The sequence below is a fragment of the Lathamus discolor genome, chromosome W (assembly GCF_037157495.1).
Source record: "Lathamus discolor isolate bLatDis1 chromosome W, bLatDis1.hap1, whole genome shotgun sequence".
Lineage (NCBI taxonomy): Eukaryota > Metazoa > Chordata > Aves > Psittaciformes > Psittacidae > Lathamus > Lathamus discolor.
Window position 1 is genome coordinate 1603710 of NC_088908.1, and position 283849 is coordinate 1887558.

The following is a 283849-nucleotide window of genomic DNA, read 5'->3' on the forward strand; positions in this document are numbered from 1 at the left end:
GTTACTCCCATGTACAAAAAGGACAAGAAGGAGGACCTGGGAAACTGGAGGCCAGTCAGCCTCACCTCCATCCCTGGAAAGGTGATGGAACAGGTCATTCTGGAGGTCATCACCAAGCATGTAGAAGAGAAGAAGGTCATCAGGAGGAGTCAGCATGGATTCACAAAGGGGAAATCATGTTTGACCAATGTGATAGCATTTTATGATGACATGGCAAGATGGGTTGACAAGGGGAGAACAGTAGATGTAACCTACCTCGACCTCAGCAAGGCTTTTGACACTGTCTCCCATAACATCCTCGTAGGTAAACTTAGGAAATGTGGGTTAGGTGAGTGGACAGAGAGGTGGATTGAGAACTGACTTAATGGCAGAGCTCAGAGTGTCGTGATGAGCAGAGTAGAATCCAGTTGGAGGCCTGTAGTCAGTGGCATTCCCCAGGGACCAATGCTGGGTCTGGTCTTATTCAACTTGCGTAGCAGTGACCTGGATGAAGGGCTAGAGTGCACCCTCAGCACGTTTGCTGATGATATGAAGCTGGGGGCAGTGGCTGATACACCTGAAGGCTGTGGTCCCATTCAGCAGGACCTTGATAGGCTGGAGAATTGGGCAGAGAGAAACCTGATGAGGTTCAGCAAGGGCAAGTGTAGGGTACTGCACCTGGGGAGGAAGAACCCCAAGTAACAGTACAGAACTCCAGTTCTGTTCATAAAAGTGTTCAGAATAAACTGTCAACAGCTCTCATTGTGGTCAAATTGTTTTATTTTGTTTTCTTTTTTAATACTATGCTAATCCAGTTATTAGGGAAGAATACATACAATGGCATTTAGTGAAATCTGGAACAGCTTCAAATCGACTCAGCAACTCTCTTTGGCATAGCAGTAGCAGTGCCCAAAATGGATAAAGGTTTGATTGCCTTGATTCCTTTGTGGAATAATGATTGTCTTTATATTTGTGATGACTTTTGGCACAGTTCAGATTGTTGTGACTTTGTACAAATTAGAAGTGATTGCCTGACTTGAGGCAAATTAAATACATTTAAAATAACTTGATATAGAATGTAACATACTTGACAATATCAACACTGTGCAGAAAAATAACCTTGCAGAAGTAATACAAATGGTAGTTTGATGTGTAACCCATCTTATTCTGCTGTCTTCTTACAATACCTTGCATTTCCCTGAATTTCCACCATTTCTGCCATATTGTATGCTATGGGGTCTATATTACAGCATTGTGGGGAGGTTGAACTAAAGTTCCATTTATTATTAAAATGATTAAGCTATTTTAATTAATATTAACAATAACAGAGGCTGAATCCTGAATATTATTTTTTTTCTCTGAAAAAGAATCTAATATGAACAAATACTGTCAGTCAGGATGAAGGATGTTTTTTACAGCTCCTACTCTACCAGTTGTGTGCTGGAACTAAACCCACTCAGTCTCAACCAAAGGACCATCTAGGACAGGAAGTCTCAATCTTCAAACCAATTAGGAGGATTTTGTAAACATAAATCCATCTTGTCATCAGGGTATAAAGATTTATAGTCTTGTCTTCTAGGATTCATTGCAGGAGCCAGTACTGTATTGGACCTTAGTTGAAATAAACTTTATGAGATAGTGTCCTGGGTTCAGCAGTAGCAGTCATTTTTCTCCTTCTTAGTAGCTAGTGCAGTGCTGTGTTTTGATTTTTTGGCCTGGGAACAGTGTTGATAACACCAATGTTTTTAGTTGCTGCTCAAATGTTTGGTCTGGCCAAGGACTTTCTGAGCCTCATGCTCTGCCAGGGAGGAGGGGAAGCTGGGAGGAAGCAGAGACAGGACACCTGACCTAACCTGACCAAAGAGGTATTCCATACCACAGCACGTCATGCCCAGGATGTAACGGAGAGTTACCCGGAAGGGCAGGGACTGCAGGGTTGGATGAGGTATCGGTCGGTGCTCGGCTGGGGGGAGTGGGGCAAGTTACTGGTCGGCTGGTGTGGTTGGATTTAAACCACGACAGTTCTTTTTGGCGCCCAACGTGGGGCACGAAGGGTTGAGATAACGACAGAGATGATTGGATTAATAGTCGTCACAATGCTGATTTATTGGCTCTCAGTGTTGTTCCTGTTGATCTCACAGTTTCAGAATATAGTAAGTACATTACTTAGAGACGGTATTTGCTGTGTTAGTGTTTATCAAGCGTGGGGCTTGGGCTAACGTTCTTGTCTCACTGTACTTTATGGCAATGACTTGTAATGCGGGCGTGCTCCGGCAGCAGGGTGGGATGGACGTGGCCATGGACTTGTACCCGGCCGTCCCGCTGCTCTTCACCGTCCTGGCCCTCGTCCTCGCCTCCATCTTCGTGAGGCTGCGGGGAGCCGAGGGGGAGCGGCCCGGGAGACGCCGGCGGCCCAAGTGGCTCAGGAGAGCGGCCCTGGGGACCAGGCGGCAGCGGGAGCGGGAGCGGGACCGGAGGCCGGGAAGGAGGCGGCTGCTGAGCAGCGGGAGGAGGCGGCCGAGGAGCCGAGCCCCGCGGCCGAGCCCAGGCCCGCAGTGGACGAGAGCATCCCCTGGAAGCTGCCCACCCAGCCCCAGGAGGATGCAGGAGTCCAGGCAGCATTTCCCAGCAAGGCAGAGGAGGAAGAGCTGCACTCAGGAAAAGAGAAGCTGGTGGCAAGAGAGCCGGCAAGCACAGCAGCTACACCAGCCCCAGGGACAAGTACAGCAGCATCATTTGAGAGTTCTGAAGGTTTTGAATAGCCTTTGGGTACCCTTGGGACCTGCCTGCTGATTGTGATGGGGATCACCATGTTGGCACACACACAGAGTGTGTTCTACCCACGACCATTTTGTCTGATCTCAAAAGTTAAGCAGAGTCAGGTTTGGGTCTTGTCTAGAGTTAGACGACGATACAGGAGGAGCAGGAGATTTTCCCCAAGGCTGGACAGTCATGAGTGGCAGGGTGTGTGGGACAGTATGAGCGAGTATCTAGTCCACTGGGCCCCTCCAGTGCTTTGGAAGCATCAGAGATGGAAGGCAGCTGTGTGGAGTCCCCAGCAACAAGCTGCAGAAACTGCTGAAGGGGACGGTGAATTATTTTGAGCCTGGTGGGCCCATGGCACTTCAGGCCATCAGGGCAGAGATGCAACATAGAGATGGACTCATGATTGAGGGATGGACTTGGCAATGGACACTACTGCCCAGGTTATTCACGAGTGTGAACACTGCACACAGCCTCTCCTGCTCTGAGAGACTGTTACAAGAGATGGAGCCTGACATCATGGATCAGATGGACTCAGAAGCTTTATAGGGACTGGACCATGCACTAAGAAAAGAGTGCACTAAGAGTGATGGTATATTGAAAATGTGGGATCTGAGCATGACGTGAATGGTATGGAATAAGGGGTGGATACCGTCCTGGGTTCAACAGTAGCAGTCATTTTTCTCCTTCTTAGTAGCTAGTGCAGTGCTGTGTTTTGATTTTTTGGCCTGGGAACAGAGTTGATAACGCCGATGTGTTTGGTTGCTGCTCAAATGTTTGGTCTGGCCAAGGACTTTCTGAGCCTCATGCTCTGCCAGGGAGGAGGGGAAGCTGGGAGGAAGCAGAGACAGGACACCTGACCCAAACTGACCAAAGAGGTATTCCATACCACAGCACGTCATGCCCAGGATGTAACTGGGAGTTACCCGGAAGGGCAGGGACTGCAGGGTTGGACGAGGTATCGGTCGGTGCTCGGCTGGGGGGAGTGGGGCGAGTTATTGGTCGACTGGTGTTGAGGTGTTGTATTCTTTCCTCTTGTGATTTCCTTTATCATTATTATTATTGGTGGCAGCAGTAGTGATTTGTGTTATACCTTAGTTACTAAACTGTTCTTACCTCAACCCTTGGGAGTTGCATTCTTTTCGATTCTCCTCTCCGTCCCTCCGGGTGTAGGGGGAGGCCAAGAAGTGGGGGAGTGAGAGAGCGACTGTGTGATTTCTGGATGACTTTTTTTTAAACCATGACATAGGCAACTGTGGGATTACAATGCTCATAAACTGAACTTCCCAAACAAAATAAATTCAGGCTCTGGAAGGCAGCTTTACTGTCTTTTTTTCCAAGCTTTATATGAAATACCAATTTTGATCCCAATATTCCAAGCTCACTTTCATGTTCTAGCATTCTGTTACTTGGTGGGTCTTCCCCAATTAAAATGGCGTTCTACATTTTTAGATGCAAAACACACTGTCTGGAACACACATTAGAAATCTATAGGAAACATCGCTTGATATGATAGAGACTTTATTCTTTGTTTTCAGATTAGGTACCCTGAAAGAATTTAATGCTGAAAATATTTTCACAATTTTACCAAAGCAAAACTTGCAGTAGTAGGCTTTGGTTGTCATACGTTAACAGCAATGAAGTCCAGATGCCAAAGTCTTCTTGCTCTTAACAACCCTATTTTAAATAACTAAATTTAGAATGGAAAATTATCCTTAATATTTAAATTAACATATATTCTGCAGTAATCAGAAGCAGAAACAACTATTTAATCAAGTTGACACTTCAATTAATAGTCTCTTGCAGTCTGAGAAACACTCAGTGTTAGTCTTTTATTCCTAATGCTGCTACATAAATATCAACTGTCTTATTTAAAAGGTAGATGTTGAAATAATTTTTCTTTCAAAATCAATAGCATTGCAATCTAAAATATTTAATTAGCTAAACCCCAAAACAATTCAAATGTCAGATGTTTGTAACGAGAAAACAAATTTATTTATTTCAGAAGACAATACACAATGTTGTTTTGAAAAACACAAGAAAACTAGCCTGAGTTCACGTCTGAAATATTCAGAAAAATCCTACTGTCTTTAGTATGTTCCAGTCCTTATTTTCAAACAACACACTAAAAGTTAATATAGATTTTTATAATTGTAAAAGTTTCCTAGTTCTTGTACAGTACACAATACAAATTGCCCACCAACTATTATTTAGCCCCTTCTAATTTTGAGAGGACATAAGATACTAAAAGATTTAGCACTTCTCACAAGAAAAAAACAAACACCCCCCCCCCAAAAAAAAAAAAACACATCAGGAAATACATATTTACAAAATCAAATACAACATACAAAAAAGCCTATCAAATTACTCTGTAAAGATGTTTTCCTTAAATAATTAAAAAGTGTGTTCAACTAATTTAAAACCTGCAAAACAGCATTGCATTTTCACATGTACAGTCTACAAAAAAGTTGCTTTCTTAATTTACATAATGTATGCAGTAAAGAGGAAAACAAAAGTTTAATTTCTCTTAGTATTATTACATTTCCTGCCTGTGGGACTGAGTAATGTAATCTGCCACTTACGAAGTGAAATTTAAATGATGGCACTTGAAAAAACATACAGTAGAAAATAAATGGAACCAAGTAAGTTTCCTAGAAGGTAAGAAAGCCCTGAGTGATGACAGAATTATTGATTGGCAAGCTTTAGAGTTAACCTAATTACAGTTTACCACTTGAAGCAAAATTTCCCAAGTGTTTGAAAGGCACTCAAAGTTTATTCAATAGCCTCATTGGTTATTACTGTAAATCCAAATTTCCAGTTGAGAAACTTGCTTTGGTATATAAAATTATATTTTTCTGGCATTTTAAATTACTTTATTGGGTTACTTTAATATATTTAATGTATTTAATTTTTAAATACAAAACAGTCACTTCAACAATGTATTTAGGAACCCTTTAGTATTCTTTGTGTCAAAAAAACCCCAAAACCAACCCCCAAAACCCCAACCCCACCCCCCACCCTCCAAAAAAAAAAACCCAACCAAAACCCCAGCAAACAAACAACAAGCCAAAAGAAAAAAGGCCTCCTGTTGATACCAGTGAGTCCAAAGATACTGGGTTCGGTTCCTGGTAAACATCAATCAAGGTGACGTTGTCCATTTGCAGTCATAATTCTTTTAAAATATTTATCGTTTTAGAGTAAAGTTCACCCAGTGCTGAAAATTCTTGCAAGACGTTTGCACCACAATCAAGGAGGCCCTCGAAGAGCATTTCCCTGATTTAAGTGAGGGCCATTTTGATGCTCATAGTCTTGTTATGGACTTTCTTCTCTACAATGAATTTCAGCCTTTATGATAAATTTACAGCAGCAGTTCTTACCAAAAGTTTAATTACTCAGGGCTTCCAATCCCAACATTTTAATTGCTGGGTTTATTTTTATTTTTATTAAAAAAAAAAAAAAGAAGAAGACAAAATCAGAATAAACCAAAAGAGTTTAAACGATCAAGCAAAAGCCATATTTTCCTCAAACAAAAACTAGGCAGTCACTTTGTAAGTGGCTTTTATTATTTCTTAAGTGAAATGAGTATATTAAACTCAGGTCTGCTGGCATATAAAATCACTAGCAGCAATGTTCAAGGCATGCAAACTGGGAAGCATTTACAATAAATTATGGATAGAAATGTTGTTAAATTAAAACCCTTTGAGTATTCCATTTTCATTATTCATGAACTTGCATTAACTGACTAAAAATCTTTACAACTTACTTGCAATATACTATTGACGGAATTTCACTAAACAGTGTAACGAGACTTTTCTTTTTTTCACTCAGGTAGATTTGAATAACTACATCTGTACCTGGTGTTGCTCATTGCTACTGCCAGGAACCAGTAGAAAAGCTCAGTATGGTGGTATTTATACCTATAATTTTCAACAACTCGCTTCTGAACTTGTTCCCTTGTTCTGGTAAGTGCTACTTGCAAGAACAAAGGACTTCTTCAACACAGCAGAAGGCATGTGCAATTTCTAGGTGTTTGGGTTTTGTTTTTTTCTTTCTAAATTCTGATAATAAGAGTCATCCAAAGTGCATCCTTGTAGAGGATGTACCTCTGTCTTTCCGTTAGTTCATATCACAGTGACTGAATGTTAAAAGTAATATGAATACAATAGTGTCCTTTTTTTTGTTGTTTATTTATCAGATAGACTGCAGAAAATTTGATTGCAAACATACCAAAGGTTCTGTAAAATTCATTCTCTTGTTAACTAAGCAGTTTTGGTTTTAAGTTTTTCATTTACAGTATTAGAGTATTTTAATATTGCCCTGAAGAGATTTTCAAAATAGTACATTTTTTTCCTAAACCTCCATCTTGTAAAGGCATCTAAACAGCTTATGTCTGTCAAATACTTGATTCCTCCAGACATTAATGCAATTATGAAAACAAAATAGCAGAAGTAGTGTTTTGCACCAGACAGCAGTTGATGGCATTGAGTAATTTAGCCTAAATCTATTGAGCCTTCTGGAACAAAATATTTTTTCTAGCATGCAAGTATTTGATTTAGAAATTAAAAAAAAATAAAAATCTACAAGACAATCTGTTATTTAAATGTAGGGAATATTTTCAGTGGTCTAATTAAATTACCCAAGAAGTGTATCCTTACAATGCTCAAAGAGCTGATGTAAGGCATTCCATTAAATTAATTTTCTAATGCTAAAACTAATAATGTTGTGGTTATGCTTCTACTCCTGGTTTGGGTTTTTTCTGTTTGTTTGTGTTTGTTTGTTTGTTTGTGGGTTTTTTTTTTTGTCACTAAAGTAGCACAGATACTAGAATAACATTAATTGACCTGTTTTTAAACCACAGACATGATAGTTTTCCAGTTCTACAGACAAGGATGCAATTTTCAGAAATTTATACTGATCTCTCAATTGAATTGTTTAAACTCTGAAATCACTGTTACGTGAAGTACCAAAAATACTTACATTATTAAAAAAGTTAAATTTTTACCAACTCTTTTTCATTACTATAAAAGGTAATTATTTTGCAAAACCACTCTATGAATTAAGTTAGATTGCAATGTAGCTCTAATATACATGTTTTTCTAAACAATGCTGATATAATTTGGTGAGAGCCACAAATATATCAGGTCAGGTCTTCCCTCATAGAAAATATTTTGAACAGAAGCAGTGTTTCAGACATTTAAAAATGCTTCAGTTTAAATTAAAATGTTTTACAGACCTATACATTCCTCAGTGACATTACACCAGCACATTTTTTTACACATTTATGAACTAAAGGCAGATAATGCTGTACATCATCATTTTGCAAGTAAACAATTTGAAGAATATTCTCCAAATATTTTAATGGAACATTAAAAAAAGGAGGTGCACAAAGCATGCTATAGTACAATAATAAACCACAGAAATAGATAACTGAAAAGAGGTGGTTTGTTTGTTTTTTAACTGGCTTACAATGAGAAATATGAAAATGTACCAACAACTTTTCATAACTATAAAACTTGTGAAAATTGGGGCCCGTGTTTTGAAAAAGTAATTCAACAATACCTATTCTGCCACTAATATGGGAATTGTCTCTAAAATAATTATTTTTAATTTCATATCAAGGTCACGTAAAATCCACAAATCATATGAGCCCTTATTATGTCTAGCCAGTAGATGCTTGCTACAGCTCTTTAGAGCTCTAAAAGAGTTAAGCGAGCTTCGGAGTAGCAATTCAGCCACATACTACACACTACATAATTTAGACTGAGGTATCCATATTTTTTCTCTTAAATCATTAACAATAACTTACTGATAATATAAAAAGTGTGTAAATTTGTCTCATATGTGTACGTTTGATCAAAATTGCAGTAAATTTAAAAGCAAAGCACGAAAATCTCATACCTGTAAGTATACGCATCAGCTTACAGCAACTTAAATCTTTCACATTTTTGCTAAAGTGGGGAAAATATTACTTAAAAATGTGAGAGAATAATCAGTTGATAAGTATAGAAATACAAACTCCATTCAGTTATCTGAATCAGGGATAATTTCAATTTGTTTTGATAACTGCTATTAAAATACATGATATACCTTCTATCTTTGTATGCACATATTTTGTTTTCTTTTTGCACTACATGAACAGTGATCAACAATTCAAAATATCAATTGAAAGATACTCAGGTCCCACCTCTTCTTAGCAATCTAGATTTACATGTTGCAACCATACTTTCCTCTTAGCAACAACAAATCCAACATTCTACCAAAAAATGGCAATGATAAGAAAGCATTTAAGGTTTGTCATCACAAAATTTGAAACCAGGCAATACAGACCATCAGTACAGCATAGAACACCCTATGTTTAAAAGGAAAAATGCTGAATATTTAATTTTAGTTTGCTTGTTAAAATCTTATAATGCAAAATAAAAGGTAGTAAATATTTATCATAGGGGTTTTTTTAGGATTTTTGGTGAGGGATGCTGATTTCTAAGGGAAAAAAAGCAAGATGCAGTGATATTTGGGAGAACAAAATCTATGAGGATTCATTGCACAGGTGACTTTAGAGATAAATGAGTATAAACCTCATTTGCACTTTTTGCCAAGACAAACAACATCTGCTGACATCAGTAGTAACGTTGCCTACATAGAATGGAGCAGGATGGGTTGGCCTCCAAATTTTGCTAAGTAATTTACAAATATTTTTGTACCTTAAAAACTGTTAGGATGTCTTAGTTGACCTGTAACCATTCTTGGAGCATCTGAAAGATGTAGCAACAAATTTCTTTGCTAAAAATGCACTGTTCATTTCACATGGTGTTCACCCATTTGGTATATATGACTTAAAAAAAAAAAATGAAAAAAAAAAAAAATCAGTCCACAGCCACACTACATAAAAAAGAAACTTCCTAAATTTCTTTATACAGTCCTTTCTATAAAAATGATTTTTTTATTCTCTCCTTCATTTTTTTGCTTTTATTTATTCTCATTATTTTAGCTTAGCAAATCCATGTGTCTCCTTTAGAAATAATGAAAATGCTTGAAAAAATCAGAGATGTTTAATGTCAATTAATATGGACTGTATGAACTACCACTATAAGATGCAATCATTAAAACATGGCATCAGGCTGACACCCTACCACATACAGAAATTGAAAATATATGCTGCATTATGTACCTGCTCGTTTATTTAGTGAGACTTCTGAAAATTAAAAGCTGACAAGGGTTTAAAAATATATAGCCATGCTTATGACTAGGGTCCATTTACTTTGTTAACAGCATTTGAAGTTGGTATTAAAGCTAGTTTTGCTTTTCAAGTTCCCAAGCAAATTTTATTTGTAATAAAGTGAAATTCAGCTAGAAACAAGAAAAAATAATTTTATTACTAATTTTAAGAGGGATATTAAAATCACTTAATAATAAACCCCCTTTTATTTCTTTGAAGACTATGTAACCTGCCCTTAATACTTAGGAAATTTGAAAGTGACAGGCACACCTTGTTGAATAAATTTCAAGAGTTATTAAGAATAACAAAAGATACTAAATCTTAGCTTCAGTTCTATTTAAGGCACCATGTAATAGCCGAGGTACAATGATCCCTGATGTACATTCTTAAATGGCAATGGTCCATCTAGCCACCTATCCAGATTCAATACAATTGGGAATAAGTACAAGTGAGGTGCGCCAGTTACACTACCTTATTACTTTTTTTTTTGTAAAAAAATTAAATTGACTTTAATAATCAGGAAATATATTTTGAAAAGAAAATTATGTAGGTTGCTACATTCCTTGCATTCTATAAATTATCATTTATGAAAGCAGCAGATTGAACTAGTAGTAGGAAAAGACCTGGAACAGAAGAAATTAATCCAAAAGGAGTTTTTCCTGCATGTCCAGCATAATCAATTCACTTCTTTTCTGGTTCAGTTTCTATCAACTACAGTACCACTCAACAAACAATAACATCTGTGCAGCGGTCTCAAATATAGGATCAGTACTCTCAAAAAACAGGGGAACTGGCATGCAAATAAAATCTGGAGCTGTCGATTTTAAAGGAAGTTTGGATTGTTTACGTGGTGATCAAATAATTAGGTATGCCTGCAATGTAAAAATTACCACATTGTTACAATTCTATCGCTCATTCTGCATTTGTACATGCAGAGAAAACACTTCTTCCTTAGGGAAAGAAAACAGTAGATCTTCCTAACCCTCCAACAGTATGATAAAAATACCCCCTGAATGCTAACGATTTCATCAAAATAGTGTCTTCTAGTTCTGTTCAATGAAAAGCACCTTTCATAACAAATTTGATGCACCTGCTGTCAAATGAGTATGCCTCCAGTATAAGTCAAAGTATTTATTTTAATATTTCACAGAAGTGCATCTAATTAAAAACCTTTGTATATTAAATCATTATGACAAATAGTTAACATCATTAAAATATTTTTAAATTATGAAAAAGAAGTTATTTTAATTTTAGGAGGACAAAAGCATTAACATTACAAGCTTTGCAAAAATCTTCCTTGACACTCAAAACTAGGAAAACTCAATACCAAGTAACCAATGCGGAATTATTTTGCTTAGAAATCTGTTTTAAACATCCGGCAAAATGCATGCACCCATTTCATTTCAGAACTCCAATAAAAGGTAATGTTCAGCACAGCTAAAATTTGATAAGTCAACTTGCAGACCTATTCCCCTCCCCCCTTTAAGTCCAGCATCAACAGTGCTAATGTAATTGGGTGGGCACTTCAATATCACACTGCAGTATATGCATTTCCAGTAGCACTGCACTGTCTGATAGTCTGAGAATTTGTAACAATGTGCTCGTTATGAAGTGGGTTCAGGAGGCTCTGCTCTACTCCACTCTCAAGCATTGGCTGCTGCACAGAGCCCACCTGAAATGCCTGGTTTAGTTCTGTTTTCTCCCTCTTGGCTTGTGGCTCTCCATTTTCATCCAGCTCTTCTTCTATTTCACTTTCAACTTCACTGCCATCATCTGCACAAAAAAACCCCAAAACAACAACACCAAAAAAAAAAAAAATCAAACAACAAAGCAAAACCAAAACAAACAAGAAAAAATAGCACAAAAGGAAAAATCTAAACATGAATGTCTTCATTTTGCAAATAACATGAAATATGAAAACACAGGGAAGTGTACCAACCTCATAAAAAAGGTCAACATTTTATTGGGAAAAGTCAATAAATACTACAGATAAATAAGATAATGAACCCTCTCTGATGTTATCCCATTTTACTGAAAATGAAATGAAAGTGAAATGAAGAGAGGTTGATTTGCTCCAAATCATACAACCAGCGTAAGAATGGAGAACAAACTAAGCCTTTAATCTACAAAGAGGACAAAACCTCATTTCTTACTATATCCTTCAGTAACAATTAGCAAGCTATTTGGCGAGTGCTTGGACACAATTTCGCCATCTTCACTTCTCAAACTCCTAATTCACTACAAATGTCAATATATGTATATTCTTATCATACCTTTCTTTTTCCAACTGTCCATCCCCTTCAACTCTCTCACCAGGATATACAGCTAAATTCTGGGTGAAATTTTGAAAATTTCTTGTGCAAACAATAAACATTTTAAAAAAGGTTTCCTATTAAGAACCTAGAGTATTTAGTCATTGTTGTATACTATATATCATGTATAGCATATTGTACCCATATAATAGTAATACACACATAAATCATGATACAGATTTAGATTCTGCTTTCCTATGTTTAAAAAAAAAAAGAACTTATTTTGCTCCAAGAGACACATTAGTTCTACATAAAACTGTACATTTGAGAGATTTGACTGCTTACCTTTATCCATATTTCCAGGGGATATAGAATTTAAATCACCAAACTGCAAAATAAACAATAAAAAGTGTGGACACAGTCCTACACAAACACGACCTTAAATTATCTATGATGAAAACAGTACTATGCTCCAATGGTTTGTGGCTAGTATGAAAGTACATGCATGTGACTGCAGTCACAACCATAGTATACCGGTTCATTTTCCATCCCATTATATTCATGTTCATATTAAGGAAATTAACATTAAAATAAAAAATGCTCAGCAATTAAAACCATGGAATATAAACTTGAGTATATGATCTTGCTTTTTTGGGTGACTTATGTCAAGGCCTTTGTTGCTTTGAGTGAGCTATTTCTTATGTAGAATGCTGGAAAATATGACTAGTGTCCATTTTTAAACTGCAATATTTTAATGGAAAGCTCTTTTAAAAGTTCCTCTGAGAAGGTGTCTCACTAAAGGCAGCTATAGTGTAGCAAAACTATATGCAGAGTAAATAAGTGGCACCACTGAAAATAGGGTTTGTGGTTATTACAGTGCATTCTAGTTTACTTACACAAAGTGAAAAATTGCTCACAAGTAAATGCAACCTTCCTTTCTCCCTTTCCTTGTGTGAGTCATCTACCCTTCTCTTCAATGAGAAGCAGCAGAGCATAATTTGATGGGTGAATCTCAAACGAAAGGAGTACAATATTTAGATAAATATATTTCTAACCATACTTGATTCAGTCCTTTTCAGAAATATGGAAAGATAAAACCTCAGTGAACACTAAACCAGCATAAGCAGCAGCAGCCCTATCCTTCCAGGTTCCCTCACACATACTCCCTCCTCGCCTCCCCATACCCATCCTTTCGCCTTAAGTGTTCACATGGCCATGCAAAGAACCACATGATAGAACTGACCCAAGGAAAACCCCACCATTTTAATGGGGTTATTTTGCACAGGATGAATTCTCTGATCCAGTTAACCACAGGACTGCCTGAGTACTTGTGCCAGCATCAATGTCCAAAGCTAAGGGGATGGGAGAGGAGGAGACAGAGTGCTTTTCTCAGCTGCAAAGCCAGTTTATACTGGCTTCAAGTGTTTGTCAAACTAGCCTTAGTTTTTCCTATTATATTTCATCCACAGTCAGTAAATGCAGAGAAACACAAGAAGCCATGGATTTAATGAATATTTGCATTATCTTCCCTGTTATCCTCTCACCTCTCAAAGCTTTAGATTACATGCTTTCTCTCTAAGATCATATCCATCTTAAATTTCCCAAAACATTATAGGAAGTCCCACAGTGCACCAAAAACATTGCATTTAACCTATACCATGTCTGTCAAGAAAAAAAAAAAAATCATAGAGATACTACGCTTTTGCAATACTTTGCTATAAATGTCAGTGTTTAATCAAATATCTAATCAGAAACATTTATTTTTTCTAAAGCATGCCATATCAATCAAACTACAAATTAAGTCAAGACTCCCCATCTCTATGAAAAAGCACATAGAATCATATGTTCACATCTATCCATTTTCTACCACTTTAAAAGCACTGATCCTTGATGATAACTCCTAAGATAATGTGAACTCTTAAGCAACTCACACAAAATTACCGGTTAGGTGGGCTACTGTAAAAAAGAGGTCTGACATAAGCTTCAGTTTGCAAATGCGATGGGCTCATATAAGACACAGTGGCTCTGAATTGAGACTTTTGCTCTGTTTATTGAAATATAAGCATGAAAATATTCAATGTCCAATCCTGCAAGTACTTCTGTGCTACTTTCATTTCATGCATGTTGTTGTCGGTTGGCCCTGGTTAACACCAAGCACTCATCTAGCTGTTCACTTACTTCCCCACCCCCTGTCCAGAGGGATGGTGGAGCAAATAGGAAGAACTGGAGTGAGAAAGCTCATGAATGAAGATAAAGACAGGGAGATCACTTACCAATTGCTGTCACAGGCAAGAAAACACGGGGAATTTAATTTATTGACAATTAAAATAAATATTTAAATGCTGATTTGAGTAGTGGGAAGCAAAAAAGAACAAAACATTTAAACACTTCAGGAAAACATCTTTCTTCCCCCTTTCTCAGGCTCAACTTCACTCCAAGCACCTCTCTTCCCCCTATGTTACTGTTGCAAGTTACACTCAGTCCCTTCAGCGAGGCCTTGTGGTCAGTACATAGCATTTTTTCTCTGCCGCTCCTTCCTTCTCACTTTTCCTCTGGTTCTCTACAGGCTGCAGTTCCTTTGGGAATATCCCTCTGTTCTGGAGGTTCTCCACAGGCTGCAGGGAACATCTGTTCCACCATGGATCATCTCCTACTGGTCTGACTTTGATGTTCCCTCTGCTGTTTCTTACTCTCTTTTTGTCCCCTCCTCCTGTGCCTGTCTGGTGTTTACTGCCCTTTCTCAAAAGTTTTCACAGAGGTACCCGAAAGTTTGCTGATTGGGTCAGCTTTGGCCTGTGGTGGGTCCATTGCCAAGCTGTCAAGAACTGGCTGTGTCTGGCACAGGGCAGTCCCATACTTCTTCTCACAGAGGCCGCCCCTGCAGCCCTCTGCCCTGTCCCCACCTCCCCCCTCCACCCCCCAGCCTTGCCACATACAAGCAATACATGTGAACAGTGCCACTGAAGCAAAACTAACTTCTTCATGTGAACTAGCCTTCTGAAGTCAGTGGGACTACCCATTTGTCTAGATATTTGTATTGGAATCTCAAGTGTGTGTAAATATGAGTAAGCAGATCCCTGAAAGCAAGTTTTGTATGATTCTGTTCCTTTTTCGTTTTCATGTGAAATATTTAGTTTCCTAGAACTCAAAAAAGGTTTCTACCTAGCAGGTTGATCTGCTTTTTTTTCTTTTTTTTTTTTTTTAAGAAGTTACTGTGGTTTTAGTACTCTGAAAAACAATCAGCCAAGGAAACATGGATTAAGGTATATAACTCAAACTTGAAGATGCCAATGTCTTTGCAACTCAATCTGCAACACTTTTATTACAAACTATCCCATAACTCCATGTAAATGTTAAAAATGTAGATGCATATCCAAATTGATCACCAAATTCACCAGTCCATTGTCTTACATATTATCTTACCTCTCCCATAACTGCGATAGGTGTCTCTCCTGTTGCCTGAGCAACACGATGTTCTACTAAGTAAAACATGTACTCATCATAAAGCAAGCGGATCAGATGAAAAGAGCCAAAGCTAGCAGCACTGCGTAAGGTTAAATCTCGAATCACCATTGAGCTATTTAAACATAGGGGGAAAAGAAAAATCACAGTTCTTTATTAATTTATTCATATGGAATATGCACTTCAAGAATAATATTTTTTAAAGTAATGCTATCCACAAACAACAGATTTATGGTGTCTTCAGAAAGAAATGTCCGGGAAAACAATTATTTTCTGAAAGCGTGGTTGGAGACCACATTACGCAACTAGAAGCTAAATTTTCAAAAAAGACAGGAAAGGTTTTGTTTTGATATATTCACAATTACCAATATGTGAGCGCATGTGAAAACTGACCTTAGTGGAAGGAAGTTCTTTGCTAAAATTTTAAGTAATAAAATTGTATTAATATTATTTAATTTTAAACAAAACACTCTTTCAAAATATTGTGTCTGTTGTGCTCACATTCCTAGTCCAAAGTTTTTAATTGATATGCTTTTTAAACTTATAAATTTAAATAAGTTTGTGTACATCTTCTAATAGAAAAATGCAGATTGTGGATGAAAACTCTATCCCAGCTGAAACCAGGACAGTATGAAACCCTCAGAAAGTAGGTGCTACTATGTACTATTTTGGAAAAAAAAACTAGCTTTACTATGATAACTGATACAGTAGCAGATGGCGTGGACTTTTTGTCTTTATGTTCTTTTTGCACATTAAACATATTTTTTCCCTACATAATGCAAATAGAAGCCATGATATTTTAATAAATATTATTAAGAACATTGGCTTTACAACTGTATAGCTATTTAATCCAAAATGTTTCATTGCATGTTTCCAAATTAGGAATCAAATCTACATTCGAATCAAATATACAAGGATCATTTCATCCTCTGCCGAGTTGTACATAGCCTTGTGTTTAACACTGACAACACTAATCTTTGGGGGGTGGGGGGCCTCTTAATTTCTTGGGAACTATTGTCTGATATTAATTTTGTCAACATTATTGCAGCATACAGTTCAGCAACTAATAAAATAGCTCAAATAATTTAGAAGACTATTAAGAACTACCTGTAGAAAGACCATTTTAAAAGAAATTGCCGTGCTGCTTTAGGAAAGCTGGGTCTTCCTTCATACGGTTTCAATGCTTGCATCATTACATTATCAAGCCAGGCAGCCCACTGCTCCAGAGTGCTCTGCTGCTGAAGAGTCACCTTGAAATCTGTTTCTAGTCTTTGAACCATATTGTCATCACACTGACACACCCAGGAAGCCTGTTCCTGTTGCAACACATGGCAAACATGAAAGCAAACCACAAAATGTAAATTATTCTTAAAGAATGAACATTTAAATGAAAAGGATGAAATACACTTCTTAGGCAAATTAATGAATATTTTTATTTTCATGTCTCTTTCAATTTTGGAACCCAAAGTATAAAAATGGGCATCAAATAAAGTACACGCACACAAAAATAAAATGGGAAAAATCACAAATACATTGCAATGTTCCATATTAATTTTCATGAAAGAATTTTCAACTTCTCTCATAATTTTTCTAGTAAAAATTTTCAGGTATTGCCATGCTTGGGACTACAGGAACAAGGAATGGAAAGGGCAGTCAAATGCAAGTTGAGAGAATAAGAAATAGAGTAACCAAGAAACCAAAGTACCATGGTTCCTATTTATTTGAAAGAGTTAAGACCAAGTGCAATTTCTGTGATAGTTTTTAATCACCTCGCTTAAAAAGAGCTTTGTTTTCTATGCAAAAATTTACTGTTTTGCTTATCCATAGACTGCAATATATTGCACATTGCTCAATGAGTAATATAAATAGCACATAATCGGACAAACACAGTCCATGTACAATAATCAGCAATTCACACTATTAACATCAAATGTAATTATATTAAATTTTAAAGTTTAAATAAGACCAATAGGACGCTTCTGTTAAATGGAACTTAGAGAAAACCAATATCGGTTTAATATAGGCCATATTCTTAAACTTCAGCTGTCACACGCCAAGTTAACATCTCAACATTTATAGACCCTGTATCTTACCACAGAGCAATATTTAATGTACCATAGATTTGTCACATACTAATCTTAGGTAATTTGCACACCATTATGCTATATAACTATATCTGTGTTAAATTTTACTTATTTAAAGGTCTTTGCCAATAAGCAAAAAGAGCTTAACTGTTGCTAGTGAACTTCTGAACTTCTGTTAAGATAAAATGTGTTAAAATGTTTGTTCATGAAAGAAGACAAATGCATGACTACCAGTAATCTGGGCCATGTCAGTTAGCTGAGCAACAGGAGAAAAAAAAATGCTGTCTCTTCTAAGGAGAAGAAAGAGGTAAAGGGGAAACCTTTTTCTAAACCTAATGAAAAAATACTAAAATTGATGTTTTACAGATAACTGGAAACTAGTTCTGACCACTTAGGAAAGGCTGGAAATGTAAACACAAACAATGAAGGAAAGTATACCAATGATATTATCTTTGAAATAAAAATAAATGTAATGAAACAATCTATACTAGAAATAGTACTGTATGATTAATATTTTTTTAGGGAAGATCAGAAGCTATGCTATTATCCAAGATTTCTTCTTCAGGCATTATTCATGCTGTTCATTCTAGAGAACACATGTACTCTTCACTTTCGTCTTCATTAAATAAAAATTGGAAGAATGCGTGATGTGAAAGATAAGCCTTCAGAGAAAATGGAAATAGATAACGGTTCAGAGGTTTTACTTTCCTTACAGCCAAAGTGAAAGCTCGAAAGTTTCAACTGAATCATTGCACATATAAAAATCAGCAAAAAATTCCCACTTTCTTGATGGAATAATAAAAACTAACAACAAAAATCAAAGTTTCTGAGGGAAAGATTTTTTTTAAAGTCTGTTCCTTAAAGCCACAGGTACCTGTACGTTGGCAAAATCAACACGGTTGAGATCACTGAGCATCTGGTTGATCTGAGAAGTGTTTTGAAGCACAGCCCGAGCTGCCTGAGCCAGGTGATTAAGAGATGTGTATCTTCTCAAAGTCTGGGCAAAGGCACTTACAGCAGCAACCTATGAAGAAATCCATTTATCCTAACACGTTGCATTATCAGCAGGTCTTCTATTTAATCTATTTTAACTTTAAAATTACTGTATTAGTTTATGAGCCCTCAGATACTGCAATTCACGTATAATGGAACAAATACAGTTTTTCCTGTTTTTTTCTTTTTTTTTTTTTTTTGGCAAACAAAGTTATTTCTAATCCCATGCCTCATGCTTCAAGTTCAACCTAAATATGACATTTAGCATAAAAGTTAAAATGCTGCTACTTTTAGATCTTAAATGATGTCTAGTGTACAATTACATAAAGTGAAGACTGCAGTAAACTGCAGTAAACTTTGTTTACCTTGGTTTGTATCATTCTCTGTGGAATATTGCTCATGGCACTGGAAAGCCAACCTTCAAGGCTTTTTGCAAAATTGCGAATGGCTTGAGTCAAGGCACCTAAATGTTAAAGAATAAAAATAAAATTAAAAAGATGGCAAGGTATCTCTCTTGAAACCTTTTGCATCCTCAGCATTTAAATATTCTACATTGAGATCTACTGCATTTATTGGCTAACAGATGTATCCAGTCCAGGTCTGGATCCCTCTCAATACAAGAAGGATGTTTGTTGATAATCTGGAGCAAGTTCAGTAGAGGGCCACTGACATGGTCGGGGGCTGGAGCAAATACCTTATGAGGAGAGGCTGAGGGAACTAGGGGTGTTCAGCCTGGAAAAGAGAAAGTTTAGGGGAGAACTAATAGAAGCCTCTCAATATCTACAAGGTTTCAAGAAGACAGAGTCAGACTCTTCACAATGATGCATGGCAGGAAGGTAATAGAGGCTGGTTATGAAATTGAAAAAGAGAGGTCCTAACTTGATAAATTATTTTCACCCTGAGGACAGTCTAGCAGTGCCAATCCATGGCCCGTCATCGGACTCTCTACAGTGTATCCGTGCCTCTCTTGTACTAGGGAACCCAGAACTGGACACAAAACTCTAGGTACACAGTACACAACTGGCGCTGAATAAAGGGGAAGGATTACCTACCTGGATCTATTGGCAACACTTTGCCTAATGCAGCCCAGGATAGCATTAGCCCTCTGTGGCACAGGCACACTGCTGGCTCATGTTAAATTGGTGCATACCAGGACCCCCAGGTCCTTTTCTGCAAAGCTGTTTTCCAGCTGGCTGTCGTCATCCTCCTCCCCCCCCCCCCCCCCCCCCAGCATGTACCGGTGCATGGGATTGTTTGTCCCCAGGGGCATGGCTTGGCACTCCTTGTTGACGTACATGAGGATCCTGTCAGCCCGTTTCTCCATCTTGTCAAGGTCCCTCTGGATGGCAGCGCAACCCAGCCACTCTTCACAGTTTTGTGTCATCAGCCAACTTGCTGAGGATACACTCTGCCCCATCATCCAGATCACTAATGAAGACATTGAACAGTATTGGATCCAGTATTGACCCCTGGGGTACACTGCTATTTACTGGCCTCCGTCTAGATGTTGTGCCACTATGACCATGGGATCTTCGTTGAGGATGGAGGACTGCTAGGGAGAGACAGGATCCACATGACCTAGTGGGGCACAAACAGCTTTGCCAACAGACTGGATAACCTGGTAAGGAGAGCTTTACACTAGGAATGATGGGGAAGTGATGAACAACAGTCAAGCGAGAAAGTCATAGACCAAATGGGCAAGCGAAGGATGTGGCGTAAGCAGGAGGGTTCTTGTAATCAACAAAACTTCAAGCACATGCATAGGAAGTGTCAGGAGATCAGCATTATAGTAAAGCTTTCTTGCCCTTTTGGAGAAATTGGCACGATTGGGTGCTTCTTTGAAGTGTCTGCACACCTGTGCACACAACTCGGGGAAACCCAAGAGGAATTAGACACCTGTGAGCATTTGCAGGGCTACGATCTCGGGGATCGGAGAGATATTGTGGGATGTCTCATACAACTGGAGTGCTGCAATGGATGGATATGGAATCTTTAGGGAAAACAAGACAAGAAGATGCTCTATATGAAAGAAGACCTAGAATGCATGGAGCTTTGCCTGGGGATGGATGATAAGCCAGTTGAGAGCTGAAGGGTCCGGGTTAGATGACATACCAACGTGGGGGATGGTGTGAGTATCTGATACAGACTGGCTGATCAGGAAGAAGTAGATGAAGTTTTGCAGTGGGTTGACCTTGGCTGGCTGCCAGGTGCCTGACAAACTACTCTATCACTCCCCCTTCTCAACAGAACAGGGGAGAAAAACGTGATTAAAAGCTTGCGGGTTGAGATAAGGACAGGGAGATCATTCGACAGTTACTGTTGCAGGCAAATCAGACTCGGCTTGGGGAAAATAATTTAATGTATTGCCAATTAAACAGACTAAGATAATGAGGAATAGAAACAAATTTGGAAACACTCTCCCCTCCCCCCACTTCCCTTCTTCCTGGGCTCAAGTTCACTCCCAGCTCTTCTACCTCCTCCCTCTGAGTGGTGCAAGGGGACGAGGAATGGGGGTTGCAGTCAGTTCATCAGGTTGTCTTTGCCTCTCCTTCCTCCTCAGGCTCTTCCCCTGCTCTAGTATGAGGCCCCACCCACGTGAGAGTCCTCCACAGACTCCTCCAACGTAGGTCCTTCCCATAGGCTGTACTTCTTCACGAACTGCTCCAGCGTAGGTCCTTTCCACAGGGTGCAGTCCTTCAGAACAGGCTGCTGCAGTGTGGGTCTCCCCACTGGGTCATAGGTCCTGCCAGAAAACCTGCTCCGGCATGGGCTCCTCTCCACAGGGCCACCGTTCCTGCCAGGAGCCTACTCTATCATGGGCTCTCCATGGGCTGCAGCTTCCTTCAGGGCACACCCACCTGCTCTCACACGAGGTCCTCCATGGGCTGCAGGGTGACAGTGTGCTTCACCGTGTGCTTCACCATGGTCTTCACCATGGTCTACAGGGGAATCTCTGCTCGGGCACCTGGAGCACATCCTCCCCCTCCTTCTTCCCTGACCTTGGTGCCTGCATAGGTATCACTCTCATATATTCTCATGCTTCTCTCAGCACTGCTGCTTTGCAGCAGTTATCCTTTCCTAAGTATGTTATTACAGAGGCGCTACCAATGTCTCCGATTGACTCAGACTTCGGCCAGTGGAAGGTCCATCTTGGAGCCGGCTGAAACTGGCTCTTTCCAACATGAGGGCAGCTTCTGGTATCTTCTCGTAGAAGCCGCCCCTGCACCCCCCACCTCTACCAAAACCTTGCCGTGTAAAGCCAATACAGGTCTTCTTCAGGCAACTGGAATAAACCTCATGTTCACAGGCTCTGATTCTCATGGAAGACTTGAACAGCCCCAATGTCTGCTAGATGGACAACAAAGCAGAGAACAAGCAACCCAGGAGGACAGTCAAGCAGTGCAACTGGTTGCCCAGAGAGGTTCGTGTAGTTTCTGTCCTTAGATGTTTTCAAGACCCGACTGGGAAAAGCCCTGAGCAAACTGTCTGAATTCCGCATCGACCATGCTTTGAGCAGGAGGTTGGACTCGAGACCTCCTGAGGTCTCTTCCAACCCGAATTATTCTTGGAATTCTGTATTATGTAGCAATTATTTAGTTTCTGATTTAACAAACAGATCTGACCACCTATGACCCTTTCAAGAAACTTATGATCAGCAGTGAAAATTCATTTTGGCATTCCTACAGGTACATCGGTAATCTCCTGAAAACTTCCATCATGAATTTTCCGCCTTCAACGTAAATGCTTCTGCTTTTAAAGAGCAAAACCCTGCAGGGAATGGCAGTTATCGCAATACCACAGTTTCCTCAAGTAAGCTCAAAGTACCCTGAACCATTGCCAACATGCTGTTTATTTTAGTTCTGAAGAACAAAATGCAATGTGCAGTGTTCAATAAGCAATATATAAGAATGTGTTTAACTAACAGAAGGTAGGACTGCTCTCTGTGCTGTGAAATCCTGGTGGTGGAGATAGAATGCTGCTACAGTAATGAAGGAAGAAAAAACTAGAAAAGAGAAATCATATTATCTTAAAGTGTGGTGTTTTTTTTTAAACCTATACCATGTCTGTTAAGAAAAAGAGATCATAGAGATACTACAATTTTGCAATACTTTGCTATAAATGTAATGGAAATGCTTAATCAACTATCTAATAAGCGTGTTTTATTTTTCACAGCATCCTTTTCTTCAAATTTGTAGTGATGCCTAGTTTATGTAACTACTCCCTAATGCAGATGATCATCTGAAAATTGATTTGGATTTCTAAAACTTCTGTATTATCTCTGTGGAACAGGCTTTATTTTCTTTTTTTTTTTTTTTCCTTTTTTCTTTTTAATGAGGTTTCCAGTCAAAGAACAAACTCTCTTTTGCACTGTCAACCATCTAACCCACTTACACTTCTACATAAACATTTTTTATATGCACTAAGCATTCACTCACGTTAATTTTTTACCCGCAGAATAAGAAAAAGTCAAAGAATAAGGAATACTGTAAATAATGTGTCAACAATGTTTAGTCTTTTGAAGAAAAGAGTATATTTTTCTAAAGAAATAATATTCCGCCTTTCTAGCTAAACACTGTATTATTAGTGGACAGTGATGTATATAGAGTGATCACAAATTTCTAATGAGCTCTGAAAATGATACATTAAATGAAAAAAATTTGTTGTCCTCTGTCCTGTCCTGTAAATAGTGGTTAACATACCCAGCCGTTACCAAAAGCCTAAGCACCTACATGCTCCAAGCGTTCTTCAAGTTGATCTGACTGTCACCAAGTGTCGTGGTTTAAATTGCCAGAAACCTCTTCCAGAGAATCTTAAGAACAATCTGGTGAGAAACAAAAGGCCTAAGTTCATTCTGATAGTTTATAAAGTGCTACTAAACGCACGTGAAATGATGTAGCCAAAAAAGTTATGGGGAGAACATTTATTTTTGTATAAGCATTCAAAAAGCTTGGGTTCTTATCTGAAATCTCTCTCCTACACAAATCTCGCAAACAACAGGATTTTGCAGTCTTTCCAGTACTTGCAATTTCTGAAATACGATGTGAAAAAATATGTTGAACGTAGCTTCTCTGCCTGGATTAGGAACTCCCAGGCAAGTTTGTTACTGTCTATCCTGTCACTTGTGAAGAGGTAGAAAGGCCATTCTCAGGGGAAAGGATCTATTGTCGCTAATACACAGTGTCTCTGTTTTTTTGCTAGAGTAATTAGATAATAATGAACCTTACTCCCAACTCAAGTATAATGTTTAACAGCTTTTTAAACAAGGACATTTGGCTTTTTCCTGCAGGGTAGCTTGTCATTCATTTTGTGGGCACTAAAAAGCTTTCACAAAAAATTCAACTAACCAAATTTTACTTAGAGTTTGTTTTTTTCTGAAAGTTTTAACTCACTGTTTATTTCTTTGACCTGGGTTCAGCTTTAGCAGTCATTTTTCTCCTTAGTAGCTGGTGCAGTGCTGTGTTTTCGAGTTTAGACTGAGAACAATGCTGATGTTAAACTAAAACACAAGAAGTTTCACCTCAACATGAGGAAGAACTTTATGTTGAGGGTGGAAGTCAGGATCCTGCGTGGGGGAAGCGCAACAGTAAGCAGGACTAGAACCCTAAACTTCCGGAGAGCTGACCAGCCTCTTCAAACACCTACTTAGTGGAACTGCTTTGGATAGGGCTCTAGAAGAGAAGGGAGTCCAAGAGAGCCATTCAGTATTTAAGCACCATTTCCTCCAAGCCCAAGACCAGTGTATCCCCACGATGAAGAAATCAGGCAAAGGGGGCAGGAGACCTGCATGGATGAGCAGGGAGCTCCTAGTGAATCTTAAGAAAAATTTAAGGGATGTGGAAAAAGGGACAGGCCAAGTGGGATGACTATAGGACTATCGTCAGGGTATGCAAGGCCCACCTGGCATTGAGTCTGGCAAAGGACATCGAGGACAAGAAGAAAGGCTTTTACAAGTATATCGGCACCAAAAGGAAGATTAGGGAAAATGTGGAGCCGGTGCTGAATCAGATGAGTGTCCTGGTAAGGGAAGGCACAGAGAAGGAGGAACCATAATGCCTTCTTCGCCTCAGTCTTTACTGATGAGGACAGCTCTCAGGAGTCCAAACCCTGGAGGTAAGAGAAGAAGGCCAGAGAAAGGAAGACTTCCCCCTGGTTGTAGAGGGCCGAGTTAGGATAGGCTAGACAAGACATAACACCCACAAATCCATGGACCGTGATGGGATACACCCACAGGTGCTGAGGGAGCTGGCAGATGTTGTTGCCCTGCCACTCTCCATCACCTTTGAAAAATCATAGAGAACGGGAGAGGTGCCCGATGACTGGAGGAAGGCCAGTGTTACTCCCATGTACAAAAAGGACAAGAAGGAGGACCTGGGGAAAAAGGAGGCCAGTCAGCCTCACCTCCATCCCTGGAAAGGTCATTCTGGAGGTCATCACCAAGCATGTAGAAGAGAAGAAGGTCATCAGGAGGAGTCAGCATGGATTCACGAAGGGGAAATCATGCTTGACCAATGTGATAGCCTTCAATGATGACATGGCAGGATGGGTCGACAAGGGGAGAGCAGTGGCTATAATCTACCTCGACTTCAGCAAGGCTTTTGACACCGTCTCCCATAACATCCTCGTAGGTAAACCGGGGAAATGTAGGTTAGGTGAGTGACAGAGAAGTGAGGTGGATCAACAAGTGGCTGAATGGCAGAGCTCAGAGGGTCGTGATGAGCAGAGTAGAATCCAGTTGGAGGCCTGTAGTCAGTGGCGTTCCCCAGGGATCAATACTGGGTCCGGTCTTATTCAACTTGCGTAGCAGTGACATGGATGAAGGGCTAGAGTGCACCCTCAGCAAGTTTTCTGATGATGTGAAGCTGGGAGCAGTGGCTGATACACCTGAAGGCTGTGGTCCCATTCAGCAGGACCTTGATAGGCTGGAGAATTGGGCAGAGAGAAACCTGATGAGGTTCAACAAGGGCAAGTGTAGGGTACTGCACCTGGGGAGGAAGAACCCCAAGTACCAGTACAGGCTGGGGGCTGACCTGCTAGAGAGCAGTTCAGCTGAGAAGGACCTGGCAATATTGTTAGATGATAGGTTGACTATGAGCCAGCAGTGTGCCCTTGAGACCAGGAGGGCCAAGAGTATCCCATGGGGCATCGGGAGGTGTGTGGCCAGCAGGTTGAGAGGGGTGACCCTCCCCCTCTGCTGGATCCTGGCAAGGCCACATCTAGAGTACTGTGTCCAGTTCTGTGCTCCTCAGTACAAGAAAGACAAGGAGCTACCGGAGAGGGTCCAGTGGAGGGCCACAAGGATGACCAGGGGTCTGGAGTGTCTCTTTATGAGGAGAGATTGCGGGAGCTGGGCCTGTTTAGTCTAGAGAAGAGGAGACTGAGAAGGGATCTCATTAATGCATATAAATATCTCAAAGGCAAGTGCCAGACTCTTTCCAGTGGTGTCCAGCGACAGGACGAGGAACAGTGGCCATAAACTAAAACACAAGAAGTTTCACCTCAACATGAGGAAGAACTTCTTTACGTTGAGGGTGGCAGAGCACTGGAGCGGGCTTCCCAGGTGGGTTATGGAGTCTCCATCTCTGGAGACATTTGGAACCCGCCTTGACACATTCCTGTGTAAACTGCTCTAGGTGGCCCTTTCTTGGGGGGGGGGGTGGGGGGGTGTGGGGGGGGGGTTTGTACTAGATGGTGTCCAAAGGTCCCTTCCAGCCCTAACAATTCTGTGATTCAAGACTGCTAGGGAAATGGATTCCATTTGACCAAATGGGGAAAACCATATTTTCCAACAGGTTGGCCAACCTGGTGAGAACTTTAAACTTCAATTGACAGGGGAGGGAGACAACGACCCTCAATCAAGCGAGGGAGTGGTGAAATGGGTTGGCAAGGAAAAGGTGCAGGGTGTTATGGAAAAGAGAGAGCTTGTAATCAGCAAAACAGGGCAGAAGGGGAGAAGCTCTGCTGGACGCAGTTCTTACAAACAAGGAAGCTTTTCTTGCAGTTCTTACAAAATTGGTTGGTAATGTGAAGGTTAGGGGGCAGCCGAGGTACTGAGTGCCTTCTGCTCCTGAGTCTTTACTGGTAAGGATTGCCTTCAGGAATCCCAGGCCCCTGAGACCAGGTGGAAAGCCTGCAGCAAGGAATAATTCTCCTCAATAGAGGAGGACCCAGTTAGGGAAACATTTGAACAAATCATAGAATCATAGAGTCATAGAATAGTTAGGGTTGGAAAGGACCTTCAGATCATCTAGTTCCAACCCCCCTGCCATGGGCAGGGACACCTCCCACTAAACCATGTCACCCAAGGCTCTGTCCAACCTGGCCTTGAACACCGCCAGGGATGGAGCATTCACAACTTCCTTGGGAAAGCCATTCCAGTGCCTCACCACCCTTACAGTAAAGAACTTCTTCCTTATATCCAATCTAAACTTCCACTGTTTCTTTTCTATTCAAAATCAGATATGCCAATACACTTTTCAGAAAATAGGCATTTATCCAACAGAAAATTTGGAAATTTTCATTGGAAAAATTGGGAAATCATGAAACAACTGTTATGTATGCAAAACCAGCCAACTTTGAAGTTTTTTACTTCATTTTCTTTCATGGGAAACTGGACATTTGTCTTGGTTTAAAAGCAAGAGTAGATGTTTTTATATTTTTATTACACTGGGATAAGTTTACCATAAAAGTAACTTTAAACAAAAGCTTTAATACATATAAAAAACACCAGTATTTCTTCTTCAAGCATGTACACAGTAGTCCAAGAGGGGTCTCATGAGAACAGAGTAGAGGGGCAGGATAACCTCCTTCAACCTGCTGGTTATGCTTCTTTTGATGCAGCCCCAGGACATGGCTTCAGCCTTGAGCACTGCCAGGGATGGAGCATTTACCACTTGGTTGGGCAACCTGTTCCAGTTCCTCACCACCCTCGCCGTAAAGAACTTCTTCCTTATATCTAACCTGAACTTCCCCTGTTTAAGTTTGAACCCATTACCCCTTGTCCTATCGCTCCAGTCCCTGATGAAGAGTGCCCCGCCTGCATGCCTGAAGGCTCCCTTCAGATACTAGAAGGCTGCTATGAGGTCTCCACTCAGCCTTCTCTTCTCCCAGATGAACAGCCCCAGCTTTCTCAGCCTGTCTTCATATGGGAGGTGCTTTAGTCCCCTTATAATCCTCATGGCCCTCCTCTGGACTTTCTCCAAGAGCTCCATGTCCTTCTTATGCTGGGACACCAGAACTGTACACAGTACTCCAACTGGGGTCTCATGAGAGCAGAGTAGAGGGGCAGGATCACCTCCTTCAACCTGCTGGTCATGCTTCTTTTTATGCAGCCCCAGGACATGGTTTTGGCCTTGCTGGCGACTAATTTCCCTCTCCTGCTTAACAGCAGGACGATATTTTCCTTCTGTTTCTTCTTGTGGTTTATGTACCTGAAGAACCCTTTCTTGCAGTTTTTGACATCTCTGGCCCATTTCAATTGGAGCGAGCGCACACTGAAGCCGGCTCATGTTTGGTTATCATCGACCAACACACCCAAGTCCTTCTCCACACGGCTGCTCTGAATCACTTCTCGGCCCAACCTGTAGCTGTGCCTGGTTTCCATTTGGACATTGAGCCATTGACTGTAACTCTTTGGATGTGGCCATCCAGCCAGTTTCTTATCCATCTAACAGCCCATATTTCTCCAATTTATCAGCAAGAATGTTGTGGAGGACCGCATCAAAGGCCTTATAGAAGTCCAGGTAGATGACATCCATAGCTCTTCCCTTGTCCGCTGATGCAGTCACTGCATCGTAGAAGGCCACTAGATTAGTCAGGCACGATTTGCCCTTGCTGAAGCCATGTTGGCTGTCTCTAATCACCTCCCTGTCATCCGTATGCCTCGACATATCTTCCAGGAGGATCTGCTCCATGATCTTAGCAGGCGCAGAGGTGAGGCTGACTAGTGGGTAGTTCCCAGGGTCCTCCTGACTGCTATGCCTTTTAAAATATAATGTAGAATGACTTGGCAACTATATCAGCCAATTCCCTCAGGACCCTGGCATGAATCTCATTGGGTCCCATGGACCTGTGTATGCTTGGGTTCCTCAGGTGGTCTCGAACCTGCTCTTCTCCTATGATGGGAGGAACTCCATTCTCCCAGTCCCCCCTGCCTTGAGGTTCAGGGGCCTGAGAGATGTGGAAGAGAGATTTCCAGTGTCAGGACGATTGACGTGCCCCAGGAGGATCAGAGCCAGCAAGTGTGATGCTTCCTGTAGTCAAAGTAAGGATGCAAATGCTTCATCAACATCCTCCCCTGCATCAGGCGGCCTGTAGTAAACACCAACCACAAGGTTTCCTTTGTTGGCTGTTCCCTTATTTTTATCCATAAGCTCTCAACCTGTTCATTGCTGTTTTTCAATGGCAGCTCTCTGCAGTCAATCCATCTTTTTACACAGACGCCCACCACCCCCCCCCCCAGGCTCCTTCATTGCCTGTCCCTTTTGAATGGTTTATAGTCCTCAATCGCAGCACTCCAGGCGTGCAGTTTGTCCCACCACATTTCAGCAATAGCGATTAGATCATAGCTTTCCAGCTGCACAATGGCTTCCAAGCCCTCCTGTTTGTTACCCATGCTGCGTACATTGTTTTAAGCCCACTTTAGTGGTCTTATTGACCATGTAATCTTTTTAGAGGAACATGCCCTAATTTCTTTGTGGCATTTCTTAGGCATTTCCCTGTTGATTCCCAAATCCATCAGCAGCCCTTGGCTCTTGCTTGGTGCTCAAAACTCCATCCCCTTTCCCCACTAAATCTAGTTTTAAGCCCTCCTTATAAGTCGGGCCATCTTTTTGGCAAAGACACTCTTGCCCCATTTGGTCCAGTGAATCCCGTCGCCTCCCAACAGACCTGGCTTCTCAGACAATCACAGAATCCTAGAATCCCAGGTTGGGAGGGACCTCAAGTATCATCTGGTCCAACCATTCTAGGCAAAGCATGATCTAGACTAGATGTCCCAGCATGCTACCCAGCCGAATCTTAAAAGTGTCCCGTGTTGAGGAATCCGCCATTTCCCTGGGGATGCTATTCCAGTGGCTGATTGTTCTCATTGTGAAAAATTATCCTCTAGTGTCCAACCGGAATCTCCACAGGAGTAACTTGTACCCATTACCTCTTGTCTTTTCCATGTGATACCCTGTAAAAAGTCAATCTCTGCCTTCTGTTTATCCCCCCTTTAAATACTGGTGATAATGTCTCCCCTCAGCCTTCTTTTCTCCAGGCTGAACAAACCCTCTTCTCTCAGCCTTTCCTCATGCTGCAGGCTTCCCAGTCCTTTGCTCATCTTTATAGCCCTTCTCTGGACCCTCCCCAGCCTGTCCACATCTTTTTTCCATAGTGGTGACTCAAACTGAACACATTACTCCAGGTGTGGCGTGACAAGTGCTGAGTAGAGTTGGATAATGACATCTTTATCTCTGCTGGTGATGCCCTTGTTGATGTAACCCAGCATCCTGTTGGCACTCTTTGCCACAGCAACAGCATACTGTTCACTCATATTGAGCTTGTTGTCCACCAGGACCCTCAGGTCTGTTTCCACAGAGCTGCTGCCCAGCCATGTAGCCAGCTGTGCTGCAGTCTTTTATTGTGTTTTCCCAGGTGCAAGACCTTATGCTTGTCCTTGTTGAACTTCATAAAGTTCTTGTTAGCCCACTCTTCCAGCCTATCCAGGTCATCCTGCAGGGTGGCTCTCCCTTCGAAAGCATCTACTTCCCCACTCAGTGTGGTATCATCAGCAAACTTGGTCAGGATCCATTTGAGCCCATCTTCCAGATCATTTATGAAGATATTAAACAGCGTTGGGTCAAATATTGATCCCCGGGGGGACCCCACTAGTGACAGGTCGCCAGTCAGAACAGGAGCTATTTGCCACCACCCTCTGGATGCAGCCTGTCAGCTAGTTCCCCACCACTTGTCTATACCGTAACGCATCAGATTCTCTAGGAGGAGGCTGTGGGAAACTGTATTGAAAGCCTTAGAGAAATCCAGGGAGACAGTGTCCACCACTCCCTCACATCAACCGAGTAGGTTACTTTATCATAGGAGGTGATCAGGTCTGTCAAGCATGATTTGCCCCTGGTGAATTCATGCTGGCTTTTCCCAGTCACGTGCTTCAGTTGACTTGAGAGAGCCCCCAGGAGGATTCGTTCCATAACCTTCCTGGGGAGTGAAGAAAGACTGATGAGACTATAATTTCCTGGATCCTACTTTGAGATCCAATTTCGAGATCCTCATTCTTGAAGATAGGGGTGACGTTAAGCCTTCTGGGACGTCCCCCAATCTCCATGACTTCTCAAAGGTTTGGCACATCTAACACTTGCATGAGGAAGCAGTCTTCTATGCATTCCAGGAACTTGATGGATGACATAGAATAGAGTCATAGAACAGTTAGGTTTGGAAAGGACCTTAAGATCATCTAGTTGCAACCCCCCTGCCATGGGCAGGGACAACACACACTAAACCATGTCACCCAAGACTCCGTCCAACTTGGCCTTGAACACTGCCAGGGATGGAGCATTCACAACTTCCTTGGGCAACTCATTCCAGTGCTTCACCACCCTCACGGTAAAGAACTTCTTCTTTATATCTAACCTAAACTTCCCCTGTTTAAGTTTGAACCCATGTGAGCTGCTTTATTGTTCTTCCAACAAATGTCTGGGTAGTTGATGTCACCCATAAGAACCATGTTCTGTTGACCCGAAGCTTGCTTAAGTGACCCAATTATTGCTTTGTTGGCCTTACTCTCTTGGTTTGGAGGTCCGTAGAAGAGGGCTACTGTATGATCCCCCTCAGAGATGACCCCTCTGATCTTGACCCAGAGGCATTTGATAGGGCTTCCACAATCGCCCTAGTTGACTTCTATTCATTCGAGGTTGTCCTAGAGTGTGACTCCTCCTCCTCTTCTACCCTGCCTGTCTTTACAAAACGGCCCATAGCCATCCATTGCGATCCTCCAGTCATGTGAGTTGTCCCACTATGTTTCAGCTATTCCAATAGCTTTCTGATTGGGTGCAGAGCTCCAGTTCCTCCTGTTTGTTCCCCAGGCTGCATGCATTGGTATACATGCTCTTGAGGTGGTTGGTCTTCTGATTCTCATCTTGGAAGCAGCTAAGGAACGTTTGTCACTGCTCTGGTTGGTCTGGCTTATTCCCCAGATGGTTGCCATGGCGTGAGCATGGACACTTTGGACCCTGCTCCCCAAGTCCTCCAGTTTAAAGACTGCCTCACCAAGTTGGCCAGCCTGCTGCCAAGGATTCCCTTGCTGCTTCTAGAAAGGCGGATACCATGCCTCCCTAACAGGCTACCACCATCAAAGAATGTCCCATTGTCATAAAAGCCAAAATCCTCATGATGGCACCAGCCGCAAAGCCAGTAGTTGATTTGCAATATATGCCCATTTCTGGCTGCACTCCTTCCTCTAACTGTTAAAATGGAGGAGAAGATAACTTGGGCAGCAATATTTTTCACTTGCATCCCCAGGGCTTTATAGTCTTCCTTGATTTTGACCAGGTTCTGGCATGCCATGTCATTCGTGCCCACATGAAAGAGTAGCAGTAGATAGTAGACTCTACTCTTTACAAGTTGTGGCCCCCTCTCAGGTAGATCCATGAGCATAGAAACCAAACCCTTCAGTATGGCACCAGCTACAGAACCAGGCATTTACCTGTTCAATTCACCTACTCCTTCCTTGACTGCTTCCTCTGACTGGGAGGATAGAGGAGATTCCAGCCTGTGCTCCTGATCCTTTTAACATTGGTTCAAGGGACATATAGTCTCTTTTGATGCTTCTAAGTTGCCTCATTATAGTATCACTAGAACCTACTTGGAATAGTAGGAGCAAATGATAATCTGCAGGATCTAGGGAGGGTGCTACAGACTTTGTGCCCAGACTGCTCGGGGCATGACTGAATTTGGTGCCAACTACTGGAGTCAGACCAGAGTTGCAGACATCCCTGGCCTGTGGTGTCAGCTACTGGAGCGAGTGGGAGTCTTTAACCTCTAGTCACTGTGGTGGGAACAGTGTGTCTCCCAAAAAACAGTTACTGGGCAGGCAGACTGGTGTGAGTGAGGTGAGCAAGGGGCTCAGTGTAGGCAGCTGGAGGAGGACCGTGGGTCACAGTCTGTGTGGCTGGTGCTGGCTGCTGGAGGAAGGCAAGTGTCTGTATCTTCCCCAAACCTGGTGTACATTACATTGGGGTGTGCATGTGTGTTCACTATCAAATTTCAAGCTGGACTAGATCGCAAGTAGCAGGGACCTCGGGTCTGGGCCAGGGTATCAGGCAGGCAAGGGTCTCTGCTGGTATGCCCAGGAGGACTTGCAAATGTGGAGTGCCCGGGGGGCAAGAGTGTGTGTTTGCTAGTGAGCATCAGTCTGGACTAGCCAGTGAGTAGGGGACCCATGAAGTGCCTAGGAAGGCCAGTGATCTCAACCCTTGAGCCTCTCTCATCTCTCTCTCACCTGTTTCTGATGTCTCACTCACCTCTTTCATCTATCTCTGATCTCTTTCATCTCCATAGTCTCTGTTGTCTCTCTCACCTCTTTTCTTGCCTCTCATCTGTTTTCTTTCTTGTCTCTCTCTCCTCTCTCCATTCTTTTATATTGGGTTTATGTGGCAAGGTTTTAGTAGTGGTGGGGCTGCAGGGATGGCCTCTGTGAGAAAAATCAGGAGCTGCCCCCATGTCGGACAGAGTCAGTTCCAGCCAGCCCCAAGACGGACCCACTGCTGGCCAAAGCTGAGCCAATCCGTGACACTGCTAGCACATATTTAAGAAAGGGTAAGAACATTTTGCAGCAGATATGAGAGAAGATTGAGAATATGTGAGAGAAACAACTGTGCAGACACCAAGGTCGGTGATGAAGAGGGGGAGGAGATTCCCCTGCAGCCTATGGTAAAGACCATGGTGAAGCAGGCAGTAACCCTGCAGATCATGAAAGACAATGTCGGAGCAGATATCCACGCTGCAGCCTTTGGAGGACCCCACATTGGAACAGGCTTGTGGCAGGAATGGTGGCACGTGGGGAACTCATGCTGACACGCTCTGTTCCTTGTGGACCATATCCAATGGAATTAACCCATGCTGGAACAGTTATTGAACTGCAGCCCATGGGAAGGACCCATGCTTGATCAGGGGATCAGTGTGAGGAGGGAGAAGAAGCAGGGATGAAGTGTTATGAACTAACTGCAACCCCCATTCCCCATCCCCTCTGCACTGCTCAGTAGCAGAGCAGGTAGAAGAGTTGGGGGTGGTCTGACTTCAGGCTCATGGCCATAGTCTATTCACAGCTGTCTGGTAGAATAGAGACAGTATGTGAAAGAACCCTTTTTTATCTTAAAATTAATAAAAACTTAGAATTTGCAGTGACAAAGGCATATTCTATAGAGAAATATATTCTTAAAACTTCTAGAGACTTTCCTAAATGCAGTGAAATATCCACTCTCCTTTTCTTTACACACAATGCTTACATCAGCTCCAGCACACTTTCCTATTCAACAGGATTAAGGAAAGATGACACACACTATGTTTACATCCTTCCAAATCATTCCCAAAATTTCATGTGAGGTACAAAAAAAATTTCCACATAAAACAAAACAATGAAACAAAGCAAAACACAACACAGTCTTGTGAGATGATATCTGGTTTGAACTTACTAGGAATAGGTCTAAGGACATCAGGAATGAGAATCTCCACCAAAGCCTGGTACATCACATGGTCACAATTACCCATCCATTTCAGAATAGCCTCATATTTGCACAGAATAATCAGCTTTCCTTTTGGAAGTCGATTTTCTATTTCACTCAGATTGCTGGTGTGAATAAATGCAACAAATGAAAATGCATGATAAGAAAGGTACAATGGACTTTGAAATTGATTATTTAAAAAAAACTTAAAAAATGTCTCTGCTACGTCCAACTGAAATTCAAACTTCTTCATATGAAACTGGGGAAAAATGGCCTCCAAAGTTCTGCTCCAGTCCATAAATTATGCAGAGGTATAATAAAAAAGTCCCTTGCAATTTAAATGAACCGGACAGTATCTTGTGAAAAGATACTTTGATTTTAGTTCTCCAAGCAAAGTAAAAAATATATGTATACACAACCATTTCAAGGCTGCAGTTTGACATATACTGACAGGCTATATGTCAAATAGTAGACAACATAATTTAACCTGAAAAACTAGTGATATCAAAAAAGGTTCTTAGCCTTAGTAAAACTAAGAATTTCTTTGATTTGACTCCTGCTGTTTTATTATGATGGTGAACAGTAAACAAAAAGAGACATTTACTGACCTCAATTCAATAATAGCTGCATCGCCAGCTGGAGCAGCAGGAGAATAGCGCCAGAAAGTCTGCCACAACTTTTCTATCAGACTAAACTGAAGATTCACAACAACATCCACTATTGCCTAAAAAAATATAAAACAAGTGCAGATAATTTTCTACCTCAACCCCCTCCTCTCAAACCCTTCACAGGGCTATAGCTCCCCCCTGGTCATTTTGCAGAAAAAATAGCAAAAGGTATGCTTATGAATAAACATATAACAACCTTTTCAATAATTTTTTATCAACAAATTTGCCAACTGTCCATACTAGTGTGTACAGAGACTCAGATCAGGCCACATGCAAATACAACGAAGCCTCCAGAAAAGAGCCTAAGCAGATATATCAGGTGAATTCACCTAACCAGAACTTTCAACACTATTAAAAACACAAAGGAAACTTGCTTTTTCATGAATTTTGCCACTTCACTACATGTTTTAAAACACCTTCAGCAATAATTTAAAAACACTTTATTCACTATGAAATGTATCCATAAGTAAGTTCTTAAACAACCTGCTTCTTTAAAACTTGAAGGAAAAAGTGAGCTTATTTTTAATAGCAACATTAGAACTAAGAATTTAATCTGATTTCAACTCCTATAAACAGAAGCGAAACTCTCTCTATATTTTATCTAAAGTTTAATTTATCTAAAATTCTTAAATATATTCCAGTATTGTTATTCTATTACATATTATTTTCTTTCTTCTATAAAGAGAGAAATTCTAGAGGTGCCTTTTTGTAAACGTTTTTTTCTGAGGGAATAAGCAAAATATTTGAGGAGCACATCAGATACAAGTGGAATAGCTGTAATGTGTTTTGTGTTAGTCATCCTGCTGTACTTAATCTCAGTTGAAGACATGAATTTTCAAAGAATGATTTATGTGAAATTCCTCTTTCCTCTTACCTCACAGTGCTCTCGATAAAGACTTTGCAGTGATTTTATGTCCTCAAGGGTAGTACCATCTGGTAGAGAAGATATTTCAACTTCTCCAAACTCTGGAAGTACTCGAGATGCATCTGTTTCCGTGAGAACATAACAGAAGAAAGCAATTGTGAATGGTGCCAACTACAGTTTGATTAGAAAACATTTAAGTATGATGTAAAGAAATGAAGTCTAAAAGGTCATAATGCCCAAAGAGGAATGTCTTTTATACATAATATATTTTAAAGTTGAAACAAAATTGTGAACAAACCAGATAGCTATTTTTTAAGCAATAGATTTTCAGTTATTCTTGACAGATAGCAGCAGCATTTTATTTGAAATTTACAAGACTTTCAACCATAGCTAACATTTGCTTTATTTCTCATAAATGTTTCCAAGAGATACACTGGGGGGGGGAGGGGGAGGGAGTGCACTGTCAACCAGGGGGACAGTAGAAGAGAAAATTCAAAAACATGCAAACTGTAGTCTAAGGTTCCCAATGATTTCTGTAACAGCAAGTTTAGGCCAAAAGATGTGGTGCTTCAAAATCCTAATAGATGAAACTAAGTGTAAAAATATTGCAATAACATATTTAATAAGCTTTTTTACATAAGTAAATTACTAAATTGCCACTTGCTTCTACATCTGAGAAATCAATATGCTTAGCTACATCAATGAATGTACAAAATGCACATTTTAAACACAAACCTTTGGTTTCTGTTTTTAACTATTCATCTCTTTCCATTTATAATGTTGCAGCACAAACTCAATACACCTTGATAATGGTCAACACAACTGCAGAGCAGAAATAAAATCCAAATTTATGTGCATATTCAAAAAAAAAAAAAAAAGGGAAGCCAGTGGAAATTGATGAACTTCTAGGGAAAGATTTTCACTATGCATTTCTGTATAAAATGCTTCACTGCAATTGCATTGCAATATATTTTAAATTTACAATGAAAGTAGATTTTGCACAGTTTTTCTTTTATATCTCTATGATGCATATTAAACAACAATCTAAGACGGCTCTTGAACCTTATTGGACAGACAAACGAGAGTTTAAATACTCATGTTATACAAACGAGAGTTTAAATACTCATGTTATCATTGCCACCAATTTTGATGATCTGATTGAGGATTTTTATAAAACTACCGTAGGTTTAGGGAAAGCTTCCGCTACTGCCAGGGAAGTAAGTCCTGCGGGAACTGAGATCGCCCCTGAGGATATTATTGTAACTAAAAGTGAAGCAGAGGACTTAGAATTAGATGGTCTATTTGATGAACACATTAATCCCTTTGCAAGGTATGTTTACATAAGATGTTTACATCTGGGATCCTGTAGAGATGGGAGTCAAAGCAGAGTGTCATTTTGCGGTACACCTTACACTTGAGAAGTGGAAGACCATTACAGAAGTGTTACAATACGGAACATATAGTTTCTATGAGTATCATTTTCTTTTGCTATCATTGAGAGTTTTGAACGGGGTAACATAACTAAAATAATTATTGTATTTATATGACTTGATGTTCAAGGCAATAATGGAGTTTATTTTATTTTTACAACAGTATAAAACATCATACCTAAAAATTGTTGATGATGTTGACTTTGGGCAATTATAGTTTGTTCAGCAGATGTGCCTGCCTGTTGACCACTTCCTGTGAAACCATCTGCAACTCCATCCACTTTCTGCACAGGCTTGTATCTACAAAATTATCAAATATAAAATTATTCTTTATGTTCACTTTTTTGTAAGTGCGACATCACACTCTGTTCTGCCTGATTTCTAAGTCTCGACATACAATTATGCTAGTTCACAAAAAAGAAAAAAAAATCAGAATAACTGTAGTAAGGAAAGGTAGATCACTGGCAATCCACTGACTGTAGAATGGAAAATATAACTCCATTTTTAAAATAGGAAAAATGTGTCCTGGTTTCAGCTGTAACAGTTTTTTTTTTTTCCTTCCTAGTAGCTGGTGCAGTGCTGTGTTTCAGATTTAACCTGAGAACAATGCTGATAACACATCGATGTTTTAGTTGCTGCTAAGCAGCGCTTACCCTGATCAAGGACTTTTCAGGCTCTCTTACTCTGCCAATGAGGAGGGGCACAAGAAGCCAGGAGGAAGCAGAGACAGGATACCTTAACCAAACTAGCCAAAGTTCCATGCCACAGCACATCATGCCCAGTATATAAAATCGGGGGAGTCACCCAGAAGACCCAGTTCACAGCTCAGATTGGGCTGAGTATCAGTCAGCGAGCGGTGAGCAATTGTATTGTGCATCATAGAATCACAGAATAGTTAGGTTTGGAAAGGACCTTAAGATCATCTAGTTGCAACCCCCTTGCCGTGGGCAGGGACACCACACACTAAACCATGTCACCCAAGACTCCGTCCAACTTAGCCTTGAACACTGCCAGGGATGGAGCATTCACAACTTCCTTGGGAAAGCCATTCCAGTGCTTCACCACCCTCACAGTAAAGAGCTTCTTCCTTATACCTAACCTGAACTTCCCCTGTTTAAGTTGGAACCCATAACCCCTTGTCCTATCGCTCCAGTCCCTGATGAATAGTCCCTCCCCAGCATCCTTGTAGGCTCCCTTCAGATACTGGAAGGCTGCTATGAAGTCTCCACACAGCCTTCTCTTCTCCAGGCTGAACAGCCCCCTCTTCTCCAGGCTGAACAGCCCCAACTTTCTCAGCCTGTCTTCATACAGGAGGTGCTCCAGTCTCCTGATCATACTCGTGGCCCTCCTCTGGACTTATTCCAACAGTTCCATGTCCTTTTTATGTTAAGGACACTAGAACTGTACACAGTACTCCAAGTGAGGTCTCATGAGAGCAGAGTAGAGGAGCAGGATCACCTCCTTTGACTTGCTGGTTATGCTTCTTTTGATGCAGCCCAGGATGTTTGGCTTTCTGGGCTGCAAGCACAAGGTTTATTGTATTTTTTCCCCTTTTCCCTTATAGTTTTATATTCTCTCTCTTTGTTATTTCCCTTATCATTATTATTAGTAGTAGCAGTTTTCTGTTGTACTTTAGTTATTGGACTGTTCTTACGTCAGTCCATGTGGTTTACATTCTTTAGATTCTCCTCCCCATCCCACCCAAGTGTGGGGGGGAAGGGGGGGGTAGGGAGAAAGTGGCTGCGTAGTTCTGAGTTGCTGTCTAGGCTTAAACCACAACAGTCCTTTTTAGTGCCCAACATGGGGCCTGAATGGTTGAGATAATAACAGATCTGACCAGAGTGTGTCAAAACATATTTCTGATAAGCATTCATTGTTATGGATTAGTAGTCACTTGTCACAATGACGATACCCAGAGGATCATGAAGAAGACATGAGAAAGCGGAACGGAAATCCTACCTCAGTTCTGGATGAATGGGTGTGTGAACTGCAAAGGAAAACAACGGTGAATGGGGATCCTCCCAAGAAAGCTGCTGCTCCAGGCTCTGGTGGGCAATGAAAGAACTGATTTTACTTCTACTCCTATGAAAAGGAATTCTACTCCTTTTGTACAAGAAGTAAGTGAAGAATCTTATGATCACTATTAGATGGGCCCTGCCTACAGCCAGGAAAGCAGGGACAATCAGGTTTAATGGACTGTGTGGATAAGATGGCCTGGCACATCAGTCCCACAGGAGTATAAGGCTCTAGTAGATACCGGTGCACAGTGTAGCCTAATGCCATCAAGTTATCAAGGGGTGGAATCCATTTGTATTTCTGGAGTGACAGGGGGATCCCAGCAGCTGACTGTATTGGAGGCTGAAATCATCCTGACTGGGAAGGAGTGGCAAAAGCACCCCACTGTGACTGGCCCAGAGTCTCCGTGCATTCTTGGCATAGACCCTCTAAGGTATTTCAATGACCCAAAAGGGTTCCGATGGACTTTTGGTATATCTGCCTTGGAGATGGAGGAAATGAAGCAGCTGTCCACCTTGCCTGGTCTCTCAGAGGACCCTTCTGTTGTGAGGCTGCTGAAAGTCGAACCTGTGCCTATGAAGGGGTTCGAGCTGCTTCAGAAGTGATTGGCACTGAAGCACAGCTCCTCCTGGCACCCCGGTTGCCAGTGCTGGGCTGTTTAAAGGCAGGGTCTCCTCTTCACATCACAAAAACCAGTGCTACATGGAGTAAGTGTTCCGCAGTGATTGTACAATGAGCTCGAATAGGAAATCCCAGTCGTCCAGGCATTCTAGAATTCATCATGGACTGACCAGAGGGCAAGGATTTTAGAATGTCACCAGAGGAGGAGGTGATGCGTGCTGAATAGGCCCCACCATATAATAAACTGTCAGAAAGTGAAAAGCAGTATGCCTTGTTTACTGATGGGTCCTGCCATGTTGTGGAAAAATGTTGGCGATGGAAGGCAGCTGTATGGAGTCCCCTGTAACAAGTTGCAGAAACTGCTGAAGGAGAAGGTGAATTGAGTCAGTTTGCAGAGGTGAAAGCCATTCAGCTGGCCTTGGACATTGCCGAATGAGAAAAATGGCCAGTACTTTATCTTTCTACTGACTCATGGATGGTGGCAAATGCCCTGTGGGGGTGGTTGCAGCAATGGAAGCAGAGCAACTGGCAATGCAGAGGTACTGTACAGGGGGATAGAGTTCCTGTGGTGCACATAAAGAATCTGCTGGGGAAGACAGTCTGGGTCATTACTACTTCAAGTAAAGGCAAGCCTGCTACTGGAATTGCTTTTTTTCAAGGACCTGGGTGTACTTGGTAACGCAGGAAGATGGAGAAGTCTGGTGTGTACTTCAAGGGGATTTAATTCAGGCTGAAAACAGCCAATGAACTCAGTTATATGCTGTTGACTGCCATATAACACTCCTATGACAGCTAAATATCCATTTTGACCACTCTGGACTGGGCTGTCATGATCATCATTGGAGAATAAAGTCATGGAAAGCCTGCAGCAGCAGTAGGAGTCTCCCAGGACTGTTTTCAGACCACCATGGACTGAACCCGGCTTCTCTTTCATCATCACCCCATCTCGTGATCGCTGCATCCAAGGCTGCCTTGGAGTACCATATTCTCAACAAGCCCTTCCCTGTTGGTGAGCACAAGGTCAAGCATGGCACCTCTCCTTGTCGGCTCCTCTATTACTTGCAGACGGAAGTTGTCTTCCACACAATCGAGGAACCTCCTGGATTGCTTGTGCCGTGCAGTGCCATCGTTCCAACAGATGTCAGGGTGGTTGAAATCCCCCATGAGAACAAGGGCCTGCGAGCGTGAGGCTTTTCCTATCTGTCTGTAGAGTACTTCATCCACAGGTTCTCCTTGATCAGGCGGCCTGTAACAGATTCCCCCAGTAATGTCTCCCATGGCTGTTTTCCCTTTAACCCTGACCCACAAACTCTCTGTAAACTGCTCACCTGTCCCCAGACAGAGTTCCATACTCTCCAGCCTATCCCTAACATAAAGGGCAACTCCCCCTCCCCGCCTGCCAGGCCTGTCCTTTCTAAAGAGCCTGTAACCTTCCATTCCAACACTCCAGTCATAGGAGCCATCCCACCATGTTTCTGTGATGCCTATTATATCATACCCCCGTAGATGTGCACACATCTCTAATTCCTCTTGTTTGTTCCCCATGCTACGGGCGTTTGAATAGAGGCATCTGAGACGAGCTCCAATTGAAGCCGGCTCGTTGGCTGGAGCAGCTGGAATATATCTACATTGTTCCGAGCATTTATTATAGGTGCTGGCAACTGACTGGGTGTGTTGGGATGGAATGATGCCCCCCTCCCCCAACACATCTAGTTTAAAGCCTCCTTGACCAGTCTGGCAAGCCTCCTACCAAAACTGTTCTTCCCCTTCTTTACCAGAGCAGCTCCACCAGCCCCCAGTAGATCTGGCCTACTAACTTCAGTCTTATGTTCAAGACACCCAAACCCCTGACTATGACACCACCCTTTTAACCATCTATTGACCTGGCCAATCCTCCTAGCTTTTTCTTGGTCCTCCCCTGTGTCCTGGAGAATTGACGAAAAGACTATCTGAGCACCGGAGCCCGTAACCACCTCTCCCAGGGCTCTGTAGTCTTTCTTTATGGTCCCCAGTCTACTACTACCTATATCCCTAGCACCCACATGGATCACCAGGAGCGGGTAATAGTCCGCAGAACTTACTAGAAAAGGTAGCCTCTCTGTAACATCCCTGATCCGTGCCCCTGGTAGGCAGCACACCTCCCTCGAGACGGGGTCAGGCCGACAGACGAGTGCTTCCGTCCCTTTCAAAGTAGAGTCCCCTATTACTACGACCCGCCGCTTTTTCTCTGTAGCGCCAGTAGAGATCTTTACCCGTGCATAATCCGGCTGTTTGTGGTGCAAGTACATTTCCTCGTTAGTCTCCTGCAGGACAGCAAAGCGGTTCTGCATGGGGACAACAGATTTAGGAGGAAGCCCCTTGCTTTTAATTGTCCTTTTCCTCCTTCTTTTGTTATTTTTCTTTGTCACCAATTCCCAATTTCCCGGGTTGGTGGCCTCCTTCTTTCCTTCATGAGTTGGAGGGGAAGCTTGAGGCCCCTGCACAGTATGGGGCTGGAGCAAGCAGCCCTGCTTCCTCTCAGCTTCCCTGACATCTTGAAGCCTGCTAATAGCATTCCGCAGCTCAGCCACCTGCTGCAGGAGGACCTCCACCAGGGAGCACCAAGTGCAGCCCTGCCCGTCGTGCTCTTTTCCCTCACAAGCCCAGTGCAGGCACCCTCTACACTCCGAGCCCTGCACTGCAGCCTCCCCTGTCATCTGCTCTGTCTGGGTGCCTACGCTGGCCACCGCCGGGGCAACCAGAGCAGAGCTCCCAGGCCGGGCCCTGCCCATACAACGGGTGCTCACCATGCTGCTCGCCTGCCCGCGCGAACTGCCTCGCCGCGCTCCTGGTCGCTCGCGCTCCCTGGGGCAGGTTTTTAACCACTCAGGGTTGGTGCTGCTGCTCCTGGCTCCGCCCCCTGTGAGTCAGCGGCTCTCGTCCGCGGAGCTGCCGGCTCCTGGGCAGGTCCTGTCGAGGACTTGAAGTTCCCTCGGTAGCTCTGGCTGCTCTGAGTTGAGGCTCCTGGACGCTGATCTCTCCCCCGCTCCGGTGTTAAAGGCGTCCTCTCTCGAGCTACTCAGATACAAAAGTTGAAGACCCTCGCTAACCAGCTAGCAGAAAACACCAGGTGGAACCCCTTTCAGAGATAGATGTGGGGGGTAGGACTAGCTAAGAAAAGCTGTTGTATTATTAGTGGTAATAGGCATTAGGTTTCTATGTGTTTTATGTTCGTTGTCTTTTAGCACTACTCGTTCCTTTATTGACAGTATGATATATAAAACTGTAGCACAGATGGTAAAATATTTGTGTGTTCCAACCACAGGCTACGGGGAGGCATGTGTCAGGGACAATAGATAATGGTCTGTGGTGAAACACACAAAGATAGAAAAGTATTATTTGTCCGCTTTGGCTCCTCCCTGGAGAGTCCTGCTTTGGCTGCTCCCTGGAAAGTCCAGCTTTGGTTCCTTCCCAGAAAGTTCCGCTCTAGAACTCCCTGGAAAAGTCTTGACCCTTGGAGACCTTTCTAGATATTGCTGGCCACTTCTTCCAACATAGGCTGGCCCCCGGCTTCGCAATGAGTGTGCATTTTTGTCAGTATAACAGCCGGAGCCTCATGCGAAGCAGAGGAGGCAGAACTTCATACCACCCAGGTCAACACTGCCTCCGTGGGGACACCCGCTAAGGTTGAGCCTGTCACCTCGCACTGCCATGATGATTCTCGGAGCTGGTTTCCTGATCATCTTCACAGGGTCCTTGGGGTTGGTAAGATATACACTCTTCAGAAATATCCTTTACTGTATCTGTAAGATTCTCTATATTTTCCTATATTTATAAACTAGTTGGGAGTTCTCTATTTGTCTCTCATTTTCTCTCACCTGGAATCATCAAACTCTGGAACAGCCCCCAACATAAGGACATCCCCCAAGAGAAGTACATGGTACTTTTGGAGGAATCCAGAGGAGGACCACTAAGATGATCAGAGGGCTGGAACAGCTCTCCTGTGAGAACAGGCTGAGAGAGCTGGGGTTTTTCTACCTGGAGAAGTTTTTAGGGAGACCTTATTACAACCTTTCAATAATTAAGGGGGCTTATAATAAAGATGGGGACAGACTTTTTACCAGGGCCTGTAGTGATAGGACAAGGTTTAATGGTTTTAAACTGAAAGAGGGTAGATTTGGATGCAATATAAAGAAATACTTTACAGTGAGAGTGCTGACACATTCGAACAGGTTGCCCAGAGAAGCTGTGGATGCCCCCTCCCTGGAAGTGTTCAAGACCAGGTTGTATGGAGCTTTGAGCAACCTGCTCTAGTGACAGTTGTCCCAGCCCATGGCAGGAGGGTTGGAACTAGGTGATCTTTAAGGTCCCTTCCAAACCATTCTATGATTTTATGATTATAAAATTCATAAAGCTGATATCACAGCATGGAGAACTGTATTGTGTACAGCTCTGGTGTCCTCAACATGGAACTGTTGGAACAAGTCCAGAGGAGGGCCACGAGGGTGATCAGAGGACTGGAGCACCTCCCGTATGAAGACAGGCTGAGGAAGTTGGGGCTGTTCAGCCTGGAGAAGAGAAGGCTGTGTGGAGACCTCATAGGAGCCTTCCAGTATCTGAAGGGGGGCTGTAGGGGTGCTGGAGAGGGACTCTTCATTAGGGACTGTAATGATAGGACAAGGGGTAATGGGATCAAAATTAAACAGGGGAGGTTTTGATTAGATATAAGGAAGTTCCTTACTGTTAGGGTGGTGAGGCACTGTAATGGGTTGGCGAAGGAAGTTCTGAATGCTCCATCCCTGGCGGTGTTCAAGGTCAGGTTGGATGGAGTCTTGGGTGACATGGTTTAGTGTGAAGCATCCCTGCCCATGGCAGGGGGGTTGGAACTAGATGATCTTGAGGTCCTTTCCAACCCTAACTATTCTATGATTCTATGTCGTGGTTTAAACCCAACCACAAACCTCATCCACTCACTTTACCCCCTTCTTGCCCTCCCCCTGCTCCTGGAGGGACGTAGAGGAGAATCGAAAAGAATGCAACTCCCACGGGTTGAGATAAGAACAGTTTAGTAACTAAGGTATAACACAAATCACTACTGCTACCACCAATATTAATAATGATAAAGGAAATAACAAGGGAAGAGAACATAGCACCTCAACACCAGCCAACCAATAACTCGCCCCACTCCCCCCAGCCGAGCATCGACCGATACCTCCTCCAACCCTGCAGTGAACTAGCCCTTCTGGGTATCTCTCTGTTACATCCTGGGCATGACGTGCTGTGGTATGGAATACCTCTTTGGCTAGCTTGAGTCAGGTGTCCTGTCTCTGCTTCCTCCCAGCTTTCCCTCCTCCCTGGCAGAGCATGAGGCTCAGAAAGTCCTTGGCTAGACCAAACATTTGAGCAGCAACTAAAACCATCAGCGTTATCAGCTCTGTTCCCAGGCCAAAAAATGAAAACATAGCACTGCACTAGCTACTAGGAAGGAGAAAAATGACTGCTACTGCTGAACCTAGGACACAGCATAACTACCAATTTCTTGTGAAATTTACTTGAAAAACTATGCCACTAAGGCCTAAAGCTCATTTACAAAAAAACTAGAAACACAGTCTTCTCTTTTCCAAAGGACTTGCTTTCCCAGAAATTAAGTAGCTCAAAAATAAGGTTTAATCACCTTAAGGGCCATGCATCTGTTTGAAGACAATGGAATCTAAATAATTTTAAAATGTAACAAACTTCTTATGAGCTCAGAAGGTCTGAGAAGGCTACTTAGATTTAAACTAAGTAGCTGAACCAGGGGATGTTCAGGCTTGGTATTAGAAACATTTCTTTACAGAGAGAGTGGTCCAACACTGGAACGGGCTTCCTAGAGAGGCAGATACAAGTACAGATCTTGGTTTAGACAGTTAGATGTTAAGACCATCACACTGACTGGCTGAATATTCCGACTGCCATTTCCAACAACTGAAAATTAATTCTGCCCCAGCTCTGAAATAGCATTGTAGCCAGAAAAAAAAGAGAAACCTCAGTGTATAATTCAATGCGTGTGAACTGACACTCAGGACTGAAATTGCACTGTGCAGATTGTAAAGCTTTGTATTAACATTAGAAATGTTAACAAATTCCACTATGAAAACACTCCTCTTAAGAAGCAGATGAGTAAGCTGTGAGCGTGTTCTCATTTTTATCTTATTAAATAGATAATAGGAATGTCCTATGTAACTACTTAGATTTTAGTTTATGAGAAAGCTCCTGTAAGAAGCAAGCATTCAAGATTCTGGTCATTACAGACTTATATTTAACTATTTACTATATAACTATTTTAACATAAGGCATGGGATATACAAGAAGTATACTTTTCCAGAGAAGGCCTCTTGGCCCAATTAACATAAAGTATGATAATTTTAGGAATGTTAATACTTCTGTCATCATCTGAATCTCTAGGACTATTATATGAGTTTGACTATTGTAAAGTCCCAGAAGAAAAATCCCAGGCCTGCTGAAATCAATAGAACAACTGTAAAAAACTTTAAGAAGACTAGAGTTTAAGTTCTAGTATCACAGTAGCATTGAACTCTTATGGGTAAACTTCCCATCACTTGATAGATCTATTGGCAATACAAAAGCCTTTATTCTCATTATAAAAAACTTTACTCTTATTATACTTTATCATTAAAAATGTCTGTCAGAAGATCAGTTTCTATATTTCCAAATCAAAATCAGTATCTGCACATAGTTCTACTAGTTTCTAAAAAATATATTATTTCACAAACTTTCCAGCTCTTGAAGTAGAATCCAAAGTGTCCTGGATGTGTAAGAGTCCTTTAAGGGTTTTTTATAAAAAAAAAAAAAAAACCCACAACAAAACCAAACAAAAAACCCCAACTTAATCTGCTGGTGCTATGAGTCAGAATTATCCTACCAATGTGCTTTATGTAAAAAATGTTGGGGAAAAGTCTTAATTCTGGCATTATTACAGGTGCCATCTATAGGAGTCAAACAGTTTTGACAGCATTAGAAAATAACATGCAAAATGCAGCTGAGGAATGGAAAAAAGAAACTTCTTTTTCAGGTGTTTCAATAGAAACTTGAGCAGAGTTAATGATTTCAGATTTCCTGACTTTTATGGACAATAGAGGGTGATGTTTTTGCACCCAAGGTAATGATACACTTCTAGAATTCCTGGCAAAATCCTCTGTTTATACCCAGGTTTCCCTTTGTGGTTTTATTTACAGACAGGGTGTCCTGGGTTCAGCAGTAGCAGTTATTTTTCTCCTTCTTAGTAGCTAGTGCAGTGCTGTGTTTTCATTTTTTGGCCTGGGAACAGTGCTGATAACACCGATGTTTTTAGTTGCTGCTCAAATGTTTGGTCTGACCAAGGACTTTCTGTGGCTCGTGCTCTGACAGGGAGGAGGGGAGGCTGGGAGGAAGCAGAGACAGGACACCTAACCCAAACTAGCCAAAGAGGTATTCTATGCCACAGCACGTCATGCCCAGGATGTAACGGGGAGTTACCCGGAAGGGCTAGGAGGACTGCAGGGTTGGACGAAGGATTGGTCGGTGCTCGGCTGGGGGGAGTGGGGTGAGTTATTGGCTGGCTGGTGTTGAGGTGTTGTATTCTTTCCTCTTGTTATTTCCTTTATCATTATTATTATTGGTGGTAGCAGTAGTGATTTGTGTTATACCTTAGTTACTAAACTGTTCTTATCTCAACCCGTGGGAGTTGCATTCCTTTCGATTCTCCTCTCCATCTCTCCGGGAGTAAGAGGAGGGCAAGAAGTGGGGGAGTGAGAGAGGGACTGTGTGATTTATGGATGACTTTTGTTTAAACCACGACAGTTCTTTTTGGCACCCAACGTGGGGCACGAAGGGTTGAGATAACGACAGAGATGATCAGATTAAAAGTCGTCACAATGCTGATTTATTGGCTCTCAAAGTTGTTTCTCTTGATCTCACAGTTTCAGAATGTAGTACATTACTTAGGGCTGGTATTTGTGGTGTTAGTGTTTATCAGATGGTGGGCTTGGGCTAAGGTTCTTGTTTCACTGTACTTTATGGCAAAGACTTGTAATACGGGTGGGCTCCAGCAGCAGTGCAGGATGGATGTGGCTGTGGACTTGTACCTGGCCGTCCCACTGCTCTTCACCGTCCTGGCCCTCGTCCTTGCCTTCGTCTTCATGAGGCTGTGGGGAGCTGAGGGGGAGCGGCCCCGGGGACCAGGTGGCGGCGGGAGCGGGGCCAGAGGCTGGGAAGGAGGCAGCTGCTGAGCAGCGGGAGGAGGCGGCCAAGGAGCCGAGACCCGCGGCGGAGCTCAGGCCCGCAGTGGCCGAGAGCATCCTCCGGAAGCCGCCCTTCCAGCCCCAGGAGGATGCAGGAGTCCACGCAGCGTTTCCCAGCAAGGCAGAGGAGGAAGAGCTGCACCCAGGAAAAGAGAAGCTGGTGGTGGGAGAGCCGGCAAGCACAGCAGCTACGCCATCCTCAGGGACAAGTACAGCAGCATCATTTGAGAGTTCTGAAGGTTTTGAATGGCCTTTGGGTACCCTTGGGACCTGCTTGCTGATTGTGATGGGGATCAGCATGTAGGCATACACACAGAGTGTGTTCTACCCACAACCATTTTGTCTGATCTCAAAAGTTAAGCAGAGTCAGGTTTGGGTCTTGTATAGAATTAGACCACGATACAGGAGGAGCAGGAGATTTTCCCCAAGGCTAGACAGTCATGAGTGGCAGGGTGTGTGAGACAGTATGAGCGAGTATCTAGTCCACTGGGCCCCTCCAGTGCTTTGGAAGCATCAGAGATGGAAGGCAGCTGTGTGGAGTCCCCAGCAACAAGCTGCAGAAACTGCTGAAGGGGACAGTGAATTATTTTGAGCCTGGTGGGCCATGACGCTTCAGGCCATCAGGGCAGAGATGCAACATAGAGATGGACTCATGATCAAGGGGTGGACTTGGCAATGGACACTATTGACCAGGTTATTCACGAGTGTGAACACTGCGCACAGCCTTTCCTGCTCTGGGAGACTGCTACAAGAGATGGAGCCTGACATCATAGATCAGATGGATTCAGCAGCTTTATAGGGACTGGTCCATGCACTAAGATAAGAGTGATGGTATATTGAAAATGTGGGACCTGAGCATGACATGAATGGTATGGAATAAGGGGAGGATACTGTCCTGGGTTCAGCAGTAGCAGTCATTTTTCTCCTTCTTAGTAGCTAGTGCAGTGCTGTGTTTTCATTTTTTGGCCTGGGAACAGTGCTGATAACACCGATGTTTTTAGTTGCTGCTCAAATGTTTGGTCTGACCAAGGACTTTCTGAGGCTCATTCTCTGCCAGGCCGGGAGGAAGCAGAGACAGGACACCTGACCCAAGCTAGCCAAAGAGGTATTCCATACCACAGCACGTCATGCCCAGGATGTAACGGGGAGTTACCCGGAAGGGCTAGGAGGACTGTAGGATTGGATGAGGCATCGGTCGGTGCTCGGCTGGGGGGAGTGGGGCGAGTTATTGGTTGGCTGGTGTTAAGGTGTTGTATTCTTTCCTCTTGTTATTACTTTTATCATTATTATTATTGGTGGTAGCAGTAGTGATTTGTGTTATACCTTAGTTACTAAACTGTTCTTATCTCAACTCGTGGGGGTTGCATTCTTTAAGATTCTCCTCTCCGTCTCTCCGGGAGTAAGGGGAGGCAAAAAGGGGGGGAGTGAGAGAGCGACTGTGTGATTTATGGATGACTTTTGTTTAAACCATGACACAGGGGAAAATGTTACTACAACTGATTTACACAACTGCTTAATGAAAGAATTTAGCTTTTCTAAAATTATCTGAGCCTTTTCCTATTTCAACTCTGAGTTTTCTAATTCTTTTTTATTAACTGCTAGGAGAAAAGGCACTAAAAAATAAACTTTTATAACTATAACATATTTTGAAAGATGCTTAGCTTTATGCAGGAAGAATAATTTTATAATGTAAGCACAATAAGAGTTTGGAGTCTTTAGCTAACAAGAAATTTTTGAAAAGCTATGGATATCCAACTGAATTTAACCACTGAAATATGAAGATGAAATTAGTTAATTCAAAAAAGAATGCAAAATTATTTGCCGTTGATTCCCATAGTCTAACCCTACACACTAATTAAATGGAAACTTCCCACTCAGTCCTCAATTTATTCCAGAAATAGAAGGAGCAGGAGCACGTGCCAAATTTCCTGTTTGGTATTAAATGGACCCAAAAGTAAGGAAATCTGTAAGAAAAAAGTCAAAACTATTAAAAATGAAAGAAAGAAAAAAACCTGGATGGACTAAGTCACAAGGCAAAGAAAAAACTATTATTTTTCTGAAAATTTTGTTATTTCCTTGTAGTTGCCATGCTGACAATATTAAAAAGTTTATTGAGACTTTCAATATTTAGTATTACCTCAAAAATCCAATTCATGGGCTTACACAATTTACAGGTAGTCTCTGTTTTCATTAAGAGAGGCTTATACAGAATCACACAGAATCACAGAATCCCAAGGGTTGGAAGGGACCTCAAAAGATCATCTAGTCCAACCCCCCTGCAAGAGCTGGGTAACCTACAGTACATCACACAGGAACTTGTCCAGGCGGGCCTTGAATATCTCCAGTGTAGGAGACTCCACAACCCCCCTGGGCGACCTGTTCCAGTGCTCTGTCACTCTTACAGTAAAGAAGTTCTTCCTGATGTTAACGTGGAACTTCCTATGTTCCAGTTTACACCCATTGCCCCTTGTCCTATCACTGGATATCACTGAAAAAAGCCTAGCTCCATCATCCTGACACCTACCCTTCACATATTTGTAAACATTGATGAGGTCACCCCTCAGTCTCCTCTTCTCCAAGCTAAAGAGACCCAGCTCCCTCAGCCTCTCCTCATAAGGGAGATGTTCCACTCCCTTAATCATCTTTGTGGCTCTGCGCTGGACTCCTTCAAGCAATTCCCTGTCCTTCTTGAACAGAGGGGCCCAGAACTGGACGCAATATTCCAGATGCGGCCTCACCAAGGCTGAGTAGAGGGGGAGGAGAACCTCTCTTGACCTACTAACCACTCCCTTTCTAATGCACCCTAAGATGCCATTTGCCTTCTTGGCCGCAAGAGCACATTGCTGGCTCATGGTCATCCTCCTATCCACCAGGACCCCCAGGTCCCTTTCCCCTTCGCTACTTTCCAGCAGGTCAACCCCCAACCTGTACTGGTACATGGGGTTGTTCTTCCCCAGATGCAAGACTCTACACTTGCCCTTGTTAAATTTCATCAAGTTTCTCCCCGCCCAACTCTCCAGCCTGTCCAGGTCTCGCTGAATGGCAGCACAGTCCTCTGGTGTGTCAGCCACTCCTCCCAGTTTTGTGTCATCAGCAAACTTGCTGAGGGTGCACTCAGTTCCCTCATCCAGGTCATTGATGAAAATATTAAACAGCACCGGTCCCAGCACCGACCCCTGAGGAACTCCACTAGTCACAGACCTCCAGCTAGATTCTGCGCCATTGACCACAACTCTCTGCCTTCTTCCTTTCAACCAGTTCTCGATCCACCTCACTACTTGATCGTCAAGCCCACACTTCCTTAGCTTATCTATGAGGATGCTGTGGGAGACAGTATCAAATGCCTTACTGAAATCAAGAAAAACTACATCTACCGCTCTACCATCATCCCTCCACCTAGTCACTTCCTCATAGAAGGCTATAAGGTTGGTCATACATGACTTCCCCCTCATAAAACCATGTTGGCTGTTCTTAATGACCCCCTCATCCTTGATATGCCTAGTGATGGAGTCAAGAATAAGTTGTTCCATCATCTTTCCAGGGATGGAGGTAAGGCTGACCGGTCTATAATTACCCGGGTCCTCCTTCTTGCCCTTCTTATAGATTGGTGTGACCTTTGCCATCCGCCAATCCTCAGGCACCTCGCCCGTTTCCCACGACTTACCAAAGATGATGGAAAGTGGCCCAGCAATGACCTCCGCCAGCTCCCTCAGCACCCGTGGGTGCATTCCATCCGGACCCATCGATTTACAGATGTCCAGTTTGCATAGCTGATCCCTAACCCAATCCTCATCTACCAAAGCAAACTCCTCCTTTGTCCTGACTCCTTCTGGGGCTATAGAAATCCGGGGCCCTCGGGGAGAGTCTGCTGGCAAACTCAAGTGGAAAAGGAGAATCTATGGATTATGGAAGGAGGGGCTGGCCGCTTGGGAGGAATATAGGACAGTTGTTAGAGGATGTAGGGAAGCAATTAGGACAGCTAAGGCCTCCTTGGAACTCAATCTTGCTAGTCGGGTTAAAGACAATAGAAAGGGCTTCTTCAAATACATAGCAAATAAAACTAAAACAAGAGGCAATATAGGCCCACTGCTGAACGAAGTGGGTACCCTGGAGACAGAGGATATAAAGAAGGCAGAGGTGCTGAATGCCTTCTTTGCCTCTGTCTTTACTCCTGCTGTTCTGTATTCTGTAAACAAATTCTAAGGGCTTTAGAAACAGAAACTAAACTAAGCTCTAATAATGCATTAGGGTTTTTACTTTCACTTTTATTCACCACACTATTTGCTTTTGATATTGCCTTGTTATTCTTAATATTTTTCTTTTTTTTTTTTGTGAGATCCATTTACTATCAAACATCATGACTGTGTAGAACTGATAGATAATTTCAGGGAACTACAGGCTGGTCAGCCTCACCTCGTTACTGAGAAGGTGATAAGAGTAGCTAATCCTGCGAACCATTTGCAAACATAGGAAGGGCAAGAAGGTGATTGGGAGTACTCAGCATAGATTCAACAAAGAGAAGTCATGCTTGATCAACTTAATAATCTTCTAAAATGAAATGACTGGCCTGTTAAATGAGCACAGAAGCTGATGAAATGTGGGCTGGATGAGAAGGCAGTGAGATGGATTGAGAACTGGCTGAATGGCTGTATTTGGTTTACATGCCAAGGCTTTGGTAAAGGTGGAGCTTCAGGGGTGGCTTATGAGAGAAGACAGCAGAAGCTGCCCCCATATCTGACAGAACCAATTCCAGCCAGCTCTAAGATGGATCCACTGCTGGCCAAAGCTGAGACAATCAGTGACATTCATATTTCCTCTGTGATAATATTTAAGAAACCGTAAAAAACAGCTGGGAAAGAGGAGTGAGAATATGTGAGAGAAGCAACTATGTGGACACCAAGGTCAAAAAAGGAGAGGGACAAGGTGCTGGAGCAGAGATTCCCCTACAGCCCATGATGCAGACTATGGATATCCATGGTGGAACAGATATCCACACTGCAGCCTGTGAAGAACCCAGATTCTTGGCAGGAACAGTGGCCCCTGGAGAGAAACAGAGACAGGAGTATGCTTTCTGGCAGGACCTGTGACCTTGTGAAGGACTCATGCTGGAGCAGTCTGTTCCCGAAGGATTGTACCCAATGGAAAGGATCCATGCTGAAGCAGTTCATGAAGACCTGCAGTACATGGGAAAGACCCATGTTTGAGAAGTTCATGGAGGACTGTCTCCCATGGGTGAGATACCACACGGGAGCAGGGGAAGAGCTTGAGGAGGAAGGAGAGGCTGAGACAACATGAAATGAACTGACTGCAACCCTCCTTCCTTGTCCCCCTGCACCACTCAAAGGTAGAATAGTTGGGAGTGAAGTTGAGACCAGGAAGAAGCAAGGGTTGGGGGGAAGGTAGTTTTCTTTTTTTAGATTTGTTCTTATTTCTCATTACCCAACTCTGATTGGCATTAAGGTCAAGTTTGGTTTTCCTGTGATGGTAATTGCTGAGTGATCTCCCTGTCCTTATCTCAATCCACAAGTATTTTGTTGTATTTTTCTCCCCCTGTCCTGCTGAGCAGCTTGGTGAGCACTTGGTGGCTAGCCACGGACAACCCATCACAATGTCCAGGCCCAGAGGGTTGTTATCAGTGGCAAAAAGTCTAGTGACTAGCAGTGTACCCCAGGGGTCAGTACTGAGTTCAGTCATGATCAAGATGATCTGGATGATGGAGTAGAGTGTACCCTCAGCAACTTTGCAGACAGCACCAAAACTGGGAAGAGTGGCTGATAATCCAGAGGGTTGTGAACTGGGGGTCCTTATGGACAGCAAGTTGAACATGAACCAGCAGTGTGCCCTTGCTGCAAAGAAGACCAATGGTATCCTTAGTTGCATTAGGCAAAGCATTGACAACAGGAGGAAAGACATGATCCTTCTGCTTCACTCAACACTGGTGAGGCTACACTTGGTGTACTGTGTCCAGTTCTGGGTCTGGGGTCCCCAGTATAAGAGAAACATGGACATAGAGGAGAGAGTCCAGCAAAGGGCCATGATGATGATTAAGGGATTGGAGCATCTCTCCTATAAGGAAAGCCTGAGCGAGCTGGGACTGTTTAGCCTAGAGAAGAGAAAGCTCAGGGGATTGTGTGATCTCACCATTCTGTGATTTTGTGATTCTGTCAATTCGATTATTTAAACATCCTGGAATTCCCTTCCTGTAAACTATTTAGCAGCAGTATGTCAAAGGCAAACCAGCCTTCCATTTGGAAGTCTGAGACATACAGCAGCTCCAGTTGAAAGGCAGGGCTATTACCTATGGTGGTGGGGTTGCACTGTATGTCAGGGAGCGCATCGACTGCCTGGAACTCAGTGTTGTGAGTGAGAAGGTTGAATGTTTGTGGGTGAAGATCAGGGGGAAGGCAAACCAAGCAGATATCCTGGTCGGAGTCCATTATAGACCAAACAACCAGGATGAAGCTACGGATGAATCATTCTTCAAGCAACTGGGAGAAGTTTCATGATTGCAAGCCTTTGTTCTCATGGGGGACTTCAACCTACCAGATGTCTGCTGGAAGTACAATACATCAGAGAGGAAAGAGTCCAGGAGGTTCCTAGAGGGTGTGGAAGATAATTTCCTGACCCAGCTGGTGAGTGAGCCAACTAGGGGAAATGCCTGGCTAGATTTGCTGCTTGCAAACAGAGGAGGACTGGTGGGTGATGTGATGGCTGGAGGCTGTCTTGGGCAAAGTGATCATGAAATGACAGAGGTCAGCAAAACCTCCACTTTAGACTTCCGGAGTGCTGACTTTGGCCTGTTTAGGACACTGGCTGAGAGAATCCCTTGAGAAACAGTACTGAAGGACAAAGGGGTCCAGAAAGGCTGGACACTCTTCAAGAATGAAATCCTCAAGGCACAGGAACAGGTAGTCCCTATGTGCTGAAAATTGAACCAGTGGAGAAGAAGACCAGCCTGGATGAACAGGGAGATATTGCTTAAACTCAGGATAAAAAAAGAGAATCTATCACCTGTGGAAGAAGGGACTGTCACCCCATGAGGAATACAAGGATGTTGTTAGGTTATGCAGGGAGAAAATTAGAAACGTGAAGACACAGCTGGAACTAATTCTCATCACTACCATAAGAGATAATAAAAAATGTTTTTACAGATATATTAGCAATAAAAGGAGGGTCAAGGAGAACCTCCATCCTTTACTGGGTACTGGGTGAAACCTAGTTGTCGTGGTTTAAACCAATCCACACAGGTCGTCCACTCACCCCCCCCCGACCCTCCCCACTCCCGGAGGGATGGGGAGGAAAATCAGGAGAATGTAACTCCCACGGGTTGAGATAAGAACAGCCCAGTAACTAAGGTATAACACAAATCACTGCTGCTACCACCAATGATAATATTGATAAGAGAAAATAACAAGAGAATACGATACCACCGCCGAACGAGTTCGACCCCCCCGAAGAGCCAGAGCTTGCCCCTTCCGGGTAACTTCCAGTTCCCCCTCCGGGCATGACGTGCTATGGTATGGAATACCTCTTTGGCTAGTTTGGGTCAGGTGTCCTGTCTCTGCTTCCTCCCGGCCTCCCTCGTCCCCAGCAGAGCATGAGACTCACAGAGTCCTTGGCCAGAATAAACATTACTTAGCAACAATTAAAAACAATCGGTATTATCAGCTCTCTGCCCAGGCTGGAAGTCAAAACACAGAGCTTGCACCAGTTACTAAGAAGGAGCAAAACGGTTCCTGGTAAACCCAGGACAGTATCCACCCCTTATTCCATACCATTCACATCATGCTCAGATCCCACATTTTTCAGTATACCATCAGTCTTATCCCAGTACACTCTTAGTGCATAGACCAGTCCTTATAAAGCTGCTGAGTCCATTCGGTCCATGATGTCAGGTTCCATCCATTGTAACAGTCTTTTCAGGGCAGGAAAAGCTGTGTGCAGTGTTGGATTGTTGCCTGCTGGTGATGATTCTTCACTGCAGAACTTGTCTGGTTCTATCAGAATTCATTCTTTGTTGGGATGACGGTTGGAGGGAAGTCAGGGCCAGTCACTGGTAACCTGAAAACATCTAATTGATGGTCTCTAAAAGTATTACACAGCAGGCAACAGCACACAATTAAGTTCATTGGCTGCTTTCCCCTAAAATCAAATCCCCTTGAGGTATACATCGGACTTCCCCGTTTTCCTGCATTACCCACCAAGTATATCCGGGTCCCTGAGCAAAAGCAATCCCACGAGTGGGTTTGCCTTTACCTGAAGCAGGAATAACCCAGACTGTCTTCCCCAGCAAATTCTTCATATGCACCACAGGAACTTTGTCCCCCTCTACAATATGTAAAAGTTCTGACTGGGCTGGGCCAGCTCTATTGACCGATCCTCTAGTGTTAACCAACCAGGTGGCCTTTGGTAAGTGTGTATCCCAATGCTTGAAAGTTCCCCCACCCATTGCTCTCAGTGTGGTTTTTAACAGTCCATTGTACTGTTCAATTTTCCCAGAGGCTGGTGCATGGTATGGGATGTGATATACCCACTCAATGCCATGCTCTTTGGCCCAAGTGTCTATAAGGTTATTCCGGAAATGAGTCCCATTGTCTGACTCAATTCTCTCTGGGGTGCCATGTCGCCACAAAATCTGTTTCTCAAGGCCCAGGATAGTATTCCGGGCGGTGGTGTGGGGCACAGCATATGTTTCAAGCCATCCGGTGGTTGCTTCCACCATGGTAAGGACATGACGCTTGCCTTGGCGGGTTGGTGGGAGTGTGATATAGTCAATCTGCCAGGCCTCCCCATATTTGTACTTCAGCCATCGTCCTCCATACCAGAGAGGCTTTAACCGTTTGGCTTGTTTAATTGCAGCACATGTTTCACAGTCATGAATAACCTGGGCAATAGTGTCCATTGTTAAGTCCACCCCTCGGTCACGGGCCCATCTGGATGTTGCATCTCTGCCCTGATGGCCTGAAGCGTCATGGGCCCACCGGGCCAAAAATAATTCACCTTTACGTTGCCAGTCTAAGTCCATCTGAGCCACTTCAATTTTAGCAGCTTTATCCACTTGTTGGTTGTTCTGGTGTTCCTCAGTGGCCCGACTCTTGGGTACATGTGCATCTACATGGCGTACCTTCACCACCAGGTTCTGCACCCGGGCAGCGATATCTTGCCACAGTGCAGCAGCCCAGATGGGTTTACCTCTGCGTTGCCAGTTGCTTCGCTTCCATTGATGAAACCACCCCCACAGGGCATTTGCCACCATCCATGAGTCACTGTAGAGATAAAGTACTGGCCACTTCTCTCGTTCAGCAATGTCCAGGGCCAACTGGATGGCTTTCACCTCGGCAAACTGACTTGATTCGCCCTCTCCCTCCGCAGTTTCTGCAACTTGTCGCCGAGGACTCCATACGGCTGCCTTCCATCTCCGATGCTTTCCCACAATACGGCAGGACCCATCAGTAAACAAGGCATACTGTTTTTCACTTTCTGACAGTTCGTTATATGGTGGAGCCTCTTCAGCACGCATCACCTCCTCCTCTGGTGACATTCCAAAATCTTTGCCCTCTGGCCAGTCCATGATGACTTCTAGAATGCCTGGACGACTAGGATTTCCTATTCGAGCACGCTGTGTAATTAGTGCAGCCCATTTACTCCATGTAGCATCAGTTGCGTGGTGTGTAGAGGAGACCCTGCCTTTGAACATCCAGCCCAGTACAGGCAACCGGGGTGCCAGGAGGAGCTGTGCTTCAGTGCCAATCACTTCCGAAGCAGCTCGAACCCCTTCATAGGCTGCCAGTATCTCTTTCTCAGTTGGGGTATAGCTGCCCTCAGATCCTTTGTACCCCCGGCTCCAAAAACCAAGGGGTCGACCTCGAGTCTCCCCTGGGGCTTTCTGCCAAAGGCTCCAGGTAGGACCATTTTCCCCAGCTGCGGTGTACAGTACATTTTTGACATCTGGCCCAGTCCGGACTGGTCCGAGGGCTACTGCATGAGATATCTCACGTTTAATTTGTTCAAAGGCTTGTTGTTGCTCAGGACCCCATTTAAAATCATTCTTCTTCCGGGTCACATGATAGAGAGGGCTTACAATCGAACTGTAATTTGGGATGTGCATTCTCCAGAACCCCACAGCACCCAAGAAAGCTTGTGTTTCTTTCTTATTAGTTGGTGGAGACATTGCTGTGATCTTGTTGATCACATCTGTGGGGATCTGGCGACGTCCGTCTTGCCACTTTATTCCTAAAAATTGAATCTCTTGTGCAGGTCCCTTGACCTTATTCCGTTTTATGGCAAAACCGGCTTTCAGAAGGATTTGGATTATTTTCCTCCCTTTCTCAAAGACTTCTTCCGCTGTATCGCCCCACACGATAATGTCATCAATGTATTGCAGGTGTTCTGGAGCTTGCCCCTGTTCCAGTGCAGTCTGGATCAGTCCATGGCAGATGGTAGGGCTGTGTTTCCACCCCTGGGGCAGTCGATTCCAAGTGAACTGGACCCCCCTCCAAGTAAAAGCAAACTGTGGCCTGCACTCTGCTGCCAAAGGAATTGAGAAAAATGCATTGGCAATATCAATTGTGGCATACCACTTGGCTGCCTTTGACTCTAATTCATACTGAAGTTCTAGCATGTCCGGTACGGCAGCACTCAATGGCGGTGTGACTTCATTCAGGCCACGATAGTCTACTGTTAGTCTCCACTCTCCGTTGGACTTTCGCACTGGCCATATGGGGCTATTAAAGGGTGAGCGGGTCCTGCTGATCACTCCCTGACTCTCCAGTCTACGAATCAGCTGATGGATAGGAATCAGGGAGTCTCGGTTGGTGCGATATTGCCGTCGGTGCACTGTTGTGGTCGCGATTGGCACTTGTTGTTCTTCAACTTTCAACAGCCCCACAACAGAAGGGTCCTCTGAGAGACCAGGCAAGGTGGACAGCTGCTCAATTTCCTCAGTCTCCAAAGCAGCAATACCAAAAGCCCATCGGTACCCTTTGGGGTCTTTGAAGTACCCTCTCCTGAGGTAGTCTATGCCCAGGATGCATGGAGCCTCTGGACCAGTCACAATGGGGTGCTTTTACCATTTCCTCCCAGTTAGGCTAATTTCAGCCTCCAATACAGTCAACTCTTGGGATCCTCCTGTCACTCCAGAAATATAGATGGGTTCCACCCCTTGACAGCTTGACGGCATCAGGGTACACTGTGCACCAGTATCTACTAAAGCCTTATACTTCTGTGGGACTGATGTGCCAGGCCATTTGACCCACACAGTCCAGTAAATCCGATTATCCCCTACCTCCACCTGGCTGGAGGCAGGGCCCCTCTAATAGTCATCACAACTTTGAACACTTAAGTCATATTGAAAGGGATTATTCTTCGCTATCACAGGAGCTGGAGTAAAGTCAGCTCTTCCACTCCATCTGGGGGCCTGCTCACCAGAGACGGAAGCCGCAGCTCTCATGGGATGATGAGTCTTGGGCCTTGCTCCCCTCTTCAATTCGCCCACTCGTTCCTCCAAAACTGAAGTAGGTTTTCCGTCCCATTTTGTCATGTCTTCTCCGTGATCCTGCAGATAAAACCATAGGGTGGCCCGTGGCGTATACCTCCTGTATCTTCACTCTCGAAGAATAGGACGCCTTTTGTTAATAGCTGAGACGTGTGTTGGTACACGTGAGGAGCTGGATAAATCAGATAGATCGTCCCTCAATTGTTTGAGATCCTGGGACAGTTTTTCCACAGCTGAGATGATGGAAGGGGTGAGGTTGTCTTCGAACTCTCGGAGTTTATGAATCATTTCATCCACTGTCAGTGGTACTATATCATTCCAGGTTACTGTTGCCAATGAATGGGCATATGATGACGGTGCATTCCGTGTTAGTTTTCGCCACATGGGTCGTGTGCATTTGACTTCATCTGGGTCTATGGGTACATCCCCATTATTCGGCTTGATGTGATAGATCATCTCTACGATGGCTGATTCCCTCAGAGACTGGATGCCTTTGTCTAAAGTAGTCCACTTAGCCGAACGACTCATAACATCATCCTTGTATGGAAACCTTTCTTTCACAGCTGCCAAGAGCCGCCTCCAAAGACTGAGGGACTTTTTCTCTCTTGCAATTGCTTTGTCAATTCCCCCTTCTCTAGGAAGTGATCCCAGCTGCTTGGCTTCACTACCTGCTAGTTCGTGACCATCGGCCCCATTGTCCCAGCATCGGAGCAACCAGGTGATGATGTGCTCCCCTGGTTGACGGGTAAAATCTTTTCGCATATTCCGTAGCTCAGTTGAGGTCCGAGGTCGAGAAGTCACCTCTTCTTCTTCTTCATCATCATGCGATGATGACTCCTCCTCAGATTCTGGACCAGGTGGTGAATACATTGTTTCTTCATCTTGCTTCACCCTTCTTGCCTCCTTTTTGCTTTTTCTCTTGCGTACAGGGGCAACTGATATTGGTACAAATTGATCCTCTGGTTTAGCTACAGTGATTTTCACTGTGGTTTGAGTAGCAACTGTACTTGTCGCTGGGAATGGTGTAGCTGCTGTACTTGGAGCTGGGGTAGCCGTGCTGTCTGTTGCAGCCAAAGTCTGGGTAGCAACTGTACTTGTCGCTGAGGATGGTGTAGCTGCTGTATTTGGAGCTGGAGTAGCCGTGCTGTCTGTTGCAGCCAAAGTTTGGGTAGCTACTGTACTTGTCGCTGAGGGTGGTGTAGCTGCTGTGCTTGAAGCTGGGGTAGCCGTGCTGCTTGTTGCAGCCAAAGTTTGGGTAGCAACTGTACTTGTCGCTGAGGATGGTGTAGCCGCTGTACTTGGAGCTGGGGTAGCCGTGCTGTCTATTGCAGCCAGAGTTTGGGTAGCGACTGTACTCGTCGCTGGGGGTGGTGTAGCTGCTGTACTTGGAGCTGGAGTAGCTGCACTGACTGTTGCTTTGCCCTCAGATGCAGGGGCATTTTTTTCCTTTTGAAGGTGCTGGATAGTGTTGAACAAAGCCCTGTAAGCATAGGCCAAGCCCCAGCACGTTGCCGTGATTTGTCCGTCTCTGGTATGGCCAGACTGACCACACACCTCATTTAAGTGTTTTACTAATTCTTCCGGATTTTGCACTTGTTCGGTGGTGAAGTTCCAAAGTACTGGAGGAGCCCACTGACCTAGATACTTGCCCATGCTATCCCACACACCCTGCCACTCATGGCTGTCCAGCCCCGGGGAAAATCTCTTGGTCCTCCTATATCGTCGTTTAACCCCAGACAAGGCCCAAACCTGACTCTGCTTAATTCTTGAAATCAGACGAGATGGTTGTGGGCAAAACACACTCCGTATGCGGGCCAACATGGAAATCCCCATCACAATCAGGAAACAGGTCTCAACAATATTAAAAGGCCATTCAAGAACTTCAAAACTCTCAAATGATGCTGTAGCTGGTCTGAGAGGGGGGCTAAGAGGGTAAAAGAATGTTTCCTTCGCAGGTTGACCACCCGAGAAGGAGAAAAAAGATGTGAAATTGCTAAGCACCTGTATTATATACCTCCCAAAGTATAAAGGTGGTGACCACACTGGGAGCATAAGACCGATCATTTTCATGATCAATGATTCTATTGTATTGCAAGTCATTATAAAAAAGTACAATGAGATAAAAACCTTAGCCCACGCCCCACACTTGAAAAACATTACCACAGCAAATACCGGCTGTATGTAATGTACAGAGTTCTGAACCTGTGAGACCCAGAGGAACAGCTTTGAGAGCCAATAAATCAGCATTGTGACGAGTGACTATTAATCCGGTCAGATCTGTCGTTATCTCAACCCTTCATGCCCCACGTTGGGCGCCAAAAAGAACTGTCGTGGTTTAAACCAATCCACACAGGTCGTCCACTCACCCCCCCCCGACCCTCCCCACTCCCGGAGGGATGGGGAGGAAAATCAGGAGAATGTAACTCCCACGGGTTGAGATAAGAACAGCCCAGTAACTAAGGTATAACACAAATCACTGCTGCTACCACCAATGATAATATTGATAAGAGAAAATAACAAGAGAATACGATACCACCGCCGAACGAGTTCGACCCCCCCGAAGAGCCAGAGCTTGCCCCTTCCGGGTAACTTCCAGTTCCCCCTCCGGGCATGACGTGCTATGGTATGGAATACCTCTTTGGCTAGTTTGGGTCAGGTGTCCTGTCTCTGCTTCCTCCCGGCCTCCCTCGTCCCCAGCAGAGCATGAGACTCACAGAGTCCTTGGCCAGAATAAACATTACTTAGCAACAATTAAAAACAATCGGTATTATCAGCTCTCTGCCCAGGCTGGAAGTCAAAACACAGAGCTTGCACCAGTTACTAAGAAGGAGCAAAACGGCTCCTGGTAAACCCAGGACACTAGTGATCAAGGATGAGGAAAAGGGTGAGGTGCTTAATGCAGCCTTTGCCTCACTCTTTAATAGTCACTCCAGCCATCCTCAGGGCATTCAGTCTCCTGAGTTGGATGACATAGATGGGGAGCTGATTGAAACCTCCATAATCCAGGAGGAAATGGTTAGTGACCTTCTGCTCCACTTAAACATATACAAGTCTATGGGGCTAGATGGATTCCACCCAAGAGTGCTGAAGGAGCTGGCAGAGGAGCTTGCCAAGCCATTCTCCATCATTTATCAGCAGTCCTGGTCTAGTGGGCAGGTCCCAGAGGACTGGAGGTTGGCCAACATGACACCTCTCTACAAAAAGGGCAGGAAGGAGGACCCTGGAAATTACAGGCCTGTCAGCCTGACCTCAGTGCTGGGGAAGGTCATAGAACAGATCATCCTGAGTGCTCTCACACAGCACGTGTGGGTTCATGAAGGGCCCGTCCTGCTTGACCAACCTGATCTATGACAAGGTGAGCTGCTTAGTGGATGAGGGAAAGGCTGTGAATGTTGTCTACCTGGACTTCAGTAAAGCATTTGACACAGGAGAAACTGGCTTCTCATGGCCATTGTTGTATTCTTCGCTGGGTTAAAAACTGGCTGGACGGCAGAGATCAGAGTGGTGGTAAATGGTGTCACATCTAGTTGGCGACTGGTCACTAGGGCTTGGTGTTAGGGATAGTGTTGTTTAATACCTTTATTGATGATCTGGATGAGGGGATTGAGTGCAGCCTCAGTAAATTTGCAGACGATACCAAGTTAGGTTTGAGTGTTGATCTCTTGGAGGATAGGAAGGCTCTACAGAGGTATCTGAACAGGCTGGATTGATGGGCTGTGGCCAGTGTTATGAGGTTCAATAAGTCCAAGTGCCAGGTCCTGTACTTGGGCCACAACAACCCCATGCAATGCTACAGGCTTAGGGGAAAGTGGCTGGAAAGCTGCTCAGCAGAAAAGGACCTGGGGTTGCTGATTGACAGGCAGCTGAACATGATCCAGCAGTGTGCCCAGGCAGCCAAGAAGGCCAATGGCATCCTGGCCTGTATCAGCAATAGTGTGGCCAGCAGAACAAGGGAAGTGACTGTGCCCCTGTACTGGGCACTGGTGAGGCCGCATCTCAAATACTGTGCTCAGTTCTGGGCCCCTCACTACAATAGAGATATTCAGTTGCTTGAGCAGTTCCAGAGAAGGGCAACAAAGGTGGTGAAGGGTCTGGAGAACGAGTTTTATGAGGAATGGCTGAGGGGTTGTTTACTCTGGAAAAGAGAAGGCTCAAGGGGGACCTTATTGCTCTGTACAACTACCTGAAAGGTGAGGTGGGGGTTGGTCTCTTCTCCCAAGTCACAAGTGATAGGACAAGAGGTAACAGCCTCAAGCTGTGCCAGGGGAGGTTTAGATTGGGTATTAGTAAAAATTTCTTCACCGAGAAGGTGATCAGGTATTGGAACAGGCTTCCCAGGGAAGTGGTGGAATCACTGTCCCTGGAAGTATTCAGAAAATGTGTAGATGACGCCCTTAGTGATATGATTTAGTGGTGGACGTGGCAGTCCTGGAGTGAATGTCGGACTTGATTATCTTAAAGGTCTTTTCCAACCTAGTTGATTCTATGATTCTATATATGTGAGCCAAGTCCCTACCTGTGTATTTCTTCTATTCCATTACAAAGGTGCTTTAAATATCTTGATCTGTGTCTGTTGTGTCGAAACTACTATCTCAGCTGGGAGAGGGGACTCCTTCATTCTCACACTTTTCTGCTCTGCTGCAGTTCCTTCATGAAATATCCAACTGCTCCAGGATGGTCTGTTACACAAACTGCTAAGTGAATACTAGTTCTGGTGCCATGGAGTACCTCCTCCCCCTCCTTCTTGTCTGACCTTGGTGTTTGTATGTCTCTCACTCTTTTTTTTTCCCCTCCTCTGCATGTCTAGTGTTTTCTGCCCTGTCTGAAGTATGTTTTCACAAAGGCACCAACAACTTTGTTGCCTGACACAGCTTTGGCCTACATTGGGTCCATTGACCAGCCAGCTGGAATCACCTGTGTCCAGCATAGGGTGGCCCCTTACACCCTACCAAAACCTTGATACATATAACAAATATAATGTGACGCAAGTAGAAAACTTGCATGACCTTTCAAATTATGAAAGTGATCTGTAGCATAAATTCAGCCTACACTATTTGTCAAGAAGTCAAGAACTAGAAGTGTCTATCCAATTAGATATGATTGATGAGAAGGGGTAAAATTGATACCGCTGTACAGAAAAAGCTAACATAGTTGACAGCTGATTCTAAAGGATGAAAGATAAATAACGTTTCCCTATTTGAATAATCAGAAGAAAGAAGGAAACATTTGTGATTCTTTGTCTTTGCTGTGAATGTCTTCTTATTAGAGAATTATTGCACAGATGTTAAAACATTTTGTTTAGATTTTAAAATTAATTAGAAAAACTGGAAAAAAAAAAAAAACCAAAACAAAACCCCAAGAAAACCAAACCTTGAAAAATCAAAGAATCATTATGGTTGGAAGGGACCTTTGGAGATCATCTAGTCCAAAACCCCTGCCAAGAAAGGGCCACTGTTCAGCTGAACCCCTCTTGATCATCTACAGAAGGAGTCTGGGGAGGTCCCTGCTAACTGGAAGCTAGCCAATGTTATTCTAACTTACAAGAAGTGTGTGAAGGAAGACCCAGAAAACTACAGAGGTGTTAGCTAGCCTAACCTCAGTTCCTGGAAAACTTACAGAGAAGATGAAGCATTTCCAACCTTACTTCGACTACAGGAAGCATCACACTTGCTGTCCTGGTGGACAGCAAGCTCAATAGGAGTGAACAGTGTGCTGTTGCTGTGGCAAAGGGAGCCAACAGGATACTGGGTTACATCAACAAGGGCATCAACAGTAGAGATAAAGATCTCATTATCCAACTCTACGCAGAACTTGTCATGCCATACCTGGAGTAATGAGGCAACTTAGAAGCATCAAAAGAGACTATATGTCCCTTGAACCAATGTTAAAAGGATCAGGAGCACAGGCTGGAATCTCCTCTATCCTCCCAGTCAGAGGAAGCAGTCAAGGAAGGAGTAGGTGAATTGAACAGGTAAATGCCTGGTTCTGTAGCTGGTGCCATACTGAAGGGTTTGGTTTCTATGCTCATGGATCTACCTGAGAGGGGGCCACAACTTGTAAAGAGTAGAGTCTACTATCTACTGCTACTCTTTCATGTGGGCACGAATGACATGGCATGCCAGAACCTGGTCAAAATCAAGGAAGACTATAAAGCCCTGGGGATGCAAGTAAAAAATATTGCTGCCCAAGTTATCTTCTCCTCCATTTTAACAGTTAGAGGAAGGAGTGCAGCCAGAAATGGGCATATATTGCAAATCAACTACTGGCTTTGCGGTTGGTGCCATCATGAGGATTTTGGCTTTTATGACAATGGGACATTCTTTGATGGTGGTAGCCTGTTAGGGAGGCATGGTATCCGCCTTTCTAGAAGCAGCAAGGGAATCCTTGGCAGCAGGCTGGCCAACTTGGTGAGGCAGTCTTTAAACTGGAGGACTTGGGGAGCAGGGTCCAAAGTGTCAATGCTCACGCCATGGCAACCATCTGGGGAATAAGCCAGACCAACCAGAGCAGTGACAAACGTTCCTTAGCTGCTTCCAAGATGAGAATCAGAAGACCAACCACCTCAAGAGCATGTATACCAATGCATGCAGCCTGGGGAACAAACAGGAGGAACTGGAGCTCTGCACCCAATCAGAAAGCTATTGGAATAGCTGAAACATAGTGGGACAACTCACATGACTGGAGGATCGCAATGGATGGCTATGGGCCGTTTTGTAAAGACAGGCAGGGTAGAAGAGGAGGAGGAGTCACACTCTAGGACAACCTCGAATGAATAGAAGTCAACTAGGGCGATTGTGGAAGCCCTATCAAATGCCTCTGGGTCAAGATCAGAGGGGTCATCTCTGAGGGGGATCATACAGTAGCCCTCTTCTACGGACCTCCAAACCAAGAGAGTAAGGCCAACAAAGCAATAATTGGGTCACTTAAGCAAGCTTCGGGTCAACAGAACATGGTTCTTATGGGTGACATCAACTACCCAGACATTTGTTGGAAGAACAATAAAGCAGCTCACATGGGTTCAAACTTAAACAGGGGAAGTTTAGGTTAGATATAAAGAAGAAGTTCTTTACCGTGAGGGTGGTGAAGCACTGGAATGAGTTGCCCAAGGAAGTTGTGAATGCTCCATCCCTGGCAGTGTTCAAGGCCAAGTTGGACGGAGTCTTGGGTGACATGGTTTAGTGTGTGTTGTCCCTGCCCATGGCAGGGGGGTTGCAACTAGATGATCTTAAGGTCCTTTCCAAACCTAACTGTTCTATGACTCTATTCTATGTCATCCATCAAGTTCCTGGAATGCATAGAAGACTGCTTCCTCATGCAAGTGTTAGATGTGCCAAACCTTTGAGAAGTCATGGAGATTGGGGGACGTCCTAGAAGGCTTAATGTGATGGTGATAGTCTCTGAGGGTTGTTTCCTTCTTCCAACAGTCTTCATCACTTCTGGCAGCCACGCAGTAGATGTTTATACCAGCTTAATTGGTTCGGTAACACTGCAGACATGGCAATCATCCTGTCCTTCTACTTACCAGTTAGTTTAGCTGCAGCCCATCTTGGACAACTCCTAGTCCCAGATACTCCCCATCCCTACGTCCTGTTTTTCTATCCTATTTTCTTACACTTATTTTTGTACTAAGGCCATGAGGACCTAAGCCAACGCCAACTACAAGAGTTTACCTTATACAAGAATTTTCAGTATGTTCTCTCACTGCACTCTACTATTATTTTTTTCTGTGAAAAACAAATCATAGAATAGCTAAGGTTGGAAAGTACCTTAAGATCATTGAGTTCCAATCCCCCTGCCATGGGCAGGGACAGCCCACAGAAAACCATGTCACCCAAGGCTCTGTCCAACCTGGCCTTGAACATCAACAGGGATGGAGCATTCACAACTTCCTTCGGCAACCCATTTCAGTGCCTTACCATCCTTACAGTAAAGAACTTCCTCCTTATACCCAATCTAACCATCACCTGTTTAAGTTTTAACCCATTACCCCTTGTCCTATCACTACAGTCTCTAAAGAACAGTCTCTCCCCATCATCCTTATAGTCCCCCTTCAAATACTGGAAGGTTGCTATAAGGTCTCCATGAAAGCCTTCTCTTTTCCAGGATGAACAGCCCCAACTTTCTCAGCCTGTCTTCATACGGGAGGTGCTCCAGTCCCCTGATCACCCTCGTGGCCCTCCTCTGGACTTGTTCCAACAGTTCCATGTCCTTTTTATGTTGAGAACACCTGAAATGTACACAATACTCCAAGTGAGGTCTCATGCCAGCAGAGAGGCAGGATCACCTACTTCGACCTGTTGGTCACGATCCTTTTGATGCAACCCAGGATACGGTCAGCTTTCTGGGCTGCGAGTGCACACTGAAGCCTGCTCATGTTAATTTTCTCATCAACCAAAACCCCCAAGTCCTTCTTCACAGGGCTGCTCTGAATCTCTTCTTTGCCCAACCTGTAGCTGTGCCTGGGATTGCTCCGACACAGTTGTAGGACCTTGCACTTGGCATGGTTAAACTGCATAAGGTTGGCATCAGCCCACCTCACAAGTGTGTCAAGGTCCCTCTGGATGGCATTCCTCCCCTCCAGCATATCGACTGAACCATACAGCTTGGCGTTATCAGCAAACTTGCTGAGGTCGCCCAGAATCCCACTGTCCGTGTCAGCGACGAAGATGTTGAACAAGACCGGTTCCAACACCGATCCCTGAGGGGCACCACTTGTTACTGTTCTCCAGCTGGACATTGAGCCATTGACCACAACTCTTTGCATGCGGCCATCCAGCCAGTTCTTTATCCACTGAATGGTCCACCTATCAAACTGATGTCTCTCCAATTCAGAGATAAGGATGTCATGTGGGACAGTGTCGAACGCTTTGCACAAGTCCAGGTAGATGACGTCAACCGCTCTAGCCCTGTCCATCAGTTCCATAGTGAGGTAGAACCACCAACAGTGGATTAAATGAATTGTCATCTCTGAGAGTTCAAAGACAATCTCACACCTTCCATCATTTCAGCTGTGGAAAAAATGTCCCAGGTGTTCAAACAACTGAGAGACAATCTTTCCAACCTATATCCCCACGTGTACTAACATGTCTCAGCTATTAACAAAAGGTATCCTACAGCTCGAGAGAGGATATAGGAGTTAGACAGCACGGGCCACCCTATGGCTTTACCTGCAGGATCATGGAGAAGACATGACAAAGTGGGATAGAAAACCTACCTCAGCTCTGGAAGAATGGGTGTGTGAATTAAAGATGAGAACAAAGGTCAAGGCTGATCATCTCATGAAAGCTGCGGCTTCAGTCTCTGGTGGGCAGGTTCCCAGATGGAGTGGAAGAGCTGACTTTACTCCAGCTCCTGTGGTAAAGACTAATACCAGTCTACAAGACGTAAGTGACCAATGTTGTGATGACTATTAGAGGGGCCCAGCCTCCAGCCAGGTGGAGGTAGGGGACAATTGGATTTACTGGACTGTGTGGATCAGATGGCCTGGCACATCAGTCCCACAGAAGTATGAGGCTCTAGTAGATGATACCCATACACAGTGTACCCTGATGCCATCAAGCTGTCAAGGGGTGGAACCCATCTATATTTCTGGAGTGACAGGAGGATCCCAAGAGTTGACTGTAATGGAGGCTGAAATCTGCCCAAGTCGAAGAACAACAAGTGCCAATCGCGACCACAACAGTGCACCGGCAGCAATATCGCACCAACCGAGACTCCCTGATTCCTATCCATCAGCTGATTCGTAGACTGGAGAGTCAGGGAGTGATCAGCAGGACCCGCTCACCCTTTAATAGCCCCATATGGCCAGTGCAAAAGTCTAACGGAGAGTGGAGACTAACAGTAGACTATCGTGGCCTGAATGAAGTCACACCGCCATTGAGTGCTGCCGTACCGGACATGCTAGAACTTCAGTATGAATTAGAGTCAAAGGCATCCAAGTGGTATGCCACGATTGATATTGCCAATGCATTTTTCTCAATTCCTTTGGCAGCAGAGTGCAGGCCTCAGTTTGATTTTACTTGGAGGGGTGTCCAGTTCACTTGGAACCGACTGCCCCAGGGGTGGAAACACAGCCCTACCATTTGCCATGGACTGATCCAGACTGCACTGGAACAGGGGCAAGCTCCAGAACACCTGCAATACATTGATGACATTATCGTGTGGGGCGATACAGCGGAAGAATTTTTTGAGAAAGGGAGGAAAATAATCCAAATCCTGCTGAAAGCCGGTTTTGCCATAAAACGGAGTAAGGTCAAGGGACCTGCACAGGAGATTCAATTCTTGGGAATAAAGTGGCAAGACGGACATCGCCAGATCCCCACAGATGTGATCAACAAGATCACAGCAATGTCTCCACCAACTAATAAGAAAGAAACACAAGCTTTCTTGGGAGCTGTGGGGTTCTGGAGAATGCACATCCCAAATTACTGTTCGATTATAAGCCCTCTCTATCATGTGACCAGGAAGAAGAATGATTTTAAATGGGGTCCTGAGCAACAACAAGCCTTTGAGCAAATTAAACGAGACATAGTTCATGCAGTATCCCTCAGACCAGTCTGGACCAGACCAGATGTAAAAAATATACTGTACACCGCAGCTGGGGAGAATGGTCCTACCTGGAGCCTATGGCAGAAAGCTCCAGGGGAGACTCGAGGTCGACCCCTCGGCTTTAGGAATCAGGGGTACAAAGGATCTGAGGCCAGCTATACCCCAACTGAAAAAGAGATACTGGCAGCCTATGAAGGGGTTCGAACTGCTTCGGAAGTGATTGGCACTGAAGCACAGCTCCTCCTGGCACCCCGGTTGCCCATACTATGCTGGATGTTCAAAGGCAGCGTCTCCTCCACACATCATGCAACTGATGCTACATGGAGTAAATGGGCTGCACTAATTACACAACAAGATCAAATAGGAAATCCCAGTCGTCCAGGCGTTCTAGAAGTCTTCAGGGACTGGCCAGAGGGCAAAGATTTTGGAATGTCACCAGAGGAGGAGGTGATGCGTGCTGAAGAGGCCCCACCATCTAACAAACTGTCAGAAAGTGAAAAGCAGTATGCCTTGTTTACTGATGGGTCCTGCCGTATTGTGGGAAAGCATCGGAGATGGAAGGCAGCCGTATGGAGTTCTTTGATGACAAGTTGCAGAAACTGCTGCAGGAGAGGGCGAATCGAGTCAGTTTGCCAAGGTGAAAGCCATTCAGCTGGCCCCGGACACTACTGAACGAGAAAAGTGGCCAGTACTTTATCTCTACACTGACTCATGGATGGTGGCAAATTCCCTGTGGGGGTGGTTGCATCAATGGAAGCGAAGCAACTGGCAATGCAGAGGTAAACCCATCTGGGCTGCTGCACTGTGGCAAGATATTGCTGCGTGGGTGTAGAAGCTGGTGGTGAAGATATGCCATGTAGATGCACATGTACCCAAGAGTCAGTCCACTGAGGAACACCAGAACAACCAACAAGTGGATAAAGCTGCTAAGATTGAAGTGGCTCAGATGGACTTAGATTGGCAACATAAAGGTGAGTTATTTTTGGCCCGGTGGGCCCATGACGCTTCAGGCCATCAGGGTAGAGATGCAACATATAGATGGGCCTGTGACCGAAGGGTGGACTTAACAATGGACACTATTGCCCAGGTTATTCATGAGTGTGAAACATGTGCTGCAATTAAGCCAGCCAAACGGTTAAAGCCTCTCTGGTATGGAGGACGATGGCTGAAGTACAAATATGGGGAGGCCTGGCAGATTGACTATATCACACTCCCACCAACCCGCCAAGGCAAGCGCCATGTGCTTACCATGGTGGAAGCAACCACCGGATGGCTGGAAACATATGCTGTGCCCCACGCCACTGCCCAGAACACTATCCTAGGCCTTGAGAAACAGATTTTGTGTCGACACGGCACCCCAGAGAGAATTGAGTCAGAGAGTGGGACTCATTTCCAGAATAACCTTATAGACACTTGGGCCAAAGAGCATGGCAGTGAGTGGGTATATCACATCCCATACCATGCACCAGCCTCTGGGAAAATTGAACAGTACAATGGGCTGTTAAAAACCACACTGAGAGCAATGGGTGGGGGAACTTTCAAGCATTGGGATACACACTTAGCAAAGGCCACCTGGGTGGTCAACACCAGGGGATCTGCCAACAGAGCTGGCCCAGCCCAGTCAGAACTTTTACATATTGTAGAGGGGGACAAAGTTCCTGTGGTTCACATGAAGAATTTGCTGGGGAAGATAGTCTGGGTTATTCCTGCTTCAGGTAAAGGCAAACCCACTCGTGGGATTGCTTTTGCTCAGGGACCCGGATATACTTGGTAGGTAATGCCGGAAGATGGGGAAGTCCGATGTGTACCTCAAGGGGATTTGATTTTAGGGGAAAACAGCCAATGAACTTAATTGTGTGCCGTTGCCTGCTGTGTAATACTTTTATAGCCCATCAATTAGATGTCTTCAGGACACCAGCGACTGGCCCTGACTTAGCTCCAACCATCATCCCAACAGAGAATGAATTTTGATAGAACCAGACAAGTTCTGCAGTGAAGGAACAATCAGCAACGATCCAACACTGCACACAGCCTTTCCTGCCCTGAAAGACTGTTACAAGGGATGGAACCTGACATCATGGACCGAATGGACTCGACGGCATTATAGGGATTTGTCCATGCGCTAAGAAATGATTTCTTTTTCTTTGTCTGTGTGTGTATGCGGATGTGTATATATATATATGTAAGAGAAATGGTATATTGAAAATGTGGGATCTGAGCAAGACATGAATGGTATGGAATAAAGGGTGGATACTGTCCTGGGTTTACCAGTAGCCGTTTTGCCCCTTCTTAGTAACTGGTGCAAGCTCTGTGTTTTGACTTCCAGCCTGGGAAGAGAGCTGATAACACCGATTGGTTTTAATTGTTGTTAAGTAATGTTTATTCTGGCCAAGGACTTTGTGAGTCTCATGCTCTGCCGGGGACGAGGGGAGGCCAGGAGGAAGCAGAGACAGGACACCTGACCCAAGCTAGCCAAAGAGATATTCCATTCCACAGCATGTCATGCCCAGGGAGGTAACGGGCAGTTACCTGGAAGGGCACGGTCTCTCTTCGGGGGGGTCAAACTCGTTCGCCGGTGGTATCATATTCTCTTCTCTTGTTATTTTCTCTTATCAATATTATAATTGGTGGTAGCAGTAGTGGTTTGTGTTATACCTTAATTACTGGGCTGTTCTTATCTCAACCCGTGGGAGTTACATTCTCTCAACTCTCCTCCACATCCCTCTGGGAGTGGGGAGGGTCGGGGGGGGGGGGGGGGGAGGGAAGGAAAGAAAGAGGGAAAAAGAGAAAATGGGGGGGGGAGTGAGTGAATGAGCTTTTGTGGTCGTGTTTAAACCATGACAGACACTAGAGGATAATTTTTCACAATGAGAACAATCAGCCACTGGAATAGCATCCCCAGGGAAATGGCGGATTCCTCAACATGGGACGCTTTTAAGATTCGGCTGGGTAGCATGCTGGGATATCTAGTCTAGATCATGCTTTGCCTAGAATGGTTGGACCAGATGATACTTGAGGTCCTTCCCAACCTGGGATTCTACGATTCTGTGATTGTCTGAGAAGCCAGGTCTGTTGGGAGGCGACGGGATTCACTGGACCAAATGGGGCAAGAGTGTCTTTGCCAAAAAGATGGCCAGACTTATAAGGAGGGTTTAAAACTAGATTTAGTGGGGAAAGGGGATGGAGTTTTGAGCACCAAGCAAGAGCCAAGGGCTGCTGATGGATTGGGAATCAACAGGGAAAAGCCTGAGAAATGCCACAAAGAAATTAGGGCATGTTCCTCTAAAAAGATTACATGGTCAATAAGACCACTGAAGTGCCTCTATAACAATGCACACAGTATGGGTAACAAACAGGAGGGCTTGGAAGCCATTGTGCAGCTGGAAAGCTATGATCTAATCGCTATTGCTGAAATGTGGTGGGACAAACTGCACGCCTGGAGTGCTGCAATTGAGGACTATAAACCATTCAAAAGGGACAGGCAATGAAGGAGCCTGGGGGGGGGGGGAGTGGTGGGCGTCTGTGTAAAAAGATGGATTGACTGCAGAGAGCTGCCATTGAAAAACAGCAATGAACAGGTTGAGAGCTTATGGATAAAAATAAGGGAACAGCCAACAAAGGAAACCTTGTGGTTGGTGTTTACTACAGGCCGCCTGATGCAGGGGAGGATGTTGATGAAGCATTTGCATCCTTACTTTGACTACAGGAAGCATCACACTTGCTGGCTCTGATCCTCCTGGGGCACGTCAATCGCCCTGACACTGGAAATCTCTCTTCCACATCTCTCAGGCCCCTGAACCTCAAGGCAGGGGGGACTGGGAGAATGGAGTTCCTCCCATCATAGGAGAAGAGCAGGTTCGAGACCACCTGAGGAACCCAAGCATACACAGGTCCATGGGACCCAATGAGATTCATGCCAGGGTCCTGAGGGAATTGGCTGATATAGTTGCCAAGTCATTCTACATTATATTTTAAAAGGCATAGCAGTCAGGAGGACCCTGGGAACTACCCACTAGTCAGCCTCACCTCTGCGCCTGCTAAGATCATGGAGCAGATCCTCCTGGAAGATATGTCGAGGCATACGGATGACAGGGAGGTGATTAGAGACAGCCAACATGGCTTCAGCAAGGGCAAATCGTGCCTGACTAATCTAGTGGCCTTCTACGATGCAGTGACTGCATCAGCGGACAAGGGAAGAGCTATGGATGTCATCTACCTGGACTTCTATAAGGCCTTTGATGCGGTCCTCCACAACATTCTTGCTGATAAATTGGAGAAATATGGGCTGTTAGATGGATAAGAAACTGGCTGGATGGCCACATCCAAAGAGTTACAGTCAATGGCTCAATGTCCAAATGGAAACCAGTGATGAGTGGTGCCCCTCAGAGGTCTGTATTGGGACCAGTACTGTTTAATATCTCGATGAACGACACAACAGGATTGAGTGCACCCTCAGCAAATTTGCCGATGACACCAAGCTATGTGGTGAGGTCGACATGCTGGACGGAAGGGATGCCATCCAGAAGGACCTTGACACACTTGAGAGGTGGGCAATCCCAGGCACAGCTACAGGTTGGGCCGAGAAGTGATTCAGAGCAGCCGTGTGGAGAAGGACTTGGGTGTGTTGGTCGATGATAACCAAACATGAGCCGGCTTCAGTGTGCGCTCGCTCCAATTGAAATGGGCCAGAGATGTCAAAAACTGCAAGAAAGGGTTCTTCAGGTACATAAACCACAAGAAGAAACAGAAGGAAAATATCGTCCTGCTGTTAAGCAGGAGAGGGAAATTAGTCGCCAGCAAGGCCGAAACCATGTCCTGGGGCTGCATAAAAAGAAGCATGACCAGCAGGTTGAAGGAGGTGATCCTGCCCCTCTACTCTGCTCTCATGAGACCCCAGTTGGAGTACTGTGTACAGTTCTGGTGTCCCAGCATAAGAAGGACATGGAGCTCTTGGAGAAAGTCCAGAGGAGGGCCATGAGGATTATAAGGGGACTAAAGCACCTCCCATATGAAGACAGGCTGAGAAAGCTGGGGCTGTTCATCTGGGAGAAGAGAAGGCTGAGTGGAGACCTCATAGCAGCCTTCCAGTATCTGAAGGGAGCCTTCAGGCATGCAGGCGGGGCACTCTTCATCAGGGACTGGAGCGATAGGACAAGGGGTAATGGGTTCAAACTTAAACAGGGGAAGTTCAGGTTAGATATAAGGAAGAAGTTCTTTACGGCAAGGGTGGTGAGGAACTGGAACAGGTTGCCCAACCAAGTGGTAAATGCTCCATCCCTGGCAGTGTTCAAGGCCAGGTTGAATGGAGTCTTGGGCGTCATGGTTTAGTGTGTGGTATCCCTGCCCATGGCAGGGGGGTTGGAACTGGATGATCTTAAGGTCCTTTCCAACCCTAACTATTCTATGAATCTATTTCTGAATTCTAGAGAACAGAAAAAATGCGTTAAACATGCTTGAAGAAGAAATATTGGTGTTTTTTATATGTATTAAAGCTTTTGTTTAAAGTTACTTTTATGGTAAACTTATCCCAGTGTAATAAAAATATAAAAACATCAACTCTTGCTTTTAAACCAAGACAAATGTCCAGTTTCCCATGAAAAAAAATGAAGTAAAAAACTTCAAAGTTAGCTGGTTTTGCATACATAACTGTTGTTTCATGTTTTCCCGATTTTTCCAATGAAAATTTCCAAGTTTTCTGTTGGATAAAGACCAATTTTCTGAAAAGTGTATTGGCATATCTGATTTTGAATAGAAAAGAGTCATTACTGTGTTTTTCACCTTGTAAATATCTGTCCTGGTTTTACCAGTTGCCATTTTGCTCCTTCTTAGTAACTGGTGCAAGCTCTGTGTTTTGACTTCCAGCCTGGGAAGAGAGCTGATAACACCGATTGGTTTTAATTGCTGTTAAGTAATGTTTATTCTGGCTAAGGACTTTTTGAGTCTCATGCTTTGCTGGGGACGAGGGGAGGCCGGGAGGAAGCAGAGACAGGACACCTGACCCAAGCCAGCCAAAGAGGTATTCCATACCACAGCACGTCATGCCCAGGGAGGTAACGGGGAGTTACCTGGAAGGGCACGGTCTCTCTTCGGGGGGATCGAACTCGTTCGGTGGTGGTATCGTATTCTCTCCTCTTGTTATTTTCTCTTATCATTATTATCATTGGTGGTAGCAGTAGTGATTTGTGTTATACCTTAGTTACTGGGCTGTTCTTATCTCAACCCGTGGGAGTTACATTCTCCTGATTCTCCTCCCCATCCCTCTGGGACTGGGGAGGGTTGGGGGGGGCCTGAGTGAACGAGCTTTTGTGGTTGGGTTTAAACCACGACAATATCACACGGTCAAGCTATCTCCCTGCTATCTACATTTAGTCTATTTAGATTCTCTGGGATTTGGAAGTGTATTTTACTTAAATCTTTGCACACCTGAACTGATTTGGAGGATGAACAAAGAACTTCAAAACTATTTTATATACATACTGTTGAGATTGAATAAATAAATCAGATCCACACTGTTTCCATTAGTATACAGTGCAAGGATAAAAGGCTGTGGTCACAAATTGAAATACAGGAAATTGCACTTAAACATAAGTAAATGTGTGTGTGTGTGGGGGTTGTTTGTTTGTTTATTTGTTTAATATAGGGGTGGTTGAACATTGAATCAGTTTGCCCTGGAAGGTTGTGAAGTCTCCATGTTTAGAGATATTCAAAACACAACTGTACATGGTCTTGGGCAACCTGTTCTAGCTGATAATGCTTTGAGCTACAGGGTTGGACTAGACAGTCTCCAGAGGTGCCTTTCAACTAAATGACATTATTGGTTTCCAATTTGTGCCCATTGCCCATCATCCTGTCACTGCGCACTGCTGAGAAGAGTCTGGCTCAATCTTTTACTCCTTCCCATCAAGTATTTATACACATTGATAAGTTCCCTATGTTGTAGGAGTACTGATCTCTAGCTCAGCAACAGCCATGCCTGTGGCTGGTATGGATCCCATTGACCTGGGCCCCAAGCCATGGATTAGCTTTCTGTCTTGACCTGTCTTGACACTAGGGAACTGCCCAGTGATCAGTGGACTGTGACCCTCATTAGACCTCAGTCTGATTTGTGGACTGACTTCCTGGTTTGACCTTGGACCCACCTCATCACCAAAAATTTGTCTGATGACCTGGACTCTTGTTTGAATCTCACTACCCTTTCCAGGTCTGCCCTGCTCACCTCGCTTGGATGGTATGGGACCAGGCACAGGCTGGTGAGGTCCCTGCTGTGCGTATCATGGTGCTTGACTCCCATCTCCTCCCTTAAGGGAGAAGCCAGCCCTCGCTGCTCCCTGACAGGAAGACAGTGTCTACCTGTTAAAGTCAATACAGTCAGTATCCATTGCTCTCCCCTCACCAACTGAACCAGTCACCACATTGTAGAAGGCTACTGGGTTGGTCAAGCATGATTTCCCCTTTGTAAATCCATGCCGACAACTCTCAAGCATCTTCTTGTCTTTCATAGGTGGGACTTAGGTTTCCTAACACCATCCCTGCATACTCAGACAGTCTTTCTATATGCCTCCTGGGTTTCCTGACCCTGCTTCCACCTCTTACATACTTTCTTATGTTTGAGCTTTGTAAGGAGCTCCTTGTTCATCCATGCAGGCTTCCTGCCACCTTTGCTTGACTTCCTGTATGTTGGGATGGACTGTTTTTTAGCTTCAAGGAGGTGATCCTTGAAAAATCTACCAGCTCTCCTGGACCTCTTTGCCCAGTAGGACTACCTCATATGGGATTATTCCAAGCAGAGCCCAGAAGAGTCCCAAGTCTTCTCTCCTCAAGTCCAGTGTTTTGATACATCAGTTCTTGCCAGGAGGAGGAAATCAACACAAAGCTGAACCTAATCACAAGCTCTTCTGTCATTTTATATATGTGCTGCTTAAAGTAATGAAAATGAACAACAGAATTTGAAATTCAAAGCTCCTATTACTTTTTTTTTTTTCCAGATTGTGGGAAAATAACTCAACATTGCCAAGAAGTATCTGTTCAGAACTGCATGATATTTTACTTTTGTTATCACTTCTTAAAAAATTATGCGTTTTTAGGTATGTGCTCTCTCACGTCTACTGATATCAGACTCCAGTGATATCAAGTGCAGATCTGACAAACCTTTATTTTTCACAAGAGAAGTTAAAGAATTTCCACTAGAGGTTCAACTTTCCCACATAAATGAGTACAGGTAAGTCTACATGAACTAGAAATATGAAAAAATAGTTTAATTTAACACTCTACCTCTGTTTCTGCTGCATGGGTTGCTGTCTCATAGCCATATATTGCATGTCCTCTTGTAGCCGATTAAGGGGAGAATCTGGTTTGACACGAATCCCATAATAATGGTATTTGGAGTTCCCCCTTTATGAAAGAACAGAAATAACATTAATTTTATGCATATGCATCATACTTCACAATTTGCCTTGACTGGAAAACTGTACATAAAACTTAGTCTTTACTTCCCTCTTGCCCTAGTATAAAACTAGGTTATACCAGTTTCTGTAAATCAGTTCACTTAAACTATATTTTCCAGTACTTTACAGCTGGACTTCATTTAAATAGAATAAGGAAAGTAAAAACCAAATACATTACTTATGCAGTCACTGTGAATAAAACAGTTCTGTGCTTGTGTTTGTGTATGTTTCACTAGTCAACTTCAGTCCTGATAAGCTGTGTTCATGTTTACGTGAGTGCAATTGGTGTCTATGTGGGTGCTGATAAAGGCATTGCTCTATGTTAACTTGTTTGGTTAGCTGTGTTAGTGCCATGTGTGTGTTTATCTGCATCTTTGGAACACATGTTCAGTCTCACTTCCAGCTGGACCTGCAAATGGGAACAGCAGTAGATGCATTCATTGGTCTGAGATGAAAGATATCTGGGTCTTAAGGGTACACAGACTCTAGCTATAGCAGACCAGGAGTTTCCTGGGTCCTGAAGACCACTGGATTCGGCAACTCCCTTAACAGTAGGGTTTTAAATATTTTTTCTTTGTTTGCTTGCTTGCTTTTAGCATACAAGATTCACATTCACAATTACTATTGATATTTTCATTAATGCAAACCTGGTCCCCAGTCTTCTGGTCCGTAATCCCATGAAGATTGATCGTATGAGTTTTCCAAAGGAAGCAGCATTGACTGGATCTAACTTGTGCTCCTGACAATGACGTAAATAATGGTTGTAAAGGGTACTTCTGGGGAGACTCACTCCTTCTGCAGTTTCATAGTTGTCTAAAAGCCATTGGAGCTATATCAAATATGAAAGAGTGAACATATGTAAATTCAGTATTACTCTACTAAAAAAAAAAATCTTAATTGTACAACACAGATCTCGTATTTTTTAGACCACTCTTAAGGCCTTTTTAATACAGTGACTTTGTTCTTCAATCAAATGTAATCTCTGTAAGTCTCTTTCAATGCTAGATATGCCATGATGCCTTAGTATATTTTAGAATTACAAGGAAATAGCAAAACTAATTGCATTTGTGACCTCATATAGCTCCACTTTTAAAAATCTTTCAGATTCAGTACCATAACATTAACATTTTATGAAGTTATTTGTGCTTTGGAGACAAATTGTTGGAACTCCAAGGAAGTAAAAAAATCCATGTAATATATATTGATTGCAGGAAAAAACCTAAAAGGAGAAAGTTAATACATTTTTAATTCTGGAATATTATACTATTTAACTTCACCTGAAATTAAAAAAAAAAAAAAGCAAATGAAAAAACAAAACAGTACTTCATTTAAGGGAATAGGGTTTATTTTCTTCCAAATACAATGATGAAACTAACAAATATAAGGCAACAAGTGATCTAGATGACATGAAAAATAACTAGTACATCTTTAAAATATTATGGGCCATATCCCTTTGTGTTTTAGACTGTTTGCATTTGACTTCAAAGAGAAACAGAATTAGGTTTTTTTTGGGGGGTTAACCGTGTAATTTAATGTAGGATTTTCGTGAGCAATTTTGGAAGCCTGTAGGCAAGCAGTCTCTAATACATCATTGTACCTTTGTGTGGAATAATTAGAAATTAAACTTATATTTAAAATGTAGCATTATTCACGTGTAAAGGAAAAATGGACTTTCAGGGGAAGATGCAGCTACACCTGGTGTGCCAGGAACGTGCACTCCACAGCGGTTCCCATGGCAACATTGATGGAGGATGGAGCAGAATGGAGATTCTTCAGCCATGCTCTGTGCTAACAGCTAACGGCAAACTTGCTGAGGGCGCACTCAATCCCACTGTCTGTGTCACTAAAAAAGATGTTGTATGGGTCCCAACACCGATCTCTGAGGGACACCACCAGTTACTGGTCTCCAGCTGGACATTGAGCCATTGACCACAACTCTTTGTGTGCGGCCATCCAGCCAGTTCTTTATCCACTGAGTGGTACAACTATCAAAATGATGTCACTCCAATTTAGAGACAACGATGTCGTGTGGGACAGCGTCGAACGCTTTGCACAAGTCCACGTAGATGATGTCAACTGCTCTACCCCTGTCCATCAGTTCTGTAGCCCCATCGTAGAAGGCCACCAAATTGGTCAGGCAGGATTTCCCCTTAGTGAAGCCATGCTGGCTGTCATCAAGCACCTTGTTGTTTTTCATGTGCCTTAGCATGCTTTCTAGGAGAATGTGCACCAAGATTTTGCCATGCACAGAGGTGAGACTGACTGGTCTGTAATTCCCCGGGTCATCCATTTTCCCCTTCTTGAAACTGGGGGTTATATTTCCCTTTTTCCAGTCATTGGGAACTTCACCTGACTGCCATGATTTTTCAAATATGATGGCCAGGGGCTTAGCAACTTCAGATCACACCTCTTTGAGCATGCTCTTAGAATTCTTTGTGGTATATACCTTTAAAAGTGAAGTGAGAGAATTTTACACCAATAATAATAAGGGTATGTACGACTAGAGTCACTCAAGCTCCACCTTCAAGGTGAAAAATTGTATAAAATGACCCAACAAAGGGGGAATATTGGGGAAGACATCATCGTGGACGAGTCAAGGAAAATTCCATCAGCAGATTACCCTTGACTCCTGGGACCGGTCGACGGGCTGGATATTTCTTCCCCCACCATAGGGATGTCTTTGGGTAAGACTTGCATTGTATTAAGTACTTCTCTGGGAAAATCAAGGGTTTCTATATAGAGTTACTTTTCACTTCTTACTTTTATATTTTAAAGCCAGGCTGTGTTATTCATAACTTTATTGCACATTTGTATAACTTATTATTTGCACGTGCTTTTGCAGACAGTGTATTTATCACCAGCAATCCATAAGAACCTGAACATATTGATTTAATAAACTGCACTGTTTAAGTGGCTAATCGTAAGTTTTCTCATTGAATGTGACCAAATCCTTCAGTGTGGCCATGTTAGTTCATGAGCACGATTAGAATGAAGGTGCAGTGCGCTGTTAGTGCATCCAGAATCATGATTGTTCAATATATCAAATGTGATCAGACTGATAATGGTAAATTGGGCATTACTCAGAATCTAAGCCTAGCCACACCCAGCCCCTCTAATATCTAAGGACCAGCTGAACGCAAAGGAGTTTATTTTCTGCCAAATTGTCTTGCCTTTTAATGTGACACTTTGTATAGAACAAATAGTAACTAACATACACACAAACCCCAAGAAAAACGGTCACTTAAATGACATTTAACAGCATAGGAAAACAACGAAATAAAATGGAAATATTTTTATAGTGGTCATATGTAAATTCTGTGGTTTCAGATTTTTTGGGATGCTAACATTTTACTTGTCTTTCACTCCCCTGCCCCCCACGGTTTCATATCCCTGGAATTTTCCTTTAATTTCAGCTTGAATAACTCCCAAATCTTGTTTTCTGCTTAATATTCATTTAAGTAGTTGGTGAATGAAGTTGCTAAGCCCCTGGCCATCATATTTGAAAAATCATGGCAGTCAGGTGAAGTTCCCGACAACTGGAAAAAGGGAAAAATAAACCCCGTTTTCAGGAAGAGGAAAATGGATGACCCAGGGAATTACAGACCAGTCAGTCTCACCTCTGTGCCTGGCAAAATCTTGGAACAGATTCTCCTGGAAGGCATGCTAAGGCACATGAAAAACAACAAGGTGCTTGGTGACAGCCAGCATGGCTTCACTAAGGGGAAATCCTGCCTGACCAATTTGGTGGCCTTCTACGATGGGGCTTGAGACAAGGGGGGCACAAAATTACAAAATGGAATATATAAACCTTAAGAATTAGTTTTAAGTAATGTTAGGTTTGATGGCTTTGTAACAGTAGCAATGGAAAATTACTGAAGTGCATGACACATAGTGTAGCTAGAGAACATACTGAGAATTCTCACACAATATAAATCGTTATAGTTGACACAGTTTTAAGAAAAACAGTCTAGAAGAACAGGACACAGGGATAAGGAGTATCTGGGAATGGCAGGTGTCCGGGATGGGTTACAGTTAAACTAACTGATAAGTAGGAGGATAGGAGGATTATTATGTCTCTGGTGCTAACGAACCAATTAAACTGGCATGAGCATCTACTGCGTGTGCTCCAAAGGCTGCCAGAAGTGATGAAGATTGTTGGAAGAAGTAAACGACCCTCAGAGACCACCACCACAGTTCTGTACGCATGTGGGAAACTTTCTGGAAAATGATGTAATGTATGTATGCCCAGGGACTATATAAGGATGGCTTATGTAGCAATAGGAGAGAAACACGTTAGGAGGAGCTATCCCCCGTGTCTCCTGGCGCTGCAATAAAGAATACCTGCTTGTCAGCTTGAAAACTTTGTTGGCAACTTTGTTCCTGGATTTTTCTCTGAATCAGGCTACAGAACTGATGGACAGGGGTAGAGCAGTTGATGTCATCTGCCTGGACTTGTGCAAAAGTGTTCAACACTGTCCCACATGACATCCTTGTCTCTAAATTGGAGAAACATCAATTTGATAGATGGACCAATCTGTGGATAAAGAACTGGGTGGATGGCCACATTGAAAGAGTTGTGGTCAATGACTCAATGTCCAGCTGGAGACCAGTGGTGTCCCTCAGGGATCGGTGTTGGGACCGGTACAACATCTTTTTTAGTGACATGGACAGTGGGATTGAGTGCACCCTCAGCAAGTTTGCCAATGACACCAAGCTGAGTGGTTCGGCTGATACGCTGGAGGGAAGGGATGCCATCCAGAGGGACCTCGACACACTTGTGAGGCGGGCTGATGCCAAACTCATGAAGTTTAACCATGACAAGTGCAAGGTCCTACACCGGGGTTAGAGCAATCCCAGGCACAGCTACTGGTTGGGCAGAGAAGAGATTCCGAGCAGCCCTGTGGAGAAAGACTTCAGGGGTTTTGTCGATGAGAAAATGAACATGAGCTGGCTTCAGTGTGCGCTCGCAGCCCACGGTATCCTGGGCTGCATCAAAAGGAGCGTGACAAGCAGGTCGCAGGAGGTGATCCTGTCCCTCTACTCTGCTCTTGTGAGACCTCACTTGGAGTACTGTGTGCAGTTCTGGTGTCCTCAGCATAAAAAGGACATGGAACTGCTGGAACAAGTCCAGAGGAGGGCCACGAGGATGATCGGGGGCTGGAGCGTGTCCCGTATGAAGATAGGCTGAGAAAGTTGGGGCTGTTCGTCTGGGAGAAGAGAAATCTGCATGGAGACCTCATGGCAGCCTTCCAATATCTGAAGGGGGCTATAGGGTTGATGGGAAGGGACTATTTGTTAAGGACTGTAGTGGTAGGAGAAGAGGTAACTTAAAACTAAAACAGGGGAAGTTTGGATATAAAGAGGAAGTTTTTTACTGTGCGAGTGGTGAGGTACTGGAATGGGTTGCCCAAGGAAGTTTTAAATGCACCATCCCTGCCGGTGTTCAAGGCCAGGTTGGACAAAGCCTTGGGTGAGATGTTTTAGTGTGAGGTGTCCCTGGCCATGGCAGGGTGGTTGGAACTAGATGATCTTAAGGTCCTTTCCAACCCTAACCATTCTATGATTCTAAGTACATTTTACTAATGACCTGTGTTTTACAGATATTCTTTCAACCGCAGCTTGGTATTAGCCAATAGTAGAAAAGCAAAAATCAATCGAAGTACAAAAATAAGGATTTTTTCCCTAGAATGAAGATATTTAATAACAAAAACTCGAAGTGTTTGAAGTGAGGTTACAGACTGAAGAGTTCCAATAGCTTAATACCATATAAAAAGGTAAATAATATGCAGACATGATAAAGTTATTGCAAGCAGCCTCAAACATATTTTTGTATTTGCAGAAATCTAATTCTAAAATTGAAATGTCCATAGTTTGTTTTCTGTCTTGTTGATTTATAATATTGACAATATTGGAATGGTATCTAAAGATTTACACAGAACAGGTAAATTGACTCCAACTTCAATATTTACAAAACATGAGATTATAAATTAGGTAATTCAGTTGCATGAAGAAAGAAATCAGGAAAGGAAATAAAATAGAAAAAGATGAAAAAATAATTAAAATGAACAAGCATTAACTTAAGCAACAAAATGACAGCTTAAGGAAGAAGATAGGACTAAAACCATATTTACTGTCCTTATTTGAGTCCTAATTCAAAAAACATTTTAAAAATATGGAAAACACCCACTAAGTTTGATTTGGGTTACATTAATTTCTTCCAAAATGACTCAGGCTAGGAAAGAACAATTATTATAGCAAGATGCATGAAGATTTTTTTTTCTTCACAAAATCAACGATACCTCTCAGTTTCTTTGAAAATACCTCAAAATAGTTAAGAAAAATCAGGATTCGTCTACCATAACAGACAGATGCATATCTCATTATGAGGAAGATCATGGAATCATAGAATGTTTTGGATTGGAAGTGACCTTTAAAGGTCATTTAAAGGTCTAATGCCTGTGCCATGGGTAGGGATGCCTTTCACTATCGGGTCACTCAAAGCCCTATCCAAACTGTCCTTGAACACTTCCAAGGATGGGGCATCCACGACTTCTCTGGCAACCTGTTCCAGTGTCTCACCACCCTCATCCTAAAGAAATTTCTTTATAAGGTCCAATCTAAATCTACCCTCTTCCAGTTTTAAATCATTGCCTCTTGTCCTGTGTCCTGGGTTCAGCAGTAGCAGTCATTTTTCTCCTTAGTTGCTGGTGCAGTGCTGTGTTTTTTACTTTCATCTGGGAACAGTGCCAATAACACACCAATGTTTTTAGTTGTTGCTAAGTCATGCTTACTCTGATCAAGGACTTATTCAGTCTCATGCTCTGCTAGTGAGGAGGGGCACAGGAAGCCAGGAGGAAGCAGAGACAGGACACCTGACCCAAACTAGCCAAAGGGGTATTCCATACCACAGCACATCATGCCCAGTATATAAACTGGGGGGAGTTACCTGGAAGGTCCAGGTTGCTGCTCGGGTCAGGCTGGGTATTGGTCAGCAGGTGGTGAGCAATTTTATTCTCTCCCTTATTGTTATTTCCCTTATCATTATTATTATTGGTGGTGGTAGTAGTAGTTTTGTATTATACCTTAGTTACTGGACTGTTCTTATCTCAACCCATGGGATTTACATTCTTTTGATTCTCCTCCCCATCACTCTGGGAGTGTGGGGGGGAAGAAGTAGGGGAGTGAGCGAGTGGCTGTTTGGTTCTGAATTACCATCTGGCCTTAAACCATGACATCTTGTCACTACAGGCCCTAGTAAAAATTCTCTCTCCATCTTTCTTAGTTTAAGTATTGAAGGGCCACAACAAGGTTTCCCTGGAGCCTTCTCCAGGCTGAACCACCTCACCTCTCCCAGCCTTTCCTCTTTCTAGCCCTCTGATCATTTTTTGTGACCCTCCTCTGACCAACTCCATACCACTATCTTCCCTTGTCCACCAATGCAGTCCCTCCATCATAGAAGGCCACTATGATTAGTCAGGCATGATTTGCCCTTGCTGAAGCCATATAGGCTGTCTCTAATCACCTCCCTGTCTCTCTTATTTTTTGACTTAATTTCCAGGAGGACCTGTTCCATTGTCTTTTAACTAGATTATTACACAGGAAATAGGGGAATACAGTTTTCTGATGCAGGAAAGCTTGTCCTTTAATTCTTATTGGTTTCAGTGTGAAGGTTTTGGACTTCCTTGTCAGATTCAAGGCAGACATCAATTCTTTGTATATCTAAATTTTAAAACTTTTTTTTTGGCATTTTGCAAAAAAAAATTATCAACCATTTAATTATGATGATATAAATATTTTAGCATATTTCTAGGTTGTTTTAACATCCAAACAATTATTTTAAAAACATCCAGAATGAATTTCTTCATATTTTAAAGAATTCATCTAATTTTCTCATTTTCTAAGAAAAATAAATTTTCTTCCAAGAAATTGTACTGGTTTCTGCTGTCTTTTTCTACCATGATGATAAACTGAGAAAAATTTTGTCTTTTGCTTCCATATTACCACATTCTTGGAGGGGTGGGAAGTGTGTGTCAACAAATCAAAATATACTTATACATTCATATCACAATCAATATTTACATTTCTGTGGTAAAAGAATACAAGAATCTGAAAAAAGGAAGCTTATGTTGTTTAGTAAGGCTGAGAATCAAAAAGGATGCAATAGGTATAGAAATTTAGCAGCATTAAAAAATACAAAACTATTTATAGAAACCAAAGAAAAAACCATGTTGTTTATATAACATTTCAAGAAAAACTAGCACTGCTTAAAAATAAACTGAAGATTAAACTTTGAGCCTTTCTCCTTTACCTAAATGTTATATTTAATGGGTTTACATTGAAATCTGCAGAGCAGGCACATATGTTAAGCTGTGGTAACATACTACAGAACCTGGAAATGTATTCTACAATATTCATGATAACATGACATAAAATAGTGACAAAAGATGTAGATTGCAAGCAACAAAAATGGAAAGATTAAAAGCAAAAAGTAGCACTAAATTAAAACAAACATTTACAGGCAGGCTAAGTATGCACAACAAGCTTTCATGAAAGAGACAACTTACATGACTGTTGAGAAGAGAGCTTCTGTGAGTAGAAAGACCATCAGACTTTTGTAGTGTCTCAATCGCCATTTCAATCTGATAATAGATGTCATTAAAAATGACTTAAGACAGTAAAAAAGGATGATCAGAAAAATTATAGATTGCCTTAAAATCTACAGAAATATCTAGTTCAGTCATAGCTAAAGTATATTTTCTGCTTAAAGGCCTCATCCTGAAGTCCCCATAAGGGCAAACCTCACCAGTGAAGTCAGGGAGGCATTTTGATTGCATATATACTACAGGATTCCACTTCCAAAGTCCAATTTAACTTCCGCCCTGCTCATGAAATAAGAGAAGTGGATTTACCAGTAAGCTACATTGTAAACAGTAACAATTACTGAATAATCATTCTTAATAGAAGAAAAAAAAAAGAATAATATCCTAAGAAAGGTCTCAATGCTTCTTCTTCAAAGTATTTGAGAAAAACCTGTGCACACTCTTCAGAGAATATAAATTAGAATAAAAATTTCTGGTCTCTGTAACCAGGGAGTAAAATCTCAATCATTCAGTAGAATCATAGAATCATAGAATCATAGAATCACAGAATAGTTAGGTTTGGAAAGGACCTCAAGATCATCTAGTTCCAACCCCCCTGCCATGGGCAGGGACACCTCACACTAAACCATCCCACACAAGGCTTCATCCAACCTGGCCTTGAACACCGCCAGGGATGGAGCACTCACAACCTCCCTGGGCAACTGATTCCAGTGCCTCACCACCCTAACAGGAAAGAATTTCCTCCTTATATCCAATCTAAACTTCCCCTGTTTAAGTTTTAACCCATTACCCCTTGTCCTGTCACAACAGTCCCTGACGAAGAGACCCTCCCCAGCATCCCTATAGGCCCTCTTCAGGTACTGGAAGGCTGCTATGAGGTCTCCACGCAGCCTTCTCTTCTCCAGGCTGAAAAGCCCCAACTTTCTCAGCCTATCTTCATATGGGAGGTGCTCCAGTCCCCTGATCATCCTCGTGGCCCTCCTCTGGACTTGTTCCAGCAGTTCCATGTCCTTTTTATGTTGAGGACACCAGAACTGCACACAATACTCCAGGTGAGGTCTCACAAGAGCAGAGTAGAGGGGCAGGATCACCTCTTTCGACCAGCTGGTCACGCTCCTTTTGATGCAGCCCAGGATACGGTTGGCTTTCTGGGCTGCGAGCTCACACTGCCGGCTCATGTTCATTTTCTCATCAACCAGCACCCCCAAGTCCTTCTTCGCAGGGCTACTCTGAATCTCTTCTTTGCCCAATCTGTAGCCGTGCCTGGGATTGCTCCGACCCAGGTTTAGGACCTTGCACTTGTCATGGTTAAACTTCATGAGGTTGGCATCAGCCCACCTCACAAGCATGTCAAGGTCCCTCTTGATGGCATCCCTTCCCTCCAGCATATCAGCCGAACCACACAGCTTGGTGTCATCGGCAAACTTGCGGAAGGCGCACTCAATCCCACTGTCCATGTCAGCAACAAAGATGTTAAACAAGACCGGTCCCAACACTGGTCCCTGAGGGACACCACTTGTTACTGGTCTCCAGCCGGATATTGAGCCATTGGCCACAACTTTTTGTGTGCAGCCATCCAGCCAATTCTTTATCCACCGAGTGGTCCATCCATCAAATTGATATCTCTCCAATTTAGAGAGAAGGATGTCGTGTGGGACAGTGTCAAACGCTTTGCACAAGTCCAGGTAGATGACTTCAACTGCTTTACCCTTGTCCATCAGTTCCGTAGCACCATCATAGAAGGCCACCAAATTGGTTAGGCAGGATTTCCCCTTAGTGAAGCCATGCTGGCTGTCACCAAGCACCTTCTTGTTTTTCACGTGCCTTAGCATGCCTTCCAGGAGAATGTGCACCAAGATTTTGCCAGGCACAGAGGTGAGACTGACTGGTCTGTAATTCCCTGGGTTTTCCATTTTCCCCTTCTTGAAAATGGGGGTTATATTTCCCTTTTTCCAGTTGTCGGGAACTTCACCTGACTGCCATGATTTTTCAAATATGATGGCCAGTGGCTTAGCAGCTTCATTTGCCAGTTCCTTCAGGACCCGCGGATGGATTTCATCAGGTCCCACGGACTTGTGCACGTTCAGATTTTGAAGATGGTCTCGAACCAGATCCTCTCCTACAGTGGGCCCAAGGTCTTCATTCTCACAGTCCCTGCATCTACCTTGTAAGACCTGGGTGGTGCAGTCAGAGCCTTTGCCAGTGAAGACCGAGGCGAAGAAGTCATTCAGAACCTCAGCCTTCTCCAAACCCTGCGTAGACAGTTCTCCCGAAAGCTTCCTCAGGGCGCCTATTTTGTCCCTAGTCTGTTTTTTGTTTGCTACGTACCTGTAGAATCCCTTCCTATTATCCTTAACATCCCTGGCTTGGTTTAATTCTAACTGGGCCTTAGCCTTCCTAACCTGGTCCCTAGCTTCCCGGACAACATCCCTGTACTCTACCCAGGCCGCCTGTCCTTGCTTCCATTTTTTATAAGCCTCTTTTTTCCTTTGAATTTTCCTCAGCAGCTCCTTATTTATCCAGGGAGGTCTCCTGGCCCTTCTGCCGCACTTCCTTCTAGTTGGGATGCAGCACTCCTGAGCTTGTAGCAGGTGATCCTTGAATATCAACCAAGAGTCTTGGGCCCCCCTGCCCTCCAGGGCTATATCCCATGGATATAACTAAGCGGCTCCTGAAGAGGCCAAAGTCTGCTCTTTTGAAGTCCAGGGCAGTGAGCTTGCTACACGCTCTTCTCACTGTCCTGGGGGATCTCAAATTCTACCATCTCATGATCGCTGCATCCAAGGCTGCCCTGGAGTACCACATTCTCAACAAGCCCTTCCCTGTTGGTGAGCACAAGGTCAAGCATGGCACCTCTCCTTGTCGGCTCCTCTATTACTTGCAGAAGGAAGTTGTCTTCCACACAATCGAGGAACCTCCTGGATTGCTTGTGCCGTGCAGTGCCATCGTTCCAACAGATGTCAGGGTGGTTGAAATCCCCCATGAGAACAAGGGCCTGAGAGCGTGAGGCTTTTCCTATCTGTCTGTAGAGTACTTCATCCACAGGTTCTCCTTGATCAGGTGGCTTGTAACAGATCCCCACAGTAATGTCCCCCACGGCTGTTTTCTCTTTAACCCTGACCCACAAACTCTCTGTAAACTGCTCACCTGCCCCCAGACAGAGTTCCATACTCTCCAGCCTATCCCTAACATAAAGGGCAACTCCCCCTCCCCGCCTGCCAGGCCTGTCTTTTCTAAAGAGGATTCAGTAGTTTTCATTGGACAGGATATCACCCCTACAGCCTGTCAGAGCATTCTTTGAATATCCAGAGCTCTCAAAGCAAATGAAAATTGAAGGTCTACACAGACAGCAAGATCCATCCTTAAAAAAAACCAACCCAAAATAAAACACACAAACAAAAAAAACACACAGATGGGTTTAGAATAATACTTTTAAAAGAAAAAATATTATATACCACTATTTATACAATAGTATTACTCCTATTACAAATGTGTTGATAACCATACCCATTCCCATTGTTTCCCTCCATATTAATACATCTTTTGATTAATTCTATGACAGCATTAAAAATAAAATTGCAGTCTAACTGTAGTTTAGCTGCAGAGCTAGAATAGCAAAAACACTGAAAGTGAGAGACAATAGGATGTACAGTAAAAGGCACATAATTAGCCACATAAAATGGAATAAAAAAAATCCAAGCAAACCACAAAAGCAGTGAAAAAACATCTGTACATTTTAAACCACATATTCCCACTGTAGACTGTTTAAAAATAAGTCTTCCATATCCTTCTTTAATTATTATAGTATTATCCAAAGTTTATGCTGCTAAACTACACTAATAAAATGAGTTCACTCAGTATACAGCACAAAACTGGAAAATAATCCAGACTATATTTCAATTAGTCCGGAAACACAATTTGTTTTCCCTTTTTTATAAGCTAATAAAATAGTGCTTTACTCAGTAGTTCCCAATGAAAAAGGAAGTCTTTCTTACAACTGTCTAATGTTAGAAATATAAGCATTTTTTTTTTAAAGCATACAAGTATCTGATTGGTATTTAAGAAAATATACTTTGATATTGCAAAAATAATGTTTAAATCCAGATCTGGATTAAATCCAAATGTCAGCCAGTCTTCAAAAAGGACAAGGAGGAGGACCCTGGGAACTACAGGTCAGTCATCCTTACTGTAATGTCTTATACTGGAGGCCATCTTTAAGCATGTGGAAGACGAGAAGGTGATCAGGAGTAGTCATCATGGATTCACCAAAGGGAAATCATGCTTAACCAACCTGATTGCCTTCTATGATGGGATAACTGGCTGGATAGATGAAGGATGATCAGTTGATGTTGTCTACCTGGTCTTAACCAAGGCTTTTGACACTGCCTCTATGACATTATCATAGGCAAGCTCAGGAAATGCAGGCTGAATGAGTAGATGGTGAGGTGGATTAAGAACTGGCTGAATTGCAGGTCTCAGAGGGTCGTGATCAGTGGTACAGAGTCTAGTTGGAGACTGGTAACTAGCAGTGTCTTCCAAGGGTCAATACTGAGTCCAGTATTGCTTAATTTGTTCATCAGCAACTTAGATGAAGGGCTAAAGTGCCTCTTCAGCAAGTTTGCTGAAGATATAAAACTGGGAGGAGTGGCTGATACCCCAGAGTGCTGTGCTGTCAGTCAGAAGGATCTAGACAGGCTGAAGAGATGGGTAGAGACAAACCTTTTGAAATTCAGCAAAGGCAAGTGCAGGATCCTGCATCTGTGGAGGAATAACACGATGCACCAGTACAGGCTGGGGGCTCACCTGCTGAACAGTAGCTCTGTGGAGAAGGACCTGGGGGTCCTGGTGGACAAGTTGTCCATTGATTTAAAGAATCAATGTCTCACCATGAGCCAGCCATGTGCCCTTGTTGCCAAGAAGGTCACTGGTATCCTGAGCTATATTAGGAAGAACATTTCCATCAGTTTTGGGAGGTATTCCTCCCTCTCTACTCAGCCCAAATGATGCCTCACCTGGAATACCACGTCCAGTTCTGGGCTCCTCAGTATGAGAGAGACAAGAAGCTCCTGGAGCTACTAGAATGATTAAGGGTCTGGAGCATCTCTCATATAAGGAAAGGCTGAATGAGCTAGGCCTGTTCATCCTAGAGAGAGGAAGGCTCAGGGGGGATCTGATCAATGTGTATGTATATCTGAGGGAGGGTGTAAAGAGGATGGTGCCAGACTTTTCTTGGTGGTGCCATGCGATAAGACAAGAGGCAACAGGCATAAACTACAACACGAGAAGTTCCACCTGAACATGAGGAAGAAGTCATTTATATTATTATACTGTTTTTCTCTCAACCCATGAGTTTTCTCACTTTTACAACTGTTACAACAGTTCTGTCCCCCATCCCACTTGGGGGGGGAGGGGGGTGAGCAAGCAGCTTCAGGGTGCTTAGCTTCCTGCTGGGGTTAAACCACGATGGCACTCACTTAATACTTTTCACATACAGAAAGTTAAGCTAAATGTATATATTTGCAAGACAAAGCTATATAATACTGATTCTGCCAACATAATATGCTTTTCGCTACAGAAATACGCCAGCACACAGGAACATCATAGTGACTAAGAAACCATCTCCAAAAATTTAACATAGTTCTGAAGTACTTACTGTAGCTGGGGAAGCCCGCGTTGTATGAGTCACTGAATGACCAGAATTTTCCACTGAATTGCCAATAAGATAGGTCCCTCCTGAACTGCTAATGAACTGTCCTCCTGCAACACCCATCTGAATCCCTCCGGTGCCCACCATACTATGAGAGGAGACCACTGTAGTTGCCTGTGCAGAGCTTCCTTGAGTATCGAAGTAATTTCCCCCAGTGTTTTGGCTATACATCTGGGTTTCCGTGTAAGGGTAAGTTGTTCGACTTCAGGAAGAGAAAACAAAAGAAGTAGTAGTTATTTATGTGGATTGTTTAAGTGAGGGAAACATCATTGTAGAAAAAGCATATGGTTGCAATAACCAATCTTAATAGGACTGGCAAATAAACCCTGCCTCCACACAAAATAACTTTTCATATGTTAAAGTACTGAGTAATTAACTTGGACTGACTGTTAAAATAAGCATTCATTAAAAGTCACAGAAAGTGTTTTGATTCCCATCTGAAGAGGGGTAGAGAAAAGTATGACAAGAATTGAAGACATGAGAGGAAGATGACATTCATGTATTAAGAAATTATACAGGAATTTCTAAAACAGTTACAACTTTTAAAATCCTACAGTCAAAGCTGTATCTTTATTTAGATGCCATTTATTTTGCATACTGTGGTCCCAGTTTCAGTTGGGAGAGAGTTAATTTTCTTCATAGTAGCTGGTGCAGTGCTGTGTTTTATTTTTATGCTGAGAATAATGTTGATAACACACTGATGTTTTAGTTGTTGCGAAATAGCACTTACTTACCCTAATCAAGGACTTTTCAGTTTCTCATGCTCTGACAGTGAGAAGGATGGAGGGGCACAAGAAGCTGGGAGGGGGCACAGCCAGGACAGCTGACCTAAACTGGCCAAAAGTATATTCCATACCACAAAGTTTCATGATCAATAAATAAACCAAGTTAGCCCGAAGGGACCGATTGCTGCTTGGAGCAGGCTGAGTATCAGTCGGAGGGTGGTGAGCAGGTGGATTGTGCATCACTTGTGCTTGTTTTCTGAATTCTCATTTCTCTCTTTTTTGTTGTTGTTCCCTATTATTATTACCACTATTTTTATTGTTGGTATTTTTTCTATTGTCATATTTTACTTGATTTCAATTATTAAACTTATAATCTCACTGGTGGGTTTTACATTCTTCCAATTCTCTTCCTCATCCCACCTCTGGCATGTGGGGGGGTCTGGGGAACTGAGCAAGCAGCTGTGCAGTACTTAGTTGTTGGCTGGGTTTAAATCATGACAGCATGTTAAAAAAAAATTCTTATAAGCATTCACTGTACTGATTTAATAGTTGCTGTTCGCAATGTTATTTTACTTGTTCTCAGAATTGTGTTATGTAACACATTGCTGCATATACTCCCTGTGGCGCTGTTTATTACCTCTGTGAGTTGGATTAAAGTTAGGGATTCTACAGGTACGTAGCAAATAAAAAACAGATTAGGGACAACACAGGCCCCCTGAGGAAGCTCTCAGGAGAACTGGCTACACAGGATTTGGAGAAGGCTGAGTTTCTGAATGACTTCTTTGCCTCGGTCTTCACTGGCAAAGGCTCTGACTGCACCATCCAAGTCTTAGAAGTTAGACGCAGAGACTGTGAGAATGAAGACCTTGGGCCCACTGTAGGAGAGGATCTGGTTCGAGACCATCTTCAAAATCTGAACGTGCACAAGTCCATGGGACCTGATGGAATCCATCCGCGGGTCCTGAAGGAGCTGGCAAATGAAGTTGCTAAGCCACTAGCCATCATATTTGAAAAATCATGGCAGTCAGGTGAAGTTCCCGACAACTGGAAAAAGGGAAATATAACCCCCATTTTCAAGACGGGGAAAACGGAAGACCCAGGGAATTACAGACCAGTCAGTCTCACTTCTGTGCATGGCAAAATCTTGGTGCACATTCTCCTGGAAGGCATGCTAAGGCACGTGAAAAACAAGAAGGTGCTTGGTGACAGCCAGCATGGCTTCACTAAGGGGAAATCCTGCCTAACCAATTTGGTGGCCTTCTATGATGGGGCTACAGAATTGATGGACTGGGGTAGAGCAGTTGACGTCATCTACCTTGACTTGTGCAAAGCATTCAACACTGTCCCACACGACATCCTTGTCTCTAATTTGGAGAGACATCATTTTGATAGGTGCACCACTCAGTGGATAAAGAACTGGCTGGATGGCCGCACACAAAGAGTTGTGGTCAATGGCTCAATGTCCGGCTGGAGACCAGTAAAAAGTGGTGCCCCTCAGGGATCGGTGTTGGGACCTGAACATCTTTTTTAGTGACATGGACAGTGGGATTGAGTGCGCCCTCAGCAAGTTTGCCCATGACACCAAGCTGTGTGGTTCGGCTGATATGCTGGAGGGAAGGGATGCCATCAAGAGGGACCTTGACATGCTTGTGAGGTGGGCTGATGCCAACCTCATGAAGTTTAACCATGACAAGTGCAAGGTCCTAAACCTGGGTTGGAGCAATCCCAGGCAGAGAGCTACAGGTTGGGCAAAGAAGAGATTCAGAGTGGCCCTGCAGAGAAGGACTTGGGGGTGCTGGTTGATGAGAAAATGAACATGAGCCAGCAGTGTGCGCTCGCAGCCCAGAAAGCCAACCGTATCCTGGGCTGCATCAAAAGGAGCATGACCAGCAGGTTGAAGGAGGTGATCCTGCCCCTCTACTCTGCTCTTGTGAGACCTCACCTGGAGTATTGTGTGCAGTTCTGGTGTCCTCAACATAAAAAGGACATGGAACTGTTGGAACAAGTCCAGAGGAGGGCCACGAGGATAATCAGGGGACTGGAGCACCTCCCATATGAAGATAGGCTGAGAAAGTTGGGGCTGTTCAGCCTGGAGAAGAGAAGGCTGCGTGGAGACCTCATAGCAGCCTTCCAGTACCTGAAGAGGGCCTATAGGGATGCTGGGGATGGACTGGGGACTGTAGTGATAGGACAAGGGGTAATGGGTTAAAACTTAAACAGGGGAAGTTTAGATTGGATATAAGGAGGAAGTTCTTTCCTGTTAGGGTGGTGAGGCACTGGAATAGGTTGCCCAGGGAGGTTGTGAATGCTCCATCACTGGCAGTGGTCAAGGCCAGGTTGGACGAAGCCTTGGGTGAGATGGCTTAGTGTGAGGTGTCCCTGCCCATGGCAGGGGGGTTGGAACTAGATGATCTTGAGGTCCTTTCCAACCCTAACTATTCTATGATTCTATGATTCTATTGCTTTACCATATTGTGTAACACTGGCTTTTAGTATGATAAAATTATTGGTTGTGAGACCAATCTGTGATTTGTTCTCAGCATTGCCATCATCTCTGTTCTTCAGGAGCCATCTATTGGAAAATCTTAATCATTACATCTTTAACCTTTTCTCCTCTGAGAACCATTCCATGGGGGAGATAGCTTCTTTCATCTTCCTTTTCTCTAAGCTAATTAGAATAGCTCTTGAGAACTCTGAATATCCTCAGGAAGGTCCTATTGCAATGTCTTCTGAATGTTTCAGGTCTTGTTTATGGTTAATCAACTATTTAAAATACCACCAAGAGATCTTCCTGACAATGGATAGTTATGAGCGGCAGGATGTCTGGGATAGTACAGGCAAGTACCTAGTCCAGTAGGCATCTCCAATGTTTTGGAACTTCACCCCTGAACAAGTGCAGAATCCAGACTAGTAAAATAATTGGAAGAAGCATATTGTCCCAGCAATACCAGAGAAGCACAAATCACTGCAACGTGCTGGGGCCTGGCCTATGCATAGAGCCCTGTTCAACACTATCCAGTACCCTCAAGGGGAAGAAAAGGTTTCTGGATCTGATGACAAAATGACAGGCACTGTGGCTACTCCAACCCCAGCGACAGGCACTGCGGCTACTCAAACCCCAGCAACAAGCACTGCAGCTGAACCAGAGAACCAACCTCTGCTTGTATCAGTCAGACCTATACACAAGAAGAAGTACTGGAAGCAGAAGTCAGCTCATTTAGTAAGGGATGAAGAAGATTCTGCTAAGAGGGAGCAGGAGGAAGATGTGAAGAAGGCAGACTACACTGAAGCAGGGCCACCACAAGAACAGGAGGAAAAGAGGAAGAACTCATAAACGAGATGCTAGCCACTCAATCCCTGTTCCTGAATGATCTGCAGGATATGCTAAAAGATTTCAGCTGTCGTCCAGGAAAATGTATTGTCACATGGCTGCTCCAATGTTGGGATAATGGTGCCAGTACCCTGCGATTACAGGGTAAGGAAGCAAAAAAAGATGGGATCCCTTTCTAGGGAAGGGGGCATAGAGAAACTGATCGGAGAAGGGGCACAAGTCCTCAGCCTTTCAAGGTGACTCCTGTCAGGCATGAAGGAAAGGTATCCCTTCAACGAAGATGTTATATGTAACCCAGGCAAATGGACCACAATGGAGAGATGTATCTGGTACCTGAGGGAATTAGCCATGCTAGAGGTAATTTATGATGACCTGGACAACAAGCAGTTATCCAAAGATCCAGATGAAATCATGTGCATGCAACCCATGTGGCAGAAATTTGTATGGAGTACACCATCATTGTATGCCAACTCAATAGTAATAATGGCCTGGAAAGAGGGAGAGGGACAAAAGGTGGATGATTTGACTGGCCAACTCTAGCAATACAAAAAAAGTCTGTTCTGCCCTCATCTCACCTGTGGAGAAACTGGCAACAAAAAGAAGATAGGTCATTCTCCCCACTTGTACAGACTAGTATCTCAACTATTAGGAGTAACCGTTCCTTTGCTCAAGAGAGATAATATAGTGGGTATACACCATGGGCCACCCTGTGATTTTTCCTGCAAAACTACAGAGAGGACATCAGGAAGTGGGATAGAAAATCTACCTTGACCCTAGAGGGATGGGTATGTGAATTGCAAGGAAAACCAACCACAACTGGGGGTTCTTCCAGGAAAGTTGTTGCTCCACTCTCTAGTGGGCAGTTTCCCAGACAGAGTGGAAGGGGTGACCTTACACCTGATCCTATGGAAAAAAACTTCTACAAGAATTAAATGAAGAATCCTATGATCAGGACTAGAGGGGCCCTACGTCCAGCCAGGTGGAAGAGAGACAATCGGGTTTAATGGACTATGTGGGCCAGATGGCCTGGCACATCAGACCCACAGGAGTATAAGGCTCTAGTAGACACAGGTGCACAGTGTACCCTAATGCCATCAAGGTATGAAGGGGCAGAACCTATTTGTATTTCTGGAGTGACAAGGGTATCCCAACAGCTGACTTTGCTGGAGGCTGAAATCAGCCTGACTGGGAATGTGTGGGAAAAGCACCCTATTGTGACTGGTCCAGAGGCTCTGTGCATCCTTGGCATAGACTATCTCAGGAGAAGGTATTTCAAAGACCCAAAAGAGTACCGATGCGTTTTTGATATATCTGCCTTGGAGATGTGTGACATTCCATAAAGAAAAAGGCTAAACACACACACTGCTTTCACAACTAGTTCTCCTGCAATACATTTGTGACATTGTGTGAGGCAATACAGCAGTAGCAGAAGTTTTTGAGAAAGGGAAGTGTCCTGGTGTCGACTGGGATAGAGTCAATTTTCTTCCTAGTATCTGGTGCAGTGCTGTATTTTGGCTTTAGTCTGAGAACAATGCTGATAACACACTGATGTTTTAGTTGTTGCTCAGTATCACTTATCCTGATCAAGGACTTTTCAGTCTCTCATGATCTGCCAGTGAGGAGGTTCAGAAGAAGCTGGGAGGGAGCAGAGACAGGACACCTGACCCAAACTAGCCAAAGGGGTATTCCATACCTCAGCACATCATGCTCAGTATATAAACTAGGGGGAGTTAGCTAGAAGGGGCCAATCACTGCTCAAATATGAGCTGGGCAACTGTCAGCAGGTGGTGAGCAATTGCATTGTGCATCACTGGGGGGATTTTTTTGTTTTGCTGTGGGTTTTTTTTGGGGGGGGGTGTTATTATTTCTCTCTCCCTTTTATTATTATTGGTTTTTATTATTATATTTTACTTTATTTAAATTATTAAACTCTTAAAGGTGTTTATCTTTTTCTGATTCTCTGCCCCATCCCACTGTGTGGGGGGGAAGCAAGTGGCTGTGCTGTACATAGTTGCCAGCTGGGCTTAAATCATGACAGAAGAAAATAGTCCAAATCCTTCTGAAGGCCATAAAACAAAGTGAGGTCAAGGGATCTGCACAGGAGATCCAGTTTTGGGGGATAAAATGGCAAGATGGATGTTGTCAGATCCCCACAGATGTAATCAACAACATAACAGCAATGTCTCCACCAACTAATAAGAAAGAAACACAAGCTTTCTTAGGTGGTGTGGGGTTCTGGAGAATGCACATCCCAAATTACAGTTTGATTGTAAGCCCTCTCTATCATGTGACCTAGAAGAAGAATGATTTTAAATGGGGTCCTGAGCAACAACAAGCCTTTGAACAAATTAAACAAGAGGCAGTTCATGCAGTAGCCCTTGGACCAGTTTAAACCGGGCCAGATATGAAAAATGTCCTCTCCACTGCAGCCGGGGAGAATGGTCCTACCTGGAGCCTCTGGCAGAAAGCTCCAGGGGACACTCGAGGTCGACCCCTCGGTTTTTGGAGTCAGGAATATAGAGGGTCTGAGGCCTGCCCTACTCCAGTTAATCTAGAGGGACTGCAGTGCAGTCTAATGAAAGTATTTTTTTTAAAAAGGGGTGGGTGGGGGAGAGGAGAATGTGTCCAGAACCAGTATGGTCATCTAGTAGCACTTTCTTTTCAGAGCTAGAATCCATCTTTTACATTGCAATGTATACAGGCAAGATGGATTGGAGAAATCTCCTTAGGTGTACCTGATGGTTTTTATTAAACTGAGACAACAGTGAATGCCTCCAATGGATGCTAAGTCAAGCATCTGCTACCAGACCAGATGTTATATCTTTCTTAGAATCAGGCAACTTAATAAACAGTCCTATTTAATAGAGGGTACTTAAGGAGAGCCTAATGATGGAAACTGAGGGGAAACAGTTCAACAAGTGTCTACCAGGGGGGTAGAACATGGGAATTTCCCCCAAAAGGGGAAAGACAAAAATAGATATTAGTAAGATGAGGAAGAGAACAAAGGCATGAGATCATTGTTGACAATAAAAATATTCCTGGCCAGAGGAAATGGTACAAATTAAGTCTGCAAGACAAATCTCACTTGAAGAGGTGGAGTCCAAGAGTTAGGCCTTAGAAGCCCAAAGGATTGATGAAAATCCTAGAGAATGCCCTCATTTCTTCAGTTCATTTCTCCCTCTCTTCAGTAGGCTACAACTAACAAAACTGAAAAGATTATTACTTTGTCCATCTCACAGGGAGTGCAGACTCTACTTAGATTCCTAACTTTTCCAAGAAGTTTTAAGTTTTATTCATGCTTCCAAATCTCATGATTTATTCTTCAAAGCACATTTTAATTTCATAAAATAGATTAGATGCTAAATTATCTTTTGTCTGATGATGCCATGCAGGAAAGATGAAATCTTAGAACTTAACATTTTTTAAAAAAAATCTCTACACATAAAAACTTAGCTAAGTAGGACTTCACTAATTTGTTCCATGGAAAATTTAAATGGTATAACTTTTAAAAAATAAAGAAATATAATTACAACCCTGGGCTTGAGAAGAGCAGATTCTGGCCTATTCAGGTCACTGCTTGGCAGGATCCCATGGGAAACTGGAGCCCAGAGAAGGGAAAAGGGGCCTAGAAGAACTAACTGATGTTTGAGGAAACCCTCCTCAGAAAATAGGGATGGTCCAATCCAATGAGTAGGAAGGCAAGCATAGAATGAGTAGAAAGGCAAGCATAGAATTATAGAATCATAGAACAGCCCAGTTTGGAAGGGACCTCAAAAAATAATCTGGTCTAACTTTTTGTGAGAAAGAGAGTCTAGATGAGATTATCTAGTAACCTGTCCAATCACATATTGAAAACCTCCAGCAATGAGGATTCTACCATATCGCTGAGAAGGTTGTTATGGTGATTGATTTCTCTCACTGTAAAAAATGTCTTTCTTATGTCAAGATAAAACTTCTCCACCTGGCACTTTTACCCATTGCCCATTCTTGTAGGCCTTGGCGACTATTTGACCACCTTTCCATAGCCAGTATACTTCTTTCTGCTTTTAAGCACACCCAAAAGCTTTTTAATAAGACAGGGTGGACTCTTTTTCTGCATTCTTCCTTTCCCTTCATAGGAGATGGACTGTTTTCATGCATCCAGGAGGCGGTTCTTGAATAATTCCCATCACTCACAACCTCCTATGCCCTCCATGGATGCTTCCCATGGGATCCCTCACAGCTGGGCTCTGAGCATGATCAGGTTGGATCTTCTAAAATCCAGGGTCTTTGTCCTACTACTGGTCTTCAGTGTGCTCTACAAGATCTTAAATTCCAAAATGTTGTGACTGTTGAATCCAAGACCAACACTGGTAGTTAGGTTGTCAAGAAAGTCTTGTCAGTTTTTGAGCAGTAAATCCAGCAATGACTGTTCCTAGACAGCATGCCCAGCATCTGTAGCAGAAAGAAGTCCACAATGCATTCCAGGAACATGATGGCCAACATGAGTTCCCCACGTGCCACCATTCCTGCCACAAGCCTGTTCCAATGTGGGGTCCTCCAAAGGCTGCAGCGTGGATATCTGCTCCGACATTGTCTTTCATGATCTGCAGGGTTACTGCCTGCTTCACCATGGTCTTTACCATAGGCTGCAGGGGAATCTCCTCCCCCTCTTCATCACCGACCTTGGTGTCTGCACAGTTGTTTCTCTCACATATTCTCAATCTTCTCTCATATCTGCTGCAAAATGTTCTTACCCTTTCTTAAATATGTGCTAGCAGTGTCACGGATTGGCTCAGCTTTGGCCAGCAGTGGGTCCGTCTTGGGGCTGGCTGGAACTGACTCTGTCCGACATGGGGGCAGCTCCTGATTTTTCTCACAGAGGCCATCCCTGCAGCCCCACCACTACTAAAACCTTGCCACATAAACCCAATATAAAAGAATGGAGAGAGGAGAGAGAGACAAGAAAGAAAACAGATGAGAGGCAAGAAAAGAGGTGAGAGAGACAACAGAGACTATGGAGATGAAAGAGATCAGAGATAGATGAAAGAGGTGAGTGAGACATCAGAAACAGGTGAGAGAGAGATGAGAGAGGCTCAAGGGTTGAGATCACTGGCCTTCCTAGGCACTTCATGGGTCCCCTACTCACTGGCTAGTCCAGACTGATGCTCACTAGCAAACACACACTCTTGCCCCCCGGGCACTCCACATTTGCAAGTCCTCCTGGGCATACCAGCAGAGACCCTTGCCTGCCTGATACCCTGGCCCAGACCCGAGGTCCCTGCTACTTGCGATCTAGTCCAGCTTGAAATTTGATAGTGAACACACATGCACACCCCAATGTAATGTACACCAGGTTTGGGGAAGATACAGACACTTGCCTTCCTCCAGCAGCCAGCACCAGCCACACAGACTGTGACCCACGGTCCTCCTCCAGCTGCCTACACTGAGCCCCTTGCTCACCTCACTCACACCAGTCTGCCTGCCCAGTAACTGTTTTTTGGGAGACACACTGTTCCCACCACAGTGACTAGAGGTTAAAGACTCCCACTCGCTCCAGTAGCTGACACCACAGGCCAGGGATGTCTGCAACTCTGGTCTGACTCCAGTAGTTGGCACCAAATTCAGTCATGCCCCGAGCAGTCTGGGCACAAAGTCTGTAGCACCCTCCCTAGATCCTGCAGATTATCATTTGCTCCTACTATTCCAAGTAGGTTCTAGTGATACTATAATGAGGCAACTTAGAAGCATCAAAAGAGACTATATGTCCCTTGAACCAATGTTAAAAGGATCAGGAGCACAGGCTGGAATCTCCTCTATCCTCCCAGTCAGAGGAAGCAGTCAAGGAAGGAGTAGGTGAATTGAACAGGTAAATGCCTGGTTCTGTAGCTGGTGCCATACTGAAGGGTTTGGTTTCTATGCTCATGGATCTACCTGAGAGGGGGCCACAACTTGTAAAGAGTAGAGTCTACTATCTACTGCTACTCTTTCATGTGGGCACGAATGACATGGCATGCCAGAACCTGGTCAAAATCAAGGAAGACTATAAAGCCCTGGGGATGCAAGTGAAAAATATTGCTGCCCAAGTTATCTTCTCCTCCATTTTAACAGTTAGAGGAAGGAGTGCAGCCAGAAATAGGCATATATTGCAAATCAACTACTGGCTTTGCGGCTGGTGCCATCATGAGGATTTTGGCTTTTATGACAATGGGACATTCTTTGATGGTGGTAGCCTGTTAGGGAGGCATGGTATCCGCCTTTCTAGAAGCAGCAAGGGAATCCTTGGCAGCAGGCTGGCCAACTTGGTGAGGCAGTCTTTAAACTGGAGGACTTGGGGAGCAGGGTCCAAAGTGTCCATGCTCACGCCATGGCAACCATCTGGGGAATAAGCCAGACCAACCAGAGCAGTGACAAACGTTCCTTAGCTGCTTCCAAGATGAGAATCAGAAGACCAACCACCTCAAGAGCATGTATACCAATGCATGCAGCCTGGGGAACAAACAGGAGGAACTGGAGCTCTGCACCCAATCAGAAAGCTATTGGAATAGCTGAAACATAGTGGGACAACTCACATGACTGGAGGATCGCAATGGATGGCTATGGGCCGTTTTGTAAAGACAGGCAGGGTAGAAGAGGAGGAGGAGTCACACTCTAGGACAACCTCGAATGAATAGAAGTCAACTAGGGCGATTGTGGAAGCCCTATCAAATGCCTCTGGGTCAAGATCAGAGGGGTCATCTCTGAGGGGGATCATACAGTAGCCCTCTTCTACGGACCTCCAAACCAAGAGAGTAAGGCCAACAAAGCAATAATTGGGTCACTTAAGCAAGCTTCGGGTCAACAGAACATGGTTCTTATGGGTGACATCAACTACCCAGACATTTGTTGGAAGAACAATAAAGCAGCTCACATGGGTTCAAACTTAAACAGGGGAAGTTTAGGTTAGATATAAAGAAGAAGTTCTTTACCGTGAGGGTGGTGAAGCACTGGAATGAGTTGCCCAAGGAAGTTGTGAATGCTCCATCCCTGGCAGTGTTCAAGGCCAAGTTGGACGGAGTCTTGGGTGACATGGTTTAGTGTGTGTTGTCCCTGCCCATGGCAGGGGGGTTGCAACTAGATGATCTTAAGGTCCTTTCCAAACCTAACTGTTCTATGACTCTATTCTATGTCATCCATCAAGTTCCTGGAATGCATAGAAGACTGCTTCCTCATGCAAGTGTTAGATGTGCCAAACCTTTGAGAAGTCATGGAGATTGGGGGACGTCCCAGAAGGCTTAACGTCACCCCTATCTTCAAGAATGAGGATCTCGAAATTGGATCTCAAAGTAGGATCCAGGAAATTATAGTCTCATCAGTCTTTCTTCACTCCCCAGGAAGGTTATGGAACGAATCCTCCTGGGGGCTCTCTCAAGTCAACTGAAGCACGTGACTGGGAAAAGCCAGCATGAATTCACCAGGGGCAAATCATGCTTGACAGACCTGATCACCTCCTATGATAAAGTAACCTACTCGGTTGATGTGAGGGAGTGGCGGACACTGTCTCCCTGGATTTCTCTAAGGCTTTCAATACAGTTTCCCACAGCCTCCTCCTAGAGAATCTGATGCGTTACGGTATAGACAAGTGGTGGGGAACTAGCTGACAGGCTGCATCCAGAGGGTGGTGGCAAATAGCTCCTGTTCTGACTGGCGACCTGTCACTAGTGGGGTCCCCCCGGGGATCAATATTTGACCCAACGCTGTTTAATATCTTCATAAATGATCTGGAAGATGGGCTCAAATGGATCCTGACCAAGTTTGCTGATGATACCACACTGAGTGGGGAAGTAGATGCTTTCGAAGGGAGAGCCACCCTGCAGGATGACCTGGATAGGCTGGAAGAGTGGGCTAACAAGAACTTTATGAAGTTCAACAAGGACAAGCATAAGGTCTTGCACCTGGGAAAACACAATAAAAGACTGCAGCACAGCTGGCTACATGGCTGGGCAGCAGCTCTGTGGAAACAGACCTGAGGGTCCTGGTGGACAACAAGCTCAATATGAGTGAACAGTATGCTGTTGCTGTGGCAAAGAGTGCCAACAGGATGCTGGGTTACATCAACAAGGGCATCACCAGCAGAGATAAAGATGTCATTATCCAACTCTACTCAGCACTTGTCACGCCACACCTGGAGTAATGTGTTCAGTTTGAGTCACCACTATGGAAAAAAGATGTGGACAGGCTGGGGAGGGTCCAGAGAAGGGCTATAAAGATGAGCAAAGGACTGGGAAGCCTGCAGCATGAGGAAAGGCTGAGAGAAGAGGGTTTGTTCAGCCTGGAGAAAAGAAGGCTGAGGGGAGACATTATCACCAGTATTTAAAGGGGGGATAAACAGAAGGCAGAGATTGACTTTTTACAGGGTATCACATGGAAAAGACAAGAGGTAATGGGTACAAGTTACTCCTGTGGAGATTCCGGTTGGACACTAGAGGATAATTTTTCACAATGAGAACAATCAGCCACTGGAATAGCATCCCCAGGGAAATGGCGGATTCCTCAACACGGGACGCTTTTAAGATTCGGCTGGGTAGCATGCTGGGACATCTAGTCTAGATCATGCTTTGCCTAGAATGGTTGGACCAGATGATACTTGAGGTCCTTCCCAACCTGGGATTCTACGATTCTGTGATTGTCTGAGAAGCCAGGTCTGTTGGGAGGCGACGGGATTCACTGGACCAAATGGGGCAAGAGTGTCTTTGCCAAAAAGATGGCCCGACTTATAAGGAGGGCTTAAAACTAGATTTAGTGGGGAAAGGGGATGGAGTTTTGAGCACCAAGCAAGAGCCAAGGGCGGCTGATGGATTTGGGAATCAACAGGGAAATGCCTAAGAAATGCCACAAAGAAATTAGGGCATGTCCCTCTAAAAAGATTACATGGTCAATAAGACCACTAAAGTGGGCTTAAAACAATGTACGCAGCATGGGTAACAAACAGGAGGGCTTGGAAGCCATTGTGCAGCTGGAAAGCTATGATCTAATCGCTATTGCTGAAATGTGGTGGGACAAACTGCACGCCTGGAGTGCTGCGATTGAGGACTATAAACCATTCAAAAGGGACAGGCAATGAAGGAGCCTGGGGGGGGGGGGAGTGGTGGGCGTCTGTGTAAAAAGATGGATTGACTGCAGAGAGCTGCCATTGAAAAACAGCAATGAACAGGTTGAGAGCTTATGGATAAAAATAAGGGAACAGCCAACAAAGGAAACCTTGTGGTTGGTGTTTACTACAGGCCGCCTGATGCAGGGGAGGATGTTGATGAAGCATTTGCATCCTTACTTTGACTACAGGAAGCATCACACTTGCTGGCTCTGATCCTCCTGGGGCACGTCAATCGCCCTGACACTGGAAATCTCTCTTCCACATCTCTCAGGCCCCTGAACCTCAAGGCAGGGGGGACTGGGAGAATGGAGTTCCTCCCATCATAGGAGAAGAGCAGGTTCGAGACCACCTGAGGAACCCAAGCATACACAGGTCCATGGGACCCAATGAGATTCATGCCAGGGTCCTGAGGGAATTGGCTGATATAGTTGCCAAGTCATTCTACATTATATTTTAAAAGGCATAGCAGTCAGGAGGACCCTGGGAACTACCCACTAGTCAGCCTCACCTCTGCGCCTGCTAAGATCATGGAGCAGATCCTCCTGGAAGATATGTCGAGGCATACGGATGACAGGGAGGTGATTAGAGACAGCCAACATGGCTTCAGCAAGGGCAAATCGTGCCTGACTAATCTAGTGGCCTTCTACGATGCAGTGACTGCATCAGCGGACAAGGGAAGAGCTATGGATGTCATCTACCTGGTCTTCTATAAGGCCTTTGATGCGGTCCTCCACAACATTCTTGCTGATAAATTGGAGAAATATGGGCTGTTAGATGGATAAGAAACTGGCTGGATGGCCACATCCAAAGAGTTACAGTCAATGGCTCAATGTCCAAATGGAAACCAGTGATGAGTGGTGCCCCTCAGAGGTCTGTATTGGGACCAGTACTGTTTAATATCTCGATGAACGACACAACAGGATTGAGTGCACCCTCAGCAAATTTGCCGATGACACCAAGCTATGTGGTGAGGTCGACATGCTGGACGGAAGGGATGCCATCCAGAAGGACCTTGACACACTTGAGAGGTGGGCAATCCCAGGCACAGCTACAGGTTGGGCCGAGAAGTGATTCAGAGCAGCCGTGTGGAGAAGGACTTGGGTGTGTTGGTCGATGATAACCAAACATGAGCCGGCTTCAGTGTGCGCTCGCTCCAATTGAAATGGGCCAGAGATGTCAAAAACTGCAAGAAAGGGTTCTTCAGGTACATAAACCACAAGAAGAAACAGAAGGAAAATATCGTCCTGCTGTTAAGCAGGAGAGGGAAATTAGTCGCCAGCAAGGCCGAAACCATGTCCTGGGGCTGCATAAAAAGAAGCATGACCAGCAGGTTGAAGGAGGTGATCCTGCCCCTCTACTCTGCTCTCATGAGACCCCAGTTGGAGTACTGTGTACAGTTCTGGTGTCCCAGCATAAGAAGGACATGGAGCTCTTGGAGAAAGTCCAGAGGAGGGCCATGAGGATTATAAGGGGACTAAAGCACCTCCCATATGAAGACAGGCTGAGAAAGCTGGGGCTGTTCATCTGGGAGAAGAGAAGGCTGAGTGGAGACCTCATAGCAGCCTTCCAGTATCTGAAGGGAGCCTTCAGGCATGCAGGCGGGGCACTCTTCATCAGGGACTGGAGCGATAGGACAAGGGGTAATGGGTTCAAACTTAAACAGGGGAAGTTCAGGTTAGATATAAGGAAGAAGTTCTTTACGGCGAGGGTGGTGAGGAACTGGAACAGGTTGCCCAACCAAGTGGTAAATGCTCCATCCCTGGCAGTGCTCAAGGCTGAAGCCATGTCCTGGGGCTGCATCAAAAGAAGCATAACCAGCAGGTTGAAGGAGGTTATCCTGCCCCTCTACTCTGTTCTCATGAGACCCCTCTTGGACTACTGTGTACATGCTTGAAGAAGAAATACTGGTGTTTTTTATATGTATTAAAGCTTTTGTTTAAAGTTACTTTTATGGTAAACTTATCCCAGTGTAATAAAAATATAAAAACATCTACTCTTGCTTTTAAACCAAGACAAATGTCCAGTTTCCCATGAAAGAAAATGAAGTAAAAAACTTCAAAGTTGGCTGGTTTTGCATACATAACAGTTGTTTCATGATTTCCCAATTTTTCCAATGAAAATTTCCAAATTTTCTGTTGGATAAATGCCTATTTTCTGAAAAGTGTATTGGCATATCTGATTTTGAATAGAAAAGAAACAGTGGAAGTTTAGATTGGATATAAGGAAGAAGTTCTTTACTGTAAGGGTGGTGAGGCACTGGAATGGCTTTCCCAAGGAAGTTGTGAATGCTCCATCCCTGGCGGTGTTCAAGGCCAGGTTGGACAGAGCCTTGGGTGACATGGTTTAGTGGGAGGTGTCCCTGCCCATGGCAGGGGGGTTGGAACTAGATGATCTGAAGGTCCTTTCCAACCCTAACTATTCTATGACTCTATGATTCTATGATTTGTTCAAATGTTTCCCTAACTGGGTCCTCCTCTATTGAGGAGAATTATTCCTTGCTGCAGGCTTTCCACCTGGTCTCAGGGGCCTGGGATTCCTGAAGGCAATCCTTACCAGTAAAGACTCAGGAGCAGAAGGCACTCAGTACCTCGGCTGCCCCCTAACCTTCACATTACCAACCAATTTTGTAAGAACTGCAAGAAAAGCTTCTTTGTTTGTAAGAACTGCGTCCAGCAGAGCTTCTCCCCTTCTGCCCTGTTTTGCTGATTACAAGCTCTCTCTTTTCCATAACACCTTGCACCCTTTGCTTGCCAACCCATTTCACCACTCCCTCGCTTGATTGAGGGTCGTTGTCTCCCTCCCCTGTCAATTGAAGTTTAAAGTTCTCACCAGGTTGGCCAAACTGTTGGAAAATATGGTTTTCCCCATTTGGTCAGATGGAATCCATTTCCCTAGCAGTCTTGAATCACAGAATTGTTAGGGCTGGAAGGGACCTTTGGAGACCATCTAGTACAACACCCCACCCCCCACCCCCCCCCCCCCCAAGAAAGGGCCACCTAGAGCAGTTTACACAGGAATGTGTCAAGGCGGGTTCCAAATGTCTCCAGAGATGGAGACTCCATAACCCACCTGGGAAGCCCGCTCCAGTGCTCTGCCACCCTCAACGTAAAGAAGTTCTTCCTCATGTTGAGGTGAAACTTCTTGTGTTTTAGTTTATGGCCACTGTTCCTCGTCCTGTCGCTGGACACCACTGGAAAGAGTCTGGCACTCGCCTTTGAGATATTTATATGCATTAATGAGATCCCTTCTCAGTCTCCTCTTCTCTAGACTAAACAGGCCCAGCTCCCGCAATCTCTCCTCATAAAGAGACACTCCAGACCCCTGGTCATCCTTGTGGCCCTCCACTGGACCCTCTCCGGTAGCTCCTTGTCTTTCTTGTACTGAGGAGCACAGAACTGGACACTACTCTAGATGTGCCCTTGCCAGGATCCAGCAGAGGGGGAGGGTCACCTCTCTCAACCTGCTGGCCACACACCTCCCGATGCCCCATGGGATACTCTTGGCCCTCCTGGTCTCAAGGGCACACTGCTGGCTCATAGTCAACCTATCATCTAACAATATTGCCAGGTCCTTCTCAGCTGAACTGCTCTCTAGCAGGTCAGCACCCAGCCTGTACTGGTACTTGGGGTTCTTCCTCCCCAGGTGCAGTACCCTACACTTGCCCTTGTTGAACCTCATCAGGTTTCTCTCTGCCCAATTCTCCAGCCTATCAAGGTCCTGCTGAATGGGACCACAGCCTTCAGGTGTATCAGCCACTGCTCCCAGCTTCACATCATCAGAAAACTTGCTGAGGGTGCACTCTAGCCCTTCATCCATGTCACTGCTACGCAAGTTGAATAAGACCAGACCCAGTATTGATCCCTGGGGAACGCCACTGACTACAGGCCTCCAACTGGATTCTACTCTGCTCATCACGACCCTCTGAGCTCTGCCATTCAGCCACTTGTTGATTCACCTCACTTCTCTGTCACTCACCTAACCCACATTTCCCAGGTTTACCTACGAGGATGTTATGGGAGACGGTGTCAAAAGCCTTGCTGAAGTCGAGGTAGATTATAGCCACTGCTCTCTCCTTGTAGACCCATCCTGCCATGTGTCCTGGGTTGAGCAGCAGCAGTCATTTTTGTCCTTCTTAGGAGCTAGTGCAGTGCTGTGTTTTGATCTTTTGGCCTGGGAACAGTGCTGATAACGCCGATGTTTTCAGTTGCTGCTCGAATGTTTGGTCTGGCCAAGGACTTTCTGAGCCTCATGCTCTGCCAGGGAGGAGGGGAGGCTGGGAGGAAGCAGAGACAGGACACCTGACCCAAGCTAGCCAAAGAGGTATTCCATACCACAGCACGTCATGCCCAGGATGTAACGGGGAGTGACCCCGGAAGGGTGGGAACGGTAGGGTTGGACGAGGTATCGGTCGGTGCTCGGCTGGGGGGAGTGGGGCGAGTTATTGGTCGGCTGGTGTTGAGGTGTTGTATTCTCTTCCCTTGTTATTTCCTTTATCATTATTATTATTATTGGTGGTAGCAGTAGTGATTTGTGTTATACCTTAGTTACTAAACTGTTCTTATCTCAACCCGTGGGAGTTGCATTCTTTTCGATTCTCCTCTCCGTCCCTCCAGGAGCAGGGGGAGGGCAAGAAGGGGGGGAGTGAGTGAACGAGGTTTGTGGTTGGGTTTAAACCACGACACATGTCATCATTGAAGGCTATCACATTGGTCAAGCATGATTTCCCCTTCGTGAATCCATGCTGACTCCTCCTGATGACCTTCTTCTCTTCTACATGCTTGGTGATGACCTCCAGAATGACCTTTCCAGGGATGGAGGTGAGGCTGACTGGCCTCCTTTTTCCCCAGGTCCTTCCTTCTTGTCCTTTTTGTACATGGGAGTAACACTGGCCTTCCTCCAGTCATCGGGCACCTCTCCCGTTCTCTATGATTTTTCAAAGGTGATGGAGAGTGGCAGGGCAACAACATCTGCCAGCTCCCTCAGCACCTGTGGGTGTATCCCATCATGGTCCATGGATTTGTGGATGTTATGACTTGTGTAGCCTATCCTAACTCGGCCCTCTACAACCAGGAGGAAGTCTTCCTTTCTCTGGCCTTCTTCTCTTACCTCCAGGGTTTGGACTCCTGAGAGCTGTCCTCATCAGTAAAGACTGAGGCGAAGAAGGCATTATGGTTCCTCCTTCTCTGTGCCTTCACTTACCAGGACACTCATCTGATTCAGCACCGGCTCCACATTTTCCCTAATCTTCCTTTTGGTGCCGATATACTTGTAGAAGCCTTTCTTCTTGTCCTCGATGTCCTTTGCCAGACTCTATGCCAGGTGGGCCTTGCATACCCTGACGATAGTCCTATAGTCATCCCACTTGGCCTGTCCCTTTTTCCACATCCCTTAAATTTTTCTTAAGATTCACTAGGAGCTCCCTGCTCATCCATGCAGGTCTCCTGCCCCCTTTGCCTGATTTCTTCATCGTGGGGATACACTGGATGGAGGAAGTGGTGCTTAAATACTGAATAGCTCTCTTGGACTCCCTTCTCTTCTAGAGCCCTATCCAAAGCAGTTCCACTAAGTAGGTGTTTGAAAAGGCTGGTCAGCTCTCCGGAAGTTTAGGGTTCTAGTCCTGCTTACTGTTGCGCTTCCCCCACGCAGGATCCTGACTTCCACCCTCAACATAAAGAAGTTCTTCCTCATGTTGAGGTGAAACTTCATGTGTTTTAGTTTAACATCAGCATTGTTCTCAGTCTAAACTCGAAAACACAGCACTGCACCAGCTACTAAGGAGAAAAATGACTGCTAAAGCTGAACCCAGGTCAAAGAAATAAACAGTGAGTTAAAACTTTCAGAAAAAAACAAACTCTAAGTAAAATTTGGTTAGTTGAATTTTTTGTGAAAGCTTTTTAGTGCCCACAAAATGAATGACAAGCTACCCTGCAGGAAAAAGCCAAATGTCCTTGTTTAAAAAGCTGTTAAACATTATACTTGAGTTGGGAGTAAGGTTCATTATTATCTAATTACTCTAGCAAAAAAACAGAGACACTGTGTATTAGCGACAATAGATCCTTTCCCCTGAGAATGGCCTTTCTACCTCTTCACAAGTGACAGGATAGACAGTAACAAACTTGCCTGGGAGTTCCTAATCCAGGCAGAGAAGCTACGTTCAACATATTTTTTCACATTGTATTTCAGAAATTGCAAGTACTGGAAAGACTGCAAAATCCTGTTGTTTGCGAGATTTGTGTAGGAGAGAGATTTCAGATAAGAACCCAAGCTTTTTGAATGCTTATACAAAAATAAATGTTCTCCCCATAACTTTTTTGGCTACATCATTTCACGTGCGTTTAGTAGCACTTTATAAACTATCAGAATGAACTTAGGCCTTTTGTTTCTCACCAGATTGTTCTTAAGATTCTCTGGAAGAGGTTTCTGGCAATTTAAACCACGACACTTGGTGACAGTCAGATCAACTTGAAGAACGTTTGGAGCATGTAGGTGCTTAGGCTTTTGGTAACGGCTGGGTATGTTAACCACTATTTACAGGACAGGACAGAGGACAACAAATTTTTTTCATTTAATGTATCATTTTCAGAGCTCATTAGAAATTTGTGATCACTCTATATACATCACTGTCCACTAATAATACAGTGTTTAGCTAGAAAGGCGGAATATTATTTCTTTAGAAAAATATACTCTTTTCTTCAAAAGACTAAACATTGTTGACACATTATTTACAGTATTCCTTATTCTTTGACTTTTTCTTATTCTGCGGGTAAAAAATTAACGTGAGTGAATGCTTAGTGCATATAAAAAATGTTTATGTAGAAGTGTAAGTGGGTTAGATGGTTGACAGTGCAAAAGAGAGTTTGTTCTTTGACTGGAAACCTCATTAAAAAGAAAAAAGGAAAAAAAAAAAAAAAAAGAAAATAAAGCCTGTTCCACAGAGATAATACAGAAGTTTTAGAAATCCAAATCAATTTTCAGATGATCATCAGCATTAGGGAGTAGTTACATAAACTAGGCATCACTACAAATTTGAAGAAAAGGATGCTGTGAAAAATAAAACACGCTTATTAGATAGTTGATTAAGCATTTCCATTACATTTATAGCAAAGTATTGCAAAATTGTAGTATCTCTATGATCTCTTTTTCTTAACAGACATGGTATAGGTTTAAAAAAAAACACCACACTTTAAGATAATATGATTTCTCTTTTCTAGTCTTTTCTTCCTTCATTACTGTAGCAGCATTCTATCTCCACCACCAGGATTTCACAGCACAGAGAGCAGTCCTACCTTCTGTTAGTTAAACACATTCTTATATATTGCTTATTGAACACTGCACATTGCATTTTGTTCTTCAGAACTAAAATAAACAGCATGTTGGCAATGGTTCAGGGTACTTTGAGCTTACTTGAGGAAACTGTGGTATTGCGATAACTGCCATTCCCTGCAGGGTTTTGCTCTTTAAAAGCAGAAGCATTTACATTGAAGGCGGAAAATTCATGATGGAAGTTTTCAGGAGATTACAGATGTACCTGTAGGAATGCCAAAATGAATTTTCACTGCTGATCATAAGTTTCTTGAAAGGGTCATAGGTGGTCAGATCTGTTTGTTAAATCAGAAACTAAATAATTGCTACATAATACAGAATTCCAAGAATAATTTGGGTTGGAAGAGACCTCAGGAGGTCTCGAGTCCAACCTCCTGCTCAAAGCATGGTCGATGCGGAATTCAGACAGTTTGCTCAGGGCTTTTCCCAGTCGGGTCTTGAAAACATCTAAGGACAGAAACTACACGAACCTCTCTGGGCAACCAGTTGCACTGCTTGACTGTCCTCCTGGGTTGCTTGTTCTCTGCTTTGTTGTCCATCTAGCAGATACTGGGGCTGTTCAAGTCTTCCATGAGAATCAGAGCCTGTGAACATGAGGTTTATTCCAGTTGCCTGAAGAAGACCTGTATTGGCTTTACATGGCAAGGTTTTGGTAGAGGTGGGGGGTGCAGGGGCGGCTTCTACGAGAAGATACCAGAAGCTGCCCTCATGTTGGAAAGAGCCAGTTTCAGCCGGCTCCAAGATGGACCTTCCACTGGCCGAAGTCTGAGTCAATCGGAGACATTGGTAGCGCCTCTGTAATAACATACTTAGGAAAGGATAACTGCTGCAAAGCAGCAGTGCTGAGAGAAGCATGAGAATATATGAGAGTGATACCTATGCAGGCACCAAGGTCAGGGAAGAAGGAGGGGGAGGATGTGCTCCAGGTGCCCGAGCAGAGATTCCCCTGTAGACCATGGTGAAGACCATGGTGAAGCACATGGTGAAGCACACTGTCACCCTGCAGCCCATGGAGGACCTCGTGTGAGAGCAGGTGGGTGTGCCCTGAAGGAAGCTGCAGCCCATGGAGAGCCCATGATAGAGTAGGCTCCTGGCAGGAACGGTGGCCCTGTGGAGAGGAGCCCATGCCGGAGCAGGTTTTCTGGCAGGACCTATGACCCAGTGGGGAGACCCACACTGCAGCAGCCTGTTCTGAAGGACTGCACCCTGTGGAAAGGACCTACGCTGGAGCAGTTCGTGAAGAAGTACAGCCTATGGGAAGGACCTACGTTGGAGGAGTCTGTGGAGGACTCTCACGTGGGTGGGGCCTCATACTAGAGCAGGGGAAGAGCCTGAGGAGGAAGGAGAGGCAAAGACAACCTGATGAACTGACTGCAACCCCCATTCCTCGTCCCCTTGCACCACTCAGAGGGAGGAGGTAGAAGAGCTGGGAGTGAACTTGAGCCCAGGAAGAAGGGAAGTGGGGGGAGGGGAGAGTGTTTCCAAATTTGTTTCTATTCCTCATTATCTTAGTCTGTTTAATTGGCAATACATTAAATTATTTTCCCCAAGCCGAGTCTGATTTGCCTGCAACAGTAACTGTTGAATGATCTCCCTGTCCTTATCTCAACCCGCAAGCTTTTAATCACGTTTTTCTCCCCTGTTCTGTTGAGAAGGGGGAGTGATAGAGTAGTTTGTCAGGCACCTGGCAGCCAGCCAAGGTCAACCCACTGCAAAACTTCATCTACTTCTTCCTGATCAGCCAGTCTGTATCAGATACTCACACCATCCCCCACGTTGGTATGTCATCTAACCCGGACCCTTCAGCTCTCAACTGGCTTATCATCCATCCCCAGGCAAAGCTCCATGCATTCTAGGTCTTCTTTCATATAGAGCATCTTCTTGTCTTGTTTTCCCTAAAGATTCCTGTCGTGGTTTAAACCCAACCACAAACCTCGTCCACTCACTCCCCCCCTTCTTGCCCTCCCCCTGCTTCTGGAGGGACAGAGAGGAGAATCAAAAAGAATGCAACCCCCACAGGTTGAGATAAGAAGAGTTTAGTAACTAAGGTATAACACAAATCACTACTGCTACCACCAATAATAATAGTGCTAAAGGAAATAACAAGAGGAAAGATTACAACACCTCAACACCAGCCGACCGATAACTCGCCCCACTCCCCCCAGCCGAGCACCGACCGATACCTCGTCCAAACCTGCAGTCCCCCCAGCCCTTCCGGGTAACTCCCAGTTCCCTCTCCGGGCATGATGTGCTGTGGTATGGAATACCTCTTTGGCTAGTTTGGGTCAGGTGTCCTGTCTCTGCTTCCTCCCGGCCTCCCTCGTCCCCAGCAGAGCATGAGACTCACAGAGTCCTTGGCCAGAATAAACATTACTTAGCAACAATTAGAAACAATCGGTATTATCAGCTCTCTGCCCAGGCTGGAAGTCAAAACACAGAGCTTGCACCAGTTACTAAGAAGGAGCAAAACGGCTCCTGGTAAACCCAGGACAATTCCATATCCATCCATTGCAGCACTCCAGTTGTATGAGACATTCCACAATATCTCTCTGATCCCCGAGATCGTAGCCCTGCAAATGCTCACAGGTGTCTAATTCCTCTTGGGTTTCCCCGAGTTGTGTGCACAGGTGTGCAGACACTTCAAAGAAGCACCCAATCGTGCCAATTTCTCCAAAAGGGCAAGAAAGCTTTACTATAATGCTGATCTCCTGACACTTCCTATGCATGTGCTTGAAGTTTTGTTGATTACAAGAACCCTCCTGCTTACGCCACATCCTTCGCTTGCCCATTTGGTCTATGACTTTCTCGCTTGACTGTTGTTCATCACTTCCCCATCATTCCTAGCATAAAGCTCTCCTTACCAGGTTATCCAGTCTGTTGGCAAAGCTGTTTGTGCCCCACTAGGTCATGTGGATCCTGTCTCTCCCTAGCAGTCCTCCATCCTCAAAGAAGATCCCATGGTCATAGTGGCACAACATCTAGACGGAGGCCAGTAAATAGCAGTGTACCCCAGGGGTCAATACTGGATCCAATACTGTTCAATGTCTTCATTAGTGATCTGGATGATGGGGCAGAGTGTATCCTCAGCAAGTTGGCTGATGACACAAAACTGTGAAGAGTGGCTGGGTTGCGCTGCCATCCAGAGGGACCTTGACAAGATGGAGAAACGGCTGACAGGATCCTCATGTACGTCAACAAGGAGGAGTGCCAAGCCATGCCCCTGGGGACAAACAATCCCATGCACTGGTACATGCCAGGGGGGCAGCCAGCTAGAAAACAGCTTTTCAGAAAAGGATCTGGGGGTCCTTAAGAATGGCCTTTGACACAGCCTCCCATAATCTCCTTACCATCAAACTGTTGAGATATGGGCTAAATTAATGAATGATAAAGTGGGTGGAACATTTCCTGGATTGCTGGTTTCCAGGAGTTGTGATCTGTGGTGCAGAGTCCATTACCTAGTGGGGTCTCTCAGGGATCAGTACTGGGACCAATGCTGTTTAAAGTCTTCATTAGTGACGTGGATGATGGGACCGAATACACTCTCGGCAAGTTTGCAGATGACACCAAATTGTGGTGGGGGGTTTTGGTGCTCAAAATACTGGATGTCAAAGGGACCTGGAAAGGCTAGAGAAATGGATTGATGGCATCCTCATGGTTTAACACAAATAAATGGAAGTCTTGCATCTGAGATGGAATAACCCCATGCAACAATATAGACTGGAGGTCTGATGGTCTTTGCAGAGAAAACGTGAGGGTCCTGGTAGAAAGCAAGTTGAATATGAACCAGCCTCATTTTTGCTCTTTGTTAGATTTGTGTGTCTACCACCGTACTTTCTTCTTTCCATCCACTGGTCCTTGCAGCAAAGAAAGACAAATGCATCCTGGGCTGTATTACCAAGAGTGTAGCCAGCAGGTTGAGGGAAGTGATCTTTATCCTCTGCTCAGCCCAGGGAAGACTGTATCTGGAGTCCTGTGCTCAGTTTGGGGCCCCCTGGTACAAGAGAGACATGGATATACTGGAGCAAGTCCAGCAAAGGGCAACCAAGATGATCAGGGGGCTATAGTATGTGACATAGGCTGAGAGAACTAGTTCAGCTTGAAGAAGAGGTTAAGGGGATACATTTTTGTTCTGTACAAACCATGGGAGGAGACAGAGAAGACAGAACCAGATACTTCTCAGAGGTGCACAGCAATAGGACAGGAGGCAATGAACACAAGCTGTAATATGGGAAGTTCTGATTAGATATTAGGAAAATACTTTTTTCTATGAGGGTGGTCAAATACAGGAGCAGGTTGCCCAGAAAGGGTGTGGAACCTCTATCCTTGGAGGTAAACACAACTCGATGGGACATGTCCCTGAGTAACCTGATCTAATTAGACCTGCTTTGAGCAGAGGGTTGGACTAGATCACCTCTGAGGTCCCTTACAACCTAAATTTTTCTAAGGTAACTTATCCATGATACTAAAATGAAGTTTACTGGTGGATGAAATAGCACTATAAGTTATGCTGTGTCAGTCAGTTCCTCCTTCCATCTCCTTTTAAGGTACTCTCTACAAATTAAATAGTTAGCAATTATATCAGGAAAATCCTATCATATGTAAAATCATCATTTGTATGTAGACAACTTTTCTGAGATGTGTATCCATTCAGTGTTTTTATTTTTGTTTTGTTTTTTAAAGTTCCTTTTCTAAGGCAACCATGCATTTTGGGTTTTTGTTAGTATCATAGAATCATAGAGTGGTTAGGGTTGGAAAAGACCTTAAAATCATCTAGTTCCAACCCCCCTGCCATGGGCAGGGATGCCTCACACTAGACCATGTTGCCCAAGGCTCTGTCCAACCTGGCCTTGAACACTGCCAAGGATGGAGCATTTACCACTTCTTTGGGCAACCAGTTCCAGTGCCTCACCACCCTCACAGTAACTAACATTTTCCTTATATCTAACCTGATTTGTATGTCTGCCACCGTACTTTCTTTTTTTCACCCACTGGTTCTTGGCTCTTGCCTTTACAGTCACTTCCACCAGCTCTTTATCTAAGACGAGAACACTTTCCTGTTTACTGGATCACAGTCCCAGTCTTCTTAACCAGCCAACTCATGTTTGCCTTTCCTCCTCACTGACTGGCCCTAATTATTATTTTCACGTGATCTCTTGAGAGAGCTTGAGGGTTGTGTTAGAATCAGGCTACCATATAGCCATAAAAGGAGAGTGTTAATAGTCATGAAACACGTTTCATTCCCACCACATGTTTAGTACTTGATTCTTTCTCTGTTTTAATAAGATAGCTTTAACCATATATCCTAGGCCCTGTATATGGAATAGAATAGGGTTCTTTCTTTGTTCATAGATTAGGTACCAGAATATAGAACTGATATAATTAATAACAGAAGCAGCAGCTGCAAGGAGATGCCCCATTTAGGATCACCTGGAGCACATCCACTGGTCTTTAGAGCATTTAACATATAGAGTAAACCAAACATAATCATCTGCTTAATATATTTGAGCTATAAACTCAGGCAAAATTTCATGAACTGCAATAAACCACACACTCCCAACATCACTGCTCACTTTCAAGTCCATAATTGAAAGAGTAAAATACTAGAGCTTTTAAAAGAAAAAGTTACACAAGAAAGAAGAATTTTTTCTTTTGTCTCAACAGTTCAATGTCTTTAGCTGACATTTTCCAAAAACAAGTTAGCCTGATAAGTTATTCTACATACAAGTTTTCAGTCTTTGATTACAGTTTAACAACATTATGAGTGACTTTCAGTTTTTCAGTATCTTAAAAAAGGATGCATTGGTCATTCTTAATAATAACCATGTCTTAATAGACCTGTTTAGGACAAAAGATATTGATTAGATATTATATGAGCAAAGAAAATCAGGCAACAAGAGTGTGTGGGAAAAGGTTAACTGAAGAATGAATTTGGGAAAATATGCCAGTGAAGAAGATGCTGCAAATGTTAACATCAGTCAGAACCCAATGGTGGTAATGACTTTTTTGTGTCAATGCCAGATTATCATCAATAAATACATATTTGCTGGCACCAAACAAGTCTTCTACATGTTTTTCGCTTCTTCATTAACCTTATAACACATCAAAAGCATCAAGGGGATATATTTAGAGGTACTGGAAAAAGAGGGAGGGAAGGTCCTACTCTGAGTGTGTGCATGTTATACCATATAACCTCCAGAGGTCTCTTTTGACCTAAATTATTCTATGATTTTAAGTTTTCACATGGGAGAAAGGAACTTGATGGCAGAAAATTATGTTCATCAAAGCAAGAAGAGTCTAAGAGAGAAGCGAATGGACATATTTTTGTTTCTCTCCCTTCCTCTGGAAAAAAATTAAATATGTACCTCATTGCACTAAACACAATTAAAAAAAAACTTTTTTTTTTTGGTAAGCAATGACTGCAGCTGCCTCAGCAATTTAAGAAATTGCCAGTAGAATTTTAACTAGAATAGGGGGCCCACATGAAGACTTATTACACAGATGATCATGTTATGACAAGTTTAGATAACCCTTTCTATCAGCATAAATTAAAACTTGCCCATAAGCAACAAAATGCTGCTTATATAGCTTCACACTATGTCCATCTAACAATTACCTGAATTCATTTTAGATTATGATGTGAATTCAACTTGTTTTCACCCAAATAATGATTTAAAATGACAAAAAAATGTTTTTCTTCAAACATTTTTCTTTGATACTTAAAATACAGTAGCCCATATGATGTTATTAAAAGAATGCACATTTAACTTCATAATTTAGTAACCATTCTAATTCTGATCAATAACCAACTTACTTACATAGTTCCATTCGTGTAGACTGTGTCACTTCCCTCTACATACTGAACCTGGGCTGGATAGACATGCTGTACCTGTTGCACAGTCTGTACTTGCTGTACCTGTAAAGAAAACCGCCAGAAATATAGGACAGTTTACCTTATAAAAAGAATGACTAGTGCTTCAGTGCATCTAATGGTTTCTAAACAATACTCATAGTCATGGACATCCCTGTTCTCACAATTGCTAAATAACACAAAATGTAATACTGTGCTGTAAGTCTGTAATATGCTACGTGGAGTAGTAACATTGGAGATGCATGCTCTTGAGAGTATGAGTATTTTCAGTGCCAAAGATAGAACCATCTGGAAAGCACAAGAACTATATGCTTCATTCTCAAGCTTAAGAACAATATTTAGTAAAGAAGAAAACTTCATTTAATCATCTAAATGCTGCTTTTCTGTTTGTTGTTTTTTTCTTGGTGGTGGTGGTAGGTTTTGTTTTTTTTTTTTTTTTTTTACTTCAGTTTAACTCTATAGAACACAAGCCTCTAAACTACAAGTTACATTTGCTGTTAACAGGCAAACTTTGACCTGTCAGAGTAGGTCCTAAAAATAATAATTCAGTGTAATATTAGAAGAGTCTGGTTCTCATGCATGTAATGAATCATCTACAAGAGCTCTTTAAGAACATTTTAGTTAGAAAACCTTCATCATCCTCACTACATCCTATAAAATTCCTAATCGTCCTTTTCTATCATTAACTCATATAATTTAAAACAAAATTCTAAACTTAATTATTAACCTAATGTACTGGTTTTGTCTGTGATAGAGTTAAATTTCTTCATAGTAGCTAGTATGGGGCTATGTTTTGGATTTGTGCTGAAAACAGGGATGTTTTAGTTAGTACTGAGCGGTGCTTGCACAGTGTCAAGGGTTTTTCAGCTTCTCACACTGCCCTGCCAGCAAGTAGGCTAGGGATGCACAAGAAGTTGGAAGAGGACACAGTTGGGACAGATGACCCCAACTGACCAAAGGGATATTCCATACCATATGACATCACGCCCAGCAATAAAACTTGGGGGGAAGTTGGCAGGGGGGCTGCTCCTCAGGGACTAGCTGGGCATTGGTCAGTTGGGGTTTCATTTTTCTCTCTCTTTGGTGTTTGTTTGGGGTCTTTTCTTCTTTTCCTCACAATTTATTAATATTATTACTTTTTATTTATTAAACCGTTTTTATCTCAACTCATTAGTTTTCTCACTTTTGCCCTTCTGATTCTCTCCCCATACCATTTGGGGGGGGTGAGTGAGTGGCTGTGTGGTGATTAGTTGCTAGCTGGGGTTAAACCACACCACCTAAGTAAAAATTTATATGAAAACCTTAATTCTGAAAAAAACCACAAAACCAAACAAACCCTAACAAACAAACCCTAACAAACAAAAACCCACATTACTTTAAATAAGACTGTTCAGGTGTGACAGAAAACAGATGTGTCCATCAGTCAGCAATAATCAGATGTACTCTTTTTGATGGTTAAATAGAAAAATCATCAGTTTTCTGGTTTCCTATGTGAACCATTACATAAACTGACATTGCCTTTAACAGTGTTCCTGAACTATAATTTCCCAAATTAAACAAATACATCTCATCATTAAGGCAAGATAAAACTATATACAGAATTTTGATTTTAGATAAAAGTGCATTAAAAGTACTAATGAGGTTAAGAGAAAAATACCAGGGTAAAATAAGTAAGGATTAATAAACCCCATTTAAAATAAAAAAAAAAATATAATCAAATGCAGTGCCTAAAAAAAAAATAAATAAATGTTAATACACTAATTAGTCTGGAATATTTTTAGAAAGCAGTGCATGCTGCAATGTTGATATTTAGATAAATGACCAATATAAATTCATGACTGTTTTTCATATGTTAAATCTGATTTTGCATTAAGCTCCAATTTTGACTGGCAAAAATATGTATGTCCATTTTAATGATACAATTATTTCTGAATGCTATGGTCATAGTCTATGATGAATAGGAAAATTTGATTTGTGTAACTTTTGGTGCATGGATGGATATATCTTCTAAAATTGATTAGACGCTTGTTTTTAATTTTACTCTTTGAATTATTCTGTTTTGCATGACATAAACCATAAGGTCATTGAGATGAATTTAAAATCCTTATAAGCTTCCTGCCTCATGCTTATGAGTGTATGTTAAAACAGGAATGATACATGAGTGTAAAATCATATTTGAGAAAACAAGACTAAGAAAAAAATCCACAGGATGTTAAATGGCATTTAATTATGCTCCTCACTTTTTGGCCTTAGTACTACTACTACAAGTACTTTTTACTTGTACATGTATAGGTTTCTCCATCATTGTCAAAACTGACAACTGCTGTATTGCTTGAAAACACCTGTGAAGCTACTGCCATTACACTCAGAAGACGATCTTAATTTTTCATTAACAACATTCTTTCAAATTTTTAGATTGAAAACTGGCTGAATGGCTGGGCCCAGACAGTGGTGATCAGTGGCACAAAGTCTAGTTGGCCGATAAACTTGGGGCTGTTTAGCCCAGAGGCTAAGGGGGGGATCTCACGTGTACAAATACCTGAAGGGAAGGTGCAGAGAAGATGAAGCCAGGCTTTTTTCAGTGGTGACCAGTGACAGGTCAAGAGGCAATGGGCACAAACTGAAACACAGAAGGTTCTGTCTGAAAACCAGGAAACACTTTTTTACTGACAGTGACTGAGCACTGGAAGGGGTTGCCCAGAGAGGCTGTGTAGTCTCCTCCCTTGGAGATAATCAAAAGCCATCTGGACATGTTCCTGGGAAACCAGCTCTAGGTGACCCTACTTGAGCAGGGGAGATGATCTCCAGTAGTTCCTTTCAACCTTAACCATTCTGTGCTTCTGTAATAAAGATTTAAGGTACAGATCTATATAAAAGTCCTAATTCAGCAAAAGCTTTTCAGTGGCAAAAAAGTCTAGTTGGAGGCCAGTGACTAGTGGTGTACCCCAGGGGCCAATACTGGGTCCAGTCCTGTTCAACATCTTTATCAATGATCTGGATGATGGGGCAGAGTGCACCCCTAGCCATTTGCTGATGACACCAAACTGTAAAGAGTGGCTGATACATCACAGGGTTGTGCTGCCATCCAGAAGGACCTCAAAAGGCTGTAGAAATGGGCTGACAGGAACCTCATGAAATTCAAAAAGGAGAAGCAACAAATCCTGCACCTGAGAAAAAACAACCCCATGCACCAGTACAGGCTGCTGACCAGCTAGAAAACAACTTTGCAGAAAAGGACCTGGGGGTTGTGCTACCTGCAGTCTGGAGGAAACTCTTTTTTAAAGGTTAATGATATCACTCTAAATGCAGCAAACAGATAAAAGATCAATTTTGAGGCACTGAGGCATCTTGTGTTGGATTACAGCACAAATCCAGAAAGCAATGACCCTAGAAAGACTGTGATAGAGCAGTGCTCTATTGCCAGGGATAAGCAGCAATGGGCAATAGAAACCAGGCCTCTACAGAAAACACAGAAGGTGGTTTATGACAAAAGGTACTGACTGAAAATTTTAACAGACTCCCCTATGGCTTTTGATCATGGGCATGTGGTAGAAACACCCCTTTTCTGCTATTCTGGCAGGGCCTAGGAACTGCCAGAAAATGTATTTTATAAAAATTCTTTTGGAGAAACACATTCGGAGAGATATCAAGCTATAGAAATGAGCTGACAGGAACTTCATTTACTTTAACAAGGAAGAGTGCCAAGTACTGTGCCCGGGGAGGAGCAACCCCATGCACCGGTACATGCCGAGGGGAGCAGTCAGCTGGAAAGCAGCTTTGCAGAAAAGGACCTAGGGGTCCTGGTGAACACCAAATTCAACATGAGCCAGCAGTATGCCCTTGCCACAAAGAGGGCTAATGGTACCCTAGGCTGCATTAGGCAAAGTATTGCCAGTAGGTCCAGGTAGGTAACCCTTCCCCTTTATTCAGTGCCAGTTGAGTACTGTGCACCTAGAGTCCTGTGTCCAGTTCTGGGTTCCCCAGTACAAGAGAGACATGAACACACTGGAGAGAGTCCAATGATGGGCCATAAAGATGGGATTGGAGCATCTGTCCTACAAGGAAAGGCTGAGAGAACTGGGACTGTTTAGCCCGGAGAAGTGAAGGCTTAGGGCAGGGGGGATCTCATCAACGTGTATAAATACCTGAAGGGAAGGCACATACAAGATGGATCCGGGCTCTTTTCAGTGGTGCCCAGTGACAGGACCAGAGGCAATGGGCACAAAACTGAAACACAGAAGGTTCCATCTGAAAATCAGGAAACACTTTTTTACTGTGACAGTGACTGAGCACTGGAAGGGGGTGCCCAGAGAGGTTGTGGAGTCTCCCCCTTTGTTAATATTCAAAAGTCATCTGGACGTGTTCCTGGGCAACCAGCTCTGGTCCTGCTTGAGCAGGGGGTTGGACAAGATGACCCCCCCCCAGAGGTCCCTTCTGACCTCAGCCATTCTATGATTTTGTGATCCTGTGACTTCTGCCAATTATTAACTTAGTAGGGATGAACTTTGAGCAAGTACCCAAAGATAAGCATTTAAATTCTTGTTAAGTGCCCAATGCTTAAATGTTTTGCTGAAACATTGGGGTGGGTTTTTTGGGGGTGAGCAGTTTGTTTAAAAAAAAAAGGCCAAAAAAACCCCAAATATGTTCCAAGTTACATTATATCATAAGTTATATTAATGCAATTATGAGACATTATGAATTGAGTTTGTATACCAGGAAAAATTATTAGTGAAATGTATGAGGCAGTAAAATAGCACTGCAAATAACATGCAGAAAGAATCATCACCTTAAATTTTAAAACTAAACAAAATGCTAGAAATTATAGTTTAGGCAACAGTGATTGACTAGCACAGAAACAGACTTACATAATTTAACAAGTTATTCTTAGTTTTAATATTGTTGATTCTAAAACTGTAACACCAACTTATGTTGAAAAAGAACATCAGATTTCACCTAAAGAACCTAAAAACCTGACAGCTGAATGGAAGGGAAGTGGAGGGAAAGTGCTCTTCTCTTCTCCCCGGTATCCTGTGATAGGGTGAGTGGGAATAGTTCAAATCTATGTCAGGGGAGGTTCAGACTACATATTAGGAAGCATTTCTTTACTGAGAGGGTGGTCAAGCTCTGGAACAGACTTCCTAGAGAGGTGGTCAGTGCCCCATTCCTGTCAGTGTTTAAGAGATATTTGGACAATGCCCTGTCCTGGTTTTGGCTGAGATAGCGTTAATTTTCTTCCTAGTAGCTGGTGCAGTGCTGTGGTTTTGTTTTAGTCTGAGAATAATGCTGATAACACACCAATGGATTAGGTGTTGCTAAGTAGCACTTACCCTGGTTAAGGAGTTACCTGGAAGGGACAGATCGCTGCTTGGGTTGGGCTGGGTATCAGTGGGTGGTGAGCAATTGTATTGTGCATCACTTATGTTTATTGGGTTTTTTTTCCTTTCCCCTTTTAGTTTTATATTCTCTCCCCTTGTTATTTCCCTTATCATTATTATTACTAGTAGTAGTAGTATCATATTGTACTTTGGTTATTAAACTGTTCTTATCTCAACCTGTGGGGTTTACAATCTTTTGATTCTCCTCCCCATCCTGCCTGGGGAGTGGGGAAAGGGGCGTGTGAGCAAGCAGCTCCATGGCACTGAGTTACCAGCTGGGTTTAAACCATGACATGCCCTTAATAATATGCTTTAACTTTTGGTCAGCCCTGAAGTGGTCAGGCAGTTGGAGTAATGGTCATTGTAGATCCCTTCCAACTGGAACAAATAATTAAACAAAACCCCCAAAATCTAACCTAAATTACACATACTAAAGGAGTCTTGGACAAAAGTCATGGCTTTTCACATTCAGTTCCTGTTTTCCAACTCTACTTCCCTTCTCAATCTCCCCACACACCACTCCCTTTAATGTTGGTGGGGCTGCATAGGTGATTAATCATGTCACAGAAGTGTGTGCTGAGCTATCTGCTTCAGAAGCCCCTTTAATTCTCTGGCAAATCCAAATTATGTGTTACATATTGTTTTACTTCAAATACCTTTCTCTAGTTGTGCAAGAACCTTCAGGGAGCCCATCTTAGAAGCACAAAATGACGCTGTTTCTGTATTTTACATCTATATTGTATTTATTTCAAAAATTCCGTATTCCTTATCAACCTTTCAAATGATTATAAATATTCAATAAATTAAATGAATGTATTTTTAATGAGCTACAGCACACATTCCATAGTAATCTACTTTTAGTATCATGCATATGTATTTCTGGTGGTTGCCAGATATTCTAGTTCAAGAAATAAACTCTGAAAAATTCATGTCTGCTTATGTAGCTTTTAGTTCCAGCAAAATAAAATTGAGTAAAACAGTGAAAAGGAGTTGCTTTTGCAGCCTTGTAAAAAATCAGTTTTTCAGTACACCTGTTGAAATGCATCATTCTGTTTTGCCAGGTTTTTTTTGTTTTTCCAGAATTAACAGACACTTACCTGTTGCTGAACCGGTACCTGCTGTACTACCTGTGTGGGCACTGCTGCCTGGCCAGCCACAGATGCCTGTAAAGTCACAGTCGAACCTGTGTCCGACCCAGTCTCTGATGTCTGCATCGTAGTCTCTGAATAAAATTAAAATGTAAAATTAAAAGTTCAGCACAAACTTCTTTGGGTTTTTTTGTCACTTAACTTTATTCATATCTTAAAAGAAGAATGAATATTCACCCCAAATCTAATCTAGGGATTGGCTAAAGATTGTTTCACATACTAGTACATGCAGATTTATTTTTCCTTTCTTAAAATGTTGCTTTGGCCTAAAATATTAAAAAATTCATATTATATATTATTGCTTTGTCTAATCTAAGGTGTGCTTAGAGTTCGCAGCATTTCTAGAGAATACTATAAGCTTTGGACTTCATGATTTTTTTTCTAACAGTTACAGTATGCTTTGTAACAACAAATACATTTATCAAGCTGGAAGAAAGGTGCACACAAACCTACTTACTGCTTTGAGGCAAAGAACTAGAAAAAAATCCATTTACAGGTCTGATTCTTCTCTAACTATACTTGCACACATTAGCTGCAACTGTCAAATTTTGGGAGGAGATTCAAAACCTTATACCATATAAAGACAACATACTTTAAGCTGCTTTCCAGGAAGTGGTTGGACATCCTGTGGCTGGCCAATGGGGAATAGTGAATTAATTAATCTTTTTGCTTTGTTAGTGCACACAGCTTTTTTCTACTTAAATTGTCATTGTCTTGATCCATAAGACTGTTCAACTTCCTTCTGTTTTTTACCCATCCCATTGGGGAAGATCATGAGCAAGGAGGGTGGGTGTTTGGCTGCTGCTCAGGGCTCATGACATATTTAATCAAGTATAATTGAGAACCTAATTGTTATTTCTGGAAGAAAGTGGCACTTTTGCTTTTTGTTGGATTTGGGGACTATGCTAAAAGTTTATACCACCAAAAAGTTTTAAAAAGAAGAAAAAGAAAGTCCCAGCTGACTAGAAAGAGATGGAGCATATGACAAGAGATGAGAGAAACGAGTGACTTGCAAGAGCAGACACGCAGGAGATGGGGGGGGAGCTGCAAGATGAGAGGCAAGAGAGGTGAGGCAAGGTAAGAGATATGGGGGGAGATCAGAGATAAGACATGAGAGCTGAGAAAGGAGAAATAAGAAATGAGAAAGAAGATGAAAGATGAGACAAGGCATGAGAGACGAGACAAAATGAGAGAAGAAGAGGAAAAGGGGAGGCAAGAAAGGGGAAGCAAGAAAAGGGAGGTAAGAAAAGGGAGGTAAGTGACAGGAGGAGAGATGAAGAGATGAGAGGATAGAGACTACAGATGAGAAAGATGTGACAGGGAAAAATATGAGACAATCCGACAGAGGGAGAAGAGAGGAGAGGAGAGGAAAAACAAGAAATGAGACAAGATTAGAGTGAGTGAGCGGCTGCGTGGTGTTAAGCTGCCTACTGGGATTAAACCACAACAGCCCTTTAGCCCTTTTCAGACCCTGTATTGGCTTTATGTGGCAAGGTAGTGGAGAGGCAGACTGCAGGGCTGGCTTCTGTAAGAAGAGATCAGGAACTGCCCCCATGTTGGACAGAGACAGCTTTACCCAACTCCAAAATGGATACATCACTTAACAAGGCTGAACCAGTCAGAGAAGCTGGTGGTGCTTCTGTGATAACATGTTTAAGAAAGGGTAAAAAATGCTATGCAGCAGCTGTGAGTCTACTCCAACCCTGACAACATGCACTGCAAATACTCCAATCCCCACAACAGGCACTGCAGCTGAACCAGAGAACCAAACTGTGCTGTTATCAGTCTCCCCTGTACAGAAGAAATGGACATGAATGACAGCTTGTATAGTGAAACAGGAAGAAGCAGGGCCAGCACAAGCAAGAGAGGAAAAGGCAGAACATGAAGTAACCTCTCAATCCCTGTCCCTGAGTGAGCTGCAGGACATATGAAGATTTCAGCCATCGCCCAGGTGAGCATGTGATCACCTGGCTGCTCTGATGTTGACATAATGGAGCTAGTAGCCTGGAATTAGATGGTAGGAAAGCCAAGCAGCTGGGATCACTTGCTAGGGAAGGGGGCATTGACAAGGCGATTGGGAGAGGGACACAAGTCCTCAGCCTCTGGAGGAGACTCCTGTCAAGGAAAGGTGTCCCTTCAAGGAAAATGTTATGTTACCCAGGCAGGCATACTACGGAAGAGAGATGTATCCCAGTACCTGAAGGAATTAGTTTTGCTAGAGATGATTTATTATAACTTGAACCACACAAAGTTACCCACAGATCCAGACAAAGTCCAATGCACATAAACCATACAACAATCCAATACCACACACCATTTTTCCTGTCCTAAAAGACTGCTACAGCAGATGGAAACCAAAACCTCAGGCAAAGGCAAAACCACCCATGGAATTTCTTTTGCTCAAGGACCTGGATGTACTTGGCAGGTAATGATGAAGAATGGGGAAGACCGGTATGTACCTCAAGGTGATTCTTAACATGAGCCAGCAGTGTGCACTCACAGCCCAGAAAGCCAACCATATCCTGAGCTGCATCAAAAGGAGCATAACCAGCAGGTCAAAGGAGGTGATCTTGCCCTTCTACTCTGCTCTTGTGAGACCTCACTTGGAGTATTGTGTGCAGTTCTGGTGTCCTCAACATAAAAAGGACATGGAACTGTTGGAACAAGTCCAGAGGAGGGCCACGAGGATGATCAGGGGACTGGAGCACCTCCCGTATGAAGACAGGCTGAGAAAGTTGGGGCTGTTCAGCCTGGAGAAGAGAAGGCTGCGTGGGGACCTAATAGCAGCCTTCCAGTATCTGAAGGGTGCCTATAAGGATGCTGGGGAGGGACTCTTCATTAGGGACTGTAGAGATAAGACAAGGGGTAACAGGTTCAAACTTAAACACGGGAAGTTTAGATTGGATATAAGGAGGAAGTTCTTTACTGTAAGGGTGGTGAGGTGGTGGGTCGCCCAGGGAGGTTGTAAGCACTCCATCCCTGGCAGTGTTCAAGGCCAGGTTGGACAGAGCCTTGGGTGACATGGTTTAGTGGGGGGTGTCCCTGCCCATGGCAGGGGGGCTGGAACTAGATGATCTTAAGGTCCTTTCCAACCCTAACTATTCTATGATTCTATGATTCTGTTCTATGATTTTGGGTGAGAATAGCCCATGAATTAAACTGTATGATGTTGTCCTGGTTTGAGCAGCAGCAGTCAGTTTTCTCCTTCTTAGGAGCTAGTACAGTGCTGTGTTTTGATCTTTTGGCCTGGGAACAGAGCTGATAACGCTAATGTTTTCAGTTGCTGCTTGAATGTTTGGTCTGGCCAAGGACTTTCTGAGTCTCATGCTCTGCCAGGGAGGAGGGGAAGCTGGGAGGAAGCAGAGACAGGACACCTGACCCAAACTGACCAAAGAGGTATTCCATACCACAGCACGTCATGCCCAGGATGTAACGGGGAGTGACCCGGAAGGGCTGGGGGACTGCAGGGTTGGAGGAGGTATCGGTTGGTGCTTGGCTGGGGGGAGTGGGGCGAGTTATTGGTCGGCTGGTGTTGAGGTGTTGTATTCTTTCCTCTTGTTATTTCCTTTAGCATTATTATTATTGGTGGTAGCAGCAGTGATTTGTGTTATACCTTAGTTACTAAACTGTTCTTATCTCAACCCGTGGGAGTTGCATTCTTTTCGATTCTCCTCTCCGTCCCTCCAGGAGCAGGGGGAGGGCAAGAAGGGGGGGAGTGAGTGGATGAAGTTTGTGGTTCGGTTTAAACCACAACAATTCTTTTTGGCGCCCAAAGTGGGGCATGAAGGGTTGAGATAACGACAGAGATGATTGGATTAATAGTCGTCACAATGCTGGTTTATTGGCTCTCAAAGTTGTTTTTCTTGCTCTCAGAGTTTCAGAGTGCTGTACATTACTTAGAGCCGGTATTTGCTGTGATAGTGTTTATCAAGTGTGGGGCTTGGGCTAAGGTTTTTGTTTCACTGTACTTTATGGCAATGACTTGTAATACAGGCAGGCTCCGGCAGCAGGGTGGGATGGACGTGGCCGTGGACTTGTACCTGGCCGTCCCACTGCTCTTCACCGCCCTGGCCGTTGTCCTCGCCTCTGTCTTTGTGAAGCTGCAGGGAGCCGAGGGGGAGCGGCCCCGGGAGCCGGCGGCGGCCGAAGCGGCCCGGGAGAGCGGCCCCGGGGACCAGGCTGCGGCGGGAGCGGGGCCCGAGGCCGGGAGGAAGGCGGCTGCCGAGCAGCGGGAGGAGGCGGTCGAGGAGCCGAGCCCCGCGGAGGAGCCCAGCCCCGCGGCGGCCGAGAGCTTTCCCCGGCAGCCGCCCGCCGAGCCCGAGGACGATGCAGGAGCGCACGCGGCATTTCCCAGCAAGGCAGAGGAGGAAGAGCTGCACTCAGGAAAAGAGAAGCTGGTGGTGGGAGAGCCGGCAAGCATAGCAGCTGCACCAGCCCCAGGGACAAGTACAGCAGCATCATTGGAGAGTTCTGAAGGGTTTGAATGGCCTTTGGGTACCCTTGGGGCCTGCCTGCTGATTGTGATGGGGGTCAGCATGTTGGCACACACACAGAGTGTGTTCTACCCACGGCCATTTTGTCTGATCTCAGAAGTTAAGCAGACTCAGGTTTGCTTCTTGTTTGGGGTTAGACCACAATATGGGAGGACCAGGAGATCTTCCCCAAGGCTGGACAGCCATGAGTGGCAGTGTGTGGGGGACAGTATGAGTGAGTATCTGGTCCACTGGGCCCCTCCAGTGCTTTGGAAGCATTGGAGATGGAAGTTGGCTGTATGGAGTCCCCAGCAACAAGCTGCAGAAACTGCTGAAGGGGACAGTGAATTATTTTGAGCATGGTGGGCCATGACACTTCAGGCCATCAGGGCAGAGATGCAACATAGAGATGGACTCATGATCGAGGGGTGGACTTAGCAATGGACACTATTGCCCAGGTTACTCACAAGTGTGTACACTGCACACAGCCTCTCCTGCTCTGAGAGACTGTAACAAGAGATGGAGCCTGACATCATGGACCGAATGGACTCAGCAGCTTTATAAGGACTGGTCTATGCACTAAGAGTGTACTGAGATAAGAGTGATGGCATATTGAAGATGTGGGATCTGAGCATGACGTGAATGGTATGGAATAAGGGGTTGATAATGTCCTGGTTTGAGCAGCAGCAGTCAGTTTTCTCCTTCTTAGGAGCTAGTACAGTGCTGTGTTTTGATCTTTTGGCCTGGGAACAGAGCTGATAACGCCGATGTTTTCAGTTGCTGCTTGAATGTTTGGTCTGGCCAAGGACTTTCTGAGCCTCATGCTCTGCCAGGGAGGAGGGGAGGCCGGGAGGAAGCAGAGACAGGACACCTGACCCAAACTAGCCAAAGAGGTATCCATACCACAGCACGTCATGCCCAGGATGTAACGGGGAGTGACCCGGAAGGGCTGGGGGACTGCAGGGTTGGAGGAGGTATCGGTCGGTGCTTGGCTGGGGGGAGTGGGGCGAGTTATTGGTCGGCTGGTGTTGAGGTGTTGTATTCTTTCCTCTTGTTATTTCCTTTATCATTATTATTATTGGTGGTAGCAGTAGTGGTTTGTGTTATACCTTAGTTACTAAACTGTTCTTATCTCAACCCGTGGGAGTTGCATTCTTTTCGATTCTCCTCTCCGTCCCTCCGGGAATAGAGGGAGGGCAAGAAAGTGGGGAAGGGAGTGAACGAGCTTTTGTGGTTGGGTTAAAACCACGACAGGGGCCTACAAAAATATCTGGAGAGGGACATGCCCCTAACAAGGGCGTGTAGTGATAGCACAAGGGGCAATGGGTTTAAGAGAAAAGAAGGAAGATTTAGATTAGATATTAGGAAAAAAATTCTTCCCTGTGAGGGTGCTGAGGCACTGGCACAGGTTGCCCAGAGAAGCTGTGGCTGCCCTATCCCTGGCAGTGTTCAAGGCCAGGTTGAATGGGGCTTTGAGCAACCTGGTCTAGTGGAAGGTGTCCCTGCCCATAGTAGGGGGGGAGGATTAGATTATCTTTGAAGGTCTCTTCCAACCTAAACCATTCTATGACTCTTTGATTTTGTATATAAATTCATAATAATTTTAAAAGCCTATACTAATTTACCTTTAACAATAACACCCATTCCATGTTTTTTTTTATACGAACAACGATATAATAGGATAACTTAGTAGTACTTACTAATATCAAAAATCACTGGGGTCTGTTTCAAGCAAAATTAAATAACAGTTGTTTTTCATATATATATAATATTTTATACAGTATATATTATGTAATATATTATATATATATATAATCATAGTACCTAAATACTACAATTATAGAAGCACAGAGAAAGAAAAGCATGCATTTAAATAATTAACTTCTAAATATTTCCTGGTGTAAAACCTCAAAAATACATCTTTGAACTCTCTGAAACCCACCTTAATATCTATATATTGAATGTAATAAAAAGATAAAATGGGCTAACAGTGAGATTTTACTCAAGAAAAGGCTGCTACATCAAGCTTCCTATCTCTTTGGATTTAACACTACTAGCTGTTAACCACCTGTTATAATTTCAAATTTATGCCTGTAGGAAATCTGTTGAACACCTCATTACTGGCAGAGACAGAACAATACCTGTACAATACAATACCTATGCAAAACTTGAAGCCATATGATAAATGCATATTTAATTTGGATCACATCTATCATTTTATTGTGGCAGTAAGCAGTGTTGGGAAATGTAGTTAAAAGATCAGAAATGACTAAGAAAATAATAAAATAGCTGAGATATTAGCCAAATATATTTCAGAATTAATTTGATCTTTTACTTATAAATAAATAGACTACACTGACAACTGCATGGCTACCAAATTTAAAAGATCAAAATTATTAAATCAGTTATCTGTCCATAAAGATTTTATGTCTCCTAATAATGGCTGTTAGATAATTTAAAATTTATTTCTTATAGTTATTGTACCTTGTCTAGGTGGGATCAAGTTTATTTTCTTCATAACAGCCCATATGGGTTTAAAAACATATGAATTAGACCTAAATACACCAAGAATGCAGATAAACTGTAGATTTAAGTGTGTCTGGCAAGTCCTATTTCTGCCCTGGCTGCTTACTGACTGCTGAGATACAATGGTATAAGGATAATAGTACACGGTACATTAAATAGATTAGTGCTTCAATTTTTGTGCCTGAAAGCACTGATTGGAACAAATAAACCGTCAGAACTCATTACCTATCCACACATGCTCTGGTTAATAGTTTAAGCCCAGCCAGCAACTCAGGACCATGCAGCCACTCGCTCACTCCCCCCTCTTCTTTCCCCTCCCCTGCTCCTGGAGGGATGGGATGGAGAACCGAAAGAATGTAAATCCCATGGGTTGAGATAAGAACAGACAAGTAACTAAGGTATAATACAAAACTACTACTACTACCACCACCAATAATAATAATGATAATGGAAATAACAAGGGGAGAGAATACAATTGCTCACCACCCACGGACCGATACCCAGCCTGACCCAAGCAGCAACCTGGGCCTTCCAGGTAACTCCCCCCAGGGCATGATGTGCTGTGGTATGGTATACTCCTTTGTCTAGTTTGGGTCAGGTCTCCCTTCTCTGCTTCCTCCTGGCTTCTTGTGCCCCTCCTCACTGGCAGAGCACAAGACTGAAAAGTCCTTGATTGGGGCAAACATTACTTAGCAACAACTAAAAATATTGGCGTGTTATCAGCACTATTCTCAGACTAAAGTTGAAAACACAGCACTGCACCAGCTACTAAGAAGGAGAAAAATGACTGCTACAGCTGACCCCAGGACAGAGTGATAAAGCATACCCCATATGTCTTGTCACTTAACCCTAAACAGCCTTATGTTGGATACGAAACACTAATAGAAATTATCTAAATTTATACTTAGGCATCCTTTTTTTTTTTTTTTTTTTTAAGAAAAACTCAGCACAAGGTGCCAAAGACTGACTTTTCTCAGGGCTGAATAAGAACCTTGACCCTCCTGGTGCCAAGGGACTCAGGCACCAGGATGAAGACTACATCAGAATAAATCTTGTAAGGAGTACCACAGTCTTGCTAGCAATAGGTGTATGTTCACTGCACTGTTTGTACCTTGAAGAATATTTATCAATAGTTCCCCAAGAAAGGATTCTTTTCCACTTGTTAAGAAACATGGATTTACTTTTGTTGCTTTTAATAAAGAGGTATGAAGTCCAATTTCTGTTGCAGAAATTCTGATGCCCTACTTCCCAACATCCTGCTCCTTGACTGATATTGGCAGCATAGGCATAGGCTTAAATTATAGGTTTAAACTAACAATAGTGTGTGTGACTTTAAACTAAGCAAACTGTTCTAATTTGCTAACACATAGAGAGAAAGGAATGTCCAGCTGACCGGGGAAGGAACATCACGGGATTGATAACAACTAAGGAGACAGCAAATAAGACTAAGGATGCTAGCCTGCAAGATAAGAGTGGTGCCCAATGTTGAGAGAGACTTGAACAGAAGCAAGGACACATCAACTGCTAACTTAGCACTAGGACCTTGTGAGCACTGAGGTAATTCAGTAAACACAGTGAGGAAGACTATCTACAACTACCGGAGACTCTACTCAGCAAGAAAGCACATGTGTAATTAGAATGCACATATTATAATTACTTCCTGGAAATCTCATTAATATATAAATAGCTTCCTGGGAAAGCTGTGAATATGCATGAATATGCTAAATATATAGCCACTGCTGGCAAGTAACAGGTACACTCACCTTTGCAAAACTATTCACATGTGTGCTCAGCACTACAATAAAGAATGCTGTTTTCTAAAACTCCAAAATGAGTCTTACAGAGTTTCTCCAAATGACTTTTAGTGTCACATAGGCAGGATGCCACCCACATTATTCATGTAAAGTATGCTTCCCTCAAATCACACTACCATTGGTGGAGCCAAGGGCAGGCACAACTCTTATCCACGCTCAAAAGGCATTTACACAATTAGCAGTTGCTGCCAGATGACCAGGCCTCTTGCAGTCCGCCAGAATCATGTCAACACCTATGATCCTGTGTTTGCTAATAGTGACTGGATGACTAACCATATGGATATATCATGGCTTATTTTTCTTAGTGCCTCAATAAAAAATTAAAAATCTGAACACGCACAAGTCCATGGGACCTGATGGAATCCATCCGCGGGTCCTGAAGGAGCTGGCAAATGAAGCTGCTAAGCCACTGGCCATCGAATTTGAAAAATCATGGCAGTCAGGTGAAGTTCCCGACGACTGGAAAAAGGGAAATATAAACCCCATTTTCAAGAAGGGGAAAATGGAAGACCCGGGGAATTACAGACCAGTCAGTCTCAACTCTGTGCCTGGTAAAATCTTGGAGCACATTCTGCTGGAAGGCATGCTAAGGCACATGAAAAACAACAAGGTGCTTGGTGACAGCCAGCATGGCTTCACTAAAGGGAAATCCTGCCTGACCAATTTGGTGGCCTTCTATGATGGGGCTACAGAATTGATGGATAAGGGTAAAGAAGTTGATGTCATCTACCTGGACTTGTGCAAAGCGTTTGACACTGTTCCACACGACATCCTTCTCTCTAAATTGGAGAGATATCAATTTGATGGATGGACCACTCGGTGGATAAAGAACTGGCTGGATGGCCACACACAAAGAGTTGTGGTCAATGGCTCGATGTCAGGCTGGAGAACAGTAACAAGTGGTGTCCCTCAGGGATCGGTGTTGGGACCGGTCTTGTTTAACATCTTCATCGCTGACATGGACAGTGGGATTGAGTGTGCCCTCAGCAAGCTTGCCGATGACACCAAGCTGTGTGGTCCGGTTGACAGGCTGGAGGGAAGGGATGCCATCCAGAGGGACCTTGACACGCTTGTAAGGTGGGCTGATGCCAACCTGATGAAGTTCAGCCACGACAAGTGCAAGGTCCTACACCTGGGTCGGAGCAATCCCAGGCACAGCTACAGACTGGGCAAAGAAGAGATTCAGAGCGGCCCTGCAGAGAAGGACTTGGGGGTGCTGGTCGATGAGAAAATGAACATGAGCCGGCAGTGTGCGCTCGCAGCCCAGAAAGCCAACCGTATCCTGGGCTGCATCAAAAGGAGTATTACCAGCAGGTCGAAGGAGGTGATCCTGCTCCTCTACTCTGCTCTTGTGAGACCTCACCTGGAGTATTGTGTGCAGTTCTGGTGTCCTCAACATAAAAAGGACATGGAACTGCTGGAACAAGTCCAGAGGAGGGCCACGAGGATGATCAGGGGACTGGAGCATCTCCCGTATGAAGACAGGCTGAGGAAGTTGGGGCTGTTCAGACTGGAGAAGAGAAGGCTGCGTGGGGACCTAATAGCAGCCTTCCAGTATCTGAAGGGGGCCTATAGGGATGCTGGGGAGGGACTCTTTGTCAGGGACTGTAGTGACAGGACAAGGGGTAACGGGTTAAAACTTAAACAGGGGAAGTTCAGATTGGATATAAGGAGGAAATTCTTTCCTGTTAGGGTGGTGAGACACTGGAATGGGTTGCCCAGGGAGGTTGTGAGTGCTCCATCCCTGGCAGTGTTCAAGGCCAGGTTGGATGAAGCCTTGTGTGGGATGGTTTAGTGTGAGGTGTCCCTGCCCATGGCAGGGGGGTTGGAACTAGATGATCTTGAGGTCCTTTCCAACCCTAACTATTCTATGATTCTATGATTCTAAATACCTGCTTCAAATATGCTTTATAAATGCTATTTAAGTCCCCAGTTTAGAAAAATTTGCCACAAGTATGATTATTCAAACATAAACAAACGTTTACTGAATATATCATCTTCAACTACTAATGTGCTTTGCAGTAAGAATTCTAATGTTAGTAATATCACAGAACACCACATTCTGAAATGGACTTTTTGAGCAGAAAGGTACTATTCACAGTTTGACTGAAGCGACCCATTTAACAAAGACTTTTTCAGAATGCAACACAAAACATTCCAAGTCAAATGAGTAACATTATTTATATTTCCATACAATGTTCTTGTTCTATGCTGTGAAGGTAGAACTATTGCTTTTATTAACTGAAACTGTATGCTTTAAGCTGTTAGGGCAGTGCTCTGCAATTCAGAATAAATGGTACTATTTTACTGAATTATAATGTCACAAAGAATTAAATTTGGCTTTTTATTATAGTTTTTGGGCTTTAGCAGAACTATATTTTAACTGCTCTAAAAGCAGACACAAGAAACAAAGAAGGGTATTAATCTAATTTAGACTTAAGATTTTAACAGCATTAAAAAAAAACCCACAAACTTGAATGTAGTTGTACAAAGTAATGCATTTTACTGTCTGCGAGAGAATTTCTGTATCTTATTCCATCTCCATAGCACCTACCTACCCACATTTTCTACCTTTTTCACACCTTTAACACAAAGGATTTGAAAGGTAAAACACTGACAGACTGGTATGACAGAGTAAATTTGTCCATCAGTCAGTTTTATACAAGTCTTCACAAAAATTTCACAAACCTCTGTAAAAGGTTATAGTTCGATTTAAAACAGCCAGTTTCCTCATGTTTAGCATATATAAAATACTATATTGATTAAAAAAAATATATCACCATTCATCACCAAAAAGTTGTAAAAGTTATCTCAGAATATGTTAGCTGAACCAAGAGAGAAAAAATAAAAACAATGAAGTATTGACCGCGTTTATTTTGGAACATAAAAACTGTCTACATGAGATTAGCTGATACTGAAAACTTCACACAGACTCAAGAACCCCTACAGGAGGCAATTATGGAATAACCTTTTCAGTGGAGGTCTTTTTCTAACTCCATTAGTTTCACATGTATGTCAAAGTAAAAGAATTTAATTTCCTTCAAAACTGTTTACTTGTTTAGCAGGTGACTTTTAGGAAGCCCTACAATGGATTAATTTACAAGATAAATTGAAACTTAAAAATCACCTTAAGCAAGTATTGTCTTAATACTCCATTTAATGATTCTTTATCTTCTGTTTTTTTTTATAGTATTATGAGACAAAAAGAAAATAGGAAAAAAAACTCCACACAAGACTCCCCACCCCCCAAAAAAACCAAACCAAAACAAAAAATAAAAAACCCAAAACAAAACACCAACACACACACAACCCCTAAAACATGACAGCCACTCTCATTCCAAACAGCTTTTAGTTTTGGTAGAATCATAGAATAGTTAGGGTTGGAAAGGACCTCAAGATCATCTAGTTCCAACCCCCCTGCCATGGGCAGGGACACCTCACACTAAACCATCCCACACAAGGCTCTGCCCAACCTAGCATTGAACACTGCCAGGGACAGAGCATTCGCAACATTCCTGGGCAACCGATTCCAGTGCCGCACCACCCTAACAGGAAAGAATTTCCTCCTTATATCCAGTCTAAACGTCCCCTGTTTAAGTTTTAACCCGTTACCCCTCGTCTTATCACTACAGTCCCTAGTCCATCCCCAGCATCCCTATAGGCCCCCTTCAGGTACTGGAAGGCTGCTATGAGGTCTCCCCGCAGCCTTCTCTTCTCCAGTCTGAACAGACCCAACTTTCTCAGCCTGTCTTCATATGGGAGGTGCTCCAGTCCCCTGATCATCCTCGTGGCCCTCCTCTGGACTTGTTCCAGCAGTTCCATGTCCTTTTTATGTTGAGAACACCAGAACTGTACACAATACTCCAGGTGAGGTCTCATGACAGCAGAGGAGCAGGATCACCTCCTTCGACCTGCTGGTCACGCTCCTTTTGATGCAGCCCAGGATACGGTTAGCTTTCTGGGCTGCGAGCGCACACTGCCGGCTCATGTTCATTTTCTCATCGACCAGCACCCCCAAGTCCTTCTCTGCAGGGCCGCTCTGAATCTCTTCTTTGCCCAGTCTGTAGCTGTGCCTGGGATCGCTCCGACCCAGGTGTAGGACCTTGCACTTGTCGTGGTTGAACTTCGTAAGGTTGGCATCAGCCCACCTCACAAGCGTGTCAAGGTCCCTCTGGATGGCATCCCTTCCCTCCAGCCTATCAACCGGACCACACAGCTTGGTGTCATCGGCAAACTTGCTGAGGGCACACTCAATCCCACTGTCCATGTCAGCGATGAAGATGTTAAACAAGACCGGTCCCAACACCGATCCCTGAGGGACACCACTCATTACTGTTCTCCAGCCGGACTTTGAGCCATTAGCCGGACATTGAGCCATTAAGGTATCAGAAGCATTCTGAAGTACTTTTGTTTTACAAGGGGCTTCCTATTTTTGAGGGACAAAATGTTCCTTAAATTCAAACTACTTTATTATGAAAAGAAAACCATGACAACTGTTTGGACTCTTCCTTTGTTATTACATTCAACACGGTTGCTTTTAGAAATTCAATCTACTACTGTTGCTAGGAGTCAGTTGCTGTGCAACCTCAAAGGTATGTGGTGCTTTCAGGTTAAGAAGCATACATAAATCTGTAGGCCTACTTATACATTTCTGACCAACTAGCTTAGAGTTTAAAACTCTTCTCAAATAGTCACCACATACCTCCAGATATCTTTCTTTAAAAGGGTTATACTAACAGATCTTAAAATTGCACTGTTTTTTTGATGGCATAGAATTAATTTTCTTCATAGCAGCTTGTATGGTCCTGTATTTTGGATTTGTGACTAAAACAGTGTTGATAACACATCCATGTTCTAGCTACTGTTTAAGAGTGCTTATGCAGCATCAAGGCCTTTGCTGTTTCTTACACCGACCTGACAGCAAGTAGGCTGGAGGGGACAGAGCTGGGACAGTTGACCCCAACTGGCCAAAGGGATATTCCACACTATATGACATGACACTCAGCAATAAAAGCTGGGGGGAAGGAGAAAGAAGGGGAGAATTTTCAAAGTTATGGCACTTGTCTTCCCAAGGAACCGTTACGCACAACGAAGCCCTGCTTTCCAGGGAACAGCTAAAGATCTGCCTGCCAATGGGAAGTAGAATGAATTCCTTATTTTACTTTGCTGGCAAACACAAGCAAATATTTAATATTAAAGCAGAAAAACTAAAGCAGTACATGTTATCTTCACTACAGTCTAACTGAAAGCAAACAACAAAGTTTTCCTCTAATTTGTCATTTAGGAGGACAATTAAAAAATTAAACACTAAGAAACCTCAAAATTAATGTTTCAACAGCTAAAACAGCTGCACAACATGCTCTGTAGAAATACTTTATTTTATGCTCACAAAGAACAAGATAAAGAGCTATATTTTGGACCATAAATTAACAACCTGTCCTGGGTTGAGCAGCAGCAGCCATTTTTCTCCTTCTTAGGAGCTAGTACAGTGCTGTGTTTTGATCTTTTGGCCTGGGAACAGTGCTGATAACGTGGATGTTTTCAGTTGCTGCTCGAATGTTTGGTCTGGCCAAGGACTTTCTGAGCCTCATGCTCTGCCAGGGAGGAGGGGAGGCCGGGAGGGAGCACAGACAGGACACCTGACCCAAACTGACCAAAGAGGTATTCCATACCACAGTACGTCATGCCCAGGAGGTAACGGGGAGTTACCCCGGAAGGGGTAGGGGGACTGCAGGGTTGGAGAAGGTATCGGTCGGTGCTCGGCTGGGGGGAGTGGGGCGAGTTATGGGTCAACTGGTGTTGAGGTGTTGTATTCTTTCCTCTTGTTATTTCCTTTAGCACTATTATTATTGGTGGTAGCAGCAGTGATTTGTGTTATACCTTAGTTACTAAACTGTTCTTATCTCAACCCGTGGGAGTTGCATTCTTTTCGATTCTCCTCTCCATCCCTCCAGAAGCAGGGGGAGGGCAAGAAGGGGAGGGAGTGAGTGGACGAGGTTTGTGGTTGGGTTTAAACCACGACACAACCTAAAAAAACACCTTAAAAACAGCAGCATGATGCTTCATATTTACTTTTTATATTCATATATGCCCAATGGATCATTAAGTTGACTCTAAGATGCTTCTGTCAAACTGCATTCTATTGGTTTTGCTCATTAATTTCAATCATAAAATTCTGCAGGCCAAATTAGATAGCTACAAATACCTCTACAGGATTAATATTTTAGCAAATCTACTAGAGAAGGGATAAGAAATGGCATACAGAAAAAGGGAACGATATGGATTTTCCCCTTTAAATTGGTCTATGATTGATTGATTGATGGCTTGGCTTTGCGAGCAAAGACTTGGGAAGGGCTTTACCCACGCTTACTACAAGCATGGTGACCAAGGTCATGTGGTCTATAGTAGTATGATTAATGACATCTGGCTTATAGCTTTTGCCATAAAATGTATCCATATTACGATAGATGAAGTATAGGGTGTGGACACTTGCTTATTGGCCAGATGTCTATCACCAAATGGAATATATAACACCTGGTAACTGACTGCCTTTTCTTCAATAGTAGCATATATTTACTCTTACCATTCCCCACATAATTATTCTGATGAAATCTGTGTTTTTGAAACCTCTACACCTCTTTCAAACAAGATGAAGGGCAGTATCACAGAAACTATAAAAAAGAATAAAAAGATGTCTCAAAAGTTATCAGAAAGGCTAAAATAACTAGTTTATACAATACCTAGTGTGTGCACCTCAAAACATTTTATACTACTAGTGGAGACCAGTGACAAGTGGCATTCCTCAGGGGTCAGTATTGGGACCAGCTCTGTTTAACCTATTTGTCAAGATCCACCCTCAACTAGTTTGCCAACAAAATCAAATTATGCAGTGTGGTCAACACACTGGTGGGAAGGGATGCCATCCAGTGGAACCTTGACACACTTGAGAGGTGGGCCAGCACAAACCTCATGATGTTCAACATAGCCAAGTGCAAGGTCCTACACCTGGGTCAGGGCAATCCCAGGCATAGATACAGGTTGGGCAGAGAAGTGATTCAGAGCAGCCCTGAAGAGAAGGACTTGAGAGTGTTGGTCGATGGGAAACTGAACATGAGCCAGTAGTGTGCGCTCCCATCCCAGAAAGCCAACTGTGTACTTGGCTGCATCAAAAGGAGCGTGACCAGCAGGTTCAAGGAGGCAATCCTGCCCCTCTGCTCTCATGAGATCCCACTCGGAATACTGTCTACAGTTCTGGGGCCCCCAACACAAGAGGAAGGGCCACGAAGACGACCAGAGGGCTGGAACATCCCTCCAATGGAGACAGGCTGAGAGAATTGGGGTTGTTCAGCCTGGAAAAGCAAAGGCTCCAAGGAGACCTTCTAGCAGCCTTCCAGTACCTAAAGGGGGCCTACAAGAAGTCTGGATAGGGACTTTTTACAAGGGCAGGTAATGATAGAAGAAGGGGGAATGTTTTTAAACTGAAAAGGGGGAGATTTAGATTAGTAAAAATTCTTTGTTATGAGCCTGGTGAGACACTGAAACAGGTTTCCCAAAGAAGCTGTGACTGCCCCAACCCTGGAAGTGTTCAAGGACAGGTTGGATGGGGCTTTGAGCAACCTGGTCTAATGGAAGACGTCCCTGCCCAAGGCAGGGGGGTTGGAACTAGATGATCTTTATGGTCCCTTCCAACTCAAACCATTCTATGATTCTATGATCTCCTGCACTTTTAGGATTTAGCCTTGTAAAGAATACAGTAACAATTTGAAGTCCAGAATCAAGCACCCATTTCCATCAACACAGGCAAAGAGATAACTATAGGGACTAAAAAGTACAGTAACTGCTACCTTTAATTACTTTCAAGGACAGATCACTGCAACATTAAAAATTAACCTATTGATTATGATCTCAAAAGTGATGGAAAACAGCTTGGAAAACTGTCTAAAATATTATATCTACACAGCTAAAGACATCTAGATATACTGTAAAAATCGCTGCACTTAAAAGCTAGCTATTTCAAGGCCAGGTTGGATGAAGCCTTGGGTGGGATGGTTTAGTGTGAGGTGTCCCTGCCCATGGCAGGGAGGTTGGAACTAGATGATCTTGAGGTCCTTTCCAACCCTAACTATTCTATGATTCTATTGATTGTCTGAACTATATTTTACAGCCTTGGTATTTGCCAGATCTAGTTTCTACTGAAAGTGTTTTCCTCTGTGTTGCTAAAGGATATACTAGAAGCAGGAGGGACTTCAGCAAAGAGCAGTTGCCAATGCTGTCCAACTTCAGTTGCTCCATAAGTAACTCTTTACTGGTACCATAAGATAGACCCTTGAACGTAACTAAAGTAAATGAAACTTCTGCAGACATATAGGGGCTTTTATATAAAATGGGATAGAGCCTTGATCTGTTTGGTGAGACAGCTTGGTTGACTAAGTATTCCACACATGAAGAAATTCAACCAGAACCAGACCCTGCCGAGATTAAACCAGCACTCCCCCCCTCATCTGGTAGATTAGCATGCCTCTACAGTACAAACTGTCCAAGTTCAATGCTCCCTTTAGTCTTTTCCACTCAAATCCCTTTTCCTTCCCTCACTCCTCAGCATCAAACTTAAGTACTTGATGTAAGTACATAGAGCAGGGTTTGACACATATGCAGATGCTCACTCTATCTGAACAGCTACTTCACATTTACACAATAAAGATCTACCCACAGTGAAATGGATATTGCCAGACACTTAGGATTTTTGAACATTTTCCAGCATAAATATGTTTTAGTTTTGGTGTATCTTCACTAAATTTATTCTTTTTCTGGCTAAACATAGTGTCAGTCACCCAGAACTTTCAGGAAAATTAACTTCTCCGCAATTCCAAGAATGAGCATGTTAAAATAAAATAATAAATTAAAACCCCTCAATCACCTGTATTTAAATGTATACATATATACATATACATAAAATATATAACACATATATATTAACACAGATACTAAAAAAAAAAAACAACAACAAAACAAAACCACAAAACCCATACATAAATCAATCAGCTACACCAATAATAGGTTTTAGTAAATCCCTGACTTTTTTTAATGGTAAAACAGTGATGTCAAACCAGGTACAGCAGCACTACTATATCAGAAAGGGGGCAGGCTTTAATATGTTCTGCAAAAATCTAAGCAAATATCAACTAAACACACTTAGAGATAGTTACTAAATTATCTAAAAGATAAATTTACAACTCAGATTATCCTACTTGACAGAAAGGCTAATTCCTCAACATTATTATTTTCACAATACATTTGAAGATGTTTTAACCAATCTTCAGGTTGCTGGTGTGAAAAACAGATCCTGAACTGCTGAATGAGCATTCTTCCTAGTAATTTGCAATTGGCTGAAGAAGTCATACTCAAAATAAATTTTAAATGTCAATTTTGTCTATATTGAGATGAAGCAGATAATGTTTACACCCCAGAAGAAAACTGATTAACAAAAGAGTAATTGTAGGCTATCCCTGCAGCTCAGCTAGATATACTTCAGAGATGTCTGATATACAATGCTTCCCAGCCTTGCCATGTCCAACTACCCCCAAGTAAACTGTGAAACATTAAATCATGTGGAAGCAAAACACCTACAAGGAAAAGGAAAGTGGATAGGAAACAATTCATCAAAAAGGAACCATACTGAGATTAATAAAGACTGAAAATGAGTGCCAGCAAATACAGAAAAAAGAATTATAAAATATACACAGAAAGACAAAACTATCAGCAATAATAAAAAAAGCAAAGTAGGACTAAAACAAACTGCAAAAGCAAAGAAAATATTGACACAAAGATTTAAAGACTGATATTTTAATTTATCTAAATAAGCAAAATGTTGCAAGGATGTTCTTTAGCTTCCCCCATTATCTGAATTCCAAGTATCCCTTTAAAATTCTAGTATCCCATCTTCCATCTCACAGACTTGCATCTGCATGTTATTAAACAATAATTCTAAAAAAATAATAATTATTTTCCTAATACAACATTATAGCTAGTTCAAAATTAGGTTAAATTCAAAAGGACTGATAATATGATAAAAGAAAAAGGAATCACCAAAGATTAAGATATCCCTGTTTTTTTGCCATTAAAGTATACGTGTAAGAAGCAACTAAACATTTCATCATGGCACTAAACGTTAGAGAGAGAAATGAGAGTAAATCCAAGTAAAGCAATTACACAGGAAATACATATAGGATTTATATTAAGAATCAGTGGGGGGAAAAAAACCCCAAACATTGACTAAAGAGTTGTGAAGAACTAGACAGTTACGCTGTTATCAGTGGTTTTCTTCTTTTATTTTAAAAATAGGCTAAACCCCACATTAGATACATTCTGCCATTTTTCTACATAGCACTTAGGTAGCAGAAAGAAACTATGTTCATAAGATAGCATGTACAAGAGGTTCACTTCGTAACACAGTATAAGCTAGGGTTAATAGCCTATGAAACTATTTTAGAACATCTACTAGGATAATACAACTTGATACAGAAACTAAATGACAACAGGAAACCACATGAATCAACAGCATGGCATGGTTGGACCACCTTAATTAACATACACAGGTAGATAGTTCTTTTTCCTATGTAACTATACATTAAAGACTTCTTTAACTTCACAAACATTTTCCTAAGAAAGTAAGACAAACACACAGCATTATGTGTTCTAAATGTGCACAATTCCTTTGAGTTTATTGAAAACTCGGTGGTTTCTATACTAGCAGGTTAAATTCTACAAGTAATACGAGCTGGAGTATTCAAAAAGGCTCTGAATCAGTGCATGGAAAATAATACAATCAAATATTCCATGTAGAACAATTATGGTTTTTAAATAAAATTAAAATGTTAGTTGACGAGAACATGAAGTTAGGTATACAGAAGAACAGCCATGCAATTCTAAAATTAAATTACACTTGCAACCAGATAGCTTGGTTTATAGAAATAACAGCTAATTTAACTGAAGGTTTTTATATAGTACCAATTAACCCTTCAACCTCTACTATTAACTACTAATCACACTTTCAAGCCAGTTTTAAAAGATCTTTAATCCCTCTGCTATGCTACCCACTGGCCTTTCCTATTGATATACAAGATACTTTGGAACATTACAAGTACTGACTGCAGCATGTCAGATAAAAAATGCGGGGGGGGGGGGGGGAATACCCTTCATAATAAACAACTACAGGGCAATTTATATCATTTCTTCCGCTTTGGAAATAATGTCTCTTATCATATTACAACATGGGAAGGAAGAAAAGCTGAGAAAAGAAAGTGCTAGAGACTCCCCCCTCCCCCCTCAATCAATAGTGAAGCCCAATGGAGCAATCCCAGCCTGGATGCTGCAAGGAGGGAGGAGGTAAAGGTTGGGGTGGAGGAAAAGGAGAAGAAAGGGATAGAAAGGCGGGATTGCAAGCCTGTACAGAGCAATTACAATCACCTGAACCGTGGAAAGCTGTGTTGTTGTTCTTGTTGGTGATGGGTGTTTTAGATGACGATGAGGAAGGAGATGGAAGCCAGCGGAAGAGCGGTTGTTGTTGATGAGTAACAGTCACCAGGACTACGGTGACTGGTACTTAATTCACAAAGCAACTGTTGCTATAACACACAAAAGAGAGAGAGCAAGCGAGAGAGGAGGAGGAAGTGATCTAGCCGAAGAGACCCGGAAGAGGTAGGGCCTTCTGTATGACGGATAGCTTCTAGGGCTGGAGGGGAGGAGGGTGCGTTTCCTCAAGAGGGAAAAAAAAAAAGGTTGGGAGGGACATTAACTCCACCTCGCTAAGGGCGTGCGAGGAAGTAGTCTATCTCCACCAAGCAAAGTAGCAATAGCATGACAATGGACTATCCATGGATGTAATATCACACTACATTGGAGTAGGCAGGGGGAAGGAACCTATAATAGTGGCTGATTGTTCAAATGGATAGCAACCACCAGGCCAAATCCCAAGTGAGAGGGAGGAGAGAAGAGGGGGTGTGGTCATATCAACGTATCTGTCCCCTGCATAGATCATGCTCACTGCCATCCTGACATCACATCCGATTAGTGACTAAGATAAAGGGGGGTTTTGTGCAGGGATCTCCTTTCAGTGGCTTGCTTTGCTTTTCCACCCTGCTTGCATCCTGCTACTTGTGAGCAGTTTAGAGTGAACAGGAAGTTCTGCTTTGTGCTCACTGCTTCTCACTGGTTTTGACTACTTTTTCCATCAGAAAATGGCAGTGTAGAGCTGCTGATGGATGGGGTATTTGTTAAGTTAATAAATGCTGCCATTTAAAGTAGGTGAGACTGTGGCTAAAGCTGTACTGCCCTCATTGGCAAAGCTGAACATTTTCTGTAACTGCTGTGTGGACTTGGCACATATGTAACCAGAATGTGTATTATTACCATCTGCCTTGTGCCAACCTTTCCCTCCAACGATGTTCCTCATAGACCCCCTACCTATCCCCACATATGCCTTGTCTTAGAATGCAACCTGCTTCACTTCTATTCCTTCCCTGAACATACTTCAATCTGCATGCTGCCACCAGCACAATGCTCTTTAATTTCCTTTCTTCATCCTGTTTTCCCCTAATCTCCCATATCAGCAGTGATTCTCTGCTCCTCTAGGGTCATAGAATAGAATCACAGAATAGTTAGGGTTGGAAAGGACCTCAAGATCATCTAGTTCCAACCCCCCTGCCATGGGCAGGGACACCTCACACTAAACCATCCCACACAAGGCTTCATCCAACCTGGCCTTGAACACTGCCAGGGATGGAGCACTCACAACCTCCCTGGGCAACCCATTCCAGTGTCTCAACACCCTAACAGGAAAGAATTTCCTCCTTATATCCAATCTGAACTTCCCCTGCTTAAGTTTTAACTCGTTACCCCTCGTCTTATCACTACAGTCCCTAGTCCATCCCCAGCATCCCTATAGGCCCCCTTCAGATACTGGAAGGCTGCTATTAGGTCCCCACGCAGCCTTCTCTTCTCCAGGCTGAACAGCCTCAACTTCCTCAGCCTGTCTTCATACGGGAGATGCTCCAGTCCCCTGATCATCCTTGTGGCCCTCCTCTGGACTTGTTCCAGCAGTTCCATGTCCTTTTTATGTTGAGGACACCAGAACTGCACACAATACTCCAGGTGAGGTCTCGCAAGAGCAGAGTAGAGGGGCAGGATCACCTCCTTTGACCTGCTGGTCACGCTCCTTTTGATGCAGCCCAGGATACGGTTGGCTTTCTGGGCTGCGAGCGCACACTGCAGCCGGCTCATGTTCATTTTTTCATCGACCAGCACCCCCAAGTCCTTCTCTGCAGGGCCGCTCTGAATCTCTTCTTTGCCCAGTCTGTAGCTGTGCCTGGGATTGCTCCGACCCAGGTGTAGGACCTTGCACTTGTCGTGGTTGAACTTCATAAGGTTGGCATCAGCCCACCTCACAAGCGTGTCAAGGTCCCTCTGGATGGCATCCCTTCCCTCCAGCCTGTCAACCGGACCACACAGCTTGGTGTCATCGGCAAACTTGCTGAGGGCGCACTCAATCCCACTGTCCATGTCAGCAACGAAGATGTTAAACAAGACCGGTCCCAACACCGATCCCTGAGGGACACCACTAGTTACTGTTCTCCAGCCGGACATCGAGCCATTGACCACAACTCTTTGTGTGCGGCCGTCCAGACAGTTCTTTATCCACCATCAAATTGATATCTCTCCAATTTAGAGAGAAGGATGTCGTGTGGGACAGTGTCAAACGCTTTGCACAAGTCCAGGTAGATGACGTCAACTGCTCTACCCCAGTCCATCAATTCTGTAGCCCCATCATAGGAGGCCACCAAATTGGTCAGGCAGGATTTCCCCTTAGTGAAGCCATGCTGGCTGTCACCAAGCACCTTGTTGTTTTTCATGTGCCTTAGCATGCCATCCAGCAGAATGTGCTCCAAGATTTTACCAGGCACAGAGGTGAGACTGACTGGTCTGTAATTCCCCGGGTCTTCCATTTTCCCCTTCTTGAAAATGGGGGTTATATTTCCCTTTTTCCAGTTGTCGGGAACTTCACCTGACTGCCATGATTTTTCAAATACGATGGCCAGTGGCTTAGCAGCTTCATTCGCCAGCTCCTTCAGGACCCGCAGATGGATTCCATCAGGTCCCATGGACTTGTGTGCGTTCAGATTTTTAAGATGGTCTTGGGTCATGGGGCTACAAGGTGTTACGGATGACTGCTTGTTTTAGGGGTGTGGTGGGTTGACCCAGGCTGGACTCCAAGTGCCCACTGAGCCGCTCTATCGCTCCACAACTGGACAGGGGAGAGAAAATATAATGAAAGGCTTGTGGGTTGAGATAAGGACAGGAAGAGATCATTCACCAGTTACCATCACAGGCAAAACAGACTCAACTTGGAGAAATTAGTTTAATTTATTGCCAATCAGAGTAGGGTAATGAGAAATAAAACCAAATCATACAAACACATTCCCCCCACCCCTCCCTTCTTCCCAGACTTAACTTTACTTGCAAATTCTCTACCTCCTCCCCCTAGGTGGCACAGGGGGACAGGGAATAGGGGTGCAATCACTTCATCTGACACATTCAGAGACACATTGTCTCTGCTGCTTCTTCCTCCTGAAGGGCAGGACTCCTCACACTCTTCCCCTGCTCCAGCATAGGGTCCTTCCGATGGAAGACAGTCCTCCAGGAACTTCTCTGATTTACGGAACAGAACTTCATAACTCAAAAGGAGTTATAAAGCAGGTATGTTTATTGCGGCGACAGGTGCAAGGCGGATCGCTCCTCCTAACTCACACACTGAGAGCTCAACAAGCTGGATATTTATTATACACACATACATATTCATTAGGTTCCCGAGAGTTCAGTGGGGATATTATAATTAGTTTAGGTACTTACTATCATAAGTCTCCTTCCTTTTGGTGCTTGCACACTGCCCTCCGATGGTTGTGGGCAGGGGTCTTCAAGATGAAGTAAGCAGTCTTCCTCATGGTGCACTTTTCACCCTTGGCATAGCTTCCCCAGCTGGCAACCTCAAGTCTTATAGAAACTAGCTAAAACAAACTCCTGTCAGACATTCATCTTCTTGAGGGAAAAGGGTCTCTGATTTTAAACAATGTGTTTTGGCTATCTGTTCTATTCTGAGTTATAGCTTAACTGGCAAGAAAAAGAACATACATGTTCCCTATTCTAAGTTAAGACAATGTATAGTTTGAAGAAAACTCTTAACTCTTTCCTTAGTCTGTTACTATTCCTCGCATCATCTCCAACATGAGCTCCTTTCCCATAGACTGCAGTTCTTCATGAACTGCTCCGGCATGGGTCCTCCCCATGGGGTGCAGTCTTTCAGGAGCAGACTGCTCCAGTGTGGGTCCCCCATGAGGTCATAAGTCCTGCCAGCAAACCTGCTCCAGTCTGGGCTCCTCTCTCCATGGGTCCACAGGTCCTGCTAGGAGCCTGCTGCAGCATGGGCTTCCCACAGTATCACAGCTTCCTTTGGGCATCACCTGCTCCAGAATGGGGTCCTCCACAGGCTGCAGGTGGATAACTGCTACACCATGGACCTCCATTGGCTGCAGGGGCACAGCCTGCCTCACCATGGTCTTCACCACAGGCTGCAGGGGAAACTCTGTTCCAGTGCCTCGAGCCCCTCTTCCTCTCCTTCCTTCTTCCCTGACCTTAGTGTCTGCATAGTTGTTTCTCTCACATATTCTCACTCATCTCTCCAGCTGCAATTTCTCCTGCACAGTAACTTTTCCCCCTTCTTAAATATGTTATCACAGAGGTGGTACCACCATCCCCAATTGGCTTGGCCAGCAGTGGGTCCATTTTTGAGCCAGCTGTCATTGGCTCTATCATACACAGGGGAAGCTTCCAGCAGCTTCTCACAGATGCCACCCCTGTAGCCCCCCCAACCCTCCACTACTGAAACAAGGGGGACAGAAAATCACAAAATGGAATATATAAACCTTTAGAATCAGTTTTAAGTAATGTTAAGTTTGATGGCTTTGTAACAGTAGCAATGGAAAATTACTAAAGTGCAGGATACATAGAGAAAAAATAGAGTACAGCTAGAGAACACACTGAGCATTCTTGTACAAGATAAATTGTTATAGTTGACAGAGTTTTAAGAAAAACAGTCTAGAAAAACAGGACATAGGGATAAGGAGTATCTGGGAACGGCAGGTGTCCAGGATGGGTTACAGCTAAACTAACTGATAAGTAGGAGGATAGGAGTCTCTGGTGCTAACGAACCAATTAAACTGCTATAAACATCTACTGCGCATGCTTCAAAGGCTGCCAGAAGTGATGAAGATTGTTGGAAGAAGTAAACGACCCTCAGAGACCACCACCACAATTCTGTACACACGCGGGGAACTTTCTGGAAAATGACGTAATGTATGTATGCCCAGGGACTATATAAGGACAGCTTGTGGAGCAACAGAGAGACACACGTTAGGAGGAGCTATCCCCCGTGTCTCCCGGCGCCGCAATAAAGAATACCTGCTTGTCAGCTTGAAAACTTTGTTGGCAAGTTTGTTCCTGGAGTTTTCTCCAAATCAATCTGGCAACCCAGATGGGACCCTCTCTGCTCGGCTGCAGGACCCGCTGAGGACAGGGCTCCCTAGGGCCCTCGGGAATTTTTCTCGGAGGGACCCCTAGACTCATTCGGATCACTGCAGGAGCAGACAAGGACCATCTTCATCAAAGGTATTCTTTTCTTTTGTATGGTCTGTAAGGTGCAGGGGGCATCTTGCATAAAGACTGCATTGGTAATTGGGTTGGTTTGGTAAGCGTACGCAAGGTTTGGAAGCCTTCCGTAAATCGAGATAGGAAATCTCGTAGGTAAAGGCGTATACCCGGCTGCTAGAGTCCGTTTGGTATACACCCACAAGAAGCAGGGGGCATCTTGTGGTTTGGGTCCTACAAGACGCAGGGGGTGTCTTGTGGAAATGGTTTTGGATCTTGTTGGTATTTGATTTATTTTGTGGCTTGTTACATTAAGGATTTTGGTCGTGTGATTTGGTATTGGTGACAGGATGCTATAACTGTGTTATTAATTGTTGTTTGTTTGATAGAATTTTAGTCTCTGTCTCCAGTGTTGTAACTGTGTGAAGTGTGTCTGTGGGATCGTGTGTGTGTGTGTGAATGTGAGACTGATAATGGAAAGTCAGCAGAGTGAAGAGATCTTGAAAATGAGTCTTTTAGGGTGCATTTTGGCACACTGGAAGGAACTTGGAGGGTCTCCTGGGGGCTCGGTAAATAAGAAAACGTTGGTAAAATATTGTAACCGATGGTGGCCTTTGTATATTTTGGAAAATCAGGGAAAATGGCCTGAAAATGGCCTAAAAATGGAACTCTGAACTATAATACATTGTTACAATTAATGTTGTTTTGAGGTGGCAAGGAAAATGGGATGAAGTAATGCATGCAGATATGTTTTTCACTTTAAGAAACCACGTGGAGTGACAGACTGAATGCAAAATTAATATAGCTCTGCCAGATCCCTTAATTTTGGCTTTGGAAAAGGACAGGGAAAAACTGAAAGTTAAGATGGAGAGATGTTGTTCAGCCTGTGATATTGGGGAGAGATGTTTAAGGTTCAAAAACAGTAATCAGGAAGATAGGTTGGAAAATTATGTGTCACAGGTACCTCTGAGAGGAGCACCCTCTGCACCTGTCCTATCTGATATTGATAAGGAGGAAGAGATCGCTGTCACTGGCAAAAAGCGGCAGATTCACATTCAGAGTTAAGAAAGGGTTAAAGCAGAAGTGCTGTTGCAGAGGCAGGCATCTGCAGCCCCTGCAGAGCAGGGTGAGCAACTGTGAGATAAAAAAAAAAAAAAGGGAAAACCAAGGGGGAAAGGAGGGGAGCTTGAGCAGCTCCTGTGTTTGAGCCTGGGAGGAGGGATGCTGGGCAGAGGTGGGGGAGTGGGCTCTTCTTCTGTGGAAGCGGATCGGTGTGCGTGCTATGGGGAGTTTGGACATTGGAAGTGAGACTGCCCTGGGTGGGGGGCAGTGCCATGGGGTGGCTCCGGTGACTGAATTGCAACTAGACTGACGGGGACCTGGGGAATCTACCTTACCAGATCCACTGGTTAAATTAAAACTAGGGACTAGAGGAAATAAAGTGGAATTTTAGTGGTTACAGGAGCAAGTTGTCTGGTATTAAATCAGAGAGAAAAGAATTCGCTACAGATGTGGGAGCTACTGGTCACCAAGAAAGAAAAAAAAAAAAAAAGGAGAGGCATTCTTTCTGAAACCTTTAAAGTACAAATTTGGAAAATAAATAGGAATGCATAAATTTTTATGTATGCCAAATTCTCTAAAATTTTTATTAGGGTGAGAAGCAACATTTAAAGAAGGCAAAATGGAATTTAGAGTTAAAAATAATCAATTAATTGCAGTTTTAAGTTTATCTTTAATTCAGCAGAAAAGCAAACAGGAGGACCTCCCTGAAATAGAAGAAAACCTTAATCAGGTATATCCAGGAGTTTGGGCATCAGAAATTCCAGGTAAGGCAAAAAATGCTTTGCCTATTAAAATTGAAATAAAAAGGGGGGCCTGCCCAGTTCGAATAAAACAGTAGCCTTTAAGAATACAAGATAGAAGGGGAATTAAAGGAATAATTGATAATTTTTTTAAGATATGGTTTATTAGTGGAATGTGAATCGGAATATAACACACCCATTTTACCAGTAAAGAAAGCAGATGGGAAAAGCTATAGGCTAGTTCAAGATTTAAGAGCAATAAATAAAATACTAGAAGATATTCACCCTGTGGTGGCTAATCCATATACTTTATTGACCAAACTAAAACTAAATCAGAAATGGTTTGCCGTCCTGGATTTAAAGGACGCTTTCTTTTGCTTGCCATTAGCCAAAGAAAGCCAAAATTTATTTGCTTTTGAATGGGAAAATACTGATACAGGAAGAAAAACCCAATTAACTTGGACGGTATTACCTCAGGGGTTTAAAAACAGTCCAACAATTTTTGGAAATCAGCTAGCACAAGAACTAGAATCCTGGAAGCCACCTACTCAGACGGGGACTCTATTACAATACATGGATGACCTGCTAATTGCTACAGAAACAAAGGAAGAATGTATCCAGTGGACAGTGGAATTATTGAATTTTCTGGGACTGAATGGTTATCGGGTATCCAGACAAAAAGCCCAACTAATCCAAACCTGAGTTTCCTATCTAGGATATGAAATAACAGGAGGACAGAGAGAACTTGGAACTGCCAGAAAAGAAGCCATTTGCCAGACTCCTCGACCGTCAACTGTCAAGGAACTCCGGACATTCCTGGGAATGACTGGATGGTGCAGACTTTGGATCCATGATTATGGAGTTCTGGTAAGACCACTATACGAACTGTTGAAAGGAAACCCTCCCTCTTTAAAACGGACTGATACAGCAGAGGGGCTTTTAAAAATTTAAAAACAGAGCTAATGAGAACTGCAACTCTGTGACTTCCGGATGTAACTAAACCATTTTGGCTATATTCCTATGAAAAACAAGGAATAGCTTTGGGGGTCCTTGGTCAGAAACTAGGACCATACAGAAGGGCAGTGGCATATTTTTCAAAAAGCTGGCTGCAGCGAGCAAAGGATGGCCCGGATGCCTAAGGGCTGTGGCGGCGGTTGTCATGAATATTGAAGAGGCTTGCAAATTCACCTTAGGACAGAAGATTACTGTGCTAGTGTCCCATGTGGTATCAGCAGTCCTGGAAAAGAAAGGAGCCCACTGGTTATCTCCTTCACATTTTCCTAAAATACCAGGCCACCCTTGTGGAACGGGATGATATAGAAATTGTGGTCACTAATGTTGTGAATCCAGCATCCTTTTTGCAGGAACAACTGACAGAACTACTAACACACAACTGCTTGGCCACCATAGAGACTGTGTATTTGAGCCGACCAGACTTGAAAGAAAAACCTCTGGAAGGCGCTGATTCTTGGTTTACTGAGGTAGTAGCTTCATGAACGAAAGCAGGTGAACGAAAGTCAGAATATGCCGTTACCACCACTTCACAGGTAATAGAATCTAAACCTTTACCTGCAAACACCTCTGCCCAGAAGGCAGAAATAATAGCATTAACGAGAGCCCTGGAATTGGCTAAAGATCAAAGGATAAATATTTGGACTGATTCTAAGTACGCATTTGGTGTGGTACATGCACATGGGGCTATCTGGAAAGAATGAGGACTTTTGAACACACAAGGGAAACAGATTAAACATGCTACAGAAATTCTACAATTACTAGAAGCTGTTCATCTACCTGAAGAAGTAGCTATTGTGTACTGTAAAGGACATCAAGGTGACTCTGATCAGGAAATTGGAAATAATGTGGCCGATTTTGAAGCCAAACAAGCAGCTGAACAATCTCAAATCATGTCCTTAATCCCTGATGGCAAACTAACAATTGAGAAATCTAAACCTAGGTATTCAAAAGAGGATAGAAAATTGATTCAAGATCTAAAAGGACAGGAAAATAAAGAAGGTGGGGTTCAGATACCTGATGGGAGAATTGTAACCCCCTATAACCAACTCTGGAAGTTAGTTCAGGACGAACATAATAAAACTCATTGGGGTAGCAACTCTTTGCATAAATATTTAGACAAACAAATTGTAGGAAGGAATCTATACACCACAGTTCAATTAGTAACAAAACAATGTCAGCTATGTCTTAAGAATAATCCTAAAACTGAAAATAGAAATCAACTTCCTTTCCCAATTGTCCCAATTTATCTGGGACAGCAGTGGCAAATAGATTTTTCTGAATTACCAAGAAAAGGGGGCTATCAATATTTTTTGGTGTTAACGGATACTTTTTCAGGCTGGCCAGAAGCATTCCCTTGTAGGATAAATAATGCAAGACAGGTGATTAAGACATTATTAAATGAAATAATACCTCGTTTTGGAGTACCAGCGACAATATCTTCCGACCGGGGTTCACATGTTAGTGCAAAATTGTTACAAGAAATTAGCAAAAAATTAGAAATTGATTGGCAACTACGTGTTCCATACAGGCCTCAGGCCAGTGGGCAAGTAGAAGAAATGAACCATCTGATTAAACAACAGATTAGTAAAATATGTCAAGAAACAAATTTATATTGCTACCAGGCGTTACCACTGGCTCTATTAAGAATTCAAACTAAACCTCGGTCGAAAGAAGAGGTTAGCCCATTTGAGATTTTGTATGGAAGACCATATCAGTCCCACTTTACAGGGGAAAGTCTTCAGGAAGTGGGAGAAAGCTATCTACGACAGTTTTTGATTAATTTAGGAAAACAATTGAAAGAGATAAATAAGAGAATAGTAGGGACAAGAGCAAGAGGTTTGGATTATCCGATCCACCCTTTCAGATCTGGAGACTGGGTTTATGTTAAGAATTTTTCAGGACATCCTCTACAGGAGAAGTGGAGCAGACCGTACCAGAGATTACTGACCACCTTTACAGCAGTGAAGATAAAGGAACAACCTGCTTGAATACATTACTCAAGAATAAAGAAAGCACCAGAGCCAGAGAAGACATGGCAGGTCAAACCTTCAGGACCCTTGCGTATGAAATCTCATTATTTGGACTCATATGATAACTGGAGCACAAGCTTGGGACCAGAACTTATACTTGAAATTAGTGCAGAATGTTACTAAGATTTTCAATTGTAGTGACTGTTGGGTGTGTGCACAGTTGCCTAAATCAGGAGAAAGCCTGGATCTCCCATTAATTGGAGTTCCAATTCCTAACACTGTCTCATGGACAAATTTGTGGGTGAACACTAGCAATCTGTATTCAAAGGTGTCCTGGGTTTACCAGGAGCCGTTTTGCTCCTTCTTAGTAACTGGTGCAAGCTCTGTGTTTTGACTTCCAGCCTGGGCAGAGAGCTGATAACACCGATTGTTTTTAATTGTTGCTAAGTAATGTTTATTCTGGCCAAGGACTCTGTGAGTCTCATGCTCTGCTGGGGATGAGGGAGGCCAGGAGGAAGCAGAGACAGGACACCTGACCCAAACTAGCCAAAGAGGTATTCCATACCACAGCACGTCATGCCCGGAGAGGGAACTGGGAGTTACCCGGAAGGGGCAGGCTCTCTCTCTCTTCGGGGGGGTCGAACTCGTTCAGCGGTGGTATCGTATTCTCTTGTTATTTTCTCTTATCAATATTATAATTGGTGGTAGCAGTGGTGATTTGTGTTATACCTTAGTTACTGGGCTGTTCTTATCTCAACCCGTGGGAGTTACATTCTCCTGATTTTCCTCCCCATCCCTCCGGGAGTGGGGAGGGTCGGGGGGGGGGTGGGGGGGTGAGTGGACGACCTGTGTGGATTGGTTTAAACTACGACAGTTCTTTTTGGCGCCCAACGTGGGGCATGAAGGGTTGAGATAACGACAGATCTGACCGGATTAATAGTCACTCGTCACAATGCTGATTTATTGGCTCTCAAAGCTGTTCCTCTGGGTCTCACAGGTTCAGAACTCTGTACATTACATACAGCCGGTATTTGCTGTGGTACTGTTTTTCAAGTGTGGGGCTTGGGCTAAGGTTTTTGTCTCATTGTACTTTATTATAATGACTTGCAATACAATAGAATCATTGATCATGAAAATGATCGGTCTTATGCTCCCAGTGTGGTCACCACCTTTATACTTTGGGAGGTATATAATACAGGTGCTTAGCAATTTCACATCTTTTTTCTCCTTCTCGGGTGGTCAACCTGTGAAGGAAACATTCTTTTACCCTCCTAGCCCCCCTCTCAGACCAGCTACAGCATCATTTGAGAGTTTTGAAGTTCTTGAATGGCCTTTTAATATTGTTGAGACCTGTTTCCTGATTGTGATGGGGATTTCCATGTTGGCCCGCATACGGAGTGTGTTTTGCCCACAACTATCTCATCTGATTTAAAGAGTTAAGCAGAGTCAGGTTTGGGCCTTGTCTGGGGTTAAACAACGATATAGGAGGACCAAGAGATTTTCCCTGGGGCTGGACAGCCATGAGTGGCAGGGTGTGTGGGATAGCATGGGCAAGTATCTAGGTCAGTGGGCTCCTCCAGTACTTTGGAATTTCATCACCGAACAAGTGCAAAATCCGGAAGAATTAGTAAAACACTTAAATGAGGTGTGTGGTCAGTCTGGCCATACCAGAGACGGACAAATCACGGCAACGTGCTGGGGCTTGGCCTATGCTTATAGGGCTTTGTTCAACACTATCCAGCACCTTCAGAAGGAAAAAAATGCCCCTGCATCTGAGGGCAAAGCAACAGTCAGTGCAGCTACTCCAGCTCCAAGTACAGCAGCTACACCACCCCCAGCGACGAGTACAGTCGCTACCCAAACTCTGGCTGCAACAGACAGCACGGCTACCCCAGCTCCAAGTACAGCAGCTACACCACCCTCAGCGACAAGTACAGTAGCTACCCAAACTTTGGCTGCAACAAACACCATGGCTACCCCAGCTCCAAGCACAGCAGCTACACCATCCTCAGCGACAAGTACAGTTGCTACCCAAACTTTGGCTGCAACAGACAGCACAGCTACCCCAGCTCCAAGCACAGCAGCTATACCACCCCCAGCGACAAGTACAGTTGCTACTCAAACCACAGTGAAAATCACTGTAGCTAAACCAGAGGATCAATTTGTACCAATATCGGTTGCCCCTGTACGCAAGAGAAAAAGCAAAAAGGAGGCAAGAAGGGTGAAGCAAGATGAAGAAACAATGTATTCACCACCTGGTCCAGAATCTGAGGAGGAGTCATCATCGCATGATGACGAAGAAGAAGAGGTGACTTCTCGACCTCGGACCTCAACTGAGCTACGGAATATGCGAAAAGATTTTACCAGTCAACCAGGGGAGCACATCATCACCTGGTTGCTCCGATGCTGGGACAATGGGGCCAATGGTCACGAACTAGCAGGTAGTGAAGCCAAGCAGCTGGGATCACTTGCTAGAGAAGGGGGAATTGACAAAGCAATTGCAAGAGAGAAAAAGTCCCTGAGTCTTTGGAGGCGGCTCTTGGCAGCTGTGAAAGAAAGGTTTCCATACAAGGATGACGTTATGAGTCGTTCGGCTAAGTGGACTACTTTAGACAAAGGCATCCAGTCTCTGAGGGAATCAGCCATCGTAGAGATGATCTATCACATCAAGCCAAATAATGGGGATGTACCCATAGACCCAGATGAAGTCGAATGTACACGACCCATGTGGCGAAAACTAACACGGAATGCACCGTCATCATATGCCCATTCATTGGCAACAGTAACCTGGAATGATATAGTACCAGTAACAGTGGATGAAATGATTCATAAACTCCGAGAGTTCGAAGACAACCTCACCCCTTCCATCATCTCAGCTGTGGAACAACTGTCCCAGGATCTCAAACAATTGAGGGACGATCTATCTGATTTATCCAGCTCCTCATGTGTACCAACACACGTCTCAGCTATTAACAAAAGGCGTCCTATTCTTCGAGAGAGAAGATACAGGAGGTATACGCCACGGGCCACCCTATGGTTTTACCTGTGGGATCACGGAGAAGACATGACAAAGTGGGACGGAAAACCTACTTCAGTTTTGGAGGAACGGGTGGGCGAATTGAAGAGGGGAGCAAGGCCCAAGACTCATCATCCCATGAGAGCTGCGGCTTCAGTCTCTGGTGAGCAGGCCCCCAGATGGAGTGGAAGAGCTGACTTTACTCCAGCTCCTGTGATAGCGAAGAATAATCCCTTTCAACATGACTTAAGTGTTCAAAGTTGTGATGACTATTAGAGGGGCCCTGCCTCCAGCCAGGTGGAGGTAGGGGATAATCTGATTTACTGGACTGTGTGGGTCAAATGGCCTGGCACATCAGTCCCACAGAAGTATAAGGCTTTAGTAGATACCGGTGCACAGTGTACCCTGATGCCGTCAAGCTGTCAAGGGGTGGAACCCATCTATATTTCTGGAGTGACAGGAGGATCCCAAGAGTTGACTGTATTGGAGGCTGAAATCAACCTGACTGGGAGGAAATGGCAAAAGCACCCCATTGTGACTGGTCCAGAGGCTCCATGCATCCTGGGCATAGACTACCTCAGGAGAGGGTACTTCAAAGACCCCAAAGGGTACCAATAGGCTTTTGGTATTGCTGCTTTGGAGACTGAGGAATTTGAGCAGCTGTCCACCTTGCCTGGTCTCTCAGAGGACCCTTTTGTTGTGGGGTTGCTGAAACTTGAAGAACAACAAGTGCCAATCGCGACTACAACAGTGCACCAGCGGCAATATCGCACCAACAGAGACTCCCTGATTCCTATCCATCAGATGATTCGTAGACTGGAGAGTCAGGGAGTGATCAGCAGGACCCGCTCACCCTTTAATAGCCCCATATGGCCAGTGCGAAAGTCCAACGGAGAGTGGAGACTAACAGTAGACTATCGTGGCCTGAATGAAGTCACACCACCACTGACTGCTGCCGTACCGGACATGCTAGAACAGCACACAGCTTTTCCTGCCCTGAAAAGACTGTTACAAGGGATGGAACCTGACATCATGGACCGAATGGACTCGACAGCATTATAGGGATTGGTCCATGCACTAAGAAATTATTTCTTTGTCTGTGTGTGTATGTGAATGTATATATATGTATAAGAGGGATGGTATATTGAAAATGTGGGATCTGAGCATGACGTGAATGGTATGGAATAAGGGGTGGATACTGTCCTGGGTTTACCAGTAGCCATTTTTCTCCTTCTTAGTAGCTGGTGCAAGCTCTGTGTTTTGACTTCCAGCCTGAGAAGAGAGCTGATAACACCGATTGGTTTTAATTGTTGCTAAGTAATGTTTATTCTGGCCAAGGACTTTGTGAGTCTCATGCTCTGCCAGGGAAGAGGGGAAGCTGAGAGGAAGCAGAGGCAGGACACCTGACCCAAGCTAGCCAAAGAGGTCTTCTGTACCACAGTACGTCATGCCCGGGGAGGTAACTGGGAGTTACCTTGAAGGGCACGGTCTTTCTTCTGCGGGGTCGAATTCGTTTGGCGGTGGTATCGTATTCTCTTCTCTTGTTATTTTTTCTTATCCTTATTATCATTGGTGGTAGCAGTAGTGATTTGTGTTATACCTTAGTTACTGGGCTGTTCTTATCTCAACCCATGGGAGTTACATTCTCTCAGTTCTCCTCCCCATCCCTCTGGGAGCGGGGAGGGTCGGGGGGGGGGGGGGGGGAAGAAAAGAAAGAGGGAGAAAAAAAAAGGGGGAGGGGGGCGAGAGTGAGTGAACGAGCTTTGTGGTTGGGTTTAAACCACGACAGTTGCAAACTAGAATTTGTGTGTAACAAGATTGCAAGCAATGATGGTCACGCTTGCATGTCCTATGAGGAGTGGCTAAGGACTCTGGGTTTGTCTAGTTTGGAGAGGAGGCTGAGGGGTCACCTCATTGCTCTGCAGCTTCCTGAGGAGGTAATGTGGAGAAGGGGGTGTTGATCTCTGCTCCCTGGGATCCAGGGACAAGACACATGGGAATGTTTCAAAGCTGGACCCGGGGAGGTTCAGACTTGACATTAGGAAGCATTGCTTTACCATGAGGTTGGTCAAACATTGGAACAGACTTCCTACAGGTGGTTGATGCCCCAGGCCTGTCAGTGGTCCAGGCATTTGGACAATGCCCTGAATAACATGCTTTAATTTTTGGTCAGTCCTGAATAGGTCAGGCAGTTGGACTAGATGATTGTTGTAGGTCCCTTCCAACAGAACTATTCTGTTCTATTCTACTTTCTTTTTACATTGTGACGGTGACAAAACAAAGTAAGCAGCATCTGTACAAAGCATCTGTACACTTCTTCAGATCACCTGCCATTGCTCAGGTACTAGCGCTGCAGCCTAGTTAAACTTTTAATGACTCCATTACAGCTGAATGGGGCAAGGCAGGAATATGCTTAAATGGATTCTTCAGTTTCTTACTATCAACTAGAGTAAGTAAAAAGACAGAAGTCCTGGACTCCTTTCAGTCACCAGTTAAAGGGAAGTAGTGCAGACAAGCCACTCTTACACCTGAAGCTCTCAAGCTGCTCGTGCTTCAAACATCTCAGTAGATGCCAATTCCTCTCCTGCTCCTGCCCCCAAGCTTTTGTCACAGAATACACTATTTTTGGTTATTGCACATGGGGAACTTTAAAATAATTAGCCATATTTAAACACAGTAGGGCATTAGTGTCCTGGTATGAATAAATCACAGAATCACAGAAGGGTTGAGGTGGGAAGGGACCTCCAGAGGTCTTCCAGTCCAACCCTTCCCTGCTCAAGCAAGGCCACCTACAGCCAGGTGCCCAGGACAGATGGCTTTGGAGTATCTCCAAGCTGTGAGACTTCACACCTTCCCTGGGCAGCCTCTGCCAGTGCTCTGTCACCTGCACAGTAAAAAAATGTTTGCTGATGTTCAGAGGAAACCTCCTGTGCTTCACTTTGTGCCCATCACCTCTTGTCCTGTCACTGACTATCACTGAAAACAACCTGGCTCCATTTTCTTTACACTCTCCCTTCAGGTATTTATAAACACTGATAAGATCCCCCTGAGCATTTTCTTCTCCAGGCTGAACAGTCCCAGCTTTCAGCCTTTCCTCCTACAAGATATGGTCCAATCCCTTAAACATCTTGGAGGCTTTTTGTTTGACTCTCTCCAGTATGTCCGTGTCTCTCCTGTACTTGTTACTGTAAAAGTCAGTTGGAGAAACTCTCTGCGTGTTAGTAAGTTAGAACAGTTTGGTCTATTCTACTACGTTAAAGACACACATGCTATTGTTAGTTTAAAATTTAAGCCCACATACTGAGGAGCCCAGAACTGGACAGAGCACTCAGGTGTGGCTTCACCAGTGCCAGTTCAGGGGAAGGGTCACCACCCTGGACCTGCTGGCAATACTTGCAGCCTGAGATACTGTCAGCCTTCTTTGCTGCCAGGGCACATTGCTGGCTCATTCTTAACTTGGGGTCCACATCACAGTGATTTCATATCTTCAGTGTACAAAAAGTTAAATGATGTGCATGCTTTCCTATCACAGGTTTTTCTTTTAGACATATTGTATCTTTTCACCCCATGACTTCAACAGGCAGAAGTTTTGTGCCATTGTGTATATGAATTTAAGTTTCAGTGCAGTTTAAGATCAGGGTTTACAGTGCTGAACCAGTCTTACCTCTCATTTGGCTGTGGTTAAGAAACCTTTTTGTTCCTCCTCTCTGCTTACTGTTGTAAGCCTGCACCAGCAAGTGGTTTCCAAAAGCTGTCTGTTCATAGCAATCCGGAAAAGCCTGACCTTCACACCTGTGCTTTACAGGTCATAGTGGAGAAGGTCTCAGGATCTCAGATTGTTGACATTGACAAGAGGAAGTACTTAGTTCCATCTGACATCACCGTGGCCCAGTTCATGTGGATCATCAGGAAGAGGATTCAACTGCCGTCAGAGAAAGCAATATTCCTCTTTGTAGACAAGACTGTCCCACAATCCAGGTGAGAGGCTATTCACTTGATATTCAGAACCATGTCTGCAAGCCTGTGCACACCAGAGGGACAGGAACTCCCTTCTTTGAGCCTTATCTGCTGATTTTAGGAGGGGTTTGGTTACATCTTAATCTAACTGTGATAGTTTTTTCTCATGAGTTTGATAAACATCTTTTTCTTGAGCTAGGCTGAAAGGAAAGGTGACTGAAAAAATATATTGATTTACTTCCACGGCAAGAGGGTGAACACTGGAAGTATTATGATATCTTTGATTGTAAGAACGTTTACAGCATCAATAAAAAAAATCCTTCTCAAAAAAAGTTGCATGTTGAAAACTCAAAAGCAAACACCATAAAGTTTACTGAAAAAACATTAACCTGTCAGCTGACAAAGAAATGATGCTGTTACTTGTTTTAAAAATTATTTTCTTCTATAAGTACAAAATTACTATAGAAAGGTTTTTCACATTGCTTTTATATAGGAATAAGTTTCATTGTTTTCTGCTACATACAGAATAATGTAAAGCAGAAGCAGCTACTACAGCTGCTTTTGATACAAGATACTTTAATAGTATTTGAGGAAATAGTATGTCATGGTATTACGTGGCTTAGGTAGAATATTATTCTTATTAACCCTTACCTGTGTAAGAGTTCCTCCAGGTAATCTGTCCAGACTGTTAGCAATATTTTTATTTACTTGGTTCTCACAGGTCCCTATTGTACATCACAGTCTTTCACAGAATCACAGAATCATTAGGTTTGGAAGGGACCTCTGGAAATCATCCAGTCCAACCTCCCTGCCAAGGCAGGGCTACCTAGAGCAAGTTACACAGGAATGTGTCCAGGTGGGTTTTGAATGTCTCCAGAGAGGGAGACTCCACAACACCTCTGTGCAGCCTGTTCCAGTGCTCTGCCACCCTCAGCGTAAAGAAGTTCTTCTTCGTGTTGAGGTGAAACTTCTTGTGCTTTAGTTTATAGCCACTGCTCCTCATCCTGTTGCTGGGCACCACTGAAAAGAGTCTGGTGCCATCCTCCTGGTACCCTCCCTTGAGATATTTATATGCGTTAATGAGGTCCCCTCTCAGACTCCAGACTAAACAGGCCCAGCTCCTGCAATTTCTCTTCATAAGAGAGATGCTCCAGACCCCTGATCATCCTTGTGTCCTTCCACTGGACCCTTTCCACTAGCTCCTTCTCTTTCTTGTACTGAGGCACCCAGAACTGGACACAGTACTCCTGATGTGGATTCACTAGGGTCTAGTAGAGGGGGAGGATCACCTCCCTGGACCCACTGGCCACACTTGATGCACGGCTCTCAGCCCCAGGTTGTCCCCAAAACTCACTGAAGTTTTCAGACCATACCTGAGACACCATTTTGTGGTGCCTTTCTGCACCCCTTGGCTCACTTCTGTTCCTCCTTCCCTCTCAACCACTCTGTCAGTCCCCAATAGCTACTCAACTGACTGCTCTTGCCCATATAACTGCCTTGTTACGGCCCCAAAGGCACTCTATGCTCCTTCACACATCACCTCAGGGACAAGTCTCCACAATCACTCTCAGGCAACGAGCGCAGCCTGCCAAACATCCTGCACAGCCTCCAATGCAACCCCACAGAGGCCAAGGTTACCCCCTACCACAGCAGGCGGCCTTATGCCCGCTCCTGCTGCTTTTGCTCCACACCCCAGGGGGTTGGGCACCGCCTGCCCACCCTGTGTGCAGCAGAGGTGCTCCTGGTAGCCTGGCAGCTCCAGCTTCAGCTCTCACCTCTCTACTTAGCTGGAGGCTGCAGGGCCTGGGCAAGGAGCATGGCGCTGGACCAGGCTCCTCTTGTGGCAGCATGAGCCCAATGCTTCCTGCTTGCTTTCTTCTGAAATAAAAAAAAAAAATGATAAAAAATGATAAAAAAAAATCTGATATATTAACAGTTTGTTCATCTTGTAGGCTGAGTTCATTACATAGACCACTAAACTCTTGATATGCTTCTTATCCAGAAGTTTATCTGGTACTCACCAATTCCCTTCCATTTCAAGTACTGCTGCAACTCCTTCCAGCTCCTCTCATGGGTAAAAAGCCATGCTTGTTTCCCCATCATCTCAGGTGAGCTGAGGAGGTGTCACTTGTGCAACTGCCTGATGTCGACTGCCTGTTTCATCTGCAGATAGATGGTTGGAGCAGTTGTACTGGCCAAGTAATTGCTTGGGCTTCTTTTTGTTTTCAAAATGCAGTCTTTTCCCTGAAGGCCACAAGTCATCACTTTTAAACAGTACAGAAAACAAAGCTTTTGCTCCCCAGAATAACCCAGAGCTCAAAGAAACAGTCCAAAAAGCACAAGTTTGATAGACTCGAACTCGATAGCTGAACATTCACAACTACACCAGGTGGAGGGAGAAATCAAGTTGCTCACACAAGAAGCAAGAGGTTAATGCAGCTGCATTCGAGGAAGGTGCCACCAGGCTCTTGAGCCTGGTATTAGTCACAGCATCATAAGAGTGGTGAGGCACTGGAATAGGTTGCCCAGGGAAGTTGTGAATGCTCCATCCCTGGCGGTGTTCAAGGCCAGGTTGGACAGAGCCTTGGGTGACATGGTTTAGTGGGAAGTGTCCCTGCCCATGGCAGGGGGGTTGGGACTAGATGATCTTAAGGTCCTTTCCAGCCCTAACTATTCTATGATTCAGAATCTGAAATATGTTCAGTGACTAATTTCCAGTAAAATAAGGAAGCATTCTGACACATGCATTTGTGAAGAATAACAAAACCCTAGAAACTGCAGAGAGCCCAGGATCATTTTGCTAACTCAGGAATCAACTGTTTTCATATATCCTCATTTTTGTATTTTAATTTATGCACTGATTCACAAGGTTTAGCTTTTATTAATCCTTGTCTATGTAAGGTTCTAACTGCTACCATTTGCAACTGTCATGATCCAAGCAAGCCATTTCTCTTTGTTTTTTGTTTTTCTCCCTTCAAGCTTAACTATGGGACAACTTTATGAGAAGGAAAAGGATGAGGATGGATTCTTGTATGTTGCCTACAGTGGAGAGAACACATTTGGTTTCTGAATGGTGGGTCCTGGCTACCATACCATCTTGCTGTGTATCTTGTAAATAGCTGATCATTTTCTCTACTGACATCCAGAGAAGTTCCTTCTATGTACACGCATTTGTAACTGGATTAATTTCTTAATATATTGATAGGTCTTGCTTTATTAGACTGTTAAATTATAATGAAGAAGTTTTGTTGGTTTTGTGGGTTTTTTTTCTCATGGCTATGAATTCCCAGAGCCTCACTCCTTTGGGGGATGCACCCGATGACATGGATTAAATAATAAAGCAAAGTAGTTGGACTACTAAAACATGAAAAGAAGAATACATTTATTCTGTTTTGAGGTTGTTAGTTTAAGAGATAAAAATATTGAATTAGTATTGGGAACACTGGATTTGCTAGCTTATCTTAAGCAGGAGCACAATGTGATTATAATCAATTGAGCTAATATGTTCCTCTTTCTCAATTAACAAAAGTACAATAAAAATTCCTGTCACAAACAGGCCATGCTGTCATTTCTTTACCTTAATTTTGGCCAGAAAGTTATACATCACATTTACTAGATGCTATACAGCTGCTTATATTACATGGAGCAGAGTGCAGGCCACGGTTTGCTTTTACTTGGAGGGGTGTCCAGTTCACTAGGAACCGACTGCCCCAGGGGTGGAAACACAGCCCTACCATTTGCCATGGACTGATCCAGACTGCACTGGAACAGGGGCAAGCTCCAGAACACCTGTAATACATTGGCATTATTGTGTGGGGCGATACAGCAGAAGAAATTTTTGAGAAAGGGAGGAAAATAATCCAAATTCTGCTGAAAGCCAGTTTTGCCATAAAACGGAGTAAGGTCAAGGGACCTGCACAGGAGATTCAATTTCTGCGAATAAAATGGCAAGATGGACGTAGACAAATCCCCACAGATGTGATCAACAAGATAACAGCAATGTCTCCACCAACTAATAAGAAAGAAACACAAGCTTTCTTGGGTGCTGTGGGGTTCTGGAGAATGCACATCCCAAATTACTGTTCGATTGTAAGCCCTCTCTATCATGTGACCCGGAAGAAGAATGATTTTAAATGGGGTCCTGAGCAACAACAAGCCTTTGAGCAAATTAAACGTGAGATAGTTCATGCAGTAGCCCTCGGACCAGTCCGGACCGGGCCAGATGTCAAAAATGTACTGTACACCACAGCTGGAGAAAATGCTCCTACCTGGAGCCTTTGGCAGAAAGCCCCAGGGGAGACTCGAGGTCGACCCCTTGGTTTTTGGAGCCGGGGGTACAAAGGATCTGAGGGCAGCTATACCCCAACTGAGAAAGAGATACTGGCAGCCTATGAAGGGGTTCGAGCTGCTTCGGAAGTGATTGGCACTGAAGCACAGCTCCTCCTGGCACCCCGGTTGCCTGTACTGGGCTGGATGTTCAAAGGCAGGGTCTCCTCTACACACCATGCAACTGATGCTACATGGAGTAAATGGGCTGCACTAATTACACAGCGTGCTCGAATAGGAAATCCCAGTCGTCCTGGCATTCTAGAAGTCATCATGGACTGGCTAGAGGGCGAAGATTTTGGAATGTCACCAGAGGAGGAGGTGATGCGTGCTGAAGAGGCCCCACCATATAACGAACTGTCAGAAAGTGAAGAACAGTATGCCTTGTTTACTGATGGGTCCTGCCGTATTGTGGGAAAGCATCGGAGATGGAAGGCAGCCGTATGGAGTCCTCGGCAACAAGTTGCAGAAACTGCTGAGGGAGAGGGCGAATCAAGTCAGTTTGCCGAGGTGAAAGCCATCCAGCTGGCCCTGGACATTGCTGAACGAGAGAAGTGGCCAGTACTTTATCTCTACAGTGACTCATGGATGGTGGCAAATGCCCTGTAGGGGTGGTTGCATCAATGGAAGCGAAGCAACTGGCAACGCAGAGGTAAACCCATCTGGGCTGCTGCACTGTGGCAAGATATCGCTGCCTGGGTGCAGAACCTGGTGGTGAAGGTACGCCATGTAGATGCACATGTACCCAAGAGTCGGGCCACTGAGGAACACCAGAACAACCAACAAGTGGATAAAGCTGCTAAGATTGAAGTGGCTCAGATGGACTTAGACTGGCAACGTAAAGGTGAATTATTTTTGGCCCGAAGGGCCCATGACGCTTCAGGCCATAAGGGCAGAGATGCAACATACAGATGGGCCCGTGACCGAGGGGTGAACTTAACAATGGACACTATTGCCCAGGTTATTCATGACTGTGAAACATGTGCTGCAATTAAACAAGCCAAACGGTTAAAGCCTCTCTGGTATGGAGGACGATGGCTGAAGTACAAATATGGGGAGGCCTGGCAGATTGACTATATCACACTCCCACCAACCCGCCAAGGCAAGCATCATGTGCTTACCATGGTGGAAGCAACCACCGGATGGCTGGAAACATACGCTGTGCCCCACAGCACTGCCCGGAACACTATCCTGGGCCTTGAGAAACAGGTTTTGTGGCAACACGGCACCCCAGAGAGAATTGAGTCAGACAATGGGACTCATTTCCGGAATAACCTTATAGACACTTGGGCCAAAGAGCATGGCAGTGAGTGGGTATATCACATCCCATACCATGCACCAGCCTCTGGGAAAATCGAACGGTACAATGGGCTGTTAAAAACCACACTGAGAGCAATGGGTGGGGGAACTTTCAAGCATTGGGATACACACTTACCAAAGGCCACCTGGTTGGTTAACACTAGAGGATCGGTCAATAGAGCTGGCCCAGCCCAGTCAGAACTTTTACATATTGTAGAGGGGGACAAAGTTCCTGTGGTTCACATGAAGAATTTGCTGGGGAAGACAGTCTGGGTTATTCCTGCTTCAGGTAAAGGCAAACCCACTCGTGGGATTGCTTTTGCTCAGGGACCCGGATATACTTGGTGGGTAATGCAGGAAAACGGGGAAGTCCGATGTATACCTCAAGGGGATTTGATTTTAGGGGAAAACAGCCAATGAACTTAATTGTGTGCTGTTGCCTGCTATGTAATACTTTTAGAGACCATCAATTAGATGTTTTCAGGTTACCAGCGACTGGCCCTGACTTCCCTCCAATCGTCATCCCAACAGAGAATGAATTCTGATAGAACCAGACAAGTTCTGCAGTGAAGGAACAATCATCACCAGCAGGCAACAATCCAACACTGCACACAGCTTTTCCTGCCCTGAAAAGACTGTTACAAGGGATGGAACCTGACATCATGGACCGAATGGACTCAGCAGCTTTATAAGGACTGGTCTATGCACTAAGAGTGTACTGAGATAAGACTGATGGTATACTGAAAATGTGGGATCTGAGCAAAATGTGAATGGTATGGAATAAGGGGTGGATACTGTCCTGGGTTTACCAGGAGCTGTTTTGCTCCTTCTTAGTAACTGGTGCAAGCTCTGTGTTTTGACTTCCAGCCTGGGCAGAGAGCTGATAACACCGATTGTTTTTAATTGTTGCTAAGTAATGTTTATTCTGGCCAAGGACTCTGTGAGTCTCATGCTCTGCTGGGGATGAGGGAGGCCAGGAGGAAGCAGAGACAGGACACCTGACCCAAACTAGCCAAAGAGGTATTCCATACCACAGCACGTCATGCCCGGAGAGGGAACTGGGAGTTACCCGGAAGGGGCAGGCTCTCTCTCTCTTCGGGGGGGTCGAACTCGTTCGGCGGTGGTATCGTATTCTCTTGTTATTTTCTCTTATCAATATTATAATTGGTGGTAGCAGTGGTGATTTGTGTTATACCGTAGTTACTGGGCTGTTCTTATCTCAACCCGTGGGAGTTACATTCTCCTGATTTTCCTCCCCATCCCTCCGGGAGTGGGGAGGGTCGGGGGGGGGGAGTGAGTGGGCGACCTGTGTGGATTGGTTTAAACTACGACAAAAGGAAAGGTTAAAATTTGGAATAGTTAATCCTAATGCAGGTAATAAATACTACACCTGTGCACAAAGATGTATTACACCAGGAACCAGGGTAGGAGATCATGCTTGTTTAAATGCCACAGATGTAGGTCACCATTCAAATTGCAATCACACTATTAATATAGATGGTATCGTAGTTCAGTGGTGGCCCATTCCTAAAGGGAAAGGATGGTATTGGTTATGTGGAGAAAATGCTTATAAGACTCTAGCCCCCAACTAGAAGGGGGCATGCACCTTAGGTGCTGTAATACCCAATTTTGCTAAACAGATTAAGCAAGGGTTTAACCCTATTATTGAACAGCACACTGCATTTCATAGTTTTTTAAGAGGGTGAATTCCATCTTTGGGAATAAGTGAAATATAAATTATAAATATCTCAGCAACCATAGAGGAAATGGAAAATAAAAACATTGATATAATCCAGGCAGAACGAGAGATAACTAGCCTATCTAAGGTGGTATTACAAAACCGAATGGCACTAGACATGTTATTGACATCACAAGTAGGGGGTTGTTCCATAATCAGTGAAAGTTGTTGCTCCTATATCGACCAAAGTGGCAGAATTGAAACAGATCTGGAGGAAATTTGGAAACAAACTAAGATATTTCATGAAATGGCCATGGATGACACCTCCTGGGGTTTTTAAAAAAATATGGAAAGGGTTAACTTCATGGTTACCTGATCTCTCCTGGTTGAGGCAACTGGTTGCAGGTATATTGGTGTTAATTATTTTAATATTGATTACTTGTGGTATGATACAATGTTCTCTCTGGTATTGTAAATGCTATGATAAATTATGAAGACTGGAAAAGGAGTGAAATTAAGCACCAAGTAAAAACGGGAAATTATTTCAAAAGACTATTGATGGTAATGGTAATATATAAAATGTTGCAAAAGAATTTGCAAAAGGACAGAAAAAGGGGGGATTTGAAACAAGGGGGACAGAAAATCACAAAATGGAATATATAAACCTTTAGAATCAGTTTTAAGTAATGTTAAGTTTGATGGCTTTGTAACAGTAGCAATGGAAAATTACTAAAGTGTAGGATACATAGAGAAAAAATAGAGTACAGCTAGAGATCATACTGAGAATTCTCACACAAGGTAAATTGTTATAGTTGACATAGTTTTAAGAAAAACAGTCTAGAAAAACAGGACATAGGGATAAGGAGTATCTGGGAACGGCAGGTGTCCAGGATGGGTTACAGCTAAACTAACTGATAAGTAGGAGGATAGGAGTCTCTGGTGCTAATGAACCAATTAAACTGGTATAAACATCTACTGCGCATGCTTCAAAGGCTGCCAGAAGTGATGAAGATTGTTGGAAGAAGTAAACGACCCTCAGAGACCACCACCACAATTCTGTACGCATGCGGGGAGCTTTCTGGAAAATAATGTAATCAATACGTAGCCTCATGAATATGTATGTATGCCCAGTGACTATAAAAGGACAGTGTGTGTGGCAACTGAGGAGACACACATTAGGAGGAGCTATCCCCCGTGTCTCCCGGCGCCGCAATAAAGAATACCTGCTTGTCAGCTTGAAAACTTTGTTGGCAAATTTGTTCCTGGAGTTTTCTCCGAATCAGAGGATAGGAGGATTATTATGTCTCCTGTGCTAACGAACCAATTAAACTGGTATGAGCATCTACTGCGCGTGCTCCAAAGGCTGCCAGAAGTGATCAAGATTGTTGGAAGAAGTAAACGACCCTCAGAGACCACCACCACAATTCTGTACACACGCGGGGAACTTTCTGGAAAATGACGTAATGTATGTATGCCCAGGGACTATATAAGGACAGCTTGTGGAGCAACAGAGAGACACACGTTAGGAGGAGCTATCCCCCGTGTCTCCCGGCGCCGCAATAAAGAATACCTGCTTGTCAGCTTGAAAACTTTGTTGGCAAGTTTGTTCCTGGAGTTTTCTCCAAATCACTACCAAAACCTTGTCATTTAAGCCCAGTACAAGGGATGTTGTCTATTGGAGGCAATACACAATGTGAGAATTTACACAGCATCATACCTATTTTTCTGCAATGCATCAACATCTAATGGCCACTGTGATCCCATATATCCCTGTAATCGTAATACATGCAAACCTGCAACTCAATTGTACCTTTTGTAACATCTGAAATTACTGTATAGTTGTATTCCCATTCTACCATTTACATAACCAGTAATATTTGGATCTAATACATATACTGGTCATAGCCAGCATGGGCTCACAAGGGGAAAGTCATGCTTAACTAAATTTCCTTTTATGACAAGGTCACCCTTCTAGTTCACCAAGGGAAACCAGTAAAGGGGTGGTATTTTAGCAAAGCTTTTGATACTGTCTCTCACAGTATCCTTCTGGACAAAATGTCCAGCACACAGCTAGGTAAGTCCATAAACCGTTGTGTGAGCAATTGGCTGATGGAATCATAGAATCGCCTAGGTTGGAAAAGACCTTTAAGATCATCAAGTCCAACCTTCACCCCAGGACTGCCAAGTCCACCACTAAACCATGTCATTGAGGGCCTCACCTACATGGTTTTTGAACACTTCCAGGAACAGTGATTACACCACTTCCCTGGGAAACCCATTCCAATGCCTAACCACCCTTTCAGGGAAGAAATTGTTCCTAATATCCAATTTAAACCTCACCTGGCACAGCTTGAGGCCATTACCTCTTGTCCTATCACTTGTTACTTGGGAGAAGAGACCAACCCCCACCTTACTACAACCTCTTTTCAGGTAATTGTGGAAAGCTATAAGGTCCCCCCTGAGCCTTCTCTTCTCCAGACTAAACAACCCCAGTTCCCTCAGCTGTTCCCCATCAGACTTGTTCACCAGACCATTCACCAGCTTTGTTGGTCTTTTCTGGACCCACTCCAGCATCTCATTGTCTCTCTTGTACTGAAGGGCATGGATGTGAACACAGTATTCAAGATGTGGCCTCACCAGTGCTAAGTACAGGGGAGTGATCACTTCCATAGACCTGCTGGCCACACTATTGCTAACACAGGCCAGGATGCTGATGGCCTTGTCTGCCTGGGCACAAGCTGGCTCATATTTAGCTGGCTGCCAATGAGCACCCCCAGGTCCTTTTACACTGAGCAACTTTCTAGGTGATGTGTTGGGTTCAAAGTTATAGTAAATGGAGTTAATTAAAGCTGGTGATTAGTCACCAGTGGGGTTCCCCAAGGCTCAATTTTAAGGCCACACATCTTTTTTCCTCTACATATCATGCAACCGATGCTACATGGAGTAAGTGGGCTGCACTAATTAACACAACGAGCTCGAATAGGAAATCCCAGTCATCCAGGACTTATAGAAGTCATCATGGACTGGCCAGAGGGCAAAGATTTTGGAATGTCACCAGAGGAGGAGGTGATGTGTGCTGAAGAGGCCCCACCATATAATACTGTCAGAAAGTGAAAAGCAGTATGCGTTGGTTACTGATGGGTCCTGCTGTATTGTGGGAAAGCGTTGAAGACGGAAGGCAGCCGTATGGAGTCCCCTATGACAAGGTACAGAAACTGCTGAAGGAGAGGGTGAATCGAGTCAGTTTGCCGAGGTGAAAGCCATCCAGCTGGCCTTGGACATTGCTGAACGAGGAAAGTGGCCAGTACTTTATCTCTATACTGATTCATGGATGGTGGCAAATGCCCTGTAGGGGTGGTTGCAGCAATGGAAGCAAAGCAAGTGGCAACGCAGAGGGAAACCCATCTGGGCTGCTGCACTGTGGCAAGATATCGCTGCCTGGGTGCAGAACCTGGTGGTGAAGGTACGCCACGTAGATGCTCATGTACCCAAGAGTCGGGCCACTGAGGAACATCAGAACAACCAAGAGGTGGATCAAGCTACTAAGATTGAAGTGGCTCAGATGGACTTAGACTGGCAACATAAGGGTGAATTACTTTTAGCCCAGTGAGCCCATGATACCTCAGGCCATCAGGGCAGAGATGCAACATATAGATGGGCTCGTGATCGAAGGGTAGACTTAACAGTGGACATTATTGCCCAGGTTATTCACAACTGTGAAACGTGCTGCAATTAAGCAAGCCAAGTGGTTAAAGCCTCTCTGGTATGGAGGATGATGGCTGAAGTACAAATACGGGGAGGCCTGGCAGACTGACTATATCTCACACTCCCACCAACCCGCCAAGGCAAGCACCATGTGCTTACCATGGTGGAAGCAACCACCAGATGGCTGGAAAGCCAGCAACAGCAGAACTGTCCTCTGGTCACCATCAACTGACCCTGACTTCCCTCCAATTATCACCCCAACAAAGAACAAACTTACTTTGATGAAACCAGACAAGCTCAACAGTGACCAGACGAGTTCAGTGGTGTCATCAGCAACAACCCAGCACTACACACCATCTCTCCTGCCCTGAAAGACTGTTACAAGAGATGGAACCTGACATCATGGACTGGATGAATTCAGCAAATTTATAGGGATTGGTCCATGCACTAAGGAATGATAGAGTTTAGAGATTTTGTGTGTGTAGGTATGTATATATATGTGTATATATATATATGAGACAAAATACATTTTAAAATATGGGATCTGAGCATGACGTGAATGGTATGGAATAAGGGGTGGATACTGTCCTGGGTTCAGCTGTAGCAGTCATTTTTCTCCTTCTGAGGAGCTGGTGCAGTGCTGTGTTTTTGACTTCAGTTTGAGAACAGTGCTGATGACCGGGCAAGACATGAAAAATGTGCTTTACACCGCAGCCGGGGAGAATCAGCTGTCTACATTGCCTGTTCTCTCAGAGGATCCTTCTTTTGTGGGGTTACTGAAGGTCGAAGAACAACAATTTCCAATTGCGACCACAGCAGTGCACTGGTGACAATATTGCACCAACCAAGATTCCGTTATTCCCATCCATGAACTCATCCATTGACTGGAGAGCCAAGGAGTGATCAGTAGGACGTGCTCACCCTTTAATAGCCCCAATTTGGCCAGTGCAAAAGTCTAATGGAGAGTGGAGACTAACAGTAGACATTCATTTGATTTTCCTCAGTATCCCACTGGGAGTATGGGGTGGAGAGTAAGTGTTGGGGAGGGAGTGAGCTATTGGCTGCATCGTTCTGAGTTACCGTCTAGGCTTAAACCATGACAGATGCACATTTAGAAAAAAAGCTACCTGGTTATTCAACATTAGGCAATCTGCCAACTTGTCTGGCCCAGCCCCATTGAACTTTCACGTACCATAGATGTCACCGAAATTTGGGAGAATAAAACTCCTTAACACCAATGGGCTGCGCCAGGAAGGGCAGTGGCAGATTTAAACCGGGCATCATCGACCATTACTGGTCAATTGCTGAGGTGAGTAGCTCAAGAGAGGATGCCTTCCAACACCTGAACGGGGGGAAGCTCAGCGTCCAGGAGCCTCAACTCAGAGCAGCAAGAGCCATCGAGGGAACCTCAACAGGACTTGCCCAGGAGTCGGCAGCTCAGCAGACGCGAGCAGCTGACTCACAGGGGGCGGAGCCAGGAGGGACAGCACCAGCCCTGAGTGGTTAAAAACCCGCCCCAGGGAGCGCGAGAGATTAAAAGCGTGGTGTAGCAGTTTGTGCGGGTAGGTGAGCACTTGCCTTATAACCAGGGCCCAGTCTGGGAGTTCTGCTCTGGCTGTCCCGGTGGTGGACAGCATAGGCACCCAGACAGAGCCGATGAGAGGGGAGGCTGCAGCGCAGAGAGTGCCTGCAGTGTAGGAAGTGCCTGCACTGGTCTCTTGAGGTGAGGGTGCACAATGGACAGGGCTGCACTCGGTGCTCCCTGGTGGAAGTCCTCCCGCAGCAGATGGCTGAGCTGCAGGATGCTGTCAATAGGCTAAAAGATGTCAGGGAAGCTGAGAGGAAGCAGGGCTGCTTGCTCCAGGCCCAAACTGTGCAGGGGTCTCAAGCATCCATTGTAGCTCATGGAGGAAAGAAGGAGGCTGTTAACCCAGGAAGATGGGAAATAGTAACAACAACAACAACAAAAAAACCAACTCCAAAAAAACAACAAAAAGAAGGAGGAAGAGGACAACTAAAAGCAAGGGGCTTCCTCCTAAATCTGATGTCCCCACCCAGAACAGCTTTGCAGTTCTGCAGGGGGCTAACAAGGAAACACACTTGTAGCATGAACAACCGGCTGATGCACTGGTAAAGAAGATCACTACTGGTGCTGCCAGGAAAAAGCGGAGGGTCATAGTTGTAGAGGACTCTACTTTGGGTCAGGCCGACAGATGGGTGCCTCTGTGCCTTTCAGTCTTGAGGGAGGTTGTCCTGGGTTCAGCAGTAGCAGTCATTTTTTCTCCTTCTTAGGAGCTAGTACAGTGCTGTGTTTTGATCTTTTGGCCTGGGAACAGTGCTGATAACGCCGAAGTTTTTAGTTGCTGCTCGAATGTTTGGTCTGGCCAAGGACTTTCTGAGCCTCGTGCTCTGCCAGGGAGGAGGGGAGGCCGGGAGGAAGCAGAGACAGGACACCTGACCCAAACTGACCAAAGAGGTATTCCATACCACAGCACGTCATGCCCAGGATGTAACTGGGAGTTACCCGGAAGGGCTGGTTCACTGCAGGGTTGGACGAGGTATTGGTCGGTGCTTGGCTGGGGGGAGTGGGGCGAGTTATTGGTCGGCTGGTGTTGAGGTGTTGTATTCTCTTCCCTTGTTATTTCCTTTAGCATTATTATTATTGGTGGTAGCAGTACTGATTTGTGTTATACCTTAGTTACTAAACTGTTCTTATCTCAACCCGTGGGAGTTGCATTCTTTTCGATTCTCCTCTCCGTCCCTCCAGGAGCAGGGGGAGGGCAAGAAGGGGGGGAGTGAGTGAACGTGGTTTGTGGTTGGGTTTAAACCACGACAGAGGGGTGTTGCCTACCAGGGGTACAGATCAGGGATGTTGCAGAGATGCTGCCTGCTCTAGTAAGGCCCACTGACTATTACCCACTTCTAGTGATCCATGTGGGTGCTAGTGATATAGACATTAGTAGCCCAGAGAACATAAGGAAGGACTACAGAGCCCTGGGAGAGGTGGTTAGGGGCTCTGGAGCTCAGATTGTCTTTTCATCAATTCTCCAGGATAAAGGGGAGGACCTTAAAAGGCTAGGAGGATTGGTCAAATTAATAAATGGTTAGAAGGGTGGTGCCATTGTCAGGGGTTTGGGTACCTAGAACATGGGACTCAATTTGGGAGGCCAGGTCTAGTGGAGGCTGGTGGAGCTGGTCTGACAACGAAGGGGAAGAGTGGTTTTGGTAGGAGGCTTGCCAGACTGGTCAAGAAAGCTTTAAACTAGATGTGTTGGGGGAAGGGGACATCATTCCATCCCAGCACTCCCAGTCAGTTGCCAACACCTATAATAAATGCTCAGAGCAATGTAGAGATATTCCAGCTGCTCCAGCCAATGAGATGGCTTCATTTGGAGCTCGTCTCAGATGCCTCTATACAAACGCCTGTAGCATGGGGAACAAGAGGAATTAGAGATGTGTGCATGTCTACGGGGGTATGATATAATAGGTATCACAGAAACATGGTGGGATGGCTCCTGTGACTGGAGTGTTGGAATGGAAGGTTACAGGCTCTTTAGAAAGGACAGGCCCGGCAGGCGGGGAGGGGGAGTTGCCCTTTATGTTAGGGATAGGCTGGAGAGTATGGAACTGCCTGGGAACAGGTGATCAGTCAACAGAGTGTTTGTGGGTCAGGGTTAAAGGGAAAACAGCCATGGGAGACATTACTATGGGGATCTGTTACAGGCCACCTGATCAAGGAGAACCTGTGGATGAAGTGCTCTATAGACAGATAGGAACAGCTTCAAACTCGCAGGCCCTTGTTCTCATGGGGGACTTCAACCACCCTGATATCTGTTGGAGGGACGGTACGGCCTGGCACAAGCAATCTAGGAGGTTCCTCGATTGTGTGGAAGACAACTTCCTCCTGCAAGTAATAGAGGAGCCGACAAGGAGAGGTGCCATGCTTGACTTCATGCTCACCAACAGGGAAGTGCTGGTTAGAAATGTGACGCTCCAGGGCAGCCTTCATTGCAGCAATCATGACATGGCTGAGTTCAAGATCCTCAGGAGAGTGAGAAGAGTGTGCAGCAAGCTCACTGCCCTGGACTTCAGGAAAGCAGACTTTGGCCTCTTCAGGAACCTGCTTAGTAAGGTTCCATGAGATATAGCCATAGAGGGTAGGGGGACCCAAGACTATTGGCTGATATTCAAGGATCGCCTGCTACAAGCTCAGGAGTGTTGTGTCCCAACTAGAAGGAAGTGCAGCAGGAGGGCCAGGAGACCTCCGTGGATGGATAATGAGCTGCTGAGGAAACTTGGAGGGAAAAATGAGGCCTATAAAAGGTGGAAGCAAGAACAAGTGGCCTGGGAAGAATACAGGGATGTTGTCCAGGAAGCTAGGGACCAGGTTAGGAAAGCTAAGGCCCAGTTAGAATTAAACTTGGCTAGGGATGTTAAAAATAACAGGGAGGGATTCTCTAGGTGCATTGCAAATGAAAGACAGACTAGGGACAACGTAGGCCCCCTGAGGAAGCTCTCGGGAGAACTGGCTACACAGATTTGGAGAAGGCTGAGTTTCTGAATGACTTCTTTGCCTCAGTCTTCACTGGCAAATGCTCTGACCACACCACCCAAGTGTCTTGGAAGGCAGAAGCAGGGACTGTGAGAATGAAGACCTTGGGCCCACTGTAGGAGAGGATCAGGTAGTACACTCCTAGTTAGAATGATTGGTTAGTGATTTGCTTATAATTATAATATCTGTGGTGTCATTCTCATCTGCTACTATGCTTGTGTGGGGGAAGGGTCTTCACTTGAAAAGGGTCTTCTCAACCTATGGGTGTGCTTTTTAGTATTATAATAAAGGCAGTTTACTTCAGGTTACCTTAAAAGTAAGTTTTGTTGCCAAGTTGGCTGCCTAGATTTCTACCTTGCCAGGTTGTCAAATAACTTATCCTATATACAGTAGACCCTAGGTGCTTTGGTTATGCTCTAGAGAGTAAGGACTAAGGCTAACATGTCACAGAGAACAGGGACTTCAAGCAACACAGCATCTAATTTCTAAGCTAACATAGCATCATGTGCTAACATAGAGGCTAACTTCTTAAATCAAGATGTTTTTATATATAACTGCTTCATAATCAAGCACAAAATATTGAAAGATTCAGTAAAACTTAAGATAATCTGCAACATTTCCCTCCTTTGAAAGTTTTGAAAGTCATCTCAGTACTTTCATTTTAACATATTTTATATTTTTTTCTTACTTTTTGGTGGGAGTCATTATATGTTAGTGGGAGCCTTTGGAATTGATTATTGTTCATCTTGTTGTCTAGCCACTGCTTAGATGATCATTCAATTGAATGCAGTCTTGCTGTTTGTCATTTTAAATAATAGTAGATCAAAATATTCATTAGAAGAATTATCAACAAGAGTACTGCAGTGATAATCAGTGACTTTATCCACAAACTCAAATTCCATCCTACTCCCTCGAAGATTTTATATATCCAACTTTCTTTTACGTTTTGTTAAATCTTTTGATTACTCTTTTCTACCTTTTCCAATAAGTCTAAGTCATGTTCCACATCTTGTTTCACATTCAGAATGCGTATGCAACAATGATCAATTCTATCTTTCAAGTATTGTTGTGGTTTAAACCCAGCCGCACAGCTTGTCCACTCACTCTCCCCCTTCTTTCCCTCCCCCTAATCCTGAAGGGATGGAGAGGAAAATCAAAAAGAATGCAACTCCCATGGGTTGAGATAAGAACAGTTTAGTAACTAAGGTATAACACAAATCGCTACTGCTACCACCAATAATAATAATGATAAAGGAAATAACAAGGGAAGAGAATACAACACCTCAGCACCAGACGACCGATAACTCGTCCAACCCCACCCGACCAAGCACCCACCAATCCTTTGTCCAACCCTCCAGTGCCCTAGCCCTTCCGGGTAACTCTCCGTTACATCCTGGGCATGACGTGCTGTGGTATGGAATACCTCTTTGGCTAGTTTGGGTCAGGTGTCCTGTCTCTGCTTCCTCCCGGCTTTCCCTCCTCCCTGGCAGAGCATGAGGCTCAGAAAGTCCCTGGTCAGACTAAAACATTTGTGTTATCAGCTCTGTTCCCAGGCCGAAAGTCAAAACATAGTGCTGCACCAGCTACTAAGGAGAAAAATAACTGCTACTGCTGAACCCAGGACAAGTATCCACAAACTCCATGTTCTTTAAATAAGAGCAAATCCAAAGCTCTTCTATTTTGTAAAGTCATCATTGAAGTTGCCTGTAATTGTAAATTCAAATCCTTAAATCCTTTCCTGGTTGCATTTGCTAGTTTTTCTACTTGTACAGTTAGGATATATACATTCCTTGTTATTATATATTGCTAAAGGAGTCAGCAAAGACTCCAAAGCCCAACCAACTTTCATTCTGTTGAAGGTTCATTCCATTCTTCATCTATTTCTAACCTCTTCACCCTTTCCAATTTTAAATGTTCTAATGCTCCTCTAAAAGGAGTTCTTTTCCAGATTGGACATAGAGTCGGTATGCCTAATGTTATTTGTCTTACTTTACCATCTAGAGGTAAATGAGTTGTCCATGTTCCATCACTCATTGTTCACACTAAGTGTCCTGGTGTCTGTAATACAGATCTTTTGCAACTGAATATTGTTCCTCTTCTGGTTATGTATGTCTCATTAAATCTTAGATAATTCCTAAAGCCTCGACATAAACATCCATATTTTAAAGCAGCAGCTAAAGGAGGAATAGCTTGGATTGCCATATCAGTGATATTACAATTATACATTTTCTCACACTTCCACCAAGATACTAAGCTTTCCTTTTCTAGTGATGAACTACTCCTATCATTTACATTTGGAAAGGTTGCAGAACTCACTACATCCCAAATAAAACACCAAGGTGCTTTAGCCATGAATTGAAATTGAGATAAAATGGCCATATTCCAAACAGAGTCCCAATTTGTCTCACACTTATATATCTGACTTGTTTCATTACATTCCCATTTCATAATCATTCAACTTACATTTTTCTTTCTGTTCACCCCACATTTTTAAATTTCCAATACTGATAAAAACATAATTTAATAATTTCTCACAGTCAGCCTGATTACCTGGGGATTTCCTTAGTTTCCAAATGGTGCCATTCAGCCACAGGTTTTTGTTCACAATGTATAGTTTCATTTTTCCTTAAAATTGTCAGATTCATAGTTAAAATCCCCCATGTTAGTGATTCACCTACTGCTCTTGGAATTGGTAAACAAGCAGTAATTTGTGACACGCTTTGCAAATTAGCTAAATCTTTGATTAACCCTAACATCAAATTTTCATCCTGTGTTTTTCTTGGGAGATATATCAATTGGTCTGTTTCTATTTGCCTTATATTTCTTATTTCTTTCTTCCCTATCTTTTTCACAGTTCACTTGCCATCTCATCAGGATTAAGGTCTAGAATTTGAGTAGAATTACATCCCAGTTTAATATATTTCCATTTCTTACAAATTCTCCATCTGGTTCAGTTTTTACCACAAAACTGGCTCCCACTAACATCCAAATCTATATTCATTCTCCCCAGATTTTAAAAGAATACACAAAATTAGATATATTTCAGAGTATACTTTGAGGTCTTATCGTCCCCGTTGACAATTTTCCATAATAGTGGGGCTTTCTTCACCCTAGCATAGTGTATCCGTGCTTCTGATTCAGCTATCTTGATGGCAAAAGAGCCAATGGGAGAGCCTCAAGCCATTTCAAATTAGTTTCCTGATATATTTTACTAACCTGTCTTTTCAATGTTTGTTTCATTCTTTCTACTTTTTCACTGGATTGTGGCCTCCAAGGCATATGTAAGTCCCAAGTAATTCCCAACATTTTACTAACATGCTGTACCACTTCTGCAATAAAATATGGACCTCTATCCAAAGATATTCCAATAGGCACCCCAAATCTTGGGATAAGTTCCTGCAATAGCCACTTAATGACTTCTTTTGCTTGATTGGCCTGACAGGGAAAGGCTTCTGGCTATCTGTCATGGTTTAAACCCAGCCAGTAACTCAGAACCACGCAGCTGCTCGCTCACTCCCCCTCTTCTCCCCCCTGCACCACCCACCCCCCCCCCCCACTCCCAGAGGGATGGGGAGGAGAATCAAAAGAATGTAACTCCCAGATGTTGAGATAAGAACAGTTCAGTAACTAAAATATAATACAAAACCACTACTGCTGCCACCAATAATTATAAGGGAAATAACAAGGGGAGAGAATATAAAACTAAAAGGGGAAAGGAAAAAAACTACAATAAACACACATGATGCACAATACAATTGTATACCACATGCCAACCAATACCCACACAGCCTGACTCAAGCAGCGATCTGGGCCTTCCGGGTAACTCCCCCCAGTTTATATACTGGGCATGACATGCTGTGGTATGGAATACCCCTTTGGCTAGTTTGGGTCAGGTGTCCTGTCTCTGCTTCCTCCTGTCTTCTTGTGGCCCTCTTCACTGGCAGAGCATGAGACTGAAAAGTCCTTGATCAGAGTAAGCATTACTTAGTAATAACTAAAACCATCTGTGTGTTATCAGCATTGTTCTCAGACTTAAAGCCACAGCACTGCATCAGCTACTAAGAAGGAGAAAAATAACTATTACAGCTGAACCCAGGACACCATCCTGCAAAAGTGTCAACCCCTACCAAAAGGTACCAATACCTATTTTACTGGGGTTGTGTCGTGGTTTGAACCCAACCACAAACCTCGTCCACTCACTCCCCCCCTTCTTGCCCTCCCCCCTGCTCCTGGAGGGACGGAGAGGAGAATCAAAAAGAATGCAACTCCCACGGGTTGAGATAAGAACAGTTTAGTAACTAAGGTATCACACAAATCACTACTGCTACCACCAATAATAATAATGATAAAAGAAATAACAAGAGGAAAGAATACAACACCTCAGCACCAGCTGACTGATAACTCGCCCCACTCCCCCCAGCCAAGCACCGACCGATACCTCGTCCAACCCTGCAGTCCCTCTACCCCTTCCGGCTCACTCCAAGTTACATCCTGGGCATGACGTGCTGTGGTATGGAATACCTCTTTGGTCAGTTTGGGTCAGGTGTCCTGTCTCTGCTCCCTCCCAGCCTCCCCTCCTCCCTGGCAGAGCATGGGGCTCAGAAAGTCCTTGGCCACACCAAACATTCGAGCAGCAACTGAAAACATCGGCGTTATCAGCACTGCTCCAAGGCCAAAAGATCAAAACACAGCACTGCACTAGCTCCTAAGAAGGAGAAAACTGACTGCTGCTGCTCAAAACCAGGACATTATCCACCCCTTATTCCGTACCATTCACGTCATGCTCAGATCCCACATCTTCAATATGCCATCACTCTTACATATATATATACATCTACATATACACAGAGAAAAAGATCATTTCTTAGTGCATGGACCTATAAAGCTGCTGAGTCCATCTGGTCCATGATGTCAGGCTCCATCTCTTGTTACAGTCTCTCAGAGCAGGAGAGGCTGTGTGCAGTGTTCACACTCGTGAATAACCTGGTCAATAGTGTGCATTGCTAAGTCCACCCCTCGATCATGAGTCCATCTCTATGTTGCATCTCTGCCCTGATGGCCTGAAGTGTCATGGCCCACCAGGCTCAAAATAATTCACTGTCCCCTTCAGCAGTTTCTGCAGCTTGTTGCTGGGGACTCCATACAGCTGCCTTCCATCTCCAATGCTTCCAAAGCACTGGAGGGGCCCAGTGGACCAGATACTCGCTCATGCTGTCCCACACACCCTGCCACTCATGGCTGTCCAGCCTTGGGGAAGATCTCTTGTTCCTCCCATATTGTGGTCTAACCCCAGACAAGAAGCAAACCTGACTCTGCTTAACTTCTGAGATCAGACAAAATGGTCGTGGGTAGAACACACTCTGTGTGTGTGCCAACATGCTGATCCCCATCACAATCAGCAGGCAGGTCCCAAGGGTACCCAAAGGCCATTCAAACCCTTCAGAACTCTCAAATGGTGCTGCTGTGCTTGTTCCTGGGGCTGGTGGAGCTGCTGTGCTTGCCGGCTCTCCCACCACCAGCTTCTCTCTTCCTGGGTGCAGCTCTTCCTCCTCTGCCCTGCTGGGAAATGCTGCGTGGGCTCCCGCATCCTCCTGCGGCTCTGCGGGCGGCTTCCGAGGGACGCTCTCGGCCGCCACGAGGCTCGGCTCCTCCGCGGGGCTGGGCTCTGCCGCGGGGCTCGGCTCCTCCGCGGGGCTCGGCTCCTCCGCTGGGCTCGGCTCCTCCGCGGGGCTCGGCTCCTTCGCCGCCTCCTCCCGCTGCTCAGCAGCCGCCTTCCTCCCGGCCTCGGGCCCCGCTCCCGCCGCCGCCTGGTCCCCGGGGCCGCTCTCCCGGGCCGCTTCGGCCGCCGCCGGCTCCCGGGGCCGCTCCCCCTCAGCTCCCCGCAGCTTCACGAAGACAAAGGCGAGGACGAGGGCCAGGATAGTGAAGAGCAGCGGGACGGCCCGGTACAAGTCCACGGCCACGTCCATCTCTCCCTGCTGCTGGAGCCCACCCGTATTACAAGCCATTGCCATAAAGTACAGTGAAACAAAAACCTTAGCCCAAGCCCCACACTTGATAAACACGAACACAGGGAATACCGGCTCTATGTAATGTACTACATTCTGAAGTGCTGAGAGCAAGAGAAACAACTTTGAGAGCCAATAAATCAGCACTGTGATGACTATTAATCTGATCATCTCTGTCGTTATCTCAACCCTTCGTGCCCCACGTTGGGCGCCAAAACAGAACTGTCGTGGTTTGAACCCAACCACAAACCTCGTCCACTCACTCCCCCCCTTCTTGCCCTCCCCCCTGCTCCTGGAGGGACGGAGAGGAGAATCAAAAAGAATGCAACTCCCACGGGTTGAGATAAGAACAGTTTAGTAACTAAGGTATCACACAAATCACTACTGCTACCACCAATAATAATAATGATAAAAGAAATAACAAGAGGAAAGAATACAACACCTCAGCACCAGCTGACTGATAACTCGCCCCACTCCCCCCAGCCAAGCACCGACCGATACCTCGTCCAACCCTGCAGTCCCTCTACCCCTTCCGGCTCACTCCAAGTTACATCCTGGGCATGACGTGCTGTGGTATGGAATACCTCTTTGGTCAGTTTGGGTCAGGTGTCCTGTCTCTGCTCCCTCCCAGCCTCCCCTCCTCCCTGGCAGAGCATGGGGCTCAGAAAGTCCTTGGCCACACCAAACATTCGAGCAGCAACTGAAAACATCGGCGTTATCAGCACTGCTCCAAGGCCAAAAGATCAAAACACAGCACTGCACTAGCTCCTAAGAAGGAGAAAACTGACTGCTGCTGCTCAAAACCAGGACAGGTTGTTCTGAAAAAATTCTTTGCCAATAATCTCCTGGTTCCATTCATGATTTCAATATTCCCATTTGAATCTTTTTCTTTATAAGTGGATTGTTTTTCAAACATAATTCACATTTTCCAGCTGTCATTTTAGTTATTTCTAGCATTTTTACTGATACTATGTGTTTCTTTAAAAGTGCCACTAATGCTTCTCCTCCCCAATGACATTCTTTATGTTTTGTCTGTATTACTTGCCTCATTATAAGAAGTGGGATTACTGCTTGGCCTTGTGATGTCACCCACCATCCTGCCAAATTCTTTCTTGCATTTAGCAACTTTCATAATTTCTTGTCTTCCTCTGAATATTTAGGTTTCTCTCTTGGTAGAGCTATGGTTTTAGTAGGGATTAATGCCGTTTGGAAGGCATCTCTTTTTGCAATCCTCCTAGCTGTTCTGTCTGCCAATTTGTTTCCTATATTTTCTTTTGTATTTCCTGACTGATGTGCTTCACAGTGCATGATTGCCACCTTAATTGGTTTCTGGACTGCTTGTATTAATTTTAAGATTTCTTCTTTGCATTTAATACTTGTTCCCTGGGAGGATAATAATCCCCTTTCCTTCCACAGGACTCCATGAACATGTACCACATCAAATGCATATTTTGTATCAGTCCTAATATTCACTTTCTTCCCTTCACTTAGTTCTAATGCTCTCACCAGGGCTATCAGTTCTGCCTTTTGAGCTGAAGTAGTACAAGGTAAAGAATTTGCTTCTATAACAGAATTCTCACTAGCCCCTGCATATACTGCATATCAAATTCCATCCACCACAAAACTGCTACCATCCATGTATAATTCCCAATCAGGAACATCCAGCAGTCTACCCTTTAAGTCTTCTCAGATGGAACAGACAAGTTCAGTGGTCATCAGTCATGTTATAATTGCCCTTCTTCCTGCACAGAGTTTAAAAAGACTGAAGGGTTAATCAAGTTAGTTGTTTTCAAAATAACATCATCTTGTTCTGTCAAAATCACTTGGTTCTTTCTGCTAGGGGATAACCAATGATCCCCCTTTTGTTCTAAAACAGTAATTACCATGTGTGGTGCATATATGTGGGAATTGCCGGGAGACGAGCTCATCAGATGATGACCAACAAGTCTCGTTTATTGCTAAGCAGATGGATACTTATATACCTTGCTTGCATGTTTATAGTTTGCTTACAGAGAGATTATTGGCTTATAGCTTTTACATGTTACAAGATCATTGGTTTATAGCTTCTACATGTTACAAGATCATTGGTTTATAGCTTCTACACTTTTGCAGCTACACCATGCACCCCCCCACCATCCTCCTTCTCATGCACTTATCACTTAGTGGCCTTGGCTGTGATTGGTCATAGTATGTTGCTGTTTGCCGGTGTCCTTCATTTCCTCATTATCTGGCGTGAGAGGTTTGCACCATGTTCTACACAGATGTCTTGTTTCAGCTCGTTGATGGGAGCGTGACCTTTTGACCTTTTTCGACAAGCCAATCCTCCACAATTCCCCCTTTTTCTTTATAAAGGAATAAGGACTGAGTCAGGAGTCGTTGTAAACAAGCAGAACAACATTGCAAAGCATAACAAAGTAACAAACCCCCTATAATTATGAGACCTATAACGGCGAAGCAGCTTGTAAAGCAAACGTATATGCAGCTCTATGAAGTGAAACTTCTAAAATCAGCTAAATATTTCTGAAGCGCTATAAGCGGGTTACATAAAAGCTAATTTGACAGACTATACAAAAGTCTTTGTTTCAGCTAACTCTGGTGAAGATGCCTTATAGACTGACAACCACCACAATATAATTCTACTGTAGGGTCACACTGATGACAAAAACTACAGAGTTATCAAAGCACTTGTTCTATCACCAATCTCAGTTGTACCACTATATGCCTGTGGCCATGGACCGGATCTAGGAGGGCGACCGTGCTCAACGAAAGCTCTGTGTTGATTAAGGAGTTAAGTTCTTCTATTAGTGGCTGTAGCGCTCGGCGCAAGCAACGCTCCTCCCGGGTCTGCGAGTCAGGGTCCATACACTAGCTTGGAGACGCCGTCACTGGAGCTTCTGCAGCAGCCGGTCTTAGTCACTTGGATGGTACCCACAAGGGTCCTGCAGGAGCACAAACACAAACATAACCACGGCCCAGACATATTACTTCTGCCGGTCCCTGCCACAAATCTATATTAGGATCTCGATAGTACGCCTTAAAAGAAGGCTTTATCTTCTGTTTGTACAAAGTGCTTAATAACCGCTGGAGTTTGTTCATCACCAAAGATGCATAAATAATTTAACGTAATTTCACCCATATAATCAGCATCGATGACACCTGGAACAATGAATAATCCTTTCAATGCAGATGATGATCTCCCCAGTAGCAAGGCTAGTCTCATAGATTCTTTTAACAATTCTGGACCTAGCTGGACTTGAGCCTCCTTAGTGGAGAACTGTCCAGTTCCCATCAGGTGTTGTAATTGCACCCCAATCAGGGGGTCTCCCTGGCCTCGCTGAACTGCAACTGCCTCTTGACAGGTTTTCTGCCAATACATGTTCCATAACAACAACTGCAAAGGGGTGAGGATTAATTTCACAATACTTTTAATATAACAGCAAATCTGTTCCCCAAATATATGACAACATCTGCCTAGTGGGTTCAAACTGAATGCCTGTAGAAATAACAGTTTGCCTTAACTGAGATAGCAATTTCCAATTTAAGGGAGACATTTTAGCATTTACTGCCTGACCTTGAGCGTTAATCTGGTACTTAACAGGAAAGGCGAGAATCTTTTCCTGCAACAATCAAAATCATTGTTTGACAGAGCCTCTCTCTGAATAGATTTCCAATCTATCACCTGGATTCGCATTTGTCTACCTGTGCTCTGCAACTTTACCTTCCTTTCTTCTCTCCCGCCACTTTTTTTTTTTTTTTTTTTTTCAGAAGTTGTTCACTCTGCTTTGCACGGCTACAAACAGCAGCCTGCTCGGCAGCAGCTACAGCTGCCTGCCTGCTTCAGCAGCAGCCATAAATACCTGTCAGCAACCACACTTTTGCATTAACCCTTTCTTGCCTGAAATGTTAAACCACTACCTGTTAAAAACTTTTACATGAACACGATAACAAAAAAATACATAGAACACCATCTGCTCTCATCACACACACACACACACACACATACGTATGCATATGGGATCCTACAAGCACATTTCACACAACTACAATATTTGAAACACAAAATCCAGACAATCATTACTCGCACTATAAAGTCCCACGTACAGAACGTGGCACAAGGACCCTGTGAAGACTATCAGGAAACCAGCTCCAACAAGCATCATCGCAGTGTGAGGTGGCAGGCTCAGCCCTAGCGAGCGTCCCCGCAGAGGCTCTGCCTCCCTCACATCGCATGAGGTTTGGGCTTTTATACTGATCAAAATGCACACTCATTCTGACACAGGTGGCCAGTCTATGTCAGAAGAAGTGGCCAGCAATATCTATAAAGGTTTCCAAGCATCAATAGAATCATAGACATTTGCTAACTTCTAGTAAATGAGTATCACAGACAGACTGTATCAAATGAGTTGTATATGGGACCCCAGCTCCACGGTCTGTCACAGTCCGCCACAGTCCTCCCAATACCTCTGATAAGGGCATACGAGAGGCCTTCCCACCGCGGGTCTTGATCCAGCACATACATCACAGGGAAAGCACACAATACATCTGCATCCCACACCCATCTCGCTTCTCCCTTTACAGCTGTCCATTTATCATGAGGATCTGGGGGATATAAATTAGGCTTCTTTTCCGGCTCCATGTCAAAAGGATCATCCAGGTCAGCATCAGAATTAACAGGCGTTAGAACTTCAGGAGCAGCAACAGCAGCCTGATGAGCACGCACAGGCTCTTTCTTGGGGTCAATAGGGTCCGGGTCAAAAAGAGTGTCTTCATCTCTGTCTTCAGACTTTGCAGCCGCGGTGGCAACTGGCAGAAGCTCAAGGGTGGCCAGGGGTGGGGGGGGGGGGGGCGGGACACTGGGTTCCATGATCTCACTTTTTGACTTTAACATCTCTAAAATAGTTCTCCAAATGACCAACAAATGTTTCACAGTGTCACTGCCTTCCGTGGCTGCGTTCTTCGGAGCTTTCCCGATCCCTGCTGTCTTCCCAGCCTTTTGTTTTAACAGGGTATTATATATAGCTTGCCAAATCTTATCTCCAAATTTTCGCCATTCTGCTAATTCATGGACAGTGTGAGGGTTAACAAAACATCCCTTAGACTGTCCATAAGCTAACAGTCCCTGCAGGTCTTTCTGCAGGTCGATCCCTTTAACCTGCCGCTTTTGTAAGAAGGCAGTAAATAAATCATATGCCGCTTGCCTTTCCATACCTTTAGCGCGCTTGTTGCAGCCCCTTCAGGTTTCGGCGGCGCGTATCGGCCGGGCTCATCTATACGGTCACCCAGGGTCCGGCGCTTAAAATCTTGAGATCTTGGCGCTTTGACCGTCCTGTGGCTGCGATCAGGACCCGAGCACAACTTACGTCGTCCCACCGTGGTGTTCGAGGGATCACGTCGGGGTCACCATTTGTGGGAATCGCCGGGAGACGAGCTCATCAGATGATGACCAACAAGTCTCGTTTATTGCTAAGCAGATGGATACTTATATACCTTGCTTGCATGTTTATAGTTTGCTTACAGAGAGATTATTGGCTTATAGCTTTTACATGTTACAAGATCATTGGTTTATAGCTTCTACATGTTACAAGATCATTGGTTTATAGCTTCTACATTTTTGCAGCTACACCATGCACCCCCCCACCATCCTCCTTCTCATGCACTTATCACTTAGTGGCCTTGGCTGTGATTGGTCATAGTATGTTGCTGTTTGCCGGTGTCCTTCATTTCCTCATTATCTGGCGTGAGAGGTTTGCACCATGTTCTACACAGATGTCTTGTTTCAGCTCGTTGATGGGAGCGTGACCTTTTGACCTTTTTCGACAAGCCAATCCTCCACACATATACTGTTATTGTCCTTCCCGAAGTTAATTTTTGAGCTTCTTGTATTAGCATCACTGTAGCGGGAACTGTTTAGATACAAGTAGGCCATCCTTTACTTACAGTGTCTAGTTGTTTGGAGAAACACCCAACCAATCTTTTCCAACTTCCTATTTTCTGAGTCAGCACCCTGAGTGCTAGATGTTGTCTTTCATGAAGAAATAGCTGAAAACTTTTGCTTAGGTCTGGAAGTCCCAATGCTGGTTTTAAGTTCAGAAAGACCTTTTGCTGTTCTGGGCCCCATGCAAATGGTACAACCTTTTGAGCTTCATATAGCAGCCTTGCAATAAGAACGTAATTCATTATCCAGAAGCGACACCATCCGGCCATTCCCAGAAATGCTCTTAATTCATAAACATTTCTAAATTTGGGAATACTGCAGATTGCCTCTTTACAGTGTGTTCCCAGTTATCGTTATCCTTTTGAAATCTCAAAGCCCAGATATATTACAGTTTGGCTTGCTATCTGAGCCTTATTTCTAGACACTTTGTACCCATTTAGTCCAAGAAAGATTTAAAGGTCTATTGTTAACTTGATACAGGTCAGTGTCTCTTCTGTAGCAATCAAGATGTCATCCTCGTATTGTAGAAGCAGATGTCCAGGTTTATATTCTGTATCACTTGGCTTCAACCGTTCCAGCTCTTTCGCCAACTGGCTACTGAAAATGGTCAGACTATTCTTGAATCCTTGCGGCAGTCTTTGTATTTTTCATCCTGTTTGCAGATTTTTCCACTCTAAAGCAAATAATTTTTGGCTTTCCTCCTCCAGGGGTATACAAAAGAAAACATCCTTTAAATCAAGCACTGTAAAGCACTGATGATCCTATCACAATGCTGTTAAAAGTGTATATGGATTTGCAACTACAGGGAGTATGTCTAACTATTTGATTTATAGCCCTTAAATCCTGAACTAATCTATAGTCACCTGAAGGGCTTTTTTTACTGGTGAAATTGGAGTATTATATTCTGACTCACAGGCTTCAAGAATCCCAAACTTTATGAATTTATCAATCAATTTTTTAATTCCTTGTCTAACCTCTGGCTTGATTGGATATTGCTTGATTCTCACTGGTTTTGCCTGTTCTTTCAGTTCTATCTTTTTTACAGGTTGTGCTATCTTTGACTTACCAGGTATTTCTGTATTCCAGATTATAGGTATAACAGCCTGATCTACCTCCTGTGGTATTTGTTCCTTAACTTTCTCCTGTCTCATCAATATTTCCCATCTTTGATTCTGGTATTTTTAAAAGAATTTCTCCTTCAAATACTAATTGTGCATTTAATTTGGACAATAGATCTCACCCCAACAAAGGTATCGGACAATCTGGTGCATACAAAAATACATGTGTAATTACCTTTTTTCCAACTTTCAAATCTAGGGGTTGAAGAAATGGACTATTTTCTTGCTTCCCAGTTGCTCCAACTATACTGGCCATTTTATTTCCTAATTTTCCTTTGCAAGTGTTCATAAGATGCTGTGTCCATATCTACTAAAAATTCAACCTTATCATCTCCCAGCTTAATTATAACCAGAGGCTCAGCTGGGGTCCCCTCTGGTCCTCTTCAGTCATCTAGGGTCATCATCCTTGCAGCTTCTTGCTGACTTGACTTTAGGGCAGATTTTTTTCCAATATCCCTCCTCCCTGCAATATGCACATTGATCTATCCCTAGAGGTGCATTAGGTTCTCAGTTAACAAAGTTTTTAAAACCTCCTCTTCTTTTTCTTTCATTTCTTTTCTTTGTTCCTTTTCCTTTTCTCGATTGTAATAAACTTTCTAATCAAAACTTTTATGTATTGTAGAGGTGGATAAAGTTTCTGTGGTGCACATAAAGAATTTGCTGGTGAAGACAGTCTGGGTTATTCCTGCTTCAGGTAAAGGCAAACCCACTCGTGGGATTGCTTTCACTCAAGTACCTGGGTGCACTTGGTGGGTAATGCGGGAAGATGGGGAAGTCCAATATGTACCTAAAGAGTATTTAATTTGGGGTGAAACCAGCCAATGAACTCAGTTATAATCTGTCACCTGCTATATAACATTTCTATGGCAGATAAATGCCCATCTACAGCACTCTGGACTTTGAAAAATAAAAATGTGCTGTCATGATCGTCAGCAGAGAATAAAGTCATGGGAAAAGCTGGCAGAGGCAGCGGGAGTCTCCCAGCACTGCCCTCAGGTCACCATCAACTGACCCGGACTTCCTTTTGATCATTACCCCCAAAAAGAATGAACTTTGACAAAACCAGACAAGCTCAGCAGTGACCATATGAGTTGAGTGGTGTCATCAGCAGGCAGCAATCTAACACTACACAGTCTCCCCTGCCCTGAAAGACTGTTACGACAGATGGAGCCTGACATCATGGACTGAATGAACTCTGAACCTTACAAGGATGGTCCGTAGACTAAGGAATGATATCTGTCTCTTTGTGTGTGTGTGTGTGTATAAATATTTATAAAGAGACAAAAAGCAATGGGATGTTGAAAAATGTGGGATCTGAGCATGATGTGAATGGTATGGAATAAGGGGTGGATACTGTCCTGGGTTCAGTTGTAACAGTTATTTTTCTCCTTCTTAGTATCTGGTGCAATGCACTTTTTTCGGCTTTAGTCTGACTGCATGATTTCTTCTCCTATATACATGTATATATGCACATGTGCTCATACACACATAGCGGTCTTATGGAGAGAAAGATTTATAGTATTCATCCTGAATATAAGAATGGCAAGTTGGGTATGAGTGACAGGTCCCAGTTGCATTCACAGTTGAAACAGAGATGTCAAGTATTTCTAGCCTGCAGAAGTAATTTACTTGTAATACCAGAATGAGTTGAAAAAGCTTTATGGAAAACATTGAGCCCTGCCTAGTCCACTTGTGGAGGATTGGCTTGTCGAAAAAGGTCAAAAGGGCACGTTCCCATCAACGAGCTGAAACAAGACATCTGTGTAGAACAAGGTGCAGACTTCTCACACCAGATAATGAGGAACTGAAGGACACCGGCAAACAGCAACATACTGTGACCAATCACAGCCAAGGCCACTAAGCGATAAGTGCATGAGAAGGAGGATGGTGGGGGGTTGCACGGTGTAGCTGCAAAAATATAGAGCTTACGCAATGCCTTATTTGTGCCGGAGCCAATCGAGTGCCTAGTATTTGCATGTTCACTGTTGTATTAACCGAAGGTAGAAGCCCAATAAACGAAGCTTGCTGGTAACTCATATTGAGTCGTCCAAGTCTTCCTTTCACGACAAATGGTGACCCCGACGTGATTTGAACACGGAGCGGAGGGTACCGACACCACGGCCGTGAAAAAGTGGCACTTGGCTCCAATCTTGCCCCAGAGGGTCAAAGCGGCGCATTGCGCGAAAGGACGACCATATAGATGGGATCTGGGCGCTGCCGGACTTGCAGTGGCTGCATCGGCAGCGTTGCACCAAGGAGGAGGAGCAGCCGAAGCCTCATAGGGCAACGGAGTGCGAGTACCTTAAAAGGGGGTATGGAGAGGCAAGCTGCCCTGAATTTATTTAATTGCTTTTTATAAAAGCGTGGTATTAAGGAGAAGGAGTTAAAGAAGGAATTAGCGGGAGTGATAGCTTATGGAGTAGCGAAAGGTTGTTTCCTCGACCCCAATACGATCTTTGACAGTGACGAGTGGCAGAAACTAGGAGATAAGCTGTGGGCAGCCACCCTTGACGGTGATAAAACGGCAAAGCATTTGGGAAAAACCTGGCGGGTAGTTGCTAACGCGTTAGATCAGTGCCGTGCCGAGCGGCTCGGCGCGGTCTGCTCTAACACCTCAGAGGAGAGGGGGCGGGAGACCCTTGGCCCTTGCCGCCCCTCACCAATACGGTTTATATACCGCCCACCGCCCCCCCCCCCCCCCCCCCCCCCCCTCCGGTTCCCTCCTCGTCCTTGCTTCCACGGGTCTGGCTGAAAAGCTGCCCCCCGGGGACGCAGAATCTGGGGACGTGAGTAAGCTGGTGGAGGAGGGAAACCTGCAAATTGGCAACAAGGGCATGGGTATTGATCGTGAACGTATATGGAAAAAGATAACCGCACAGGCTGCCCAGGAGGGGGATCTTGAGGCTGCCGCTGATATGTTACAGGCATTCCCGGTGACCTGTCAGCAGGGGCCTCAGGGTGGCCTTACAGCTAGTATCACACCGTTAGATTGGAAATTGCTGTTGCAGCTGCGAGCGTGAGCGAATGTGGTGTTCAGGGGGAGCCCGCTAAACAAATGTTGGATTATATCTGGGGGGGGGGGCTGTTACTCCCCAATGATGTCAAGAGTCTCACCCGCCTCATATTAACCCCACATCAGCAGTTGTTATTTAACGCACACTGGCAAGCATTTTGCCAAGAATCAGTGGCCGAACACCACCACCCTGGGAATCCTTTATATGGGCTGACTATCCCCGAGCTGATGGGGTTGGGTCCTTTTCTACGTACAGAGGCGCAGGCCCTCTTAGGGCCTGATAAAATCAGGGAGACAATGGCCACGGCCCGGCGCACCATAGATCGAATTAAGGCCCCTGGTGGATTGCCCTCCTATATGTCCCTGAGGCAGGGCCGGGACGAGTCACTAGGTTCCTTTGTAGACAGAGTAGCCGCAGTCATAAAATCAGCTGGGGTGCCGGAATATATGCAAGGAGCTACCTTAAAGCAGTGTGTCTTGCAAAACGGAAACAGCGTTGTTCGAAATCTTATAGTGACACTGCCAGGGAATTGGAGTGTTGAGGAGTTATTAGAACGTGCCGCGCAAGTCCCTACCGGTAATCAGGCTATGTTAGTGAATGCTATCAAAGAATTAGGAGAGGGATTGAAAGCACAAGCAGAAACATCCCAAAACCAAGTGTTCACAGCCCTCGCTCCTCTCCGCTTGCCCTGCCAACCAGTACCAGCAAAAGCTCTTGAGAGTCCGCTGTTTCCGATGCGGCCAGCAGGGCCACCTCCGGCGAAACTGCCCCGCCAGAGCAGTCTGGTGTCCTCAATGCCAATCTGCTGCGCACTGCCCTGCCGCTTGCCGAAGACTACAGGGAAACGGAGGACAGAACGCGAGGGGGACCCGCGTGATGACACAAGTAGCCCCCCACATTGCTTCCCCCCACCCCTGGCCACCCCTGAGCCTCTGCCAGTTGCCGCAGCGTCTGCAAAGACTGAGGACAGAGATGAAGACAGTCTTTTTGACCCGGACCCTATTGACCCCAAGAAAGAGCCTGTGCGTGCTCATCAGGCTGCTGTTGCTGCTTCTGAAGTTCTGACGCCTGTTAATTCTGATGCTGACCTGGATGATCCTTTTGACATGGAGCCGGAAAAGAAGCCTAATTTATATCCCCCAGATCCTCATGATAAATGGACAGCTGTAAAGGGAGAAGCGAGATGGGTGTGGGATGCAGATGTATTGTGTGCTTTCCCTGTGATGTATGTGCTGGATCAAGACCCGCGGTGGGAAGGCCTCTCGTATGCCCTTATCAGAGGTATTGGGAGGACTGTGGCGGACTGTGAAGGACCGTGGACTTGGGGCCCCATATACAACTCATTTGATACAGTCTGTCTGTGATACTCATGTACTAGAAGTTGGCAAATATGTCTATGATTCTATTGATGCTTGGAAACCTTTATAGATATTGCTGGCCACTTCTTCTGACGTAGACTGGCCACCTGTGTCAGAATGAGTGTGCATTTTGGTCAGTATAAAAGCCCAAGCCTCATGCGATGTGAGGGAGGCAGAGCCTCTGCGGGGACGCTCGCTAGGGCTGAGCCTGCCACCTCACACTGCGATGATGCTTGTTGGAGCTGGTTTCCTGATAGTCTTCACAGGGTCCTTGTGCCACATTCTGTACGTGGGACTTTATAGTGCGAATAATGATTGTCTGGATTTTGTGTTTCAAATATTGTAGTTGTGTGAAATGTGCTTGTAGGATCCCATATGCATACGTATGTGTGTGTGTGTGTGTGTGTGATGAGAGCAGATGGTGTTCTATGTATTTTTTTGTTATCGTGTTCATGTAAAAGTTTTTAACAGGTAGTGGTTTAACATTTCAGGCAAGAAAGGGTTAATGCAAAAGTGTGGTTGCTGACAGGTATTTATGGCTGCTGCTGAAGCAGGCAGGCAGCTGTAGCTGCTGCCGAGCAGGCTGCTGTTTGTAGCCGTGCAAAGCAGAGAGAACAACTTCTGAAAAAAAAAAAAAAAAAAAAAAAAAGTGGCGGGAGAGAAGAAAGGAAGGTAAAGTTGCAGAGCACAGGTAGACAAATGCGAATCCAGGTGATAGATTGGAAATCTATTCAGAGAGAGGCTCTGTCAAACAATGATTTTGATTGTTGCAGGAAAAGATTCTCGCCTTTCCTGTTAAGTACCAGATTAACGCTCAAGGTCAGGCAGTAAATGCTAAAATGTCTCCCTTAAATTGGAAATTGCTATCTCAGTTAAGGCAAACTGTTATTTCTACAGGCATTCAGTTTGAACCCACTAGGCAGATGTTGTCATATATTTGGGGAACAGATTTGCTGTTATATTAAAAGTATTGTGAAATTAATCCTCACCCCTTTGCAGTTGTTGTTATGGAACATGTATTGGCAGAAAACCTGTCAAGAGGCAGTTGCAGTTCAGCGAGGCCAGGGAGATCCCCTGATTGGGGTGCAATTACAACACCTGATGGGAACTGGACAGTTCTCCACTAAGGAAGCTCAAGTCCAGCTAGGTCCAGAATTGTTAAAAGAATCTATGAGACTAGCCTTGCTACTGGGGAGATCATCATCTGCGTTGAAAGGACTATTCATTGTTCCAGGTGTCATCGATGCTGATTATATGGGTGAAATTACGTTAAATTATTTATGCATCTTTGGTGATGAACAAACTCCAGCAGTTATTAAGCACTTTGTACAAACACAAGCGCAGAAGATAAAGTCTTCTTTTAAGGCGTACTATCGAGATCCTAATACAGATTTGTGGCAGGGACCGGCAGAAGTAATATGTCTGGGCCGTGGTTACGCCTGTGTTTCTGCTCCCGCAGGACCCTTGTGGGTACCATCCAAGTGACTAAGACCGGCTGCTGCAGAAGCTCCAGTGACGGCGTCTCCAAGCTAGTGTATGGACCATGACTCGCAGACCTGGGAGCAGCGTCGCTTGCGCCGAGCGCTACAGCCACTAATAGAAGAACTTAACTCCTTAATCAACACAGAGCTTTCGTTGAGCACGGTCGCCCTCCTAGATCCGGTCCATGGCCACAGGCATATAGTGGTACAACTGAGATTGGTGATAGAACAAGTGCTTTGATAACTCTGTAGTTTTTGTCATCAGTGTGACCCTACAGTAGAATTATATTGTGGTGGTTGTCAGTCTATAAGGCATCTTCGCCAGAGTTAGCTGAAACAAAGACTTTTTGTATAGTCTGTCAAATTAGCTTTTATGTAACCCGCTTATAGTGCTTCAGAAATATTTAGCTGATTTTAGAAGTTTCACTTCATAGAGCTGCATATACGTTTGCTTTACAAGCTGCTTCGCCGTTATAGGTCTCATAATTATAGGGGGTTTGTTACTTTGTTATGCTTTGCAATGTTGTTCTGCTTGTTTACAACGACTCCTGACTCAGTCCTTATCCCTTTATAAAGAAAAAGGTGGAATTGTGGAGGATTGGCTTGTCGAAAAAGGTCAAAAGGGCACGTTCCCATCAATGAGCTGAAACAAGACATCTGTGTAGAACAAGGTGCAGACTTCTCACACCAGATAATGAGGAACTGAAGGACACCGGCAAACAGCAACATACTGTGACCAATCACAGCCAAGGCCACTAAGCGATAAGTGCATGAGAAGGAGGATGGTGGGGGGTTGCACGGTGTAGCTGCAAAAATATAGAGCTTACGCAATGCCTTATTTGTGCCGGAGCCAATCGAGTGCCTAGTATTTGCATGTTCACTGTTGTATTAACCGAAGGTAGAAGCCCAATAAATGAAGCTTGCTGTTAACTCATATTGAGTCGTCCAAGTCTTCCTTTCACGACATCCACTGATGTGGGAAACAAGTGGTCTTTGAAAGGTGGGACCTTATTACAAGAACCACCATGCTGTATGCTCTTCAGATTGTCAGCAGAATGTGGAGGCTAGAAAGTCTGAAGCTTCTCAAAAAAAAAAAAAAAACCCAAAACCCTAAAACAAAGAGATGAAAGTGATTGGTAAAATATCTGTGTCATGGTTTAAACCCAGACAGCAACTCAGTACCACACAGCTGCTCACTTGTCCCCCCCCTTCCCCCTCCCCAGGCAGGATGTGGAGGAGAATTCGAAGAACGTAAAAAACACAGGTTGAGACAAGGATAATTTATTAACTAAAATAAAGTAAAATATAGTGATAATCGAAAGAATACCAACAATAACAGTGCAAAGCATTTGACACTGTCCCGCATGACATCCTTGTCTCTAAATTGGAGACACATCAGTTTGATGAAACACTCAGTGGATAAAGAACTGGCTGGATGGCCTCATGCTAAGAGTTGTGGTCAACAGCTCAGTGTCTAGTTGGAAAACAGTTACGAGTGGTGTCCCTCACGGATCGGTGTTGGGACCGGTCTTCTTCAACATCTTTGTCGGTGACATGGACAGCGGGATTGATTGTGCCCTCAGCAAGTTTGCTGATGACACCAAGCTGTGTGGTTCGGTTGATATGCTGGAGGGAAGGGATGCCATCCAGAGGGACCTTGATACGCTTGTGAGGTGGGCTGATGCCAGCATTATGAAGTTCAACCATACCAAATGCAAGGTCTTACACCTGGGTCAGAGCAATCCCAGGCACAGCTACAGATTGGGCAGAGAAGTTATTCGGAACAGCCTTGCAGAGAAGGATTTGGAGGTGTTGGTCAATAAGAAACTTAACATGAGCCGGCAGTGTGCGCTCGCAGCCCAGAAAGCCAACTGTATCCTGGACTGCATCAAAAGGAGAGTGACCAGCAGGTCGAAGGAGGTGGTCCTGCTCCTCTGCTGTCATGAGACCTCACTTGGAGTATTGAAACAAGGGGGACAGAAAATCACAAAATGGAATATATAAACCTTTAGAATCAGTTTTAAGTAATGTTAAGTTTGATGGCTTTGTAACAGTAGCAATGGAAAATTACTAAAGTGCATGATACATAGAAAAAAAATAGAGTGCAGCTAGAGAATACACTGAGCATTCTTGTACAAGATAAATTGTTATAGTTGACAGAGTTTTAAGAAAAACAGTCTAGAGGAACAGGACACAGGGATAAGGAGTATCTGGGAATGGCAGGTGTCCAGGATGGGCTACAGTTTAACTGATAAGTAGGAGGATAGGAGGATTATTATGTCTCCTGTGCTAACGAACCAATTAAACTGGTATGAGCATCTACTGCGCGTGCTCCAAAGGCTGCCAGAAGTGATCAAGATTGTTGGAAGAAGTAAACGACCCTCAGAGACCACCACCACAATTCTCTACGCATGCGGGGAACTTTCTGGAAAATGACGTAATGTATGTATGCCCAGGGACTATATAAGGACAGCTTGTGGAGCAACAGAGAGACACACGTTAGGAGGAGCTATCCCCCGTGTCTCCCAGTGCCGCAATAAAGAATACCTGCTTGTCAGCTTGAAAACTTTGTTGGCAAGTTTGTTCCTGGAGTTTTCTCCGAATCAGTATTGTGTACAGTTCTGGTGTTCTCAACATAAAAAGGACATGGAACTGTTGGAACAAGTCCAGAGGAGGGCCACAAGGGTGATCAGGGGACTGGAGCACCTCCCGTATGAAGACAGGCTGAGAAAGTTGGGGCTGTTCAGCCTGGAGAAGAGAAGACTGCATTGAGACCTCATAGCAGCCTTCCAGTATCTGAAGGGGGCTTATAAGGATTCTGGGGAGGGACTTTCCTTTAGAGACTGTAGTGATAGGATTTTCTAGCAGTCTCCTTTAATTTTTTTCAGAAGCACAGAGGGAGATTCATTTTTGTCTTGTTTTACCTCATGTAATTTAGACCAATTTAAAGCTCTTGGCATTGCATGCTTATCTCCATGCAACACCCATTTTTGAAATCCATTTAACCTTCTTCTGTGTTTATGTTATTCGGATCCCATTGAGGATCTCCCAAAGGAAAATTCTGCTCCAAAGTTCCAGGGAGGGTTTCATTCATGTGTGCTGCCTCTGCCTGTACTTTTGCAACTTTTAATACTATCTGCTTCTCAGTACTATCCAATAAATTATCTGATATTACTTGTAGATCATTCCAGTCAGGATCCTGAGTTCTAATAACTGCCTTTACCACTCTTCCTACCCTCTCTGGATCTTCTCTGTATACCCCCACTGCTTGTTTCCATGCCATTAAGACCGTGATGGAAAACGGCACCTTTACATATACTGGCCCATTCTGTCCTACTCCCTGCCTCAAAGGGTTTAACAATTGGGTTTTGTCCTGGGTTCAGCGGTAGCAGTCATTTTTCTCCTTCTTAGTAGCTGGTGCAGTGCTGACTGGTGCATGATTGGTGCAGGGCAGTTCATGGCCTTCTACCATACAGATCACCCCTCCAGCCCCTTTGATGCTTAAACCTTGCTACTTATGCTTTTTACAGCTGTTTAGGGTGGTAACTTGTTTAAGGGTATGTGGAAGGAGAGAGCATTTTCTCCTTTAAAGGTGTCTGATTAAGGATCTTTTCAATGCAAAAGGAGGTAATAAGAAAAGGGGAAAGCCAAGCCATAAAAAAGAACATATAGAAACTAAAACCTGACTGACAAATGGTAAAGGAGGCGGTAACGACAACCAAACCTGGTCAGTCACCCTAATTGACAAGGGTATATGGAATTTGGAAATGTTTATTTCAGTAAGGTTATCTGATCCAGGAAGACTTTGTCAAATGGCATACTAAGAAAAAGGGGGAAGCAATAAACAAAATATACAGACTCACAAACCTGGCAGGCAAACATAACAGAAACAAAGACAAGAAACCTACCTTGTCAGTCTTGACACTTGATGGAAAAGCCTCACCCTCGCAGGCCCTTGTTCTCATGGGGGATTTCAACCACCCTGACATCTGTTGGAACGATGGCACTGCATGGCACAAGCAATCCAGGAGGTTCCTCGATTGTGTGGAAGACAACTTCCTTCTGCAAGTAATAGAGGAGCCGACAAGGAGAGGTGCCATGCTTGACCTTGTGCTCACCAACAGGGAAGGGCTTGTTGAGAATGTGGTACTCCAGGGCAGCCTTGGATGCAGCGATCACGAGACGGTCAAATTTGAGATCCCCAGGAGAGTGAGAAGAGCGTGTAGCAAGCTCACTGCCCTGGACTTCAAAAGAGCAGACTTTGGCCTCTTCAGGAGCCTGCTTAGTAAGGTTCCATGGGATATAGCCCTGGAGGGCAGGGGGGCCCAAGACTCTTGGTTGATATTCAAGGATCACCTGCTACAAGCTCAGAAGTGCTGCATCCCAACTAGAAGGAAGTGCAGCAGGAGGGCCAGGAGACCTCCTTGGATGGATAAGGAGCTGCTGAGGAAAATCCAAAGGAAAAAAGAGGCTTATAAAAAATTGAAGCAAGGACAGGAGGCCTGGGTAGAGTACAGGGATGTTGTCCGGGAAGCTAGGGACCAGGTTAGGAAGGCTAAGGCCCAGTTAGAATTAAACCTAGCCAGGGATGTTAAGGATAATAGGAAGGGATTCTATAGGTACGTAGCAAACAAAAAACAGACTAGGGACAAAATAGGCCCCCTGAGGAAGATTTCGGGAGAACTGGCTACACAGGATTTGGAGAAGGCTGAGGTTCTGAATGACTTCTTCGCCTCGGTCTTCACTGGCAAAGGCTCTGACTGCACCACCCAGGTCTTACAAGGTAGATGCAGGGACTGTGAGAATGAAGACCTTGGGCCCACTGTAGGAGAGGATCTGGTTCGAGACCATCTTCAAAATCTGAACACACACAAGTCCATGGGACCTGATGGAATCCATCCGCGGGTCCTGAAGGAGCTGGCGAATGAAGTTGCTAAGCCACTGGCCATCGTATTTGAAAAATCATGGCAGTCACGTGAAATTCCCGACAACTGGAAAAAGGGAAATATAACCCCCATTTTCAAGAAGGGGAAAATGGAAGACCCAGGGAATTACAGACCAGTCAGTCTCAACTCTGTGCCTGGTAAAATCTTGGAGCACATTCTGCTGGATGGCATGCTAAGGCACATGAAAAACAACAAGGTGCTTGGTGACAGCCAGCATGGCTTCACTAAGGGGAAATCCTGCCTGACCAATTTGGTGGCCTTCTATGATGGGGCTACAGAATTGATGGATAAGGGTAAAGCAGTTGACGTCATCTACCTGGACTTGTGCAAAGCGTTTGACACTGTCCCACACGACATCCTTCTCTCTAAATTGGAGAGATATCAATTTGATGGATGGACCACTCAGTGGATAAAGAACTGTCTGGACAGCCGCACACAAAGAGTTGTGGTCAATGGCTCGATGTCTGGCTGGAGAACAGTAACAAGTGGTGTCCCTCAGGGATCGGTTTTGGGACCGGTCTTGTTTAACATCTTCGTCACTGACATGGACAGTGGGATTGAGTGTGCCCTCAGCAAGTTTGCCGATGACACCAAGCTGTGCGGTCCGGTTGATAAGCTGGAGGGAAGGGATGCCATCCAGAGGGACCTTGACACGCTTGTGAGGTTGGCTGATGCCAACCTTATGAAGTTCAACCAGGACAAGTGCAAGGTCCTACACCTGGGTCAGAGCAATCCCAGGCACAGCTACAGACTGGGCAAAGAAGAGATTCAGAGCGGCCCTGCAGAGAAGGACTTGGGGGTGCTGGTCGATGACAAAATGAACGTGAGCCGGCAGTGTGCGCTCGCAGCCCAGAAAGCCAACCGTATCCTGGGCTGCATCAAAAGGAGCGTGACCAGCAGGTCGAAGGAGGTGATCCTGCCCCTCTACTCTGCTCTTGTGAGACCTCACCTGGAGTATTGTGTGCAGTTCTGGTGTCCTCAACATAAAAAGGACATGGAACTGCTGGAACAAGTCCAGAGGAGGGCCGCAAGGATGATCAGGGGACTGGAGCACCTCCCGTATGAAGACAGGCTGAGGAAGTTGGGGCTGTTCAGCCTGGAGAAGAGAAGGCTGCGTGGGGACCTAATAGCAGCCTTCCAGTATCTGAAGGGGGCCTATAGGGATGCTGGGGAGGGACTCTTCGTCAGGGACTGTAGTGACAGGACAAGGGGTAATGGGTTAAAACTTAAACAGGGGAAGTTTAAATTGGATATAAGGAGGAAATTCTTTCCTGTTAGGGTGGTGAGACACTGGAATCGGTTGCCCAGAGAGGTTGTGAGTGCTCCATCCCTGGCGGTGTTCAAGGCCAGGTTGGATGAAGCCTTGTGTGGGATGGTTTAGTGAGAGGTGTCCCTGTCCATGGCAGGGGGGTTGGAACTAGATGATCTTGAGGTCCTTTCCAACCCTAACTATTCTATGATTCTATGAAACTGCAAGAGAACCAGGATTTTGCAACTGATAAGGCTTCAAATCTGAGTGTCAAGGGTGCTGGAGGAGGGTTGGTAGAACTATGCAAACTGATGAGGGAGCATGCCGAGAAAGGGAATCAGAGAGGAACAAAAGAGGAATAGACAGAAAGAGGTATAAAAGGGGCTGGTTGCATGAAAAATGGGGCCTGTCAGTATGCTTGACTGACTGAGCCCTGCATTTCATCACTGCAGTCTGTCCTGTTGTCCTGGGTTCAGCAGTAGCAGTCATTTTTCTCCTGCAGTGCTGTGGTTTTGACTTTCAGCCTGGGAACAACGCTGATAACACCAATGTTTTTAGTAGTTGCTAACCCTGTTTACTCTGACCAAGGACTTTCTGAGTCTCATGCTCTTCCAGGGAGGAGGGGAAGCCAGGAGGAAACAGAGACAGGACACCTAACCCAAATTAGCCAAAGGGGTGTTCCATACCACAGCACATCATTCCCAGTATATAAACTGGGGGGAATTACCCGGAAGGGCTAGATTGCTTCTTGGGTCGTGCTGAGTATCGGTCAGTGGCTGGTGAGCGGTTGTATTCTCTTCCCTTGTTATTTCCCTTATTATTATTATTGGTGGTAGTAGTAGTGGTTTTGTGTTATACCTTAGTTACTGGACTGTTCTTATCTCAAACCATGGGAGTTACATTCTTTTGGTTCTCCTCCCCATCCCTCTGGGAGTGGGGGGGACAAAGAAGGAGGGGAGTGAGCAAGCGGCTGCATGGTTCTGAGTCACCAGCTGGGCTTAAACCATGACATTTTTGTTGTCTAGTTCTTTGAGACACTGGAGTCTGAGCTACTACTTCTCCTATCTCATCCCCCATTCCACTACTATCTGGTTCTGCTTCAACACTTCTTTCCCTTACGCGTGAAGGAGGGAAATTCTGTCCCTCCTGTGGGGATTCTAATTCTAATTCTATTTCATCCTCTCTTGGTACTACACACTTAATACACCTCTTTCCAATATCACAAGCTGAACAACAACTCTTTTTCTTATTTTCCAAAGTTAACGTCATCAACAAATTATCTCGACTGATTAACTTACATTCATTCAATCCATTTGCTGTCTCAAATAAAAGAACAAATCTACATATGGCTCGTCATTCCATTTGCCTTCTCTTCTACAGAACAACATTAACTGCAAAATAGTATTATAACTCAAAGATCATTTTTTTGGCCATTTTCCCTGATACTTCAAAACATACAAAGGCCACTAATGGTTACAATATTCAATCATCTGGCTTTTGCGTAAATCATCATGCAAATTTCACCAATGGCAATGTTTTTGGTATCAAATTTGGAAATTTGATTGGTCATCAAATTTCCAGGACTTTTACACAATTTTACAAATCCTGTTGCCATTACAACAAAATACTCAAAAGGTAATTACAAAAAAAAAACCAAAGTCCAACCCAGCAACAGCTTTCACTTACGACTTACAAGCAGACACCTAGGCTTCTGAATGCAAACAGGTACCCTCTTAGCCCCAACCCTGCATAGCTTCCACTGCGTCTTACAGGCAGGCTTTCCAAACCAAATTCTGAAAGAAAAGCCTTACCCCTTTCTCCAGGTAATGCTACAAGGAGCTTTATGAATCAAGGGTGATGTTCTTCCCTGAGAATTCCTCTGTGATGGCCAGAGTTTGATCAGCACTTGATCTCTTCCAGTCTCACTCGCAAGGTCCCACCTAGGGAATGAAGAACTCATCTACAAGAAGCAGATACACAGGTACTTCTTTATTACAGTGCTAGGTGCTAAGTGGAATTTCCACAAATCAAGCACACCCCATGCCGATTTCATAATTACATTTATATACAATAATTACAAGATAGTACACTCCCAGTTACAATGATTGGTTAGTGATTTGCATATAATTATAATATCTGCTGTGTCTTCTGTTATTATGCTTGTGTGGAGGAAGGGTCTTCACCTGGGTCTTCTTGACCTATGGGTGTGTTTTTTAGTATTATAATGAAGGCAGTTCACTTGAGTACACCTTAAAAGTGAGTTTTGTTGCCAAGTTGGCCAGCTACATATCTATCTTGCCAGGTTGTGAAATAACTCATCCCATATACAATAGACACTAGGTGTAGCTGCTCACTTGCTTCCCCTCTTCTTCCTCCCCCCCCCTCCCGGAGGAATGGGGAGGAGAATCGAAAGAACGTAACTCCCAGGGGTTGAGATAAGAACAGTCCAGTAACTAAGGCATAATACAAAGCCACTACTACCACTGATACGCGGATTGACTCCACAACTCATTAAAGTTGTAAAGTAGGTATGCTTTATTCAGCGCTGAGGTGCATGGGGATCGCTCCTCCAAAGAATGCACACCCAGGGTCATTTTTCCTTTACATTTATTCCCTTAAGGCATACATATGCATTAGATTACTGATACACCTATACATATTTATTATCTGTCCCAGCTTCGTATTATAATGAGCTAGAAGGTCCTTTGCGCCTGCGCAGTGCCCCCTCTGGTCATGGGCAGGGGTCTCAAGATGAAGTAAATGAGTCTTCCTCCTGTGGGCAGGGGTCTTCAAGATGAAGTAAATGAGTCTTCCTCTTCTTAAACTTTTCACCTTTTAATCTTAGCGCATGGCTTTAGGGTTTGGTTGGTATCTCAGCCATAAATCATCTGCTTCTCCCCCTTATCAATAGACCCAGACATTCGCATTTCTTTGTCAATAGTTACTTATCAGTAGAACCAGGCCTCTGTCTCCTCCCCTTATCAGTAGTTTGTGCCTTGTTCTGTTTAGTAAGCATGATCGGTGTTTACAACAGACAATACTTTTGTTTAAGCAAGGAATTCTTCTAACTCTCTTATACAATCCCCTGTATTGTTCCCTTGTACATTTATTAACCCTGTATCATCACCACCACCAATAATAATAATAAGGGAACTAACAAGGGGAGAGAATACAATTGCTCAACAGCCACCGACCAATACCCAGGCTGACCCAGGCAGCAATCTGGGCCTTCCAGGTAACCTCCCCCCAGTTTCTATACTGGGCATGACGTGCTGTGGTATGGAATACCCCTTTGGCTAGTTTGGGTCAGGTGTCCTGTCTCTGCTTCCTCCCGGCTTCCCCTCCTCCCTGGTAGAGTGTGAGATTCAGGAAGTTCTTGGTCAGAGTCACGGCAACACAGCGTACAAAAACAACTCTACAACCACCATCTTGCCCCACACCCTCATCATAGTCACAACGGAGCACAGACCGATGGGATGCCGCGCCTATCAGCACGCCAGGCTCGGGGGGAGGAGGGGAAAACGGGAGCGCCAGCTGCATTCCGCGACTGACGGCTGCAGTGAGGTGGGAGCGCGCCCGGGACTGATAGGGGGATGGAAGTGGCGGCACCCACGATGCGGCTTGGAGCAGCCCGAGCAGGGCAGAGCCGAGCGAATACATGGCCTCACGTTTAGCAGATGGTGGCACGCTCGACTGCCACAGCCCTGCCCGCGAGCCCACCGGAAGCGCCGAGTTCGGGTGGTTGCTAGGGAACCGATGAACCGGAAGTTCCGCTTGCCGAGCCGCGGTGTTGTTGTGACAGGCACCGTGCTACTGCCAAGCCCGGTACGAGCTTTCGCCGCCGCACCATGAAGTGGATGTTCAAGGAGGACCACGCGCTGGGTAAGGATGGGCTTGGGCTGGGCACTGCTTGCCGCCTCCCGTGTCGCTGTGTGTTCTGGTTTGTTCCCCGGGCTGGACGGCTTTTCCTTGGGCGGACAGCCGCCCGATGCCCGTGGTGGCGAAGGGTGGCGCGATGCCCGAGGATGCCTCCCTGAACAGCCGGAGATCCCCCTCGGCGGGAGCAAGGCGACTGCGAACCCCACAGGCTGCCGTCCCTGCGGGCCTGGGATACCGGCGATTTCGTTACCGTGCAGTGACTAATTGCGAGTTTTGTCCACAGAGCACAGATGTGTCGAGTCGGCAAAAATCCGAGCCAAATACCCTGATCGTGTCCCGGTGAGTAACCAAGCCAGTTTCATCTGTCTGCTGGGAAGCAAAGATGGATAAGCTGTTTCCATCCTGCCCTCTCATTTGATCAGATCCTACTGTGAAATACGAGCTCACTCCTCTAATCGAGACAACAGGGTTTTATTGAGGGACAAAATCAATAAAGCAAAAGCAACAGTGCTGGGTGTGTGACCGTAGCCAGAGGCACACTGATTAGTGTTTGTTACAGGTTTATATACTTTCACTATTGCATTAGTCATATACATATTCCCTGCCTACACGTGGGAATTATGAATATTATAACTAGCTCCAGGAACATATTATCATAAGTCTCCTCCTCTTGGCATCTGCACACTGCTCTCCAGTGATTGTGGGCAGGGGTCTTGAGGATGAAGTAAGCAGCCTTCCTCATGTGAGCAGGAGTCTTCAAGATGAAGTAAGCAGTCTTCCTCGTGGTGTACTTTTCACCTTTGGCACAGTTGGATGCCCCAGTACTCACAAAACTAGCTGAAACCAGCCATATCTGTAATTCTGATAGCTGGCAAAGATTTATAACAGTGTGACCTTCCTGCAAAATTTATTGCAGGATGGGCAGACAAGGAGTATCCCAAGCTAGCAGATGTTTGGGAGGCTCTGTCTCTAAACTAACTGATAAGTAGAATTCATGTTTACTGTGGCCACTAAATCCTGTTATCTCACCACAGACTTACAACACAAATGTTCTTTAAAGCTAAAGATACTTTAGAAGACTAGTGTGAAACAATTAACTCATGTTTAGTGGGGCCACTACATTCCACAGACTTACAACATAAACATTGTTCTCTTTCTACAACCTAAGTTAAGCTAAAAAGTACTTTATGTTTTCCAGGCACTAGCTTTTCTTATATCAAGCACACCCCCTCCCCCTTCTTTTACCTTTACAAATTCTTTTGCTGTGTGACTCCATTTTGCTCAAGAGTTCTGGCCATTTTCAACTTGTTTTCTAATCTTGTGTCTTTAGCGAGCTTTGTTTCTGTTATTGTGAACTCATACAGTTATGTCCACATAGCAACACCTATGATTTGTGAAAGCCAATACATTTATGTGTTTATCACACTACTAAGGGAATTCATCTTTCCTTGTGTGTTCTTAGGTGTTTTAAAGAGGCCCCAAACACATCTAACTAATCTAACATTCCCTCTTCTGCCCCAGTGCATGTTGACAAGTAAGCAAGAGTGCCTGATCTAAACACTTTCCAGGCATATTTATGCTTTATCAATATCCTGATTTCTTCTAATGGCAATTATATCCCAGCAAATACCTTCAGTGTCCTGAGAATTCATTCTGTGCCCAATCCCAAGAACAATAAGTTCTTTAAACCTTGACAATCTTCCATCCTGGCTCTATGAGGAAGGTGATTTTCCCTCATGTATCCATGTCTATAACCAGTCTTAGTGTGGTAAATTTCCCTATGCAAATCCTGTTGTTTGAAAAGCCAGTGCAAGTGGTGACCTTTTTGCATTAATAACTCCCTACCTGCTAAATAGTGAATGACCTTTCTTCTTCACACCACAATTCCTTTTATAATCATTCAGTCAGATGACCACACTTCACATCTTTGTTACAGCTAGCAGCACGTCCATGTTCTTGACTTACCTGCTTGTGAGTAAAATTTCCCACATCTAGTCTGATCACATGCCAGTTGGTGCCACTTCTGTCTTGCCTTTTGCTAAATAGCAGCCCAGAGAAGAACTTCTAATCCCATCGACTTTCTCTGCTGCTGAGCTGCACCTAGTCACAGCACCTTCTCCAGTTGCAGTCTGGCAGGCTGAGCTGATCCTTGCCATTCCCTTCTTGGCTAACTACCCCCTCATGTACAGACTGCAGTGCGCTAATGACCATCTGTCCTGGTTTGAGCAGCAGCAGTCAGTTTTCTCCTTCTTAGGAGCTAGTACAGTGCTGTGTTTTGATCTTTTGGCCTGGGAACAGTGCTGATAACGCCGATGTTTTCAGTTGCTGCTCGAATGTTTGGTCTGGCCAAGGACTTTGTGAGCCTCATGCTCTGCCAGGGAGGAGGGGAGGCTGGGAGGAAGCAGAGACAGGACACCTGACCCAAACTAGCCAAAGAGGTATTCCATACCACAGCACGTCATGCCCAGGATGTAACGGAGAGTTACACGGAAGGGCTAGAGGGACTGGAGGGTTGGAGGAGGTATCGGTCGGTGCTTGGCTGGGGGGAGTGGGGCGAGTTATTGGTCGGCTGGTGTTGAGGTGTTGTATTCTTTCCTCTTGTTATTTCCTTTATCATTATTGTTATTGGTGTTAGCAGTAGTGATTTGTTTTATACCTTAGTTACTAAACCGTTCTTATCTCAACCCGTGGGAGTTGCATTCTTTTCGATTCTCCTCTCCGTCCCTCCAGGAGCAGGGGGAGGGCAAGAAGGGGGGGGGGGGGAGTGAGTGGACGAGGTTTGTGGTTGGGTTTAAACCACGACACCATCCATCTCCACAGATACCCATTTGTCCATTTCAAGAATATCCCTCATAACCCTAGGGGAAGAAGAGACATTTAAATTCAGTGTGAGTCAGAATTACATGATGCTGTATCAGGAATGGACAGCAGTGTGTGGATGGATACAGGAATTAAATCTCAAATTGCAGTGTGATGCTTTGTCTGGGCCAATACATGCCTTATGCTTGATGATTGTCCTGGGTTCAGCAGTAGCAGTCATTTTTTTCTTCTTAGAAGAAGCGCTGGTGCAGCGCTGTGTTTTTGACTTTCGGCCTGGGAACAGCGCTGATAACACCGATGTTTTTAGTTACTGCTCAAATGTTTGGTCTGACCAAGGACTTTCTGAGTCTCATGCTCTGCCAGGGAGGAGGGGAAGCTGGGAGGAAGCAGAGACAGGACACCTGACCCAAACTAGCCAAAGAGGTATTCCGTACCACAGCATATCATGCCCAGGGTGTAAACTGAGAGTTACCCGGAAGGGCTAGATCACTGCTCGGTTGGGCTCGGTTGGGCTGGGTATTGACAGGTGGTATTGTATTTTCTTCCCTTGTTATTTCCCTTATCATCATTATTATTATTATTGGTGGTAGCAGTAGTGGTTTGTGTTATACCTTAGTGTCCTGGTTTGAGCAGCAGCAGTCAGTTTTCTCCTTCTTAGGAGCTAGTACAGTGCTGTGTTTTGATCTTTTGGCCTGGGAACAGTGCTGATAACGTGGATGTTTTCAGTTGCTGCTCGAATGTTTGGTCTGGCCAAGGACTTTGTGAGCCTCATGCTCTGCCAGGGAGGAGGGGAGGCCGGGAGGAAGCAGAGACAGGACACCTGACCCAAACTAGCCAAAGAGGTATTCCATACCACAGCACGTCATGCCCAGGATGTAACGGGGAGTTACCCGGAAGGGTTGGGACTGGAGGGTTGGACGAGGTATCGGTCGGTGCTCGGCTGGGGGGAGTGGGGCGAGTTATCGGTCAGCTGGTGTTGAGGTGTTGTATTCTTTCCTCTTGTTATTTCCTTTATCATTATTATTATTGGTGGTAGCAGTAGTGATCTATGTTATACCTTAGTTACTAAACTGTTCTTATCTCAACCCGTGGGAGTTGCATTCTTTTCGATTCTCCTCTCCGTCCCTCCAGGAGCAGGGGGAGGGCAAGAAGGGGGGGAGTGAGTAAAAGAGGTTTGTGGTTGGGTTCAAACCACGACAGTTCTTTTTGGCGCCCAACGTGGGGCACGAAGGGTTGAGATAACGACGGAGATGATCAGATTATTAGTCGTCACAGTACTGATTTATTGGCTCTCAAAGTTGTTTCTCTTGCTCTCAGAGCTTCAGAATGTAGTACATTACTTAGAGCCGGTATTCCCTGTGTTAGTGTTTATCAAGTGTGGGGCTTGGGCTAAGGTTTTTGTTTCACTGTACTTTATGGCAATGGCTTGTAATACGGGTGGGCTCCAGCAGCAGGGAGAGATGGATGTGGCCGTGGACTTGTACCTGGCCGTCCCGCTGCTCTTCACCGCCCTGGCCCTTGTCCTCGTCTCCGTCTTTGTGGGGCTGCAGGGAGCCTAGGGGGAGCGGCCCCGGGAGCCGGCCGCGGCCGAAGCGGCCCGGGAGAGCGGCCCCGGGGACCAGGCGGCGGCGGGAGCGGGGCCCGAGGCCGGGAGGAAGGCGGCTGCCGAGCAGCGGGAGGGGGCGGCCGAGGAGCCGAGCCCAGCGGAGGAGCCGAGCCCAGCGGAGGAGCCGAGCCTCGTGGCGGCCGAGGAGCCGAGCCCCGCGGAGGAGCCGAGCCCCGCGGCCGAGCCCAGTCCCGCGGCGGCCGAGAGCGTCCCCCGGCAGCCGCCCGCCGAGCCCCAGGAGGATGCAGGAGCCCAGGCAGCATTTCCCAGCACGGCAGAGGAGGAAGAGCTGCACCCAGGAAAAGAGACGCTGGAGGTGGGAGAGCCGGCAAGCACAGCAGCTGCACCAGCCCCAGGGACAAGTACAGCAGCATCGTTTGAGAGTTCTGAAGGGTTTGAATGGCCTTTGGGTACCCTTGGGACCTGCCTGCTGGTTGTGACGGGGATCAGCATGTTGGCACACACACAGAGGGTGTTCTACCCACGACCATTTTGTCTGATCTCAGAAGTTAAGCAGAGTCAGGTTTGCTTCTTGTCTGGGGTTAGACCACAATATGGGAGGACCAAGAGATCTTCCCCAAGGCTGGACAGTCATGAGTGGCAGGGTGTTTGGGACAGTATGAGCGAGCATCTGGTCCACTGGGCCCCTCCAGTGCTTTGGAAGCATTGGAGATGGAAGGTGGCTCTATGGGGTCCCCAGCAACAAGCTGCAGAAACTGCTGAAGGGGACAGTGAATTGTTTTGAGCCTGGTGGCCCATGACATTTCAGGCCATCGGGGCAGAGATGCAACATAGAGATGGACTCATGATCGAGGGGTGGACTTATCAATGGACACTATTGCCCAGGTTATTCACAAGTGTGAACACTGCACACAGCCTCTCCTGCTCTGAGAGACTGTAACAAGAGATGGAGCCTGACATCATGGACCAGATGGACTCAGCAGCTTTATAGGTCCATGCACTAAGAAATGATCTTTTTCTCTGTGTATATGTAGATGTATATATATATGTAAGAGTGATGGCATATTGAAGATGTGGGATCTGAGCATGACGTGAATGGTATGGAATAAGGGGTGGATAATGTCCTGGTTTGAGCAGCAGCAGTCAGTTTTCTCCTTCTTAGGAGCTAGTACAGTGCTGTGTTTTGATCTTTTGGCCTGGGAACAGTGCTGATAACGTGGATGTTTTCAGTTGCTGCTCGAATGTTTGGTCTGGCCAAGGACTTTGTGAGCCTCATGCTCTGCCAGGGAGGAGGGGAGGCTGGGAGGAAGCAGAGACAGGACACCTGACCCAAACTAGCCAAAGAGGTATTCCATACCACGGCACGTCATGCCCAGGATGTAACGGGGAGTTACCCGGAAGGGTTGGGACTGGAGGTTCTGAAGGTTTTGAATGGCCTGGGGCTGGTGTAGCTGCTGTGCTTGCCGGCTCTCCCACCACCAGCTTCTCTTTTCCCGGGTGCAGCTCTTCCTCCTCTGCCCTGCTGGGAAACCTGCTTTCCAGAAATCATTGCCTTTCCCATTTAAAGGGAGTCCTAAAAGGCTGACTCCAGAAAAATCACACAGTATTTCCATTTGTAATTCACCTTTACATTGCCAGTCTAAGTCCATCTGAGCCACTTCAATCTTAGCAGCTTTATTGACCGATCCTCTAGTGTTAACCAACCAGGTGGCCTTTGGTAAGTGTGTATCCCAATGCGACAAAGTTCCTGCGGTGGCCGAAGCGGCCCGGGAGAGCGGCCCCGGGGACCAGGCGGCGTAGGGAGCGGGTCCCGAGCCCGGGAGGAAGGCGGCTGCTGAGCAGCGGGAGGAGGCGGCGGAGGAGCCGAGCCCCGCGAAGGAGCCGAGCCCAGCGGATACCAGACGAGGTATCGGTCGGTGCTCGGCTGGGGGGAGTGGGGCGAGTTATTGGTCAGCTGGTGTTGAGGTGTTGTATTCTTTCCTCTTGTTATTTCCTTTATCATTATTATTATTGGTGGTAGCAGTAGTGATCTATGTTATACCTTAGTTACTAAACTGTTCTTATCTCAACCCGTGGGAGTTGCATTCTTTTCGATTCTCCTCTCTGTCCCTCCAGGAGCAGGGGGAGGGCAAGAAGGGGGGGAGTGAGTAAAAGAGGTTTGTGGTTGGGTTCAAACCACGACACTTAGTTACTGGGCTGTTCTTATCTCAGCCCATGGGAGTTACATTGTTTTGATTTTCTTCCCTGTTCCTGGGGGGGGGGGGGGAGGGAAGAGCAGGCTGCATGGGTTACTTACTGCACTTAAACCATGACGATTCAGATTGAGCCATGTACCTTTCACAAAATAGTTATTTAATATATTTTTGGCATTTAATAGTCAGAAGTGTTTTTCAAACTTGCTGTATGTTTCCTGCTTTCCAGGTTATAGCTTGCATTCAGATTGACAGAGGTCAAAGTGTCTTCAATTCTCACCTACTGTATCTGTCTACCTGGATTTAGAGATGTTTCAGTGGTTCAAAACTATTAAGCTAATATGTGAGCAGCCTGACTCTGTCCTAGGAGAGACCTTTTAGGAATAAAATGGGAAGTGAAATAAATTCATGCTTGCTAAGCACTGCAATCTTAAATTTGCCTGGGGAATCAAGTGGTCTAAGGGTTAAAGGTATGAGTTTTACTAGAAGCAGTTCACCAGCAGCCTCAACTTCGATTTATGACAGTTTCTGCATTATGAAGCTAAAATGCCTAGTGTGTTATTGTAATCTTAAAAATACAAAAGTATCAGTTGTTAAGGCTTCAGTATGCCTTTCAGGCTGTTCTTGGTCTGCTTTACAGTTCCCTCAAACTAAATTGAGGGGGCAGGTCCTGTGCCCTCCTTTTATTTCTGTAGGCAGATCTGAAGAAATTATAAGGAAAACCCTCTCCACATCATAAGATAGCATATTTTGGAAATTTACTTGGGCATTACCTGGATGATGTAGCAATGGGGAATGCAGAGCTAAGGAATGGAGACACTGGAACCTCTTGTAAGCCTTATTTCCTCACGTGATACATTTTTCCTTTAAGAACTAGCCTGTGTAGAGGAATAAGCGTCAAGTCCTTTTCACAAATAATACTTAATTCTCTTTCTTCCTCTTTTTGTTTGGTTTGTCTGTGGCCATCTTTCCTTCCTGTAGTAAATTTCTAATTTCCTAACATAAAGTAAGATACTCTAATGTCAGTCCAGCATAATACAAAGCAGAGAATAGCATCAGTGAGTCCTACCTTGACAACAATAACACAGTGGAACAATGTGCCTTAGAGTGCAGGTATATACAGAATAACACATATGAAAATAAAAAAAAATATTTGGTTTTCAGAGCTAAAATCAGTATGTTATTGCAGACCTGAGTCTACAGACATCCTGAAATACTGGTTAACACAGGCAGCATTTTTTTTCAGAGTTGCAAGCAAATGTTTTCTGCTAGCTGTTAACAAGAGCAAGAAATGTAACTTACAACTGCTAGATAAAGCTAATTATGTGCTAACACATAGATATATCCAAACAAAACAAGGGAAGATGAAGTTTTATTCCCAATGTTATGATCGAGGTGACTTTTGGAACACCCTTCATAAGCCTTTCAAAAACCCCATGTAATTAGCATCTCTGTAATGATGAGTTTAGATTTAGGAGACCAGGTACATGAGTAATTCCAGAGAATGCAAGGATACCTGTGTTAATGTCGTGGTTTAAACCAATCCACACAGGTCGTCCACTCACCCCCCCACCCCGACCCTCCCCACTCCCGGAGGGATGGGGAGGAGAATCAGGAGAATGTAACTCCCACGGGTTGAGATAAAAACAGCCCAGTAACTAAGGTATAAAACAAATCACTGCTGCTACCGCCAATGATAATATTGATAAGAGAAAATAACAAGAGAACACGATACCACCGCCGAACGAGTTCGACCCCCCCGAAGAGAGAGAGCCTGCCCTTCCGGGTAACTCCCAGTTACCTCTCCGGGCATGACGTGCTGTGGTATGGAATACCTCTTTGGCTAGCTTGGGTCAGGTGTCCTGTCTCTGCTTCCTCCCGGCCTCCCTCGTCCCCAGCAGAGCATGAGACTCAGAGAGTCCTTGGCCAGAATAAACATTACTTAGCAACAATTAAAAACAATCGGTGTTATCAGCTCTCTTCCCAGGCTGGAAGTCAAAACACAGAGCTTGCACCAGTTACTAAGAAGGAGCAAAACGGCTCCTGGTAAACCCAGGACAGTTAAGTAGTAACTTTACTTTTCATCTACAGATGCACTTAAAATGGCAATAAAACATCAAGAGGTTTAATTTTGAAATGCAGAGATGAAATGCATCCCTTTAGATAGAACAGTCACTCTTGTAAAATTATGAAAAGCATTTGGGGCCCATGTGATCCTCACTTTCTGCTAACCATTCAGGCCTGGGAAGGCATTTAAATTTATACACTGATCAGAAAACAAAAATACCTCACAATTCCTACAGCAACCCTTCTACACCATATATGTTCAAGGTAGATGAAATGTCATCTTCAATATAACTAAACCAGTACTAGATGAATTTAGATGGTCTTTCCTCAAAAATGTATCTTGCTTCTACCTGTAAACCACTGCTGCAACCCTCTTATAACGACATTATCAGATGCTTCGGGTGGTTGTGCTTTGAGAGAAAGAACTGCTGCTCATAGCCCCTCAACTATGGCTCCCAGTTTTACTCCAATGCCTTTCTTTCCTCCCTACGAACAGTAGCTTCCCAGAAGTAACTCACACTTAATTTCCATGCTTGTGCCTCAAGCATTTTCTCCTGGTCTGGTTTCATAACCAGTTAATGGTTTGTAACAAGTAAAAGGAAGCAGCATCACAGCCCTAGCTCGTCCTTTTCTCTAGTGCTTCCGGCCTTATGGCAAAGCTGATTTAACTCCTAGTGAAAAGCTACACTGGGTTTTGGGCTTATTGCTTGTTTTTCTATGAAGACAGTAATTCAATTTACTCTGAACATACTGAGATCAGTAAGTGCTCCAGCCTGCCTAAGGTGAGCAGTGGAAGCACTCTGTGAAAATCAAAACCTTGCTTTTTCAAAGGTACTGGGATGTTAGCATGTTGTCTCATGAACTGCAGCCTTCCGCTCAAGCAGACAGAATCACAGAATCACAGAATCCCAAGGGTTGGAAGGGACCTCAAAAGATCATCTAGTCCAACCCCCCCGCAAGAGCAGGGTAACCTACAGTACATCACACAGGAACTTGTCCAGGCGGGCCTTGAATATCTCCAGTGTAGGAGACTCCACGACCCCCCTGGGCAACCTGTTCCAGTGCTCTGTCACTCTTACAGTAAAGAAGTTCTTCCTGATGTTAACGTGGAACTTCCTATGTTCCAGTTTACACCCATTGCCCCTTGTCCTATCACTGGATATCACTGAAAAAAGCCTAGCTCCACCATCCTGACACTTACCCTTTACATATTTGTAAACATTGATGAGGTCACCCCTCAGTCTCCTCTTCTCCAAGCTAAAGAGACCCAGCTCCCTCAGCCTCTCCTCATAAGGGAGATGTTCCACTCCATTAATCATCTTTGTGGCTCTGCGCTGGACTCCTTCAAGCAATTCCCTGTCCTTCTTGAACAGAGGGGCCCAGAACTGGACGCAATATTCCAGATGCGGCCTCACCAAGGCTGAGTAGAGGGGGAGGAGAACCTCTCTTGACCTACTAACCACACCCTTTCTAATGCACCCTAAGATGCCATTTGCCTTCTTGGCCGCAAGAGCACATTGCTGGCTCATGGTCATCCTCCTATCCACCAGGACCCCCAGGTCCCTTTCCCCTTCGCTACTTTCTAGCAGGTCAACCCCCAACCTGTACTGGTACATGGGGTTGTTCTTCCCCAGATGCAAGACTCTACACTTGCCCTTGTTAAATTTCATCAAGTTTCTCCCCGCCCAACTCTCCAGCCTGTCCAGGTCTCGCTGAATGGCAGCACAGCCTTCTAGTGTGTCAGCCACTCCTCCCAGTTTTGTGTCATCAGCGAACTTGCTGATGGTGCACTCAGTTCCCTCATCCAGGTCATTGATGAAAATATTAAACAGCACCGGTCCCAGCACCGACCCCTGAGGGACTCCACTAGTCACAGACCTCCAGCTAGATTCTGCGCCATTGACCACAACTCTCTGCCTTCTTCCTTTCAACCAGTTCTCGATCCTCCTCACTACTTGATCGTCAAGCCCACACTTCCTTAGCTTATCTATGAGGATGCTGTGGGAGACAGTATCAAATGCCTTACTGAAATCGAGAAAAACTACATCTACCGCTCTACCATCATCCCTCCACCTAGTCACTTCCTCATAGAAGGCTATAAGGTTGGTCATACATGACTTCCCCCTCATAAAACCATGTTGGCTGTTCTTAATGACCCCCTCATCCTTGATATGCCTAGTGATGGAGTCAAGAATAAGTTGTTCCATCACCTTTCCAGGGATGGAGGTAAGGCTGACCGGTCTATAATTACCCGGGTCCTCCTTCTTGCCCTTCTTATAGACTGGTGTGACCTTTGCCATCCGCCAATCCTCAGGCACCTCGCCCGTTTCCCACGACTTACCAAAGATGATGGAGAGTGGCCTAGCAATGACCTCCGCCAGCTCCCTCAGCACCCGTGGGTGCATTCCATCCGGACCCATCTATTTACAGATGTCCATATTGCATAGCTGATCCCTAACCCAATCCACATCTACCAAAGCAAACTCCTCCTTTGTCCTGACTCCTTCTGGGGCTATAGAAATCCGGGGCCCTCGGGGAGAGTCTGCAGGAGTAAAGACAGAGGCAAAGAAGGCATTCAGCACCTCTGCCTTCTTTATATCCTCTGTCTCCAGGGCACCCACTTCGTTCAGCAGTGGGCCTATATTGCCTCTTGTGTTAGTTTTATTTGCTATGTATTTGAAGCCCTTTCTATTGTCTTTAACCCGACTAGCAAGATTGAGTTCCAAGGAGGCCTTAGCTGTCCTAATTGCCTCCCTACATCCTCTAACAACTGTCCTATATTCCTCCCAAGCGGCCAGCCCCTCCTTCCATAATCCATAGATTCTCCTTTTCCACTTGAGTTTGCCCAGCAGCTCCTTGTTTAACCACGCCGGTCTCCTAGATCCCTTACTTGATTTCCTACTCATTGGGGCGCTCTGATCCTGAGCTTGGAAGAAGCGGTCCTTGAATGCTAACCAACTATCTTGAGCCCCTTTACCGCCTAGTACACTTTCCCATGAGACTTCCCTTAGCAGTTGACTGAAGAGGCCAAAGTTGGCCCTTCGGAAATCCAGAACTGTGGCTTTGCTAGGTATTCTGATCCTCCCACACAGGATCCTAAACTCCACCATCTCATGGTCACTGCAGCCAAGGCTGCCATTGACCGTCACCACTTCGACCAAACCCTCCTTGTTGGCGAGTACTAAATCTAGTAGCGCTGCTCTCCTAGTTGGTACGTCCACCATTTGCATTAAGAAATTATCATCAATGCACTCGAGGAACCTCCTAGACTGTGAATGACTGGCTGTGTGAGTCTTCCAGCAAATATCGGGGTAGTTAAAGTCCCCCACGACGACTAAGGCATGTAGTCGCAAGGCTACTTCCAGTTGCCTGTAGAAAGCCTCATCAACTCCTTCGTCCTGATCAGGAGGTCTGTAATAGACCCCCACAACTGTATCACCCGTGCCAGTCTGTCCCTTAATTCGTACCCACAGACATTCCACTTGCTCCTCATCCGACCCCGGACAGAACTCAATACATTCTAGTTGCTCTCTCACGTAAAGAGCAACTCCACCACCTCGCTTCGCTGACCTATCTTTCCTAAAAAGGACATAGCCATCCATGACCACATTCCAGTCATGTGAACTGTCCCACCATGTCTCTGTAATTGCCACTAGATCATAACCTTTAGCCCGCACACAGACTTCTAACTCCTCTTGTTTATTCCCCATGCTGCGTGCATTGGTGTACAGGCATTTCAGGGAGCCAGTCCTAGTACCCTTTTTCCCCTGCGGGACAGGGTCTAAAAAGCTATCCTTTCCCACAAGTGAAACAAGAGATTGATAGTCCTCCTTAGCCCGCCATCCTTCAATCCCTAGCATGTTCCTCTTGGGCTTGTCCCCAACAGGCCCAGTTAAATCCCCTCCCCCCTTCATAACTAGTTTAAAGCCCTGTCAATAAGCCCTGCTAACTCCTGCCCCAAAACCCTTTTTCTTCTCTGGGACTGGTGTATCCCGCCTGTCACCAGCAAACCAGGTGTCACATGCAGCAGCCCGTGACTGAAAAACCCAAACCCCTGCCTTTGGCACCAGTCACGTAGCCATACATTAACCTGCAGAGTCTTCTTATATATCCCTTTGTAGAGAGCTTAACAACTGAATGGCTAAGTAACAAAGGGCATGATACCGTGCAGCTGGTGGAAATGTAGGCCTCCAGGGCACAGCAATCTCGTGGTTAATGTTTACCCTGATTTGCTTAAGAAACAGGATATGCATCTTGCTGAGATAAGCGCAACGGTATCTTGCTGGAATAGCACAATGGTCTTGCTTGGGCAAGCTGGGACATGTCGGAACATGTTGAAACAAGAAGTGGTCACAGTTACCTGGAGACCCCTGCGTCGACACAGGCTGACCAATGATTTTGCTGTATCTTATCAGACAATGTAACTAGCCCTGCAAGCTATAAAAGTGGATGTATCTTGCTAAATAAACGAGACTTGCTGACCATGAGAGAATGAGGCTTGTCTCCCGCGACTCCAACAACTGGCGCCCGAACAGGGACCCTTCCCTTTGCCTGAAGGAGTTGCGTTGGGTGCAGGTCTCGACCTAAAGACGGCTTCTGCAGAACGGGAGTGCTACATCGGTGGACTGCTCGTCTCCTGCTTTGGCCCAGAGTGCTGCATCGGCAGGCTCTGCTGCTACGCGCTGCCGACGCCTGGAGGGTGCAACGGATCCGGTAAAAATGGACAGGCAAGCGGCGTATGATCTTTTTACTGCCTTCCTCCGTCGTCGGGGGGTAAAAGGCTTAGATTTTGATAAGGACCTCCCTGCCCTTCTTTCCCATGCTCGGTCCCTCGGTATTTTTAGTGATCCCCACTCTATTCACCAATTATCGGAATGGCGTCGCTACGGCGATAAATTATGGGACCTTACGTTAGACGATGATAAAATTGCTAAAAAATTATCCAAATTATGGCGCTTGATACATAATGAACTCTTGATGGTACGGGCAGAAAAACGTGCGGCCGAAAGTGCCCGTTTGGCACAAGATCAAAATCGTCACTATGATCCTTCTGCCCCTAATCCGCCGACCGTTTCGACAGTCGAGATACCCCCCCCCCCTCCTCCTCCCCCTCCCCCCTCGGATACCCCCCCCCCTCCTCTTCCCTCTCCCTCTCCCCCGTCTGCCTCTATTATGGAAAACGGACCATCTGAGTCTCCTCCAAACTCCCTTCCTTTGTCTCCTAATGCCACGGAGCCGTTCCCCGGAGCCCTTTCGGACCTCGCGGAGGCTATGGCAAGTCAGAGACGGGAAGTTTGGGCTGCTCTGGCACGCCACGGAGTCGAAAACGGAGATAGGGTCCTTGCCGATGCGGCACAAGACCATGTTGCTACTTCTATGGCCTTTCCTGTTATTTTTCACCCTCGACCAGGTGGCGGTCATAGGGTAGATATCACTCAAATGGATTGGAAAATATTGGCACAACTCCGAGCTACAGTCTCTCAATTTGGGGTTACTAGTGAACCGGCCAAGCAGATGCTTGATTACTTATTTAATTCAATGATTCTCCTGCCTGTAGACATCAAGGGTATCGCTCGTTTAATTTATACCCCTCATCAGAAACTTACATTTGATGCAAGATGGGGGGAGGAAGCGGCTGCTTCAGTAGCATTACCTCGTGCCCAAGGAGACCCCCTTTTTGGAATTACAATGAATGAATTACTAGGAAACGGTGATTATACTCGAACAGATGCTCAGGCTGGTATAGGAGTAGAAAAATTAAGAGAGGTCATGCGGGTGGAAAAAAGGGCAATGGACAAAATTTGGGAGCCGGGGGGGCCCCCTATGTATATGAATATTAAACAAGGTCGAGAGGAACCCCTTGGGTCATTCATTGACAAATTGATGCAAGCCCTTTCTAAAGCTGGTGTTGCGGAGCACATGCAGGACGCACTCCTAAAGCAGTGTGTTATACAAAATGGTAATCAAGTCACACGCTCCCTTATCGCTACTGCTCCTGGCAACTGGGTAATTCAAGATCTCTTAGATAAAGCAAATACTCTCCCCTCAAGCAGTCAAATTTTTGTAGTGGAAGCCCTTAACAAAATTGGTGAAGGCCTTAACGCCCAATCTAAAGTTCAAAGCCAAGTTTTGGCAGCCCTTGCACCTCTTCAGGCGGCAGTTGCGCAGACTCGTCCAGCAGCTCCAGCCACCCGAATGAAGTGTTTTCGATGCGGAAAATTAGGCCACATTCGTCGCGACTGTCAGGCCCCTGGTGTTTGGACCCAAGTGGATCCCTGCTCGCTGGACTCGAGCTGCTCAATCGAATGAACAGCCCAGAACTCCGTCGTCATCATCGTCTGCAATTGATCCTTCGTCCGTTGCTGGAACCACTTGAAAGACATTTTGGGATTTGCTTTTCCTATTCGACTCAAGAAGAGGCAGAACTCCATTTATTTTGGGAACTTATGAGAACATTTGATCGGATTTTGTCTCCTACTCGTTATTGTTTAGCGTGTTTACAAGATCATCATAAGGCTTGGATCAAAATTAAGTGTGGAGGTTGTCACCAAAAGGTTTGGGTGTCCCAAAGCCAATTACAGGCACATGGTGCTTGTGTAAACTGTACCTGGAATCCCGGTGATAGGGCGTGGCAGGGAATCCCCAGAAGCCCGGAGGGGGGACCCTGCTATATAGGCCAGCTAACAATGTTTGTACCCGACATAATGACGGTTCTTAAAGCCAATAAAACTCATATACGCCGTAAAAGAGCCACCACACAACTGGGCCCAGAGTGCTCCGATATTGTTACGCTCTGGGATCCTCCTGAAGTTATTTTAGCCAGTATTTTTGCTCCGGGTATAGCATCTGCTCAAGCTCTCACTCAATTAAGAAAATTAGCTTGTTGGACAGGAAAACAAATAAACATTACAACAAACATATTGTCAAATCTAGCCATGGACTTAGAAGGAGTCTGGCATGCAGTTCTCCAAAATCGAGCCGCCATAGATTTTTTACTCCTCGCACAAGGTCATGGGTGTGATGAGTTTGAAGGTATGTGCTGCATGAATCTCTCGGACCATTCTAACTCCATTCACAAACAATTGGCACAGTTGAGAAACAATATGCGAAAGTTACAAGAAACAAGTGATCCCTTTACCAACTGGCTGGCGTCTTTTGGGCTATCTCCCTGGCTTGTTACCCTAATAGAGAAAATTGTTTTGGTGGTGGTTGTAATATTATTAGCAGTATTGCTTTTGCCGTGTATTATGCAGTGTTTACAGAAAATGATATCGAACGCTTTTAATCATAAAATGGCTATGCTTGCTGTTAAAGAAAACGGGGGAAGTGTAGAGAGCTTAACAACTGAATGGCTAAGTAACAAAGGGCATGATACCGTGCAGCTGGTGGAAATGTAGGCCTCCAGGGCACAGCAATCTCGTGGTTAATGTTTACCCTGATTTGCTTAAGAAACAGGATATGCATCTTGCTGAGATAAGCGCAACGGTATCTTGCTGGAATAGCACAATGGTCTTGCTTGGGCAAGCTGGGACATGTCGGAACATGTTGAAACAAGAAGTGGTCACAGTTACCTGGAGACCCCTGCGTCGACACAGGCTGACCAATGATTTTGCTGTATCTTATCAGACAATGTAACTAGCCCTGCAAGCTATAAAAGTGGATGTATCTTGCTAAATAAACGAGACTTGCTGACCATGAGAGCATGAGGCTTGTCTCCCGCGACTCCAACATCCCTTCACCCTCGCTTGCAACAGGTATGGAGGCAAACACCACTTGTGCTCCAGACCCTTTAACCAGCCGTCCCAGGGCCCTGAAGTCTCTCTTCATTGCCCTTACGTTCCTCGTAATAATTTCGTCACTGCCAACCTGAAAAACCAGCAGCGGATAGTAGTCAGACGGCTGCACCAGTTCAGAGAGTTTCTTTTTAACATCTCTAATCCGAGCCCCAGGCAGGCAGCAGACCTCCCTGTGGGGTGGATCCGGTCGACAAATGGGCCCTTCTGTTCCCCTCAGAAGGGAGTCACCCACCACAATTACTCTTCTTTTCTTCTTGGTTGGGGAAGTTCTGAGGCATGGGGGTGAGTGACTAGCCCTGGGTGACTCACTAGATAGATTTGCCTCTCCATCTCCATTCACCTGGCCCTGAATTTCCAAGACCTTGTACCTGTTATTCAAGGTCAATTGGGAGGGAGGAAGGGATTGTGAGGGTTTTCGCTTACCTCTCTGAGGAGGAACCTCCCTCCATCCATCCTTGTCCATTAAGCTCTCTCCTTCTGTCTGATGGTAGGAGGGAAGGGGATCCATAACTTGTTGAACCACTTCCCTCTGCCCTTCCCTTAGGGTGTGCCTCCACCAATCTATTTCACTTTCACACTCTCTAATGGCTCTCAACCTTTCAACATCCTCCCTCAGTTAAGCCACCTGCCTGAGCAGGTCATTTATTTGCTCACAGGGAACACAAGCAGTATCACTGGCTCCCTCCAATACAAGTGCCAGGCTCAGGCATTCGCTGCAGCCAGAGACCTGCACAGCTGCATGTCTGCAGGAAGGCTCAGTCTGGATACCCACATTAGTACTGTTTACTTCTACACTTGGACAAAAACACTTGTTTCCATGCTCTGGTTTTGACTTCCTTAAAGATAAGAAGGTGCCTCTGCCTTGTTATTGTGATTGAAAACAGAATGGTGTCTCCAACAGTGAAGCTGTTAAAGACATCCCACTCAAAACAAGGATTACAGTTTCTTTGTTCTGGCAAATAGGGACCATTGGTCCCCATACTAGTTTGGGAAAGTCAGGGACCTATCTGGTAATACAAATATGCTCATTTTACATATGCCTTGGGAATCTTGGTGCCCTCATATGCTCTGCTGCTCCCCTCACCAACTGTTTGGTTGTCCTCACTAACCATCAACTGTGGGCGCTTAATTTCCCCTACTTACCCCTCCCCACATCTCTGTTTCCCTGTGTGTCCTGGGTTCAGCAGTAGCAGTCATTTTTTCTCCTTCTTAGTAGGTGGTGCAGCGCTGTATTTTTGACTTTCGGCCTGGGAACAGCGCTGATAGCACCGATGTTTTTAGTTACTGCTCAAATATTTACTCTGTCCAAGGACTTTGTGAGTCTCATGCTCTGCCAGGGAGGAGGGGAGGCCGGGAGGAAGCAGAGACAGGACACCTGACCCAAACTAGCCAAAGAGGTATTCCATACCACAGCACATCATGCCCAGGATGTAAACTGGGAGTTACTTGGAAGGGCTAGTTCACTGCTCGGTCGGGCTGCGTATCAACAAGTGGTATTGTATTCTCTTCCCTTGTTATTTCCCTTATCATTATTGGTGGTAGCAGTAGTGGTTTTGTGTTATATCTCCAGTTACTGGGCTGTTCTTACCTCAACCTGTGGGAGTTACATTCTTTCGATTCTCCTCCCCTCCCTCCGGGAGCTGGGGAGGGAGGTGGGGTGGGGAAGAAAGGGGGGAGTGAGGGAGAGGGCTGGGTGGCTGACTTACAGCCTGGGTTTAAACCACGACACCTGTGGCAGGGTTTTTGCATTCTACTGTCTTCCCTATGGTTCCTGCAGGCTCAGCACCTTCACCTTTAAATGCTGCTTTTGTTTAGCTCTTTCCCTCTCTGCATATTCATTGACTCACTCTAGGCTTAAATATGTCCTCAACTCCATCCAAAAGTGAGGTTAATATTACTGTTCAGCACCTCTAAAACTACTTTTAAACCTGACAAGTAGCAGAAAGCAGCAGTCTACAGGTCACAAGTGTTTTGCAAATGCATAGGAAAATCCAGGAACAACCTCTCCCAACAGCCAGGCTCAAATTTTAGGAAAGAGGTGTTTTTTTACATCACATAACTGCTCATCTGAAAACTAGTCAGGTGCCAAGACAGAACTAGCCTTATGTAACCCATTTTAATATTGCAACTGAATGGGAAATGGGAACATTCCAGTCTGCTGAGCAGATTCCCTATAAACCCTCTTGATTAACAGAGGGAAAGTAGGTATGTTAAGGTACAGTTTCTGCAATATTTCAGGGAAGGACAAAGTTAAATTTCAGGAGCCTGGAAATGTACTGGTTATCTCCTTAAGTACACTACAGGACTCTGCCCTTGCAATGCTATTTCCTGAGTTACAATTTCTCTTAGCAGTTCACCCTGTAGCCCATCTGCAGTGGCAGCTAGTCATTTTTCATCTTCTGATGGCTAATGCAAGTTACCATTCTCCATAATCCCCTGCCTTCTACAGACACATGCAATGACTCCCTCCCTCACCAATACAACTGGTCTTTGCTGGATTTGAGAGGACAGGATCATACACACAGAATTCAAGTTCTGTTAGTTCTTCAACAAGTAAGAAAGAACTATTCTTATTTGACAAGTCAATCCAAGTGTGAAGTAAAAGGATTTGCTGTAATCGATTCTCAGACTGTGATGTGATATGCACTGAACAGTCCTATATGTAGCTCAGCAGATTGACTGTACAGGCTGTTTGGAGAACTGCTGTGCCCATTTTTCAAATCCAAAACTATAGCAAGATACCAAAGAACAGAAACCTCAAATCACTAAAGAATTCTTAAGTTCTGATTTCCAGTGGTAAAATCAGTATGTTATTGCAGACCTGAGTCTACAGGCATCCTAAAATAGTGATTAACACAGGCAGCTTTTTTTTTTTGGAGTTGCAAGCAAAAGCCTGTATCTGCAAGTATCATCTTATCCAGGCATTTCTGCTTGTGTCCCTACCTGCTTTCTACCACCAAACACTGTGGTATAGGCAGAGAATAGCCCCGTTCCTGAAGAGTTTGCCGAACAACATAAGCAAAGCTTGTGGTTTGTTGGGGTTTTTTTTTTCCTTAATTACTTCATTTGTTTCCTTACAGCCTACATACCTCATCTGGCTCTCATTCATTCATATAGAGCTAAAACTTACACCTTATTAGTATGGCTTCACTGTTGTCCTGTAACTTTAGCTGAAGCTGTAATTAACATCAGCTGCATACATTACTGGATTAGCTGGCACTGTAAGTCTGGTACAGCAGAGGCACACAGACAGAATCACATCACAGCACCTTTTTAGTGATTTAGTGGAGTGCTCAACTGGCATCCTTGGCAGGTCAACTGGTGTTCCGGAGTGTCCTGCAGCTGTGCTTCATTTCTCCTCCTTGAGGCATTGTTGAAGTGCTTGGTAGCTAGCTGTGGGAAGTCAGTAATCATTGCTGGATTAATTATAGAAATGCAGAGAGCATAGATATCAGATAAAAAGCAGTACTGCAAAGCACTGTAAAAAATGAACATGTGGTCTATGGCCAACTAGAACCTTGCATTATACCACAACTCACACTGCAATATCAGCTTGACTATTCAGATACGATGTGGCTTCTTCAGCTCTGCTCCGAGTTCCCTGAAGGATGCTTATGCCTCTACTTAGTATAACAGTTTCTGATGTAAGGGTACCTGCTGTGTAATGGCACAGTATGTTGCACAGATGAATACAAAAGACTTCAGGGAGGAAAAAAACCAACCTAATGAATACTCTAATGCTCTAGATGGAAACCTGAGAGGCATTTCATAGGAATGAACTGGAACTTCATAGGAAGTTCCACGTTAACATCAGGAAGAACTTCTTTACTGTAAGAGTGACAGAGCACTGGAACAGGTTGCCCAGGGGGGTTGTGGAGTCTCCTACACTGGAGATATTCAAGGCCCGCCTGGACAAGTTCCTGTGTGATGTACTGTAGGTTACCCTGCTCTTGCGGGGGGGTTGGACTAGATGATCTTTTGAGGTCCCTTCCAACCCTTGGGATTCTGTGATTCTGTGATTCTGTGATTTTGGCATCTCTGGCTTGTGCACAAAGGGTGAAATGGCAGATCAGATAATAAGCTAGGCTGGTGCTTCTCCCTCCCATTTACCTAAATTCGGATTTTGTAGCTTCAGTGTTACTGAAATTTATTTCTAATATTTCTTCCTGTTTGGGGATTTTTTTCTTTTGTTGGATGCTTCATGCAGGTTCTGTCATCTGTTGGGAACAGCTTGGGGCGTTGTTTAAAGAAGACAGTTAAGTTGGAAGGGTGGAAGTGGTGTGTATATTAAACCTGTATTTCTTTGTTTTGTGGGATTTTATTTAGTCCTATGACAATTTAAATGAGGATAGGCCATGCTTGTTGCTGTCCTGGGTTTACCAGTAGCCGTTTTTCTCCTTAGTAGCTGGTGCAAGCTCTGTGTTTTGACTTCCAGCCTGGAAAGAGAGCTGATAACACCGATTGTTTTTAATTGTTGCTAAGTAATGTTTATTCTGGCCAAGGACTTTGTGAGTCTCATGCTCTGCAGGGGATGAGGGGAAGCCGTGAGGAAGCAGAGACAGGACACCTGACCCAAGCTAGCCAAAGAGGTATTCCATACCACAGTATGTCATGCCCAGAGAGGTAACTGGGAGATACCTGGAAGGGCACGGTCTCTCTTCTGGGGGGTCGAACTCATTTGGCCGTGGTATCGTATTCTCTTCTCTTGTTATTTTCTCTTATCATTATTATCATTGGTGGTAGCAGCAGTGATTTGTGTTATACCTTAGTTACTGGTCTGTTCTTATCTCAACCCATGGGAGTTACATTCTCCTGATTCTCCTCCCCATCCCTCTGGGAGGGGGGGGGGTTGGGGGGGGGAAGGAAAGAAAGAGGGAAAAAAAAAGAAGGGGGGAGGGGAGTGAGTGAACGAGCTCTGTGGTTGGGTTTAAACCATGACAGTTTTTTTTGGCACCCAACATGGGGCACGAAGGGTTGAGATAACGATAGCTCTGACCGGATTAATAGTCACTTGTCACAATGCTGATTTATTAGCTCTCAAAGTTGTTTCTCTTGGTCTCACAGGTTCAGAATGCTGTACATTACGTAGAGCCAGTATTTGCTGTGTTGGTGTTTTTCAATTGTGGGGCTTGGGTTAAGGTTCTTGTCTCATTGTACTTTATGATAATGACTTGTAATACAATAGAATCATTGATCATGAAACTGATCTGGCTTATGTTCCCAGTGTGGTCACCACTTTTATACTTTGGGAGGTATATAATAAAGGTGCTTAGCAATTACACATCTTTTTTCTCCTTCTCAGGTGGTCAACCTGTGAAGGACACATTCTATTACCCTCCCAGCCCCCCTCTCAGACCATTTACAGCATCATTTGAGAGTTTTGAAGTTTTTGAATGGCCTTTTAATACTGTTGAGACCTGTTTGCTGATTGTGATGGGGACCACCATGTTGGCACGCATACAGAGTCTGTTTTGCGCACAACCATTTCATCTGATTTCAAGAGTTAAGCAGAGTCAGGTTTGGGCCTTGTCTGGGGTTAAACGACGATATAGGAGGACCAAGAGATTTTCCCCGGGGCTGGACAGCCATGAGTGGCAGGGTGTGTGGGATAGTATGGGCAAGTACTTAGGTCAGTGAGCTCCTCCAGTACTTTAGAATTTCACCACAGAAAAAGTGCAAAATCCGGAAGAATTAGTAAAACACTTAAATGAGGTGTGTGGTCAGTCTGGCCATACCAGAGATGGACAAATCATGGCAACGTGCTGGGGCTTGGCCTATGCTTACAGGGCCTTGTTCAACACTCTCCATCACTTTCAAAAGGAAAAAAATGCCCCTGCATCTGAGGGCAAAGCAACAGTCAGCACAGCTACTCCAGCTCCAAGCACAGCAGCTACACCACCCCCAGCGACAAGTACAGTTGCTACTCAAACCACAGTGATAATCACTGCAGCTAAACCAGAGGACCAATTTGTACCAATATCAGTTGCCCCTGTAAGCAAGAGAAAAAGCAAAAAAGAGGCAAGAAGGGTGAATCAAGATGAAGAAACAATGTATTCACCACCTGGTGCAACATCTGAGCACATCATCACCTGGTTGCTCCGATGCTGGGACAATGGGGCTGATGGTCATGAACTAGAAGGTAGTGAATCATCCATCAGATGATTCGTAGACTGGAGAGACAGGGAGTGATCAGCAGGACCCGCTCACCCTTTAATAGCCCCATATGGCCAGTGCGAAAGTCCAACGGAGAGTGGAGACTAACAGTAGACTATCGTGGCCTGAATGAAGTCACACCACCACTGACTGCTGCCGTACCGGACATGCTAGAACAGCACACAGCTTTTCCTGCCCTGAAAAGACTGTTACAAGGGATGGAACCTGACATCATGGACCGAATGGACTCGACAGCATTATAGGGATTGGTCCATGCACTAAGAAATTATTTCTTTGTCTGTGTGTGTATGTGAATGTATATATATGTATAAGAGGGATGGTATATTGAAAATGTGGGATCTGAGCATGACGTGAATGGTATGGAATAAGGGGTGGATACTGTCCTGGGTTTACCAGTAGCCATTTTTCTCCTTCTTAGTAGCTGGTGCAAGCTCTGTGTTTTGACTTCCAGCCTGAGAAGAGAGCTGATAACACCGATTGGTTTTAATTGTTGCTAAGTAATGTTTATTCTGGCCAAGGACTTTGTGAGTCTCATGCTCTGCCAGGGAAGAGGGGAAGCTGAGAGGAAGCAGAGGCAGGACACCTGACCCAAGCTAGCCAAAGAGGTCTTCTGTACCACAGTACGTCATGCCCGGGGAGGTAACTGGGAGTTACCTTGAAGGGCACGGTCTTTCTTCTGCGGGGTCGAATTCGTTTGGCGGTGGTATCGTATTCTCTTCTCTTGTTATTTTTTCTTATCCTTATTATCATTGGTGGTAGCAGTAGTGATTTGTGTTATACCTTAGTTACTGGGCTGTTCTTATCTCAACCCATGGGAGTTACATTCTCTCAGTTCTCCTCCCCATCCCTCTGGGAGCGGGGAGGGTCGGGGGGGGGGGGGAAGAAAAGAAAGAGGGAAAAAAAAAAAAGGGGGAGGGGGGCGAGAGTGAGTGAACGAGCTTTGTGGTTGGGTTTAAACCACGACAGTTGCAAACTAGAATTGTGTGTAACAAGATTGCAAGCAATGATGGTCACGCTTGCATGTCCTATGAGGAGTGGCTAAGGACTCTGGGTTTGTCTAGTTTGGAGAGGAGGCTGAGGGGTCACCTCATTGCTCTGCAGCTTCCTGAGGAGGTAATGTGGAGAAGGGGGTGTTGATCTCTGCTCCCTGGGATCCAGGGACAAGACACATGGGAATGTTTCAAAGCTGGACCCGGGGAGGTTCAGACTTGACATTAGGAAGCATTGCTTTACCATGAGGTTGGTCAAACATTGGAACAGACTTCCTAGAGGTGGTTGATGCCCCAGGCCTGTCAGTGGTCCAGGCATTTGGACAATGCCCTGAATAACATGCTTTAATTTTTGGTCAGTCCTGAATAGGTCAGGCAGTTGGACTAGATGATTGTTGTAGGTCCCTTCCAACAGAACTATTCTGTTCTATTCTACTTTCTTTTTACATTGTGACGGTGACAAAACAAAGTAAGCAGCATCTGTACAAAGCATCTGTACACTTCTTCAGATCACCTGCCATTGCTCAGGTACTAGCGCTGCAGCCTAGTTAAACTTTTAATGACTCCATTACAGCTGAATGGGGCAAGGCAGGAATATGCTTAAATGGATTCTTCAGTTTCTTACTATCAACTAGAGTAAGTAAAAAGACAGAAGTCCTGGACTCCTTTCAGTCACCAGTTAAAGGGAAGTAGTGCAGACAAGCCACTCTTACACCTGAAGCTCTCAAGCTGCTCGTGCTTCAAACATCTCAGTAGATGCCAATTCCTCTCCTGCTCCTGCCCCCAAGCTTTTGTCACAGAATACACTATTTTTGGTTATTGCACATGGGGAACTTTAAAATAATTAGCCATATTTAAACACAGTAGGGCATTAGTGTCCTGGTATGAATAAATCACAGAATCACAGAAGGGTTGAGGTGGGAAGGGACCTCCAGAGGTCTTCCAGTCCAACCCTTCCCTGCTCAAGCAAGGCCACCTACAGCCAGGTGCCCAGGACAGATGGCTTTGGAGTATCTCCAAGCTGTGAGACTTCACACCTTCCCTGGGCAGCCTCTGCCAGTGCTCTGTCACCTGCACAGTAAAAAAATGTTTGCTGATGTTCAGAGGAAACCTCCTGTGCTTCACTTTGTGCCCATCACCTCTTGTCCTGTCACTGACTATCACTGAAAACAACCTGGCTCCATTTTCTTTACACTCTCCCTTCAGGTATTTATAAACACTGATAAGATCCCCCTGAGCATTTTCTTCTCCAGGCTGAACAGTCCCAGCTTTCAGCCTTTCCTCCTACAAGATATGGTCCAATCCCTTAAACATCTTGGAGGCTTTTTGTTTGACTCTCTCCAGTATGTCCGTGTCTCTCCTGTACTTGTTACTGTAAAAGTCAGTTGGAGAAACTCTCTGCGTGTTAGTAAGTTAGAACAGTTTGGTCTATTCTACTACGTTAAAGACACACATGCTATTGTTAGTTTAAAATTTAAGCCCACATACTGAGGAGCCCAGAACTGGACAGAGCACTCAGGTGTGGCTTCACCAGTGCCAGTTCAGGGGAAGGGTCACCACCCTGGACCTGCTGGCAATACTTGCAGCCTGAGATACTGTCAGCCTTCTTTGCTGCCAGGGCACATTGCTGGCTCATTCTTAACTTGGGGTCCACATCACAGTGATTTCATATCTTCAGTGTACAAAAAGTTAAATGATGTGCATGCTTTCCTATCACAGGTTTTTCTTTTAGACATATTGTATCTTTTCACCCCATGACTTCAACAGGCAGAAGTTTTGTGCCATTGTGTATATGAATTTAAGTTTCAGTGCAGTTTAAGATCAGGGTTTACAGTGCTGAACCAGTCTTACCTCTCATTTGGCTGTGGTTAAGAAACCTTTTTGTTCCTCCTCTCTGCTTACTGTTGTAAGCCTGCACCAGCAAGTGGTTTCCAAAAGCTGTCTGTTCATAGCAATCCGGAAAAGCCTGACCTTCACACCTGTGCTTTACAGGTCATAGTGGAGAAGGTCTCAGGATCTCAGATTGTTGACATTGACAAGAGGAAGTACTTAGTTCCATCTGACATCACCGTGGCCCAGTTCATGTGGATCATCAGGAAGAGGATTCAACTGCCGTCAGAGAAAGCAATATTCCTCTTTGTAGACAAGACTGTCCCACAATCCAGGTGAGAGGCTATTCACTTGATATTCAGAACCATGTCTGCAAGCCTGTGCACACCAGAGGGACAGGAACTCCCTTCTTTGAGCCTTATCTGCTGATTTTAGGAGGGGTTTGGTTACATCTTAATCTAACTGTGATAGTTTTTTCTCATGAGTTTGATAAACATCTTTTTCTTGAGCTAGGCTGAAAGGAAAGGTGACTGAAAAAATATATTGATTTACTTCCACGGCAAGAGGGTGAACACTGGAAGTATTATGATATCTTTGATTGTAAGAACGTTTACAGCATCAATAAAAAAAATCCTTCTCAAAAAAAGTTGCATGTTGAAAACTCAAAAGCAAACACCATAAAGTTTACTGAAAAAACATTAACCTGTCAGCTGACAAAGAAATGATGCTGTTACTTGTTTTAAAAATTATTTTCTTCTATAAGCACAAAATTACTATAGAAAGGTTTTTCACATTGCTTTTATATAGGAATAAGTTTCATTGTTTTCTGCTACATACAGAATAATGTAAAGCAGAAGCAGCTACTACAGCTGCTTTTGATACAAGATACTTTAATAGTATTTGAGGAAATAGTATGTCATGGTATTACGTGGCTTAGGTAGAATATTATTCTTATTAACCCTTACCTGTGTAAGAGTTCCTCCAGGTAATCTGTCCAGACTGTTAGCAATATTTTTATTTACTTGGTTCTCACAGGTCCCTATTGTACATCACAGTCTTTCACAGAATCACAGAATCATTAGGTTTGGAAGGGACCTCTGGAAATCATCCAGTCCAACCTCCCTGCCAAGGCAGGGCTACCTAGAGCAAGTTACACAGGAATGTGTCCAGGTGGGTTTTGAATGTCTCCAGAGAGGGAGACTCCACAACACCTCTGTGCAGCCTGTTCCAGTGCTCTGCCACCCTCAGCGTAAAGAAGTTCTTCTTCGTGTTGAGGTGAAACTTCTTGTGCTTTAGTTTATAGCCACTGCTCCTCATCCTGTTGCTGGGCACCACTGAAAAGAGTCTGGTGCCATCCTCCTGGTACCCTCCCTTGAGATATTTATATGCGTTAATGAGGTCCCCTCTCAGACTCCAGACTAAACAGGCCCAGCTCCTGCAATTTCTCTTCATAAGAGAGATGCTCCAGACCCCTGATCATCCTTGTGTCCTTCCACTGGACCCTTTCCACTAGCTCCTTCTCTTTCTTGTACTGAGGCACCCAGAACTGGACACAGTACTCCTGATGTGGATTCACTAGGGTCTAGTAGAGGGGGAGGATCACCTCCCTGGACCCACTGGCCACACTTGATGCACGGCTCTCAGCCCCAGGTTGTCCCCAAAACTCACTGAAGTTTTCAGACCATACCTGAGACACCATTTTGTGGTGCCTTTCTGCACCCCTTGGCTCACTTCTGTTCCTCCTTCCCTCTCAACCACTCTGTCAGTCCCCAATAGCTACTCAACTGACTGCTCTTGCCCATATAACTGCCTTGTTACGGCCCCAAAGGCACTCTATGCTCCTTCACACATCACCTCAGGGACAAGTCTCCACAATCACTCTCAGGCAACGAGCGCAGCCTGCCAAACATCCTGCACAGCCTCCAATGCAACCCCACAGAGGCCAAGGTTACCCCCTACCACAGCAGGCGGCCTTATGCCCGCTCCTGCTGCTTTTGCTCCACACCCCAGGGGGTTGGGCACCGCCTGCCCACCCTGTGTGCAGCAGAGGTGCTCCTGGTAGCCTGGCAGCTCCAGCTTCAGCTCTCACCTCTCTACTTAGCTGGAGGCTGCAGGGCCTGGGCAAGGAGCATGGCGCTGGACCAGGCTCCTCTTGTGGCAGCATGAGCCCAATGCTTCCTGCTTGCTTTCTTCTGAAATAAAAAAAAAAAATGATAAAAAATGATAAAAAAAAATCTGATATATTAACAGTTTGTTCATCTTGTAGGCTGAGTTCATTACATAGACCACTAAACTCTTGATATGCTTCTTATCCAGAAGTTTATCTGGTACTCACCAATTCCCTTCCATTTCAAGTACTGCTGCAACTCCTTCCAGCTCCTCTCATGGGTAAAAAGCCATGCTTGTTTCCCCATCATCTCAGGTGAGCTGAGGAGGTGTCACTTGTGCAACTGCCTGATGTCGACTGCCTGTTTCATCTGCAGATAGATGGTTGGAGCAGTTGTACTGGCCAAGTAATTGCTTGGGCTTCTTTTTGTTTTCAAAATGCAGTCTTTTCCCTGAAGGCCACAAGTCATCACTTTTAAACAGTACAGAAAACAAAGCTTTTGCTCCCCAGAATAACCCAGAGCTCAAAGAAACAGTCCAAAAAGCACAAGTTTGATAGACTCGAACTCGATAGCTGAACATTCACAACTACACCAGGTGGAGGGAGAAATCAAGTTGCTCACACAAGAAGCAAGAGGTTAATGCAGCTGCATTCGAGGAAGGTGCCACCAGGCTCTTGAGCCTGGTATTAGTCACAGCATCATAAGAGTGGTGAGGCACTGGAATAGGTTGCCCAGGGAAGTTGTGAATGCTCCATCCCTGGCGGTGTTCAAGGCCAGGTTGGACAGAGCCTTGGGTGACATGGTTTAGTGGGAAGTGTCCCTGCCCATGGCAGGGGGGTTGGGACTAGATGATCTTAAGGTCCTTTCCAGCCCTAACTATTCTATGATTCAGAATCTGAAATATGTTCAGTGACTAATTTCCAGTAAAATAAGGAAGCATTCTGACACATGCATTTGTGAAGAATAACAAAACCCTAGAAACTGCAGAGAGCCCAGGATCATTTTGCTAACTCAGGAATCAACTGTTTTCATATATCCTCATTTTTGTATTTTAATTTATGCACTGATTCACAAGGTTTAGCTTTTATTAATCCTTGTCTATGTAAGGTTCTAACTGCTACCATTTGCAACTGTCATGATCCAAGCAAGCCATTTCTCTTTGTTTTTTGTTTTTCTCCCTTCAAGCTTAACTATGGGACAACTTTATGAGAAGGAAAAGGATGAGGATGGATTCTTGTATGTTGCCTACAGTGGAGAGAACACATTTGGTTTCTGAATGGTGGGTCCTGGCTACCATACCATCTTGCTGTGTATCTTGTAAATAGCTGATCATTTTCTCTACTGACATCCAGAGAAGTTCCTTCTATGTACACGCATTTGTAACTGGATTAATTTCTTAATATATTGATAGGTCTTGCTTTATTAGACTGTTAAATTATAATGAAGAAGTTTTGTTGGTTTTGTGGGTTTTTTTTCTCATGGCTATGAATTCCCAGAGCCTCACTCCTTTGGGGGATGCACCCGATGACATGGATTAAATAATAAAGCAAAGTAGTTGGACTACTAAAACATGAAAAGAAGAATACATTTATTCTGTTTTGAGGTTGTTAGTTTAAGAGATAAAAATATTGAATTAGTATTGGGAACACTGGATTTGCTAGCTTATCTTAAGCAGGAGCACAATGTGATTATAATCAATTGAGCTAATATGTTCCTCTTTCTCAATTAACAAAAGTACAATAAAAATTCCTGTCACAAACAGGCCATGCTGTCATTTCTTTACCTTAATTTTGGCCAGAATGTTATACATCACATTTACTAGATGCTATACAGCTGCTTATATTATTTACTAGACATTGTACAGCTTCTCAACCTTTAGTATGTGGATGATGATACAAGGAAGAAACAAAGAACTATCTGTAGGTTCCAAAACAAGTAGCTTCAGAGCTACTAGATCTCATCAGAAGAGCAGTTATGCCTGCCCACAAGTCTGGAGGAGTAAAAGCCTCAGTGGAGGAGTAGATACCATGGGCTTTGGAAAGCAGGACCTAGGTGACAAAAGCATAGCATCTAAGGCAGGACACCTAGGAGAAGGAATGATACAAGTAAGAGACAAGCGAGCTGGACAACTGGAAGGTATAGTTTGTACACGAATTATTGCAGAGAGAGAAATCATTGGTAAGGAGTTCAGATGAAAACAGTTGCATGAGTAGCTTAAAAAAAAACCCTAAAGCAGTAGTTGTGTTAGAGGTAGTTATATAAATATACATGTCTTTTCCAAGTAAAAATTCTGTAGGTATTGTAAGGACATTATGGAAGAGGTTGCCCAGTGAGGTTGTAGATGCCCCATCCCTGGCAGTGTTGAAGGCCAGGTTGGACAGGGCTTGGAGCAACCTGGTCTAGTGGAAGGTGTCCCTGCCCATGGCAGGGGGGTTGGAGTAGATAACCTTTGAAGGTCCCTTCCAACCTAAACCATTCTATGATTCTACCACACTGAGGCAGAAAACTACAATTAGAAATGCTGCTTTCAAGATCAGTACCTCCAGTTGATGAGCACTACTGCCAAAGTAGGTACACAGCACAGCAGAAATAAAGAGGCTTTGCCACAAACCCAAAAACCATTTTTATTCATGAGGGTCTCAACTTCTCTTCAAACAGGCTTACCACAGTTACACAGCTGTCTCTACGTATGGGCAAAGAGGCAAATTTGTGGCTTTGAACAGTAGGGGCCTGGAAAAAAACGCCTGATTGACCTAATTGCACAATACTGGAGTTCACGCTTTGATATTAAAGGATAACACTGCGTTAGAAAAGTAGCATCACTTTGAACTTCATAAGCTATCAAGGAAACACTAATTACAGTTTAGATTCCTGATAACAGTTTTACTTCATTTTCATACTACATGGTGTGGAAGAGCTTAGTTTTTAAAATATTTCCAGCCACAGTGGAAATATATCATTTTCCAGGCTTAAATCAAATTCATGCTAACTTAAACTCCCATGAAATCACCTTATGCCTAGAATTACATCTGGCTCTACAGTTACTCACAGGTACTAGCAGAAGGACTCCAAAATGAGAAGGTAGGAGCCTGTGAAACATTGACACTGTAATCAAGACTTGTCACAGTAACAGTGATGCATGTGCGTATTGCATCTGAAAATGTGCTGTTGATTTCAGTAAGCCTTTCACTGTTCAGAATAGCACTGCATTGTGTAGCACTGCTTTAGTAAACATTCCATCACTGCTTCCATCCTGAATTCCTTCCACTACTACCCTTTCCACAAATGTAGTATTAATGTTTACTCTTTGCAGAATTTTTGATTCAGAATCAAAAGTGGTTTCATCTGTGATTTTTTCATAACTTTTTATTACTGGAAAAGATTCCATTTCCTTTAAGCTGAAACCTCCACAGTTTGACTATGGTTTTGAATGTTTTTTGCTAGCTGTTAACAGGAGTAAGAAATGTAACTTACAACTGCTAGATAAAGCTAATTATGTACTAACACATAGATATATCCAAACAAAACAAGGGAAGATGAAGTTTTATTCCCAATGTTATGATGGAGGTGACTTTTGGAATACCCTTCATAAGCCTCTCAAAACCCCCATGTAATTAACATCTCTGTAATGATGAGTTTAGATTTAGGAGACCAGGTACATGAGTAATTCCAGAGAATGCAAGGATACCTGTGTTAAGTAGTAACTTTATTTTCATCTACAGATGCACTTAAAATGGCAATAAAACATCAAGAGGTTCAAACTGCTTCAGTTTCAGTTGACATTACTTCCACTGCAATGGACTATCGCTGATAGATCATATCCTCAGGTAACAGGGGATAGCACGTAACTGCTTCCTTTCTTTTGGAGGCATAAGTGTTTCATGCAGCTCAGAACTTCAAGTCTGCAATGATCCTTTTCTATAATTCAATAAAAAGGGGCTTCAACTCAACCAAAATAAAGATTTCTCTAAATTGCTTTCCTTTTCACTCCTGTCTCCTTACAGCACATGAATTAGAAGATGTCTTTTCCTCGCCCCTGAATTGCAGAGCTATCTGTTGTGCACCAGAGCTCATTGCTGTATTCTCATGTGAAGTTCAGGTATTCCTTGGCATTCTTGACCCAACCCAGCAGGGCTTGGCTATGCACTGCTTTCCAGTCTTCCTTGTAGTCCTAGTTTGTTTCTAGAGTCTTCATCCTGACAGGAAATACAGAACACTGAAAACATTTCTATTATCCTTTTTAATATAATGCCACAAAAATGAAAAAAAAAAAAAAAGCAAGCACCCAAGAACATGATACCATTTGAGCTATTTCATGCTACTAAGTGAAATTCTCTTGTACTTCTAGACAGACTTGGAGAGGCACAGGCCCTGAAACTAGTGTATCTAGACACTGTCAGTAGTCTTACAAAAGGAAGCAAGCCAGCTCCTCTATCATGCTTCATGCACACTCTTCAGCAATAGAAGTGTCACTGTTTGTGTGACCATAGATTATAGAAAACTTCCATGATAGCAAAGAAATGTTGAAGCAAAGCAGAAGAGGTGGCTAGAGATAGGTGCTTTGGACTGAGTGGAAGTGTCCTTTTTCTGCTTGAAGAATGGACATGATTGCTGGCTTAAAGGGAAGGGAACAAAGACGAAGAGGACAGTTTTTCTTTTCCAACACAAAATAATGGGGAAGAGTGAGACAAAGGAGAAAGCATATTTTTACCTTCTCCCTAAAGCAAAAGAGACTCTGCAGTTTTGGTGCTCTGTTCCCCTTCCTCATGTAGCACCTACTCCCCACAACTTCAGCAGAACCACTGGTCACTGCTGAGTGCATTATACCATTGATTTCAAAATGGGGAAAGTCAGGTCTGGAGTAGCTGAACACAAGTGCCTCCAGGACAATTTCATCATGACATTTATTCTTTCACTCCTTTCCCAGCATTTTGCCAAACAGTCTGTCAGCCACACGTGGCATGTAATGTTTATACGCTTGACCCAATATGAAGGGAAGACCATAGGCAACACGATCTTCATCCAGAAAGGGGAAGAGCCAATCTACTACAGGAACTGTGATCTAAAAAGTCTGAGAACCGCTGCACTAATTTCCAGAACCTCTGAGCTGCTCTGGAAAGTTCCATGGAAAGGCCCACTGCAATTCTTCCACTTGGCCAGTGCAACAGTCACAGAACCCCATTATCAAGGGTGGATCATGGTTTAGGAACAGGCAAATGACCGTCAACTATCTGCATTAGCAGCATCCAGGAAAAAGGTTGTCCTGGGTTCACCAGTAGCCGTTTTTCTCCTTCTTAGTAGCTGGTGCAGAGCTGTGTTTTGACTTCCAGCCTGGGAACAGAGCTGATAACACCGATTGTTTTTAATTGTTGCTATGTAATGTTTATTCTGGCCAAGGACTTTGTGAGTCTCATGCTCTGCCAGGGATGAGGAGAGGCTGGGAGGAAGCAGAGACAGGACACCTGACCCAAGCTAGCCAAAGAGGTATTCCATACCACAGTACGTCATGCCCAGAGAGGTAACTGGGAGTTACCCGGAATGGCACGGTCTCTCTTAGGGGGGATCGAACACGTTCGGCGGTGGTATCGTATTCTCTTCTCTTGTTATTTTCTCTTATCAATATTATTGTTGGTGGTAGCAGTAGTGATTTGTGTTATACCTTAGTTACTGGTCTGTTCTTATCTCAACCCATGGGAGTTACATTCTCTCAATTCTCCCCCCCATCCCTCGGGGGGGGGGGGGGGGGGGAGAAAGAGAGAGAAAAAAAAAGAAAAAAGGGGGGGGAATGATTGAACGAGCTGTTTGGATCAGTTTAAACCATGACACAGGTCCAAGAAGGGCCAAGGTCAATTCACCACAACCACCTTAAAATCCCTGACATAGGCAAACTGTTTCTCTCCCAGATACTCCCCACATGTACCTCAGACATGATACTGTGATAAACACATACATTTATTGGCTTACTCAAATCATAGGTGTTGCTATGTGGATATAACTGTATGAGTTTGCAATAACAGAAACAGCTTGCTAAAGACACAAGATTAGACAAGTTGAAAATGGCCATAACTCTTGAGCAAAATGGAGTCACACAGCAAAAGAATTTGTAAAGGTAAAAGAAAAGGGGGAGGGGGGGCTTGATATGATGAAAGCTAGTGCCTGGAAAACATAGGGTTAAAGTACTTTTAGCTTAACTTAGGTTGAAGATAAAGAACAATGTTTGTGTTGTAAGTCTGTGGTGAGATAACAGGATTTAGTGGCCACACTAAACATGAGTGAAATATTTCACACCATCCTTCTACTTATCAGTTAGTTTGGAGACAGTAACTCCCGAACATCTGCTAACTTCGGATACTTCTTGTCTGCCCGTCCTGTTTTCCTTGAAATAAATTTTGTACAAAGGTCACACTGTTCTAAAACTTTGCCAGCTATCAGAAAATTATAGATATGGCTGGTTTCAGCTAGTTTTGTGATTACTGGGGCATCCAAACGTGCCAAAGGTGAAAAGTACACCATGAGGAAGACTGCTTACTTCATCTTGAAGACTCCTGCTCACATGAGGAAGGCTGCTTACTTCATCCTCAAGACCCCTGCCCATGATCACCAGAGAGCAGTGCGCAGGCGCCAAGAGGAGGAGACTTATGATAATATGTTCCTGGAGCTAGTTATAATATTCCCCACCTATACATGAGAATTATGAATATGTATATGACTAATGCAATAGTGAAAGTATATAAACCTGTAACAAATGCTAATCAGTGCGCCTCTGGCTACAGTCACATGCCCAGCGCTGTTGCTTTTGCTTTATTGACTTTGTCCCTCAATAAAACCCTGTTATCTCGATTAGAAGAGTGAGCTCCTATTTCACAATGCAAATGACCTGCACCTTATCCTCCACCACAAAACCATACTCTGGGGAGCAAAATGCATGCTTACACTCAAGGATAATGACCAAATCTTTCTTTGGGAAAAAACTCTTATGCTAGCATGCTTCTTGCACTTAAAATACATCTGACATATTTTTTAAGATCTTTGACCCTGCCCTTCACAGAATCACAGAATCCCAAGGGTTGGAAGGGACCTCAAAAGATCATCTAGTCCAACCCCCCTGCAAGAGCAGGGTAACCTACAGTACATCACACAGGAACTTGTCTAGGCGGGCCTTGAATATCTCCAGTGTAGGAGACTCCACAACCCCCCTGGGCAACCTGTTCCAGTGCTCTGTCACTCTTACAGTAAAGAAGTTCTTCCTGATGTTAATGTGGAACTTCCTATGCTCCAGTTTACACCCATTGCCCCTTGTCCTATCACTGGATATCACTGAAAAAAGCCTAGCTCCATCATCCTGACACCTACCCTTTACATATTTGTAAACATTGATGAGGTCACCCCTCAGTCTCCTCTTCTCCAAGCTAAAGAGACCCAGCTCCCTCAGCCTCTCCTCATAAGGGAGATGTTCCACTCCATTAATCATCTTTGTGGCTCTGCGCTGGACTCCTTCAAGCAATTCCCTGTCCTTCTTGAACAGAGGGGCCCAGAACTGGACGCAATATTCCAGATGCGGCCTCACCAAGGCTGAGTAGAGGGGGAGGAGAACCTCTCTTGACCTACTAACCACACCCTTTCTAATGCACCCTAAGATGCCATTTGCCTTCTTGGCCGCAAGAGCACATTGCTGGCTCATGGTCATCCTCCTATCCACCAGGACCCCCAGGTCCCTTTCCCCTTCGCTACTTTCTAGCAGGTCAACCCCCAACCTGTACTGGTACATGGGGTTGTTCTTCCCCAGATGCAAGACTCTACACTTGCCCTTGTTAAATTTCATCAAGTTTCTCCCCGCCCAACTCTCCAGCCTGTCCAGGTCTCGCTGAATGGCAGCACAGCCTTCTGGTGTGTCAGCCACTCCTCCCAGTTTTGTGTCATCAGCGAACTTGCTGAGGGTGCACTCAGTTCCCTCATCCAGGTCATTGATGAAAATATTAAACAGCACCGGTCCCAGCACCGACCCCTGAGGGACTCCACTAGTCACAGACCTCCAGCTAGATTCTGCGCCATTGACCACAACTCTCTGCCTTCTTCCTTTCAACCAGTTCTCGATCCATCTCACTACTTGATCGTTAAGCCCACACTTCCTTAGCTTATCTATGAGGATGCTGTGGGAGACAGTATCAAATGCCTTACTGAAATCAAGAAAAACTACATCTACCGCTCTACCATCATCCCTCCACCTAGTCACTTCCTCATAGAAGGCTATAAGGTTGGTCATACATGACTTCCCCCTCATAAAACCATGTTGGCTGTTCTTAATGACCCCCTCATCCTTGATATGCCTAGTGATGGAGTCAAGAATAAGTTGTTCCATCACCTTTCCAGGGATGGAGGTAAGGCTGACCGGTCTATAATTACCCGGGTCCTCCTTCTTGCCCTTCTTATAGACTGGTGTGACCTTTGCCATCCGCCAATCCTCAGGCACCTCACCTGTTTCCCACGACTTACCAAAGATGATGGAGAGTGGCCTAGCAATGACCTCCGCCAGCTCCCTCAGCACCCGTGGGTGCATTCCATCCGGACCCATCTATTTACAGATGTCCAGATTGCATAGCTGATCCCTAACCCAATCCACATCTACCAAAGCAAACTCCTCCTTTGTCCTGACTCCTTCTGGGGCTATAGAAATCCGGGGCCCTCGGGGAGAGTCTGCAGGAGTAAAGACAGAGGCAAAGAAGGCATTCAGCACCTCTGCCTTCTTTATATCCTCTGTCTCCAGGGCACCCACTTCGTTCAGCAGTGGGCCTATATTGCCTCTTGTGTTAGTTTTATTTGCTATGTATTTGAAGAAGCCCTTTCTATTGTCTTTAACCCGACTAGCAAGATTGAGTTCCAAGGAGACCTTAGCTGTCCTAATTGCCTCCCTACATCCTCTAACAACTGTCCTATATTCCTCCCAAGCGGCCAGCCCCTCCTTCCATAATCCATAGATTCTCCTTTTCCACTTGAGTTTGCCCAGCAGCTCCTTGTTTAACCACGCCGGTCTCCTAGATCCCTTACTTGATTTCCTACTCATTGGGACGCTCCGATCCTGAGCTTGGAAGAAGCGGTCCTTGAATGCTAACCAACTATCTTGAGCCCCTTTACCGCCTAGTACACTTTCCCATGAGACTTCCCTTAGCAGTTGACTGAAGAGGCCAAAGTTGGCCCTTCGGAAATCCAGAACTGTGGCTTTGCTAGGTATTCTGATCCTCCCACACAGGATCCTAAACTCCACCATCTCATGGTCACTGCAGCCAAGGCTGCCATTGACCGTCACCACTTCGACCAAACCCTCCTTGTTGGCGAGTACTAAATCTAGCAGCGCTGCTCTCCTAGTTGGTACGTCCACCATTTGCATTAAGAAATTATCATCAATGCACTCGAGGAACCTCCTAGACTGTGAATGACTGGCTGTGTGAGTCTTCCAGCAAATATCGGGGTAGTTAAAGTCCCCCACGACGACTAAGGCATGTAGTCGCAAGGCTACTTCCAGTTGCCTGTAGAAAGCCTCATCAACTCCTTCGTCCTGATCAGGAGGTCTGTAATAGACCCCCACAACTGTATCACCCGTGCCAGTCTGTCCCTTAATTCGTACCCACAGACATTCCACTTGCTCCTCATCCGACCCCAGACAGAACTCAATACATTCTAGTTGCTCTCTCACGTAAAGAGCAACTCCACCACCTCGCTTCGCTGACCTATCTTTCCTAAAAAGGACATAGCCATCCATGACCACATTCCAGTCATGTGAACTGTCCCACCATGTCTCTGTAATTGCCACTAGATCATAACCTTTAGCCCGCACACAGACTTCTAACTCCTCTTGTTTATTCCCCATGCTGCGTGCATTGGTGTACAGGCATTTCAGGGAGCCAGTCCTAGTACCCTTTTTCCCCTGCGGGACAGGGTCTAAAAAGCTATCCTTTCCCACAAGTGAAACAAGAGATTGATAGTCCTCCTTAGCCCGCCATCCTTCAATCCCTAGCATGTTCCTCTTGGGCTTGTCCCCAACAGGCCCAGTTAAATCCCCTCCCCCCTTCATAACTAGTTTAAAGCCCTGTCAATAAGCCCTGCTAACTCCTGCCCCAAAACCCTTTTTCTTCTCTGGGACTGGTGTATCCCGCCTGTCACCAGCAAACCAGGTGTCACATGCAGCAGCCCGTGACTGAAAAACCCAAACCCCTGCCTTTGGCACCAGTCACGTAGCCATACATTAACCTGCAGAGTCTTCTTATATATCCCTTCACCCTCGCTTGCAACAGGTATGGAGGCAAACACCACTTGTGCTCCAGACCCTTTAACCAGCCGTCCCAGGGCCCTGAAGTCTCTCTTCATTGCCCTTACGTTCCTCGTAATAATTTCGTCACTGCCAACCTGAAAAACCAGCAGCGGATAGTAGTCAGACGGCTGCACCAGTTCAGAGAGTTTCTTTTTAACATCTCTAATCCGAGCCCCAGGCAGGCAGCAGACCTCCCTGTGGGGTGGATCCGGTCGACAAATGGGCCCTTCTGTTCCCCTCAGAAGGGAGTCACCCACCACAATTACTCTTCTTTTCTTCTTGGTTGGGGAAGTTCTGAGGCATGGGGGTGAGTGACTAGCCCTGGGTGACTCACTAGATAGATTTGCCTCTCCATCTCCATTCACCTGGCCCTGAATTTCCAAGACCTTGTACCTGTTATTCAAGGTCAATTGGGAGGGAGGAAGGGATTGTGAGGGTTTTCGCTTACCTCTCTGAGGAGGAACCTCCCTCCATCCATCCTTGTCCATTAAGCTCTCTCCTTCTGTCTGATGGTAGGAGGGAAGGGGATCCATAACTTGTTGAACCACTTCCCTCTGCCCTTCCCTTAGGGTGTGCCTCCACCAATCTATTTCACTTTCACACTCTCTAATGGCTCTCAACCTTTCAACATCCTCCCTCAGTTAAGCCACCTGCCTGAGCAGGTCATTTATTTGCTCACAGCGAACACAAGCAGTATCACTGGCTCCCTCCAATACAAGTGCCAGGCTCAGGCATTCGCTGCAGCCAGAGACCTGCACAGCTGCATGTCTGCAGGAAGGCTCAGTCTGGATACCCACATTAGTACTCACTTATTCTTTATCATAGAATAGCTAATATTAGATGCTTTTTACATCTTCAAAATACAGCTACTTGTACTTACGAGGTCACATTTAGGATGGTTAAAGATCAGAAAAGAATTCTACAACACATATATTTTGACTGACTCAACAAACAGCTGTTTTCCTTGCATATGCTGTGCATGCACATATGTAGGTATAGATCCAGACAGATAGACATGTAGGCTTAAATTTTAAACTAACAATAGTGTGTGTGCCTTTAACATAGCAGAATAGATGAAACTGTTCTAACTCACATGTAGAGAGAAAGGAATGTTCAGATGATGGGGGAAGGAACATCATGGGACTGATAGCAACTAAGGAGACAGTAAATAAGACCAAGGATGCTAGCCTTCAAAATAGTAGAGTGGCACCCAATGTGGAGCAAGAGTGCAACAGAACAGAAGCAAGGACATACTAACTGCTAACTCAGCACTAGGACCTTGTGAGCATACACAAGCACTGAGGTCATTCAGTTAAAACAGTGAGGAAGACTATCAGCAACCACCAGAGACCCCCACTCAGTAAGAAAGTGCATGCTTTAATTAGGATGCAAATATTATAATTAGTCCCTGGGGAAACTATGAATATGCATGAGTATGCTAAATATATTGCTCCTTTCGACAACTAATGGTGTGCTCACCTTTGCGAAACGATTCACGTGTGCACCCAGCACTGCAATAAAGAATGCTGATTTCTAAAACTCCAAATTGAGTCTTAGAGAGTTTCTCTAACCAACTTTTACGGTAACAGACAGATAGATAGATTCCACCTGCCACTAAGCCAAGACAAGTAATCCAATGCCTAGCTGCTCTTCATTTCTTCCTTGCTAAATGTTGTTCTTTCTCCTGAATCTGCTGGAAAATCAATGGCTCTTCAACTCATACCTGGCAGTGTGAGCAATTTAACTAAAACACATGAGAGATTATTCTAACCTAGATCACTACAACAGACCTTTGTTTGGAAACTGTTAGAGGAGACAGTAAGGAACAATACAGCACAAAACCAGATAGAGAGTAAGGAGCAGCTCAGTATTTTGAAAAAACATGGCAGTCAGGTAAAGCTCCTGATGACTGGAAAAAAGGAAATATAACACACCTTTTCAAGGAGGGGAATATGGAAGACCTGGGAAACTACAGACCAATCAGTCACCTCTGTGCCTGGACAGATCCTGGAAGAGATTCTCCTGGAAGGCATGCTAAGGCACATGAAAAACAATGAGGTGGATGGTGACAGCCAACATGGCTTCACTAAGGGGAAATCCTGCCTGGCCAACTTGGTGGCCTTATAGAATCATAAAATCATAGAATAGTTAGGGTTGGAAAGGACCTCAAGATCATCTAGTTCCAACCCCCCTGCCATGGGCAGGGACACCTCACACTAAACCATCCCACACAAGGCTTCATCCAACCTGGCCTTGAACACTGCCAGGGATGGAGCACTCACAACCTCCCTGGGCAACCCATTCCAGTGTCTCACCACCCTAACAGGAAAGAATTTCCTCCTTATATCCAATCTGAACTTCCCCTGTTTAAGTTTTAACCCGTTACCCCTTGTCCTGTCACTACAGTCCCTGACAAAGAGTCCCTCCCCAGCATCCCTATAGGCCCCCTTCAGATACTGGAAGGCTGCTATTAGGTCCCCACGCAGCCTTCTCTTCTCCAGTCTGAACAGCCCCAACTTCCTCAGCCTGTCTTCATACGGGAGATGCTCCAGTCCCCTGATCATCCTCGTGGCCCTCCTCTGGACTTGTTCCAGCAGTTCCATGTCCTTTTTATGTTGAGGACACCAGAACTGCACACAATACTCCAGGTGAGGTCTCACAAGAGCAGAGTAGAGGAGCAGGATCACCTCCTTCGACCTGCTGGTAATACTCCTTTTGATGCAGCCCAGGATACGGTTGGCTTTCTGGGCTGCGAGCGCACACTGCCGGCTCATGTTCATTTTCTCATCGACCAGCACCCCCAAGTCCTTCTCTGCAGGGCCGCTCTGAATCTCTTCTTTGCCCAGTCTGTAGCTGTGCCTGGGATTGCTCCGACCCAGGTGTAGGACCTTGCACTTGTCGTGGCTGAACTTCATCAGGTTGGCATCAGCCCACCTCACAAGCGTGTCAAGGTCCCTCTGGATGGCATCCCTTCCCTCCAGCCTGTCAACCGGACCACACAGCTTGGTGTCATCGGCAAGCTTGCTGAGGGCACACTCAATCCCACTGTCCATGTCAGCGATGAAGATGTTAAACAAGACCGGTCTCAACACCGATCCCTGAGGGACACCACTTGTTACTGTTCTCCAGCCTGACATCGAGCCATTGACCACAACTCTTTGTGTGCGGCCGTCCAGCCAGTTCTTTATCCACCGAGTGGTCCATCCATCAAATTGATATCTCTCCAATTTAGAGAGAAGGATGTCGTGTGGAACAGTGTCAAACGCTTTGCACAAGTCCAGGTAGATGACATCAACTTCTTTACCCTTATCCATCAATTCTGTAGCCCCATCATAGAAGGCCACCAAATTGGTCAGGCAGGATTTCCCTTTAGTGAAGCCATGCTGGCTGTCACCAAGCACCTTGTTGTTTTTCATGTGCCTTAGCATGCCATCCAGGAGAATGTGCTCCAAGATTTTACCAGGCACAGAGGTGAGACTGACTGGTCTGTAATTCCCCGGGTCTTCCATTTTCCCCTTCTTGAAAATGGGGGTTATATTTCCCTTTTTCCAGTCGTCGGGAACTTCACCTGACTGCCATGATTTTTCAAATATGATGGCCAGTGGCTTAGCAGCTTCATTCGCCAGCTCCTTCAGGACCCGTGGATGGATTCCATCAGGTCCCATGGACTTGTGTGCGTTCAGATTTTGAAGATGGTCTCGAACCAGATCCTCTCCTACAGTGGGCCCAAGGTCTTCATTCTCACAGCCCCTGCATCTACTTTCTAAGAACTGGGTGGTGCAGTCAGAGCCTTTGCCAGTGAAGACCGAGGCAAAGAAGTCATTCAGAACCTCCGCCTTCTCCAAACCCTGCGTAGACAGTTCTCCCGAAAGCTTCCTCAGGGCGCCTATTTTGTCCCTAGTCTGTTTTTTGTTTGCTACGTACCTGTAGAATCCCTTCCTATTATCCTTAACATCCCTGGCTAGGTTTAATTCTAACTGGGCCTTAGCCTTCCTAACCTGGTCCCTAGCTTCCTGGACAACATCCCTGTACTCTATCCAGGCCGCCTGTTCTTGCTTCCATTTTTTATAAGCCTCTTTTTTCCTTTGGATTTTCCTCAGCAGCTCCTTATCCATCCAAGGAGGTCTCCTGGCCCTCCTGCTGCACTTCCTTCTAGTTGGGATGCAGCACTTCTGAGCTTGTAACAGGTGATCCTTGAATATCAACCAAGAGTCTTGGGCCCCCCTGCCCTCCAGGGCTATATCCCATGGAACCTTACTAAGCAGGCTCCTGAAGAGGCCAAAGTCTGCTCTTTTGAAGTCCAGGGCAGTGAGCTTGCTACACGCTCTTCTCACTCTCCTGGGGATCTCAAATTTGACCGTCTTGTGATCGCTGCATCCAAGGCTGCCTTGGAGTACCACATTCTCAACAAGCCCTTCCCTGTTGGTGAGCACGAAGTCAAGCATGGCACCTCTCCTTGTCGGCTCCTCTATTACTTGCAGAAGGAAGTTGTCTTCCACACAATCGAGGAACCTCCTGGATTGCTTGTGCCATGCAGTGCCATCGTTCCAACAGATGTCAGGGTGGTTGAAATCCCCCATGAGAACAAGGGCCTGCGCGCGTGAAGCTTTTCCTATCTGTCTGTAGAGTGCTTCATCCACAGGTTCTCCTTGATCAGGAGGCCTGTAACAGATTCCCACACTAATGTCTCCCACGGCTGTTTTCCCTTTGACCCTGACCCACAAACTCTCTGTAAACTGCTCACCTGCCCCCAGAGTTCCATGCTCTCCAGCCTATCCCTAACATAAAGGGCAACTCCCCCTCCCCGCCTGCCAGGCCTGTCCTTTCTAAAGAGCCTGTAACCTTCCATTCCCACACTCCAGTCATAGGAGCCATCCCACCATGTTTCTGTGATGCCTATTATATCATACCCCCATAGATGTGTACACATCTCTAATTCCTCTTGTTTGTTCCCCATGCTACGGGCGTTTGTACAGAGGCATCTGAGACGAGCTCCAATTGAAACCGGCTCGTTGGCTGGAATAGCTGGAATATATCTTCATTGTTCCGAGCATTTATTATAGGTGCTGGCAACTGACTGGGTGTGTTGGGATGGAATGATGCCCCCCTCCCCCAACACATCTAGTTTAATTTTCTATGATGGAGCTACAGAACTGATGTACAGGGGCAGAGCGGTTGACGTCACCTACCTACACTTGTGCAAAGTGTTTGACACTGTCCCGCATGACATCCTTGTCTCTAAAATGGAGAGACATAAATATGGTGTATGGACCACTCAGTGGATAAAGAATTGGCTGGATGGCCACACGCAGAGAGTTGTGGTCAACAGCTCAATGTCCAACTGGAGATGGGTAATGAGTGGTGTCCCTCAGGGGTTGGTGTTGGGACCCACCTAGATGATTTTGAGGTCCTTTCCAACCCTAACTATCCTATGATTCTATGATTCTAATTGAGTGCACCCTCAGCAAGTTACCTGATGACACCAAGCTGTGTGGTTCGGTTGATACGCTGGAGGGAAGGAATGCCAACCAGAGGGACAGCTACAGGTTGGGCGGAGAAGAGATTCAGAGCAGCCGTCCGGAGAAGGACTTGGGGGTGTTGGTTGATGAGAAACTGAACATTAGCTGGCTGCAGTGTGCTCTCGCAGCCCAGAAAGCCAACCGTATCCTGGGCCGCATCAAAAGGAATGTGACTCCACTTGGAGTACTATGTATAGTTCTGGTGTCCTCAACATATAAAGCACATGGAGCTGTTGGAGTACGTCGAGAGGATGATGGGGGGCTGGAACCCCCATATGAAGAGAGGCTGAGAAAGTAGAGGCTGTTCAGCCTGGAGAAGAGAAGGCTGCATAGAGACCCAAACATTTAGCAAAAGCCACCTGGTTGGTCAACACCAGAGGATCTGCCAACAGGGCTGGCCCAGCCCAATCAGAACTTCTACATACTGTAGAGAGGGCTAAAGTTCCTGTGATGCACGTAAAGAATTTGCTGGGGAAGACAGTCTGGGTTATTCCTGCTTCAGGTAAAGGCAAACCCACTTGTGGGATTGCTTTTGCTCTGGGACCCGGATATACTTGGTGGGTGATGCGGATAGATTGGGAAGTCCAATGTGTACCTCTGTCCTGGGTTCAGCAGTAGCAGTCATTTTTCTCCTTCTTAGTAGCTAGTGCAGTGCTATGTTTTCATTTTTTGGCCTGGGAAGAGAGCTGATAATGCTGATGTTTTCAGTTGCTGCTCAAATGTTTGGTCTGGCCAAGGACTTTCTGAGCCTCATGCTCTGCCAGGGAGGAGGGGAAGCTGGGAGGAAGCAGAGACAGGACACCTGACCCAAACTGACCACAGAGGTATTCCATACCACAGCACGTCATGCCCAGGATGTAACGGGGAGTGACCCGGAAGGGCTGGGAGGACTGGAGGGTTGGACGAGGTATTGGTCGGGGCTCGGCTGGGGGGGAGTGGGGCGAGTTGTCTGTTGGCTGGTGCTGAGGTGTTGTATTCTCTTCCCTTGTTATTTCCTTTACCATTATTATTATTGGTGGTAGCAGTACTGATTTGTGTTATACCTTAGTTACTAAACTGTTCTTATCTCAACCCATGGGAGTTGCATTCTTTTCAGTTCTCCTCTCCGTCCCTCCAGGAGCAGGGGGAGGGCAAGAAGGGGGGGAGTGAGTGAACGAGGTTTGTGGTTGGGTTTAAACCACGACAGTTCTTTTTGGCGCCCAACGTGGGGCTCAAAGAGTTGAGATAACGACAGAAATGATTGGATTAATAGTCGTCACAATGCTGATTTATTGTCTCTCAAAGTTGTTTCTCTTGCTCTCAGAGTTTCAGAATGTAGTACATTACCTAGAGCCGGTATTTGCTGTCATAGTGTTTATCAAGTGTGGGGCTTGGGCTAAGGTTCTTGTTTCACTGTACTTTATGGCAATGGCTTGTAATACGGGTGGGCTCCAGCAGCAGGGAGAGATGGATGTGGCCGTGGACTTGTACCCGGCCGTCCCGCTGCTCTTCACCGCCCTGGCCCTTGTCCTCGTCTCTGTCTTTGTGGGGCTGCAGGGAACCGAGGGGGAGCGGCCCCGGGAGCCGGCGGCGGCCGAAGCGGCCCGGGAGAGCGGCCCCGGGGACCAGGCGGCGGAGGGAGCGGGGCCGGAGGCTGGGAAGGAGGCGGCTGCCGAGCAGCGGGAGGAGGCGGCAGAGGAGCCGAGCCCCGCGGAGGAGCCGAGCCCTGCGGCCGAGCCCAGCACTGCGGCGGCCGAGAGCATCCCCCGGAAGCCGCCCGCCGAGCCCCAGGAGGATGCAGGAGTCCACGCAGCATTTCCCAGCAAGGCAGAGGAGGAAGATCTGCACCCAGTAAAAGAGAAGCTGGTGGTGGGAGAGCCGGCAAGCACAGCAGCTACACCATCCCCAGGGACAAGTACAGCAGCATCATTTGAGAGTTCTGAAGGTTTTGAATGGCCTTTGGGTACCCTTGGGACCTGCCTGCTGATTGTGATGGGGATCAGCATGTAGGCATACACACAGATTGTGTTCTACCCACGACCATTTTGTCTGATCTCAGAAGTCAAGCAGAGTCAGGTTTGCTTCTTCTCGGGGCTTAGACGACAATATGGAAGGACCAAGAGATCTTCCCCAAGGCTGGACAGTCATGAGTGGCAGTGTGTGTGGGACAGTATGAGCAAGTATCTGGTCCACTGGGCCCCTCCAGTGCTTTGGAAGCATCGGAGATGGAAGGCAGCTGTGTTGTGTCCCCAGCAACAAGCTGCAGAAACTGCTGAAGGGGACAGTGAATTATTTTGAGCCTGGTGGCCCATGACATTTCAGGCCATCGGGGCAGAGATGCAACATAGAGATGGACTCATGATCGAGGGGTGGACTTATCAATGGACACTATTGCCCAGGTTATTCACAAGTGTGAACACTGCACACAGCCTCTCCTGCTCTGAGAGACTGTTACAAGAGATGGAGCCTGACATCATGGACCAGATGGACTCAGCAGCTTTATAGGGACTGGTCCATGCACTAAGAGTGTACTGAGATAAGAGTGATGGTATATTGAAAATGTGGGATCTGAGCATGACGTGAATGGTATGGAATAAGGGGTGGATACTGTCCTGGGTTCAGCAGTAGCAGTCATTTTTCTCCTTCTTAGTAGCTAGTGAAGTGCTATGTTTTCATTTTTTGGCCTGGGAAGAGAGCTGATAACGCTGATGCTTTCAGTTGCTGCTCAAATGTTTGGTCTAGCCAAGGACTTTCTGAGCCTCATGCTCTGCCAGGGAGGAGGGGAAGCTGGGAGGAAGCAGAGACAGGACACCTGACCCAAACTGACCAAAGAGGTATTCCATACCACAGCACGGCATGGCCAGGATGTAACGGGGAGTGACCCGGAAGGGCTGGGAGGACTGAAGGGTTGAACGAGGTATCAGTCGGTGCTCGGCTGGGGGGGGAGTGGGGCGAGTTATCTGTTGGCTGGTGCTGAGGTGTTGTATTCTCTTCCCTTGTTATTTCCTTTACCATTATTATTATTGGTGGTAGCAGTACTGATTTGTGTTATACCTTAGTTACTAAACCGTTCTTATCTCAACCCATGGGAGTTGCATTCTTTTCAGTTCTCCTCTCCGTCCCTCCAGGAGCAGGGGGAGGGCAAGAAGGGGGGGAGTGAGTGAACGAGGTTTGTGGTTGGATTTAAACCATGACAACCTCAAAGCACAGCTTCTCCTGGCACCCAGTTTGCCCGTGCTGGGCTGGATGTTCAAAGGCAGGGTCTTCTCTACACATCATGCAACTGATGTTACATGGAGTAAATGGGCTGCACTAATTACACAACGAGATCAAATAGTGAATCCCAGTCATCTAGGCATTCTAGAAGTCATCATGGACTGGCCAGAGGGCAAAGATTTTGGAATGTCACCAGAGGAGGAGGTGATGCGTGCTCAAGAGGCTCCACCATATAACGAACTGTCAGAAAGTGAAAAACAATATGCCTTGCTTACTGATGGGTCCTGCTGAATTGTGGGAAAGCATCAGAGATGGAAGGCAGCTGATGCAGCTCCTAAGCAGTATGGAGTTCCTGACGACAAGTTGCAGAATCTGCTGAAGAAGATGGTGAATTGAGTCAGTTTGCTGAGGTGAAATCCAGCTGGCCTTGGATGCTGCTGAAAGAGAAAAGTGGCCAAGACATTATACTGACTCATGGATGGTGGCAAATGCCCTGTGGGGGCGGTTGCAGCCATGGAAGCAGAGCAACTGGCAACGCAGAGGGAAACCCATCTGGGCAGCTGCACTGTGGCAAGATATCGCCGCCTGGGTGCAGAACCTGGTGGTGAAGGTGCGCCATGTAGATGCCCATGTGCCTAAGTGTCGGGCCACTGAAGAACACCAGAACCAGCAAGTGGATGAAGCTGCTAAGATTGAAGTGGCTCAGATGGACTTAGACTGGCAACATAAAGGTGAATTATTTTTGGCCCGGTGGGCCCATGACACTTCAGGCCATCAGGGTAGAGATGCAACATATAGATGGGCCCGTGACTGAGGGGTGGACTTAACAATGGACACTATTGCCCAGGTTATTCATGAGTGTGAAACATGTGCTGCATTTAAACATGCCAAACGGTTAAAGCCTCTTTAGTATGGAGGACGATGGCTGAAGTACAAATATGGGGAGACCTGGCAGACTGATTATACCACACTCCCACCAACCCGCCAAGGCAAGCGCCATGTGCAACCACCGGATGGCTGGAAACATACGCTGTGCCCCACGCCACTGCCCGGAACACTATCTTGGGCCTTGAGAAACAGATTTTGTGGCGACATGGCACCCCAGAGAGAACTGGGTCAGACAATGGGACTCATTTCCAGAATAACCTTATAGACACTTGGGCCAAAGAGCATGGCATTGAGTGGGTATATCTCATCCCCTACCATGCACCAGCCTCTGGGAAAATCGAACAGTACAGTGGGCTGTTAAAAACTGCACTGAGAGCAATGGGTTGTGGGATACACATTTAGCAAAAGCCACCTGGTTGGTCAACACCAGAGAATCTGCTAACAGGGCTGGTCCAGCCCAGTCGGAACGTTTACATACTGTAGAGGGGGACAAAGTTCCTGTGTTGCACATAAAGAATTTGCTGGGAAAGACAGTCTGGGTTATTCCTGCTTCAGGTAAAGGCAAACCCACTTGTGGGATTGCTATTGCTCGGGGACTCGGATGTACTTGGTGGGTGATGCCGGAAGACGGGGAAGTCCAATGTGTACCTCAAGGGGATTTGATTTTAGGGGAAAACAGCCAATGAACTCAGTTGTATGCTGTTGCCTGCTATGTAGCACTTTAATAGCCCACCAACTATATGCCTTCAGGTCACCAGCGGCTGGCCCTGACTTCCCTCTGACCATCATTCCGACAAAGAATGAACTTTGATGAAACCAGACGAGCTCAGCAGTGACTAGACATGTTCTGCTGTGTCATCAACAGGCAACAATCCAGCACTGCACACAGCCTCTCCTCCTCTGAAACGCTGTTACAACAGATGGAGCCTGACATCATGGACCAGATGAACTCAGCAGCTTTACAGGGATTGTTCCATGCCCTAAGGAATGATCTCTCTCCTTGTGTGTGTATCTACATATATATATGAGACAAGAGTGATGGTATATTGAAAAATGTGGGATCTGAGCATGACGTGATGCCAAAGTGGTATTCCATACCACAGCATGTCATGCCCAGTATATAAAACGGGGGCAGTTACCTGTGTCATAGTTTTACCAGGAGCCGTTTTGCTCCTTCTTAGTGACTGGTGCAAGCTCTGTGTTTTGACTTCCTGCCTGGGCAGAGAGCTGATAACACCGATTGTTTTTAATTGTTGCTAAGTAATGTTTATTCTGGCCAAGGACTCTGCGAGTCTCATGCTCTGCTGGGGACGAGGGGAAGCCGGGAGGAAGCAGAGGCAGGACACCTGACCCAAACTAGCCAAAGAGGTATTCCATACCACAGCGCATCATGCCCAGAGAGGTGACTGGGAGTTATCCAGAAGGGCAGGCTCTCTCTCTTCAGGGGGGTCGAACTCGTTCGGTGGTGGTATCGTATTCTCTTGTTATTTTCTCTTATCAATATTATCATTGGCGGTAGCAGCAGTGATTTGTGTTATACCTTAGTTACTGGGCTGTTCTTATCTCAACCCGTGGGAGTTACATTCTCCTGATTCTCCTCCCCATCCCTCCGGGAGTGGGGAGGGTCGGGGAGGGGGGGGGGGGATGTGAGTGGACGACCTGTGTGGATTGGCTTAAACCAGGACAGTTCTTTTTGGCGCCCAACGTGGGGCACGAAGGGTTGAGATAACGACAGATCTGACCGGATTAATAGTCACTCGTCACAATGCTGATTTATTGGCTCTCAAAGCTGTTCCTCTTGGTCTCACAGGTTCAGAACTCTGTACATTACATACAGCCGGTATTTGCTGTGGTACTGTTTTTCAAGTGTGGGGCTTGGGCTAAGGTTTTTGTCTCATTGTACTTTATTATAATGACTTGTAATACAATAGAATCATTGATCATGAAACTGATCGGTCTTATGTTCCCAGTGTGGTCACCACCTTTATACTTTGGGAGGTATATAATAAAGGTGCTTAGCAATTTCACATCTTTGTTCTCCTTCTCGGGTGGTCAACCTGTGAAGGAAACATTCTATTACCCTCCTAGCCCCCCTCTCAGACCAGCTACAGCATCATTTGAGAGTTTTGAAGTTCTTGAATGGCCTTTTAATATTGTTGAGACCTGTTTGCTGATTGTGGTGGGGATTTCCATGTTGGCACGCATACGGAGTGTGTTTTGCCCACAACCATCTCGTCTGATTTCAAGAGTTAAGCAGGGTCAGGTTTGGGCCTTGTCTGGGGTTAAACGACGATATAGGAGGACCAAGAGATTTTCCCTGGGGCTGGACAGCCATGAGTGGCAGGGTGTGTGGGATAGTATGGGCAAGTACTTAGGTCAGTGGGCTCCTCCAGTGCTTTAGAATTTCACCACAGAAAAAGTGCAAAATCCGGAAGAATTAGTAAAGCACTTAAATGAGGTGTGTGGTCAGTCTGGCCATACCAGAGACGGACAAATCACGGCAACGTGCTGGGACTTGGCCTATGCTTACAGGGCCTTGTTCAACACTCTCCATCACCTTCAAAAGGAAAAAAATGCCCCTGCATCTGAGGGCAAAGCAACAGTCAGTGCAGCTACTCCAGCTCCATGTTCCATGATCCAAGGGATCTTTTTAGGTCCCTTCCAACCCTTGGGATTCTGTGATTCTGTGATTCTATGTGTCGTGAAAGGAAGACTTGGACGACTCAATATGAGTTAACAGCAAGCTTCGTTTATTGGGCTTCTACCTTCGGTTAATATAACAGTAAATATGCAAATACTAGGCACTTGATTGGTTCTGGCACAAATAAGGCATTGCGTAAGCTCTTCATTTTTGCAGCAACACCATACACCCCCCCGCCATCCTCTTTCTCATGCACTTATCGCTTAGTGGCCTTGGCTGTGATTGGTCATAGTATGTTGCTGTTTGCCGGTGTCCTTCAGTTCCTCATTATCTGGCATGAGAAGTTTGCACCATGTTCTACACAGATGTCTTGTTTCAGCTCGTTGATGGGAACGTGACCTTTTTCGACAAGCCAATCCCCCACAATTCCCCTTTTTCTTTATAAAGGAATAAGGACTGAGTCAGGAGTTGTTGTAAACAAGCAGAACAACATTGCAAAGCACAACAAAGTAACAAACCCCCTATAATTATGAGACCTATAACGGCGAAGCAGCTTGTAAAGCAAACGCTTATGCAGCTCTATGAAGCGAACCTCGATTTTCAAATAACTCGAGTAATTCAAAATCTGTACTTCTAACGTTAGTTAAATATTTCCGAAGTGCTGCAAGCGGGTTACATAAAAGTTATTTTGACAGACTATACAAAAAGTCTTTGTTTCAGCCAACTCGGGTGAAGATATCTTATAGACTGACAACCACCACAATACAATTCTTCTGTAGGGTCACACTGATGACAAAAACTACAAGGTAGTGTCTACTGTGGTTGCCAAGTCCATTCCGAGGTTGTCAGTGGTGGCTGGTTGCAAGGCAATGGAGTTTGACTTGCTGCGTACATACGTTGAGGCGCAGGGGCTGTGGGACTCATGCTTGGGATCATCGTGCGATGGGTCTTGGCGCTCCGTTGCCTGTTTCCCGACTGGTTTTGTTTGCTTCGACAGGTAGCAGTACAATGGTTATCCATTTGACAATTAGGGCACCAAACCGAGTTGTGGCAATCTTTTCTCATGTGCCCATTTTGGCCACATGTAAAACATTGAGGACCCTTGACCATACCGGTGGCTTGCAAAGGTGCCAAGGCCGCTAATACTTGCGAATTACTTTTTTGAATTGCCTCTCCCACTGCCTTTACTGCCTCAACCAACATTGCCTGATGCCCCATAGGTACGTGTGTCATGCGTTCTAACGTCTCTTCTACAGTGGCATTTGCAGGTAACTGAACAAGTATCTGCCTTACAGCATCATTACAGTTCTGTATTGCACACTGACGCAGTAAAATACCATGCATGTATTCTGGAGTACCAGACTTCCTTATAGCATCAGCTACCCTATCCACAAAAGTACTGAAGGGCTCGTCCTTTTTCTGTGTCACTTTCATGTAGTCAGGAGCTGCAGTAGTAACTTGAATCTGCGATAGAGCTCGCAAGGCTAGTGTCATAGATTCTTTTAACAATTCTGGACCTAGCTGGACTTGAGCCTCCTTAGTGGAGAACTGTCCAGTCCCCATCAGGTGTTGTAATTGCACCCCAATCAGGGGATCTCCCTGGCCTCGTTGAACTGAAACCGCCTCTTGACAGGCTTTCTGCCAATACATGTTCCATACCAACAGCTGCGAAGGGGTGAGGATTAATTTCACAATACTTTTAATATAACACCAAATCTGTTCTTGAGAAACAAGAACGTGACCTTTTTTGACAAGCCAATCCTCCACAATTCCCCTTTTTTCTTTATAAAGGAATAAGGACTGAGTCAGGAGTCGTTGTAAACAAGCAGAACAACATTGCAAATCATAACAAAGTAACAAACCCCCTATAATTATGAGACCTATAACAGCGAAGCAGCTTGTAAAGCAAACGTATATGCAGCTCTATGAAGTGAAACTTCTAAAATCAGCTAAATATTTCTGAAGCACTATAAGCGGGTTACATAAAAGATAATTTGACAGACTATACAAAAGTCTTTGTTTCAGCTAACTCTGGCGAAGATGCCTTATAGACTGACAAGCACCACAGTATAATTCTACTGTAGGGTCACACTGATGACAAAAACTACAGAGTTATCGAAGCACTTGTATCACCAATCTCAGTTGTACCACTATATGCCTGTGGCCATGGACCGGATCTAGGAGGGCGACCGTGCTCAACGATAGCTCTGTGTTGATTAAGGAGTTAAGTTCTTCTATTAGTGGCTGTAGCGCTCGGCGCAAGCAACGCTCCTCCCGGGTCTGCGAGTCAGGGTCCATACACTAGCTTGGAGACGCCGTCACTGGAGCTTCTGCAGCAGCCGGTCTTAGTCACTTGGATGGTACCCACAAGGGTCCTGCAGGAGCAGAAACACAGGCGTAACCACGGCCCAGATATATTACTTCTGCCGGTCCCTGCCACAAATCTGTATTAGGATCTCGATAGTACGCCTTAAAAGAAGACTTTATCTTCTGCGCTTGTGTTTGTACAAAGTGCTTAATAACCGCTGGAGTTTGTTCATCACCAAAGATGCATAAATAATTTAACGTAATTTCACCCATATAATCAGCATCGATGACACCTGGAACAATGAATAGTCCTTTCAACGCAGATGATGATCTAACTAGTAGCAAGGCTAGTCTCATAGATTCTTTTAACAATTCTGGACCTAGCTGGACTTGAGCCTCCTTAGTGGAGAACTGTCCAGTTCCCATCAGGTGTTGTAATTGCACCCCAATCAGGGGATCTCCCTGGCCTCGCTGAACTGCAACCACCTCTTGACAGGTTTTCTGCCAATACATGTTCCATAACAACAACTGCAAAGGGGTGAGGATTAATTTCACAATACTTTTAATATAACAGCAAATCTGTTCCCCAAATATATGACAACATCTGCCTAGTGGGTTCAAACTAAATGCCTGTAGAAAAAACCGTTTGCCTTAACTGAGATAGCAATTTCCAATTTAAGGGAGACATTTTAGCATTTACTGCCTGACCTTGAGCGTTAATCTGGTACTTAACAGGAAAGGCGAGAATCTTTTCCTGCAACAATCAAAATCATTGTTTGACAGAGCCTCTCTCTGAATAGATTTCCAATCTATCACCTGGATTCGCATTTGTCTACCTGTGCTCTGCAACTTTACCTTCTTTTCTTCTCTCCCCCCAACTTTTTTTTTTTTTTTTTTTTTTTTTTCAGAAGTTGTTCACTCTGCTTTGCACGGCTACAAACAGCAGCCTGCTCGGCAGCAGCTACAGCTGCCTGTCTGCTTCAGCAGCAGCCATAAATACCTGTCAGCAACCGCACTTTTGCATTAACCCTTTCTTGCCTGAAATGTTAAACCACTACCTGTTAAAAACTTTTACATGAACACGATAACAAAAAAAAATACATAGAACACCATCTGCTCTCATCACACACACACACATACGTATGCATATGGGATCCCACAAGCACATTTCACACAACTACAATATTTGAAACACAAAATCCAGACAATCATTACTCCCACTACACAGTCCCACGTACAGAACGTGGCACAAGGACCCTGTGAAGACTATCAGGAAACCAGCTCCAACAAGCATCATCGCAGTGTGAGGTGGCAGGCTCAGCCCTAGCAAGCGTCCCCGCAGAGGCTCTGCCTCCCTCACATCGCATGAGGCTTGGGCTTTTATACTGACCAAAATGCACACTCATTCTGATACAGGTGGCCAGCCTACGCCAGAAGAAGTGGCCAGCAATATCTATAAAGGTTTCCAAGCATCAATAGAATCATAGACATATTTGCCAACTTCTAGTACATGAGTATCACAGACAGACTGTATCAAATGAGTTGTATATGGGGCCCCAAGTCCACGGTCCTTCACAGTCCGCCACAGTCCTCCCAATACCTCTGATAAGGGCATACGAGAGGCCTTCCCACCGCGGGTCTTGATCCAGCACATACATCACAGGGAAAGCACACAATACATCTGCATCCCACACCCATCTCGCTTCTCCCTTTACAGCTGTCCATTTATCATGAGGATCTGGGGGATATAAATTAGGCTTCTTTTCCGGCTCCATGTCAAAAGGATCATCCAGGTCAGCATCAGAATTAACAGGCGTTAGAACTTCAGGAGCAGCAACAGCAGCCTGATGAGCACGCACAGGTTCCTTCTTGGGGTCAATAGGGCCCAGGTCAAGAAGACTGTCTTCATCTCTGTCCTCAGTCTTTGCAGACGCGGCGGCATCTGGCAGAGGCTCAGGGGTGACCAGGGGTGGGGGGAAGCAATGTGGGGGGCTACTTGTTTCATCACGCGGGTCCCCCTCGCGTTCTGTCCTCCGTTTCCCTGTAGTCTTCGGCAAGCGGCAGGGCAGTGCGCAGCAGATTGGCATTGAGGACACCAGACTGCTCTGGCGGGGCAGTTTCGCCGGAGGTGGCCCTGCTGGCCGCATCGGAAACAGCGGATTCTCAGAGCTTTTGCTGGTACTGGTTGGCTGGGCGTGCGGAGAGGAGCGAGGGCTGCGAACACTTGGTTTTGGGATGTTTCTGCTTGTGCTTTCAATCCCTCTCCTAATTCTTTGATGGCATTCACTAACATAGCCTGATTACCGGTAGGGACTTGCGCGGCACGTTCTAATAACTCCTCAACACTCCAATTCCCTGGCAGTGTCACTATGAGATTTTGAACAACGCTGTTTCCGTTTTGCAAGACACACTGCTTTAAGGTAGCTCCTTGCATATATTCCGGCACCCCAGCTGATTTCATGGCTGCGGCTACTCTGTCTACAAAGGAACCTAGTGACTCGTCCCGGCCCTGCCTCAGGGACATATAGGAGGGCAATCCACCAGAGGCCTTAATTCGATCTATGGTGCGCCGGGCCATGGCCATTGTCTCCCTGATTTTATCAGGCCCTAAGAGGGCCTGCGCCTCTGTACGTAGAAAAGGACCCAACCCCATCAGCTCGGGGATAGTCAGCCCATATAAAGGATTCCCAGGGTGGTGGTGTTCGGCTACTGATTCTTGGCAAAATGCTTGCCAGCATGCATTAAATAACAACTGCTGATGTGGGGTTAATATGAGGCAGGTAAGACTCCTGACATCATTGGGGAGTAACAGCCCCCCCCAGATATAATCCAACATTTGTTTAGCGGGCTCCCCCTGAATACCACATTCGCTCACTGTCGCTCGCAGCTGCGACAGCAATTTCCAATCTAACGGTGTGATACTAGCAGTAAGGCCACCCTGAGGCCCCTGCTGACAGGTCACCGGGAATGCCTGTAACATATCAGCGGCAGCCTCAAGATCCCCCTCCTGGGCAGCCTGTGCGGCTATCTTTTTCCATATACGTTCACGATCAATACCCATGCCCTTATTGCCAATTTGCAGGTTTCCCTCCTCCACCAGCTCACCCACGTCCCCAGATTCTGCATCCCCGGGGGGCAGCTTTTCAGCCAGACCCGGGGAAGCAAGGACTGAGGAGGAGGGAGAGCTGGTGGGCGGTATATTAACCGTATTGGTGAGGGGTGGCAAGGGCCACGGGTCTCCCGCCCCCCCCCCCCCCCAAGGTGTTAGAGGAGACCACGCCGAGCCGCTCAGTGGCGGCTTTCGCCGCCTTCTGCTCGGCACGGTGCTGATCTAACGCATTAGCAACTACCCGCCAGGTTTTTCCCAAATGCTTTGCCGTTTTATCACCGTCAAGGGTGGCTGCCCACAGCTTATCTCCTAGTTTCTGCCACTCATCACTGTCAAAGATCGTATTGGGGTCGAGGAAACAACCTTTCGCTACTCCATAAGCTATCACTCCCGCTAATTCCTTCTTTAACTTTAATTTAGGGCAGCTTGCCTCTCCATACCCCCTTTTAAGGTACTCGCGCTCTGTTGCCCTACGAGGCTTCGGCTGCTCTTCCTCCTTGGTGAAACGCTGCCGATGCAGCCACTGCAAGTCCGGCGGCTCCCAGATCCCATCTATATGGTCGTCCTTTCGCGCGATGTGCCGCTTTGACCCTCCGGGGCAAGATCGGAGCCAAGTGCCACTTTTTCACGGCCGTGGTGTCGGTACTCTCCGCTCCGTGTTCGAATCACGTCGGGGTCACCATTTGTCGTGAAAGGAAGACTTGGACGACTCAATATGAGTTACCAGCAAGCTTCATTTATAGGGCTTCTACCTTCGGTTAATATAACAGTGAATATGCAAATACTAGGCACTTGATTGGTTCTGGCACAAATAAGGCATTGTGTAAGCTCTATATTTTTGCAGCTACACCGTGCACCCCCCCACCATCCTCCTTCTCATGCACTTATCACTTAGTGGCCTTGGCTGTGATTGGTCATAGTATGTTGCTGTTTGCCGGTGTCCTTCAGTTCCTCATTATCTGGCGTGAGAGGTTTGCACCATGTTCTACACAGATGTCTTGTTTCAGCTCGTTGATGGGAACGTGACCTTTTGACCTTTTTCAACAAGCCAATCCTCCACAATGGTATACTGAAAATGTGGTATCTGAGCATGATGTGAATGTATGGAATAAGGGGTGGATACTGTCCTGGGTTTACCAGGAGCCGTTTTGCTCCTTCTTAGTGACTGGTGCAAGCTCTGTGTTTTGACTTCCAGCCTGGGCAGAGAGCTGATAACACCGATTGTTTTTAATTGTTGCTAAGTAATGTTTATTCTGGCCAAGGACTCTCTGAGTCTCATGCTCTGCTGAGGATGAGGGGAAGCCGGGAGGAAGCAGAGACAGGACCCCTGACCCAAGCAAGCCAAAGAGGTATTCCATACCACAGCACGTCATGCCCGGAGAGGTAACTGGGAGTTACCCGGAAGGGCAGGGTCTCTCTCTTCGGGGGGGTCAAACTCGTTCAGCGGTGGTATTGTATTCTCTTGTTATTTTCTCTTATCAATATTATCATTGGCGGTAGCAGCAGTGATTTGTGTTATACCTTAGTTACTGGGCTGTTCTTATCTCAACCCGTGGGAGTTACATTCTCCTGATTCTCCTCCCCATCCCTCCGGGAGTGGGGAGGGTCGGGGGGGGGGGGGGGATGTGAGTGGACGACCTGTGTGGATTGGTTTAAACCATGACAACCCGGAAGGGTTAGATCACTGCTTGGGTCAGGCTGGGTATTAGTCAGCGTGTGGTGAGCGGTTGTATTCTCTTCCCTTGTTATTTCCCTTATAATTATTATTGGTGGTAGCAGTAGTATTTTTGTGTTATACCTTAGTTACTGGACTGTTCTTATCTCAACCTGTGGGAGTTTCATACTTCATATATACATTCTCCTTCCCATCCCTCTGGGAGCGGGGGAGGAAGCAGGGGGAGTGAGCGAGTGGCTGCATGTTTTTGTGATGCCGGCTGGGCTTAAACAATGATACTACTCTTTAACTCCTCTCATCTTATATAGTGACTGTCACAGGACCAAGGTTCTTGACTGAATGCAAAATTTTCTTTCTAAACTTTCATATATCTGTTTAAACTCAGTGCAGTAAGAGAAATACAGTTTAGAGTGGCTTTTTCTGAAACAAATTTGATGTTAAAGCAAGAGGAAGTCTAAGCACAGGTTCCCAGCAAGTGCTTCTGAACAAGGTGTTTGTTACTGATCTCTCGCCTTGAGCTCTGTGCGTGCGAAGTGTGGGTCTCTGTAGACTGGCAGGTTTTGACCATGTGGATTAGTACAGAGGATTTAAACACAGTGAATGGCTTTAAATGCACTGGGGTATTTATTGTAAGCTGTATTGATAGTGATGGTTGAGTGCAGATCTTCCAAAAGGCCATTTTTACCAAGTTTGAATCAATCACTGGGTAAGATGTCCGTGACTTCATATGGTTCTGTAGGACAATGAACTGAAAGTAAAATCAGTTTCTATTGTCTTCAACACAAATCTGTCTCCTCTATCTTGAAGCTTAATCTAGCTTTGTTATGAGGCTGAGAAGATGATGTGTGAGTTGCTGAGGTGAGTAGCTTGAGAGAGGACGCCTGCAACACCGGAGCGGAGAGGGGAGAGATCAGCGTCCAGGAGCCTCAGCTCAGAGCGACAAGAGCCACTGAGGAGGGAGCCTCAAGTCCTCAACAGGACTTGCCCAGGACTCGGAAGCTCAGCTCCCACGAGGGGCTGACTCACAGAGGGCGGAGCCAGGAGGAGTGGCACCAGCTGGGAGTGGTTAAAAAACCTACCCAGGGAGCGCGGCGACCAGGAGCGCGGTGAACAGAGCCGGCAAACAGAGAGGGTCAAGGCAGTTTGCGCAGCAGTTCGCGCGGGCAGGTGAGCAGGCAGGGAAGCGGGGTAACCGCCTCATCAAGAGGACTCGCCCGGAGTACAGGAGGAGGAAGGAGTGCTTGTTTGCGTGGAGAGACGTCGACAAATTGATTGACCAGATAGATCATGGTTACAACACGATCAAAAGCTATAGTGAGTACAAATGTGGGTATCCAGACTGAGCCTTCCTGCAGACATGCAGCTGTGAAGGTCTCTGGCTGCAGCGAATGCCTGAGCCTAGCACTTGTATTGGAGGGAGCCAGTGAGCTTGTGTTCGCTGTGAGCAAATAAATGACCTGCTCAGGCAGGTGGCTGAACTGAGGGAGGAGGTAGAAAGGTTGAGAGCCATCAGAGAATGCGAAAGTGAAATAGATTGGTGGAGGCACACCCTAAGGCAAGGGCAGAGGGAAGTGGTTCAACAAGTGATGGATCCCCTTCCCTCCTACCATCAGACAGAAGGAGAGAGCTTAATGGACAAGGATGTATGGAGGGAGGTCCCTCCTCGGAGAGGTAAGCGAAAACCCTCACAATCCCTTCCTCCCTCCCAGTTGCCCTTGAATAACAGATATGAGGTCTTGGAAATACAGGGCCAGGTGAATGGAGATGGAGAGGCAAATCTATCTAGTGTGTCACCTAGGGCTTGTCACTCACCCCCATGCCTCAGAACTTCCCCAACCAAGAAGAAAAGAAGAGTAATTGTGGTGGGTGACTCCCTTCTGAGGGGAACAGAAGGGCCCATTTGTCGACCGGATCCACCCCACAGGGAGGTCTGCTGCCTGCCTGGGGCTCGGATTAGAGATGTCAAAAAGAAACTCTCTGAACTGGTGCAGCCCTCTGACTATTATCCGCTGCTGGTTTTTCAGGTTGGCAGTGATGGAATTATTGCAAAGAGGGCAATGAAGAGAGACTTCAGGGCCCTGGGACGGCTGGTTAAAGGGTCTGGAGCGCAAGTGGTGTTTGCCTCCATACCTGTTGCAAGCAAGGGTGAAGAGATATATAGGAAGAGTCTTCAGATTAATGTATGGCTACGTGACTGGTGCCATAGGCAGGGTTTTGGGTTTTTCAATCATGGGCTGCTGAATGAGACACCTGGTTTGCTGGTGGCAGGTGGGATGCACCAGTCCCAGAGAGGAAAAAGGGTTTTGGGGCAGGAGTTAGCAGGGCTTATTGACAGGGCTTTAAACTAGATATGAAGGGGGGAGGGGATTTAACTGGGCCTGTTGGGGACAAGCCCAAGAGAAATATGCTAGGGATTGAAGGAGGGCGGACTAAGGAGTACTATCATTCTCTTGTTTCATTTGTGGGAAAGGATAGTTTTTTAGACCCTGTCCCTCAGGGGAAAAAGGGTACTAGGACTCACTCCCTGAAATGCCTGTACACCAATGCACGCATCATGGGGAATAAACAGGAGGAGTTAGAAGTCTGTGTGCAGGCTAAAGGTTATGATCTAGTGGCAATTACAGAGACATGGTGGGACAGTTCACATGACTGGAATGTGGTCATGGATGGCTATGTCCTTTTTAGGAAAGATAGGTCAGCAAAGCGAGGTGGTGGAGTTGCTCTTTACGTGAGAGAGCAACTAGAATGTATTGAGTTCTGTCCGGGGTCAGATGAGGAGCAAGTGGAATGTCTGTGGGTACGAATTAAGGGACAGACTGGCACGGGTGATACAGTTGTGGGGGTCTATTACAGACCTCCTGATCAGGACGAAGGAGTTGATGAGGCTTTCTACAGGCAACTGGAAGTAGCCTTGCGACTACATGCCTTAGTCGTCGTGGGGGATTTTAACTACCCCGATATTTGCTGGAAGACTCACACAGCCAATCATTCACAGTCTAGGAGGTTCCTCCAGTGCATTGATGATAACTTCTTAATGCAAATGGTGGACGTACCAACTAGGAGAGCAGCGCTGCTAGATTTAGTACTCGCCAACAAGGAGGGTTTGGTCGAAGTGGTGATGGTCAATGGCAGCCTTGGCTGCAGTGACCATGAGATGGTGGAGTTTAGGATCCTGTGTGGGAGGAATAGAATACCTAGCAAAGCCACAGTTCCGGATTTCCGAAGGGCCAACTTTGGCCTCTTCAATCAACTGCTAAGGGAAGTCCCATGGGAAAGGGTACTAGGCGGTAAAGGGGCTCAAGATAGTTGGTCAGCATTCAAGGACCACTTCTTCCAAGCTCAGGATCAGAGCGTCCCAATGAGTAGGAAATCAAGTAAGGGATCTAGGAGACCAGCGTGGTTAAACAAGGAGCTGCTGGGCAAACTCAAATGGAAAAGGAGAATCCATGGATTATGGAAGGAGGGTCTGGCCACTTGGAAGGAATATAGGACAGTTGTTAGAGGATGTAGGGAGGCAATTAGGACAGCTAAGGCCACCTTGGAGCTTAATCTTGCTAGTCGGCTTAAGGACAATAGAAGGGGCTTCTTCATATACATAGCAAATAAAACTAACACAAGAGGCAATATAGGCCCGCTGCTGAATGAGGTGGGTGACCTGGAGACAGAGGATATGAAGAAGGCAGAGGTGCTGAATGCCTTCTTTGCCTCTCTTTACTCCTGCAGACTCTCCCTGAGGGCCCCGGATTCCTATAGCCCCAGAAGGAGTCAGGACAAAGGAGGAGTTTGCTTTGGTAGATGAGGATTGGGTTAGGGATCAGCTATGCAATCTGACCATCTGCAAAACGACGGGTCCGGATGGAATGCACCCACGGGTGCTGAGGGAGCTGGCGGAGGTCATTGCTAGGCCACTCTCCATCATCTTTGGTAAGTCGTGGGAGACGGGAGAGGTGCCTGAGGATTGGCAGATGGCAAATGTCACCCCAGTCTATAAGAAGGGCAAAAAGGAGGACCCGGGTAATTATAGACCGGTCAGCCTTACCTCCATCCCTGGAAAGGTGATGGAACAACTTATTCTTGACTCCATCTCTAGGCATATCAAGGATGAGGGGGTCATTACCTCTGTGCCTGGCAAAATCTTGGAGCACATTCTCCTGGATGGCATGCTAAGGCACATGAAAAACAACAAGGTGCTTGGTGACAGCCAGCATGGCTTCACTAAGGGGAAATCTTGCCTGACCAATTTGGTGGCCTTCTATGATGGGGCTACAGAATTGATGGATAAGGGTAAAGCAGTTGACGTCATCTACCCGGACTTGTGCAAAGCGTTTGACACTGTCCCACACAACATCCGTCTCTCTAAATTGGAGAGATATCAATTTGATGGATGGACCACTCGGTGGATAAAGAATTGGCTGGACGGCCGCACACAAAGAGTTGTGGTCAATGGCTCGATGTCTGGCTGGAGACCGGTAACGATTGGTGTCCCTCAGGGATCGGTGTTGGGACCGGTCTTGTTTAACATCTTCGTCGCTGACATGGACAGTGGGATTGAGTGCGCCCTCAGCAAGTTTGCCGATGACACCAAGCTGTGTGGTCCGGTTGATAAGCTGGAGGGAAGGGATGCCATCCAGAGGGACCTTGACACACTTGTGAGGTGGGCTGATGCCAACCTTATGAAGTTCAACCACGACAAGTGCAGGGTCCTACACCTGGGTTGGAGCAATCCCAGGCACGGCTACAGACTGGGCAAAGAAGAGATTCAGAGCGGCCCTGCGGAGAAGGACTTGGGGGTGCTGGTCGATGAGAAAATGAACATGAGCCGGCAGTGTGCGCTCGCAGCCCAGAAAGCCAACTGTATCCTGGGCTGCATCAAAAGGAGTGTGACCAGCAGGTCGAAGGAGGTGATCCTGCCCCTCTACTCTGCTCTTGTGAGACCTCACCTGGAGTATTGTGTGCAGTTCTGGTGTCCTCAACATAAAAAGGACATGGAACTGCTGGAACAAGTCCAGAGGAGGGCCACGAGGATGATCAGGGGACTGGAGCACCTCCCGTATGAGGACAGACTGAGGAAGTTGGGGCTTTTCAGCCTGGAGAAGAGAAGGCTGCGTGGAGACCTCATAGCAGCCTTCCAGTACCTGAAGGGGGCCTATAGGGATGCTGGGGAGGGACTCTTTGTCAGGGACTGTAGTGACAGGACAAGGGGTAATAGGTTAAAACTTAAACAGGGGAAGTTTAGATTGGATATAAGGAGGAAATTCTTTCCTGTTAGGGTGGTGAGACACTGGAATGGGTTGCCCAGGGTGGTTTTGAGTGCTCCATCCCTGGCAGTGTTCAAGGCCTGGTTGGATGAATCCAGGTGTTGGATGGTTTAGTGAGAGGTGTCCCTGTCCATGGCAGGGGGGTTGGAACTAGATGATCTTGAGGTCCTTTCCAACCCTAACCATTCTATGATTCTATGATTCTATGATTCTATGATTAAGAACAGCCAACATGCTTTTATGAGGGGGAAGTCATGTATGACCAACCTTATAGCCTTCTATGAGGAAGTGCCTAGGTGGAGGGATGATGGTAGAGCGGTAGATGTGGTTTTTCTTGATTTCAGTAAGGCATTTGATACTGTCTCCCACAGCATCCTCATAGATAACCTAAGGAAGTGTGGGCTTGACGATCAAGTAGTGAGGTGGATCAGGAACTGGTTGAAAGGAAGAAGGCAGAGAGTTGTGGTCAATGGCGCAGAATCTAGCTGGAGGTCTGTGTCTAGAGGAGTCCCTCAGGGGTCGGTGCTGGGACCAGTGCTGTTTAATATTTTCATCAATGACCTGGATGAGGGAACTGAGTGTACCCTCAGCAAGTTTGCTTATGACACAAAACTGGGAGTAGTGGCTGACACACCAGAGGACTGTGCTGCCATTCAGCGAGACCTGGCCACTGAGGAACACCAGAACAACCAACAAGTGGATCAAGCTGCTAAGATTGAAGTGGCTCAGATGGACTTAGACTGGCAACGTAAAGGTGAATTATTTTTGGCCCGAAGGGCCCATGACGCTTCAGACCATCAGGGCAGAGATGCAACATATAGATGGGCCCGTGACCGAGGGGTGGACTTAACAATGGACACTATTGCCCAGGTTATTCATGACTGTGAAACATGTGCTGCAATTTAACAAGCCAAACGGTTAAAGCCTCTCTGGTATGGAGGACGATGGCTGAAGTACAAATATGGGGAGGCCTGACAGATTAACTATATCACACTCCCACCAACCCGCCAAGGCAAGCATCATGTGCTTACCATGGTGGAAGCAACCACCGGATGGCTGGAAACATACGCTGTGCCCCACAGCACTGCCCGGAACACTATCCTGGGCCTTGAGAAACAGGTTTTGTGGCAACACGGCACCCCAGAGAGAATTGAGTCAGACAATGGGACTCATTTCCGGAATAACCTTATAGACACTTGGGCCAAAGAGCATGGCAGTGAGTGGGTATATCACATCCCATACCATGCACCAGCCTCTGGGAAAATCGAACGGTACAATGGACTGTTAAAAACCTCACTGAGAGCAATGGGTGGGGGAACTTTCAAGCATTGGGATACACACTTACCAAAGGCCACCTGGGTAGTTAACACTAGAGGATCGGTCAATAGAGCTGGCCCAGCCCAGTCAGAACTTATACATATTGTAGAGGGGGACAAAGTTCCTGTGGTGCGTATGAAGAATTTGCTGGGGAAGACAGTCTGGGTTATTCCTGCTTCAGGTAAAGGCAAACCCACTCGTGGGATTGCTTTTGCTCAGGAACCCGGATATACTTGGTAGGTAATGCAGGAAAATGGGGAAGTCCAATGCATACCTCAAGGGGATTTGATTTTAGGGGAAAACAGCCAATGAACTTAATTGTGTGCTGTTGCCTGCTGTGTAATACTTTTAGAGCCCATCAATTAGATGTTTTCAGGTTACCAGCGACTGGCCCTGACTTCCCTCCAACCATCATCCCAACAGAGAATGAATTCTGATAGAACCAGATAAGTTCTGCAGTGAGGGAACAATCAGCATCAGCAGGCAACGATCCAACAGTGCGCACAGCTTTTCCTGCCCTGAAAAGACTGTTGCAAGGGATGGAACCTGACATCATGGACTGAATTTACTCAGCAGCTTTATAAGGACTGGTCTATGCACTAAGAGTGTACTGAGATAAGAGTGATGGTATACTGAAAATGTGGGATCAGAGCATGATGTGAATGGTATGGAATAAGGGGTGGGTACTGTCCTGGGTTTGCCAGGAGCCGTTTTGCTCCTTCTTAGTGACTGGTGCAAGCTCTGTGTTTTGACTTCCAGCCTGGGCAGAGAGATGATAACACTGATTGTTTTTAATTGTTGCTAAGTAATGTTTATTCTGGCCAAGGACTCTGTGAGTCTCATGCTCTGCTGGGGACGAGGGAGGCCGAGAGGAAGCAGAGACAGGACACCTGACCGAAACTAGCCAAAGAGGTATTCCATACCACAGCACTTCATGCCCGGAGAGGTAACTGGGAGTTACCCGGAAGGGCAGGCTCTCTCTCTTCAGGGGGGTCGAACTCGTTCGGCGGTGGTATCGTATTCTCTTGTTATTTTCTCTTATCAATATTACCATTGGCGGTAGCAGCAGTGATTTGTGTTATACCTTAGTTACTGGGCTGTTCTTATCTCAACCCGTGGGAGTTACATTCTCCTGATTCTCCTCCCCATCCCTCCGGGAGTGGGGAGGGTCGGGGGGGGGGGGGGGTGAGTGGACGACCTGTGTGGATTGGTTTAAACCACGACATTAAGGTATGAAAATTATGTCCTGAGACTATTAACCGAATAACACCATGTATAAGGAGATTGTGATAATACCATAACCAAATGCATGACAAAGTGCATCAGTGCGAAGCTTGAACGCCTAAAGCTAACATATAAAACCATATCATTAATTAACCCCTGAGATCTAATAATAGGCCGCAACGCATATCAGTCCACGTCAAGAAATAGAATTTACCCGACAGAAAGGAAATGTGAGTTGAAATGCCCAGAGAGAAAAAAACAACAGAGAGAAAACGCTTGAGTGATCCTATCATGTGGCAGAGTGTACGCAGACTAGAAGCGATGCCTTTGAAGATAATAGTGAACACGATTAATGAGTTCATGGCCCTGACCGAGGAACCAGAGGCACAAAAGTGCAAGTAGTGCTAGGGTGTAGGGGGAAAGAATGACCCTGAAGCTGGTCGTGTAGTACACTTCTAGCACCGGGTGACACGTCTTCTAAGAGAATTGCCCAACTAATAGATGGCCTGGTACCTGAAAGAGCGCACATCGAGAAATGATTAGGTCCCGGGGCCTGTGACCATTCAAAACTGGGGAGCTGGTTCAGTACTTGAGTACTTACCGTATACTTGAATTATAGGGATGCAAAGAGTGCCGTTATCTAGTCCTGATCCATTCATATACTTTGTTGCAAGCCAATGATGACACTATTCCTCTGAAACAAAACTGAGCGGTGGCTATAGTTTATCAGATGGTGCTTTCTATGGGATAGAACATTAACCATTTAGTCTGACTATAAACTTAATAGGATGTCTAAGGAGTAATTGCATAACTAGTCTCAAGAAGAATTAATATTATGCACAAGGAGAAACTACATAATTGATCTTTTAAGGATTGACGGGATGTGTGCAGAGCATGCATGTATAATCCTCCTAGAATTAATATAATGTCTGTTGAGCATACATATATAATCTATCGAGAATTAATATAATGTGTATAGAGCATACATATACAGTCTATAGAGAACTAAGGTAATGTGCGTATAACATAAATATATAATCAACCAAGAATGAATTTAATGTATTAGGGACCATAACTTAATGTATTAGGGACCATCATAGAGTGAAGAAAGGGAGGAGGGAAGGAAGAAGGCAAGCAAGGGAGGGAGGAAGAAAGGAAGTGAGGTAGGAAGGAAGGAAGGGAGGGAGGGAGGGAGGAAGGAAGGAAGGAAGAAAAGAAGGTACAGTAAGAGAGGCTGTCAGAAAAGTAAGTAAGGAAGGAAGGGAGGAAGGAGGGAAGAAAGGAGGGAAGGAAGGAAGGTCGGTGCAGTAAGAACGACTGTCAGTTGGAAAAGGAAGGAAGAAAGAAAGGAAGGAAGGAAGGAAGGAAGGAAGGAAGGAAGGAAGGAAGGAAGGAAGGAAGGAAGGAAGGAAAGTCCCGTAAGACAGGCTGGGAGTTAGAAAAGGAAGGAAGGAAGGAAGGAAGGAAGGAAGGAAGGAAGGAAGGAAGGAAGGAAGGAAGGAAGGAAGGAAGGAAGGAAGGAAGGAAGGAAGGAAGGAAGGAAGATCCAGTACGACAGGCTGTCAGTTAGAAAAGGAATGAATGAATGAAGGAAGGAAGGAAGGAAGATCCAGTAAGACAAGCTGCCAGTTAGAAAAGGAAGGGAGGAAGGAAGGAAGGAAGGAAGGAAGGAAGGAAGGAAGGAAGGAAGGAAGGAAGGAAGGAAGGAAGGAAGGAAGGAAGGAAGAAAGAAAGGAAGGAAGGAAGATGCAGTAAAACAAGCTGTAAGTTAGAAAAGGAAGGCAGGAAGGAAGGAAGGAAGAAGGGAAGGAAGGAAGGTGAAGTAAGACAGGCTGTCAGGTAGAAAAGGAAGAAAGGAAGGAAGGAAGGAAGGAAGGAAGAAAGGAAGGAAGGAAGATGCAGTAAAACAAGCTGTAAGTTAGAAAAGGAAGATAGGAAGGAAGGAAGGAAGGAGGGAATGAAAGGTCAAGTAAGACAGGCTGGGAGTTAGAAAAGGAAGGAAGGAAGGAAGGAAGGAAGGAAGGAGGGAAGGAAGGAAGGAAGGAAGGAAGGAAGGAAGGAAGGAAGGAAGGAAGGAAGGAAGGAAGGAAGGAAGGAAAGTCCAGTAAGACAGGCTGTCAGATAGGAAAGGAAATAAGGAAGGAAGGAAGGAAGGAAGGAAGGAAGGAAGGAAGGAAGGAAGGAAACTCCAGTAAGACAGCTGTCAGTTACGAAAGGACGGAAGGAAGGCAGGAAGGAAGGAAGGAAGGAAGGAATATCAGGTAAGACAGGCTGTCAGGAAGAGAAGAAGGAAGGAAGGAAGGAAGGAAGAAAGGAAGGTCCAATAAGACATGCTGTCAGTTAGAAAAGGAAGGAAGGAAGGAAGGAAGGAAGGAGGGAAGGAAAGTCCAGTAAGATAGGCTGTCAGTTAGAAAAGGAAGGTAGGAAGGAAGGAGTGAAGGAAGGAAGGAAGGGAGGAGGGAAGGAAGAAAGGAGAGAAGGGAGGAGGGAAGGAAGAAAGGAAGAAAGGGAGGAGGGAAGGAAGGAGGGAATCAAGGGAGTAAGGGAGGGAGGGAGGAAGGAAGGAAGAAAGGGAGGGAGGGAGGGAGGAAGGAAGGAAGGGAGGAGGGAAGGAAGAAAGGAAGAAGGGGAGGAGGGAAGGAAGGGAGGGAGGGGGGAAGAAAGGGAGGAAGAAAGGAAGGAAGGAAGGTAGGAAGGAAGGAAAGTCCTGTAAGACAGGCTGTCACTTAGGGAAGGAAGGAAGGAAGGAAGGAAGGAAAGAAGGAAGATCCAGTAAGACAGGCTGTCAGTTAGAAAAGGAAGGAAGGAAGGAAAGAGGGATGGAAAGTGAAGTAACTCAGGCTGTCAGTTAGAAAAGGAAGGTTGGAAGAAAGGAGGGAAGGAAGGAGGTAATCAAGGGAGTAAGGGAGGGAGGGAGGAAGGAAGGAAGGAAGGGAGGGAGGGAGGGAGGAAGGAAGGAAGGGAGGAGGGAAGGAAGAAAGGAAGAAGGGGAGGAGGGAAGGAAGGAGGGAAGGAAGGGAGGGAGGGGGGAAGAAAGGGAGGAAGAAAGGAAGGAAGGAAGGTAGGAAGGAAGGAAAGTCCTGTAAGACAGGCTGTCAGTTAGGGAAGGAAGGAAGGAAAGAAGGAAGATCCAGTAAGACAGGCTGTCAGTTAGAAAAGGAAGGTAGTAATGAAGGAAGGAAGGAAGGAAGGAGGGAAGGAAGGAAGGAAGGAAGGAAGGAAGAAATTAAGAAATGAAGATGCAGTAAAACAAGCTGTAAGTTAGAAAAGGAAGGTAGGAAGGAAGGAAGGAAGGAGGGAAGGAAGGAAGGAAGGAAGGTGGAGTAAGACAGGCTGTCAGATAGAAAAGGAAGAAAGGAAGGAAGGAAGGAAGGAAGAAAGGAAGGAAGGAAGATGCAGTAAAACAAGCTGTAACTTAGAAAATGAAGGTAGTAAGGAAGATAGGAAGTTAGGAAGGCAGGAAGGAAGGAATGAAGGAGAGAAGGAAAGAAGGAAGGTACAGAAAGAGTGGCTTTCAGTTAGAAAAGGAAGGAAGGAAGAAAGGAAGGGAGGAAGGAAGGAGGGAAGGAAGGAAGGAAAGAAGGAAGGAAGGAAGGAAGGAAGGAGGGAAGGAAAGAAGGAGGGAAGGAAGGAAGGAAGGAAGGAAGGAAGGAAGGAAGGAAGGAAGGAAGGAAGGAAGGAAGGAAAGAAAGTCCAGTAAGACAGGCTGTCAGTTAGAAATGGAAGGTAGGAAGGAAGGAAGGAAGGAGAGAAGGAAGGAAGGGAGGAGGGAAGGAAGGAAGAAACGAAGGAAGGAAGGATGGCAGGAAGGTCGGTCCAGTAAGAAAGGCTGTCAGTTAGAAAAGGAAGGAAGGAAGGAAGGAGGGAAGGAAGAAAGGAAGAAAGGGAGGGGGGAAGGAAGGAGGGAAGCAAGGGAGAGTGGGAGGCAGGAAGAAAGAAATCGTGGTAGGAAGGAAGGATGGAAGGGAGGAAGGGAGGGAGGGAGGGAGGGAGGAAGGAAGCCAGGAAGGAAAGAAGGTACTGTAAGAGAGGCTGTCAGAAAAGGAAGGTAGGAAGGAAGGACGGGAGGGAGGGAGGAAGTAGGGAAGTAAGGAGAGAAGGAAGGGAGTTCGGTGCAGTAAGAAAGACTGTCAGTTGGAAAAGGAAGGAAGAAAGGAAGTAAGGAAGGAAGGAATGAAGGAAGGAAAGTCCAGTCAGACAGGCTGGGAGTTAGAAAAGGAATGGAGGAAGGATGGAAGGAAGGATGGTAGGAAGGAAGGAAGGAAGGAAAGCCCAGTAAGACTGGCTTTCAGTTAGGAAAGGAAGGAAGAAAGGAAGGAAGGAAGGAATGAAGGAAGGAAGAAGGGAAGGAAGGAGGGAAGGAATTAAGGAAGATCCAGTAATACAGGCGGTCAATTAGAAAAGGAATGAAGGAAGGAAGGAATGAAGGAAGGAAGAAAGGAAGATCCAGTAAGACAGGCTGCCACTTAGAAAAGGAAGGAAAGAAGGAAGGAAGGAAGATCAGGTAAGACAGGCTGTCAGTTAGGAAGAGAAGAAGGAAGGAAGGAAGGAAGGAGGGAAGGAATTGAGGGAGGATGGAAGGAAGGAAAGGAAGAGAGAAGGAAGGAGGGAAGCATGGGAGGGAGGGAGGAAGGAAGAAAGGAAGGGAGGAGGGAAGGAAGGAAGGGAGGAGGGAAGTAAGAAAGGAGGAAGGGGAGGAGGGAAGGAAGGAGGGAAGCAAGGGAGGGAGGAAGAAATGAAGCGAGGAAGGAAAGGAGGGAGGGAGAGAGGGAAGAAGGAAGGAAGGAAGAAAAGTCCAGTAAGACAGGCTGGGAGTAAGAAAAGGAATGAAGGAAGGCAGGAAGGAAGGAAGGACGGAAGGAAGGAAGGAAGGAAGGAAAGTCCAGTAAGACAGGCTGTCAGTTAGAAAAGGAAAGTGGGAAGGAACAAATGAAGGAAGGAGGGAAGTAGGGAAGGAAGGAGGGAAAGAAGGAAGGAAAGATGGGAGGAGGGAAGGACGGAAGGAAGGGAGGAGGGAAGGAAGAAAGGGAGGCGGGAAGGAGGGTGGGAAGCAAAGGAGTGAGGGAGGGATGAAGAAAGGAAGGAATGGGGGGAGGGAGGGAGGAAGGAAGGAAGGAAGGAAGGTAGAAAGGAAGGAAGGAAGGAAGGAAGGAAGGAAGGAAGGAAGGAAGGAAGGAAGGAAAGTCCAGTAAGACTGCCTGTCAGATAGGAAAGGAAGGAAGGAAGGAAGGGAGAGGGGAAGGAAGGAAGGAAATAAGGAAGGGAGGGGGGAAGGAAGATTAAGTAAGACAGTCTGTCAGTTAGAAAAGGAAGGAAAGAAGGAAGGAAGGAAGGAAGGAAGGAAGGAAGGAAGGAAGGAAGGAAGGAAGGAAGGAAGGAAGGAAGGGAGGAAGGAAGATAGGAAAGTCCAGCAAGACAGCTGTCAGTTAGGATAGGATGGAAGGAAGGAAGGAAAGAATGAAGAAAGGAAGGAAGGAAGATCCAGTAAGACAAGCTGATAGTTAGAGAAGGAAGGAACGAAGGAAGATCAGGTAAGACAAGCTGTCAGCAAGGAAGGGAGGAAGTAAGGAAGGAAGGAGGGAAGGTCCAATAAGACAGGCTGTAAGTTAGAAAAGGACGGAAGGAAGGAAGGAAGGGAGGAGGGAAGGAAGAAAGGAAGGAAGGGAGGAGGGAAGGAAGGAGGGAAGCAAGGGTGGGAGGGAGGAAGGAAGAAAGGAAATTCCAATAAGACAGGCTGTCAGAAACGGAAAGAAGGAAGAAAGTAATTAAGGAAGGAAAGAAGGAAGGAGGGAAGGAAGGAAGGAGGGAAGGAAGGAAGGAAAGAAAGACCTGTAATACAGGCTGTCAATTAGGAAACTACGGAAGGAAGGAAGGAAGGAAGGGAGGAGGGAAGGAAGGAAGGTACAGAAAGAGAGGCTGTCATAAAAGGAAGGAAGGAAGGAAAGAGGGAAGGAAGAAGGGAGGAAGGAAGGAAGGAAGATCAGGTAAGACAAGCTGTCATTTTGGAAGAGAAGAAGGAAGGAAGGAAGGAAGGAAGGTCCAATAAGACAGTCTGTCCGTAAGAAAAGGAAGGAAGGAGGGAAGGAAGGAAGGAAGGAAAGTCCACTAAGTCAGGCTGTCAGTTAGAAAAGGAAGGTTGGAAGGAAGGAAGGAAGGAAGGAAGGAAGGAAGGAAGGAAGGAAAGAAGGAGGGAAGGAAGAAAGGAGTGAAGGAAGGAAGGAAGGGAGGAGGGAAGGGAGAAAGGAAGAAAGGAATGAAGGAAGTGAGGGAGGGAGGAAGGAAGGAAGGAAGGAAAGAAGGTACAGTAAGAGAGGCTGTCACAAAAGGAAGGAAGGAAGGAAGGGAGGAAGGAAGGAGGGAAGGAAGGAGGGAAGGAAAAGAGGTCGCAGCAGAAAGAAAGACTCAGTTGGAAAAGGAAGGAAGGAAGGAAGAAAGGAAGGAAGGTACAGAAAGTGAGGCTTTCATTTGGAAAAGGAAGGAAGGAAGAAAGGAAGGAAAGAAGGAAGGAAGGAGAGAAGGAAGGAGGGAAGGAAGGAAGGAAGGGAGGAGGGAAGGAAGAAAGGAAGAAAGGGTGGAGGGAAGGAAGGAGGGAAGCAAGGGAGGGAGTGAAGGAGGAAGAATGGAAGGAAAGAGGGAAGGGAGAGAGGGAGGGATGAAGAAAGGTCCAGTAACACAGGCTGATAGTTAGAAAAGGAAGGAAGGAAGGAAGGAAGGAAGGTCCAATAAGACATGCTGTCAGTTAGAAATGGAAGAAAGGAAGAAATGAAGGAAGAACGGAATTAAGGAAGGAAGGCAGGAAGGAGGGAAGGAAGGAAGGTACAGAAAGAGAGGCTTTCAGTTAGAAAAGGAAGGAAGGAAGAAAGGAAGGAAGGAAGGAAGAAAGGAGGGAAGGAAGGAAGGAAGGAGGGAAGGAAGGAAGGAAGGAAGGATGGAAGGAAGGTCGTCCAGTAAGAAACGCTGTCAGTTAGGAAAGGAAGGAAGGAAGGAAGGAAGGAAGGAGGGAAGGAAGGAAGGAAGGAGGGAGGGGGGAAGGTAGGAGGGAAGGAAGGGAGGGAGGGGTGGAGGAAGAAAGGAAGCGAGGTAGGAAGGAAGGAAGGAAGTGAGGGTGGGAGGGAGGGAGGGAGGAAGGAAGGAAGGAAAGAAGGTACTGTAAGAGAGGCTATCAGAAAAGGAAGGAAGGAATGGAGGGAGGGAGGAAGGAGGGAAGGAAGGAGGGAAGGATGGGAGGTCGGTGCAGTAAGAAAGACTGTCAGTTGGAAAAGAAAGGAAGAAAGGAAGGAAGGAAGGGAGGGAGGGAGGAAGGAGGGAAGGAAGTAAGGAAGGAAGGGAGGTTGGTGCATTAAGAAAGACTGTCAGTTGGAAAAGGAAGGAAGGAAGGAAGGAAGGAAGGGAGGGAGGGAGGAAGGAGGGAAGGAAGGAAGGAAGGAAGGAAGGAAGGAAGGAAGGAAGGAAGGAAAGAAGGGAGGTCAGTGCTGTAAGAAAGACTGTCAGTTGGAAAAGGAAGGAAGGAAGAAAGGAAGGAAGGAAAGAAGGAAAGAAGGAATGAAGGAAGGGAGGAAAGAAGGAAGGAAGGAAGGAGGATAGGAAAGAAGGAAGGAAGGAAGGGAGGAAGGAATGAAGATAGGAAAGAAGGAAGGAAGGAAGGATGGAAGGAAGGAAGGAAGGAAGGAAGGAAAGAAGGAAGGAAGGAATAAGGAAGTCAGGAAGGAAGAAAGGAGGGAAGGAAGTTTTGGCATGGCAGACTGGCAGGCAGAGTGGAAAGAAGGAAGGAAGGACGGAAGGTCCGGCATGTCAGACTGGCAGTGAGAGGAGAAAGAAGGAAGGAAGGAGGATAGATTCTGTATGGCAGACTGACAGAAAGAGAATGAAGAAAGGAAGGAAGGAAGGAAGATAGGAAGGAAGGAAGGAAGGAAGGAAGGAAGGAAGGAAGGAAGGAAGGAAGGAAGGAAGGAAATAAGGAAGGAAGGAAGGGAGGAAAGAAGGAAGGAAGGAAGGGAGGAAAGTAGGAAGGAAGGAAGGGAGGAAAGAAGGAAGGAAGGAAGGAATAAGGAAGTCAGGAAGGAAAGAAGGAAGGAAGGAAGTTCCGGCATGGCAGAGTGGCAGGCAGAGAGGAAAGAAGGAAGGAAGAAAGGAAGGAATTAAGGAAGGAAGGGAGGGAGGGAGGAAGGAGGGAAGGAAGGAGGGAAGGATGGGAGGTCGGTGCAGTAAGAAAGACTGTCAGTTGGAAAAGGAAGGAAGAAAGGAAGTAAGGAAGGAAGGGAGGGAGGAAGGAAGGAAAGTCCAGTAAGACTGGCTGTCAGTTAGGAAAGGAAGAAAGGAAGAAAGGAAGGAATGAAGGAAGGAAGAAAGGAAGGAGGGAAGGAAGGAATTAAGGAAGATCCAGTAAGACAGGGGTGACAGTTAGAAAAGGAAGGCAGGTAGGTAGGAAGGAAGGAAGGAAGGTAGGAAGGTAGGAAGGAAGGAAGGAAGATCCAGTAAGACAGGCTGTCAATTAGAAAAGGAATGAAGGAAGGAAGGAATGAAGGAAGGAAGGGAGGAAGATCCAGTAAGACAAGCTGCCAGTTTGAAAAGAAGGAAGGAAGATCAGGTAAGACAGGCGGTCAGTTAGGAAGAAAAAAAGGAAGGAAGGAAGGAAGGAAGGACGAAAGGAGGGTCCAATAAGACAGGCTTAATGAAGGAGGATAGGTTTGGTATGGCAGACTGACAGAAAGAGAATGAAGGAAGGAAGGAAGATAGGAAGGAAGGAAGGAAGGAAGGAAAGAAGGAAGGAAGGAAGGGAGGAAAGAAGGAAGGAAGGAAGGGAGGAAAGAAGGAAGGAAGGAAGGAAGGAGGATAGGAAAGAAGGAAGGAAGGAAGGGAGGAAGGAATGAAGATAGGAAAGAAGGAAGGAAGGATGGATGGAAGGAAGGAAGGGGGGAAGGAAGGAAGGAAGAAAGGAAGGAAGCAAGGAAGGAAGGAAGTCAGGTAGGAAGAAAGGAGGGAAGTTTTGGCATGGCAGACCGGCAGGCAGAGTGGAAAGAAGGAAGGAAGGACGGAAGGTCCGGCATGTCAGACTGGCAGTGAGAGGGGAAAGAAGGAAGGAAGGATGATAGATTCTGTATGGCAGACTGACAGAAAGAGAATGAAGAAAGGAAAAAAGGAAGGAAGATAGGAAGGAAGGACGGAAGGAAGGAAGGAAGCTCCAGTAAGGGAAGCTTGTAGTTAGAAAAGGAAGGAAGGAAGGAAGGAAGGAAGGAAGGAAGGAAGGAAGGAAGGATGAATGTAAGGAAGATAGGAAGGAATGAAGGAAGGAAGGAAACAAAAGAAGGAATGCAGGTCTGGCATGGATGACTGGCAGTCAGAGAAGGAAGGAAGGATGTAAGGAAGGAAGGAAGATAGGAAGGAATGAATGAAGGAAGGAAGGAAAGAAGGAGGGAAGGAAGGAATAAGGAATTCAGGAAGTAGAAAGGAATAAGGAAGTCAGAAAGGAAGGAAGTTCTGGCATGGCAGACTGCCAGGCAGAGGGGAAGGAAGGAAAGAAGGAAGGAAGTAAGGAAGGAAGGAAAGAAGGAAGGAAGGAAGGAAGGAAAGAAGGAAGGAAGGAAGGAAGGAAGGAAGGAAGGACGGAAGGAAGGAAGGAAGATAGGTTTGGAATAGATAGCTGGCAGAAAGAGAAGGAAGAAAGGAAGGAAGGAAGGATGGAAGGAAGGGAGGAAGGAAGGAAGGGAGGAAGGAAGGAAGGAAGACAGGATGGACGGAAGGAAGTAAAGAAGGGAAGGAATGTAGGTCTGGCATGGAACACTGGCAATCAGAGAAAGAAGCAAATAAGGAAAGAAGTATAGAAGGAAGGAAGGAATGAAGGAAGGAAGGAATGAAGGAACGAATGAAGGAAGGAAAGATGGTCTGGCATGACAGACTGGCGGACTGAGAGGAAGGAAAGAAGGAAAGAAGGAAGTCAGGAACGAGGGAAGTCATGAAGAAAGGAAGGAATAAGGAAGTCAGGAAGGAGAGAAGGAAGGAAGGAAGTTCCGGCATGGCAGAGTGGCAGACATAGTGGAAAGAAGGAAGGAAGAAAG

General features: G+C 45.0%; 4 protein-coding genes across 10 annotated transcripts; 2 read left to right on the forward strand and 2 right to left on the reverse strand.

Moving 5' to 3' along the window:
• Positions 1 to 5769: 5769 nt before the first annotated feature.
• On the reverse strand, positions 5770 to 147488 carry LOC136004334 (transcription factor RFX3-like). 5 transcript variants are annotated; one of them, XM_065660760.1, is made up of 17 exons: positions 147277 to 147488; positions 126948 to 127072; positions 120423 to 120520; positions 93063 to 93318; positions 87374 to 87448; positions 79457 to 79638; positions 78637 to 78756; positions 37607 to 37728; positions 36008 to 36120; positions 35074 to 35189; positions 34436 to 34590; positions 19115 to 19212; positions 18631 to 18780; positions 16780 to 16988; positions 15634 to 15787; positions 12556 to 12598; positions 5770 to 11731 (listed from the first exon to the last, which is right to left on the reverse strand). In XM_065660760.1, exons 2-17 carry the CDS (start codon positions 127062 to 127064, stop codon positions 11490 to 11492), a joined length of 2250 nt encoding a protein of 749 aa, XP_065516832.1. In that variant the 5' UTR covers positions 127065 to 127072; positions 147277 to 147488; the 3' UTR covers positions 5770 to 11489. The 5 variants fall into 5 exon arrangements, 4 of the variants coding, with proteins under 4 accessions (XP_065516832.1, XP_065516833.1, XP_065516834.1 ...); XM_065660761.1 differs by lacking the exon at positions 87374 to 87448; XM_065660762.1 differs by lacking the exons at positions 126948 to 127072; positions 147277 to 147488 and having other exon boundaries at positions 120419 to 120513.
• A 2983-nt stretch (positions 147489 to 150471) lies between these two features.
• Positions 150472 to 167817, forward strand: LOC136004337 (gamma-aminobutyric acid receptor-associated protein-like 2). Its single transcript, XM_065660765.1, has 3 exons — positions 150472 to 150561; positions 164113 to 164285; positions 167244 to 167817. The coding sequence occupies exons 1-3, from the start codon at positions 150487 to 150489 to the stop codon at positions 167332 to 167334; spliced, it is 339 nt and encodes a 112-aa protein (XP_065516837.1). The 5' UTR covers positions 150472 to 150486; the 3' UTR covers positions 167335 to 167817.
• Positions 167818 to 184217: 16400 nt separating this feature from the next.
• On the reverse strand, positions 184218 to 191633 carry LOC136004398 (uncharacterized). Its single transcript, XM_065660847.1, has 2 exons — positions 191041 to 191633; positions 184218 to 188771 (listed from the first exon to the last, which is right to left on the reverse strand). The coding sequence occupies exon 2, from the start codon at positions 186001 to 186003 to the stop codon at positions 184909 to 184911; it is 1095 nt and encodes a 364-aa protein (XP_065516919.1). The 5' UTR covers positions 186004 to 188771; positions 191041 to 191633; the 3' UTR covers positions 184218 to 184908.
• A 16855-nt stretch (positions 191634 to 208488) lies between these two features.
• LOC136004335 (gamma-aminobutyric acid receptor-associated protein-like 2) lies at positions 208489 to 243195 on the forward strand. 3 transcript variants are annotated; one of them, XR_010608391.1, is made up of 7 exons: positions 208489 to 208815; positions 209096 to 209151; positions 234410 to 234582; positions 237541 to 237634; positions 240078 to 240182; positions 240360 to 240454; positions 241753 to 243195. XR_010608391.1 is itself a non-coding variant. In XM_065660764.1 (4 exons), exons 1-4 carry the CDS (start codon positions 208782 to 208784, stop codon positions 237629 to 237631), a joined length of 354 nt encoding a protein of 117 aa, XP_065516836.1. In that variant the 5' UTR covers positions 208500 to 208781; the 3' UTR covers positions 237632 to 238114. The 3 variants fall into 3 exon arrangements, 1 of the variants encoding a protein (XP_065516836.1); XR_010608390.1 differs by having other exon boundaries at positions 240360 to 243195; XM_065660764.1 differs by lacking the exons at positions 240078 to 240182; positions 240360 to 240454; positions 241753 to 243195 and having other exon boundaries at positions 208500 to 208815; positions 237541 to 238114.
• The last annotated feature ends 40654 nt before the right edge of the window (positions 243196 to 283849 follow it).

Coding starts and splice junctions, on each gene's coding strand:
- LOC136004334 (XM_065660760.1), bottom strand. CDS start 127,064: ATGCAGACATCAGAGACTGGGTCGGACACAGGTTCGACTGTGACTTTA. Junction 15,788..16,779: donor TTAAAATGGTCTTTCTACAG/GTAGTTCTTAAT, acceptor ATGTTTAAATAG/CTCAATGGTGATTCGAGATT. Junction 11,732..12,555: donor CCCTGGAAATATGGATAAAG/GTAAGCAGTCAA, acceptor TTTTTTGTGCAG/ATGATGGCAGTGAAGTTGAA.
- LOC136004337 (XM_065660765.1), top strand. CDS start 150,487: ATGGAAGACAGTCCTCCAGGAACTTCTCTGATTTACGGAACAGAACTT. Junction 150,562..164,112: donor CAAAAGGAGTTATAAAGCAG/GTATGTTTATTG, acceptor TGTGCTTTACAG/GTCATAGTGGAGAAGGTCTC. Junction 164,286..167,243: donor AAGACTGTCCCACAATCCAG/GTGAGAGGCTAT, acceptor TCTCCCTTCAAG/CTTAACTATGGGACAACTTT.
- LOC136004398 (XM_065660847.1), bottom strand. CDS start 186,003: ATGATCAGATTAATAGTCATCACAGTGCTGATTTATTGGCTCTCAAAG.
- LOC136004335 (XM_065660764.1), top strand. CDS start 208,782: ATGAAGTGGATGTTCAAGGAGGACCACGCGCTGG. Junction 209,152..234,409: donor AATACCCTGATCGTGTCCCG/GTGAGTAACCAA, acceptor TGTGCTTTACAG/GTCATAGTGGAGAAGGTCTC. Junction 234,583..237,540: donor AAGACTGTCCCACAATCCAG/GTGAGAGGCTAT, acceptor TCTCCCTTCAAG/CTTAACTATGGGACAACTTT.